The following is a 265,335-nucleotide window of genomic DNA, read 5'->3' on the forward strand; positions in this document are numbered from 1 at the left end:
ATGACAAAACCAGCAAGAAATAAGGCTCAAAACGATGTCACAAGCTAATGAGAAAAAGACTCAAAAAGTAAAACAAAAGGAACTATTTTGTGTTTTTCATGTATTATAATTTTTTTACTTTTTTTTTAGGAAGGTCTATTTATGTACAGGGTTAAGGCTTCAAGACTTTCTTGTAATCATACAGGATGAAACTGAGTGTAAATGAATGAATGTTGAATCTTACATGCGAGATTAGTGGCTTGTTGGATGGAAATCGGGAAATTATGACCACCATGCCAACCAATCAATGTGTGTGGAGACGAAAATGGCTTAAGAAGAGCCAAAAGTAATTTTGGTCGCATATCATGATGTGTCAACCAATAAGTGGTCACTTACATTCACATATTATACTAGAAATAAAAAATTACTCATGTGCAATGAGCTCAAGGCTCATATTAAGGGATGTATCGATGTGGTCTTGGTCATACTTTGCATCACAAAAAAAAGGGAGAATGAGTGCATGAAATGTTTTAGACGAATGTTTCACATTCAACCGATTAAACTAAATAAGCATCCCCAAAACCAAAAATAATATCTTCCTTCTTGACTTCATTAATAAATACCTTGTCATCTATATCTTGAGAGAAAGAAGAATTTTAAATATTTAAAGAGGAGACTTCTCTTTCAAGTTTATTAAAGAAGAAATCATCATCGACAATATCATGATAGGGTTTTCATCATCAAGACTAGGCTTTTCAGAAGTAAGGACTTACTCTAGAATTTCATCGAGAAATGTAGTAATATCCATATCATGAAAGAATTATTGATGACTAACATTTGACCTATATTCATCACAGTCATCATAATTTACATTGTTATTGGGATAAAGAAGGTTGAAATTATCTTTAGTGTCATGATTATCATCACATATGTGAGGCTTAGGATCTTCTTGAAAGAGAAATCCATCAAATAGGTAGACATGAAATAGGGTTTCTTGTTCAGTCAGACAGGGATTAGAAAATGTTTATTGGCATGAATTATGAGTCTGAAGTTCAAAACATGTAAACTCCTATCCATAGGAAGTGATATATTTTTCTATCTCTAGCTTGTGCGACTTCTTGGCCTCAAAGAGTATTAGGCCAGTCGAAGGGTCATGAGGATTTTCACAGAAACCATGCCATAGTTCAAAACATGGTGAGCCAAGAAAATAATTGATTAATTTCTCTAAGAGAATAGGCCCAACAATATTAGGAAACCAATTATCCTCCTCTCTGAAAACGTAAGAAAAAATAATGGGAGACAGTGTAAATGTTGTAAACTCTTGTTGATTGACATAAATCAATGATTTTTTTAACATGACCATGGGAAGAATCTGAAGCAAGATTAGAAAAGGTGGGGAAAAGATGCTAAGACAAGAAATAAACCAGGACTTGGAAAGATTTTTACATGCTTTATGAAACAAAAAAATAAGCAAAGTGAATTTAATCACTGCCCAGTATGGTCGCCAAATGATGCTGATGGTTTTGAAATTAAGTGTCTCTCTAGCAGTACATCAAAATCTCGAACTTCTTGACAGCTAATGAGAATTAGCAAGAGAATTACCCCAAATTTTATAGCCGCACAAGTCGGGGTTGAATCCACACCAATAGTGGTGCAACTCAACCCTCTCACTTGTCAAAGGAATTGCAATTGACTAGGAATATTCTTGCAACTCGCAACCCTAATGGACGAAAAAAAAATAAAACATTAACTGCCTTAATCCTATGTAAGTAAAATTGACTACAAGATCCTCATATGCGAGAACAATTAAATAAATTGTACCTCCTATTTAAAAACCAAATATTCAAATATCTTAATGATTGGACAAATGAATGAATGTGTCTTTCAAATATTAATTATTTATTGTATGATTTAATTGTTGTTTTATGTGTATTTATATTATGAAATTGAAATCTTAATCAATTATATGGAATATGTGGTTGAGTTTCAGTGAAAAATATTTTTTTTAAAACAACAATTAGACATTTAGAGAATATTATAGTCCATAAATAGTTCTAATATTAAAACTTAAGAAAATTATGTACAAAACATAGAACTAAAATAAACGAAGACATACTACAAATAAAGTTTAAAACAAACTAAAAGAAAATATCAAATAAAACCTAATATGTACTATAATAATTTACAAATTATTTACAAGAATTGGGTTAGTGTAAAGAAAGTAAAACAAGGTAAAATGCATAAAATTTACATAACATCATAACTTAAATAAATATAAATACAGAAACTAAAAGTGCATAAGAAACTAAATAACACATGCATACTGGATCTGACCGGCAAAGGAATTATTTTCATTTATTTTCATTACGCTTCAACATCTAAATACATCTTAACAAGATGGTATGTGGTATGTATGTGTGTGTGAAAGAGAAAGTGATATATAGTTAATTTTAAATTAATCAACATCGAATAAGAAGACCATATCCTGCAAAACCGTTACATCATTAATACCAATTTAATAATAATAACAGTGAAAATAATGCAAAATAAAGGATTTATACCTTTGTCTGGTCGTTAACTAATATAACTCTGCATTTGCCTTCTGGGAAGCACTTTCTGAGGCAGGTGGACAGTGTGGATGGCTCTTGGGGAGTCTCCTTGATCATTGGATGGTTGTGAAGTTGTTGTGGTTAAATTGTTTGGAAGTTATTCAACACTTTAAAAATTTGTTTAATTAATCAAATGACAGAGGGAGTGCAGTGACACACAAACATAGAACAAAAAATACATACAAACAGATGACAACACCACTTATTTGATTCATGACCGAGCTTGGCAATTTATACACAGTTTGCAGCTACGGTAAACATTAACTGCGCCGAATGAACAATGAACGGCGCCGTCTAAACAGTGATCTGCCGACTACCGCCGCTTGCTGCCGATTCCTGCATTTTGACTATCTGCTGTATTCTAGATTAATCTAGATTAATCTAGCTACTGCATTAACAGTGGTAGTTGGAATTAAATATCTTCCAACACTCCCCCTTAATTCCAACTATATAACAAATATATACTATAGCACGATATACAAGACACTATATTCTTAATCATGACAACCTAAACTTTAACTTGCCTACTCATCTAAGTCTCAGCTAGGCTTACAACAAAACATTTCATTTTTGCCTTCTTATTAAAAGGTCCATGCTTGTTCCTTTCCCATTGCTGGTGCAGTTTCATTTTCACTTTTTTTGGTTTCCTTATGAAATTCCTTTGCTCCTTGCTTACATACTTAAAGTCAAAAAAATTTCCCAGATTGAGACGCAGTGCAAGATTCCAAACAAGGTAATCTAATTCAAGTTCTCCCCACTTTCCATGAGGAACCAGCGAAGGAGTCACAAAAATGCAGTCATCTTTGAACATGAGCGGCCTTCGAAGAACATCTATGGTAGTATCCTCCATAGTAGCAATCATCTTGAAAGTAGATCCAATAAAACTTCTAACAACCGGGCAAGTTTTAATGTGAGTGATTTCTTCAACAGCGTGATCCTCAACAACATGAGTGATTTCTTGAACAACATGATCCTCAACAACATGAGTAATTTCTTCAGCAACATGATCTTCAACAACATGAAACTCTTTGTCAATGGACTCAAAAATACTGCTAAGCCCAAATGGATTCCTGATAAAATGATCATTGAAAAGATCATTGTCAAAAATGTCTAAAAAATCTAAAAAGATAGACATATCTGCTAGCTTAAATTTTCCTTAAACTTCGGTCAGCTTTGACTTTAAAGTAGCACAAGGCTTGGCTCTGCGTTTCACTTTCAAGATCCCTGTCCAAACAAACTTTATAACAGCCTTTACACACTGATCACACCCTCAGCTTACCGCAATAGACTCACCACTCACTAGATCAAAACCGACTCAGTTGCCACAGCATGCATTGGTTGCCAGACCAACAGTTCGACTCAATCAATGTGGCACACCACGATTCTTTGCCCACTGCAGGCACTTCTATCAACAGGTCAACTTCTGCCACACCAGGTTAAGACTATCGCCAAAGACCTCCCACGCAGTTTTGAAATCAAGCCAAACTTACACACAATAGCATGAAACCAACAAATTTAATTAAATTTTTTTTTTTTTAACTTTAGAACCAAAGCTTCTCTCCACGGAATGGGCCTCGGCCTCTCTTACAATTAAACACAGAACTTACAACTTGGGGGAGCAAAAAAAAAACTTACAGACGGTCCTCTACCCGGCAAGACTCCAAGTCTTTACACGCATTCCTTCTCACGGCAGCAAATGAACAAGTAGCTTCTACACAGCAAACAAGCAGCTTCACCTTCAATCTTCAATGTGTAACCTGTCTTCAGTTCATCACAGGCAACACACAACACCGAAATAGACTTTGCAACAGACTTTCCACTGTTAGCTTTCACCGAGTCCGCGGCTTTGAACGGTTTTTCACATCTGCTTCCAGCGTCACATATCTCTGCCCTCTGGTTCACGATGGTAGCTGCAACAACAGGACAAACACACTCCCAGGTGGCACGCAATCCACCACTATTCACAGCTCCCAACTCGATGAGCACACAGCTCCACCACACGCAGCCACACCCACAATGGGCTCTCACAAGCTCCTTTTAATAGTGCCTCCTCTTGGCACTCACCTCAGCGCTCTAACAGCCAGCGCAAATAATGTCGCAAGCTCTTCAACAGCTAACAATAGACTCTCTCCAACAACGCCCAATCAATTACGCAGGACAATAATGGTCCGCGAATAAATCCCACTGCGTCATACTTCAACAGTCAGTGTTATGGTCTTTTACTATCAACGATGAAGAACTACCACCTAAACAAGATGCATTCAAACGGGGTGCTCAACGACACCTCCAGCAGACAATTGTTGAATAAGAGCTCAATCTCCTCCACCGTTAATGGCTCTTCGAGAGAACTATGACAGACCACTAGAACGTCCTCGGCCTTGTCTGCACCAGGCCTCCACTCTTTCACTCTCAATGCACTCTTCTTTAAACACAGCTCTACAACACTCAGCCGAAACCCTCGGCTCTGATACCATGACAGAGGGAGTGCAGTGACACACAAACATAGAACAGAAAATACATACAAACAGATGACAACACCACTTATTTGATTCATGACCGAGCTTGGCAATTTATACACAGTTTGCAGCTACAGTAAACATTAACTGCGCCGAATGAACAATGAACGGCGCCGTCTAAACAGTGATCTGCCGACTACCGCTGCTTGCTGCCGATTCCTGCATTTTGACTATCTGCTGTATTCTAGATTAATCTAGATTAATCTAGCTACTGCATTAACAGTGGTAGTTGGAATTAAATATCTTCCAACATCAAATACCATGAGATTTATACATTTTTATCCTCACTTTTACATGAAGTTGATTGGAAAAGGTTGAAGTGCAAAGGTCAAAGGAATTCGTTAAGGAATATTTCTCCCTATTCCACTGCACTGAAATTATCCACCCTCTTGTTGTCATCATTATTCACCCACACCTTACTCCTCAAAGTTTAGTTAAAGAATTTGAAAGTGACAATCAGCATCTCTCAGATTAACTTCTCTTTTCCACTTACCAAAAAAATGTCAGTAACATCCTCATATTGTTGTGTGTAATTTCCATTTGATTCCAGAGAAAGTTCATCATTGGATCCATCTCCATATCTCTGCCAATTCTAGAGGCCAGTACGAGCCCAATAATGAGGAACTGTAACATCTCCGAAGCGTAGAGAAGAGTTGTTGTTCCTTGTAACTCCATAGTGGATGACTCTTTTCACTTCGAAGAAACTCAACAGAAACCAAGTTCTTATTCCTGCAATTAGTATTGCCAATTCTGACATGACAATGATGACTTTGTGCTTATCAATTCTTCCTATATGAAATCAGCAATATCCAAAGCCTTGGAGACATGGAAAGACAATTATTGATGATGAGGATCCATCTCAAAAGCGTTTGAAACAACTATGTTGAGATAGAGGCCATGGCGATTGATCTTGGGAGTGATTATATAAACCTTTGGTGATACAATTAGGGCATCCACTGATGATAAATTCACCATTAATGACACTATGATTAACACCCATAGACAACATAGGGCAGTGATAGAATTCATCTTGTTTTCAAAACCGAATTCCATTCCTTCCCCTCACAATTGGCCTTTTGGCATGCCATATGCTTCGGTACTTGTGTTTCCACGAAGAGTATCTTAGAATGATTCTAAGTCACACACTGATGTTAAAAGTTCTAACAATTTGATACCAAAGACTCCAATGAAATCCATCACATAGCGTCTCCATGGCAATTGACATGCCTATCTTTAAAATGTATAGAGTGAAATAATCATGGAGGTTTCTAGCACTGCTCTAGCATACTCCAGTTTTCCTATATTCACAACAAATATGAGAGATGCTATTATAGTCAAGTATTCCATAATTTTTAGAATTCTTATGGGCCTTTCCAGACATAACTTCTTCCAGATCTCTTGCTTCTATAACACCAATCTTTGTCGAATTGTTCTTTTTGTAATTGGAATATTAGCAACGACAATTATTCCTAGTTCCCCATTCTTCATTTCATGACGATTTTTACAATACTTATGAAAATTAGAAGATTCGCCACCGTTGTTTGACGCACTGGCCAATTCATACTGGTCGCCCTCTCTTATCAACAATTCCTCCTCATCTCATAAGCATATTTTCATGATGCGAAGTGTACTAAAGGGGATCTTTCAAGATTTAATCACTAAATTTGTTTCTTCTTTGTCCCATATGCTGTTCACAACATCCAAATCAACAACAATACCAACCTTTAGAGTTGGATTCCTCCATAAAATGACATCGGTAGCCAAGAGCTTGAGAACCAACATACAATTTCTGCTTGGATTTGGGCTTATGAGAGTGAAGCTTGACACAATAGCTTTCTGTATTCAACATTTGCATGCACCAACGATGCATATATACCTACATTAGGATTTTACGATTGGCGATTGAAACTCGGTACTGTTCATAGTCGATTTATTCTCCACTTTCCAAATTTGCATACAACCTTTGTTACATAGAATCGAACAACATGTTTTTGTACAAATTCTTTTATCAATAATGATATATCCCACATAGATGATTGGGATGAGAAATGTATTATATATATTCGGTTAACTTTCTTAGATTAATCGATGATTAAATTTCCTTCTTGGTGATTTGTGCAGATTGGGATAAGTTGGGCGGGCTGCCCATAGTGTTCTTCATGTATGTATTAACCTCCTGAAAGTTCATGGCCAATTTCCTTTCTTAACACAAGGAGGAATGGATCCAATTTCCTTTCTTTAACACAAGGAGGAATGGATCTTGAGGCTTAACACAAGGAGGAATGGATCCAATTTCCTTTCTTTAACACAAGGAGGAATGGATCTTGAGGCTTAACACAAGGAGGAATGGATCCAATTTCCTTTCTTAACACAAGGAGGAAGGTAAGAAGGAATGGATCCAATTTCCTTTCTTTAACACAAGGAGGAATGGATCTTGAGGCTTAACACAAGGAGGAATGGATCCAATTTCCTTTCTTAACACGAGGAGGAATGGATCTTGAGGCTTAACACAAGGAGGAATGGATCCAATTTCCTTTCTTAACACAAGGAGGAATGGATCCAATTTCCTTTCTTAACACAAGGAGGACTTAACACAAGGAGGAATGGATCCAATTTCCTTTCTTTAATACAAGGAGGAATGGATCTTGAGGCTTAACACAAGGAGGAATGGATCCAATTTCCTTTCTTAACACAAGGAGGAAGGAATTTAACACAAGGAGGAATGGATCTTGAGGCTTAACACAAGGAGGAATGGATCCAATTTCCTTTCTTAACACAAGGAGGAATGGATCTTGAGGCTTAACACAAGGAGGAATGGATCCAATTTCCTTTCTTAACACAAGGAGGAATGGATCTTGAGGATCCAATTTCCTTTCTTAACACAAGGAGGAATGGATCTTGAGGATCCAATTTCCTTTCTTAAAACAAGGAGGAATGGATCTTGAGGCTTAACACAAGGCGGAATGGATCTTAAGGCTAAGAATGTGTATGTATACACAAGGAGGAAGAATAATTTACTTTCTTAACACAAGGACGAATGGATCTTGAGGCTTAACACAAGTGTTAAGGAACATGTATGTATTAACCTCCTGAAAGTTCATGGCCAATTTCCTTTCTTAACAAGATTGGGATAAGTTGGGCGGGCTGCCCATAGTGTTCTTCATGTATGTATTAACCTCCTGAAAGTTCATGGCCAATTTCCTTTCTTAACACAAGGAGGAATGGATCCAATTTCCTTTCTTAACACAAGGAGGAATGGATCTTGAGGCTTAACACAAGGAGGAATGGATCTTGAGGCTAAGAATGTGTATGTATACACAAGGAGGAAGAATAATTTCCTTTCTTAACACAAGGAGGAACAGATCTTGAGGCTTAACACAAGGAGTAATGGATCTTGAGGCTAAGAATATATACACAAGGAGGAATGGACCTTGAGGCTTAACACAAGGAGGAATGGATCTTGAGGCTAAGAATATATGCACAAGGAGGAATGGATCTTGAAGCTAAGAATATATACACAAGGAGGAATGGATCTTGAGGCTTAACACAAGGAGGAATGGATCTTGAGGCTAAGAATGTGTATGTATACACAAGGAGGAATGGAAGAATAATTTCCTTTCTTAACACAAGGAGGAATGGATCTTGAGGCTTAACACAAGGAGGAATGGATCTTGAGGTTAAGAATATATACACAAGGAGGAATGGATCTTGAGGCTTAACACAAGGAGGAATGGATCTTGAGGCTAAGAATATATACACAAGGAGGAATGGATCTTGAGGCTTAACACAAGGAGGAATGGATCTTGAGGCTAAGAATGTGTATGTATACACAAGGAGGAATGGAAGAATAATTTCCTTTCTTAACACAAGGAGGAATGGATCTTGAGGCTAAGAATATATACACAAGGAGGAATGGATCTTGAGGCTTAACACAAGGAGGAATGGATCTTGAGGCTAAGAATATATACACAAGGAGGAATGGATCTTGAGGCTAAGAATATATATTAGGAGGAATGGATCTTGAGGCTAAGAATATATATTAGGAGGAATGGATCTTGAGGCTAAGAATATATATTAAGTGGAAGGTCATGGCCAATTTCCTTTCTTAACACAAGGAGGAATGGATCTTAAGGCTAAGAATATATATTAGGAGGAATGGATCTTGAGGCTAAGAATATATATTAAGTGGGAGGTCATGGCCAATTTCCTTTCTTAACACAAGGAGGAATGGCTCTTGAGGCTAAGAATATATATTAAGTGGAATATTACAATTCATTCTCCTGGAAGGTCATGGCTATATATATTCTTAAGTGGAATAGTGGAATATTACAATTCAATTTCCTTTCTTAACACAAGGAGGAACACAACGAGGAATGGATCTTGAGGCTAAGAATATATATTAAGTGGAAGGTCATGGCCAATTTCCTTTCTTAACACAAGGAGGAATGGATCTTGAGGCTAAGAATATATATTAAGTGGAATATTACAATTCATTCTCTTGGAAGGTCATGGCTATATATATTCTTAAATGGAATAGTGGAATATTACAATTCAATTTCCTTTATTAACACAAGGAGGAATGGATCTTGAGGCTAAGAATATATATTAAGTGGAATATTACAATTCATTCTCCTGGAAGGTCATGGCTATATATATTCTTAAGTGGAATAGTGGAATATTACAATTCTCCTCGAAGGTCATGGCTATATATATTCTTAAGTGGAATATTACAATTCTCCTGGAAGGTCATGGCTAATTTCCTTCCGTAACATAAAGAGGAATGGATCTTAAGTGGAATAGTAGAATATTACAATTATATTCTTAAGTGGAATATTACAATTCTCCTGGAAGGTCGTGGCTAATTTCCTTCCATAACATAAAGAGGAATGGATCTTAAGTGGAATAGTGGAATATTACGAAGGTCATGGCTATATATATTCTTAAGTGGAATATTACAATTCTCCTGGAAGGTCATGGCTAATTTCCTTCCATAACATAAAGAGGAATGGATCTTGAGGTTAAGAATATATATTTCCATCCTTAACATAAGGAGGGAGGAATATCCGTATAAAGAGGAATGGATCTTGAGGCTAAGAATATATATTTCCATCCTTAACATAAGGAGGGAGGAATATCTATAACTTCCATGGCTAATTTCCTTATGTTCCTTCTTTAACATAAAGAGGAATGGATCTTGAGGCTAAGAATATATATTTCCATCCTTAACATAAGGAGGGAGGAATATCTGTAACTTCCATGGCTAATTTCCTTCCTTAACATAAGGAGGAACGGATCTTGAGGCTAAGAATATATATTTCCATCTGTAACATAAGGAGGGAGGAATATCCCGTTAATTTCCTTCCGTAACATAAAGAGGAATGGATCTTGAGGCTAATAATATATTCTCCTGGAAGGTCATGGCTAATTTCCTTCCGTAACATAAAGAGGAATGGATCTTAAGTGGAATAGTGGAATATTACAATTCTCTTGGAAGGTCATGGCTATATATATTCCTAAGTGGAATATTAAGTGGAATATTACAATTCTCCTAGAAGGTCATGGCTAATTTCCTTCCGTAACATAAAGAGGAATGGATCTTAAGTGGAATAGTGGAATATTACAATTCTCCTGGAAGGTCATGGCTATATATATTCTTAAGTGGAATATTACAATTCTCCTGGAAGGTCATGGCTAATTTCCTTCCGTAACATAAAGAGGAATGGATCTTGAGGTTAAGAATATATATTTCCATCCTTAACATAAGGAGGGAGGAATATCCGTATAAAGAGGAATGGATCTTGAGGCTAAGAATATATATTTCCATCCTTAACATAAGGAGGGAGGAATATCCATAACTTCCATGGCTAATTTCCTTATGTTCCTTCTTTAACATAAAGAGGAATGGATCTTGAGGCTAAGAATATATATTTCCATCCTTAACATAAGGAGGGAGGAATATCCGTAACTTCCATGGCTAATTTCCTTCCTTAACATAAGGAGGAATGGATCTTGAGGCTAAGAATATATATTTCCATCCGTAACATAAGGAGGGAGGAATATCCCATTAATTTCCTTCCGTAACATAAAGAGGAATGGATCTTGAGGCTAAGAATATATATTTCCATCCTTAACATAAGGAGGGAGGAATATCCGTAACTTCCATGGATAATTTCCTTATGTTCCTTCTTTAACATAAAGAGGAATGGATCTTGAGGCTAAGAATATATATTTCCATCCTTAACATAAGGAGGGAGGAATATCCATAACTTCCATGGCTAATTTCCTTCCTTAACATAAGGAGGAATGGATCTTGAGGCTAAGAATATATATTTCCATCTGTAACATAAGGAGGGAGGAATATCCCTAACATAAGGGAGGAATATCCCTAACAGGAATATCCCTAACATAAGGGATGGATCTTGAGGCTAAGAATATATATTTCCATCCGTAACATAAGGAGGGAGGAATATCCCTAACATAAGGGAGGAATATCCCTAACGAATTATATGCATAAAGAATATATCTCATCTATGCAGATATAATAATGTGGAATGTCGTAGATCCATTCTAGGGATGGATCTTGAGGCTAAGAATATATATTTCCATCCTTAACATAAGGAGGGAGGAATATCCATAACTTCCATGGCTAATTTCCTTCCTTAACATAAGGAGGAACGGATCTTGAGGCTAAGAATATATATTTCCATCCGTAACATAAGGAGGGAGGAATATCCCTAACAAGAATATCCCTAACATAAGGAGGGAGGAATATCCCTAACATAAGGGAGGAATATCCCTAACATAAGGAGGAATGGATCTTGAGGCTAAGAATATATATTAAGTGGAATATTACAATAACAATTTCTCGTGGAATATTACAATTTCTATATTAAGTGGAATATTACAATTACAGTTTCTCCTTAACATAAGGAGGAATGGGAATGGATAGGAATATTACAATTAAAATTTCTCCTTAACATAAGGAGGAATGGGAATGGATAGGAATATTACAATTTCTCCTTAACATAAGGAGGAATGGGGCTAAGAATATGGGAATGGATCGTTAAGGAAGAATATATATTAAGTGGAATATTACGACTAAAATGGAATAGGAGGAATGGGAATGGATCGTTAAGGAATGGATCTTGAGGCTAAGAATATATATTAAGTAGAATAAAGTGGGATATTATGGCTAAGAATATATATTAAGTGGAATAAAGTGGAATATTACGGCTAAAATAGAATTAATGGCTAAAATGGAATATTACAAGGCTAAGGAACATTACAATTCTAAAAAGCGAAGGAAAATGGAATATTACAATTCTAAACGGCTAACGGTTAAGGAAAATGGAATATTACAATTCTAAATGGCTAAAATGGAATATTACGAGGCTAAGGAACATTACAATTCTAAACAGCTAAGGAAAATGGAATATTACAATTCTAAACGGCTACCGGCTAAGGAACATTACAATTCTAAATGGCTAAGGAAAATGGAATATTACAATTCTAAACGGTTAAGTTCCTTATGTTATGTTCTAATAGAATATTACAATTCTAAATGGCTAAAATGGAATATTACAATTCTAAACGGCGAAATATTACAATCCTCCTGGAAGGTCATGGCTAATTTTCTTCCGTAACATAAGGAGGAAGGGATCTTGAGGCTAAGAATATATATTAAGTGGAATAGAAATGGCTAAAATAGAATTATATATATTAAATGGAATATTACAATTCTAAATGGCTAAAATGGAATATTACAAGGCTAAGGAACATTACAATTCTAAACAACTAAGGAAAATGGAATATTACAATTCTAAATGGCTAAAATGGAATATTACAATTCTAAATGGCTAACGGCTAAGGAACATTACAATTATAAACGGCTAAGGAAAATGGAATATTACAATTCTAAATGGCTAAGTTCCTTATGTTATGTTCTAATAGAATATTACAATTCTAAATGGCTAAAAGGGAATATTACAATTCTAAACGGCTAAGTTCCTTATGTTATGTTCTCTTCTAAATGGCTAAAATGGAATATTACAATTCTAAACGGCTAATTTAGAACAATATGAAGGTCATGGCTAATTTCCTTCCATAGCATAATTCTAAATGGCTAAGTTCCTTATGTTATCTTCTCCTAGAAGAATGGTTAAGTTCCTTATGTTATGTTCTCCTAGAACAATATGAAGGTCATGGCTAAGTTCCTTCCATAACATAAGGAGGAATGGAGATTAAGGCTAAGAATATATATACATTGGACTATTACAATTCTAAATGGCTAAGGTCCTTTTGTAACATAAGGAATGGAGGTTGAGGCTAAGAATATATATACATTAGACTATTACAATTCTAAAAGGATAACATGGAATATTACAATTCTAAATGGCTAGGTTCGAACAATATGAAGGTCATGGCTAATTTCCTTCCATAACATAATTCTAAATGGCTAAGTTCCTTATGTTATCTTCTCCTAGAAGAATGGCTATGTTCCTTATGTTATCTTTTCCTAGAAGAATGGCTAATTTCCTTATGTTATGTTCTCCTAGAACAATATGAAGGTCATGGCTAAGTTCCTTCCATAACATAAGGAGGAATGGAGATTGAGGCTAAGAATATATATACATTGGACTATTACAATTCTAAATGGCTAAGGTACTCTTGTAACATAAGGAATGGAGGTTGAGGCTAAGAATATATATACATTAGACTATTACAATTCTAAAAGGATAACATGGAATATTACAATTCTAAATGGCTAAGTTCCTTATGTTATGTTCCCCTAGAACAATATGAAGGTCATGTCTAAGTTCCTTCCATAACATGAGGAATGGAGATTGAGGCTAAGAACATATATACATTGGACTATTACAATTATAAATGGCTAAGGTCCTTTTGTAACATAAGGAATGGATGTTGAGGCTAAGAATATATATACATTAGACTATTACAATCCTAAAAGGAGAACAATATGGAGGTCATGGCTAAGTTCCTTCCATAACATAAGGAGGAATGGAGATTGAGGCTAAGAGTATATATATGTTGGACTATTACAATTCTAAATGGATAAGGTCCTTTTGTAACATAAGGAATGGAGGTTGAGGCTAAGAATATATATACATTAGACTATTAAAATTCTAAAAAGTGAGGGCTAAGGTCCTCTTGTAACATAAGGAATGGAGGTGGAGGATAAGAATATATATACATTAGATTATTACAATTCTAAAAAGTGAGGGTTCCTTTTGTAACATAAGTAATGGAGGTTGAGGCTAAGAATATATATATATTAGACTATTACAAGTCTAAAAAGTGAGGGTTTCTTTTGTAACATAAGTAATTGAGGTTGAGGCTAAGAATATATATACATTGGACTATTACAATTCTAAAAAGTGAGGGTCGTAATTAAGAAATGATAATAGAACAAAGGGTTGAGAAGGCACAATTTCTTTTGTAATGAACCCACCATTTAATTCAACATTCATAAAGTGTCCATGATGATCTATGAATTAAGAATAAGCATGGGAGGATTTTATTATTATACTTTGATCACAACAAGTCTCATCATTACAGCATATAAAAAAGGACCCCCTTTTTCTTATTTTTCCTTTAGAATTATGAGAAATCAACAAGAGAGGCCATGTCAAATTTACACCAATAAGACTAGGAGATAAAAAGAGTGAGAACGTTATGAGGTGTATTACAATTATGAGGTGTATTTACACCAATTGGACTATTACAGAAGGGTGAGAATGTTCTCACCAAAAGGGTGAGAATGTTATTATGAGATGTATTTACACCACTTAGACTATTACAATTCTAATAAGTGAGGGCAACAATTAAGAAGTGATAATACACCAAAATGGGGCCGAGAAGGCACAATCTCTTACGTAATGAACCCACCATTTAATTCAACATTCATAAAGTGTCCACGATGATCTTTGAATTCAGAACCCAACATTTAATTTAACATTGATAAAGTGTCCATGATGATCTTTGAATTAAGCATAAGCATGGGAGGATTTGATTATTATACTTTGATCACAATGAGTCTCATCATTACAGCGTATAAAAAAGGACCCCTTTTTCTTCTTTTTCCTTTAGACTTGTGAGAAACCAACAAGAGAGGTCGAGCCAAATTCACACCAATAAGACTAGGAGACAAAAAGGGTGAGAACGTTATGAGGTGTAGGGGGCATGTTGCAAATTGAGGCACAAAATTTTAGTTTCATGAGACGAAAGATGTAAGTCGAGCTTCGGTACACATTATTGAAAAAAAAGGTCGTCAACATAGCCTAAATATTCACACTAAAGTATAATGATTTCTCTAGTTGTGGAATTCCTTCTTGCATTACATGGAGAGAAATGAAGTTAGTTTGATCCATGGAAGAAAAATATAAATACCAAACTAGATACACTTGGTTCTAAATTATAAAGAATTAAGTTGTAATAAATAAATTAACAACAACTCATAAATGACTATATAACTTTTTCAACCAATAAAATAATGCAATTATGGAAAAAATAGTTTTAGATAATTATTTCAAGTTATTGCCTTTTTGGGATTGAAAAAATTTGTTTAGTGAAGGAGACAAACTAAATGCGATGAAATCTCTAATTATTATGTGTCATGTAGACATTCAAACAATCATGGATAGACATTCAATGTCACAATATTATTGTTTTTCCCCCAAGATTTAAGATTGTTCTTATATAGCTTGGAGTAGCGCAAATTTTTAGAGGTTTTCTATTCACCATAACAACAGTTTCATGTAACTAATTTTATGCATTACAAATTTATTAATTTTCTTCACTTGTATGCATTCTATTAGATCTAGGACATACATTAGTAAATTGTTGCTTCATATTCCATGCAACTAGATTATTAAGGAAAAAACAAAATACATAAAACAGAAAAATAACACATAATTACTAGTATGACAATTGTCTATTTGTTTGTAGTATTGATGAATTCATAGACTTCAATCTCTGTATATTTTTTTCATTTTCTACAAATTTACTTCATAATAACAAGTTCCATAACTCTTTATATAATGTTAAATGACCCATCTAAAAAATATGCAGAAGAAAGAAGATAAAATAAGAAGTTTGAGTGCCACGCACAAAGTGGACCCAAAAACAAATATTAATGTTATAATCATCTTGCAAATTGACATAGATATTTACATTTGCATATGTGAACCATGGATATATATATATATATATAAAATAAGAAGTTTGAGTGCCACGCACAAAGTGGACCCAAAAACAAATATTAATGTTATAATCATCTTGCAAATTGACATAGATATTTACATTTGCATATGTGAACCATGGATATATATATATATATATATATATATATATATATATATATATATATATATATATATATATATATATATATATATATATATATATATATATATATATATATATATATATAGATATATATATATATATATATATATATATATATATATATATACAAGGACTTAGATCTTTTAAACTGTGTTTGTACAACTTAAGCATGTCACTAGGCATGTTTTGAAAGGTGTACCTAAAGGGTCACCATTAGATTTTGTTTTAATGGCAGTTGAATAGCATAGTGCCTAAATGTCTCTTGAAAAGTGCCAGAGAACTATTTATGAAAGCTAAATTGTAATCGCTGAGGTTAAAAATCCATGTAAAAATATATAAGACCACGATAATGGGACATGTATTCCAAGTTGAATGGTGGGTAAAACATCCTAGTGGGTGTTCATTCGGTTTATTATGGCTAAGGAAATTGGCAAAGGCTTTGGAAAGGCAAGAGGTATTAACTGGCATTTTATTTATGAAAATAATGGAAATTGGGAGAAAGGGAGGAAAATGAAGGAAAATAATGGAAAATGAAAAAAATAGAGGCCTCATTAATAAAAAGGCTTCTAAGGATCAGTGGATAAGCTTATGTCAGTTTAGTTTTGAAGTTCTCTCTCTATTATCTCTCTCTTGTACTCTTGAACACTTAGAGTTTTCTTGGAGAACTCTTGGAGAGTGTGGAATATTTGGAGTTTTGGAGCAAGAAGGCAAAGGAAGAGCTGGAAAGCATAAGAGGACATCAGGATTAGAAGCTACATCGGATTTTTCTTGCAAGTACCGAGTTTCATGTATGTTTTCCTCACTAGTTTTAGAATGTGTGTCATATGCATGTGGTTTGTTGGTTATGATCTGTCATTGAAATGGAGGATGAGCGAGATTGACAATGGATGGCCTAGCCTTGCCATTTCCTAGATAGTCATGGATATTATGGGTTTATTTCATTGTTTTATTTTGGTTGGTTCTCATGTTTCCTTAGCTTGGGTTGAGTTCTCAATCCTGGAAGCCCTAGTTGGACAAACGCTCTGGAAGCCATGTAACAACTTGGATTGAGTTACGAGCCCTAGAAGCCTTGGTTAAACAAAGGCTCTGGAAGCCCTTGGTGGGTTGAGTTACTAGTCCTAGAAGCCCTGGTTAGACAAACGCTCTGGAAGCTCGGTAAAAGTTGTGGGTTGAGTTACTAGTCATAGAAGCCTTGGTTGGAAAAAAGCTCTAGAAGCCCTGGAAGGCTTAGATAGAGACAAATCTGATGATGGTTTTTTGATATCCGACCATGAGGTGGAATCATTGTTTCATGGGTTGAGGTGGATGGCCTTTGGAAGCCATGGATGGTTTTGGATTGATTTGTTCTATGAGATCCAACATTCATGCTTGGAACATGGCATGGGGGTGAATGGTTGAAGAGAGATTTGGCTCAACCATTATATGATTGGGTGGAATGTCGTAGTCCCATACTAGGTTGGATTTTCCATCATTAATATGAGGCTATTTCACCTTGTTATCTCATGAGTATTATACTGGTTTATATGTGGATTTTATGGCTATTGTATCATTGGCATTTCTATTGTTATTGTGTTTGTTATGAATATGTATTATGATAGTGGCTATGTGTGGATCCCATCATGTTTTTACCTTTATATTAATGAACAATTCATCTATGGCTTCATGGATCAAACTTCAGCTAAAGTGATCAGGAAAAAATGCCTCGTAGCGAATCTTAGATAAGTATGATACCCTATGCTTAGATTTGTCATTTACACCTGTAGATTACATCGTTGCCAAGCGTTTGACAGGATGTCAGTCCCTATTGGGGATGGTCAGACCTAGTCCTAAAGTTAGTTTCTGGTTTATTAGTCTTTTCATCATGTGTTTAATGGATTCCAAAAGTTACAACAAGTTCCAAGCAGTGGCCAAAATTTTAGGCTTGAAAATTGCCTAAAATTCCCCGAACTGTGGCACAAGTCTGCTAGAAATAGTGCCTGGACACAAGAATGCATGCTTGTGGGAGCACCCAAATATCTTTGGACATTGGCATGCCGCTAGAACTGTTGGTGAAGAAAGAATTAAACAAAATGCTAGATGCTAAAATCATCTTCCCGGTCAGACACACCTGTTGGGTAGCCAATCTCGTGCCAGTAAGAAAGAAAAATGGAGACATCAGGTTGTGTATTGATTTCAGAAACCTGAACAAAGCATCTCAAAAGGATAACTATCTTGTCCCTTCTATGGAACACATCCTTCAGTGCATTTTTGGGTCTGAAATGTTGTCCCTATTAGATGGGTTTTCAGGATATAATCAAGTATTGGTATCTCATGGGGATCATCTTAAGACAACCTTCAACACTAAATGGGGCACCTACGCATATCGTAAAATGCCTTTTGGACTCATTAACATGGGCGCCACATTCCAGAGAGCTATGGACATAGCTTTCCGAGGGTTGATTAACCGATCAGTAGTGGTTTACTTGGATGACATCACTATGTATTCATATCATAGAAGGGATCATATCTATCACCTGAGACAGAGTTTCGAAAGATGTCGAAGGTATGGAATTTCATTGAATCCCAAGAAGAGAATCTTTACAGTCATAGAGGGGAAACTATTGGGTCATATCCTCTCTAAAGAAGGGATTGTTATTGATCCTGAAAGAATAGAGACCATCATGAGAATACAACCCCCTGCCAATAAGAAAGCCATGCAATCTTTCTTTGGGAGGATTAATTTCGTTAGAAAATTTGTCTCAGGCTTCGCGGAAATAGTGCACCCCATGCAGCTGATGATGAAGAAAGACGTTGTGTATAAATGGAGCGATGAAGCCAAGAAAGCGTTTCGGCGAATCAAGGAAGCCATCGCTGAAGCTCCTGCATTGGTCAGCCCCGATTTCGGCAAGGAATTCTTCTTGTACACTTTTGCTTCTAATGTTTCATATGCCACAATACTCACTCAGAAAAATAACAAAGGCAATGAAGTCCCTATTTCTTATATGAGCTCTAATCTCCAAGGGGCAGAACTCAACTACCCAGATGTGGAGAAACAGGGCTATGTAGTTTTCAAGGCCGTAAAACATTTCCGCCCTTATTTACTGAAGGCCAAGACCAAAGTAATCATCCCCCATCCTGCTGTAAGAGCCCTCTTCGTGCAGAAGGAAATGGGTGAACAGAGAGGGAATTGGATAACCGCCCTTCAAGAGTTCGACCTTGAGATAAAGCCGGCACAGATAGTTCAAGGGCAGGGACTTTGCAGGCTAGTAGCAGAAGCCTTGGCGGACAAAGAAGGGGCGTCCGAAGAACCAGAAATGTTGAGCATGCAATATGCACAAATGGAACTCAGGGAGGAGCCCTTATGGATTAACGAAGCGTTAATGTATGAGCGAGAAACATCAGAAGCCTTTTTGGACCCTGAGTCGTGGTACTACGACATACGCTTCTATCTAGTACGGGGATCATGTCTTGAACACATGGATGCATCACAGAGGAGATCACTTAGATCGAAATCCAATCAATATCATTTGGCCAACAACGTCTTATACAGAAAAAATCGTGATAGAATCTGGCTGAGGTGTTTGGAAAAGGATGATGCCGACCATGTATTGAAAGAAATGCACAATGGCCCAGCAGGTGGTCACTACGGCGGAGAGACCACTGCTCACAAAATATTAAGAGTTGGGTATTATTGGCCCACAGTGTTCAGAGATTCGCATACCTACGCTTGCAAATGCAAGGTGTGTCAAACCACTGCAGGACAAGAAAGAAACCCTAATGTTTCCCTTAGGTCTATTATGATTTATCGATCATTCCAGCAATGGGGCCTAGACTTCATAGGCAAGATCACTCCAAACTCTTCACAGTAGCATAAGTATATACTCACAGTGACTAACTACTTCACCAGATGGACCGAAGCCATCCCGCTTCGAAAGGTAAACGAAGATGAGGTAATATCATTCATTGAGAAATTCATTATCAATAGGTATGGCATCCTTGACACTCTCATATTTGATAACGCTTCTTACTTTTCATCACTAAAATTGACTAAGTTTGCTATTGATAAATCAATCCACATAAGGTATGCAGCAAACTATTACCCCCAGGGAAACGGAGTTGTAGAGTCTTCAAATAAAAACCTTATCCGCATAATCTGCAAGTCTGTCGCTGACAACCAGAGGAACTGGCACAACGCCCTAACAAATTCCCTTTGGGCCGATAGGGTCACCCCTAAAGTGGCCTTAGGAAACTCCCCATACTTCCTCGTTTATGTACAGGAAGCCATCTTGCCTCCAAACATTACCCTTCCCTCCTTACAGCTCTCCCAAGCTTCAAGAGGAACCCCTTCAGCCTTGCTTCAAGAAAGGATCAACCAACTGATGAGGCTGGAGGAATTAAGAGATAAAGCCAGAATTAAATTCAAAAATCACCAAATGATTGTAAAAATATGGTTTGATCATCATCTAGCAAGAGATAAAGACTTCCAAATAGGAGAGCTAGTCCTGAAATGGGACAAGTTAAATGAGCCAAAAGGTAAACACACGAAATTCCAACACTTATGGCTGGGCCCATTCCAAGTTGTGGAAAAAATTGGTCAAGGAACTTACAGGTTGAAAACTTTACAGGGAGAAACTGGAAAACTCCCTGTTAATGGCCAACATCTGAAGAGATACTTCCAGTAGCCACCACATGGTGGTTACCTCCTTAGTAGGTTAGAATTCATTTTAGTTTTGTTGTTAGTTTAGTTGCATTTCTGTCTTTTTCTTTTGTTCCCTGCAAATTTTATCTTCCTTCTGTTTTGAATTGCAGTCCGTTTCAGCCATCTGATTTCGGTCCTCCAGTCTCGTTCTACCTTTCAGATCTGCCCTCATTCACCACTTTCAGCCTTTCCCTTCCTCATTAACCTGTTGATGATTCTGTTGTTCCTAAATCCATCATTACCCTGCAAATCAAACAAACTTTCTATCAACCCATGAGAACTTGAAAATCAGTTGTAGAATTCAAACCAAGCCACTCATTGGCATCTGTTGAGAACTAGGTAAGATCTGTTGATAACTTGGATATCTGGAGCATGTAGGGGCATCTTTATAAAACAAGAATGTGTAACTACAGTTGGACTGGCATGGAGGGACGCTGCATTTTGAATAAATCCCACTTAGACCTAGCACATACTTGCCTATAAGGTTTACAGTCATTCTCCATTGGTCCCATCCACCACACTAAATTGTCCAATACCTGTTATCCACAAGTAAACATCCATTCATGGGCTAAGCTCACTATCATATACCCTGTGGCAAATCCAATTGTGCTCTAGTCCTTGTGCCTAAAACTGGAAGGACTTATCTAAAAGAAAATGAAATGTCAAGTCCTTGTGCCAATCTGGAAGGACAGGTTGTTTGGGAAGCCGGTTAGAGTAAGGACTATTGCTGGGCTCAGAGTATCGGTTGACACAGCAAGCCCAACCTTGCGTAAGCGGTTTAAAAATATGGCATGATCCATGACTGCGCCCCATTAAATCAATGAAAATATAGCACTAAAATTCCCATATAAAGTGCAAGATATACATGTCTACATCAAGTTTGATGAGCAATAAAGAGCTGAGGTACACACCTAAACAGGTATGGACAGACCAGTGATGGCCCCAAAAGGATTTTTGAAAGTGGGAAACAGGTAAAGGAAGGTCAATAAACCCCATAATACTGCCATTGGAGAATGCCTGTCAAAATCCTATCAGTAAGTAGAAGTTATTTGTCTCTATCCCACCTGAAGCAGTTAATGTTTAAGTGGAACCCATGCTTGTTCATCTACATAGTCTGCATTTCAAGTTTATCCTAACACCCTGATGTTCTATTGATCCAAGGTTTATTGGGAAACAAAGATAACTGGTTCGCCCAACAGTTCGCCATTTGTTGTGGCCACAACAACCACCCTATCAAAACTTGCCTTGGCAGCAATTTTGAATGGGTCCCCTAAAAAGTTGGTCTTCTACCTCTCCGAATGATCTGTTTAGTCCCAGAGACTTTAACTCGTTGCCGAGCCAAATTTTCAATTCTTGATGGTCAAGAACCCCTTTTAATCCCTGTTGCACGGTCCATTCACCACCCAGCCTAGCCTTCCATTCATTCCCTCTATCGAAACCTTTTCAGCCCTCAAAACCTTCTATCACATCATTTTTCCCATTATAACTCGTTATAATAAAAATACTCGAAAATATGCATAAATCACCCCTTTTTGGCCTATCGCAATTAACATTGCGCATGGCTTGCTTCCGGACCCGACAGCATTATCAACCCAAATATATATATATATATATATATTGGGTCCAGAAGCCACATCGCATATCGCTATCGGCGGGGTCCCAGGCTTATGTATATAGAGCGCTCCATTGTCTTCCGGACCCGACGGCATCGTCAACTATATTACATATATATATCAGGTCTGGGGTTTAATCGCTCATCACTATCGGGAGGCCCAAGGCTTATGTATATATAGCGCGCTTCCATCTTCCGGACCCGATGGTTTTATTAACCACGATATATATATATATATATATCGGGTCTGGAAGCTACATCGCATATCGCAATCGGCAGGGTCCGGGGCCTATATATAAGGCACATCGTTATACCCCAGACCCGCTGATGATTATAAACCAGAGCATATAACATTTTAGGTCCGGCCTTATGGCCGGACACGGGGTTTTCCCATACATTATTGTGTTTTCGAAAAACGTTGAAGTCGGGACTTTTCAAAGGTAAATCATACACGGCGGACCCGCCAGGACTATTAAGGGTCATATATATATATATATATATATATATATATATATATATATATATATATATATATTTCGGGTCCGCCAGCCCCAATCGCATATCGCGATCGGCGGAGCTCGGGGGTCATGCAGTTAGCGGAGGGGCGAGAGCCGGACCCGACGATGATTATATGCCTGATTACATAACATTTGAAGTCTGGCCTTACGGTCAGCCACGGGTTTTGTCCTTTTTTTCCCTGTATTTTCGAAAAAACGTTGGAGTCTGGGTTTTACGAAGGGAAGCCTTATGCGGCAGACCTGAAGGAATTATGAACTACAACATATATGCATGTCGGGTCCGGTCAACCGAAAGGCACAATCAACATAGTCTTAAGCCCAAGCTCATGCCACGACGCGATACGATGTGGCGGACTCGACAGGGTATGGGTTCCCGAGTTTTTCAAGTCCGGATTTTGGATGCAGCCCTGTGTTTTGCGAGGACTTTCAGTGTAAATCGGATTTTCACCTACAAGACCAAATCAATGTGTAGATTAAAGACCAAGGGCTGATTCTTTCACGATTGTTGCTCTTGATGTTATAAATGCTTCATGAATGCAAAATTTGTGTTTTTAAGCATTTTTTATCATATCTATATATGTGTAACTAATGTTAGCCATCTCTGCAGGTGAGGACTGAGAGAAGGCAAGCGAAGCCTAAGGATGGATGCATAAGCTTCAAGTTTGACTCCAAATAAAAGATGCATGTGCGGATCTGAAGAGTTTACCCATGCGGATATGTTTATTTGAAGATTGGGCTTTATGGCGTGGCAGTCATATGTCCAGGTGTTGCTTATGTATTCCGAAATCGAAACCACCCCAAATTGCATCATGAAGAGATGACACACAGTCTCCCCTCTAGTCAATAACCATTTAGTTCCCCAGGAAATGAAGCGCTCTAATGACAGGAAATTCCCTCTACGTGTCAACAGTGACATCGATTGTCTTCCTCTGTTTATTCTGATATGTATAATGAAGGAAGAGAGACGGAAGGCGAAGTGTGAAAAAGGAAGACCGAGAGTCATTTCAGGGGCATAAATATTCCCTCCAGAGAAGATATAGGGGATTTTTTGGGTTTTGAGAAGGACATATTTGATTATTGTGAATAAAGAGAGAGTTTAGCTCAATAAGGAGCTTGTGTTTTAGATTTATTTTCCTCTTTTATCATGTGTTTTGATCATAATGTTGTTGCTGGTATAAATGCAAATGTATATTTGTTTTGTGCATGTTGATGACTTTCAGTTCATGGTTATGCCAGGTTATTTGAATATGATTCAATATCATGGTTGAATCATGAAAGGTTGCTGGCTCAAAACTCTATTGGACATCAGTTGCAAGCTTCTCTTCCATAAAATGGAATGTGTGTTCCTGTATGAATGATTGGATTGTAATTAAGTATTAATGCATCCTTGTTCTTATATGAACCAGTAATTGATTCATTTAGACTTGTAATTCATATATGATGTTTAACCTCTCTTTGTCATGCTCCTGCAGGATAGATTAAGATAGTTAAGACATAGACTAGAGTAGTTAGAAGAAGTGTAGATAGGATTTAATACATAGTGGTTAGCTGTTTTATTTTGTTGATGTAATTGAAGCCTTCTTCCCAGAAGCAATCTTTCAACTCATTTAACAGTTTATGGGGTCCCTTAAAACCCATTGGAACTAGCCATTCCAAATGAAAGTTGGTCTGATTGGGGCTTGCGATCGGGTTAGTTCCCCTTGTTGGTATAGCAAAAAGTCGCCATGTCAACACCATGTAGCATGAAGGGAAAATTCCATTGAGAAGAATATAAACTCAAAAAAAGTCAATAATAGAAATTTTGTTTTTGTGAAGTGTATTCACAATAAATTGAGTTATCCCAAGCTTGAGATCACATAACATGAGATTAAATTTGAAAATTATTTAACAAAGTGAGATTTTTTATACTTTATTCAACCTGAAAACCGAGGAGTAAAATTAGATTTTGAATATGCCCGAAAGCATTTGATCAAATCATCCTTTTGGTCGATGCACAAGAAGAGAAAAAACAAAAATAATAATTACATGAAATTTTTGGGGCTAAGTGTGGTAATAATCTATTAGTTTCCCCTTTTTCTTCTTTTCTTTTTCTCCACATTTCACCAAACTCCTTGTTTGGGAGAGGCCGATACTATTTCCAATTGGTTTCCTTCCACCTTTGAGAAAGCTTCTTTATCTAAGTCTAAACTCTCATATGTATGGGCTCACTTTATGCCCCCTACTTCCTTTTGAACGGATATGCTGCTATGATACTATGATCTCTATTATTTCTATATCATTGATCTTTTCCTCATGTTGATTACCAGGAGTCTTTTGCACCATTAATCCAGTGGGTGACTATGCATATTTGATATAGCCCTTATGCCTCTCTTCTCCCTCCATTTGGGATCCTTATGGATTTTGTGCCTCTAATTTTTGTTGACCCTCATCCATTTCTTCATCTTCATCATCAAAAGAAGACGAATCTGAAAATTTCCATTCCTTTGGATTTTGCGGTCTCTTCTTTGTCCATTTTTTTGCTTGAGGGCATGAATTCTGTAGATGCCTTGTCTGATGGAAGATCCAACATTTGAAAGCGGTATTTTCAAAATCTAAGCATTGTGTCTATTTAAATTCTTGATGCTTCAGATGAATGTGATATAGTAAGCCTTTTCTTAGGTCTATCTCCACACATATGTGATCAAAAGTAAAGATACTTGTGTCCATCCTTTCTCGATCCATCTTTAGAAATCTCCCTAGTGAATTTCCAATGCCTTCTAAAACTAGATGGTGCCAAAAGGGAAGAGGGATGTTATATAATCTTATACATACTGGCATTTTTGTAACCACCATTGTTGTGGCATCAAAAGTTGTAAACGATGGGGTTACCAAAAGACCCACCCTTCCCCAAAACCATGGTCCTTGGTTTATGACATAGTCCAAATATTTTTGGTTATAGAAATACACCACAAAGAATCCCTTCACACACAGGTAAATATCACCATTGTTAGTCCAGTTTAGGTAGATCCACTGATGAATTTTTTTTTTGTATGCCTTTGGTCTGCCACTAGGTAAACCAGACCATCGGCAACATAGTATGGTTGTTTTCCAAAATATATGCAAAAAAGCTATCAAAAAAACTAAACAGAAGTAAACTTCCATGAAAGGGTGAGAGAGACTCTAGGAGTAATCATAACATATATCCTAAGAAGCATATAACATGATTCAAATATAATAGGATGTGGAAACATCCATGTCAATGGGCATCCTAGACCATTTGGAGAAGAAAGGCCTTTGCCACACAAAATAACTATTTATATTCGTTCCATATGTTTGTCCATGGCGTTGAGTTCCATCTAGAACTCATCCATCATCATTAGGATTTCATATTTGGCATCATTTATGTCGAGAATCAACCCACCTGGAAGCATTTTTAATATGCATATATTGATTCTAATATCCTTAGTTACAACTAGTGTCTAGTACCTAGTCAACAACCATAGCTATAATTTTTGAATTAGAATGGAAATCCTTCTCAATGACTATATCCTCCTCAATTTCCCGAAGTTCTTGATGAACTATGAAAGAGGAAAGCTGACAACTGAGCTTGAGCTCCAGTATAAGGCATGACCACCAATACCTCTACAAGAGGGAGCACATTGTTGGGCCATAGAGACAAACCAATAGAAAGAGATGAGACACCACGTAATCTGAGGAAAGTTGTGGGACTTCTAACCTATAACTAAAGACAACAAAAAGTTAACCACAAAAACTAAACACACTTCCTGCAAAGCAAGGAGGAGGACCCAAGAAAAGGAAAAGAAGAAGAAAAAAATTCCACCTCTAGACTGAGAAACCAACAAAAATACCCTTGCTAGCCACCAAATTCCAAACAAAGTGGTACATACCACCTGTCTAAGGAGACTTCTAGTTTTCGAGTGTAATGAAGGAGACTGCCAACAACCACATAGAATAGAAGAACCCACCTTCCACCAAAAGCAACAGAAGTATCATTTCTAAAAGTATTCTTCCCAAGGAGAGAGTCAATCTACCAATGAGCCCCACCTTTCTTACCACTAAGCACGACAATGCCACTTGAAAATAACCAACAAACAAAAACCTTACCAATTAGAAGCTTTTGACAAAGTGGCAGCCAAGGGAAAGTCAAGACAAAGAGAATGGACTTGGGCAAGGGGGGACTTAGTCCTACCCTCAACCTACTTTTGAGCAAAGCTTAGCACTTCTAGAGAGCCCACACACAAAAAGAAAGCCCAAACACTAAAACAACAGAAAGGAGATTCTAGTAGATCATTGAATACAAAATCAATATATAAAAGTTGCTAATATAAAATATCGTTGCAATCATGCAATTGTGTGGAAAAAATCCAAGAAACTTCCTAAATCACTTTTCCATCCTCTCAAATATTTTGTTGCACATGGGAGATGCTCGATCTTGTTATATTTTGGGTAGCTTGAAAGGTATTTCCAAGAGGCAAAACCCACCTAAAGGAATTGGTTGGGCAAGTTACCCAGAGTTGGGGTTTTTTACCCAAAGCAGTGGGTTTAAGACCTAAAGAAATTAATATTTTATTCTAATGGATTGAGAGGATTAAACCCTAAAATTCTAGAGGTTTCCCACATGACCCAAGAGAAAATTATAAAAGGGCCAAAGGAGAGGCTCCTTGTGTGCAAGAGAGATGTAACATAGTTTTGAACGAAACGAGAACTTGACTAGGTTCTCACTTGTTTAGAGGTAGCAAAAAATCATCTGATTTTGAAAAGCGTTGATTCAGAATTCACCTTTTTTTAGCATATTTTTTATACTTTAAATTTTCTTATGTATTAAGTATACACATTGTTTTTTAAATGTCAGTGATTTTCATGTCAATTTTGAAAAGGTTGACGTAGCATCAACCCCTTTTTGGGGGGCTTATTTTTACACTTAAAATTTTTTGATATATATTTAGTATTGTTGGACACCTAATCCGCTAAGAGTTATGGTGTGGAATTTGAATAACCAAAGGGAGTCCAAGAGATATTGGAATATGAATCCTACAGTCATACCAACGTATTATAAATGCATATCAATGTGAATAATAAATGCAATTCAAGTTTATCTTTCACATTCTATCTATTCCATGTATGTGTTTAACAAGTATGGATAACTTTTTTCAAATGTTGTTCATTTTCATGTCAATTTTGAAAAGCATCAATCTTCTTCTTCTTCTCCTTCTTCTTATTTTTAGGGGCATATTTTTGACACTTAATATTTTTTATGTCTTAAGTATGCAATTTTTTTTAAATGTTAAAAAAATAATAATAATAATAATAATAATAAACATGATTTTTTTTTAAATAAGCAAAAATAACCCATACAAATATGAAAATTAAAAAAAAACAAAACAAAACAAAAACAAAAACAAAAAAAATTAAAAAATTAAAAATAAAAATAAATAATAATATATAAATAATAAAAATGTATTAAAATATAAATAAATAAAAAACAAATTATCTATATATATATAATAGTATAAAAAATATTAAAATATATATCAAAACGCATTAAAAAAAATCATAAATAAAACAAGTGTTACAAAGTAGCTAGTACCTATCGCTTAGTTTAAATATAACTAATTGGAGTATCAACCACTGACAAAGTGTGAGATGATCAATTAAAGCCTTCATAAAAAAATAGAAATGCAAGTGAAAATGTTGTGCTAAAATGTTGTTTTTTTGTGAGCGTCCTACCTCATTGGTTGTAATGAAGCTTTATAACTTTATTTATTTAGCAGTGTTTGATTCAAATTGATATGGAGAAACTTAGTTTCAACTCAATGATATCTCAATTCCAATAAATTTGTTTTGCACAACCAATTGTCTCCTACAAAGTTCATGGGAATTGAACATAATTGATATAAAGTTGAATGCAATTATGTTTGTGGCAGTGAAAGCATGGGAATATGAAACAAATTTTTTATTGTTATATCTCAAATGGCGTCTCTTTCTTTTGAAGACCAAAATTGAGTTGGGATGATCTATAATTTGTGATTTAGTATTAAATTAAATAGTAAAGATGAGTTAGAATGTTTTATAATAACAATTGTTTTACTATTAATTTAACAACTAAATTATAACTAACACAGTTATATAAATTAAATGACTAATAACTATAGATGTATATCAAAACACTTAGTTTCTAATCAAAATACTTAGTTCCTAAAACATTTCGTATCGTGAAATAAATAAATAAAAATCATTAAAAATATTTATAAATAAAATATATCATTAGCCCTTTTCAAAAAAATTCTAAATATTATATGTTTGTCTATGATTTGTGATTTAGTATTAAATTGGTTGAATTTGACACAGCCACTTTGAATAAAACTAGGAATAAAGTTGCAATAGACTAAACCGCTTTAACAAAATTCACACATTAACTTTTTACATGGTAACTAAGACCAATCTTTTGCGTTTGGTTCTAGGAAAGAAGATAAAATGACTTTAACAAATCAATTGAATCAGGTGAGAAATTGAAGACTAACCTCCCAATAAATGTCGAGCAATCTCCAACTAATTGAAATAGAATATGGAACTTCAAAGTGGGATCCTAATAATACCAGCGCTAGAGTTTCAAATCCTTTGACCCGCGAGAACAATATACATTAATCACAGACACATGAAAGGAATAAAAAAAAATGAAAATTAATTTCTTGAATTCAATGTCTTGTTATAAGATCAATTTCTTGAATTTTTGATATACTTAGAGTAGAAATTTTAAAATTGTGCTTAAATAAAACAATTCAACAATGTTAGGAAAAAATGCTCACTAGATCCTAAAAATTAGTTAACTATACATCAATAAAACTTTTTTTAAAAAATTAGGAAAGAAATTCTCATAAGATTCTAAAAACTAATAACTAATTATCATAATAGTTATTAATTATAAAAGCTATGTTTAAACAAGAAGAAATTTTATGATTAATGTACTTGGAATTGAATATAGAAAAAAGACAACAACAACAAAAATATAAGTCAAATTAAAAAGTAATAAAACTTTAAAAATAAAAATAAAAATAAAAATTATTGGTAAAGGATTTTCTAATTATTATTTCCTCTTTAAAATTTTCATCTTAAAAAAAACATAGAAAAAGACAAAAAAAAATGCAAGTCAAATTAAAAAGTAATAAAACTAAAAAGAATTATTGGAATTTTTTTTTTTTTCCTCTTTAAAATTTGTCATCTTAAATTGAAAATATGGAAAAATAACTAGAATTCATGAAAATGGAAATAATAAAAAAAAAAAAAAAAAAAGAATTAAAAGTTAAATAAAAGGGAAAAAAAAAAACTAAAAACAAAAAATTAGTAACTAATAGAAATGGAAGTTACTAAACAAGTCATAATAAGGCCTCTACCAATCACCTTACAAATAAATAGATTTAAATATTAATAAAATATAACAAAAAATGATTTCTCAATGTTAAACTATGGATGAATGGCTTAATTTTTTTGTCAAAGACAAACTAATAGGTAGTCAATAACAAAATTGAATGTGTAAATAATAAAATAAAATAATTAAAAAACAAAAGAACACAATTTAAAATATGAAAAAAATAATTAAAAAATAAAATTAAATATTGCCCTTGCATGTTTTTTTTTCTGTATTTTTATAAAAAAATTATATTTATTTTTTCCTTTTTTTATTTTCTTTTTCTTTTTCTTTTTTCTTTTTTAATGTTTTAATTTCATTTTATTTTTTAATTATTATTATTATTATCATTGTATTTTGGGTTATGATTTAATTTATTTTATTTATTTATTTATTGTTGTAGGGGTTGTGTCAATGTTTAATTAACAACCCAACCTCAATATGTGTCAATTTAATACTTGAATTTTTAGTTTTTCATTACAATGAATCAAGTTCACCTCCATAGTCTTAATTGTATGGTTATTTTTAAGTTTCAATTGTAATGGATCAAGCATGCCCCACTATGTATCAATTTGATGGTTGATTTTTAAGTTTTCGTTGCAATGTGTCAATTTGTCTTAAGCTAATATTTCAAAAGAACTATATTTTTAGCATTTGATATAACTATTTTTTTATTTAGCAATTTATTTTTAAGTTTGAATTTAGTCATGATATTTGATCTCGAAATATGTTGAAAATCTAAGGCTTTTTATAGTCATGTTATCTGTTTTAATTCTATGGCTGAAAAATGTTCAAATTTTAAATCTTTTTGGAGATGATATTTTATCTTTAACGACATGCTTGAAAAATGTCAAAATTATAATGTTTTTTAAAAATCATAACATCGTGGTTGAAAATTGTTGAAATTTTTAGGTTTTTTTAAGTTGTAATATTTTATCTTCAACATATTGTTGAAAACTATTGGAATTTTAATGATTTTTTGAATCATGGTATTTTATTTTAATGTCATTGCTAAAAAATGTTGGAATTTTAACCTAAAAAATAACGTTAATGTCAACATCAACACCTTTTATTTTCAGGGTGTTTTTTCATGTTTATTGCATAAAGATTTTAGTTTTTAATGTTATTGTTATAAAAAATGAAATTTTAACCTCCGCCCTCCCCCCTTTAAAAAAAAAGTGTTGATGCAACATCAACATCATTTTTCGTTTCAGGGTGTTTTTTCGTGTTTTTTGGGCAAAACAAATTGACTTTTATTGCCATTTTAAAAAACTGTTGAAAATTTACCCAAAAGAAAACGTTAATCCAACATACACACTTTATTTTTGGTTATTTTTTCATGTTTTTTGGGAGTTCTTGGCTAGGGTTGTCGTTGTGAGGTCACAGTTCCCGTTTGATTAGTAACTTTGTTATGTGACTTCTCTTGTGCAAGGTGTGCTCTAGTGGAGAGCCAAGTTATGCTCATGGAGGTAGAGATACTCTTGAGAAGGCTATAGCTCTTGTTCTAAGAAGGTTGAGTCAAAGGTTAAAGGAGCAGTAAGAGGGTCAAGGTCTCAAAGAGTTGGAGATCACGCCAAGCTTGATTAGGGGTGTAGTCTAGGCCAATTAAGAATATTTTTCTATGTTATTGAAGCTTTGAAGGAGGTTGAGTGTAAACAATAGTACTAGAGGAGGGTTGGGGGAAGATAGAAGGGTTTCCATGAATAAGAACATAGCTAAACCATGGAAAAACCATCCTAGTGTTAACAAAATCCTAAGTCAGTTGTCGTAGCTACTAGAGGAGGGATAAGTTACTTATGTTCTGATATTTGTGAGTTAGAGCAAAGGCCACGTTACTTGTCAAATAGGAGAGGTTGCCGAAAATAAATTATTGTTTTCTTGGAATAAGGTTGTGATTCGGCTTGAACTAAGGGAGAGGGCTCAAGCCCTAAGTTTCTGTGGAGGCAGGCCGAAAGGCCTCAAGTGGTTACAAGAAGGCCTCAAATCAGTGAGGTTAGGAAGCCGGAAAATCTCAGTGTTGTGTACAGGAAATTATAAGTAGGGGCCAAGACCTTAATTAGACCTTAAGGTGCCAAATGAGGCATAAAAGAAGGGTGGAGCAGCTCTGTGACTAGGCATAGGCCTAGGAGGAGGCAAGAAGGCATCAGACTTGTGAACAGAGTGCCTAGGTGCTTCAATAGGCTAGTAAAGGTGAACAAGGATGGAGGTTGTTGTTCGTTGAATGAGGATTGTTGAGCTAAGTGTTTCTTTAATTCTGTCCTAAAATGGAGCTTTGGATAGTAGTGTTTAAGGGATGATATGTAGTGATCTTTGAAGAACTAATTTCATTGTGAGTCGCTGAGGTTGTTGGAGTTGATACATGCAAGATATTTGAAGGATTAAATACCTTGCGAGAAGTTGATTGGGCAAAGACAATAAAGGAGAAATTTCTTTGTGTATCGGAGGCAAAGAACAACCAGATACATTGAGGACAAGTGGACAAAAAGGGTTGGTTACACCAACATGTAAGTCATGTATTTTGTTCTTGATGTGATGGGAAGATTAAGGATCTAATAGATCTGACCTCAAGCCCTAACCTATTTGTATACTATGTATACTAGTTGTACTAGTGATCTAAAGGCCATGATCCTTGGTATGAGGGCCCCATGATTCTTTTATTGGTGGACTAATAAAAGAACAAGCTTTGGGCTCAATATATCTCTGTACTTAATTGATTTCATTGTTGTATATTTCTGTTGTGCAAAGTTATTGTAAGTTGGGGGTTCCCAGTGTGTTTGTGTGCTTGGCTAGCCTCAAACCAGATTTAGGGCCTAAGGAAAATTAAAAAGGTCTAAGTGGAGGGTCATTACAACACTTTAATCTTTCTACTATGTTGCATACCACAAATTACTTATTGTGAAGGGTGGTGGCCACATCCCTCATCCAATATAACATGTATGTTATTTATGCACCCTAGAACATGCATCCACACAAACAAAAATGAGCCTAAATAAAGCAACAAATCAAATACATAAGACACCTTAACCTCCAAAACTTAGATCCAACCCACTGACAAATTATTCCATTGACCACTAAAATTGAATCTAGCAAATCATTTTCTAACTGCAAATAGTTTCATCTTCACATCCCCATAGTACTCACCCCCTATAGTTCTCACAATCATGTTTTTAATGTTCCTCTAATGATCAACTGCAAATACAACATTGTTTCCTTGGAAGATGGGCAACTTGTCAATGTTTTCATTGGGAATGTGATGGGGTTTCCCTTGAATTCTTGTGAAATCAAATGGTTTGTTCAACTTATCAACCCAACCAATCATTATGACCATTGTTTTGTGGAATATTGCTCTCAAACAAATACTAGACGTCCTCAACAATGTGAGAATATAAGTAGATCCTCACTCACATCCTTATAAGATCTAACCACCAAAATTAAGGGTTAACTAGTTCATATCACTTGGTTTCTCCTTAAGTAAATTGTTGAACTAAGTTAAGGAGTTGTAAACCATACATCTGGTTGCCTATAGCCCTTGATTTTTCCACTTGAAGTCACTTAAATGACCCCATAGCCAAAACATATAAGGCACTACACACCCTTTGATTCATCACACCAAATCCTTTTCATTTTTCAAAAGTTGCTAGGTTCATTTTATTCCCACTCGTTACCACATGAAGTGGGCCAAGTAACCAATAGGAAAAACCCCTTTGGTCAAGAACTTTAGTTAAGAACTTTTACAATTTGAAGTGTAAAGGAGAGTTGGTGAGGTGACAACGACCAACCTCCCAAGTTCCATAAAGCTAATACTCATATTTGGGACTTTACACTAAAGGTATTGGTTTGTGTGGTAACAAACCATCTACCTCCTTCAAATTGATTAAATCCAATCATTAATGGATGAAAGAGATTGGTGAAGAATCTTCTCACATAATTATGGAAACATGGGCTAAGTATAATCATTACAGTGCCACAATATCATCGCAAGAAGTAATGTTGGTCATCATTTCACCAACACTCTTATTCCTATTAACTATAGCATTCATTCTATTACTCTCATGTTCATGCACAATGTTGTTCCATGGTATGTTTTCCAGGGCTATCATGGGTAAATATGGAAAATTGACAAAAACCAACATTGTCAAGGAAAATTACGAACTTCAAATAAAAGAATGATAGTTGTAGTCAAGGATAGAAGTTGAGCAAGTTATGAAACCTTTACCAATATTACATTTGTTGCTCTTGGGATACTTAAAAGTCAAGTATTTATCCTTAGGCAATTCTCAAAAAGCATATAGGAAATCGGGCAATTTCTTCTCACATTGAAGAGCATTGGAGGGAAGAATATATCTTGGAGACCATTTGAGGAGAGAAAAAGGGGAAAATATTTCTTGTGTTGTGTGGGGTAGTGGAAGAGAGCTTTTGAACTGCTCATTTCTGGATGAAATGCATGGAATCCTCTACACTAAGTAAATTTGATATGTATAAGAGTGAATGGGTTAGCTAAGATACAGAGAAGCATTCAACTCATTTCCTACACTTTGGTGGCCTTATAGCCCAATGAGGGAGTGGTTTTTGCAATAGGTACATGTTGTGAAGTGGAAAATCAATCTTACACACTAGCTTCTTAGACCCCCTTTAGTTAAAAGAAAGTACCTTATCATTTCTTATGAATATGCAAAAGCGATGTGTATTTTATGTGACGAATATCAATGTATATTGCATGTATGTGTAATTATGTTTGTTATCTCCACTGCATTTTAATATACACACTTACAAATGCATTTTATTAAGTATAATATTTCGTGAGACATTTATCTTGTTCTTAATATGGGGATATGGTCTCTAAAGGCCAAAGTTTGGAACTTGTAACATGACTATCCATCTCGTAAATGAGATTTCTAGTCCACCTTCATCTCCGCCACCTTCAAGGAAATTAATAATCAATAGATTTCAAGGAAAACTAGTTTGGAACCTATAACATAGCTATCCATCTTGTGATTGTTGGTTACCCTTTACTACTGAATCTCTCTCCCATACTTGTTCAACATACCCAATGAGTTTGTGCTAATGGAAAAGTCCTCAATTTTGTCATTATCAAATGGTAATACCATTAGTAAATCCATTTCCAAACACAAATAAACATTTTACAAACTTTTCTAGGTTCTCTTAAACATAGGAATGCCCCCTACAAAAATCTCTAATATAGGTGGCATTGTCATGTAGATTCAAGGGTCCCTTGATACATTTCGTATGCATTATATCTTCTACCCCATATCTAACAACGAATGATAGCTTTTTAAATTAAAGCATTTTTCCTTCAACTCAATTATCAATAAGCCCTAGCCCACTTTTATGTTTGGCAAAGTACTACTTTTGGAATCGTTCTTTGAACTCAAACGAAAACTGCCTGGTATCTTCTGCAATGAAAGATAGTTCAGAGTCGATGGAAACAAGAATTGGAGTAATATTTATGCCTAACCTCCAAGAAAGATATTTTACCAACATGAAGTTTGATCTTGTAACTTTTTGAGACATTTTTAATATATTATGTTGATATGGATTTTCTTCCCATCGTCAATAACTTCCAAAGTTCACAAGTATATTTAAACCCATAAAACCTTAATTTGGTCAGTGTAAACAACGTAGATTACGTATGCCAGTCACATCAGTCATGAAGAATGGTACACTGAATTGGTCGACATCATGTTACCTTCATACAATAGCTAAGACCATCTTAGAAATAAAAGTAAGTTTGAAATATTTATTCGACAGCATGTTACCTTCATTCAATGGCCAAAACCATCTTAGAAATAAAAATAAGTTTGAATTAACATTTTTAGTAGTGTGATCTAAACTGGAACTAATTGTAATCGAATTTATCATATTGAGATTTTTTTTTTTAACATACAAAATTAAGATCAAATCGCAACACAAAAACTCCTTGCTCTATATTTTTTTTTGTACACACACAAGCTAATATGCTATTCAAATGGTAATCATTAGGGATATAATTTCAAGGTAGCTACTCAATGACCTTGCGATAAACAAACATTTTGGTATATACCCCAATCACATTAAAAGCTTTATTCTAGTTTTACTTTCAAGTCTTGCGAGTCACGAGCAAAATAATCTGTTCTTACAGCAGGCCATTGAAGAATACTTAGAAGTTGGAATCTTATATAAGCCATCAAAATAATGCTACCACATTGTGAACTAAGGTTATAACTGTTCATTACGATTTAGCTATAAGAGGAAACATGCAATGTCGTCTTCCTCTCATTTTCATGGATATAACGTAATATAACTTCCCTGTGTAGAAAACATGGCTTATCTTAGGCTTAACCAGGCATATAAAATACCACCTATCACCTTCATTGAAAAGAATTGGTGTCAATGTTCATAAATACCAGTAATTAATCGTAGGAATGGCTATCGTTCTCTATCAAACAAAATAAAGGACTAAGTAATGAAAGATCTTGGTCGACAACAGAACTTATGATTATTAACTTCACATTAAAATTCACTTCATCTCGGCCACCTTCAAGGAAATCTTTGTTATCCATCACCATATTGATGTTGTGACTTGGTCCTTGAAAAACATTCAGCGTGTCTGATTCATGGAAACCTTCAAGTCAGACAGTATATGTCATGCTAACCTGCAAGAGATTGGTGTGAGGCACACTGAGGTTTGCAGGGCCTGCCCTGCAGTTCGCCCTCATGAAAGCATAGAAGTAGTTTATAACCAGTTTCTTAAGAAACCATGAATCCTTTCTAGCCTTGACATCTCCATGACCAACAAGATATACAACTCCTGATTCTTTAGCTTCACGCAGAGATGAAAGATCATACTCAAGACTTGGATCTTCATCTGCAGACATAACACTTGTGGGTAGTCCTAATGATGTGCTAGCTCCAGATAGACGCCTTGATGGGGCACCATATTGTGTGTGTCTCTGGTCTTCCATCAGAGGTGTCCTAAGGGAGTCAGCGAAACCATTTGAAGGTCCTGCTCCTTTAGAATCAACTGATTCATCATCCGAGTCTACAATCAAACTCTCATTCTCAAGGGCAAGTTCTAAAGCCTCCTTTCGAAGAAACTTCTCAAGGCTTTCAATAAGTAATTGTTCAAAGGCCTCATAATGTTCCTTGCGAATGTCTTTGTACCCATATCTAGCCACACATCGAAACATGTTATAGTCCCTTGGACAAATTCTCCTAAAGAGAAAAAGCTCATCTTGTGGCACAATAGGAACTGGTACATACTTTATACAAACAAATACGATGATCGAATGTATTGCTGGAAGGCTTGTTAAAAACTGCCCAAAAACTGCAGGTACTCCACGAACAAGTTCACTATAAACTAACCCAATTCCTGGGACTCGGATTGTCCCAAGTTTGGATCCTAATTCTAACATCAAATCCATTGACACCTTTTTCCTCACTTCACTTTGATACTTTAGAACACTTCCATAGTTCCAAATGTACATCACAAGAAGGAAGCAGGTGGCAAAAACCAGTGGAAGCCAACCACCTTCCCCCACTTTCATCAAAACTGCAGAAAAATAAGTCAGTTCAATTGATCCAAATAGAAGAGGAAAGCCAATCGCAAGGAATATATTTTTTTGCCATATAAGAACCATGACAAGAGTCACTAGGCTTGTAGTCACCATCATCACCCCTACCTCTGCAATGCCTGCAGTCAAACAGAAAATTGATAAGCCAATTCTCTCAGGAATAAGGCTCTGGTTAAGGAGTGAAAGTATCCATTGATGTTAAGACCTATGTTGTGTTTGTGAGGGTAATTTATTCATGATAATCAATTTTTAACCAGCAATTCACAAATTGTCTGCTGACAAGCAGGCAAACCTCCTTTACATTAACTATGCAAACAAATGAGCCAATTTTGCACTAAATTGAACAGAGGCATCTCTCCATTACTCACCATATGCATTTGATATCTCGGTGGTGCTCCTAAAACAGGCACATACCAAGACACACATTATCATTAGGAACCAGTTCATGACAGGAATGTAGATCTGACCCATGAACCGCCGGGATGTGTGAATTATTTTCAATCTGGGAAAGCATCCTAGGGCCATGGACATTTTAATACATGAAAATGTTGCCGAGATCATTGCCTGGCTTGCAATCATGGCAGCAATGGTAGCTATCACGAAGACTGGCCAGAAAAGACAATCTGAATAATCAGAGAATATGAAATATATCAATCCAAGCAAGCTTTGGTGATACGATCCTAAAGTTTAAACCCACTAAATTTATTTGCAAGCATAATGAATATGAGTTAGAAGCAACTTGAGCAATTTTACCAACAAAGAATTTTCAAAAATAACAGAATCCTTGAAGCAAATATTTTGGCAACTTCATCTCGCAATTCTGAGCACTAATTCAGTCAATTTAGAAGCTGATGGAAGCTTGCCTGGAATTGAAGCATAGAATACCTTCTCCACCATAGCTGGATGCTTCATAAGATATGCAGCTTGACCCATGTAAGCCAATAGCAGGCATGGGAATACTACAAATGTGAAGGCTATCTGCAAAAACCTTTTATATATCAAGAACCCAAATATATAATTGGTATAAGAATAGAATCTGTGCAAATTGATTTATGGTCTTAAAATTGAAAAAAGTGTATGTCCGTTCTAAGAAGAAAAGGATAAATCCCAACAATGAATCTCAGCAGTCAAAGGAAACTCTTTGAGTTCACCTGAATGGATCTTACTGAGAAGTGACCCAAATCAGCAAACATAGCTTCAGCTCCTGCAAATCACAGAAAGTTTTAGTTCAGAGCCTTTTGAAGATCAAAAGGCATGTGGCTAATTTCATTACTCTGATTCTAAAAGTTGAAACTGGTTGCTAATAAACATCTCATCGTGTATAGTTTGTGTTTTGATTCCCCATCTTTAATTTGTTCTTAGCAGATAAAAAAAACACTCATTCATCATTTCACATAGACCAGTTCCTAATATACAATTTCTTCATTCATCGACTATTTTACTCATTTTCTTTGTAAATTTGTCATCAACTCACACGAGCAATTAACAATATACTACAAACACGATCAAAGGGGCATGGTTAAGATCCCTAAATTCCGTTGAGATTTGTCAGCACTGCCAAAAGTGCAAGATACGGGGTTTATTAGACTGTGAGGTGCAGAGACTTCCAGAGCATTTTGGTAAAGCAAGTTTCAGTAACGGTGGCAGATATGGAACCCCCTTAAGCTGTGGAGAAGGAAAGAAGTATTATACATATGAGGATACAACTGCAGTGGCCACTGGCCACTTCAAAGATTTGCAAGCGCTTCTCTGAAAAATCAGCAAATCACATATTCAAAACTTAAATTTTTGGTCTTCATCTAGGTATGAGCATAGTTATCAGAACCAGACAGCCCTGACCAGTTCACAACAAAAGCAGCCTCTACTGATGCCAAACCAACCTTCAGGCTGTTTGGCTGGTTCTGATCTGGACTGGCCCTAAAAAAATTGGGCCCCTCCTCTGCACCATCGTGCCCAAAAAAACTGAAAAAGAAAATCAAGCAAATAAAAAACAAAGAAAAGGGTGCCCTGTTGAAAAATCTGGGGCATCAAGATTAGGTGATTTCTCTATTAATGATAACTGCTTGTGAATGCTTTTTACTTCAATAGATTAGGATCTTCTCTTTAGTTAGATTATTATAGTGTTCTTCTTCATCAAACAGCTACCAAAGCATAAACAATAAAGAGACAAGAGACACAGAATGTAGGTGATCAGCGAGGGCCAAACCCTCTCCCACTTGAGAGGAAAACCCAAATGAATTTTTCTTCTTATATAGACTTCAATTGACAAATACCAAGACCAAGACCCTTGACCTATTTGACCTCACCAAGACCAAGACACAATATCTCCTTGATCAAATTCTTCTTCCTTGAGTCAAAGATAGTCAACCTCCTTGTTTCTTCCTCTTTCTCGGCTACCTTTTAGTGTTTCAGTTCTTAGGAACAGATATGCAACTTTCGAACCTAATTCAGAAACCTTAGCACATGTGGCTGACCAACTTTGACCCTTGCTTTTTCCTCGCTCTAGAAGGATATTTCTTCTTGGCAATTCAGCTTGAGACCTTTATTTTTCTCCCAAAACTGCTCTCTTAATATGACTAATACCTCTGTCCTTTCCTGCAATAGACAGCACTGCAATCTCGCACGTGTGAAAGAGATCAGCCCTAAAACAGATCAGATGGTCCGAAATGGATACTAAATCAAGAAGAAAAGGTATTACAGACTCATGTGCAGAAACGTCTATATTGTTTAGTGCAATGGATCGAAAAGATTGTGAATAATACAGAAATTTAATAATTGGAAAACATAACAATTCAACACATCAACACAGCAAATAATCAAGGAGTTCACCAGACTTCTTGGCTACATCTCCTGGTCCAGCTTTCCGTGTCAACCTCTATGTTATGTCTTCAAGAACAGAGTTTACAGGTATGAGCTCAATTAGAGCTATAACACAACAACAGTGATATTACACAAGGATTTCACTCGAAAACCTCGAGTCTAAAGAGTGCACAGACTCTCCCTCTTAGTGCCTCTGATCAACTGTTTGTCACTGTGATTTTTCTATGACTCTCTGTCGCTAACCTCCTCCTCCTCTGTACTGCCATTGAATGGCTTATAAGCCTATCGAGGTTGTCGGTTCAATCCCCTTCTTGGGCTCTCTAGCTCCTGGCACTGTCCCTTCATCTCCCTGCTGAGCGTTTAAACAATCATTGCAAAAACGCTTAAGGCACAGGGCAGCTGTTTACAAACCAAAGGATCTTTGGGCACGAGTGAAAATCCCTAAGAACACACTTTTCTGTTTACACAGGGCATACACGGAATACACTAAAACAGTGGAAAATCCAACTGAAGCGCCAAAGCCAGACTTCAAACGATATAAAGTCCACTCTATAATCCTCTCGGGTCCGCAAGTCGCATTGGCTACAGGTCGTAATCCCTTTGTATTCCACACCGTTGATCTGCCTTCAATCCGACAGTTCGCATCCAACCCGAAACATCAAGTAGTCCACTCAATCTCCATCGTTGATCCACGATCTCCAATCCAACGGCTGACAGCCATTTCGGGTGGCCCACTTGCACGGAGATTACCCGCCCAAAAAAGCGGTTTTCTCTCTCCTGCGGCGTGCTACGTGTCGGCTGGTGTATGGAATCGGGTGAAGCCCTTCCAATACCACTTACCGCCTGAAGCCCACCCGAAATATCGTTTACCACGGAACTCAAATCCTTCGTTGTTTAATTCATAACTCCTTCGGGTCCACTGAAAGCCTTCCGCCTATGTTAAGTCCTCCCTTTAGCGTATTTGCGATGCAATATGATCTCGCTCCACCATTGATCTGCGCGCTCAATCAATGGTTCATATGTCATCGTTGATCGCAAATCGCTTGAGGCTGAGGTTGATATGCCACTGGATTCCTCCGATGCGATTTGATCTCATCCGTTGATCCCATGGATCCAACGGCTCTGGGGAATTCACGTTGCGCTTCGCCACTTCCCTTTGGATTTTGGGTTTTTCCGCCATTCTTTTGTTTGCGTTGTTTAATCAAGTGAAGTCTTTAGACTTAAAGGTTTTTATACAAGATCCATTTTGGATCACGCCTTCCCACTAAAAAGCTTTTGGACCACCAAAAATTGGTTTTAGGCATCGATCAAGTGAGGATACAATTCTCTCACTTGTCTAACTTCTATCCATCATGCTTTGCTTGGATTTGAACCTTTGAGTCCCACTCTCAGGTACTCAACATCCCCTTGACGCGTAGTTCTTACCTTCTTGTCCAAAACTGTGTCTTCTTGTAAATCATTGAGGTACTCAGGCAACAAATCCCCAATAGAAGGCAACTGACTTTTCTCTTCAGGATCTTCAATCAATGAAGGTTCATACAATCTCAAGTTTTCTACATTAACGATTGAATAGATCTGCATATAAGCTGGCAAATCAAGGCGAAAATCATTTTCACCAATTTTATCAAGTATCTTGAAAGGTCCATACCTTATTGGTTTTAGCTTCTTACCTTCACCCTGCATCCTGTCTTTGCTGCTAGACTTGATCACCAACTTGAAAACTATGCTTAGCTCAATGCTTGTCATGGCTTTCCTTGTACTTGGCTTGACTTCTTTCCAGTTGTTCCTGTACTGCTTGGTGAATTTCCTAGATTTGTTCAATGAACTTGGTTGCTTTGTCCGCATTACTGTGTCCATCAACTGCTATGTTTTTACCAAAGACAAAATCCAAGGGAGACTTTGGTATAAAACCAAAAAAAGTCTCAGAAGGAGATCTCTGAGTAGAAGAGTGCTTGGCATGGTTGTAAGCATGCTGCACATAACACAAATGCTCATCCCAAAGCTTGGGATGCTTGCTGCAATAGCCTCTGAGCAACTGGATCACTGTCCTGTTGACCACTTCTGTCTGACCATCTGTTTGTGGATGAAATGTTGTGCTCTTCTTCAACCTGGTGTCCATCAACTCCCATAAATTTGACCAAAACTTCCCAACAAATCGAAAATCTCGATCAGATACAATAGAAGTGGGTAACCCAAAATGAACCCATACATTCTGAAAAAACAACTTTCCTGTTTGTTCAGTTGTAACCTGCTCATTACATGGTATCAAAATACACATTTTACTGAACCTATCCACAACAACATACAAATAATCATGACCTTTCCTAGATTTTGGCAATCCCCCAACAAAATCCATGGAAACACTTTCCCAAGGACGAGAAAGAATTGGAAGTGGAGTGTACAAGCCTAATTTCCTATTATTGGGCTTGCTTGTACACCCTTTGATATATCTAGAAACTATCTCATGCATTCTTGGCCAATAACAGAACCTTTGCAATTGTGCAACTGTTTTACTTACACCAAAATGACCTGATATGAGAGAAGTATGTGCTTCTCGAATTATGTTAACTCTTTCATTTTGTAGAATGCATAACTTCCCAAATGATATAAGAGTTGGTCCTTTACATAATAATCCAATTCTTCTACTTTCTTGCCATGACTTAAAGTTGCATATGCATCTTTAAAATCTACATCTTGAGCATATTGTTCAATGTAACTTTCATGTATTACTGAGTTATGCTTAAGTATAGTAGATGCATTTATGATTGGTCTTGATAACATGTCTGCAACCTTATTGTGTATGCCCTTCTTATATTTGATGACAAGATAAAATTGCTGTAAAAAACCCATCCACCTATAATGTATTGATTGCTGCAATTTAGTTTGTGAGTGCAAATATTGAAGTGGTTGATGATCTGTATGTATGATTGTTTCTTTACCCATTATGTAATGTTTCCACTTTTTCACACTTTGTACTAATGCATACAATTCTTTATCATATGTGGGATAATTAACTACTGCAGAAGTAAATGTCTCAGAATGATAGCATATGGGTTTTCTGTGTTGCATCAACACTGCTCCCATGACATAGTCACTGGCATCTGTCTCAATCTCAAATGGATGTTGAAGATCTGGCAGTGCTAGTACTGGTGTTGTACTGATTTTTTCTTTTAAGGTGTCGAAGGCTTTCTGTTGTTTGCCTCCCCACTTAAACACCTGTTTCAATTCTATTAAAGAATGTAATGGAGCTGCAATCAATGAGAAGTTAGCAATAAACTTTCTCCAGTATTTTGCTGCCCCTAGGAAACTCCTAACCTCTGTAGCAGATTTGGGTTTAGGCCAGTTCACAATGACTTCAACCTTAGAGGGATCTATCTTCAATTCACCACCCCCTACAATATAACCCAAATAATTTAAAGAAATCTGCCAAATTCACATTTTGATAGTTTTACATAGTGATTTTCTCCTTTTAAAACATCTAAAGTTTGCTTCACATGTTTTACATGGTCTTCCCATGTCTTACTAAAAACAAGAATGTCATCTAAATAAACAATTACAAACTCATCAATAAATGGTCTGAGTACATCATTCATGACTCTCATAAATGTAGCAGGAGCATTAGTTAAGCCAAAAGGCATAACCAACCATTCATACAGTCCTTGCTTTGTCTTGAAAGCAGTGTTCCATGTAGAAATTTCACCTGTAGATCAACCTGATATATGCAATGTACTAAAGCATAATATTTGATCTAGTTCTACAAAACATTAAGCGGAAGCATAATCGATTTCATGAGCAACATCAAGCATAAACAGATATAACTGAGTAAGAGAAATAATCAACCATAACACAAGATATATCACTGGGGAAAGCACCAGCATAAAACCCCAACACTGTATTATTAATCAAGTGGAAATCCTCTTCTACATACAAAAAGAATCAGCTCAGGAGCTATCTTGCTCTCTCTATAATCAGAAGATGAAGATCATAAACTACCTAGGCCTCAATATATAGGCCACAAGTCCTCCAATTCCCTATTTCCTTGCGCAATTTTGATTGGGGTCCAATTACATAACACGTGGGAATTGGCCCCAGTCATACCTACTGTCAACCTCAAGTCCAACTACGAAATACATGAGGACTCTAGTTCCTCCTGCATGCAAGGAATACTTACTAGAAATACCCTAGCAACTGACAGTACTCTGTCCCTCCATCTGATCTCAACTGGGTCTTTGTCTGAACTGCCATGCATGAGTTATCCATGAGAGAATACTCAGTTATCTGAAAATAATAGTTCACATGCATGCAAGCATCAACAAACTATATTTCATTAATTTAACAACTTGTTAGATTAATCTAACTGGACTTGACTAAGTTAAACTAAGTCAACTGATCCTCCCATTATAGAACTCATACTTGATTCCTCAATCAGTGGGACAACTAATTGCATGTTCTCACAAAGACTTCAAGTTTAATTTTCCATAACTAATTAACTCATGGAGAATTAATTAATTAATAATCAAACTGCTAGTAAGACCAAATTCGAATTTACTTCCTATAGTTAGACTAGGCACTGCTAAAAATAGGAAGGGACCATGAAATGCTATTTTTAGCAGTTTCACTTCTCACCCAAGGTGGCCAAAATGCTCACTGGCCAAACTGCTATTTTTAGAAGTGCTATTTTTAGCAGTTCTATTTTTAGTAATTTCTAAATTTAGCATTTCTTGTTGCACACTTTTCAACACTCCCTCTCAACAAGAAAGGGATTATCAACAACCCCGATCCTGTCTCTATGGAACTCAAACTTGCCCTTTGACAATGCCTTTGTCAAAATATCTGCATCCTGTTCCTCGGTCGAAATGTACAGCAACATCATGATCCTCTTGACCACACAATCCCGTAGATGATGATAGCGGATATCTATATGCTTGGACCTGTCATGAAACACTGGATTCTCAGAGAGTTTAATGCAACTCTGATTATCACAATATATCACCATAGGATCCATCATCTGACCAAACAATCCCACTAGAATCTTCCGCATCCAGATGGCCTCACATGCAGCCTGACTAGCAGCCATGTATTCAGCCTCCATTGAGCTAAGTGCAACTGATCTCTGTTTCCTACTATACCAAGAAACCGCAGCTGACCCAAGGTTGAAGATTCCTCCAGAAGTGCTCTTCCTGTCTGATGGACTACCTGCCCAATCTGCATTCGTGAAGCCTTGGAGCTTCACTCCCTCTGTCCGCCTGTACCATAATCCATACTGTGTAGTGCCTCTGAGATATCTCAGCACATGCTTTGCCGCCTTCCAAAATAACTTGGTTGGCTGAACCATAGCTTGACTCAGCTGGTTCACCGCAAAGCACAAATCCGGTCGTGTGTTCACCAGATACATGAGTGAACCCACAAGCTGCCAATAAACAGTAGTAGCTACTACCTCACCTGAAGTAGCATCCTCCTTCCTCCAGTTACCTGCTAGAGGAGTCTCCATGGGCTTGCACATCTCCATGTGGAAGCGCCTGAGTATCTCATTGGCATACTTGCCTTGAGACATAAATACTTTCCCATCTCTCTGCCACAACTCCATGCCTAGAAAGTAGTGCATGAGGCCCATGGCCTTCATCTCAAACTCTCTTGTAAGGTCCTCCTTGCAAGACTTGATCAACTGATCATTACCTGTCAAAATCAAAGCATCGACATAAAGTACAATAATCAATAGCTTACCTTCTACCATGATGTGGTAGAGTTTCGCATCCGCTTCACTCTTGGTGAAGCCCAACCCAGTGAAATAATTGTCGATCCTAGTATACCAAGCACAGGGTGCTTGCTTCAGCCCATACAATGCTCGCTTGAGCCAGCACACATGCGACTCACGATCGAAGGTCTCGAATCCCTCAGGCTGCTCAATGTATACCTATTCCTCAATCTCCCCATTGAGGAAAGTTGTCTTCACATCCATCTAACGGATCTTCCAACCCATCTAAGTTGATAATGCTAGAATCGATCTGATCGATGAGTACCTTGCAACAGGAGCAAAGGTCTCATCATAGTCAATCCCCTCAACCTGTGAGAAACCACGGGCAACAAACCTTGCCTTGTGTTTCTCAATACTGCCATCAGCTGCCTACTTTACCTTGTAAAGCCATCGGGAAGTAACCACTGACTTGTCCCCCAATCTAGGGACAACATCCCACACACTGTTCCGCATGATAGAATCATACTCCTCTACCATTACATCCACCCAAACTGGCTGTTGCACTGCCTCCTCAAAAGAAGAAGGCTCGGTCGCTACACACTCCCCAACCAGGGCCATGTAGCCAGTGTATCTATCGGGAGATCTCCTCTGTCTGCGCTGAGAGGATGGCTGCCCCACATTCTCTCTCGCATCCTGCATCAATCTGTCAGCTTCTCGTGAGCGTTTCCACCCATCTCTGGAAGACTCTCCAACAGTGGTGATCTCCACTACTGGAATCTCTGCATGCGGCTAATCCGCATCATCAAGAGGCTCCTCCTCCTTAGGAACTAATAGTTCCTCATCATCACCATGCAACTTGAGCTCCCTCTCAAGTGACACTCGCATGGCTCGCTGCTCATCGAACTTCAGATCCCTGCGCACTACGGTCCTCTGACTGGCAGGCAAAAACACATGATAGTTGTGAGGTGTATCCGTGTACCCCACAAGTATTCCCAACTTAGCTGTTGGGTCTAGCTTCTTCCGAGCATCTTTGGTCACATGACAGTAGACTGGTGATCCAAAGATGCGGAAGTGACTCACATCTGGTCACTTCCCTGAAAAAGCCTCCATAGGTGTCTTCATCCCCAAAATACGATGAGGACTTCTGTTCTGAAGATACACTGCTATATTGCATGCCTCAACCCACAGATGAAGTGGTAGGCCTTGGTCATGCAACATCGCTCGAGCTGCTCCCACAATAGACCTGTTCTTCCTTTCGGCCACCCCATTCTGTTGTGGGTTATGAGGTGCCATGAGTTCCCGTTTAATTCCTTCTGAAGCACAGAAGTCCTTAAACTGTTGGGAAACATACTCTCCACTGTTATCAGTCTGCAAGGCCTTTACTTTCATCCCTGATTCTTTCTCTGCCAAAGCTTTGAACTCACAAAACTTCAAGAAGGTTTGATCCTTCTTTTGCATGAAGTAGATCCAACATCTACAAGAAAAATCATCAACAAAAATAACATAGTACCTATGCTTTGTTGTGGAGGCTATATAGAAGGGCCCACATACATCTGAATGAACTCCAAGGATAATTTTAGGGGCGAATGTTCGCCCTTTGGCGAAATTAAGGGGTTTTAAATTTTTAGTGGGCGAATATTTTGTATCATAGTACATTTTTACAAATCACCTCAAATAGCCCACCTTATTTTAAGGGAGAGGGTAAAAAAGGTAAATTTAGCCCTTGAAATTAGGACTTACAACCTTCCATTCGCCCATTTTCAAGAATAGGTTTTATTTAAGTGAATCCATTCGCCCATTTTCAAGAATAGGTTTTATTTAAGTGAATCCTATGGGCCAAAGACCATATTTATAAAAGAGGTATGGTAAATTAATAAAAATATAAATAAATGAGAGGTATGGCAAATAAATAAAACATTTTTTGTATTTACTCCATAAGTCATCTTATATACATGTAAGGGTGTAAACAAATAAAAATATAAGTAAAGTGGAGGTATGGTAAATAAATAAAACGTCTTTTTATACTTACTCAAAAGGTATGGTAAATAAATAAAAATATAAATAAACTAAACGTATCGTAAATAAATAAAACCTCTTTTTATATTTAGTCCATAACCCTCGTTCTATTTATGAAGGCTCAAGAAAAAGGTTTTATTTAAGTGAATCCTATGGGCCAAATACCATATTTGTAAAAGAGGTATGGTAAATTAATAAAAATATAAATAAACGAGAGGTATGGTAAACAAATAAAACATTTTTTTATATTTACTCCATAAGTCACCTTATATTTACGAACACTCAAAAAATGGGTTACATTTAGGTGAAACCTATGGCCAAAATACTATGGGACAAATACCATGGACTAGATTGTTATTAATACCATGCAAAAAACCATTATTAACCATAATATTAGAATTATTAAAAATAAAAATGGCACATGGTATTGACCCATGGTATTCACCAAAATGGCACATGGTATTGACCCATGGTATTCACCTGGAATGTAGCCTATTTAAATGGGGGAATTAAACCAGCATGTAGCCTATGCTAAGATTCACTAGGACTTTACAAAGTTTTATTATTTAGTGAAAGACTCGCCAAGATCTTACAAGATTTTGTAATTGAGTAAAATATTCTCCATGCCTGGTGAGAGATTCGCCAAAAAATTATATATACATATTATATTATTGATAAAATCGCCTTCCATTTTTCCTATATACCATGGAGATTCGCCCATTTATTATATTTAGGGGGGGTTCTTAAAATTTTCCCTGATGAACTCGCTCCAGAACTGCTCCTGTTCTACTATCCCGATCATGAAAGGAAGCTTTTGCATACTTACCCAAAGTGCAACCTTTGCATGTGCTCGTTTGCTCCAGCTTGCACTTGGGTAATCCGGTAGAAATTTGTTGCATGATCTTCAAGGCCCCATGATGCAAGTGGCCCAGTCTCCTATGCCATAAATTGCCAATATCTTGGCCATGCACCACCTCTGCTTTGGAACTCAGTGCAGCACAGTCTTCTACCTGTAACTTATAGAGATTCTTAACTCAAATCCCTATCTGTTTGGTCTGTCCAGTGCCGATATGCCTTAGGAAAACCTTTCCCAAACTAAAGACTACATCATAGCCTTTATCCTCAAGCATAGCAATAGACACAAGATTCTTTTTCAGCCCTGGTACATACATAACATTAGAAAGAGTGAGAGGAGAACCATGCTCCCTCTGAAACACAACCGTACCTTCACCTGAGACACGGTACTTTTCGTCATCGCCCATCTCGATCCGTATCTGGAGATCCTTCTCCTCCAAAGTGTTGAAAATATTCTTGTCACCTGACATGTGAAAAGAGGCTCCACTGTCCAGGTACCAAACACATCCCATGTTGGATGAAACCATGCATGCGATAAGCGAGAGATCCAGCTCAAACTGTGAAGCTAGTGCATCACCATCAAATTCCTTAGAGAAACCTTTCTTGGAATTCTTCTTTGGACAATTAGTAGCATAATGGCTCAACTCATGACAACGAAAGCATCTTACGTTCGACTTGTCAAACTTCTTCCCACCTTGAGAAGACTTGGATTGGGATGCCTTCCCTTTCTCTTTCTTAGCTTTAGTTGCTAAAGCCAAGTTCTCTTCATTATCATGTTTTGATGAAGATCCATCCCTGGTGCTCCGTCTGATCTCCTCCTGCATCAAATCCGACCATAGTCGTTCTCAATCTAGCAGTTTGTTCCTTCCATTCACTGAGTTCTGGTAGCTATGCCAGCACTTAGGAAGGCCAAGAGTGCTAGACTCACCATATCATCATCAGCAGTCACGACCCCTACACTTGCAAGCTCATCTCTGCAGGTGGTGAGCTTGTTCAGGAACGTAGAGATAGTGTCACCCTTTTCGCACTTGATCTTGCAAAGTTTGTCCTTCAGTGCCAGCTTCCTCTGATCACTGCTATTCTGATATAAATCTTTCAATGTTTTCCACATTGCATGCGAAGTCTCCTTCCCATGGAGGCTCGAGATTATGTGATCTCAAACTCCCTCCAGGATGATTCTCCTAGCTCTAGCCACACACTTCTTCCATTCCGCCAGTTGAGTTGCATCAGTAGGCTTAGGGACTTCTTGATCAATGAAGTCCTTAAGGCCGTTATTCCAACACTGCCTCCATGTGATCCTTCCAAGATATGTAGTTTGAGCTGCCATCAAGGGCATACTCAAGCCTCAAACCATAGAAAGCCATCAGTGAAATAGATGTGATAAGAACTTGAGATCTATATCCCAAATAATAAACTTTGAATTTCTCTTGCTTGTATACCATTCTTCCTTGATCACATGTGCTCTGATACCATGTAAAAATTTCACCTGTAGATCAACTTGATATATGCAATGTACTAAAGCATAATACTTGATCTAGTTCTACAAAACATTAAGCGGAAGCATAATCGATTTCATGAACAACATCAAGCATAAACAGATATAACTGAGTAAGAGAAATAATCAACCATAACACAAGATATATCACTAGGGAAAGCACCAGCATAAAACCCCAACACTGTATTATTAATCAAGTGGAAATCCTCTTCTACATACAAAAAGAATCAGCTCAAGAGCTATCATGCTCTCTCTATAATCAGAAGATGAAAATCACAGACTACCTAAGCCTCAATATATAGGCCACAAGTCCTCCAATTCCCTATTTCCTTGCGCAATTTTGATTGGGGTCCAATTACATAACATGTGGGAATTGGCCCCAATCATACCTGTTGTCAACCTCAGGTCCAACTACGCAATACTTGAGGACTCTAGTTCCTCTTGCATGCAAGGAATACTTACTAGAAATACCCTAGAAACTGACAATACTCTGTCCCTCCATCTGATCTCAATTGGGTCTCTGTCTGAACTGCCATGCATCAATTATCCATGAGAGAATACTCAGTTATTTGAAAATATAGTTGTCACATGCATGCAAGCATCAACAAACTATATCTCATTAATTTAACAACTTGTTTAATTAATCTAACTGGACTTGACTAGGTTAAACTAAGTCAACTAATCCTCCCATTATAGAACTCATACTTGATTCCTCAATCAGTGGAGAAAACCAAGGATAAATTCCTCAATCAGTGGGACAACTAATTACATGTTCTCACAAAGACTTCAAGTTTAATTTTCCATAACTAATTAACTCATGGAGAATTAATTAATTAATAATCAAACTACTGGTAAGACCAAATTTGAATTTACTTCCTATAGTTAGACCAGGGACTGCTAAAAATAGGAAGGGACCATGAAATGCTATTTTTAGCAGTTTCACCTCACCCAAGGTGGCCAAAATGCTCACTGACCAAACTGCTATTTTTAGAAGTGTTATTTTTAGCAGTTATATTTTTAGCAATTTCTAAATTTAGCATTTCTTGTTGCACACTTTTCAACATTCCATGCATCATGTTCTGCAACTCTGACCTGATGATAACCACTTCGCAAGTCTAACTTAGAAAAGTAAACTGCTTCTTTCAATGGATCTAATAAATCATCAATACGAAAAAGAGGATAATGATTCTTGATCATTATTTTATTTAGTGCTCTATAATCAATGCACATTCTCCACGAACTATCTTTTTTTCTCACCAGCACGATTGGAGATCCACATGGTGATGTGCTTGGTCGTATAAACCCTTTATTGAGCAACTCTTGTACCTGCTTCTTTATCTCTACATTCTCTAAAGCTGACAACCTATACATTCCAATGTTAGGTAATGGAGCATCTTGCTGCCAATAAATAGCATGTACTATTTCTCGCTTGGATGGCAAACCTTTTGGTTCTTGAAATAGAACATCATATTATGAAACAACTTTAACTAAATCAGCTTTCTGTTTAAAATCACAGCCTTCAAATGCATTGGATTTATCAAGATCCTTTGCCTTTACAACCATTAGTAAAAATTGCTTACTTGAATTCACAATTCTTTTCATCTATCCTGAATTTATGAGAGAATAGTTACCTTTGAATTTATGAGCTCTTACAATGTATTCTATTCCATTTTTAGTGAGTTGATACTTATTCTTAGCTCTATAAAAAATAGCTTTTCTATCATACAAGTATGGACTTCCCAAAACAATACCACATATATCCAATGGAATTATATCTAACTCAACCTCATCTACAAATGTTGATCCAATAGCAAACCTAAGTTTACATTGTCTCGTTACTTGTAGCTTTGTTTTATCACACACCCAACCTAATGGATATGGCTTCTCATGAGGTTTTGTTTCTAATCCCAACTTCTTTACAATTGTTTCAGAAATCAAATTTACTTGTGATCCACTATCAAATAAAGTATCAATCTTATTGTGCTTGGAAATTACTCTAATACGAAAAATCTCATTTCTTTCCCTCTCATTATTTTCATTATCAACAAATTGTGCAGAATTACTTGTGGATGCTTCAGAGTCTTTACCTTTAATCCCTGTGGCTGTAACTGTTGTTTCATCACCTGAATCTAATCCCAAGTCCTACTGAATAGTAGCACCATTCTTTTTCTTCTTACCACTGAACTTCTTAGGTTTTAGTTCAGGATGAAACAACCAGCAGTGTGCCTCATCGTGTCCTCCTTTCTTGCAATGAGTGCATGAAGGTTTATCCTTCTTTACAATGTTTGCTTTCCTCTCCTTCCATTTCAGTTTCTTCTTTTCCTTGCTCTTGTTTACAAAATATTTAGATGATCCCCCAACCTCTGGGTTTACATTCTTACCTCTAGCTTCTAGATGTGTGGCTTGAATTGATACATCATCTAAGCTAGTGGGATTAAGCATGAGAATAGTATGCTTTAAATAGCTATGAAGACCACCTATATACTTCAATAAAGTCTCAGGTGAATCTAATGATATACCTAGAGTTGAAGCTTTTTTTCTAAATTCTTGAGTATAACTCTGTACACTTTGACCCTTCAACTAGCCAAGAGTTTGCCAACTCATCGTTGCCTACTGCATGTAAGCTAAAGGATATAATTGCTTTTTGATAGCAAAAACAAATTCATTCCAGGTAGAAATGATTTTACCGTGTTTTTGCAGATCAGCTTGTGTCTTTCCTTCCCACCATACTAGCGCAGATCCTCCAAGTCGAAGGCTAGTCAGCTGAATCTTCTTCCTTTCTGAATCAACATTCTGTACCCTGCAATATACATCAATTTGTCTTATCCAATTATCTAGCTTTTCTGCATTGAGTTCTCCATCATAAATTGGCAAATCAAATTTCACATCTAATTTGATTAAGGAAGTTTTCTTTTTCTTCTTAGAAGAGCTAGAAGATGATGATGACAAGGATGATAACGGAGGAGATGGTGGAAGAGTCATTCCTCCTTTTCCTTTGCCTTCTGGAGGGGTAAATAGAAAAGGTTCCTCTGCTCCTTTGTCTGGTTTGGGTGTTGCAGTGCTTTCACCTCGATCCTTCTTAAACTCCAGATACATCTCTTCCACCATGGCTTGGAGTGTCTTAAAACTTTCTATAAATTGAGACCCTGATCCCAATGGAGCTTCTTCTGCGATTCTCCTATGAGAATAGAATCTTCCGATCTCTGGATTAGCCTCAACAAGCTCTCCTTCTCCTAGTCTGAGCTTTAATCTAGTTAGCATTCAAAATCCAGCACAAGCTTGTCTAACCTTAATAAAACCAAAACCAAATGCTTTGATACCACTTGATCCGAAATGGATACTAAATCAAGAAGAAAAGGTATTACAGACTCATGTGCAGGAATGCCTATATTGTTTAGTGCAATGGATCGAAAAGATTGTGAATAATACAAAGATTTAATAATTGGAAAACATAACAATTCAACACATCAACACAGCAAATAATCAAGGAGTTCACCAGACTTCTTGGCTACGTCTCCTAGTCCAACTTTCCATGTCGACCTCTATGTTATGTCTTCAAGAACAGAGTTTATAGGTATGAGCTCAATCAGAGCCATAACACGACAACAGTGATATTACACAGGGATTTCACTCGAAAACCTAGAGTCTAAAGAGTGCACAAAGTCTCCCTCTTAGTGCCTCTGATCAACTGTTCGTAGCTGTGAGTTTTCTCTGACTCTCTGTCTCTAGCCTCCTCCTCCTTTGTGTTGCCATTGAATGGCTTTTAAGCCTATCGACGTTGTCGATTCAATCCCTTTCTTGGGCTCTCTGGCTCCCGGCGTTATCCCTTCATCTCCCTGCTGAGCGTTTAAACAATCATTGCAAAAACGCTTAAGGCACAGGGCAGTTGTTTACAAACGGAAGGATCTTTGGGAGCGGTGAAAATCCCTGAGAACACACTTTTCTATTTACACAGGGCATACACAGGAATACACTGAAATAGTGGAAAATCCGACCGAAGCGCCAAAGCCGGACTTCAAACGATATAAAGTCCGCCCTATAATCCTCTCGGGTCCGCAAGTCGCATTGGCTACAAGTCATAATCCCTTTGTATTCCACACCGTTGATCTGCCTTCAATCCGACAGTTCGCATCCAACCCGAAACATCAAGTAGTCCGCTCAATCTCCACCGTTGATCCACGATCTCCAATCCAACGGCTGACAGCCATTTCGGGTGGCCCACTTGCACGATGATTACGCACCCGAAAAACGGTTTTCTCTCTCCTGCGGCGTGCTACATGTCGATTGGTGTATGGAATCGGGTGAAGCCCTTCCAATACCACTTACCACCTAAAGACCGTCCGAAATACCATTTACCACGGAACTCAAATCCTTCACTGTTTAATTCATAACTCCTTCGGGTTCACTGAAAGCCTTCCGCCTGTGCGATGCAATACGATCTCGCTCCACCGTTGATCTGCGCGCTTGATCAATGGTTCATATGTTATCGTTGGTCGCAATCGCTTGAGGCTGAGGTCGATATGCCACTGGCTTCCTCCGATGCGATTTGATCTCATCTGTTGATCTCGTGGATACAACGGCTCTGGGGAATTCACGCTATGCTTCTCCACTTCCCTTTGGATTTTGGATTTTTCCACCATTCTTTTGTTTGCACTGTTTAATCAAGTGAAATCATTAGACTTAGAGGTTTTTATACAAGATCCATTTTAGATCATCAAAAGTTGACTCGGTTGACTTTCCTTCTTCGCTTGATGATGAGGCTTCTTTCTTGATGTCTTCGTACTTCTTCTTGCTTTAGACCTTGACCAAATTCCTTGAGCTCAAATGGAGGCCGAGCTATCTATTTATAGTGTTTGGCCATGTACATAAGCAGGTGATCTAGGCCAACATGTCCTTTGGTGTAGCTCCATTGCTTTGTTTAAGGCCAACTTGCTGGAGGTCCTTGAGCTTGGTCTCGGAGGGACTTTTGACTCTTTCAATGACTCATATACATATGTAACATACCCAAGACATTGACTCAATTTGACCCAGTGTTGTGAAAATCGCGATATTATCGCGATTATTTGAAAAAATCGCGGTTTTTTTGTTTAAACAATAATATCACGCGATTTTTATAAGGTTTTTTTTCCAAAAAATCGCTGAAAAAATTGCGATACGAAGGGGAAAAATCACGGGGCACGGGGACAACGTATTTTATAAGCAAAATTATGAGTTTTATTTGTCATTTTTAGCAGACAGCGGACTTGTTTGAGAGCTGAGGAGGAGAGGAAGGCGTCTACTAGGTTAGAGGAGGAGAAAAACGGGAGATTTTAGCATTCCAAGCAAGAGAACTTTGTGTTTGAACCAAATTTCTTCGGCAAACCATGGCTTTCAAGTATGGGCACCAAATTTGCCCATTTTGTTTTGGTTTTTTTCTTGTTTTTGCTTGAGTTTCTATACATTGATTATCAATGATTTTTTAGTGGATTTGATGGTTTTTTTTTTTCATTTTTGTTGCATAGAGTGGAGAGGATTCATTTTGGTTTAATTTTTTCTTGTGCTCTATTTTTTTGCATCATTTTTTATTGGATTTGAATGTGAATTTTTTCTATTATTGTTGGATTGAGTTGAGGTTTTTTTTTTTTTTTTGTCAAAAATTCAATGTGTTGTGTCATGTATGTAATTTTTTTTTTTTAACTTGTAATTCTTATTGTGTCATAGGTTCAACTTCAAACTTCATTTTACATTAAAACTCAAGAGTTCAACCAAGTTACAAACATGCCAAGGAAACTGGACTCTGTGGGAATTTGGTGAACCTGATGGAGGGTTTGATAGAATGAACTTGTCTTGCAAATTGTGTGGGCAACATATGTCGAGAGGGTTTATAGATTGAAATATCACCTTGCACAAATCCCTGGACGTGATGTAGAGCCTTGCACCAATACAAATGCGGAAATCACCCGAAGAGCCATGAGATCATTGGAAGAATTAGAGCAAGACAAAATAACCAAAGTAGATCTGAAGAAGCAACTAGCAGAGAGAGTGTTAGGATGTGAATATGGAAGTGGCACTGGTCCTACTTTAGCATCAATGTCTACAACCAACTCTGTAGCTACCTCATCATTTTTTGTTCCTAGAACCACACCTAGTTCACAACTATCTATAACTTCAATGCTTAAAAAAAATGAGAAAGAAAAAGCTGACAAGTTGTTGGGCAAGTTTCTCCTTTGGAGTGATATTCCTTTCAGTGTTGCAAGGAATAATCCATTTTTCCAGCCTGTTGTTGATGCTATTGCAGTTGTTGGCCTAGTGTGCAAAATCCCTTCTTATGATGACTTTAGAGGCCGCATTCTTCAAGATGAAAAAATTTACTGCACCAAAAGATTGGAGGAGTTTAAGGCATCATGGCACAAACAAGATGTACAGTGATGTCAGATGGTTGGACCGACCACTAGGGGAAAACCCTTATAAACTTCTTGGTTAATTGTCCCAAGGGGACAATGTTTATGAAATCTGTTGATGCATCTTCACATATCAAAGATGCAAAATTATTATGTGATTTGTTGGATGGGTTTATTTTGGAGGTGGGTGCAGAACATATTGTCCAAGTCATAATGGACAATGCTACAAATTATGTTGCTGCTGGCAAGATGCTTATGGAGAGGCATCCTACTTTATTTTGGACACCTTGTACTGCACATTGTATTGATTTGATGTTGGAGGACATACGAAAAATTTCCTTTATCAATGATATTGTTGACTCATCAAAAAACATTACAAAATTTATATATAATGATGCATTTGTGCTTAGCTTGATGAGAAAATTCACCAACAACGAGTTCGTGCACCCCGCCATTACACAGTTTGCCACCAGTTTCATATCTCTTCAATCCCTCATGAATTCAATGTGGGATGTGAAGAGAATATTTCTTTCAGAGGAGTGGTGTGCTTTAACATTTAGCCGCAAACCAGAAGGAGAGGCCATATGCAGATTAGTTTCATACCAGGAAAACTTCTGGGGGGGAGTGCAGGAGGTGTGCACCGTTACTGAACCTTTGGTAAAGGTTCTTCGATTAGTTGATAGTAAGAAGCCCGCAATGGGCTATTTGTATGAGGCCATGGACACGGCCAAAGAATCCATTCGAGCCTACTATGATGATAAGAGAGATGAGGGGTTTCAGAAACAACTCCTACTATGGGAAGTGATTGATGAATGATGGAACAACACACTCCATCGTCCCATTCATGCTGTAGGTATCTACCTGAACCCCGCATTTACTTACCCATGTGGGTTCTTATTTGATGCTCAGATCATGGATGGATTCTTAACCTGTGTTCGGAGGATGGTGCGATCTCCAGCAGAACGTGCAGAAATCTCCAAAGAAATGGAGATATACAGGGTGGCAAGTGGCACATTTGGCTTTGAGATGGTTGTGGTTGATAGGAAGACTCAAATGCCAGGTATTTTTTAGTTTGTTTCAAATTTCATTGTCTCTTCAAGTTCATAACTTCATACTTTGCTTCCACTTTCAAATTTCACTTTTTTCTTATGTTTATCTTATTTGTAGTTTTATTGTAGATGCATGGCGGACTTGCTATGGTGCCAGAGTACCCCATCTGCAAAAGCTTGCCATTCGAATCCTCAGCCAAACATGTAGCTCCTCACGATGTGAGCGCAACTGGAGTGTATTTGAAAAAATACACAACAAGAAGCGCAACATGTTAAACTTAAAACTTAAAATATCCCAAATTTCCAATTAATTTTTTGACGTCATTAAATAATATTTTTTTATAGTTATTATTTTATGATCTTTGTACAGGTTGGAGTCCTAGCAATTTAATGACATGGTCTACGTCTACTACAATCTTCGATTGTGGGTGAGGCAACTTGAGAAGATACTTGATATGGATGCCATCTCATTGGATGGGATTGACACCACTGCTACATGGAGGGTTGAGGCCGAGAGGCCTCTCATGGATTCTATTGATGATTGGTTAGAGCAGGATGTAGTGGAAGACGTAGAGAGGGGGGGCGGGAGGAGGAGGAGGAGGAGCAATAGGAGGAGGAGGTGACACCACCTACCCAGGCTACCCCTGCCACCAGTAGAGGACGTGGTCTACCTCCCCTAGCTCCTACTTCTTTAGCTTCTAGAGCACAGCAGAGTCCACTACCAACTCCACCGGCAACTACATCTAGAGGGAAAGGGAAATCTATTGCATTTTCTCGCAAGAGGGGCAGAGGAAATTAGTAGTATTATTTATTTGTTCATTTCATTGTATATGACATTATGACTCATGATATGAGATACATTATTATATTTTTTGTTGATATTTCGAAGCTGAGTTGTTGGGACTCAGGAGTCAGGACTTACTATTCAGGACATGATTCACTGTTATGTGTGATGTAGCACTAGAAATGATATTACACATCTTATATATTAGTTCTTTTATCATATTTATGTGTCAATGTATTTATTTTATGTTGTAGATGCTTTAGATATTAAAAAAATTGAAAAAATGAATATTTTTGTATTTTATGAATTTTTTCCAATTTTTTCTCGATTTTTAAGATTTTTTCCGATTTTTCCCCTCGCCGATTTAATCCCGATAATGATTTTCGCAACATTGATTTGACTTTATGACCAATCCTAAAAGCTCACAATGGGAGCCTTAACTAAAAATAAAATTCCTTGCTCATGAAACCCATGAGACGAGCATTACAACAATAATTTTATTTTTCTTCTTTACATTAATTACATAAAATCACAATTACACGTCATTATGAAGACCGAACCTTGTTACATTTTTCAACATGCCCTCCATCACAAACCATAATTTATCATTATACAATAACACCCCCACCCTCTATATGCTTCACACATTTCTCACTGATCAATTTTTAGCATTTGGAGGTTTTGGATCTACAGTGAAAAATGAATTGATTTGGAACGAGCTTGGCAATGATGTAGCATTATTTGTGCGCTGCTTTCGATGGATCCCAATGATGTACAAATATTTGTTATAACTTGACGTGTTTTGGACTCTAAAGGCCATTTATAATCTGTGTTTATGTAACTTGGTTCAGAATCCAGATATTCACCCTTACATGCTATATACATGAGAAAGTTGTGTATTTCATATCTAATGGTTGGTTTTATATTGATATTAATGAAAGTATTTTTTCAATTAAAATTTCAATATTTTATGTATTTTTTGGTTGACCAGTTCTTCAACCCAGTTTTCCATTTGGAATTTGATTTCAGTCCCAATTTTAGTTTTGATAACAATGGGTGTGAGGATTGGCTCTACAAAGCTTGAGGGGAGATGAATGAGAATGTAACTTTCCACCTCTGATCAAAATGGTTTTTGTAATGAAAATTAAGGACAATTAAAGTAGGAAGTGTTACCCCCCAAATTGTACTTAATGATAAAAACCCCAATCCATATGGTACAATTCAAGGGAAACTAGTAAGACAGTTATCACTGCCACCTAAGCAACCTATCCTCTTCACTTTAGGTTGGGTCTGCTCCCACTCAAGGGGGGTGTCCCTAGTAGGATTACTAAAGTTGAGCAATGAGGCACAAGGTGAAGCGATAGTAGCTTTAGTAAAACAATGTTTTGGGGTATTTTAGGATTTTAAAATAGGTGATGGAAGGAAGTAGAGATTAGTGCCAAATCCAACAAGGGCAGTGGAAACAAGGTGAATCAAAGGGGCTTATGGCGTCAAGAAGAAAACACCTCTTAAGAATTGTTCTATTTGACTTAAGGATTAGCAATAAGAGATTAGAACGAAAGAGGAAGAATAATATCTTTCATAATCAAGAATAGTGATGAACACCAAGACCCTACAAGGAGGGGTCATCAAGGCTTCACCAACAAGATCAACTATAGCTTAACAAACATACTCAATACTTCTTGCTATGGTTCCAAAATGAAAGACAAAGAAAGACACCAAATAATTATCAAACTAACAAAAGAAGAAGGAGAGGAGTGTTGAATTTTGTAGCTATGGTCAGTCTTCATAATGTTCATTTGTACTTGTAAAAGATGAAATGTAAATTATTTTTGTAAAAAGAAAATTATATGAAGCATGTTCTTCATGCTTGCAAGAAAAAGGAAATTTCAAATTATTATTTGATTGTATTTAAGAGAGGGAAAAATGAAAAATTAAATTTGTATTTTGCCTCAACAAAGACCAAGTCGACTCTCCCAGGATCAAGTCGGCCTGCCCAAGAGACATGTCTTTTCGCATGTATAAACAACTATAAATAGAGCCTATTCTCTCTCCAAAAAGACACAATTCAGATGATTTGTTCTGAGGCACAAGTGCGAATTTTTCCGAGGCACAAGTGCAAGTTTTTCTGAGACACAAGTGTGAGAATTTCTAAGGTTTGCCTTTTGTGGATCAATGTGAAGGGTTTGTGGTTTGGCTCACAAGTTTGTGGCATAAATTCAGTGACATGATCCGAACTTTGTGGTTGGAACAGAGGACGAACTTCGGCCATATTGTGACTGTCTTCTATGGCATAGTATGCATTCTAATGCTGAGATAGAGGACATGTTTTGGCCCTCCAAGAGACCTTATCTTGGTGATATACTTCTATGATATAATGTGCATTTGAAGGTTGAGACAGAGGATGTATCTCTATTGTATATCTTTGTGACAGTATGAGTTCTGAGGCGGACTTAGAGGATGTTTTGTGACATTGTTGTTGTTGTCACTCACTGTTTTTCAGTCACCAGTGGCTTCAGAAGCCAAATAGTAGTGATGTTTGATGCCATATTTTGGGCCACAAAAGCTGTCTGGGCCAAATCAGACCCCCTCCAATGCCTAGTGCTCAGAAAAAGCTTTCTGGTGGTATATAGAAGTCCAAAAATGGTTTCCTGGATCAAAAGTTAAGGCCTATTGAACAATCCCTTTCAAAATCTCTGAAAATCATGAAACCACGGATCAAGTGTCGGTAATACCGAGGAGAGAATGAACCGTCAAAAAACTTCATGTCTAGAACATATCGTGACCGTCAAATTGTAAATTACAAAAGTACATAGTAAAGAAACACACTTTACCTAACTCTACACTAAACCAAGTTATACTTAACTATTTCCTATGTGTCGGAATATCCTACCATCCCCCCTTAAGAACAACTTGGGATAGGGTTGAAGGATGTACAAATATGACACAATATGAGAAGGAATGAGGCATTAGAGCCTATCCCCTCTTAGTGACAACTTCTTGAACTCCAACCATAAATCAAAGTTTAGTAAACTTCACCTCTATGAGAGCCTTTGTAAAGATGTCTGCAATTTGATCATCGATTGAACAATATTGCACTTAAGAACATGGTCATGAATGAGCTTTCTGATGAAGTGCATGTGTCGTTCAATGTGTTTGTTGTGTTGATGTTGCACTGGATCTTTGCATAGTTGAATGGCACTTTGATTATCACACCAAAGTGTAGTCGGATGTTGCTACTAAAAGCCAAACTCTGATAGGATCTGATCAAGCCACAGGGCTTCCTTATAAGCTTTTACGGTGCCATGATACTGTGCTTCTACTGAAGAAAGAGAAATGGCACTTTGTTTCTTGCAAGCCCATGTAATAGGTCCAGAACCAAGAGTGAAGACATAACCTGCAATAAATTTCCGATCATCAGCGTCACCAGCCCAATCGGAATCAGTGAAACCAATCAATAGAGGAGATGCTTCTGCACTGTAATGAATCCCAAACTGAACTGTACCTCAAACATAACGAAGTATTCTTTTCGTTGCTTTCCAATGAATTTCATGTGGGCTTTGCATAAACCGAGTAATAAGGCCAACAGCAAAGGAAAGGTCAGGACGGGTATGGGTCAGATACAAAAGTTTTCCTACAATCTGACGATATAAGGTAGCATCAACTTCAGGGGAAGTACAAGTGACTGAAAGTTTGGCTCCAGACTGAAAGGGAGAAGGGGCTGGCTTACAGTCTTCCATGTGAAAGTGGTGTAGAAGATCACAAGCATACTTAAACTAGGAAAGGGAAATACCTTCCTTGGATTCCAAGATTTGAAGACCAAGAAAATAATGCAAGTGTCCTAAGCCTGTCATTTCAAACTGCCTTTTAAGGCTGGACTTCACATGGTTTATAAGGTTGGGATCACTACCAATAAGGATAAGATCATCAACATAAAGAACAAGAATGATAAGAGACTTACCCACTTTCTTGGTGTAGACAGTATTGTCAGAATGACACCTAGAAAAGCCAGTATCTAAAAGAAAGCTATCCATTTTGGCATACCAAGCCCGAGGGGCTTGTTTGAGACCGTAAGGGGATTTCTTAAGCTGACATAAAAGGCTGGAGTTTGTTTGTATAGAGCCAAAAGGTTGTTCCATATATATTTCTTCATGCAAGTCCCCATACAAGAAGGCAGATTTAACATCCATTTGATGGACTTCCCATTTGAAAGAGGTAGCAAGGGAAAGAACAAGGCAGATATAGTTTATTTTGGCAATAGGGATGAAGGTTTCAATATAGTCAATGCCTTCAACTTTTGAAAATCCCTTGGCAACAAGACGAGCTTTATGTTTATCAACTTTTCCATCTAGTCCAAACTTGGTTCTGTAAACCCATTTACATCTAACAAGTTTTCTTCCCTTTGGAAGAGGAACAAGATCCTATGTATCATTTGCTAATAATGAACGATATTCCTCATTCATAGCTGCATCCCAATCTAGATGGCCTGAAGCTTCTGCAAAGGTGTTAGGATCATAATTCGTTGAAGCTTGAGCCAGTAAAGAAGAGGTTCTATCGAACTGAGAATGTGTACGTCGTTGATCTGTAGGATCACCTGCTACATCCCGAGTAGCAGGGACCCATTTTGGAAGCTGAGGAGCTGAAGGAGGATCCTGAGAAGGTGGGGGAGGATTGTCATCCTCGCTATCATCATCTAAAGAAGAAATATTTTCAGAAGTAGAAGGGATAGAGAGAGGTGGCACATCCGCCGAAATAGGCTCGTAGGCCGATATATTTTCAGCAAACCTTACATCTCTTCTAATGATAACATTTTTGGATTTAGGTGGAAGAAGTCTATATCCTTTGACATCTTCAGAATATCCAATAAAAAAACAATTTTCACTCTTAGGTTCTAAGGCTTTATGTTTCTCATCAGGAATATGGGCCCATGCTTCACTTCCAAAAACACAAAAGTGACTTACATCTGGTTTAATTGAGCTCCATGCTTCTTATGGAGTGATATTCTTTAAAAACTTAGTAGGAGTATGATTTACTATGTAATTTGCACAGTTAATTGCTTCTCTCGAAAAATTAAGACTAAGTCCTTTAGATTGAAGCATACAATTAGTCATTTCCTTTAAGGTGTGATTCTTCCTTTCAGCTACACCATTTTGTTGTGGAGTATATGGAACAGTATGTTGCATTTGAATTCCATGCTCAGTGCAAAAGTTCATGAATTTGTTGTTAACATATTCTCCGCCATTATCAGATCTTAGCTTAAGAATTTGATGTCCAGATTGTTTCTCAACAAAGGCCTTAAAATCCAAAAACATGTTAAATACTTCACTTTTGAGTTTGAAGAAGTATACCCAAGTGCGTCTGGAGAGATCATCAATGAAAGTTATGAAATACTTGTAGCCAGAGAATGAAACAACTAGAAGTGGACCTCATAAATCACTATGCACAAGTTGTAAAGGGGCTGAGGCGTGCCAGGAGGCACATTTTTCAAAATTATCCCGATGATGTTTTCCGAATACACATCCGGAACAAACACCATCTCTGCAAGATACCATAGGAAGCCCTGTCGCCATATTTTCTTTACATAGATTTTGAAGGGAGCAATACTTTAAATGACCAAATTTCCCATGCCAAAGTTTGCTCACTTTATCATTATGAGCAACAAATACCAAGGGAAGAGTTGATAACCCAAAGTTGTTAAACTTATACAACCTTGTAGAATCATCAGCAATGCGAGTAGCTAAAATCTGTCTAAGATCTCTTAGGTCCTTAATTACAACATCATGAGGTGAAAATTCAACTTTCACCTGAATGAGTTATCTGATATACAAATAAAAGGTTGCAAGATAAGGTTGGAACACATAATACATCATTAAATTCACCATTGTCTAGATGAATAGTTCCAATCCTTACAACACTAAGAGATCCATCATCACCAACATATATATTTTTGGTGTTACAATCATTTAAAGAATAAAACATGGCTTTGTTTTCGGCCATGTGATAAGAAGCTCCAGAATCAATGAGCCACTCATGAAAATGAAAAGAAGAAGATACATTTAGTGCATAACCAGACCGAGATGCTTGACAACTACATGCAGAAAGTGCTATTCCTAAAGATGAAGTTGAAGTTGAAGAGTGTTCCAAATGGATGTTATGCTTCTTCATTGTTGCGTCCAAGGCTTCCATCTTCTTAAAGCATTTGGACTCTAAGTGGTCATCTCGATTACGAAAGTTGCAATGTCTATCAGTCTTCTTCCCTTTGTTTTTATTTGCCTTATCATTTTGTTGAATTGATTTTTCATTTCGAGACTAAAAGTGCTTAGAACCCTTGGTTGGTTTAGGACCATTCTTTTTAGGATGCTACTTCTTAGGATTCTTTGAACTTGGTTGTTGTTGGGCGGCTAAGGCTTTCTTAGAAGAATTTCCAAGATTAAGAAGACCAAGATGTAAGACTTTTTCATGTTCTCTTATTAAAGAATCACAGAACGCATGAAAAGAGGGGGGCTTGTAGGCTTGTCCTTAAGAAATAAAGGCTTCTCTAGTAGAATGGAAGGTGGAAACAAACACAGAGTAGGTTGGTCCTAACTTTGTAAGAATGGAATAGATAAGGCTATCATCTTCTTTCTTAACCTTAACACCTTCCAAGAGAAGTCTAAGGGTCTTGAACTTGGACAAAAAATCTTCAATGGAAGAAAAGTTATTGGGGTCCAACGTAAGCAACTCATTTTCAAGTTGATGGGCTCTAATTTCATTTTTTATTCCAAAAACTTTATTGAGTTGTTTCATTGCTTTATTAGGGGTATCAAGTTCTGCGATATGGAATCTAAAGTCTGGAGAAATAGACATCCCTCTCAACCCACACGCTTGATCTTGTCTATTTTCCCATTTCGCTGCCTTATCTTCATCTTTAGGTTTAGATTCTTAGCCTGAGGCTATTCTATAAAAACCTTTACTTCTAAGTAAATCCACAATGTAGGATAACCATTGGAAGTAGTTGGTGCTGTCAAGAATAACTTGGCATGGACTTTCCATTTTAACAGAAATTGAAGCTGTAGATACTGAAACTAATTGTTCCAATGGAAAGATCTCGAAAAATTAGACCGATTCCAAAAAAATGGCTCTGAAAACGACTTCCAGATGAAGAAGTTATGGCTTTTTGAAGAAAAAGTTGTTGAAGATGTCGACGAAGTACGTGAATGTGCGGAAGTGAATAATATTGTTATATTTAAAAAAAATCCCCCCCCCCCCTTCCAAACTTAATCTAATTAGCTCACTTTAGAAAAAAATAATGTGACCCACTTTTATAAATAAGTGAAAGTCACTTTTACAATGGTACTTTATGAGCTACCTACCAAATTGTAACTTAAATAAAAGATAAAGAGACTTTAGAATGATAAGTGACTCACTTGTTATAATGGGTGAGAACACTTTTACATAAAGTTACTTTAAAACACAAGTTACATGTGCTTTTTGAAAAAGTAACTCAACAAAAAGAAAAATTTGAACCCAAGACCTCTATTCTCATAAAGTAACTTTGGACCAAATGAGCTAGTTTAAAAAGTTAGTAATTTTTGGAAAAGAGGAAGGGGTTCTTTTTTTTTAGTCACTAAAGCTTTGGAGTGCGTGCTTACTTGAAAAAGCCTTTTTTGCCTACAAAACAAAAAACCACACAACCCAACACGGACATGCAAAAAAAATCAAACCTTATGGCTTGAAGTTAGCTTTCGTCGGAAACTAAATATTTTCCTCAATGTTTCTGATTTTCTAAGATCACACTAAGGCGCGACAGAAAAGAGCATACGCATGAGAAAAATCCTTCGTTTTTGTTTCTGATTTACCCAGAGCGCACAAAGTTGCGAGGCAAAGAGCATACGCAGAAATGAAAGGTATAGTTCCGGTGATAAAAAACAGAGATAAATAAACCGAAATAAACTGAGAGATAAATAACTAAAACTGCAAGTAAAGACTGTATACCTCCAGATCTTAAAAATGATGTAGCCAGAGCTACTAGAAACCTTTTCGCGTGAAACAAAAGGGTTTCCTCACTGGAACAAAGGCCCCTAACACAATAGAGTAGTCCTCTCAACCCGAAAGCGGTCAAAAATAGTAGATCTAGGAAATGACAGTTGGATGCAATTGTACCCGCTTCAGATTTGGATCACCAACGGATGCAACCCTCAAATAACTCTGATACCATGTAGGAATTTACAAGGTAAGTTCCTCAGATAGAACACCAAAGGACACTGCTGACAAACAGATCACAGATCAATACACCAGTATTCTTGACGTGGTTAAAACCCTCAAAGAGGGAAATAGTCCACGGCCTAAGCCAACGCAGCCACTTCAGGCAATTTATTAATAAAAGAAAGAAAATTTACATAAGCTTCTCTCATGAACGGTCACCTTACAAATGACCCTCCATGCTCTTTAAATAGAGATCATGGACCAATCGAGTGTTAAGCCACGGATCAAGTGTCGGTAATACCGAGGAGAGAATGAACTGTCGGATCACTTCATGTCTAGAACATATCGTGTCCATCGGATTGTAAGTTACAAAAGTACATAGTAAAAAAACACACTTTACCTAAGTCTACACTAGACCAAGTTATACTTAACTATTTCCTATGTGTCGGAATATCCTAACAAAAATCACAATCGGCGCTTGGGACCTCATCGCATTGCAAAATACCACGCATATCAGCGGATCGGCGGGGTCCAAGACGCATATAATATCGGCAATCGGTGAAGTTATAAGAGTTCAAAGATCGCAGCAGGGGCCGATCGGCGAAATCAACAGCTCCCACTTAAGGATTATCGGCGATTGCAATGCGATGAGGAAGGCCCCGGATGTGATAAATTATAAACTGTGATCTGTAAAAGTTTCCGTCCGCGAAATCAGTCGATAAGGGATTCATTGCGATATAAGAAAAAAGGCCCCTGCGCAGTTATAAAGCATTTTAGCATTTTAAGAATGGGCCACGATTTCGATTGTGGTTATATGCAAAGGGGCTATATACAGGGGGTTATAAAAGGGGGCCTAAGACTCTATTAAAACCCTGCCGACTCAACTTGTTTGAATGCTTTAAAGCTCGCCTGTTCGCCGATTTGCCTGTTCATATAGTCCAAAGTCGTCCGTCTGCCTGTTTTGAATTAAAAGCCTGCGGCCAAGATAAAACACTGCACAGAGAGCTTTTCACAGATCGAGGGGGCGGCAGTCGAGATTTGAAGAGTGTATGGCCATGATTATATCAACTCAGCCTGCAAACACGCTGCAACAGAATCGGCGCTGAAAGAATTTTAAAGGGCGAAGTGATTAAGTCAGTTGGTGCGGCCTTGAACCGCCTTAAACCACTAACAAAAGCTCATAACAGCAGGGACGTGGTTCTACAGAAGGCTTCCACTACGAAATCAAGTGACACCTCCTCCTTTCTTTCTCAATCCTCTTCCTCCATGCATTAATGTCTGGTGTCTCTAAGGATGCGATTGGACCCTGTTTATAGTCATTTCGAGCATCAAACCTTCTGACAAAGCCGCAATAGCTTGTCCTACATGACAGCTAAGGCTCGGGCTCTGATTTTTTCTTTGAAAAGTAATTAAAGTTTCCCCTCTTGTCATATAAAAGAGGGGTGAGCAAGATTGTAAAAGACGAAGTTGGTCTTTCCTGGGGTTGGGAGTTCTGGTTGCAGAGATTATCAGACCCGTGAGGGCTGATCTCTGTGAGTCGATTTAACTCAATCTACTTGTAATGAGGGCTTCACTCACTTGAGGACTTAATAAAGGACTGGTTATTGGACCTTAATGCATATGGCATTTTCTTCTATTGATTCTGAACATGTGAATGTACAGTAAGTCCTCCCTTTGTGATTCCATTTCAATATGTTTCATTTCTTAAAAATATAAAGGAAGTTATGTTTACTTCTGGCTCATTTGTGGATTTACCTTCGCTGTGAGATTGCCAACAGTACCTGCATAGTTACAGATTTGTTTAAGTTGCCTACTAACAGTACAACACCTATTTTCCAGATTTGCTTCTGTTAAGTAACAATTTACAACACCTATAACTATTCAGATTTACCCTTGACTATTTAGCAGAGTCTGGTACCCATCATACACACTTGAAGTCTTTAAACAACTCCCTCTGTAGCTCCCATTCCACCTTATTCTTCTTTCATATTTCTGCCAGAAATCAGTAACTGAAGATTCTGTTTTCACAGCCTTCTCCAGCTGATTTCCTCCTCCTACCTTTCTTCATCGCCACAGCAATTTCAGTTCAAACTGTTCCATTTCCATGTGTAGGCCAACAGAAGAAGAAGCCATCCCTCTTTGAAGTTGTCTCATACACCCCCTGCATTTAAATCCTTAAATTAGCCTGAAATTCCCTCATTAAAGGCACATTGAACCGGAGCTAAACCCTCTGACCACCATCTCTATTTCGTGACAATTGGAGTGTTGCACACCCCTTTCAAACCATTTCACAAGCACTCCTCTACCCAAGATGTCCTAGGCACTGGTCTAAAATCAACCCGAGGTTGTCTCTAGGAGGTTAATCTTTGCCTTGTGCTACAAGGTGCAAGATTTAGCCACAACATCTTCTGGCGTCATTGCCGAGGAACGGATTAGAATATTTTTCCCTAGGTACGACAAAACATTTCATTTCCTCTGATAGGTGAGCATAGGAAGTGTGGGTTGAAGATCTCTCACCTTGGCGACTCCACTGTCAAATCTATGGTAAATATCCTGGCGACTCCACTGTCCAGATCTCTGTTTTGATCATCCTGGCCTTTCAAATAGCCTCATACTCACTCATACTACAACATTCAAGATGGCCATTCCTGCATTCTTGGCCAACCAATTTGCACCACTGGATTTCTCTACTATTGTTGGTTTTCCTCATCATGTCCCTCCATTTCATGAGTGGAACACCTATTTGCCCAAATTCAATGAGAACTCTGAGAAAAGACCTGATCAGCACCTCAAAGACTTTCACAATTGCATGGAAGAACAAGATATCTTTCTTGAAGATGTCCAGATGAAGCTATTTAAATTGTCTTTAGAGGGAGAGGCTAGGATCTGGTTTAAAACACTACCTCATGGCAGCATATCTTCCTTGAAATCCTTCCATTCAACATTCTATAACTACTATAAGAGATTTTACCCACAGAATGCATTGTCTGAAGATTGCTGCATACTTTGTAATGAAGAAATCAGTTATGAGGTAGATGAATATGTTGAAGATGTTTGTGGAGCTCCTCTCCAAGAAAACATCTACTTGCATCAAGAAGCATCACCAAATGACCAAGAATGCAAAGAAGGAAACATCATCGAGCTGCAAATAAACCCTCAGTGGCCTTATTCGGCCAAATTTAATGTTTCTCCTTCCTATGATGTATATGAATCTGATGAAGAGTCAAGTGATGCAGAGCCACAACGCTCCCAGTCATGGGAAGTTGCACAAGAAGAGGAGGCCCACCAGGAGGTAAACAAAGAGGCTCCAGTCCACGATGCACATCCTTCACCTGGAGAACCAATTCAAGAACCTCCTCCGATTTATGATTCATATTATTCTGAGGAGGATGAGATGGTCGCAGATTGTCAAAGGGATCCGCTTACAAGCAAGTGGGGAGAAGGCTTCCAGCAACCAGTTTTACTCGAAAAATCCAAAGCTGAGGAGCCGAACCATATTTGCGACTACCCTGACCAAGAAGATATTGGTCAGCAGACTTTCCATGAAAATAAGGCAGTTGCAAATTCTTCTGGTCTGTTCTATGACCCTATAGCTGATTACATGAGCACATTCTTCGGTCAGCATCAGAGGTTGTTTCTGGAGTATGCATCAGTCTTTTCATTTGTGGATTTTTCATGGTGCATGCTTATTTTAATTTTTAAATTTCAGCAACATGGAGGCATAAGGTCCAATACTCTAATGTTGGCCTAGCTCCATTGGAGGGTCGAACTCACTTAGGTGAATCGAGCCCTATACATAAGTAGGATTGTACATAAATAAGCTCACCAGTTGAGCATTTACTTTCAATTGTTAGAGTTTTTATTTTCTACATGTAGATGGATAAAGAAAGGTCCCATGGAGATTTTGTTGATTATATAGAACATATATCACTGACTCCATGCCCAATGGTAAAGGATGTTGGTCTACGAGTTCTCAGCACCTTGCCAACAAGGCACTGTCCCCAGTAGGAGCCAATGTTGTCATTCGCTTCTTTTTCAGTCACCAGTGGGTTCAGAAGCCAAATAGCAGTGATGTAAGGATCTAAGGATCTAACAAAATAGGCCCAAAAGAGTGGGACATCACCATTGACGAAGGACAAAGATGAGTCAAAGGTGCAACGTCTAGCCTCCAAAGGCTTCCATGTCAATAAATCTACAATCAACTCCTCAAAGTAGGCAATGAAACCCTCCTAGATCTCTTCCAAGGTGGGTGTGTAGTTGTCCAAGGTAAAATGTCTCAACAAGCAATGACTAGATGGTCCCAAGAGTGGATGGCCTGCAACAGATTCATGAAAACATGGGCCTGAGTAGAGATGCTCGCAAGAGTGGATGACCTATGGTAGATGCACGAAAATATGGGCCATGTGGCCTCAAGTGCTAGGGTGTTCTTCATCATTGGCATATACTCAACAATGAATTCCCTAAATGAGTAAAACACTCAAGCAAAAGATGCGAGGTTTTTGTCCAAAGAGTGGTCAAAATTCCAGCCAATTTTTTTTCAACAATAGATATTAAAAGCACCATAATTATGTCATTATTTTCCTTATTTTCCATTGTGCCCACATTTTGGAAATCCCACAGCCGTTCTACATTTAATTGTCTTGATTTAGCGTAATTATGGGCACCTTGCCAAAATATAATTGTTCATGAAGATAGGTTGCCTTCAAAATATGCAATGTAACCTTAGATCTACAGTTTGGAATCTTCTAGATCTTCTCCAAGGTGATATGTCCCATCAATAAGCATGATACAATGTGCAAAATAATCTCCAAAGTGGACGTCATGCCCAAAGCAAGCAAGTGTTGAAATTTGATAGCTAAAAAGTTTCCTGCAATCCCAACCCGATTTTGATTTCACCTTATCACTCCCATTCAGTTAAATGCCCTTTCCCATAAACATACATTCAACATATAGAATTCTGGAAATGAAATTTTCAGATTAAAACACATGGGACTGTCAACACATGCTGAAAATAAATATGGACATAAACAGACCAGCGACACACATAAAAATACACACAGATTTTTGGTCGACTTAGACCCAGGCAAAACCCCTTCAGTCTTCTCCAAGGAAAACCTATAAGAAAGCTCTTCAAATTTATTTATCTTTCAAGTTCAGGAAAAATACATTTGCAGACAAAACAAAACAGCAAAATACAACTTATCTCTTCAGTGCAAAACTCCTTGAAAATCGTGCCCACTTTGCTTCGATTTCCATGCCACTTGAAGCTGAAAATATGTATTGTATGGATACAGACTGTACGAACTGTACTGTACTGATTCTGTATGGACTATACAGATTTTCGTACCCCTATACAAATTTTTCAAAAAAAAAACTCTCAAAAACTTCCCTAAAACGGCGTGCAACTCACAGCATTAAATGTTGTTCGTACTATACATTTTGTTGTCTTCTATGCCTTGATTTCCATGCCCAGCTTTTCCCAGAAATCACTCCTTCAGTTTGTTGCAACAAAATTCTCCTTCAAAACTTTTCTCCAGCTACTCATGAAGAATGAATGTAGTCTCTCTTTTATTTTCCCCCTTTTGTTTCCCTAAATGACTTTTGAGCAACCCTAAGATCTAATGGCTCAAATTCATTTAGATTAAGGGATGAGAATAAATGTGCATTTAATTCTCACTTTCTATTTTTTAACTCACCAATTAAATAAAGAACGCACATTGTACTTTCTGTCTAAAGTCACTTTTCACTTTATAGTTTAACATTGATTTTACCACTTATGAAGTCACTTTCACTTTATAAAGTCACACTTATGAAAAGAATTATTTTGGACACTTTTACCTAGGTAGAGACTAACCCATGGGAAACCACTTCTCCAAGGTACATTAAAAATCAGCACTCCCTCTTACCGAGGAAAGTGTTTCTCACCACACCCATCTTGTCCCTGAAATGGACATGCTTGCCTCTTGGCAAGGACTTCGTGAGAACATCGACCACCTGCTCATCTGTCGATATATACTCCAGCTTCACTGCCCCCTTTTGAACATAGTCCCTGATGAAATGATATCTGATGTCAATGTGTTTTGACCTATCATGAAACACTGGATTCTCCATGAGTTTAATGCAACTCTGATTATCACAGTGAATAACTGTCAGTCTCAACTTCTGATCAAATAGGCCATACAACAACTTGCGAAGCCAAATGGCCTCACAACTAGCTTGGCTAGCAGCGATAAACTCAACGTCAGAAGAGCTCAAAGCAACTGACTTTTGCTTTCAACTGAACCACGACACAATTGTCGAACCCAATCCGAAGTAACACCTTGAAGTGTTTTTCTTGTCGAACCCAGTTAAAGAAATTGAAGAACTGAAAGAAACAATGGTGGGGGTCCAAGTGGAATTGGTGGGTGGCCACCAATATCCACCTGGATCATATGCCTTGATTTTCGTGCCCATCTTTGCCCAGAAATCACTTCTTCAGCTTGCTGCAACAAATTTCTCCTTCAGAACTTTTCTCTAGCTCTCAGCCTCATTTCTCCAATCTGCTCATGAAGAATGAATGCAGTCTCTCTTTTCTTTCCCCCTTTTGTTTCCCTAAATGACTTTTAGGCAACCCTAGGATCTAATGGCTCAGATGCATTTAGATCAAGGGATGTGAATAAATGTGCATTTAATTCTCACTTTCTATTTTTTAACTCACCCATTAAATAAAGTACCCACATTGTACTTTATGTCTAAAGTCACTTTTCACTTTATAATTTAACATTGACTTTACCACTTATAAAGTCACTTTCACTTTATAAAGTCACACTTAGAAAAAGAATTATTTTGGACACTTTTCCCTAGGTAGAGACTAACCCATGGGAAACCACTTGTCCAAGGTACATTAAAAATCAACAGCGAGTGAATCCATGATACAAGGCCTCAACAAGTGGAGTATGAACAACACTCAACCATCTCCATGAAAAGAAGGGACAACCTTCTTTAATCCAACAATATGCCTCAACATATATATAATAATCTCCAAAATGAATGTGGACCAATAAAGCATGAGTAGTGGATCCAAGTAATAGTAAGTCATAATATGCCATGAACCTATATGCCAATTCATTAAGAGTACCACCTCATGAAAATGTGTGACAGTACCTCCAAATGTGTCAGATGTGATGTGGCATGGGATTGATAGTCTAGGTGCATGAAGGACCCTAAAGTGCCTAGGGGCCAGGGCATTATGATAATGCCTCATGGGTTGTGAAGATGCCTTGAGAGTTGTGACAATGGCAAATGTCATGATGAAGCCAACACAACGCCCACTTAGCCCTACAATACTAGGGCACTCCACCAGGGGATCTATGCATCCTCATATACAACCATCTAGTAAGGAGTGAAGACTAGAACATCATATGATAATCAATACATCATCAAAACCTCTAGCACATCATCATCCATGTCATCAACAATCCACGGATCCAAGTGAATACCCCAACCATCCAAAGTTGTTTGTGATGAAAATCACATGGGTAGTGAAGAAATTGATTGCTACGATGCTTGCGCCAAATGAGGGCAAACAAGAAGTGTTCAAAAATAGCAACGTCATTATATATGTTTTTCATAAGATGTTTTTAAGCGATTTTAAGGATGTTAATGATGGATAATTTTATGTAATGTCAACAAGTAATATGTAAAGTTTATTGTAATGAAATTAATATAGAGGCATAGAGAGTGTGTAAAAGAGAGGTAGATGCAGTGTACCAAATGGGAGATTGGGTGGCAGGGAATGCCCCATGTAGGCAAAGTTTATTCTTGGTATATGTTTTAGGGAGAATTAGTTGGTTAATTAATTATCTGACTTGGTTATGCTTCAAATCTCCATGTTCATTATCCAACTTAATGCATGTTTCTTTTGCTACTAGTTTGTTGCCCTTGGTATTATTACACCTTTAATTTGGTTTGCAAACTTTGACTTATTTTACTGCACATAGAGAAGTAAGGTGCATTCTACAACACAACATTGAGGAAATTGTAACATACATAATCTTTACATCAATATATGTGAACCCAATATAATATGTTATACAAATCTAACAATATAGCAATAATAGAGATGATGTGAGTGAAATAACAATCATTCATAAAATTTTAAATATATAAAAATAACACTAAAACAAAATCATAACAATTGTTAGAAGAAGAGGAATCAGAGGTTCTTGTTGTTTTTTATCAACCAACAATATTAGTTGTGAGATGTGTTACCCATCAAAAATTGGGTGGCCTAATAGGAGAATTTTTCTCCTAGATTTGTCTTCAACTAGCAGCCAGTAGCCCTTGACAGCCATCAGTGTAGCCATATATTGTACCACTTGATCTCCGCTCCCTGAGCCAGTCATATGTCCCCTCGCCCTTCTGTCAAGAACATCTGTTTGAAGGTGGGCCATCCAAATCCTAAACGTATGTTTTTCATTGTGCAATCAGATGCTTATGTTTGTTTTTCCTTGGGCACTTTGGGCATGGATTATTGGGTGACTTGGAAGAAGGGTTTTAACTATAGTTTTGTTCCTTCACCTTAAATGGGGGTGTTAATGCTCAATCCTAGTCTCGTGGGATCTCCCCTATTGGCTTATAACTTTAGGAATGGCACAACTTAGGTAACCTCGATTTTGGTAGTGCAATCCCATTTTCCCATTTCACATTTTTCACACATTACAAGCCCTATTTCATCATCTTCCCTCTCTAGGTCCACAAGGCTCTAGTACACCCCCTCTCCTTGTCCACATGTTTGGGTCGGGCCTGGAAATAGTTCCCCAAAGGTTGATGCAGCTAAAAAAAATTAAAAGCACATCATGGCCACAAGCAAGAAATAAAAGAAAAGAACATTATAAAATGCAAAAGATGGTCTAGACTCTACACATTATATTAGCACGTGGTAAAAAGACAAACATGAGCTCTATCCGTTCATTATGGCCATCACCCTAGTTCCTAGGGCCCCATGAGTGCCCCCACATCATTAAGGAACCCATGCATGTCCCAACCCCTAGTGGGCGATGAACTACCCCACCTTAAGGGGGTAATAATTGCTTATATCATACACAGCATGCTCTCATCTCCTGGAGCCCCAAGCAATAATAACAAAGAAAAAACAAATAAGGCAAAAGGCAAATGAAGAAGGGTGGAAAAATAAAGGTGGGGTTAACTCATGAACCACGATTGCTCCCTCCTACATCTACACACCTAAGTATGTGGACATCCTTCATCATTACCTCCCTGGAACGCACATGGCATTTGGCCTTGAGACTCGTGTCCCTATCCACCTTATCATTATTCACATTACCCCTATCACTTGAAGGATGTACCTTGGACCTGTCTTTCCCCTTAAGGATTGGGAACACCTAATAGGGTTGTATCCTAGCCACTCCTACCTAGGGAGGCAACACTATTACATGCTCAAAGCCCCAAATTTGGAAGGGAAGCCATTATGAAGTCTCATTTGTGCCCTTGATTAACAAGCTTGGTTCACTTAGATGCACTAATGAATTATTGTAACTAAAGGTGAGGTAGCGCATTGGATCATATATGTAATTGGGAGGTGGTTTCATCATGGGTTGGGCAACTTAACTGGGGCCCAAGCCCACCATAGGATCATATTTACATTTGTAGGGGATGCATTGAGAGCCATTGGACTCCATCATGTGTTTGAGCATCATTTCATGCCATGGGCACCCTCAGCACTATTGTCACCCAAATTGTACAAGCAATATGTGACAATGCTTAAGGCGGAGGCTGTCACTCTAATCCCTGCCCTCTCCATTCTAGGGGGTAGTCCCTATAAAATGTGAAGATGCGAAACTCATTGGCAACCAACAAGTCCGGGAGACACAACTGAATGGCCTAGCAACTTCACTGAATTAGCAAGTTGAACGATTTGATTAGATTATCATGGAAGACTAGTGCCTTAAATGGAGTCAATTACTTGCTTAAGACAAATTATTTACCAAGTCACCAGATGAACAGTCGCTGCTTCAAAGATGCTTCACTATCCTATATGAAATGCAGATTTTAAAATCTAAGTGGGATGCAGAATCCTGGTTTATTTTAAATTATATGCCTATCTAAGTGTATCCTTCTTCTCGATTGTTTTGAAGCTAGTCTCTAGAGTAGGGTGTGAGAGAGAAACCAAGGGTAAGAAGCTATGACTTGATTAACGATTGCTCCCCTTGAGTTCTAACCACCCGATGCCTCCGATGCTGCAAAGACTGTGGCTCTGACGACTATAAGGTCACTGTGTTAACCACCAAAGAGGTTCTAAACTTCGCAAGCTAGATGAAAAAGGTGGGCCTATCTTTCTATCAACCAAGCTTATGCTTGGAAGAAAGTTAATTAATGAAAAACTAGGCCTGAGATGCAAGTGCAAGATATGGATGAGCGCTCTTAAGGTGAGATCGTTAAACATCATAAGTACTTAAAGACAAGTTACAATTAGTTTCAATTTATGACAATGAAGTACTTAAATAATGAGTTAATAACAACTCTCACCACAAGAGAAAGTGCTCAAATTAAAAGGTGTTGGCATTATGATTCTGGTATGGCTCTATGTTACAGGTGTTGTACTTGATGGCAACTCACTCAAGTGGCAATGGTCTGTTCAGGCTCTCAAAATGATGGAAATTAAGAGGCTCGCAGGGGAATGGTTCAAAAGGTGCGGACCCGCAGGTTCGCTGTCCAGGAGGTGCGGTCATACTCGCAGGTTACCCATTCATGAGGTGCGGACCCCCAGTTCACTCACTTCAAGGCAGAGAAGCGCGCTCATGTGGGGTTTCTTATGTTTGGCCCGTGGTATTTAGCCCGCCGTTCTTGATTCTATGGTTTTGGCCCGTAGTATAGGATCTAATTTAACTCCGGTTTGGATCCCTTGTATTGGTTATTGATGGTTTTGTCCCATGGTGTGAATAAGGGCTTGACTATAAATAGGGAAGGAGATCACTTGGCTAACGTATCTTTTGAAAATTGAATATCTTAAGATCGGAAATATTGAGCTATCGGTTTAAAAGCTTGATGTATATAAAAGTGAAGTTGAAAGTGAATCTATAAAGCGTGATCTATCGGGCACAAGATCAGATCTGAGAATCTGACTGTCAGTGGCACATAGGAGGACTATTTAATTGGGTTCTAATCAGAGGTACACAGACCATTCACTGTGAAAGTGCGGGCGTACGCAGCAGAGCGGAAGTTCCGGTGCGGAGGAACGCAGGTGATACACAGAGAAAGTGCGAGGGTACGCAGCGAAGCAAAAGTACCAGTGCGGAGGTACGCGGCGTGATAGAGGTTCAGGTGCGGAAGCACAGTAAAGGTACGCGGTGTGATACAGGGTCAGTTGCGGAGGCACAGTAAAAGAACGCAGCACTACAGAAGCCGTAGGTGCGTAGCTGCGCGGCGCGATAGAAGCCGAGGTGCGGGGCCACAGTAAAAGTACGCGGCGCGATTGAAGACACAGTGCGTGGGTACGCGGCGAAGCGGAAGGCTCTCTGCGGGGATACGCAGAGACGCAGAAGGTGAAGTGCGAAGCCTCGCAGTCCAGATAAAGAAAAACTGCGGATCTGTCTTAAAAACATTTGTTGGTTATCTTTTATCTCTTGCTGCAGAGTTCTGGGTTTATATTTCTGGTACTATCTTTCTGTTTATAGCATTCTGAGAAGTTGGGTGACTCTTGGTTGATTGTATAAGGAGTTTGGGTAATTTGCATTATTGGATCCAGTTTGAAAATTTATGAAAAGTGGTCCTTGAATGAAAAGAAGTAAGGGGTTGTAGCTCCCTTCCAGGAGAAACTGGAAAACAAGAGAGAGTTGTAGCTCTCTGCAGGTTGTAGCCTGCGTACTGGTAAAGGACTGCACCAGTGCAAAATCATTGTAAAAGAAGTTTCTAATTAAAGGAAGATAGAGACATATTGCAGCAGGTGGTTTTCACCCACATTGGGTTTCCACCTTATATCTGGTGTTCTATGGTGTGACTATCTGTTTTTCATGTTCTTGTTCATTATTATGCATGAGTTAATCATCAATATCTGAAGAATAAGTTGAAGTATAAATTTGGATGGTATATTGAAAAGTTTTAATAATACTGATTCACCCCCCCTCTCAGTATTATTTCCAACAATTGGTATCAGAGCAGGTCCTTCAGAGAAGCTTGACCGCTTGAAGGAAGATCATTCATCATGAGCAACTACGAGAGGGAAGCATCAATCAGGCCACCAATTTTTGATGGGACAAACTTCAATTATTGGAAGGTAAGAGTTACTGCCTATCTTCAATCTCTTGGTACAGAAGTTTGGGATATCATAGATACAGGGTACACTTTTCCTTCAGCTACTCTTACAGATCCAGCCGAGAAGAAGAAATATGAAACAAATGCTAAAGCAGTCAATACTCTGCTGGGATGCTTATCTCAAACAGAATTCGTGAAGGTTATGCAATATAAATCCGCAAAAGAAATATGGGACAAGATTGTCTTGAGCTACGAAGGAGATGAACAGGTAAAGCGTGCTAAACTTCAAACCCTCAGGATTCAGTATGAGAATCTCAGAATGTATAATGATGAAAGTGTGGCTAACTATTTCCTTTGGGTAGACGAGATTGTTAATTGCATGAAAAACTTGGGTGAAGAAATAAAAGAGGCTATTGTGGTTGAAAAAGTTCTAAGATCATTGTCCCCCAAGTTTGAATCTAAAGTGTCTGCCATAGAAGAAAAGGAAAATCTACGAACTCTTACTATGTCTCAACTACACGGAATTCTAACTGCTTATGAAATGAGAAAAGGAGGTCCATCAGACAGGAGAGAAGCTGCTTTTAAGGCTTCAGGCAAAGGAGACTACTATGAATCAAGTCACGTGCCAGAAGAAGAAGAAGAATCAAATTTTGTCAGAAATCTTCAACGGGGTACTGGAAGGTTCAGAGGTAAGTTACCTTTTAAATGTTTTGCTTGTGGAAGAGTAGGTCATTATGCTGCGAAATGTCCTCATAAGGATAAGATTGACAAAGGAAAGGAACCTGCTAGATGGAACAAGAAACAGAATGCAAATAAGAAAAGATACTACACTCATGAAGATAGTGATGGTCTATCAAATAGTGATGAAGATGAACGAGGTAATGACTATAAACTTTTAATGGCATTTGAAGATGATGATTACATGGATGCTATAGATGTGGATAGTTTTTATGAAGAGATTTCTAGACTCAAGACATGTATAGAAGAAAAGAATATGATCATTGATACTCTACAATTTCAAATTGATGAAAAAGAAAAATATCTTGAAAAGTTAGAAGGTGAAATTGTTGGCCTTAGAAAAGAAATTGAGAAAACAAAGGCTATTAATCTTAAGTTTGTCAAAGGATCTGAAACTCTGGATAAGATCATCAATGTACAGCGTTCTCCGCTAAACAAGACAGGTCTGGGGTATAATGGAGAAACATCTCAAGCATCCACCTCAAAGAGTTATCTTGATGCAACAAGAAGAAATGAGCAAAAGCACAATGGAGATCACCAGGTAAAGCAGGGACGAATTACATCAAGAATGAACAAAGACTATCAGGTAAACCAGGGGCAATCTGTCTTAAGGGTGAACAAAAGCTACAACCAGCCACAGGTAAAATCTTCTCAATTTGCTTCAAGAATGGATGACAATAGAAATTACAAACATTTGGCCGGTAGATTTGATAATCGCAGAAGTTTCTTCAATGGGCAATGTTTCTCTTGCCATAACTTTGGTCACAAAGCAGCTCAATGTGTTGCATATAAAACAATCATGACTAGAGAAGCTCAAAAATAAAGAAGTATGACCGGGATTACAAAAGGGACCTATAACAACTTTTCGGCTCTTGAAAATGAAGTTGAAATTTCTATTTGCAATAACTTTGGTCATGAAGATTCTGAATGCAGGAGCAGGTTTCAGCAGACAAAGGAACAAGCCTCAAGCACCAGAACATGGAGAATAAAGGAACCACAAACAGAAAGATGTGGGATAGCATTTTATGCAGAGGGACAGGAAAATTTATGGTACATCGACAGTGGATGTTCGAAGCATATGACAGGTGATAAAGAAAAACTTGAATCATATTCTGCCTTAGAAAAGGGAAAGAGAGTTTCTTTTGGAAATGATACTCCTGCAGCTATAAAAGGAAAAGGGACGGCTCAGTTAAAGGAAAAGGTCAAAGCTGGAAATGTTTTGTATGTTGATGGATTGAAGCATAATCTTCTGAGTGTCAGCCAGATGTGTGATCAAGGAACCGAGGTAATATTTAGATCAAATGGATGTCGTGTTCGTGATCTTAATACAGGTGAAACAGTGATCAAGGGTAGAAGAACTCCAAATAATCTATACATATTTGAAGAAGGACAACAACAATGCTATTTGAGCAAGGATGATGAACATTGGTTATGGCACCGGAGGTTGGGGCATCTAAGCTTTTCACAAATAAGGAAAGCATGCAAATATCAGGCTATTCGTGGTCTTCCAGATATCAAAATTCCAGACAACACCATATGTAAATCTTGTCAGTTTGGAAAGCAAACCAGAACTAACTTTCTGGAGAAGGAAGGATCAGCTAGCATGCCTCTTGAGCTAGTCCATACAGATGTTTGTGGTCCATTTAGGAAAAGGACACCTCGAGGAGAAGAATACTTGATATTATTCATTGATGATTTCTCCAGGTTTGTTTGGTTAGGACTTATGAAGCACAAAGACGAAGCATTCGAAAAATTCAAATCCTTCAAAGCCTTGGTTGAAAATGAATCAGGTTACAAAATTAAGTGCCTCAGGTCCGACAGAGGTGGGGAGTTTACATCAAATGAATTTTTCGATTTCTGTGAAGAACATGGGATAAGAAGAGAATTCTCTACAGCTAGAACTCCTCAGCGAAATGGAGTGGTGGAAAGGATGAACAGAACAGTCCAACAAATGGCTCGTGCTATGCTTGATGAATCTGGAACTCCCGCAACTTTCTGGGGTGAAGCTGCATATGTTGCGGTTGTTATTCTCAACAAAACAAATGTCCGAGTGAACAGCACTCAAACTCCTCATGAGCTCTGGTATGGTGAGACTCCTTCGGTAAAGCACTTCAAAATCTTTGGGAGCAAATGTTATATTAAGAATACTGATGAGCAACTTGGAAAACTTGAACCTAGAGCAGATGAAGGCATTCTTCTTGGTTATTCTCCACACAGCAAAGCATATAAGTGCTACAATAAAAGACTTGGAAGAATTGTTGACAGCATTGATGTAGTGGTTGATGAAAAGGGATACATTCCTAGGCAAGTAAATCATGAAAATATCGAAGAAGATGAAGACTACCCTCAAAGACAGAATGATGAAGAAGAAGAATCTCAAGAAGCACCAGAGGAACAGATAAGGACAGAAAAAAAAGACTCCATCCAGGTATGTTCAGAAGAATCATCCAGAATCTCAGATTTTGGGGCAAAAAGAAGCAGGTGTACAAACAAAAAGAACAATTGCAGAAGCTTCAAGCTATTTGGCATTACTCTCTTCCACTAAACCACAAAATGTGAAAAAAGCATGCAAAGATGAATGTTGGGTCAAAGCAATGGATGAAGAACTTGAGCAAATCGAAAAGAACAACACGTGGGAGTTGGTTCCTAGACCAAAGGATAAGAATGTTATAGGAACAAAATGGGTCTTCAAAAATAAGTTGAATGAAAATGGGGAAGTAATTAGAAACAAGGCCAGACTTGTTTGTAAAGGGTATGCGCAGCAAGAAGGAATAGATTTTGAAGAAATTTTTGCTCCTGTTGCAAGACTTGAGGCCATCCGAATGTTCCTTGCTCTCTCAAGCTTTCAAAAGTTCAAAGTATTTCAAATGGACGTGAAATCAGCCTTTCTGAATGGAGACTTAGAAGAAGAAGTATACATTGAGCAGCCAGATGGTTTCATTCTTGGAAATGATCCAAATCTTGTATGCAGACTGAAGAAGGCTCTCTATGGTCTTAAACAAGCTCCAAGGGCTTGGTACTATCGGTTGGACAAATATCTTCATCAACAAGGTTTTTCAAAAGGATCAGTAGATAGCAATCTTTATATAAAAATTGAAAATGACAAATTGCTAATACTTATTGTGTATGTAGATCACATTATCTTTGGCAGCAATGAAGAATCTATGAGTCAAAGCTTTGCCTCAGTGATGCAGAAAGAATTCAAAATGTCCTTGCTTGGAGAATTGACATATTTTCTTGGTTTGCAAATCCAACAAAAGGAAGGAGGGATCTTCTTGTCTCAAACCAAGTATCTCAAGTAGATTTTGAAGAAATATGGCATGGAAGATGCAAAACCAATATGTACTCCCATGGTCACAGGATGTAGCCTCAGTGCAAATGATGAATCAACAACAGTGCATCAACCAACCTACAGGTCTATGATTGGAAGTCTACTTTATTTGACAGGTACCCGACCAGACATCATGCATGCAGTGGGAATAATTGGAAGATTTCAGGCAAATCCAAAGGAAACTCATCTTCAGGCAGTGAAGAGAATTTTCAAATATCTTCAAGGGACTCAAAATTATGGCTTATGGTATCCTAGAGATACAGATCTCACACTTCATGCTTATACAGATGCAGATTGGGCCGGAAGCGTGGATGACAGGAAGAGCACAAGTGGTGGTGCATTCTTTATGGGTTCCAGATTAGTATCTTGGTTCAGCAAGAAACAGAGTTCGATTGCCTTGTCTACAGCTGAAGCGGAATATGTTGTTGCTGCATCTTGCTGCACTCAACTCCTTTGGATGATGCGGACCTTGCAGGATTTTCAAATCACTTGTACACCACCTATCTCCATCTTATGTGATAACACAAGTGCAATCAGCATCTCAAAGAACCCAATCATGCATTCAAAGACCAAGCACATACCGATCAAGTATCATTTTCTCCGGGAACAATTGCTTGAACAAAAGGTCAAGTTGGAGTATGTTCCTTCTAAGGAACAAGCTGCTGATATACTCACCAAACCATTGCCCAGGGAGACTTTTGAATACCTCAGGCAAAAGCTGGGGGTTGTTGATGCATCATCTTGTTGTTGACTCTCCTCTGATTGTTGGTTGTACGCAAGGTTCATCTGGGGTATATGCGTACATTTGTTGAGTTGAGGATTGGTCGAAGATCGAATGGCACAAGTTCAGGGGGAGCATATAATGCATTGTTGGCATTATGGAGGAAGTACAGAAGGAGATCATGGATGCTGGTCTGAATATTGCTGCAATATGTCTCTATCGCTTTCATGGTCATTTATGGTGTTTGGTGGATTATGGTTCTTCTTTGCAGATCTGGTTTATAGTCGGGGGGAGCATGTTCTTAGGGGGAGCATAACCCTTTGCCCTTAATGTCAAAGGGGGAGAATGACGTTGAGGATCTTGAGGTTGCCATCAAGTCCAAAGGGGGAGATTGTTGGCATTATGATTCTGGTATGGCTCTATGTTACAGGTGTTGTACTTGATGGCAACTCACTCAAGTGGCAATGGTCTGTTCAGGCTCTCAAAATGATGGAAATTAAGAGGCTCGCAGGTGAATGGTTCAAAAGGTGCGGACCCGTAGGTTCGCCGTCCAGGAGGTGCGTTCATACTCGCAGGTTACCCATTCATGAGGTGCGGACCCCCAGTTCACTCACTTCAAGGCAGAGAAGCGCGCTCACGTGGGGTTTCTTATGTTTGGCCCGTGGTATTTAGCCCGCCATTCTTGATTCTATGGTTTTGGCCCGTGGTATAGGATCTAATTTAGCTCCGGTTTGGATCCCTTGTATTGGTTATTGATGGTTTTGTCCCATGGTGTGAATAAGGGCTCGACTATAAATAGGGAAGGAGATCACTTGGCTAACGTATCTTTTGAAAATTGAATATCTTAAGATCGGAAATATTGGGCTATCGGTTTAAAAGCTTGATGTATATAAAAGTGAAGTTGAAAGTGAATCTATAAAGCGTGATCTATCGGGCACAAGATCAGATCTGAGAATCTGACTGTCAGTGGCACATAGGAGGACTATTTAATTGGGTTCTAATCAGAGGTACGCAGACCATTCACTGTGAAAGTGCGAGCGTACGCAGCAGAGCAGAAGTTCCGGTGCGGAGGAACGCAGGTGATACACAGAGAAAGTGCGAGGGTACGCAGCGAAGCAAAAGTACCAATGCGGAGATACGCGGCGTGATAGAGGTTCAGGTGCGGAAGCACAGTAAAGGTACGCAGTGTGATACAGGGTCAGTTGCGGAGGCACAGTAAAAGAACGCAGCGCTACAGAAGCCGTAGGTGCGTAGCTGCGCGGCGCGATAGAAGCCGAGGTGCGGGGCCACAGTAAAAGTACGCGGCGCGATTGAAGACACAATGCGTGGGTACGCGGCAAAGCGGAAGGCTCTCTGCGGGGATACGCAGAGACGCAGAAGGTGAAGTGCGAAGCCTCGCAGTCCAGATAAAGAAAAATTGTGGATCTGTCTTAAAAACATTTGTTGGTTATCTTTTATCTCTTGCTGCAGAGTTCTGGGTTTATATTTCTGGTACTATCTTTCTGTTTACAGCATTCTGAGAAGTTGGGTGACTCTTGGTTGATTGTATAAGGAGTTTGGGTAATTTGCATTATTGGATCCAGTTTGAAAATTTATGAAAAGTGGTCCTTGAATGAAAAGAAGTAAGGGGTTGTAGCTCCCTTCCAGGAGAAACTGGAAAGCAAGAGAGAGTTGTAGCTCTCTGTAGGTTGTAGCCTGCGTACTGGTAAAGGATTGCACCAGTACAAAATCATTGTAAAAGAAGTTTCTAATTGAAAGAAGATAGAGACATATTGCAACAGGTGGTTTTCACCCACATTGGGTTTCCACCTTATATCTGGTGTTCTATGGTGTGACTATCTGTTTTTCATGTTCTTGTTCATTATTATGCATGAGTTAATCATCAATATCTAAAGAATAAGTTGAAGTATAAATTTGGATGGTATATTGAAAAGTTTTAATAATACTGATTCACCCCCCCCTCAGTATTATTTCCAACAAAAGGTGCCAGAAAATGTTGCCAATATTACCAATAGACAATTGCTTAAAGATACACAGTTGAAATGACAAGATCAATGCTTCTTAACATAATTAGCAACATTCAAGATTAAAACAATGGACCATCAATATGCTAATTAGATACAATTAGATCTCTTATCACAATTATGATCAAATTCGATTAACGTGCTTTAAGGGTGACTTAGATTACAAATCCACAAGAATTGTTAATGAAAATCAATGAATTCAATTATCAATGATATCAATGAGAAACAAAAGCATTAATCACAATGTTACTTGTTAAGCCAATCTCATTAGACAATTATCAAATCAATTAGAGCACTTATGTGTGTTAATGCAAAAGTGCAAATAGATTTCAATGATGCAGAAATATAATATGGATCAGCCAAGAGACATATGATTGCAGCAATAATAAAATCACCCAATTACACAATTATCCAAGATCCACAAGATGCAAGAAACAAGAGCTAAGTGAAATTAGATGATTTTCAACACTTATTCCACCACTGAAAATTTTATATCAGATCCTTATGCAATGTATATCAGCCCTTAGATTGTTGTGACGGCCTTCAAACTATGATCAAATATGCCAATAAATGCAAGCCTAAACAATGTCAATGACAAAATATGCTTGTAAATTGATTATTAGCCCAAGATTATGTGATTTTAGCACTGCTGTAAGTGAAAATATATGGTTGTAGCAAACATATCAGATTAATTTGACTTAAGATTAATTTTTAATGCCTTCGATGAATTGTTAGGTGAATTTAGGCTTGATTATGTTGTGTTTAGCCCTAAATATATTGTTGTCATAAAATACTTAAGATTTTAAAATTAGGATAGTGATGAAATTAGAGGGTTAGGGAGCAAACCAAGAGGCCTAGTGGCCTTATACACGGCTAGAGAGACTTCCAATGAACTTGAGAATCTGCAACCACAAAGTTAGATCCAGAATTGCTACAAAACCAAATTTTAGATATGAAATATTAAATCAATTACTGAATAATGGTTGAAAGAAGACTAGAATGAGAAGCCAGGGTTAGGAAAACCCCAAACTAGGGCTAGGAATGGAAAATGAAAGGTTGGAAGGGGCAAACAAAGGCAACTATGACGGAGAAAAGGCCTTAGAAGGCCCCGGCTAGGGGAATCAAGCCCCTTAGGGTTGACGTCAAACCCAAGAAGGTTGACGCAGGGCTGGAAAAGGCTTTAAAAGAGCTAGCAGCCAAGGAAAAATCCCTTTTAAGGCTGCGGCTAGGGCTTCAAGGGGGGATGAGGGGAAAAGGAGGCTCTCCAAGCCCACAGCCAAGGGAGAAAAGGGGGGTCGAGGCCCTTCAAGGCCTGCGGCTAGGCCAAGGAGGGGGGTTGAGTGCCAAAAGAGCCCACGACAATCCCTAATGAGTATTTGTGCCTCCAATGAATGGCATGTGATTGTTTGAGATGATGTTATCACGAATATGGTTGGGTCCAACTTTGTAAGTGTTCACAGGACTTGTGGATGAGTTGGGAAGCCAAGTTTTAAGGATTTTTTTACCACTCAAACCAGCACGGGACCTAAAAGGGGTTCCTAAGAAGGCAACTGTTAGGTTAAGAGCAACGGTGGAGGCTTAGCCCACTATCACCACAACTAAGTCTCCCTGCTCTTTACGAACTTTCACCGATGGGAGGAGTCCCGGTTGTGTAGAGATCACTTGTAAAGTATATGTCAATGGATAAGTCAATACTGACCTTGGAAACCTATTGACGACTAAGTGTCAATGACCCATAGCAGTACACCCCCTTTTTTCACAAAAGGGATAGCACCTGATCGATGTGTCCGTGTTGTCCAGCTTTCATCGTCAGCCTGATCATCATATTATAATGTAAACCCATTTTTCATGTATATGATGTAAATAATCTCAGCAGATCCATGTCATGTATGTAATTGCCTAGGTCATGTATGTAATTGCTTGGGTGAACCTATTTTTCTGATGACGATCTACATTCCGGAAGGTTTTTTGTCTCACCGATCCATTCTCGGATGGTCGGCAGAGTTTTCCTTCAGTCTTACCCCAAAGCCAGAATGGATTTTGTCACTGGGATCTTAGGCGAGTCCTAGTGTTCTAGACCGAGTCTATGTAAAATTGATTTGGGAATAATCATAAGTATTTGATTAAGTTATTTTATTACAAATTGATGTGCTGCTGGATTATATTTGTGTCGCAGGACTAGGTAGTCTGTTAGAGTATATTACAAATGAGTTTTCCCCCTTATGATGTAAAAAATATGAAAATCATGACGTAAAGTGTCTTGAGGGTTGGAAAAATAATTTATCCCCTCATAGGTTAATTAGTTGAGTTTTCTGGCCAAAAATCAATTAAAATCGTAAGCCATAATTTTAATTAATTCTAAGTCCTAGGTAAATTTAAATTCTCCAAAGGCAAAATTCATCGGTCCTTGAAAATTAAATTTTAAGAGGTCAAGGGACTAAGGTAAATTAATTATTTTGATAAATTTTAAGCCTTTGACCCCTTGGGTTAAGTCAAAGTCAAAATTTTGGGGAAATTAATTCAAAATTTTAATTTTTGAATTAATTAAAATGCATTTATTTGAAAATTTTGAATTTCCCCAAATATTTAAATATTTCGACGGATTATGTTAAAAGAAATTTTAATCCTCATCAACAGTTGAGATTGCTTTGACAAGGAACACTCAAACTAGTTGTTGGAGGATTTATCTTTAAATAGGAAGTCATTTGTCAGTCAAATCATCCGACCTTTGAGTCGTGTGCTTAGCAAGACGCTCCTGTGTAATCTTTTTTCGGATAATAAAGAAAGACTTTGGGGTTGAGTTTTGCTGGTGTTACTTTTCGTGGGAATACTGTAAGAAGTGTTATTTTCATGCATAATTTTTTTTCTAAAGCCATTGATGATAGCTTCTAAAGAGTAATTTGAGTACAGGTATCTTGCTCAGTCGCTGGGGTTTGAATAATAATCTAAATTCTGAACGTAATAGCAGATACCTCTATTTGTTTGAATTTTATTATCATTTTCTCACTCTATTTTAATAGTTGGATTGAGTTTTGCAAGAAAATCTTGATTTTTAGATCCTTGGGCATTAGGAGAAGTTTTCAGTGGAACCAGCCGACTCTCGATCCATGTTTTCTGAGGAGCCCAGTAAAATTAATCCTAGTCTTATCATAAGATTTTTGTTGGTGATGCACGAAGGGTTTCGAGTTAGCACCTCCTTAAAATTTAAAAATTTAATTTTTGTGTGGGAAATTGATAGATCTGGCTGTTGAGAGCCTTAGATTATCAGATCTAGGAGCGGAGTTGGACTCATACTCCTCAGATCTGATAGATCTACCATTCTTGTGCATAGATCTGTAATTTATTTTTGGTTTTCTGACTTGGTTTTTTTTGGGTTTTAGTTTTTTTTTTAATCATCGTATTATATCGTTTGGGTGTTTCTTGTTGTCTTGCAGCTACAGATCTGAGGAGGAAACTTGTGTAGAGTCCAGATCTAGGCCCTGGAGGGTAAGATATGGATTTTGGGAGTTTATCAACATAATTTTCCAGGGATATTATTCAGACATTTTGCAGTCCAAGGGTTTAAATTTAAATTTAAATTTTTATTTTTAGATCTGGAAATTTCGTGAGGGTTTCAAGGTTAAATCTGAAGCAAGTGGATTCAACATTTTAATTAAGATTTCCGAAAATTTTTCAAAGAGTTTATGGGCTACCATTTTTGTTGATTGGTCTCTTCGATTTGCTACTCACTACAAAATTCGAAATTTCTTTTAAAGAAAGGCCCACAATCCTTTGTTGTTGCCTGCTCCATTAAACCTACAAAGATCCCTCATCTCATTGATCCGCAACTCCTTATACACCTGCGTTTTTATCTCTGCGTGCTACCCTTAAAACCCTTGCTGCCATCTCTCTCTGTGTGCATTTTCCTCACTCATCCCTTCGCTGCCTTGCAAGCTTTCTCTCCATACCTCCAGCATTGCCCATCCTTGCATCCCTGCAACCCACAGTGTTCTTCCATCCACGCAGTCTCCATTCCCATTCGCAGCCATGCCATACTTGTTGCCCTCGTTCTCCAGCGTTTCCCCTTGCTTCTCCCTTACGCTGTTATCCCCGCCTACCTTGCCTTGCTGCCTTATCTCCGCGGCTCCCTCAACCTGCATCTAAACCCCTATCTGCTACCTCTCTTTGCTCCATCGCAGCCTTACCCAAGTCGTCTCTTAACCCCTTCGTCGCTATCTCATTCATGCACCCTATCATTGTCATTCGTTTCCTTCTTCTACGTGCTGCCATCAACCCTCCAACCTGCAAACAAGCTTCATCGTCTCCCTTCCACACAGACCAAACTCGCCCTGCCGCCGACCTACACAGCAACAAAACATTCAACTCACTTTTAGGTTTGTATATGCATTAGGGTTAGCATATATGTTTTTTAAGTTTCATATGAAATTTGATTTGGTTTTGGATTTTTTTTATCTATTTTTTTCTCATCTCGATTTTTTTGACCTTCAATTTTGTATTGATTTTGATTTTTATTTCATTTTGATTCTTTGATTTTATTGTTTTTGATTTCCCGTTTCTTTTTTTATTTCGATTTGATTTGTTGTTTTACATTTTTTTATTTTTTTTTATGATTTTGATTCTGATTTACATTTTAAAAACATTAAAAATTAAAAAAAAAAAAAAAAATCTAAAGTTTAGAAAATCGTATTTTTTGTGACTTAAGTTTTTTTTTTTTAAGAATTATATTATTAGAGGATTTGCGCTAATATATTAAAAAATTTAATGTGGCCCATGGCCCACCAAAATTTCGATTTATTAACCCTTTTAATTTACTTTTGTCACATTAAAAATTTAGTCTTTTCATTTTACCACATTAAATTAGTTTCCTAAGGAATAATTAACTTGTACATCTAAACTTCCTTGGTGTCTTTTCGTGGTAATTAATTTTTCTATTGTTAAGTGTGATTAATGTTTTAAAAATTATATTGGCTATAGGACAAAGTTAATTAATTCTAGATCTGGGTCATTAATGAAAATCATTTTAATTGGAATATCTTGCATGATAGATTTTTGGGCGTTTATATTTAATCATTCATGACTGTCACTATTCGTCACATTTATAAATTGCTTTGGATAGCTTGTTTTTTTACTTAATCTATGGTTAATCGAATACGAAGGCACTGGTCTATAATCATTTCTATCCTATGGATGTGTCTTGTGTTTAATCTATTCATCTTAGTTAACCAAGATTTGTCCTATATTCTCATTCATTCACCTTAGGGACTACCCCCCTTGACTTGTCTAGAAGAGAGTCTAAACAGAGTGAGTACGGATTTAAGTGATAGCCCTTACTCTGAGCGTTGTCGCAGTGCCTAGACACTTTGTGCTACAACATTTTTTGGCGCCGTTGCCGGGGACAGAGTTTTTCTGTCCTTGGTCCTCACGACATTTTTCTAATCATCTCATCTTTTCTACCATTCATTAACCCATCAAGCGGCACAACATTTTTTGGCGTCGTTGCCGGGGATATTTTATTCTCGGCGTTTCAACGACATTTCCTCATCATTCTTCTCATTTCTCATCTCTCATTCAAGCCGGCAAAGCCAACACTTCTTGGCATTGCCACCAAGGACCAATTTATTGGACCTTGGCTTTACGGCATTTCATCTCATTTTTCTGACGTCATTTCGTCTCTCCATCCTAACTCTCGTCATCTCTCATCTAATCCTTTCATCTTCACTTTCTGCACCTAGACATTCCAGTTGGTTTCCTGTTTGGGTGGCGACTCCACTTATTCATTCATTTAATCCCAGACAAGGAGCCCTCCCTGGATATCCATCTACCTCCATCCACTAACTTTTTCGGTTTCACCTTTAGTCTCTTTGTGAGAGATTCATGCTCAAGTGGCAACTCCACTTCTTCCATTAAGATTTTCTACTAGAAGCTCGCTTCTTGTAGATATTTTGATTTTCTTGAGCATGGATCTCTCTCTCTGATATCCATTTGGCCCATCTTTTTCCCGTCATCATGGAATATGACTTGTTTGCTCCTTGTGATTTTACTAATATTCAAGGAGCTCCGCATGGTTGTCCTTCCTTTTTTGGTGAAGCCATCGATGAATTTCCTCCTTTTCAAGGTAACAATGCTTTTACTGTCGAAGATCACCTTCAGAATGCCAGCCTCTGTATAAACAAGTGTCTCCCATATTCTAAATATGAAGATGTGAAGATGAATATTTTCATTCTTACCTTATCTGGAGATGCTTTTGATTGGTATGTTAATTTCCCTAATAACACTTTTGATTCTCTACAATCAATCATTGATGCCTTTGAAGATAAATATGGAGATAAAGACAAAGTCAAAGAAAAAGTTGAAGTAAAGAAAACTATAGAAGTTGAAAATGATTTCAAGGAGTTAATTCAAATGGTTAAAGACATATAGTTAAATCAGGCTCAAGTAAGCAAGAATGTAGAAGTTAATCATGCTCAACTTATTAAACATATGGAACTTAATCAAGCAACATTAACAGCTGATCATGCCAGGGAAATTAATTCTATGCAAAGCAAGTTATTAGCCCTAGAGGAAAAGATAACGATCATGGAACTCAATCATTCAAAGCAAGTAACTGCCATGAAAGCAAGTTATCAAGAAGAAATAAATTCGATTCAGAACAGATTGATAAATATGGATGAAGGAATGACCATCATGAGATTCAATTATAATAATCAGTTAGCTACCATGCAAGCAAATCATAACAAAGAAATAAACTATATGCAAAACTGCTTCATGCGCATGAAAAAAAAGAATAATAAAATTATAAAGGACATGGAAGTTGGTCGATATGTCTTCAGAATAGGTTATTGACCATGGAGGAAAACCATGCCAAGAAAATTAGTGCTATGAAGGTTGAACGCTCTAACCAGATGGATGCCATAACAATACAAGTACAGAAATTTTAGCATCAGTCAGAGGGTGAAAGAAACAAGGAAACGTCAAAGATCATAAGCCTCCCTGTCTGCTGCAACAAGCTGCATCTTATTATGAGGAGGTCATTTGTTCCATTGAAAAGTGGTTAATTGAAAGTGACCTGGATAAAATGGAAATTGATAAGAATCAGGTTGATGCTTACATGTTTGATCCACCGGTCATAACTGATCAGGTTCATAAAGAAGCGCAGGTCACGAAAGTCTTGAACATTCCAAGTTTTCCATATGAGCGTTTTTTGGATCAAGAAAGAAGTTGTACATTGACTGCATCATCATCAACATCACAGCCTGCCACAAAGAAAAGGCGCAAGAGAAAGAAAATGAGAAAGCGGTTTGATCCATCTGATGGTTGCGAGCAGCTTGATTTTCGGATAGGAAAAAGTCCTACTATGTTCAGGATTGGACATGACACATTTGAGAAACAGCGAACAGATTTGCCTGAAATGTTGAAGTTTCTAATTTTACTTAATTTAAAAACCCTTCATGCACTTTTCTGATGTATTCCTACCTACTTGTTATTTTTTTTTAACAAGTTATTTACAAAATAAATACTGAAAATAAACACCGGTGCATGCTCAACATATTACAGATTAGCCACTAAAAGAAACAAGAACAAAAACACCACATGGAAACATTATTTTTGGACCAATGTCCCAGGAAAAACCCAATGCGGGAAAACAGGTGCAGTTATCTGAGGGTTTTCTTATTAAGCAATATCAGAGTACAATCTAGGTGCCAAAACTGGCCTACCCAACAGAGAATTTCCTAAGCAACTATACCTCACATTTTGAGAGAAATCTCCTGACTAAAACCCCGGAAAATCCTTTCGGCAGCTCTTCAGCACAAAACTGCTCTGCAACCCAAGCGTCTGCCCAATCTGGACTGCGTTAGCCCCTCTCTGTCTCACATTGGCCCTGCATCAGCCTTTCTTGACCTGCGTCAGCCCCAAGAGGCCCTATGTTGGCTCTAAGAGCCTCTACATCAGCTACGCTGGCCCCTCTGGTGCTCTGAGCAGCACTTCGCTGCCTCTCCATGGCCCTGCGTGAGCCCTTGCTGGCTCTGTGTCACTCTCCTTGGCTGCTGCGCTACTCTCCCGACACAATCTCTGCCTTCTCTATTTCTCTGTACTCAATGTCCCTCAGCTGCTCTCCCGATCACTGATTCTATCTCTTAGCAAACCCCACTCTAGAGAATAGAATGACTGATCATCTGGTGTGTTCTCCAAGTGACCCTCAAGCCCCCTCTTATACTTTTCTCGTTGACATATCAACGGCTGAGATTAAGTCCCTAATTGACGGCTTGTTGTCGCACAAAGTGTCTAGGCACCGCGACAACGCTCAGAGTAAGGGCTGTCACTCTTGATCCTTACTCACTCCGTTTAGACTCTCTCCTAGGCAAGTCAAGGGGGGTAGTCTCTAGGTAAATAGATGAGGGTGGCCTGTGAATCACAGACTTTAGGAGATTTTAATGATGGACAACCTGATGAAAGTATACGAATCTTGATTAACTTAAATGAAAATATTAAACGCTAATGCATCCAAGACACGGCCACAAGATAGAAATGATTACAGACCAGTGCCTTCTATATTCAATCAATCGTAGATAAAGTAAAACAAGTTATCTAGAACACTTTACAAATATGTGATGAATAATGACAATCATGAATAATCAATATAAATGCCCAAAATCATGCAAGATATTCTAGATTTAAAATTATTTTCGTTGACTGCCCAAATCTAGATTTAATAATAAAAAGTTCAACAGCCAAATATGATTAAAAATGTTTATCACACCTTGACCATAGGAAAATCATAAAAATTGCATTTAATGATCAAATGACACTAAGGAAATTTAGGTTTAAAAAAAATTAATTATTCCTTAGGAATTTAATTTAATCAAAGGATTAAAAAATCAAAATTTTAATGGGCCATAGGCCACATTAAAATATTAAATGTAAAAGCACAAATCCCCTTAGTTTATTTTATTCTCAGCCACAAAATATTTTCAGATTTTCTTAATCTTTTAGAAATTTTTAATGTTTTAAAATTTTTCTAATTTTATATTTTTTTAAATGTTTTTGGCAGCGAAGAAAGGGATTTGAGGTTTTCTGTTCTCCTTTTGCAGGTTTGGAATGGCGGCCAGCAGAGTGGATTCGAAGAGAAAGTAGGTAGCAGGGCTGGGGCCTTTAAAAAAAAATCGAAATGTACAATGAAACCCAAAAACTAGGCAACAAATTCCATAAACCAATCAGCAAACTGGTGGCCGAAAAAACCCTTAAAATTTACCAGAACTCCTTTAAGAATTTTCCATAAATCTTAATTTAAAATTTTGAATCAGCTTGCTTCAGATTTGACCTTGAACCCTCACTGAAATTCCAGATCTGAAAAACTAAATTTAAACCCTTGCAAAAAACGGTGTTGATGGACCTCCAGAGATCCAGATCTTACCCTCCAAGGCCTAGATCTGAACTCTGTATAGCTTTCAGCTTCAGATCTGCAATTGCAATACAACCAAAAAAACACCCAAACGATATACACAATGACCCAAAAACACTAAAACCCTGAAAACCAAAGACAGAAAACTAAAATTAATTACAGATCTATGTACATAAATGGCAGATCTATCAGATCTAGGGAGTGTGAGTCCAACTCCCCTCCCAAATCTGATGATCTGAGGCTCTCAACAGCTAGATCTAACGATTTAGCACAGAAAAATTAAAATTTTTTGAATTTTAGAGGTACTAAGCTCAAAACGCTTCATGCATCACCCATAAAAATAATATCTTATGATAAGCCCAGGATCACATTTAAGCTGGGCTCCTCAGAAAACACGGATCGGGAGTTGGTTGGTTCAACCGAGAACTTCCCCGAACGCCCGATGATCTAATAATCAAGGATTTTCCTGCAAAACTCAATTCAGCGGTCAACATAGAGCGAGAGAACAATAATAAAATTCAGATCTAATAGAGATACCTGCTATTATATTCAAAACTTAAATTATCATTCAAACCCTAGCGACTGAGCAAGATACATGTACTCAAATCGCTCTTCAGAAGCTCTTATTAATGGCAAAATAGAAATTACGCACGAAAATAATACATCTTACAACATTTCCATAAAGAGTAACACCAACAGTAATTAACCCCAAAGTCTTTCTTTATTGCTCATAAAAGATTACAAGAGAGAGCTTTTCGCTTAGTAAACGATCAAAAGATCGGATGACACTAACTGACAAATGACCTCCTATTTAAAGATAAATCTTCCATCGGCTAGTTCTAGTGATCCTTGTCAAAGTGATCTCAACTGTCGATGAGGATCAAAATTTCTTTTAATCTCATCCGTCGAAATTTTAAATATTGAGGAAATTTCAATTAAATGCATTTTAATAAATTCAAAAATTAAAATTTTGCATTTATTTCCTCAAAATTTTGACTTTGACTCAACCCCAGGGACCCAAGGCATAACAAAATAATCAATTAACCTTAGTCCCTGGACCTGTTAAGATTTAATTTTTTAAAGGATCCACGAATTTTACCTCTGGGAAATTTAAATTTACTTAGGACCTAGGACCTATGAGGGGATAAATTATTTTTCTAACTCTCGAGACACTTTACATCATGATTTTTACATTTTTTACATCTCATGGGAGAAAACCCATTTGCAAAAGACCCTCACAAACTACCCAGTTCTGCGACACAAATATAATCTAGCAGATCAAGCAATTTGTAATAAAATAACCTAACCAAATAGTTAGGATTATTCTCAAATCACTTTTACACAGACTCGATCTAGAACACTAGGACTCCCCTAAGATTCCAGTGACGAAATACATTCCGGCTTTGGGGTAAGGCTGAAGAAAAACTCTGCCGACCATCCGAGAATGGATCGGTGAGAAAAAAAACCTCCCGAAATGTAGATCGTTACCAGAAAACTAGGTTTACCTAGGTGATTACATACACGACACGGATCTGCTGAGATTATTTACATTATACACTTGCAGACTGGGTTTACATTATAAGATGATCCTCAGGCCAACGATGATAGCTGGATGGCAAGAACACATCGATCAGGCACTATCCCTTTTAAAAAAAAGGGGGTGTACTGCTATGGGTCGTTGACACATTTATGATTGTCACTATTCGTCACATTTATAAATTGCGTTGGATAACTTATTTTTTACTTAATCTATGTTTAATCGAATAAAAAGGCACTGGTCTATAATCATTTCTATCTTGTGGATGTGTCTTGTGTTTAATCTATTCATCTCAGTTAACCAAGATTTGTCCTAAATTCATCAGATTTTCCATCTTCAAGTCTCCTAGAGCCTGTGTTCCACAGGCTATTCTCATTCATTCACCTTAAGAGCTACCCCCCTTGACTTGTCCAGGAAAGAGTCTAAACGGAGTGAATAAGGATTAGTGTGACAACCCTTACTCTGAGTGTTGTCGCAGTGCCTAGACACTTTGTGCGACAAAAAAACCCTTTCCGAAGGATGGAGTGAAGAATGGAACTTGCTTCCTCTTTAAGCAAGGGACTTGGTCCTCCAAGGGTAAGGGGTGAGGATTGGAGGGTTGAGGGAGAAAGAATAGGCTTATAAACGAGATTCTCAATCCCTATAATCCTTGGGAAACTTGGATTTCCAAATAGTCGTTGACAAATAATTTTTATTGAGAAGTGGGACCACACGGGGCCAAGTAGACCCAGTCTAGGTTTGGGGATGGAATGTAGCAACCAATGGTGTTCCTATCTTAGACAAGGTGAAAGTAAAGGACCAAATAAGAATATTTACTTCAAAAGGTTGAATTGATCCTGTTGAGGTCTAGCCTTGGGGATGTCTAAGTAAAATTCGATCCTAGAGCTAGGGCTTGGGATTCCCAGAGATTCCACAATGAAAATTGCCTCAAATCTGGAGGAGAGGGAGGGGACCCACCAGTGCAATAGCCTGTAGCCTATAGGAGATCGAAATTTTTCCTTGGGTCAATTCCCAGGAAATTGATGCCCTAGGTGACCTTATGGGGCTAGACCTAGGGAAAGAGGGGAAAAAGGGGGAAAAGGTAAAAAGAGGGTTAAAATGATCACCCTTGTTGAGGGATCAGTGCCTAATTCACCTGGGGATATGGATTCAAGGATGGTGATGAGTAGAAACTTGGTTTCTTGATCAAGGAGTCCCAAAAAGTCAACTTCATCTAATCTTGAGAGAAAGAAAAGAAAAGTGGCCTTCAAGCATTTATACTTCAAAGAAAATGATGCAAGCTTATCAAGACAAATAATCTCTAGGACATTTCATTCATATAACATTGGCCCATACATTAAATTAGCTAAAACATGCTTAATTCCACATTTCAATTATGTAGCAACTAGCCCTAATTTTAGCAGTATGCAACAACAAGAATAACATCAAAATTTACTTACAATGTTATAGAATATATCCAACCAGCATTTCATTTGCAAGACAAAGCTCCAAGACAAGAAAAATAGCCCAAATCCATACATCAAAATTCATCCATCTCCAAAAAAATATTCTCCAAGGAAAAAATGTGAAGTTCTCTATGATTAAAGAGATCCCAAGTCAAGTGATGATCCAAATGAATGTATCTAACATCAATATATAGCCTCCTAAGGAGTTCAAATTAGCCTATGGGCCTACATTAGCCCCTAATGAATAAATAATGTGCAAATAAAACCCCTATTGGTGACAAGCCCACAAAATTAGCTCACAAGTGTAAAAATAAGCCTCACAAGGGGCCAAATAAAAATATGTACATGTCGTAGGGCCCTCCAACGGCCTAATAATGTCCTGAAGTGCCATACTAAGGAATAAATTCCTCAAAATATGATGGACAAGGGGGTGGCCCCTTGTTCTCCAAGTAGTAGACCTAAGATACTCCCAGTGGGTCTGAGGGCACATAAATGACCCCATGGGTCTCCATATGTATCAAAGATACCTGTAGGTCCTCTGCAAGGGTGCGAGTAGTAGAATGAATGTTGCCATGACATCGTACAAGTCCTGGAACACCTACCAAGAGTGTGGGGCTTCCTGTGGGGGCCTATTAAGAATAATGTACCAAGCATATCACCATCGTCCCAAATGTGAATCGCTAGTAGTCTCTGAGCATCGATGAAGATCTGTGGACTGTTTTCTGCTGCTGTGGATGACAATGGCTCTCTATGCACACCCTATATGTGCCAATGTAGACCTCTGGGGGTTAGAATCTCATATAGGGAGACCAAACCCAAATCGAAACCACTTGTAATCTTGCATAAGATCCAATGTGTCCCATAGGCTTCCAATGCAACCAGTCATTAAAATAATCAGGTAAAAGAATTTACAAATCATAGATAACAAAGTGGGCACTTCATAATGGCATGCCTTTCTATAGTGGGCTTTAGCATGTGCTAGTGTCTACAAGCTTCAAAGGGGATTAACCAAGTACCTTATTAGGTGCTTTCAGCCCTTAAAGGGGATAGTATGTCCAAGGTACATCCATCTAATGGGGGTGGAAAGTGATAAATAAGTGGAATGGAATAGGGAATGAGAGGGGCAACCCTAGGCCACATAATGGGGCATAGGGGTAGTTGGATACGGGGATCCCACACCTGGGTATGTAATGTGTAGGAAGGAGCAATCATGGTACACGAGGTGCCCCAGTCTTGAATTTTCCACCCTTCTTTATATGCCTTTTGCCTTTTATGAATTTTCTTTCATTAACTACTCGGGGCTCAAAGGACAAGAACATGATGTGTAAGATATAGCAGTGATTACCCCCTTTTAGGTAAGGCAGTGCACTGCCCTCTATGGATTGGGACATTCATGAGTTCCTGAATGATAAAAGAGGCTCTAGGGCCTACGGAACCAGGGTGATGACCATGATTGGGGCAGAGCTCATGTATTGGTTTTTGCCCACGTGGTAATTATTTTTGTCCTGACCATCTTTTGCATTTTGCGGTACAATTTCCTGTTAAATGTGGCCAATTATGCTTTTTTCTTTTTCTTTTACCTGCTTCAACCTCTGGGGCATCATTCCAAGCCTGACCCAAGGTGGGGGAAGGGGATAGGTAGGTTGGCCCTATGTGGACCCAGGTGGGAGAAATGATGAATGGGGTATAGTGAGTGGAAAAGGAGTAATATATGTGGATAAAAGTGCGAGACTGTGCACCCAAAATCAGGGTTTCCCAAGTAGTACCACCCTAGAACCAAATGGTCAATAAAGGAGATCCCACGGGACTAAGATCCAAGGGTAACATCCAAAAGAGATCAAGGGGACAAGGACACAAACGAAGCCCACCCTCACCGTCAAATCCCCCCATCAATCCATACCCGAAAGTATCCATGATAAGTAAACCCAATACTCAATTACGAAATGATAAAACATACCTTTAGATTCAGGAGGCCCACCTTCAAACATACAATCAATACAAGTGGGTAAGGGACCACATGGCTGGCTCAGGTGGTAGAGAAATGGCACAACAAGCTAGTAGGAGGCTGCAAGGGGCTGTTGGCTGCCGGCTGAGGTTCATCATGGAGAAAAAAAATTCCGGGGATATCACCCACGAAGTGGTGGGTAACAAGATTCAAGGAAGAGATCTTTCAAGGGGAATTAATAGGTATGCAACATGGTGATTCTATGGGTGTAGTTCTCAAATATGGAGATTGTCCAAATGAATCTTTTAAGTGGACGTAACTTGCAAGGGAAGTTGAGGCACTAAGTTTTGTATTCAAGGAATCTCAAAAATTATGTTGCAAATTTAATGTATCTAGGGGGGTGTTTTAAAAATTAGCAAAGTCATTAAATATGTTTTAATGAGATGTTGTTAAGCGATTTTAAGAATGCTTATAGTGGATAGCGTTTCCTCTCACTTGGGCAACTAGTAACCAAGCCACCCTTTATAGGGGTGTGGTGTTCCAATTCTAATGAGTATTTGTGCTCATAATTTTCAGAGACGCACCTTTATCCTTATTCTCCTTTAGTTACATGATGATCTCACCTCACAGTGGTATATGCTAAATCATTCGCAGATGCCTTTGTGTTATATCAAATCCTATCTCTTACTCCTCATATGATGTGCACTTACAGATACTAAACTATGCCTTCAAACACGTGGTGCTATGCTCCCTTAGATTAGCTTGTTTACTTCATTTGATGTGCTATGATTATGTTTATGGGTTTCTGGCTTAGACATGGTGTTAATGTTTCCTATGCAAGTTATGAATGTGGTTGGCATCATTGTGATCTAATAATTGTGGAAAATCAACAGCTAAGGGATGAATTTCCTTGAATAAAATTTCATTCCTAACTATTCTAGAGTGACTTTCTAAATATAGAAAGTCATGTCTATCATTGCAACCATGAATTTCCAAAATTAGTAAGTCACCTTGCTTCAATTGGTAATCATGTATAAATGATGGAAAATCACTTAACTTATCCTTAATCAATCTAAATTGTTTAATTTTTTAATTTAATCATCAATATTATTATTATTATTATTACACTTATGATACTATAATATTATCTAAAGAGGAATTACATGTCACCTCTCCTACTTGGCACTCAATCATGCCACTTCACATCTCTCTCCTTGATGGCAAATCGAACTCTCTCTTTCAATGATACATTTCTCTCTCTCTCTTAAAGGATTCATTCCTCTCTCTCTTTAACGCTCTTACGCACCTCTTACACTCGCTTACACACTTTAATGACTCATCATAAAAAGATTCCTCTTACACCTCTTTAATGTGTTCTTCTTTATGGCACAAGTCACTAAGGCATGCATACTCCCCCTTGATGGCATGAGTTACTAAGGGAAGTGTACCTCCTTTATGGCATAAGTTACACTCCTATTTTGGCATATGTAACTTCTCCTCAAGGCATGGGAGTTACTCCATGAATTCGACCTCCTTGCTCTTCCTATATATGTGTGCCTCTCATCCTCTCTACTACTCACTTATGCATTGTGAAAGGAGAATATGAACTGGAGAAAGAGAGCACTAAAGAGACTAGAGAAGAATTGAGAGAGAGGGAGGGGGTCTTGAAGAATAAGAGCAGAACTTGGTGAGCCAAATTAATTCAGTGTTTGCATTAGCTACTGCTATCAGATATCTTCTTCAGATTTGGGTGAACTTCTTTCTCTCATTGTATTTGGTATTTTTGTTGAACATTTGATTTCTAATAGAAGAAGAATCTGGTTGGGTTTTCCTCTTGTCGGTTTTGCCTTGGTCATCAGACCTAAACTCACTGTCTTATTAAGTTCTTGGTTGTCTTATATTGTATATATGGTTTATTACAATTGCTTAACTAATATTGCAGATTAAAGTTATTCGATCAATTGTTGCAGCATAGAACTTCAGAATTTTAACATGGCATCAGAGCTTTGGTGAAGACAAGCTGAAGAAGACAAGTGTTGTTCCAGCGCATTTTCAGTGGAAATATCTCTTGTTGTCCACTCTATTTCTAGTCCATTTTCTATTGAAATATCTCTTATTGTTCACTCTATCTGCAACCCATTTCTGCTGAAATATCTCTTGTTGTCCAATCTATTTACAACCCATTTTCTGTTGAAATATCAAGTGTTGTCCACCATTTTCAGCGCATTTTTCTGTTGAAATATCAAGTGTTGTCCACCATTTTCAGTGCATTTTTCTGTTGAAATATCACTTGTTGCTCATTTTCTGGTGAAATATTTCTTATTTTTTGTTGTTGAAATATCTCATTTGTTGTTGAAATATCTCTTCTTGTCTCTTTCTATTTGCTACTAAAATTCTGAGCAATTCAAGATGTCTTCCTCTTACTTTAAGAATGAGGAGAAATTGGTTGATGCTTCAAACTTCTTCCCTCAGAAGGCCAGCTTGGATGTTACTCTTGAGGAACATGATGTTTTGGAGTATGTTGAAGGAGAGGTAGCAGAACCAGCGGAAAACTCCAATGTTGTTATCAAGGCCAGATACAAGAAAGAAGTCAACGTTAAAAAGATTATTCTGGATTCTCTTGGAGACAACCTCATGTTGATTTCTGTAGCATAGGATGTGCTCTAGCCTCGAGATTTCACAGAGAGGCTAAGACACATGCATTCTCCAAGACCCAAAAATCGTTTGGGAAAATTCCACCTAGAGATGGTTTAATTAAAATAATTAATCATTTTTATGTATTCCTAAGTCTAAACTTAGGAAATGTGATTAATTAAAGGGTATTAATTAAATCTGGTCCAAATCTTCTAGAAGAAGACGAGGATCAACTCCCAATTAATCTTAGCCCTTGACTATGTTTTAATCTTCATCACTGATGCTCCAAGGAGAGATTATAAGAAAGAGCTTGATGGGCATTTGGAAAACATATCGAAATAATGAGATCAAGAGATCAAATTTCTCAAGAGTAGAAGCGTTGAGTTATAAGAGAGAGATCGAGTGATCTTCTTGCAGTGAGGGGCAGGGATAGTAGACCGGAGGAGTGTTTTCCAGATTCGGAGAGTGCAACGCAGAGAAGGCATAGAGAGGTTTAGAGAGGCAACACAGTGCCACGCAAAGGCAACGCAAAGCTTCAAAAGGAGTCTGAAATTTTGTTGGAGAATCGAGATCTAGTTCCAGAAGTTAGGGTGTGAGACCGGAGGGCCAGAGAGTCGAAGTTCTAGAGGCAAATCGACCAGCAAGAAGGGTGACATAGAGCCTAGAGGTTGTGACTAGTGTTGCAGGAAATGCCCCCCCCCCCCCCCATCAAAACCCCAATCCACGATCCATACGGATGCGTGGGGGAAGCGTCATCCGAAACGCGTTTCGGCCCTCGGGCTGATAAACACGCTTCTTGGAAATTTCAGGAAGCATGTGCCCGAAACACGTTTCGAATGGCGCTTCGGTCATACGAAGCGTACAGATCGCGAGCTTCCTCCATGTTTTTTTTTGTATGAATTTTTTGAGCGATTCCAAGATGATGATGATCGTGTTGAGATGCCACCCCCATCTGGTCCCTTGGTTCCTAGGTTCCATGGTTCAACACCAACAGCAGGGGGTTCGTCTTCATCAGTTTCAGTGCCACAACTTCCACAGGCACCATCTTCTTCATTGCCACCACGTGGAGGCCCGCCGCCACGTTCTCTTCGTGGTGGAAGGAGGAGAGATTAGTAGATATATTCACAATTTACTACTTTTGTCATAGATTAATCATTAGACTTGTAGGCTTGTGAATTTGAACCTTTTTGGCTTGGCGGTGACCAAGTGACCTATTTTGTAAACATTATTATTTGAATTTTGGACATGACAAATGTTGACAGTTGCTCACTTGCTAGATAAATCATAATATGCTCTATGTTTTATGTTTTATAATATGCTTAAATGTTTTATGTTTTATAATATGCTTAAAAATTTGATGTATGTTTGTAATTGCTAGAATATAGATGGTTGATGCTCGAATAATTAATCATTGATGTACATACTACATACTAGTAACTACAATGGAATCATGGATGCCATATCTATCTTGATTTATGCAAAAATATGCATGTTTTCATGTCTTCTACAACTAATTTGGTATTTGGGATGTTTGTTTTGAATATAAATACAAAAAAAATATAAATATATATATATAGAGAGAGAGAAAACATTTTTCTTCCTAGATCTTTGGAAAATGACGCTTCTGCATCCCCGTTTCGTCCCCGCTTCGTGCAACATTGGTTGTGACGCAGATCTGTGTAGGTTGATGCAAAGGCAGCGTGGGACTAGCCATCCAAAGCCTGGATCAGATTCGGATCGCCAGTGGCAGTGTGAGATTTTTCTCACTACCTCTTTGCCAGTTTATTCTCTGTATCAGATTGCCAGTTTGGTCATCTAGAGATTTGTACTCAAAAACTATTGCATAATAATAAAACCCTCAGTTGCTGCACTAGTTTTCCCAAGTTGGGTTTTTTCGGGGAAGTTTGTCCAAAAATAACGGTGTACTTGTGTGTGTGTGTTTATTTCTCTCCTGTGCAGTATTTAGTTTCTGCAGTATTTATTTTGTATAGCCTGCAACGTATGTATTTCGATATTTGTTGTAGAAAACTGCATGTAATTTGTTTAAAATAATTTAACAAATGGGAGAAATATCATCAATTTGTTGCAGTAGGAATCGGGTCACCAATTTTTTACATCGTATCAAAGCACAAATCGTAAGCAGAAGAGCTCAGTTGCAAACGGAAGAGGGAGTTCGAAAACACTGCGTAGGCAACATTTCGAAACCCCACAGTGGCAGTGCAGTGCATTGGCCAGGAGGGCTAATTTTCTTGGAAAATTACTTCTCGAAGTGAGTCAACAAAGAGTAAATTTTCTGGATCGAAGATTCGTAGAGGCAGAGAGAGCAACACAACAATTTCCAAGCAGCGCAGATCTTCAGCTGGGACGCAGTCATTTTGCAACAATTGCTGGAAGAATAGTGTCAGAAGGAGAGGAGAGCACATACTAAGGAAATTCTTTCCTCGATGGACTTCTAGCCAAGAAGTTCGAATTTTCCTAGCATAGCAACAACTGTTGTGTGCAAGATTTTTCACTCCAGAAGGGAGTGCGAATAGTTGGGAAACAGTTGCGCAAAGGAGAAGAGGAGGAGTTCGACATATTTTCAAAGAGATGGCATCAACTAGGTTGAGAGATCAAGATCGGTTGGAAGGAGCCTCCAATTATGTGATCTGGAAGGCTAGAATTTCATGCCTTCTAGATGAGCATGATCTCAAAACTTATGTTGATAGTGTGGTAGTTGTACCCACAGATGCAGATCCACTCAAGAAGTACAAGAATGAGATGGCGAAAGCTAAGAGGTTTATTCTCGATGGGGTTCGAGATCATGTGGTATCTCACATAGTTGGCAAGGATACTGCCCGGAAAATGTGGGAGGCACTAGCTACGCTATATGAAGGATCTTCCAAGTAGTGGAAGATGTATCTTGAGGAGAAGCTGAGATGCACAAGGATGCAAAAAGAGGAGTGTGTAAACCCCTTCCTTACTAGGCTTCAAGATGTCCAGGATCAGCGCCCCAGCCTACAAAGTTTGTATGATTTGCGCTGAACAATGTTTCTGAAGATTGGCAAGTTTTCGTCCAGAGTATCCTGGGCAGAGAAAAATTGTCGAATTGGGAACGTGTGTTTGCTTGTCTGTAGCAGGAGGAGATGAGGCGTGATCTGGTGAAGGCCACCATCAGTGGCAGCAGCAACACTAGGACAAAGCAAGAGAAGGAAGAAGAGGATGTGGCCCTTGCATCAAAGGGGCAACAGGAGCAGCGCAGAAGAAAGAAGGACATTTCAAAGATCAAGTGCTTCAAGTGTGGTGAGTTGGGCCACTACAACACTCAATGTCCTCTCAAAAAGAAGGACAAGGAGGAGAAGCAGGATCAGCAGGCTGCATCCGCAGAGATCGACAGGTTGTCCTCCAGACTGGAGGAAGAGTTTGCCATGATCATCGAGTTACCTCCAGGGGTGAGGTGGGGTGATCTGGAGTTGTAGCCCCAGAGAGCTACAGGATGGGCAGGATTCTTGAGGAGGTCCACCTCATGAATCAATACCTTGCTACGAGAGCCCAAGATATGCAGTAGCAGGATGGATCAGTGGCAGTTGGTGCAATCAGGTGCCAGAGTGACAAATGTAATAGCTAGTAGCAAGTCAGAGACTGAGCAGCACAGATCAAAGTTGGAAGCAATGCAGTTGGCACAGTGCAGAGTCAGCAGCAGCGTAGAGGCTTCAGTGACAGTGCAGAGGCTAGCAGCAGTCAAAACTCGGACGACAGATGCATTACACTGACCATAGTTGGTTCAGTATTTTGAATGTTTTTCCATTGTAGTTGTTGTACTTGTAGCAAGAAGCAGTTGGAGAAGGTTGCAATATTGGCAGCAGTTCAGCAGGGCCAACAGCAGCACGGATGCAGCAACCAGAGTTGCACAGTAGTTGGTGGGCAGCAACAACCAGACATCAACAGCATAGCAAGAGATGGTGCAGAGATAGAGTGATGCTTCAGTGTGTTGCAGCACTAAAGCACATTCCTCGCTAATAGGGAGTGTTTATTTATGTAGCATCGGATGTGCTCTAGCCTCGAGATTTTGCAGAGAGCTAAGACATGTGCATTCTCCAAGGCCCAGAATGTTGAAGTTTCTAAGATTACTTAGTTATAAACCCTCCATGCACTTTATCTTATTTATTCCTACCTACTTGTTATTTTCCTTAACAAGTTATTTACAATGTAAATATTGGAAAATAAACACTAGTGCATGCTCAACATGTTAAAGATCAACAACTAAAAGAAACAAAAACAAACACATGATATGACACAATTATTTTTGGACTAATGTCCCCAAAAAAACCCAATGTGGGAAAACCGGTGCAGCTATCTAAGGGTTTTCTTATTAATCAATATCAGAGTACAAGCTGGGTGTCGAAACTGGCCTACCCAACAGAGAATTTCCTTGGCAGTAATACCTATCAGTTTCTGACAAATCTCCTGGCTGAAACCCCGGATAATCCTTCCGGCAGCTCCTCAGCACCAATCTTCCCTAGAAACCCCAGTGTCAACCTTTTCTGGATTGCGTCAGCCCCTCTCTGCCTAGCATTGGCCCTGCGTCAGCCTTGGGAGGCCTTGCGTCAGCCTTTTGGCCCTCTGCGTCAGCAATGCTTGCCTCTCTGAGACTCTACGCAGCTCCCCGCTGCCTTTGCATGAACCCTGGCTGGCTCTGCATCACTCTCCTTGGCTACTACGCTGCTCTCCCGGCACTATCTCTGCCTCTCTCTCTCTGTACTCAAATGTCCCTCAGCTGCATCTCCCGATCACTAATTATATCTCTCTTAGAAAACCCTGCTCTAAAGAATAGAATGACTGATCACTCTGGTGTTTTCTCCAAGTGACCCTCAAGCCACCTCTTATACTTTTCCTGTTGACATATCAACAGTCGAAATTAAGTCCCTAATCAACGGCTAAGATTAGATTTGGCTTTATCCATGTCTTTTGGACCATTCTAACACAATTTCATATTAATTCCCATTAATATTTTATTTTCCCTAAATTTAGACTTAGGGTCTCCACTAAAAATATTAATTATTTTAATATCTCCTGAACTGTTTATAATCTGCCCAAACCCATTCTGGGTATTGGAGATCTCATGTGCCCCAACCTCTCGACTAAATTCCGTGGCTAGAGCACATCTGATGCTACCCCAAATCAACACTCCCTCTTAGAGAGGACTGTGCTTTAGCAATACTCTTCACTGAGTATTACTCTGATCATTCGGCATCGGTACCTGTGCTGATGCTATGCCTCCCTGCCCAACATCCTCTGCACTACTGCATCCTGTACTGCTACCCATGGTTCTGCCACTGCCACTGCTACATCTGTACGACAGCTCCCTCTACATCCGTGTTGTTGTTGGTCCTTTCTCCCAACACTGCATCCACACTGCACCTCCTCTCATCATGCTACCCACTGCTGCACTGCAACTCGGTTACTGAGAAGTAAGTAACTGATCTCCCAATCTGACCTCCCTGTTGGGCTAGAGACACCCACTGATGCTGAAGCTCCCTCTGCCGCTGACAAGTGCTCCCTCTCCGACCTATGCGCTGCTGCAACAACTTCCTGCATCTCGCACCGTTGCACACCTCTTTGTGCCATCCTACACTGGTGCAACACTCCTGTGCCTCTCGCATTGTTGCAGCCTACTAGCCTTGCGTTGTCTTGAGACTCCTGCACTATAGCTCTCTTTGCTGCTCCATCCACATCCGTCTCTACCCGACTCAGCTAGTCCTACTACTCCTCTTCGGGGCTCCCATAGCAAGGTCTAATCCAAGAGGCTGGGTACCTCGAGGATCCTGCCCCTCATCACATGTAGTCTGCTTGACTACAAGTTGATGTCTCCCCACTTCCACTCAAGTGGTGTGTGTGCACTCATGGCACAGTCATCGTCTATCAAAACTTCCTTCTCTACCCTTGTTGGCATTGCCTTAGTCTCGGAAGACTCTCCCTTACTCTTCTTCCTTGGACATTGGGTCGCATAATGACCCAGCTCCCCACAGTGGAAGCACTTGATCTTGGAGAGATCCTTCTTCTTCCGCTTTTCCTGCTTTCCCTCAGATGCTAGGGCAACATCTTCCTCCTCCTGCTTGACTTTGATCCCCTTACTGCTGCTACCCATCTTCGACTGCTACCTGATCTCTTCTTGGTGAAAAGTCGCCCATATCTCGTCCCAAGGTGGGAGAGTCCCTTTGCCCAGTATACTCTGGAAAAATACCTCCCAGTCTTCTGAGACAGCATTCAGGGTTGTCCTCACCATCAACTCCTGATCTGACGTGGCTTCTATAGCAGTCAATTGATCTCGAATCTCATTCAGTCCTCCGAGTAAGGTGTCAATCGGTTCTCCCTTCTTCATCTGATATGACCTCAACTAATTCTCAAGTAGCATTCTTCTCTGCACAGAAGTATGCTGGTACATTTTCATGAGAGCCTCCCACATCTCATATGTTGTTTCCTTCTCAGCAATGTGTGGTAATACATGATCCTTGACCCCGTTAAGGATGATGCTCTTGGCCCTCGCCATTGTCTCCTTGTACTTGTCGTTATCATTGGAGTCGACTGGGATAGCTATTACCTTCAAAGCAAAGTTCTTAACAAGATTTTTGTCAAGTACGAATAAGATTCTGGCCTTCTAGACTGCGAAGTTCAACGCTCTGTCCAGTCTATCCTGGTCTCTTACTCCGTGTAGTGCCATGATGCTCTTCTACTTCCCTTCTGGAAGTTCTCTATTCGACTCCTCCGAGTCTCTATTTCCCATCTGGAAGTTCTCTTATGGACTCCCTCTAAGTCCTGATTTCCCTCCTAGAAATCCTTCTGCCGCTGTCGAGATGCCCCCTACTCTGATCATCTTGTGCAACCGCACCACTGAACTGGGTTCCTCAGCTAGAAACCCTCAGCAACAACTCCCTCTTCTTGGCCTTTCTCTGTCAGGTATTGTTCTGACTACAGTTCCTCACCAACTCCACTCTGCAATATTCCCACAGCGTTCTAAACCCCAACAACCTGAAGGTGAGAGCTCCTAGCCTCTGCACAATCCTGGCACCAACATCCCGGCCTCCTCTGCCAACTGTGTCAGCCCTCCCAGCTTCTACGTGGCTCTGCATGAGGCTCCCTTTGCCTTCCTTAGCCTCTGCGCTATCTCTTCCCAGCTCACCCTTGATGACGCAGGCACTGTGTCACCCTTCCTTGTTACTGCTCTGCTAGAAACCGCTTCTGTCACCCCGAGACAGTTGTTTTCTACTGCTATTGCTCTTCTCGGCTAATGTTCTTAATGCTCTTGTGATCAGCAACCACGCTCTAATTCCATGTTGAAGTTTCCAAGTCTACTTAGTTAGAAACATTCCATGCACTTTATTTGATTTATTCCTACCTACTTGTTATTTTACTTAATAAGCTATTTACAATGTAAATACTAGAAAATAAACACTAGTGCATGCTCAACATATTACAGATCAGCAACTAAAGGAAACAAAAACAATCACACCATATGACACAATTATTTTTGGACCAATGTCCCCGGAAAAACCCAATGTGGGAAAACACGTGCAATTATCTGAGGGTTTTTATTAAGCAATATCAGAGTACAATCTGGGTGCCGAAACTGGCCTACCCAACAGAGAATTTCCTTGGCAGTAATACCTCTCAGTTTCTGACAAATCTCCTGGCTGAAACCCCGGATAATCCTTCCGGCAGCTCCTCAGCACCAATCTTCCCCAGAAACCCCAGCGTCAGCCTTTTCTGGACTGCATTAGCCCCTCTCTGCCCAGGGCTGGCCCTACGTCACCCCAGATGGGTCTGCGTCAGCCTTCTGGCCCTCTACATTAGCAACGTTGGCCTCTCTGAGGCTCTGCGCAGCTCCCGGCTACCTCTGCGTGGCCCTGCATGAGCCCTGGCTGGCTCTGCGTCACTCTCCTTGGCTACTGCGCTGCTCTCCCGGCACTATCTCTGCCTCTCTGTCTCTCTGTACTCAAATGCCCCTCAGCTGCATCTCCCGATCACTAATTCTATCTCTCTTAGCAAACCCCGCTCTAGAGAATAGAATCACTGATCACTCTGGTGTTTTCTCTAAGTGACCCTCAAGCCTCCTCTTATACTTTTCCTATTGACATATCAACGGTCGAGATTAAGTCCCTAATCAACGGCTAAGATTAGATCTGGCTTGATCCATGTCTTTTGGACCATTCTAACACAGTTTCATATTAATTCCCATTAATATTTTATTTTCCCTAAGTTTAGACTTAGGGTCTCCATTAAAAATATTAATTATTTTAATATCTCCTGCACTGTTTAAAATCTGCTCAAACCCTTTTTGGGTATTGGAGATCTCATGTGCCCCAATCTCTCGACCAAATTTCGTGGCTAGAGCACATCCGATGCTACCCCAAATCAACACAGAAATCGTTTGGGAAAATTCCACCTAGAGATGGTTTAATTAAAATAATTAATCATTTTTAATGTATTCTTAAGTCTAAACTTAGGAAATGTGATTAATTAAAGGGTATTAATTAAATCTGCTGCGAATCTTCTAGAAGAAGACGAGAATCAATTCCCAGTTAATCTTAGCCCTTGATTATGTTTTAATCTTGGTCGTTGGTGCTCCAACGTGAGATTATAAGGGGCTTGACAGGCATTTGGAGAACATATCGAGATAGTGAGATCAAGAGATCGAATTTCTTAAGAGTAACGACGCTGAGTTGTGGGAGAGAGATCGAGTGATATTCTTGCAGCGAGGGGCAGGGATAGTAGACCGGAGGAGAGTTTTACAAATCTGGAGAGTGCAAGGCAGAGAATTCATAGAGAGGTTCAGAGAGGCAACGCAGTGCCACGCAAAGGCAACGCAGAGCTTCAGAGGGAGTCCGAAATTTTGCTAGAGAATTGAGATCTAGTGCGAGAAGTCGGGGTGTGAGATCGAATGGCCAGAGAGTCGAAGTTCTAGAGGCAAATCAACCAGCAAGAAGGGTGACGCAGAGCCTAGAGGTTGTGACGCAGATCTAAGTAGGCTGATGCAGAGGCAACGTGGGGCTACCCATCCAGATCCTGGATCAGATTCGGATCGCCAGTGACAGTGTAAGATTTTTCTGACTACCGGTTTGCCAGTTTATTCTCTGTATCATATTGCCAGTTTGGACATCTAGAGATTTGTACTCAGAAACAACTGCATAATAATAAAACCCTCAGTTGCTACACCGGTTTTCCCAAGTTGGGTTTTTCCGAGGACGTTTATCCAAAAATAATGGTGTATTTGTGTGTGTTTATTTCTCTCCTGTGTCGTATTTAGTTTCTGCGGTATTTATTTTGTGTAGCCTGCAGTGTATGTATTTCAATATTTATTTGTTGTAGAAAACTGCAATTTGTTTAAACTAATTCAACAAATAGGAGAAATATCATCAATTTACTACAGTAGGAATCGGTTCACCGAGTTTTCACACCTCATCACTTAAGTCTCCAACTTGAAGAAAGCCAAAGAAATGTATGACAAGCTGATTGGAATGCATCAATTGAACTTGAGTCAAATTCTTTCTCTGAAGAATCAGCGCAAGGATATTATGATGAACAGAGGAGAGACCATTCAAGCATACTTCTTGAGCATATCAAAAATTAAATATCAATTGTCGATTTCTAGTGAAGTTATCACTGATAAAGTGCTGGTGCTGATTATGCTTGAAGGTCTTCCTTATTCTTGGGAAATTTTTATTACTACCATCAATAACAATGACAAGTTTCCTACATTTGATGAGATCCTAGGAAAGTCTAGTCAAGAAGATGCCAGAATGATTTCCAAAGGAATAATTCCCAAGCATGAGGAGGGAGAACATACTACCTTTGTTGTACAAGGCAAGAAGAAGAAAGGAAGAATAGGCCATCACTATTCGAAAAAGTCTACTCTCAACAATTTCTCTAAATGGAACAGAGACTAATCAAAAGTCCAATGCTACAACTTCCATGAGAATAGCCAATATACCCGTGATTTTCTAGAAAGCAGAAGAGCACCAAGATCCAACTTCAACTATCGTTCCAACAAATCTGATTATAGAAGAAGAAGAGAAGCTCCTTCTACTCGTAAAGAGAGCTTTCGTTCTTCAAGGAACCCCAAGGATGATAACAATGCAACTGAAATACAATCAAAATACTTTTTTGTTTTTGCTCTTTCTAGTTCCTCTCCTACAGATTCTTGTGATACTTGATTGGTTGATAGTGGTGCCTCAAGGCACTTTACTAGCTATAAAGAAGCGCTCTCTAATCTAGTTGAAAGGGAAACCAATTTGAAAATCTATTAAGTCCCTATACTACTAGTGTAACCCCTTATTGTTATTAGTGCAACCCCCTTATTATATTGTTGTGCCCATGTAGTCCCCATATTGTTATTATTGTGCCCCATAGAATCCCACTATTGTTATTGTTGTGCCCTTACATTATTATTGTTATGTCAGCGCTTACTATATTATGACCCCTTAGACTCCTATATATAGGAAGGAGGTCTTGTCATTTGTATCATCCAAGAATTGTTCATTTGTGTAATGTAAAGGAGGTTGCCCCCTCGAAGAGACCTATTTCTAAGGCGTTGATCTATCTTTTCTATCTTTTTTTGAGTTGGTTTGATAACATTTGGTATCAGAGCTTTGGATTCTAAGGTTTCGTTGCTCCAAACAAGTCATCGTGACATTTTTACTATAAGTTTTTTTTTTGCGACGTTTCAGAAGCTAAAAAAAGTTAAAGCCCATTTGAGCCGAAATCTCTCTGAACCTCGGGTCCGAATTTCAGATCTTGTCTCGCTATATTTTCGGAGATATAATCCAAGGAAGTTAGGGTTTTTGCAGGATCCCGAATTATATCTCAAACAGGTGACATTGTGAAAATCATCATAACTTTCTTTCTGAGCATCAGATTGAAATTTCGTAAGAAGTTACAGAAAGAGAACGGCCTGTAGTTTTCTTTGTATCAGTTTCAGGTTTGAAGGTCGAAACAGTGACACGTGACACTTCGTACAATTTCGCTCTACTAAAAAAGTATATAATCAGGTCATCTTGGGAGATTGGGCATAACTCTTTCTTGGATAATCCAATTTCGATCAGACTGGTGGCATTGGAAAGAGGACGCAGAGCGCTACCGCAGGTAGAAATGCAAAACTTGGAAATTCGAAATTTCAGAGGCTCCTAAAATCAAGAAAAAGCAATATGAGGAAGTTTGATGGCAAAGATCTGGTAAATTGGATACTACAGATGAAGCAATATTTTGATCTACACGATGTACAACTCTTACAAAAAGTACATATTGCATCTTTATATTTAGAACCAAATCAATTTGTATGGTATAGAGGGCTTTGTTCTCGTAAAGCACTTGTCACCTGGTCAATTTTCACGGAGGAAATGATAGCACATTATGAGGATACAAAGAGCAACACCTTCTTTAGCCAATTGATAAATCTCAAACAAAAGGATTCAATGGCAGAGCACATTGAGGACTTCCAAAAATTGAATATATGGGTAAATGATATTCCAAAGAAGCAAAGGATTGATGTCTTCATAGGGGCTTTAAAGGCCAACATTCAATATGAGGTTCGTCTTTGGGAACTCGATTCATTGGAGAAGGCATTCAGGTTGGCAAGAAAAATTGAAAGCAGAATTATGGAAACAAGGAATCCTACCACTCACAACTATAAATATGAAGTGTTTTTGCTCCTAGCCTTCCACAACCTACAAGGTTTACACCACAATAATTGGAAGAAAAAAGAGAACAAAGGCTTTGTTATAGTTGTGATAGCAAATACACTAAAGGTCATAAGTGTGCTGAAAAGAAATTATTTTACATAGATTGTGAAAAGGGGGGAAAAAGATCAAGAAACATCAAAAGAAGAGGATATACACTAGGAACCAACCCTAGAGAAAGAAGAAATGAATCTGAAAATATCTTGTAAAGCATTAGCAAGAATTACCACTCCTCAAACTCTCAAGATAAAAGGACATATCAAGAAGAAAAAGGTTCAAGAAGTGAAATATCACATCGAGCATCAAAAAATGAATCCGACAATATCTTGTAATGCATTGGAAAGAATTACCACTCCTCAAACTCTCATGATAGAAAGACATATCAAGAAGAAAAAAGTTCAAGCAGTGAAAGATCACATCGAGCATCAACAACAACTTCTCCAATTTTAAACGATAACCCCACTTTGGTGCAGAATCGAATGAAACAATAGGGAAATAAACATCGCAGTGAAAGAAGTTTTGATGTAGGTGACTTGGTATCTTTACGAATACAACCATACAAACAAATGTCCCTCAAGCAAGCTAAGAAGGATAATAAATTATCACCAAAGTACTATGGTCCTTACAAGGTGCTGCAAAAGATTGGTACTATGGCATACAAATTGGAGCTTCCTGCATCTTCCCAAGTGTCCCTAATTTTCCATGTTTCAAGCTTAAAGAAGGTTATAGGTGACAAGCTCTCAGTTCAAACAATATTGTCGGAAATTGACGAGGAAGGAAAAATCATATTGGAACCTGAAACAATCACGGAAACAAGAACCCCACAGCTACAAAATCGATCAATTTCAGAGAATCTCATCAAGTGGAAGAACTTACCCGCTAAAAATTCCACATGGGAGGGTGAGAATTTTATACAGAAGCATCCAAAACTACTTAAGCGTTGAGGACAACACTTTTTGAAGGAGAGAGGCATGTTAGGTCCCTATAATACTAGTGTAACCCCTTATTGCTATTAGTGCAACTCCCTTATTATATTGTTGTGTCCACGTAGTCCCCATATTGTTATTATTGTGCCCCATAGAAGCCCACTATTGTTATTGTTGTGCCCTTACATTATTATTGTTATGTCGGCTTTGATTATATTATGACCCCTTAGACTTTTATATATAGAAAGGAGGTTTTGTCATTTGTATCATCCAAGAATTGTTCATTTGTGTAATCTAAAGGAAGTTGCCCCCTTGAAGAGACTTATTTCTAAGGCATTGATCTATCTTTTCTATCTTTTTGTGAGCTAGTTTCATAACAAAATCATTCTTGGAGAAAACTCTACATATCCTATAAAGGGAACTGGCTTTGTTTCCTTCCATCTGGATCATGGTGAAACCTTAACTCTTCAAGAAGTTTCGCATATACCTAGTCTGAAAAAGAATATTGTTTCTATTTATGCTTTAGAAGATAAAGGAATGAAAGTTGTTTGCATAAATGGTAAAGTTCTCTCTTAGCTAATAAGATCCAACATGAGAGATGCCTTCACTCTAGGATCAAGATGTGAAGGTTTGTATAAAGTCAATGGAAGACCTATTCATGCATTGATCCATGACAGTAATCATCAAAGTGAACTTTGGCATCGAAGGTTCGCTCATTTGCACTATAAAGCATTACCTCATGTGAGAAATATGGTTTCTAGAATGTCAGAGATTAGATTTGATCATGATGGAGTTTTCCAAGGGTGCGCTAGTGGGAAGCAAGTAAAGGGACCATTCCCTTCAAGAAAAAGTAGAACCAATCAAGTACTCACCTTGTACATTATGATTTATGCGGACCAATGCCTATAACTTCTCTTGGTGGCTACTTTGTATTATATAACCTTTGTGGATGATTTTTCTCAGAAAACATGGATCTAACTTTTTGAAAAATAAAAGCATTTAACATGTTTAAAAATTACAAAGCTTTAGTATAAAAACAAACTATGAAACAAATCAAAATCTTCAAATCTAATAATGGAGGAAAGTTCACTTCAAATGATTTCATTGACTTCTGCAAAGAAGTTGGAATCAAGAAAGAGACCATAGTATTGTATAACCCATAACAAATGGTGTGGCTGAGAGAAAGAATAGAACTATCATGGAAACAGTCAAAGCTATGTTGCATGATCAAAAACTACCAAAGTTTCTATGGGGAGAAGTTGCTAACATAGTTGTCTATGTTCAAAATAGATCTCCTCATTGTGCCCTAAACAACAAGACTCCAAAAGAAGTCTTCTCTGGTGAAAAACCCGAGGTTGGGCACTTGAGGATCTTTGGCTGCCCTGTCTACTTCCACATGCCAAAAGAAAAGAGGAACAAGCTGGAAGCTTCAGGTAAGAAAGGTACGTTTGTTGGTTATTGTGAAAATTCTAAAGCTTACAGAATATATGTACTTAGACAAAGAAATATAGAGTTTAGCAGAGATGTAACATTTGATGAAGATGCAGCTCTTGGAAAGGCAAGAGACACTCCTCTTCCTCCTGCTAATGTTGATAGTCAAGATGATGCATTTGAGATACAAGAAAATCCTAAGCCTGAAATTGATCCTGTTGATGAACCCGTGGATCCTTTGGATCCTCCTCCATGTGATCATCCTGCTAAAAGGAGACCTCTATGGCTTCGTGACACCCTTCAAGATGTTGATAAACATGTTGCTCCAAGGAACCTTCAGAGAAAGCAAGAAACCATGTCCGTTCCAAGGATATGTTGTAGCAATGAGCAGCGTTATTCAAGTTGAACCATGCACTTTTGAAGAAGCTCTGAAGACTCAAGTGTGGAAAGATGCAATGGATGAAGAATATGATTCCATCATTCATAATGATGTATGGGAAGTGGTTCCAAGACCACAAGGTAAATCTGTTGTGTCTTCTAAATGGTTGTATAAAATTAAACATGGTGTTGATGGCAGTATTGAAAAATATAAAGCTAGATTTGTGGCCAGAGGGTTCTCTCAGAAAGAGGGAATAGACTATGATGAAATCTTTGCACCTGTTGTTGTTAATAGTTATACAACCATCCGATCTAGTGTGGCTCTAGCTTCTAGCCAAGGATGGTCCCTTCACCAAATGGATGTGAAGACTGCTTTTCTGCATGGCTTCCTCAAGGAAGAAGTATTTGTGGAGAAACCACAAGGCTTTGAAGTACATGACTGGAAAACTCATGTGTGTAGACTGAAGAAAGCCCTCTATGGTTTGAAGCAAGCTCCAAGAGCTTGGTATGCTCACATTGATAGCTTCTTGATGAAGCTTGGTTTTACTAGAAGTAATGTTGATCCAAATCTTTACTTCAAGAAAATCCAAGGTATGCCTTTGATTTTGGTATTATATTTTGATGATTTATTTCTGATTGGTGGTGAACCTCTTATCCTCCAGTGTAAGAGGGAGTTATCATCTGAATTTGAAATGAAAGATCTTCATTTGATGCACCGTCTTAAGTATAGCAAAAACCTGGTGAGATTTTAATTTCTCGAGGAAAATATGTTGTCAAGCTGCTAGAAAGATTTGATATGACAGAATGTAAATCCGTGAATATTCCAATGGATATGAACTTCAAGAAGCTATATGGTGATGTTGCAAGTCTTGATTTGGCAAATCCTTCAAAGTATCGACAACTGATTGGGGCACTGATGTTCTTAGTGAACACTAGGCCGGACATATGTTTTGCAGTCAATACTCTGAGTCAATATATGATTAAACCATCTCATCCACACTGGATTGCTGCAAAGCATGCGCTAAGATACTTGCATGGGACCATCAATCTTGGATTGAAATATACTGCCGGAGATGTGAGACTACTTTGGTACTCTGATGTTGATTGGGCTGGTAACTCTACTAACAGAAAAAAGCACATCTAGGTGTTACTTCATCTTAGGATATACCATCATATCTTGGATGAGCAAGAAGCAAAATTTTGTAGCCCTCAACACGGCTGAAGTTGAGTACATTGTTGCTAGCATGGCCAGTTGTGATGAGTTGTTTGAGCATGTTCTGAACACAACAGTAATTTATTGTGACAATAAGAGTGGGATTCGACTTACAGAAAATCTCGTGTAGTCCAAGCATATTGAGATCAAATATCACTATATTTGAGATATGGTGCAGAGCGGAGCGGTAAGACTCCATCATATAGCGATTGATGACCAGATCATCGACATTCTTACCAAGCCTTTGCCAAAAGGGAAGTTCTTGGTTTAGAGAGCAGCTTGGACTGGCGGATGTGACCCTTCCTAGAGAGGGTGGTCATGCATGATGAGACTTGGTTGTGCGAGATCCTTGTCATGTGTTGACAAGTGGATCCCCCAAAGCAAAGATGAGACTTGGTTGCGCGAGATCCTTGTCATGTGTTGACAAGTGGATACGCCCAAGCAGAGATGAGACTTGGTTGTACGAGATTATTGTCAAGTGGGTTATCCCCCCAAGCAGAGATGAGACTTGGTTGTGCGAGATCTTTGTCATATGTTGGCAAGTGGAAATCCCCCCCAAGTGAATATAAGGTGATGGATGAATCTCTCATATGATCATTCTTCTTCATTAGATTGTAACATCTTTGTTCGAAAGCGGAGATTACAGAGATCCTTATGTCAGAAAGAAATTCCTCCTCGCTGAGAGGGAGTGTTGAAAATGTTGAAGAATGTAACTAGTGTCGATCTTCATAATTGTATTCGTCAAAAGAAATTTTTATTGTAAAAAAAAAGTGACTTATTAAAGCATGGGTTTCATGCGTGGGTCATTGGTCAATAGGTCAAAGCCTCCACTGTAGGCTTCTAGGTTTATGTCTCGAGTCATTATCATTATAGTCTAGACCATTATTGGGCATTTGTGTATCAAAGAAATGAAATTATTGAGTCATCTATTCCTCCATTATCAAATCGACTTAACTACTGATCATGTCAGCCTCAAAAGTACAGTCACAAACCACTATATATAGCAAATGATTTCAATCTAGTTCGATAGCAAGAAAGATGTATTCGATCTGCAGTTGAGAAGAAAAAGAGAAGTGCAAAGAACCTATCATGAAGTAATAAGATCAACAAAGAAGCAAACCTATACTCTCTGTCACACGTCTAAAGGAAAGGGTTTGTAACGGGTTAGTGAAGATTGCAAGACTAAAAGAGAAAGTGTGAGCTTGAGGAAAGGATTTGCAATGGGTCAGCAAAGGTTGCAAGACTAAAAGACGAAGTGCGAGCTTGAGGAAAGGATCTGAAATAGGTCAACAAAGATTGAAGGATTGAAGATACTGTGTAAATTTCAAAATTGTAAAGCAGACCGAAACCATCGCTAACCATTGGAGAAGACCTGTGTTGACTTATGGTGGACTGTGCTAAAATGAGAAGTTGACTTGAGAGTTGAAGGAGGTTGAGTCAAAGGTCTTGGAGTGTCTCATTTGATTTGCATCTACTAGTGGAAGAGTTTGACTGGGTTTTCCCTAATCGGGATTTTGCCCTAGAAGAGTGCCTACATCTTGTGTTCTCCTATTTTTGTGATCTTCATAGTTTTGGCAATTGTCTTGATGAGAATATAATAACAAAGAACAAAAAGTAATCACTAATCACAAGAATTTGTCAAGTAAAAGAGAAACCAAGTTAGAAAAAAACCCTAATACTGCCCTAATGGATTTCTCAACATGGTATCAGAGCTAAGGACAAAAGATTGAGGAAGCTAGAAGGTAACAATTGAAGGAAGAAGGGTACTAAAGGATTTGCTCAGACTGAATTTTCTGGGCTATAAGACCTCTGTTACAAGGCCGAAATTTTGGGTTTATTCTCTGTGGTTAGATGACAAGTCTGAGTTACAGTGAAGGGATCTAAAGCATTGTTTTTGGGATCCGAAATGTTAGGCTACAATCCTAGTCTAGGCCGAATTTCTAAAAAGAAAGAACAAAACCCTATTCTTTAAGTTTAGGGACTAAACTAACATCAAAAGTCTGAAACCTTGGGTTATATGCATCATTACAGAGGTATCTGAATTATATAGTTTGTGGACTAATAACAGTGTTTATCCCCAACAAAGTCTTCTACTTAAAAGGAGCCAAGGTCAAGTTACATAAAGCCACTCCATAAGCTACAGTCATCACTAAAAGATCCATGGATAATCAATGAAGTAAACTCTTTGTAACCTAAAATGATTAAGAACCTGTACACATTTATATAGGAAATCCGAAGTAACAAAGAAATTGACCTTATCTCATCCAATAAATCTCCTATAAAGCATCTTAGTTCTGGAAGTTATACAGAGTCTTCTCTAGTATTTGAAGAAGCATCTAGTCGATAAAAGGCGGCTACAGACATCCTACTTAAAGAACAAAGAAAAGAGATTCTTGTGAGGAGATTATGATCTCAATAGGAGAAGATTATTCATCTCTGACTAGAAGAGTGAAGAAAGAATCCATTCTAAGGATTTGTAGTAGCTTCTATATTCTACCCTAATCAAAAGTTAAGAAGAACAATGGTATCATTGTTTGGATTCATTGGAAGAGAGTTTTGTTGGAATCATCTAGCATCCTAGGACCTGATTGAAGAAATCTTCGAAGATCCTATCAAAGTCAGGTAAGTATTGTTTTTATTCATCTAACACTATGTCTATAGTTTGTAAAAAGAAGCAATAAGCTCAATAAAGCATCCAACTTTCAATCATAGAAGACTGGGGTAAGCAATCCTTGAGGTAAGTAAAATTATCCATATAACTATATAATTCTTACTAAGTTAGGGTTTTCAAATCTCTTTTAGTATTTGTAATGTTGAAATTTGTTGACATCCTAACATTGGTGTTCTCTCATAGAAACCCTAACTTTTGATCTCTAACGTATGGAAGAAGTCTAAGAAGAAATTGAAAAAAAATTGAATGTAAAAACCCTAGAATTGATATCTTGAAAAAATGAATAAAGTTTGGAATTTGTTATCATACTCTTGTACTTGTATACTTTTGGAACTTGTGAAGAAACTGTTGCAAGTACATATAGGAATATTGATCTTATGCAAAGGGATCATTCAAGAAGAACTTCCACCCTCTTATAAACAATAAGTGTTATCCTTATTGTCCTTTTCTCTTGTAGTTTCCTTGGAAGAACTAAGCTTGCAGGTATGTACATTATGACTAGATTCATAGGGAGATATCAAAGGAAAGACTTGTATCATGAAAGTAAGGTTGTTGCAAAGAGAAATCTACAAGGTTTGTTAAAGAACAACTCAAGGTATGTATAAGACTATAAGTTTTGTTATAAGAAGGTATGATCACTTTTCATTCGCTTTACATTACTAACTTTTTCATGTCTAAGGTTTGCTATAGAATCTTTAAGATTCTATAATGTTAGGGTGATTAATCTCTAGATTGAATCTACCCTTATCATACTATCACTTGTTTGTTCATGTTGATGAAACCCTAACCTTTAGGGTTCACTATGAAACTGTAGCCTTTTCTTAAAGTATGTTAACTTTAATGAAACCCTAACCTATTTAAGGTTTGCAAGATGAGATAAAATCCTACTCTCTTAATGAATAGGATTTGGTAATATAGAACCCTAGCCTTTTTAGGGTTTGTTATTGACATCTAAGTTATATGATGAAACCCTAGATCTTTAAGGTTTGGTATATTAGGGTTTATGAACAAAACCCTTGTAATAGTAAGGTCCTAGGAAAGAAACCCTAGGTATATGTACTTCTATATAATTGAAACCCTACCCTGGTCAAAATTGTTGTATATTCAATTTTGAAGTTTGACGTTTGTATCTAGGGTTTGCAATACAAACCCTAGTAAGATATTGATATAAATAAACTATAATGAAACCCTAGATATGAATTTATAGAATGCTAACTTGATTATTGATATCCATGATTTAGTTTTTATTGATGAAATCTAGGGTTTGTGACAAAACCCTAGTAGAGTTTGACATGAAATGCTAGGGCATAATATTGAAACCCTAGAAGTAAAATGTTATGATTGAATTAAGTTGTTGATATATAAGGCATTAAGTCTCAATGATGGAATCTAGGGCTTGTGTCAAAATTGTTGAAGTCTTGAATATAAAACATGTAACCCTTGTTGATTGTCAACCTATCTAGGTCTAGATATCTAAAGCTTGATTGTTTTGATGCTTCCATTGTAATGACATGCTAAGCCTATTTTGTTAACTTCATGCTCCTGTATATTTGTACTTGGTTGTACTCCTTGTTGAAGATTTACAGGTACATAATCTTCAAGATGTTGAAGATGTTCGCTTACTAATGATTATGTTGAACATGATGGAAAGAGGGAACTATAAGAACCCTGATAACATGATTGAAAAATGACCTTGCTAACATGAAAAGATAGAAGAAATGATGGTTAAAATTATCCAATGAGATGATGTGGCTAGAAGAATAAAATTGTATATCTCGCCAGTGAAGAGGGAGGCATATTGTGACAGGTATATTGAAGACCTTGAAGATCAAAGAATGGATGGATGTTCTTGATTCATGAAGTTCCAAACAAAGACTTGATTGTGTTGAAAAGTGTTGAGGCTGAGTTTAGTGTTGTTGAAGAAGTTAAAGAAGAAAGCTTCTGAAGAGATGTGTTTACATAATATGATGATGATCTAAGCAGCATCAGAATGATTGAGCACCTCGAAGGTTTGTGCTAACTTGTATATATTTGAAAGTTTGTTACTAATTGGAGTTGTAATGGTACAGGTAAATCTCTCCATATGAAGGTTGAACATTTTTGAAAGCATGCTTAGACTGGTGGATATATTTGATTTACTTGATAGGGAAAGATGAAGCATCTTGGGGCGACAATATGCTTGAGAGGACATTTGGCCGGCGTGTGATGATGTCTAGATCCTAGAGTAGGGAGGGTATCGTTGGCCTTATGGAGCGCCGACCTTGGATACAATACCTAGATCCCTGGGTTGGTGTTAATGTTGAAGCCTGATGGTACCTATAGTGGATAAAGCTTGGAACACACCTTAGTCCCAACCGGTTAGATATCTTGGTTGAGTATCTAATCGGTAGCACTGTGTGTTGTTTGACTCTTCATAGAATATATCATTTTGAGATCATCCTTGACCTATGTATATATGTAATTATGAATATCTCTCTAGTTAAGGGGAAGTGTTGAAGAATGTAACCAGTATCGGTCTTCACAACTGTATTTGTCAAAAGAAATTTTTATTGTGAAAAGAAATTGACTTATTAAAGCATAGGTTTCATGCTTGGGTCATTGGTCAATAGGTCAAAGCCTATGTCTTTAGTCATTATCATTGACATTATAGTCTAGACCCTTATTGGTCATTTTTGTATCAAAGAAATGAAATTATTGAGTCATCTATTCCTCCACTATAAATTCGGCTTAACTATTTATCATGTCGGCCTCAAAAGTACAGTCACAAACCACTATATATAGCAAATGATTTCGACCTAGTTTGATAGCAAGAAAGATGTATTTGATCTACAGTTGAGAAGAAAAATATAAGTGTGAAGAACCTACCATGAAATAAAAAGATCAGCAAGGAAGCAAACTGTACTCACTCTGTCACACGTCTAAAGGAAAGGGTCTGTAATAGGTCAATGAAGATTACAAGACTAAAAGATGAAGTGCGAGCTTGAGGAAAGGATATGTAATGGGTCGACGAAGATTGCAGGACTAAAAGATGAAGTGCAAGCTTGAGGAAAGGATCTGAAATAGGTCAACAAAGATTAAAGGATTGAGGATACTGCGTAAACTTCAAAATTGTAAAGCAAACCGAAACTATTGCTAACCATTGGAGCAGACATGTGTTGACTTATGGTGGGCTGTGCTAAAATGAGAAGTTGACTTGATAGTTGGAGGAGGTTGAGTCAAAGGTCTTTGTGTATCTCATTTGATTTGAATCTACTAGTGGAAGAGTTTGACAAGGCTTTCCCCTCATAGGGGTTTTGCCTTAGCTGAGTGCATAAATATTGTGTTCTCCTATTTTTGTGATCTTCATAGTTTTGGCAATTGTCTTGATGATGAGAATATAATAACAAAGAAGAAAAAGTAATAACTAATCACAATAATTTGTCAAGTAAAAGAGAAATCAAGTTAATAAGAAACCCTAATATTGCGCTAATGGATTTCTCAAAAAAAAAATCCCAGCTAAGGGATGAATTTCCTTGAATAAAATTTCATTTTTGACTATTCTAGAATGACTTTCTAAGCATAGAAAGTTATGTCTATCATTGCAAACATGACTTTCCAAAATTAGTAAGTCACCTTGCTTCAATTGGTAATCATGTATAGATGATGGAATATCACTTAATCTATCATTAATCATTCTAAATTCTTTAATTTTTTAATTTAATCATCAATATTATTATTATTATTATTACACTTCTGATACTATAATATTATCTAAAGAGAAACTACATGTCACCTCTCCTACTCGACACTCAATCATGCCACTTCACATCTCTCTCCTTGATGGCAAATCAAACTCTCTTATTCAATGACACATTACTCTCTCTCTCTCTCTCTCACATAAAGGATTCATTCCTCCCTCTCTCATAAAGGATTCGTTCCTCTCTCTCTTTAATGCTCTTACGCACCTATTACACTCTATTACACACTTGACTCATCATGAAAAGATTCTTCTTACACCTCTCTAATGCATATGTTACACTTCTCCTTACTGGCTCGAATTACTAAGGCATGCATTCTCCTTCCTTATGGGACAAGTCACTAAGGCATGTGTACTCCCTCTTGATGGCATGAATTACTAAGGCAAGCGTACCTCCTTTATGGCATAAGTTACACTCCCATTTTGGCATATGTAACTTCTCCTCAAGGCATGGGAGTTACTCCTTCATGAATTTTACCTCCTTACTCTTCCTATATATCTGTGCCTCTCATCCTCTCTACTACTCACTTGTTGTTAAAATTGGAAACTAGGGCCAAACTCCATGTGGGTCATCTTATTTATGGCAGCTGATATTTTTCTTAGATCCCTCTCATTGAGAGGTGTAGGATTGATCTAAAGATCATCCGATTTCGATAAGTATTCATGGAGTTATGAATTTATTTGCGTTATAAGACAATTCGTCAAGGTCGGCCGGCAACCGAATAAACCCCACATGTGCTCAACGTTTTAGTATAAATAGAGGTGGCCTTCAAGTCATTTCAACACACTTGGGATCTCTTCCTCTCTCTACTTGTCTTTGGGTTTTAGTAGGAGGAGAGATCCTATGGAATAACGTTGCCTTGATCTAAAAGGCAGAAAGTCGGAACTCCCGGAAAAGCCAGAACTGACAGAAAAGCCGGAACTGCTAGAAATGCCGAAACTGCCGAAAAAGCAGGAACTGTCGAAAAAGCCAGAACTGTCGAAAAAGCCAAAAAAGCCAGAACTGCCAGAAAAGCTGGAAACACTGGAAAAGACGGAATTGTCGGAAAAGCCGAAAAATCCAGAAAATCCGGAACTGCCAAAAAAGCCAGAAAAGTCGAAACTGCCAGAAAAGCCCAAACTGCCGGAAAAGCTGGAACTGCCAAACTGCCAGAAAAGACGGAACTACCGGAAAAGACGGAATTGTCAGAAAAGCCGGAAAGGCCGGAACTGCCGGAAATGTCGGAAAAGCAGGAACTACCAGAAAAGTCGGAAAATCCAGAACTGCCGAAAAAGCCAGAACTGCCAGAAAAGTCGGGACTGCCGGAACTACTGGGAACAGCTAGAACTGCCAGAACTGTCGGGAACAACCGAAATTGCCAGAACTGTCGGGAACTGTCGAAACAGCCGAAGCATCTGTCTCCGAAGGAGAGCAACATGCAAGGGACAACTAACTAACATTGGGACAGTTGTATGGTACTTAGCAGCAAATACACCAAGCATGCAATGTTACAACTAGCATGCAAGGGACAACTAGCATGCAACAACAAGCATGCTAAGGAAAACAAGCATGCTAGGGACAACAAGCAAGCAAGGGACAACAAGCATGCTAGGGACAACAAGCAAGCAAGGGACAACAAGAAAGCAAGGGACAGCCAACACATAGGTCAGGATGGCAACATGGTGCAGCAATGGCACTTAATGCAGTACAGTGATGGGTACAGTCATGATTAATGAAGCGTGATGAGATGCAGCATAGTGATGATTGGTGCAGCATGGCGCAGCGCGGTGAGGTGCAGCATGATGACGAAATGCAGCACAACGATAGGTGAAGTCACCTTGGAGAATTAGTTGAAGCAACATGTCTTCAACTGATCTCATGTATCATCTTCTTAGAGATGATTTATGCTCTTATCTAGATAAGTCAAAGTGTTGACTTCTGTTGTAAACGTACTATCTCTCTCTCTCTGATGAACTATTGAAGAACATATAAGAAGAATTAATCAAGGGTTCCCCACATTGGGGTGTCCTTGGCTAGCGCCACATCTTATGTCCTCTTGTCTTGGCTTGTCTTCTGCGATTAATGTTTATGTTCTATCTGCAGTTTACTTTAATGCTGATGTGATTGCTAATTTGGAAAAGATATGGAGCTAACTGTGAAAATTGAAATAAATTGCTCTAAGCATAGAACATACCTAAAATTAACATGGTATCAGAGTTGAGGTGAAGACAATGCCCAAGCAAGAGTGAAAGAGCAATCAGGTGAAGACAATGCCCAAGCAAGAGTGAAAGAGTGAAAGAGCAATCACCAAAGACAATTGGGAAAGGACAAAAGGATCAGTGGATTCCTCATTCCTCTTCAAATTCACCAAGGGTGAAGTTGAAGTAGAGAATATTATCAGAATGGTGCAGCGGAATATGGCCTACCTAAAGATCACTTCATTGGAAGGCCGGATCTCAGGGTGGAAGGAAAGGCAGATAACTAGTTCGGCCATTATGCGAAGGAGTGTCCGAATGGCAGGGACACATCACTTGATGATGATAACAGTCATTCCAGGGACATCTTCAATGATCAAAGGAATGACAAGTAATGCAGGTCATCAAGGAAAAGGCCGACTCTTCATAGAAAGCAAGGAACCCCAGGTATGAGGAATCAAATGTTGTTTTTGATAAGATAAAGAAGCGTTATCTTGTATTGGCCCTCTCCTTCAGATTCCTTGGGAACCTAGCTTATAGATTGTAGTGCTTCAAGGCTCTTCATCGGATAGATGGGTGCACTCTCTAATTTGGTAGAGATGGAAACAATCGTGGGATTATACTTGGAGCCGATGCCACCTATCCCGGAAAGGGTGTAGGGAATGTTAACTCTCAATTGAATAAGCGTAACTCGATTCATTTATAGAATCTCTTTTATGTACCTGATCGCAAGAAGAACTTGGTGTCCATCTCGGAAATGGAAGTCCAAGGTTTTAGGGTGGCATTCATCGATGGAAAGGTACGTGTTAAAAAAATATAATTTTCAAAGATGCTTTTTCTCATGGGTTCAGGGTTGGCAATTGGTATCAAGTTGCAGGATGGTCCATTGGGGATCATGTCAATTGACATATCGCATCTATAACACCGGAGGTCCACCTATGGGGCCCTACCTGATGTGAGTCAAATGGTGAAAGGGATGTCTGAATTCAAGTTGAGCATGAATGTACATGTCTGAGATGTACCGAAGGAAAATCTTATAAGGGGACCATTCCCCTCATGGAACAAGTCCACAGGTTTGGAACAACTCGAGGAGTTTGAGATTCATGATCAGGAATCTCATGTATACAGGTGGATGAAAACCCTCTATGGCTTGAAGCAAAACACCCCAGGCGTAGTATGAGAGGATTTATAGCTGTCTGATGAAGCTGAGATTCACTAGGAGTGAAACCGATCCAAACCATTACGCGAAGGTTGTGGATGATAGACCTCTCATACCGACACCTTATGAGGACGACCTATTTCTGACAGGTGCAGACCCTCTCATTTGCAAAAGTAACAGGGAGTTGGATTCCGGATGTGGAATGATAAGCTACAAGCCCGTGACTTTCTCGAGGATCTTAAATTTCAGAAGTTATATGGTAGTGATGTTGGACCAGATTTGGGAAATGCATCTGAGTTTCATAAACTCATTCTTCTTAGTGAACTTTCGTTTGGACATACGTTTTGCAGTTAGCATGGTGAGCTCATATTTGGTTGAGCCTCACTGGATTGGTGCCAAGAATCTTCTGAGATATCTTCGAGGCACAATCTCTCATGGATTGAGATACAATACTAGAAATATGAAACTGCATGATTATTCGAAAGTTGACTGGGCAGGCAGTGTGGATGATCACTAGAGCACTTCTCAGTGCTGGTTCTCTTTGGATTCTGCTTCGATATCATGGATGAGCAAGAAGCAGAAGTCGGTTGCTATAAGCACCGTCGAGACCGAATACATAGCTACAAGTATGATCTCGTGTGAAGCTGCATGGTTGCAGAAGCTCTTAAGTGAGTTGTTTGTACACATGATGAATACCACTGTGATTCTCTGTGACAACCAAGGGGGGGATTCGATTATTGAGGAATCCCGTATTCGATGATTGCTCCAACAGATAGACATTAGATACTGCCTTCTCTGCGATATGGTAAGTTGATGAGCGAGGAGGCTCCATTGCATTGAGACTGATGTACAGGTCGCAGACATTTTGTCAAAGCCCCAGGGAAAGGTCAAATCTGTGACTTTCCCGAACGACTTGGACTCATTGAGAGACCTTCTTATAAGGGTCCTGCATGTTGCATGCATTGAGCTCTGGGAGCTCTGGGGGGCTTGGGGTACCAACTAGAGCAACATACGACCACAGGGCGACTCACCCTCCCCTGGTGGTGCACTATGAACAAGATGATTAGTTCTTTTGTGGGTCGGGATGATTAGTTCTCCCGTGGCAACTGTGGAACAAGATGATTAGTTCTCCTGTGGGCCGGGATGATTAGTTCTCCCGTGGCAACTGTGGAACAAGATGATTAGTTCTCCTGTGGGCCAGGATGATTTGTTCTCCGTGGCGACTATGGAACAGGATGATTAGTTCTCCTGTGGGCCAGGATGATTTGTTCTCCATGGCGACTGTGGAACAGGATGATTCGTTCTCCTCTGGGATAGGATGATTAGTTCTCCGTGGCATCCACTGACAAGATGATTCGTTCTCTTGTGGACAGGATGATTAGTTCTCCTGTCGAAGCATCCTACCCATGCAATCTGGGACTCATGGGAAGTAATTCTCTTCTGATCAATGAGCAGGGAAATGAGGATAGGGACCATAGAAGTACCATCAATGGACGCATCGTTGTATCTACCATACTCCCTATGCTAGGATGACCTCCATTGATCTGGGATCAATGAAACTGATCTGGGATCAGTATGAGTGGTTTGAGACACTCTCTTGTGACATTGATCTAGGATCAATGAAACTGATCTGGGATCTGTATGAGTGGTTTGAGACACTCTCTTGTGACATTAATCTGGGATCAATGAAACTGATCTGGGATCAGTATGAGTGGTTTGAGACACTCTCTTTTGATATTGATCTAGGATCAATAAAACAGACTTCAGGTCAGTGAGAGTGATATGACACACTCTCTTCAGATGAAACTGACTTCGGGTCAGTAGAGAATGGTATGAGACATTCTTGATCAATTCTTCTTCTTCATGGTTCAGCAGAGCAGAGCAGATCAAAGCAAAGCAAAGCTCAGCAGAGCAGAGCAGTGCAAGGCACTGATGGAAAAGATGGTACAGTGGGACATATGGATCAACGGATGGAGTTCTCCCTAGTTGAGAGGGAGTGTTAAAATTGGCAGCTAGGGCCAAACTCCATGTGGGTCATCTTATTTATGGCAGCTAATATTTTTCTTGGATCCCTCTCATTGAGAGGTGTAGGATTGATCTAAAGATCATCCGATTCCGATAAGTATTCATGGAGTTATGATTGCGTTATAAGACAATTCATCAAGGTCGGCCAGCGACCAAATAAACCCCACATGTGCTCAACGTTTTAGTATAAACAGAGGTGGCCTTCAAGTCATTTCAACACACTTGGGATCTCTTCCTCTCTCTACTTGTCTTTGGGTTTTAGTAGGAGGAAAGATCCTAAGGAATAACGTTGCCCTGATCCAGAGGGCAGAAAGCCGAAACTGTCGAAAAAGCCAGAAAAGCTGAAACTACCGGAACTGTCGAAAAAGCGAAAAGTCGGAACTGCCGAAAAAGTCGGAACTGCTGAAAAAGCCGGAACTACCGGAAAAGCCGAAACTGCCGAAAAAGCCAAAAAAAAGCCGAAAAAGTCGGAACTGCAGGAAAAGCCAAAAAAGCCGAAAAAGTCGAAACTGCCGGAAATGTCGGAAAATCCGGAACTACCAAAAAAGCCGGAAAATCTGGAAAGGTCGAGAAAGCCGGAAAATCTGGAAATGGCAGAACTGCAGGAAAAGCTGGAACTGCCGAAACTACCGGGGACAACCGGAACTGCTGGAACTATCAGAACTGCCGGGAACATCCGGAACTGCCAAAACTGTCGGGAACTGTCGAAACAGCCAGAGCATCTATCTCCGAAGGAGAGCAGCATGCAAGGGACAGCTAACTAACATTGGGACAATTGTATGGTACTTAGCAGCAAATACACCAAGCATGCAATGTTACAGCTAGCATGCAAGGGACAACTAGCATGCAACAACAAGCATGCTAAGGACAACAAGCATGCTAGGGACAACAAGCAAGCAAGGGACAACAAGAAAGCAAGGTGCAGCCAACACATAGGTCAAGATGGCAACATGGTGCAGCAATGGCACATAATGCAGTACAATGATGGGTACAGTCATGATTAATGAAGCGTGATGAGATGCAGCATAGTGATGATGGGTGCAGCATGGTGCAGCGCGGTGAGGTGCAGCATGATGACGAAATGCAGCACAACGATAGGTGAAGGAGTCACCTTGGAAAATTAGTTGAAGCAGCATGTCTTCAACTGATCTCATGTATCATCTTGTTAGAGATGATCTATGCTCTTATCTAGATAATTCAAAGTGTTGACTTCTGTTGTGAACGTACTATCTCTCTCTCTCTCTCTCTGCTGAACTATTGAAGAACATATAAGAAGAATTGATCAAGGGTTTCCCCACATTGGGGTTTGTCCCTGGCTAGCACCACATCTTATGTCCTCTTGTCTTCGCTTGTCTTCTATGATTTATGTTTATGTTCTATCTGCAATTTACTTTAATGCTGATGTGATTGCTAATATGGAAAAGATATGGAGCTAACTGTGAAAATTGAAATAAATTGCTCTAAGCATAGAACATACCTAAAATTAACACTTGTGCATTGTGAAAGGAGAGAAGAACTTGAGAAGGAGAGAACTAGAGAGACTAGAGAAGAATTGAGAGAGAGAGAGAGAGTCTTGAAGAGTAAGAGCAGAACTTGTTGAGCCAAAGTAATTCAGTGTTTGCATCAGCGACTGCTATCAAAGATCTTCTTTAGATGTGTGTGAACTTCTTCTTTCTCTCATTGCATTTTGTATCTCCATTGAACATTTGATTTCTAATAAAAGAAGAATTTGGTTGGGTTTTTCCCTTGTGGGTTTTGCCCTAGTCATTGAAGCTAAACTCACTCTGTCTTATTGAGTTCTCGGTTGTCTTCTATTGTGTATATGGTTTATGTTCTATCTACAATTGCTTAACTAATATTGCAGATTAAAGAAGTTATTGGATCAACTAATAGTTACAACATAGAACTTTAGAATTTTAACAATAATATACCATAACACTATTTTTTGTCTTTTTTATGTTAGGGGATACCATGGTGGGTCATGGTTTGCTTCTACATAAGTGTCATCAACTCGAGTCAAGTTGTACTACTAGAGAACTAGTTAGAAAGTAGTGTACTCCATATCCTAATCATAGTTAACACTTTCCATCTTTCCCTTTCACTTCCATTCCATACATCATATTTCCCCGCTCACGATTAATTAATCATAAGTCATCCACTAGGTCCTAAGCAAAGCAATGGAAACCCATGTGGAAGAGCCATCAAATTCAAAGAGTGAAAGTGTTCAAGGATTTAGCAGCATAAAAAGTTAGATTCAAAGATTAATGATGCTATAGCTATGCCACCTCACTAAAAGGCCCTTGTCTCTAAGTCATGTGCTTAATAATGCATATCCAAAGAAAGGATTAAGAAATAAAAGAAAATACAAAGTAAAAAGGAAAAATAAGAAACGGGTAGTAAATAAAATGTTGAGGTGGTAACTCTAAGCCTATCCTAGTCTTATGAATTCCATCATGGAAAGGAATGAAAACCCTTGGCTCTTTAAGGCTAGTCAAAGAAGACATATACATCATGACTATGAAGGTTAATTCATGAAGTTTCCCCTTTCGCAAATTATTAATCACATTAGCTGTTACACAGTAATTTGTCACTGTCTCCCTGTCAATCACCCTACTGTGTCAAGAATTCACAATAATCAAGTTCATGCTTTCTGAACTGGCCCAAAACCCACTTTTCCAAAGTTTTCCTCATCAGCGCGTCTGTTTCTAAAATATCCGCGCTCACTGGCGGCTCGTAGTGTATTCAGTGCGCTGCCAGCGCGGAAGCACATCACTTTTCCGCGCTGGTCGCATTTCATAAGCCAGCGCACCTCTCCTTTGTATTGGGTCGCGCTGACATGACTTTCCCAGTTATTGAGGCGCGACATCAGCGCGTCAGTCGCCTTATAATCCGCGCTGATCCTGTTTGGGCGAATTTGTTCCAACAGCCAGCCTTCCAGATAACTCCAGGTGTGGTTGTTGGCTTTGTAAGTATCGACTCCCTTCTATGGCATGTCTGTTCGACCCTTTGTAACCATTTCCCTCAAGGATAAGCTCATCCTTCCACCCTTTTAGGAGGCTCCTTCTCCTATATAAACTTCCACCATTACCATGAGCAGCTAGTTTGGAATAGCTTGGATTGTATAGAGCTTATAATGCTCAGATTGCTGCTACTATAGGTATTTGGTGTGCTAGGTGTGGAAGTGATTGATAGCTTAGGGAAGGTTGCTTTGTGTTGCTTGTGTGAGAGAGAGTTTCTTGTCTTGGGAGAATCATTTCCAAAGGTGAATGCTTGAGACGCTTGCTGACTGGCCCCTCCTGAGAAGGATACCGACGTCAGAACATTTGGTTGTACTCTTCTCTGTCTTGATTAATAATAGATGACTGCTATTATTGTTCCATTCTCATTTGTACATGCAATGGTTAAATGTGAATTACATCTTTTCTGACTGATGTATAGTTGCTTTTATCAGATTTTACGCTTGTGTTTGTTCCCTCTTCGTGTGTGCAGGTATCTATTCGCGGGGATCGCGGAGGATTGTGACCAGCCAAAGCGAAGGAGCGAAGACAGCATCTCTTCGTCAAACAACAGCGCTGGAATCCAAGTAGGTGCTCTTTACCTCTTGTTTAATTGTAATTAGGAACATGCATAGCAGCATTGTTTGATTGTTGCTAGACCCTTGCTGGGCTAGTAGGGATCGCCTCTATCCGTAGAGGGGATTTACCTCTCCAACAATTTGGCGACTCCGCTGGGGATCAGCCTTTTTGTCTCTTGAGTCCACTTTTGTGTTTGAATTTGGTTGTTCTCTCTTTTCGAGATTCTAGGATTGTTTCTCTGCTTATAAACTTTCTGAGTGCATCTGGGAAGTGTTTTAACTATTAAAAGGTCTTTACCTTTGGTTTGGGAAGTTTTTGTTTGGCTTCACTTGTTTTTACCCTCAGCGCGCTTTAATTCAAAACAGACGCGCTGACGTCGCGTCCCTTCTTCTGTGTTGTCCTTGTCATCGCGCCTGTACCATTAATAGTCGCGCTGACCTCGCTTTTAGAAACAGCGCGCTTTATCCGTGTGCTTCCGCGCTAACGTCGCACACCTGCTTCTTTGTCCTCCCTGTCATCGCGCCTGTGTGATTAATAGTCGCGCTGACCTCGTTTTTCTGAGACAACGCGCTTTATCCGTGTATTCCCGCGCTGACGTCGCAAAGTTGCTACGGGACCCCTCCTGTCAGCGCCGAGTTGCTGAAGGCCACCCGCGCTGATCCTGTAAAACTTGTTTTTGTCCAGATTAGCCTCCTGAACTTCTTGCTTAGCTTTCCCCTCTTCTCTCCACTTGATTTGTGACTTGTTTTTCATTATCTGAACTCTGAGCTGCTTGCTTGCGGAGTCTTGTTCCACAGGGTTTCGTTTTGCAAATACCTTCCTCTTTGCTTTCGCTGCTTGGTTTGTGTTTCCGCCATCACTTTTACAGTTGCTGGATTGTGTTGAGTCTCTAATTGACTGGTTGTAACTCTCATCCTCCGGGTGTTTGCTTTTCTCCATTGATTTCGCACTCTAGCCCTAGGGCATCTAGTGGCCGTGTGTGTGTCAAGCCTTCCGTAGGGATCTTGTTTGCGTATTTGACCGGCCAACTTCAGATTTGTTGTTGCACTTGTTCGGTGATTGTCGAAGTGTTTTGGGTTGTGTTTCCGAGTGGTTTTCGCTTCCTACTTGCTTGCAATCCTTGCTTGTCTTGCCGAGCTTAGATCACATAGCTCGTGCACAACTTAGTTTTCCTTTTGATTTGGGAATCTTTGTTGGATGTTTTGGGAACTTTGTGTGCTTTCATTAAGTGATTTGCTTGGTGTTCCGGTTCCTCCAAATTCATTTAGATGCTTTGTGTCATTGAAAAAAAAATCAAACTAGTAGCTTTGCTTTTGGAAATTGAAAAGGAAAAGAACATTTCATTGATTTGCATTTTCAAAAGAAAAAGTTTCCTTTCCTTGCTTTTAGCTGCATTAGGTTGTTGGTTTGCTTGTATTCGTTTTGTTTGATCAAAATTCTTTGCCTTCTCATAGCTAGAATTCATCGAACAAAATGAAATTCTTTGGCATGTAGTTTGCATCTAGGTAATTGTGAGAGAACATACCATAGGACCTGAAATCGAAACTTAATTTCAAGATCAACTATAAAATGAACCGAATGAATCTAAAAACGCATTGGAACTAAACGCAAACATCTAGAGGTCTAGGTTAGAGACGTGTTCCGGCATCTTTAAACATAGTCACTGTTGTTTCACATTATGGTTGGGTGATTCCTCCTTCTGTGACTCGATAGTGGTCTAACACGGACTGCGCTCCCACGTACCGTCGCGTATATAAGGAGACCCCACTAGGCTTTTATCCTTTATCCATAGGAAGCCGAGTCTGCCGCCTTGTGAACCGTAACGCACCGAACACAGCATTCGGGAAGATTGACTGCAGTACGGAAAGTCCTTGGCTCTCATACGATTGCTAAGGTGTATAAGCAGTTTTACGGGTCGCCTGGTAAACCCTATACCTAGAGTCTCCAGAGCAGTCACTTTTGATCCTTTTCGGACTCCCTAAATGAAAAGGTGCCTGTGGGCGTCTTGTCACTTCGTGCTCATTAAACATTCGAAGGAGACTGGAGTCATCTTTTCGTCATTTTCTCGACTCCTGAAACATGAAAAGGTCAAGTTTAGTTCCAGTGTCTTAAAGTTTATTCGGCCACGATAACATTACCTGGTTAGATCTTGTGTGCGTTAGCTTGAGTAGGTTTCGTTTTCGTTTGCTATGGCAACTTTTCCGGGATTCACTAACCCAGGTTCCCCCTCTGATGGGAATCCAGGACAATTCCCTCCTCTTGGGAATGTTGGTGCTCCGTATATGGCGACGTTGTCCCTACCAGGGTTAACTGTCGGGTTGCCTGTGTGGTTGTTTTCAACCTCTTTGGTCCCTACCGTATCGGCTGTTGGTCCATCAGTCCCTCCACCTGAACAACATCATGTTGATCCTAAGGTGGATCTCTCCCCTTCGACGCCTACTTCTACGTCGTCCTCTTGTACTTCGCCTGGTGAAATTCTCGATGTGAGTAACCAGGTGGCTAAGAAGAAGAAGAGGAGGACCAAGAAGAAGAAGTCCCCTAAGGGAGAGCCTACACACACAGTCCCCCTCTCAAGTCCAGCTATCCACTCCAGTACACCTGAAGTCGGGTCACCTTCTGCTCCTCCGCGGAAGGTTAAGTTTCCTTGTCGATTATGCAAGGAGGACCATCTTCTTCGTGATTGTCTTGGCATTCCCAGGATCTTAGAAGTATGGTCTCGTGATCCGGCCCACCCCTCATCGTCCACTGAGTCTCACGGCGACGCTACCTCATCAGTTGGGAATGGCAAGGGAAAAGGGAAGATTCGAATTCCCTGTAGACTTTGTGAAGGCAATCATCCCCTTCACCTTTGTCCACTCATGGATAAAGCCTCCACTGTTTTGGAAAGTCTCCCAGCTCCTTCACCCCAACTCCCCGTTGGATATCAACGTCTTTCTGCAGCTGCAGATCATTCGCCTCCCGACAATGAGATTGGTTCACATTTTTCTCTTGTCCAGGCCCCTCTTCCCGAACCTGGCTGTGTCCAGCCTGTTCCAGACCAACCATTGGTCGGAAAGAGTGTTGACTGGAGTCCACCTCCTGTCGACCACCCTGTTTCGGAAGAGCAAAATTCCCATGTTCTTCTCGTCTCATCGAATTCTCCTGAGCTTGATAATGGTTTGCCCGTCCCAACCTCTCCGGAGAATCCCGATTCGGTTCCTTCCGAGCAGGGGGGCACCCATATGGTTCCCCCACCAAATAGTTCGGTCATCTCCTTTGATTGGAGTCATTTGACTGCCCCTCCCCTTCCGTCCCATGTGCCTTTCTGGGTCACCGCCTATGCTTGCAATAAGGCGCTGCCCGGCACTGTGTTAGACGAAGGAGCATCGGTTAGTCTCATGCCCGTTACTACTTGGCGAGCTTTGGGTTCCCCATCGCTTGTACCTGTCGCACCGCATCTCACCGCGTTTGACGGAGGAACGAGTCAGCCATTAGGGATCCTTCCAAAGTTTCCTATTACTTTGGGGGGCAAGACTGTCTATATAGACATCTCAGTTACCCAAGGTTCTTTAGACTTCAGTCTTCTCCTTGGTCGTGATTATGTGTATGCCATGGGAGCCCTTGTTTCTTCACTTTTCCGTGTGGTCTGCTTTCCACACGACGGAAGAATCGTGACGTTCGATCAATTATCGTTCGTTCGTCCACAAGCCCCTCCAGCGCACTCGTCCTTCCCTCCTGGCTTTCATCCACAAGTTGCATCTGCCTCGCCGCAAATCAACTACGTGGCCACCTACCCCGTGCCTGTATCCAGCAATGCCGCCGTCGTGCATAGTGTCCTGGGGGCATTGGGTCCTGACTTCCGAGACATTGACCTCCCACCGGGAGCGCCACTCTTGGAAGCCCCGACTTCCTGTTCATTATGATGAAGTTCGGTCGGAGCATAGTTCATCTTCCTATGTCAAGCTCCCTAAAAAATGAAATTAGGTCTGGTCGGAGCATAGTTCACTTTCCTATGTCAAGCTCCCTAAAAAATGAAATTAGGTCTGGTTGGAGCATAGTTCTTTTCCGGTGTCAAGCTCCTTAAAAAATGAAACTGGGTCTGGTCGGAGCATAGTTCGCTTTCCTGTGTCAAGCTCCTTAAAAAATGCAACTAGGTGTTCGAGCATAGTTCCTGATCTTGTGTCAAGCTCGTTAAAACATGAAACAAGGGTTATGAGGATAGTTCTTTTATTGTGTCAACCTCATTAAAAAAATGAAACACCTCCCTTTCCAAATCGAGTCTTTTGATTAAGATCTCGTAAAATACAAGTCGAGTCTTTCATCGATCTCGAGAGTGAACCTTCATTCCATCCACTTTGTTGAATGCAATGAAGCTTGGGGGGCATGTACCTCGATTTGCATTATTATGCTGGGGGCATGCGAACTTATAACAAGCATAGTTTTTCGTTTCAAGCTTGTGTAAACATGAAACCGAATCCAAGCAAAGTTCTCCACGGTTCAAGCTTGTGTAAAAATGAACCCATACCCGATTTACATCTCGTGATTGCCATTTTTATCCGCTGAATTCTGTTAGATGAGCCTTGGTTGTTTTCATTCCATCGCCACCATCTCTTTGGCCGATCATATGCTTTCACTTGGTTGTTTTACCTTTCCTGAGGGACCGCATTTATGAGTGGTTTTGATTAGCCAGCCTCTTGACCATTACATGTTTTGAGCAGTTCCACCATTTCCGGAACCAGTTGCTACCTTTTATACCACTCGTTCCTCTAGGACGAGTCACCTTTAAGCTCTTTTCTGACTCGTAAAATGTGAAAAGATTGCCGAGTATTTTTCCCTTTTTGACTCGTTAAAGAGAATAAAAATGGAGGTCTGCTTTCAGCTCTTTTCCGACCGTTTAAAGATGAAAAGATTGCCGAGTTTCCCCTTGACTCGTTAAAAGGAATGAGAGGCGGTCGCCTTTAAAGCTCTTTTTTCGACCGTTTAAACTAAAAAAATTGCCGGGTTTTTGTCGTTTCGAACTCGTTATTGGCTCCAAAACGACGTGTTTCCGACCGCTTTTTTACTTTTTCGGGTCGAGAACACTATTTACGAAAAGTACTCCTCGATCGTAATGGTCGGGCGGTTCTTTCGAGCATAGTTTTATACTTTTTCGGGCTCGAGAGACACAACTGTACGAAAAAGGACCCCCCCTGGAGTCTCCTTTTTTGCTGTCTTTTCAGACTCTCTAAACAAGAAAAGACACCGAGTTTTTCCTTTGTCAGGCTCGTTAAACACTTGATGACATCGGGCATTGTCGAAATGACACTCTTCAAGCATATGCTATCCCCGTCAAGCTTGTCATCCAAAAATAACCGGGGTACCTGCCAGAAATGGTGGGGAAAATGGAACTGTAATCATAGTTGCGTCGGCAGTATGTCGCTCTTGAACATGGCACTCTTCTGCTTCGTGTCTGGGTGGGCCCATCTCATCTTGTTTTTCACTGGCCTCCGTGGGTTTGGGTTATCCTATTTGACCTCTCATCTGCTCATTGCCATCATCACCATACCCTCTGCTCATTCGATGTCAAATACTGCCAAATCCGTTATGGTGCCGCCGATATGTTCAAGAGAAGTTGACCTCTGCAATAGTACAACCTCATCTGCTGTCTCACACAAATCATTTTGTCCTCTGTCTCGTGTCGATGATGTGGGAATCATTATGGCCCACCTTCGATCAAGGTCACTTCCTGTCGACTTCAGCTCATTATCCAGGAAGGTGACTTAGAGACTCCCTTCAGGTGCCTTAGAGCCTGCATGCCCTAATGGCAGGTTCTTCGTGTTCGACGCGAGGTTTACATCATTGGCCTCCGATCGAATGATTCCGTGGGTGTTCGACACCAGCTCATTGATTCACATGCCGCGGATTGTACCTATAGTACCTTGAGGGCCATTGTCATTATTGGTGGTACCTCTCGCGTCTGTTAACAGTTCTCATCATTGACTGGTAATCAGACGATGTTCATGCGTGTTCGACTTCAACTCATGTATTCACATGCTTGAACTTGTACTTTGTTCGGATCGGGACGGAGCGCAAGACCCTGGATCCCTGTCTATTATGGTCCAGGTTGCGATTTTGTGGATGATCATTACATGACTCATTGATGGATGGCTGCGCCCATACCTGAGTCTTCATGGATGGCTGCGACCATACCTTATCATTATTTTGGTCTCTCTAGCTGGGTGGCTGCGTCCATTCCACAGACCTTTTCGCATGTCTTTTGGATGGCTGCGCCCATGCCTAGACTGCATGTACTTGATTATCAGAGATATTCGGTCCTTCCTGGTGGTGTTCCAGTTCGGCAAGTGTTGTAAAGCATTTCACCCCTCCCACTCTCTCGGTCTTCATGCTTTAGGGGGCATCTGTTACACAGTAATTTGTCACTGTCTCCCTGTCAGTCACCCTACTGTGTCAAGAATTCACAATAATCAAGTTCATGCTTTCTGAACTGGCCCAAAACCCACTTTTCCAAAGTTTTCCTCATCAACGCGTCTGTTTCTAAAATATTCCGCGCTGACTGGCGGCTCGTAGTGTATTCAGTGCGCTGCCAGCGCGGAAGCACATCACTTTTCCGCGCTGGTCGCATTTCATAAGCCAGCGCACCTCTCCTTTGTATTGGATCGCGCTGACATGACTTTCCCAGTTATTGAGGCGCGACATCAGCACGTCAGTCGCCTTATAATCCGCGCTGATCCTGTTTGGGCGAATTTGTTCCAACAGCCAGCCTTCCAGATAACTCCAGGTGTGGTTGTTGGCTTTGTAAGTATCGACTCCCTTCTATGGCATGTCTGTTCGACCCTTTGTAACCATTTCCCTCAAGGATAAGCTCATCCTTCCACCCTTTTAGGAGGCTCCTTCTCCTATATAAACTTCCACCATTACCATGAGCAACTAGTTTGGAATAGCTTGGATTGTATAGAGCTTATAATGCTCAGATTGCTGCTACTATAGGTATTTGGTGTGCTAGGTGTGGAAGTGATTGATAGCTTAGGGAAGGTTGCTTTGTGTTGCTTGTGTAAGAGAGAGTTTCTTGTCTTGGGAGAATCATTTCCAAAGGTGAATGCTTGAGACGCTTGCTGACTGGCCCCTCCTGAGAAGGATACCGACGTCAGAACATTTGGTTGTACTCTTCTCTGTCTTGATTAATAATAGATGACTGCTATTATTGTTCCATTCTCATTTGTACATGCAATGGTTAAATGTGAATTACATCTTTTCTGACTGATGTATAGTTGCTTTTATCAGATTTTACGCTTGTGTTTGTTCCCTCTTCGTGTGTGCAGGTATCTATTCGCGGGGATCGCGGAGGATTGTGACCAGCCAAAGCGAAGGAGCGAAGACAGCATCTCTTCGTCAAACAACAGCGCTGGAATCCAAGTAGGTGCTCTTTACCTCTTGTTTAATTGTAATTAGGAACATGCATAGCAGCATTGTTTGATTGTTGCTAGACCCTTGCTGGGCTAGTAGGGATCGCCTCTATCCGTAGAGGGGATTTACCTCTCCAACATTAGCCTACTTCTAATTTAGCAATCTAGGACGTATTTCTTGGTCTTAGAAGTGTCACATGTAACAGTGGTTAATGTTTGTTGAAATTCTATAGCATGTGCAATAGAATACAATTTTCTAATCTGATAATTACTTTCTAATGATTTTCAAAGTGTTTTCTCATGCCACCGATATCATTGAATAATTACATACAGAAAATCTCAACTGTAAATGCAACGAAAACAATAAAGATCATAGAAACACAACCATGCACGGTAGACACAATATTTTTTTCACCTGGGAAACACATTTTGGGAGAAAACCCAACAATATTTTCTTAAGGAGAAATTGTCTTTTCAGCAAGGTTTACAAATCAAAAAAATTGTCTAGAAATCTAAGCCAACATTACACGTCAAATCACTAATCAAACCTAGTCAAACAATTGTTGGCCAATGCTGGTCAAACGAGTCATAAATCAACTTTTGGTAAACGTTAGTCAAATTGTGGCCTGTAATCAAACTCACGCATGCGGCTTGCGGTCATCTCACAGATGTGGCTTAGTCAAAGTACAGTCAATCTTCACACATGCGTCCTGGTCAAACTCGGTCAAAATGCAGTCAATCCTTGCATGTGCTGCCTGGTCAAACTCGGTCAAATCCTACACCTGTGAAACCTTGAAGAGAGAGAGAATGATGAAGAAAAGATGAAAGATCAACAAAGTTCTCCTTAGTTGAATTTCTCCTCCACTAGAAAAGATGAGTGAGATTGCTAGGTTGATGAGTGTCTCCTCACATGTATGTCTATTTATATAGAGCTCTAATATTGAATGAAGACCCATTAAGAAGTCCGTCATCACAAGGAACCCCTTTAGTTATTGAGCCTACGTTACAAGTCAAAATTAGACAAGAATAGTTTATTCCACTAGTGGATGAAAACCTCATTAAATAAACAAATCAACGTTACTCTATATAAAATAGATCACTCCATCTCGAAGCAGGAAATGTGTTAATGTGGGCCAATCTCCCCGAGCCAGACACCAAGGCTAAAGGGAGAAAGATAGCCTCAAGCTATTCACTCCTAGCCAAATCAACATGGCCCCATGAGTGAATGTATCATCCCCCCTAGTCAAATCAGCATGACCCTGTGGGCGAATGTTTGCCCGATGCTGCAAACTACAGAAACATCAACACCCCCTCTTCGCGAGGGAGACATTTTGCATCACGCCAAACTTGTCTCTGAAGTATACAAACTTCCCCATAGACAAAGGCTTAGTGGGAATGTTCGTAGTCTGCTCGCCTGTAGATATGTACTAGAGCTTCACTACTCCCTTATGCACCATGTCTCAGATGAAATGATATTTGATCTCAATGTGCTTCGACCTGTCATGAAATACTGGATTCTCCAAAAGCTTGACACAGTTTTGATTATCACAATATATCAAGGTCGTCTCTAGCACCTGATCAAATAGTCCTACAAGTAGCTTATGAATCTAAATTGTTTCTTGACTTGCGACAGTGGCTATGATACACTCTGCTTTTGTTGTACTGAGTGCAACAAAAGTTTGCTTCCTACTAAACCAGGATATCATAGTTGATCCCAAGCTGAAGCAGCACCCCAAGGTGCTCTTTTTATCCACTGCACTCTCGGCCCAATCAGAATCAACATATCCTTGCAGCCTCACTTCACCACCTGAGACATATCTCAGACCATATCCAATTGTACCATGTAGGTACCTCAACACATGTTTCGCTGCAACCCAATGTACATGCCTCAACTCAACCATAAACTAGCTCAAGGTGCTCACTGCAAAGCAAATATTTGACCTGGTGTTAACCAAGTACATCAAGGATCCAATCAACTTCTTGTACATAGTGGGATCCACCAAATCTGAATCTGAAGCAGAATCACTCAACTTCTTCAAATTCGTCACCATAGGTGTACCCATGGACTTATAATCCATCATACCAAATATCCTCAAGATATGAATTGTGTGCTTCCCTTGTCCAACGAAGATTTCACCTACCCTCCACCACACCTACATTCCCAAGAAATAATGCATCAAGCCAAGATCCTTCATCTCAAACTCCACAACGAATTCCCTCTTGCACCTGACAATGAGCCTCTCTGATCTAGTAAGGAACAGATCATCAACATACAACACCAAGATCAAAGGATCATTATCAACAACCTTGTAGTAAAGGTTAGGATTTGCATCACTCTTGGTGAATCCAAAACTCATCAAGTATCCATCAATCCTAGAATACCATGCCCTGGGTGCTTGCTTGAGTCCATAGAAAGCTTTCTTCAAAAACTTCAGTTAACTTATCAAAGAATGCGACCTTCCTTGCTTGGTCAAAATTGGTCAAAACAGTCCCAAAGATATGCCCACAAATTTTGGTCAAAGTCAAAGTTTGACTTGTGGAAACCCTAGCCCAGAAACTGTAGTCAACACTAGTCAAAGTGCACAGAAAATCTCGGTCAAAGTGCCAATCAACTCAACCCTCCAAAACAAATCCAAATCCAAGTAAACCGAAGTCAAATTCTCCAAGGTCAACACAAGTCAAACCATCCCAAACTAGAATTCAATGTTGGTCAACAAAAATCACTATCTCACCATTGCACGTGTCAACTCAGACCCTGCAATTTCAAACTTGTAAACCACTCAACTGAAGAGATGTTATGTGAGATGCCTCCAAGTGATGTGACCTTAGGTGTATTTATATGTGGTTGATGAGATCGAATTTCCTTTGCCAGGCCGACTTGTACCTTTTGTGTAGTTGTGGTTCCACATAAAAAATAATATTTTTCCTTGTGCAAATTAAATTCTTCCAAGGGCCAGTAAGTCTCCTTAGGGTGAGGAGGGCTCCCTAAAGGAGGGAATTTCTCCCTGAGCTACCAAATTTCAACACTCCCTCTCACCTTAGGAGGAATTCCTAATTGCATCATTAGTCTCATCTCAAACGTATCGTCATCATCATCGTTGTATCATATCATATCTCATCTTTGTTCATCTATGCTCATCTGCTAAACATTCTTGATCTAAAGAAGAATAATCATCACAGGGGAGACAAATCTGCCACCCTATTATCAATGAAAATAGGCGAGATACCACTTACCATGAGAGGTAAGGATCACACATTATCCTATTGTTTGCTAATATTTCCACCTTGAACCTCAAGAATCAATTGGTGGAACACTTACATGCCATCACTTGAGTGAGATACTACTTACCATAAATGGTAAGGATCACACACACACTCAAGTCTACTCACCCATTTCCCAGATGGGTGGCAATCCCAACAATCCCAACTTGTGGGTAGGATGCATACCAATAGGGGGAGATATACACTTACCACAAGTGGCAAGGATCAAACACACCCTATAGTGATAGTAGGTGAGATACATACTTACCGTAAGGGGTAATGATCACAAACTATCCTATTGTCCAGAGTTCCCTCAACCCCAGGAGCTCTCTGGCTTAATTCCTCTCCTTGGGAGCTCAAAGGGAGGAAGAGCATAGCTCAGTGTCCTAAATCAGCCATGACCTTTTCTCGGGAGGGTCACATCCACCAATCAAAGCTACTCTTTGAAGACCAAAAACTTCTCTTTCGGCAAAGCCTTGGTATGAATATCAGTTATTTTCTCATCAGTGGAAATGTGATGGAGTCTTACGGCTCCTCTCAGCACCATATCTCGGATATAGTGATATCTAATCTCAATGTGCTTGGACTTGTCGTCGAACACAAGATTCTCTGTTAGTCGGATCCCACTCTTCTTGTCGCAATATATCACTGTCGTATCCAATACCTTCTCAAACAACTCTCCAAAGAGATTCATCAACCATACTGCCTCGTAGCTAGCCATGCTAGTAGAAAAATACTCAACCTCAGTCGTGCTAAGAGCAGTGGACTTCTGCTTCCTCCTCATTCAAGATATCATGGCAAACATCAAGCTAAAACAACACCCTGATGTGCTCTTCCTATCGACAATATTTCCGGCCCAGTCAACATCAGTGTATCCATGGTCTCACATCTTTGGTTGTATATCTTAGTCCAAGGTTGTAAGTCCCATGTAAGCATATTAACACATTCTAGCTGGACAAGGGTGCGGAATATGCAGACGCAAAAGCATGTTCAGTGGAAAATATGGCTACGGTTGCGGTTGGCAGAGGATGGCCAACAATTGTTGTTGTCCGTGGACTATGTAGCAGTTGGCAGACGATGGCATCAGCAGTGGTTGGAACTGTGGAGGATGGCGTTGAAAACAGTTGCAGCGCGGCGATAGTACAGGGGTTAACAGGGAATAGGTGAATGGAGTCGACAGTTAGGCAAAAGGGCACGAGACAGCAAACAGGGTGACGACGGTTTTGACTAGCGGACATGATGTTTGGATGCAGAGACAGGAGAACACGACAGGGAGGGTGTACAATGCAACGACTAAATGACTATACGATTGTGGCGGTTGGGAAGATACGTGGATGGCGGACGAGGAGGTAAGTTCGTTTTATTTAATCTTCAGAATACTTTGAAGGCAAAGACATCCATTGTAGGACAGTAATTGTATATTGAATATTGTATAAAAGAATTGATGTGAGATTATAAGATTACAATTGAGGGTCCTATATATATACCCAGGCATGTACCCTTTCACGAATGGCTATGTCTTTAGAGACATGCCTTTTCATTAACTAATCACTAGCTAATTAATCCTTAATTATGATTATTATTGTTTATATTATTTTTTTATTATTTTTCTATAAATTATATTCATAACAGAGGGTTTAACATAAAGATTCATTCAAGGGATTGTCACACATTCGTTAGAGCAATGCATACAATACTTTGCCAAGATTTCATAGAAAAATATTCAACAAAACTAGAACATACAAACCCTAAAAATTACCATTTCATGCAATAGCCATAAAAGATATTCAACAATTAGAATACTTAGAAGAAATGCATGAACCAATCCTTTATTATCCCAAATTGATGTCTCCATAACAAGAGAATGTTTCCAAAATCAAAATCTCCACAAAAGATCACATCTCCACAAGTATACAAGACTATTTCAGCTAGGCTAAAATCCTTCAAAGAGACCGAATTGATCCACAAGTGATGATGAAAAGACAAATGAGGTGACCTCTATTTATATGAGGTCTACCTCAACTAATTTTTGACTAATGAAGCCCCTAAAACAAGTTTGACATAAAATAACCTTGGGTTACAAGCCAACCCACTAGCTAAGTGACAAAATAAGCCATAAATGCCCACACGTGTGAGCCATAGCCTCCAAAAATGTTGACATCATGCCCTTTTAGGGCTCCAAATGCCATGCCAAGGTGTGATGAGGTGTGAAAAGGTGTCATAGTGCTAGAATCATCCAAAATTTGAGGAAGGTCCCTCAAATCCTCCTCTGGGGTCCCAAGTCCAGTTGGGGTGCCATCATGTTAGCTCCATGGGTCTCCAACTGTCAAAATAGGGCCTCCTCTGTCTAACGTTAGGGCTTCTCCAAGTACAACAAGCCCTCCCCAATCTCTACCATCCTCATCTGGGCTCTAAATCAAGTCCTTCCCATCAAAATGGTTCAAGGCCAACCTAGGGGCATACTGGATCCAATGGTGCAATAATAAAAAATCTTGTATGTTGGGTCAAAGTAGACCAATGTCCTGAATCTGAGGGTGCTCTAGGACATGTAACATCTGCTCAAGTCATCAAGAGGCCCAATTCTCTCAATGTTGCATCTGCTAAGCCATTTAACTCTTTGAAGAGGCCTAAGTAGTTGTGGAGTGGGTGCCCTCAAGGCCTTGGCTGTTGTGGACATAACATGAACTCAAGTGTAAGCAACCATCCATTAAGGACTAAGATTATATATGCATCTAAGTGGACCAAACTTGAATGTTAAGGGCATATTAATACTTCAAGCAAGGATTGCCTTCTGATATCTAGCTAGACCAAGTTTTGTAAAGGTGTTCCCTACTTTGATAGAGGTGGGTAATGGCCAACCCTATTAGGTGCTTCCAACCCTCAAAGGGAAGTGACATCTCCGAGGTCAACCCCTCAATCAACATGGTGTTAGTGTAAATATGCAATAATAGGGGGAAAGGCTTCAAAGCCAAGTGCCATGGTCAAGGGGACCAGCTAATGGAGTACCCACATCCTGAGTAAATGAATGTGAAGGAGGGAGCAATCGCAGAGGCGTAAGTTACCCTACTTGGCTTGCTTTTTCCAACCCTGAAAACAAGTTTGATGACAACATATGCTTGGGTTACAAGCCAACCCACTAGTTTCAATCATAACTACTCAAATAAGCCCACACATGTGAGCTGCTAGGCTTCTAATATCATGCATAAAAGAGCCTCCAAATGCCATGTCTAGGTGATATAAGGTGTCAAATGTGATGCAGAAGCATGTAAAAATCAAGATTTGAGGACTGGCCCTCAAATCCATCTTAGTGGCTCCCTGTGGTCCCAAAATCTAGTCAGGGCACCACAAAGTGGTCTCTATGGGTCTCCAACTGCTCAAAGTGTCCATTTATGCTCTAGCGTTGAGGGATTTCTAGGTGCCACTATTGATTTCTGGTAGCATCGGATGTGCTCTACATCTCAAAATTTGCAGGGAGGCTTAGACACATGCATTCTCCAATACCCAGAAATCGTTTTGGGAAATTCCACCCGAAGACGGTTTTATTAAAATAATTAATTATTTTTAATGGGACCCTAAGTCTAAACTTAGGAAATTAAAATAATTAATGTGTATTAATCTAAATTGTGGGTGTAACTTCTAGAAGAAGACGAGAATCAAGCCAAAACGATCTAAGCCATTGATTAAAAATTAATATGGGTCATTGGTTGTCCAACAAAAAAATAAAAGAAGAGGCTTGAGGGGCACTTGGAGAACACACACACATAGAGTTCAAAAGATCGAAGTTTTGAAGAATAGCAGTTGTCGGTGAGAAATTCGAAGTGAGCTTTTGCAGTGAGGGGCAGTGATAGTTTCAGTTGGAGATTTCACCTGATCCGTGAATACTCAGCAGAGGGGGCAGAGAGAGATCCGGGAGAGGAAACGCTGAGCCAGAAGAGGCCAACGCAGAGCTATGCAGGGCCATGCAGAGGCGGTGTAGGCTAATGCAGAGGAAGCACAAAAGCCCTGAGGGAGTCTGAAATTTGTTGGAGGGTTCGATTTCTATCGCTGGAAGCCGGGGTGTGAGACCAAGAGAGCAGAAGTCTGAATCTCAGAGGCAAATCGATCAGCTAGGAAGAGTGACGCAGGTCCTAGATAATGTGATGTTGGGCTGATGCAGACACAGCGCAGAGGCAGCCAGGGGTTGTTCATTCAAGGGCTGGATCAGCCAGGACTTCCAATGATAGTGTGAGGTAATATCACAAATCTCTCTGTCAGAGATATTCTCTGTCACTGGATTGTCGAGAAGGCATCCAAAAGTTGTATTCAAGATTTACTACTGCATAATAATAAAACCCTCAGAGTTGTTGCACCGGTTTTCCCGCATTGGGTTTTTTCGGGGACATTTGTCCAAAAATAACTGTGTAGATGTGTGTGATTATTTCTCTCCTATGTTGTATTTAGTTTACGCGGTTTTATTTTGGTGTAGGCTGCAATGTATGTATTTCAGTGTTTGCCATAGAAAACCGCAAATAACTTGTTCAATTAATTTAACAAGTAGGTGAAATATAATCAGTTTACTGCGGTAGGAATCGGGTAACTGATTTTTCACATGGTATCAGAGTTGCAGGTGAAGCAAGAAGAGCAAAGCCAGAAGACCCGACGCTGAAGGGAGAAGGGAATTTGAAATTCCTGCAGAGGTAGCAATTCGAATCCCCAAAGGGTTTGCGCAATCAGGCCAAGAGGGCAAGATTTTCGTGGTAAATCTCTCTCTGAGTGAGTCAACGAAGAGGTAGGATTTCTAGATCGAGATTTGTCAGTGGCAAAGGGAGCAGCGTAGCAGAAGCTTCAAAGAAGACGGGTTTCTGGTGGGACGCAGTTTTTTGCAGGCAGTTGCTACGCAAAAAGACGCCAAAGGGAAGAGAGAGACACGGGTGAGGGAATTCTTCCTTGGAGAACTTCCAGCCAAGGAGTCTAAATTCTCACTTGTTGAGCAACAGCAGAGGGGAGATCTACAAGCTCCAAAAGGGAGTGCGTAGGCCAGTCTAGTGTTGCGTAGAGGAGAGAGGAGGCTATTCGACTTTTTTGATTAGCAGAGATGGCAGCCAGTGGACTGAGAGATAAGGATAGGTTGGATGGGGCATCCAACTATGTGATCTTGAAGGCAAGGATGTCATGCCATCAGGATGAGCATTTTCTCAAAGTCTACGTCAACAGTGTGGTAGTTGAGCCCGCAAATCTAGATCCGCTCAAGAAGTACAAGGGAGAAATCGCGGAGACAAAAAGAATGACCCTTGACGGAGTGAAGGATCATATAGTCTATCACATCGCATCGCTGGCAGAAACACTGCCAAGGAGATGTGTGTTGCATTGTCGACGTTGTATCAAGGATCTTCCGAGCAGCGGAAGATGTACTTGGAGCAGAAGATGAAATCTATGCAGATGCAAAAGGGGGAACACATTGATCTGCTCCTTACAAAGCTTCAGGAGACCCGAGATGAATTGGCAACTATGGGGTCAACACCTCAAGGTTCCGAGATGGCAAGACTGGCCCTAAATTCAATATCTGAGGAGTGGCAAGTCTTTGTCCAGAGAATCCTAAGTAGGGCGACTTTGCTAAACTGGGATGAGATGTGGGTAGCTCTTAAGCAAGAGGAGCTGAGGAGGGACTTGGTCAAGTGTAAACTTGATGGAAGCAGCAGCAGTGGGTCGAAGCCCAAGGAGGAGGAAGAGAATGCAGCCCTTGCATCCAAGGGGCAGCAGGAGCAACGGAAGAAGAAGAAAGATGTTTCGAAGATCAAATGCTTCAGGTGTGGTGAACTCGATCACTACACAACACAGTGTCCTCTTAGAAAAAAGGACAAAGATGAGAAGCATGATCTAAAAGTTGCAGTCGCGAGGATCGAGGAGGATGAGTTTGCCATGACAACTGAGATACCTCCAGGAGGGAGGTGCGCTGATTTAGAGTTGTAGTTCGAAAGAGCTACATATGGGCAGGATCCTTGAGGAGCCCACCTCTCGGATCAATTCCTTGTTACAGGAGCCCAGATCAAAAGTAGCAAGATGGATCAACGTCAGTTGGTGGAGAGGAGTGCCGGAGTGACAGTTGCAAAAGCTAGTAGCGTCAGAGACTGAACAGCGCATAGCAGAGTTAGCAGCAGTGGATATGGCACAAAGCAGAAGTCAGCAGCAGTGCAGAGGCTTCAAAGGGTCAGCGTAGAGACTAGCAGTAGTCAGGCTCCAGCAACGAGATGCATCATACTGAACACCAGTTTAGTAATTTGAGATGCTTTTCCATCGTTGATGCAGTAGCAGCAGCAGTTGGAGAAGGTTGCAATGCAGATGCAGTTGGGAGTGGCAGTGTCAACAGCAGCACGGATGTAGAATTGAGAGGGAGTTGCAGTACGGATGCAGTGTTGACAGTGGCAGGGTCAGTAGTAGTACAGATGCAACATTTGTGCAGTAGTTGATGGACAGGATGTCAGACATCAACGGTGCAAAAGAAGATGTTACAGAACAGAGTGATGCTTCAGCGAGTTGCATTGCTAGAGCACATTCCTCGCTAAGAGGGAGTGTTGATTTCTAGTAGCATCAAATGTGCTCAAAGTCTCAAAAGTTGCAAGGAGGTTTAGGCACATGCATTCTCCAATACCCAGAAATCGTTTTGGGAAATTCCACTCGGAGACAGTTTTATTAAAATAATTAATTATTTTTAATGGGACCCTAAGTCTAAACTTAGGAAATTAAAATAATGGGTATTAATCTAAACTATGGGTGTAACTTCTAGAAGAAGACGAAGATCAAGCCAAAATGATCTAAGCCATTGATTAGAAGTTAATCTGGTTCGTTGGTTGTCCAACAGAAAGATATAAGAAGAGGCTTGAGGGGCACTTGGAGAACACACACACAAAGAGTTCATAAGATCGAATTTCTAAAGCAAAGCAGTGGTCGGTGAGAAATTCGAAGTGAGATTTTGCAGTGAGGGGCAGGGATAGTTCAGGTTGGAGATTTCTCTTAATCCGGAAATACTCAAGAGAGGAGGCAGAGAGAGATCCGGGAGAGGCAGCACTGAGCCAGAACAGGCCGACGCAAAGCTATGCAGGGCCACGCAAAGGCAACGTAGGTTAGCGCAAAAGCCTTGAGGGAGTCCGGAATTTGTTGGAGGGTTCGGTTTTTGTAGCTGGAAGTCGGGGTGTGAGACCGAGAGAGTCGGGTTGTGAGACCGAGAGAGCAGAAATCTGAATTTCAGAGGCAAATAGATCAGCTAAGAAGAGTGACGCAGGTCCTAGACAATGTGACGTTGGGCTGACGCAGACACTACGCAAAAGTAGCGTAGAGGCAGCCAGGGGCTGTTCATTCAAGGGCTAGATTAGCCAGGACTTCCAGTGATAGTGTGAGGTAATCTCACAAATCTCTCTGTTAGAGATATTCTCTGTAACTGAATTGTCGGGAGGCATACAGAAATTGTATTCAGAAATTACTAATGCATAATAATAAAACCCTCAGAGTTGTTGCACCGATTTTCCCGCATTGGGTTTTTTCAGGGACATTTGTCCAAAAATAACTGTGTATATGTGTGTATGATTATTTATCTCCTGTGTTGTATTTAGTTTCCGAAGTTTTATTTTGGTGTAGGCTACAATGTATGTATTTCAGTGTTTTTCGTTGAAAACTGCAAATAGCTTGTTCAATTAATTTAACAAGTAGGTGAAATATAATCAGTTTGTTGCAATAGGAATCGGGTCACTGATTTTTCACTGCCACTAGCCCTCCCTAATCTATGAAGGTGAGACTATCCTCACATGGGCCCTAAATCTACTGCCATCCATTAATTGGTGCTAAGGCCGGCCTAGGGGCATGTTGGTCCAAGTGTATCATCTTGAAGAATCATCAAATCTAGTGCAAAGTTGTACAACGTCCTAGTTGTAGGGGGTGTCCTAATACATGTGTGATATGTTGTTGCTAGGAGGCCCAAAAGTCCCAATGCTTCACTTAATAATGCCAATATACTTCTCGAATGGCCTGAACAGTTATGGAAAGATGGCCAAGAAATTGGTTGTTGAAACACTTGACAATCACAACATAAATTCTAGTGACAGCAACCAGTGATTAGAAACAAAAATCATTATTGCATCTAAGTGAACCGAGCTTGAGTGTCATGGGCTACAAACTCGGCCTTTGTTTTTCCACCCCTCTTGTGCGCCTTTTACTTTTTATTGATTTATTTTTTTGTATTATTGTTCATAGCTCAAGGGTTAGAGGTTGCTCTAAATGATATAGCAGTTGTATTACCCATTAATAATGAGTCAGCTTCTCACTCATCGGGGTTTAGGACATGCAAGGGTTCTTTTATAAGATGTAATGGAGCAACATGTGCTTAGGAATTGGGTGATGGCCACAATGAGTGAGTAGAGCTCATGCTAAGCTTTTTCCCACGTGTTAATTTGTACTTCCCTGGCCATCTTTTGCATTTTGATATTCTTTCTTTTAATTTTGTCGTGGTCATGATATGCTCTTTCTGTTTCTTTTAGTTGCATCAACCTCCTAGGACAAGGTATCTAAGCCCTACCTAGGTATGTGGACGCGTATGGGTGCCAAATCCCGAAGAACCAATGGTCAGTTGAACCCAAAGAATGGAGGTGAGATATGGGCTTGTAATGTATAAAGTGTCAAGTATAAAATAGGGATAGATGGAACTACGTTATCTCAATCATGGCTTCCCAAGTAGTGCCCCTCCTATATCCATTGGGCCATTATGGGAGGCCCCACTGGACTAGGATCGAAGATTAACCTCCCATTTCGGGTGAGAGAACAAGATCACGATCAAAACCCATCATTTTTTTAGATCACCCCATAATCCATACTAAATGCTCAAAAACAAACAAGTATAAGCACCCGATTGTAAAATGACCAAAGTACCTTTTGAGAGGAAGCCCACCTTCGTGCATATGCTCATGCCGGATGGATGATAAGCAAATGGCTGATGCAAGTGGCAGAGATATATGGCATATCATCAGCTAGTGGTGGCTATCAAGGGATGCTGGCTTATATGGATAACCAGTTGTCTATCAAATGTAGGAGAAAATTTTCACCTATAGGTTACCCATTTTAGTGGGTAAAAGCTCCTATTTTAAAGGAGGAGAAGATAAATCCAAATGCAGAACAGGGCCAAGAAGAGGAGCTTGTAAAGGGATATAAACCAAGGGAAATGGCTCATAAAGAAGCATAAAAGGTGAAGTTGGGGCCCCAAAGATAAAATTGTTACAGCGTCTAATCCCATGCAAGAAGCTGATATGAGACAAGTCTAAAAGGAAAAAGGGGATTTTGAACAAGAAATCTTGGGAATAATGGCATAAGAAGTCCAGTCGACTGTTTTTTTGTGCCCTGCGAGGGCTTATGTAATTCTTTGGATTTTAATAATCATATCTTTCTTTCCAACTGAAAAAAAAAGTAGCCAATTTAATCAGGCCAACATTGCCTCTCAGACTGATAATGATCCCTTTAAATTCGATTACTGAGGCACTATAGATTAGGTCAACTATTGTCGACCTTCCTAATACATGGAATTTTTCACTTGTTGGTAGTTTTTCAATGCAGATCTTATAATTTTTATTGTATTTAGAACACATGGTATCCTCAATGGGGCATCTGAAAGGTATGTTTTCTTCATTTCTTTGAACTCATTGAGCTATCAGACCTAGAAGCACAAGGTGTTTGAAATTTCCTTTTCAAATAGTTTGCAAGGCAGTAAATTTGAGATGAATCATGATGGTGCTGAGTTCTATCATATACTTTGAAGTCAGAACCTTCTTGCTTGAGGAAAAAAGGTTGACGCTCTGCCTGTATCTTAGCATGAGTACTAGAGCTTCACTCATTCAGTCACGAATTGGTATGGCCAAGGATCTAGCTGTTTTGAAACATTTTTTCTAAAAATTGCAAAGAATTACATCAGTTGTTTGTATCACCTGTTATGCACAGCACGCATCCTCCTAGGGACATCCATGCTTTGATAGTGTTCCTCTTGAAAAAGTAATAGATATAAACTGGATTGAATGCCCTTAAAACTGTCACGTCATGTGAAATAATATTGTAAAGTCCAATAGAACCAAGAGATAAAAACCATATCAGGAGTGCCGGAGCAAATGTCATGCCTACTTTGCTTGTACCAAACTGTTGTACGCTGAACAAGATCACCAGGAATACGATTGAGACAATGACCACTGTGTCTGCAGAAAACACATGTAAATAGTAACAAATTTTTTGAATGTTCGCAACTTTTTGCAGTAAAAAAATCAATAAAGATATTTGCTGGAGGCCAATCTACTTCAGGTTGTGTTCTCTCCTGTAAATTGTATGCTAGAAACACTATTAAGAATGTTTTGACAGGAATAATAACTGTTTTAAAGAAATATTTATGACATTACCTTCCGTAAAGCTAGATATTTCATCTTGCAGGCCACTCACTGCAGACATGACTGCCACAAGAACCAAAATGAATCAGATAATAGCTGCATCTAAAGACAACTTTTTAGATACAGAGGTGGAAATGATTAAATCGAGATTATATAGGTTGATACAAGAAAAAATGGAAGAAAAAAAGTTGGAAAACCTGATATTGCAGGTGTAAGTATGCCATCCCCAATTACCATGGAAGTACCCATGAGAACCAAGAGTAGCAGTAGGGTCTTCAATTTTGTACTTCTCTCAAGGCTTTCTTTGATTCTTAATGATCTTTCCAGCTCTGGGGTGGGCAACTTGAGCTTGAAACTGGAAATTTTTTCATCCGATGGTTGCTGATTGGGGAGCAGATTGACCTTTGCATATCTGCAAATCAAAGAGTACAAGGAAAATGTCCCCCCTGCAGCAGCAACAGTCTAGGATTTAGATCCAATGCCTCAGTATTTAGTATCTTGCTTAGATCATGGTTGTACAATTCTAAATATTTGGTCTAAGAAAATATTATAAATTGCAGACATCAATGTAGTTTCCTCACACCAAAGCCTTACCTTCACCATTGTCATTGGCTTTGAGCACAATGAACACATATTTAGCCAAAGGGATGAGAGCTATTGTGTACATCACTAAAGATAATGCACCCAAAACATCTTCATCTCCTTTGATACGAGCCTGGCTGAATACACTGGAGAAGACATACAAGGGGCTGGTACCCAAATCACCATAGACCACTCCAAGTGTTTGGAATGCCAAGCCGAGCGTCCGTCCTAATGAAAGGTCCTGTAATTTAGTCATGTCAGTTACAATTCCATCATTGTTTTTACAAATTCATGCATCAATTTTCACAGGTCTAGAAACATGAGCATGTATGTATGCTAGATGCTGTTAGGAGAGCTCTTTCTTTCACTTGTGTTATGAAATTATGTCAATACAACAATAAATGATGGATTGACCTTAACTCAGTACGATAACTATTTGCTTCAAACTCATGCATCCCGTCATCAAGTTTTATGGACTTGAATTTGTATATACATGTTTGTTTTGAACATTTGAAGAGGCCCGTTCCATCATAGAATCTTATGCTCACAGAACAGAGAATAGGTCTTTAATACATTTTTGCTGCATATATGTGTGCAGAGTACCAGATGGTGTCATGCTGGGAAAAGAAAAAGAGCCCTTTTACTCTTCATATTTTTTTCCTTATTCACGGACTTGGGAATAGGCACAACTCTCATAAGATTTTGGGACGATTAAATTTCCTCCATTGAGCCACAAAAAAGGGCTTGTCAAAAGCTTGAGAAAAAATATTGTCTCCCTTTTACAGCTAAATGAATGCGTCCATCTTTTTCTAATTTGTAATTGCTTCAAAATCATGCATCACCTTCAGTTTTATTTCTATGAATTTGAAATTGTTATAGATGCCATGCAGTCTTGCACATCTTCAGATATCCACTGCTTTTAGTTCAAGCTTTTTGGGGAGAGCTTGCATCTTAAAATAAGATGGCAAATAAGCAAATTCGTGTAATATGTAATGATTTTACAATTCCAACATTCTAAACATGAAATTGCAATACACAACCTTGAAAAGAAAAGAATGAAATGGGTGACCATTGTAACTCAGCACTGAATCCTCGTCTCCCAAAACATACACCTAATTTTACAATAGTCATACCACTTAAGAATGGGTTTTGCATAGCTGGCCTTCATACTTAACAGTAAAGATCACAGTCTGTGTACAAGATATATAGTTTTTCTTTTTCTGTGTTTTTGTTTGCGTATCAAGATTAGATTGGAGGTCAAATGTTGCTCCCCTATCAAAACATAGAGCATGTATAACATACACCATGATTACTTCATTAGGCTTCATACATCCTTAGGTAAAACACCAGATACCCCACCCCCAGTGTGTCAGACATGTGGACAGGACAACACATCTTTTCCACATGTTGGACATGCACAGAAAATGTGTCCTACACATATCTGACACGTGGAAAAATGTGTCCTGACATGTTCAACATGCAGGCATGTGAAAGCGTGCCTAGCATTGAGAAAAAAGTGATTCTTACTCACTCCCATGTGGAAACGTGCCTAGCATTGAGAAAAAAGTGATTCTTATTCACTCTCTTGCCTCATTTCACTCGCCTGTCAAGTAAACACCCTAAGACAGTGTGCAGGTTAGGAGAACATCACAATTTCAAGCGTCCAGTGCATCTAAATTCTGCCATTAATTTTCTAAGTTTGTCATTTCTCAAACAGTAGCAGTCTTCCACAGTGACACCACCAAAATTATTGTTCAATCATCAAGGGTTGTTTCTCAAGCTCAAAGAAGAGGAAGAATGTCAGTTTTGGTGTTGCTCCTCTGCATCCAACTGATAGTGTTAGTGCTGTTGTTATTACATCTTTGGAAATATGACTGCAACTTCAAGAGAATAAAATCATGACAGCAAATACCTTATGTGGAAACATGTAACCAAGAGACAAGGGCACAGAGGTAAGTCTATTGGTGGATAAACTGTGATTAGACATGCAACTTGTTACCCACCAAAAGTGGGTGACCCCTAGGAGAAACTTTTCTCCTATTCATCTCTTCCAGCCGGCAGCCAGCAGCCCCTGAGAGCCACCTAGTAGCCGATGTGACATGCCATTCATATCTCTGCCACCTGCATCAGTCATATGTTTCCTCGCCCATTTGCCAAGAGCACATGTTGGAAGGTGGGCTTCTGATCAAAAGGTACTTTATTCATTTTGCAATTGGGTGCTTATGCTTGTTTGTATTTGGGCATTTTGACATGGATTATGGGGTAACTTGGAAGAAAGAAGGGTCTTGGCCGTGATCTTGTTCCCTCACCTTAAATGGGGGGTTAATTTTCAATCTTAGTCCAGTGGGACCTCCCCTAATAGCTCAATGGGTATAGGAGGGGCACCACTTGGGAAGCCATGATTCAGATAGTGCAACCCCATCTCTCCCCATTCCACACTTACCACTTTCCATCTTATGTTATAAGCCCTTATTCCACCTCCCTTCTTTGGGTTCAACTAACCATTGGTTCTCTAGGATTTGGCACTCACACATCCTCATACTTGGGTAGAGCAGCCCAGAAATGTACCATAGGAGGTTGATGCTATTAAAAAATCAGAAAGGCAAAAAGATTTTCTTATTCTTGATAATTACTTGTGATGTTACTTATTATTACGATTCTTTATATCTTCTTTCCTTTAGTTCATCAAGCAATTACCAAAGCAGCATAACATAAAACAATAGACACCAGATGTAGGCACTATGCCAAGGAAAAACCCCCCTCGAGGGGAAACCCCAGTCAAGAAATTCTTCCTTTCAATAGTATTCTTTGAGACTCTTCACCCTAGACCAAAACAAGACCTTCCCTCCACACCAAGTCAGCCTCCCAGAATTTCGACCCCTTTCCGGCAACTTTGACTAGGTAGCAACTTCTGGCAACAAAGAAACTTGGAAGACTTCGATCTCCCAATCCAGGACACGAAACAGAGAGAGAGAGAGGCACCAAAAATTCAATTTTCCTTTTCTCCTTAGACTTCCCCAAACTCGCATTTACTTCGGCTTCCCAGCAACAAACTTCGCACCTTTTCCCAGCTACAAGAGAACTTCACACTTCTTCCTAACTACAAATGAATTTCGCACTTCTTCCCAACTACAAGAGAATTTTGCACTTCTTCCCAGCTACAAGAGAAATCAAACTTGTGTGTGAGAATGATGCTCCAAATGAATTTGATGAGCTTGCTTTTATAGGCTCCATGTGAGCTCAAATAGGGTCTTTAGGCCGACATGGTGTGGAGATTACATAGTTCATATTTGACTCAATACTTAACCTTTTTACATGATTCAAAAGCCCAAGAAGGATATCTTTAAAAGTACAATGACTCTATTGACTCAAAATAAATCCTAGAAGTCCTCAATGGGGACCTTGACCTAAAACATGGTGACCCAAACATGAAACCCATGCTTTAATAAGTACATTACATGATGACTCAAGTACATTAATGAAGACCGAACATAGTTACATTTTCCAACACTCCCTCTTAACTAGGGAGGTATTCATAATGTACAAATACAATGGAAGATCTCAAACTATATGAACCATGAAGAACTTTAGGCACCACAATGCCATGGACTAGATTCCTGACCAGGGCAATCTATCCAAGTGGTCTTTCAACAATTTAGGCACTGCAATGCCACGGACTAGATTCCTGACTAGGGCAATCTATCCAAATGGTCTCTCAACAATTTAGGCACCGCAATGCCATGGACTAGATTCCTAACCAGGGCAATCTATCCAAGTGGGAATAAGATGGACTCAAGCTTTCAGCCCCTTTAGGTACCGTCAGGCCTACTTGCTAACCACCAACCCAAAATTCCAGGTGTGTATCCAAAAAAGAGCTCTATAATCAACACGGCCTTTCCAACTTCAAGACCCAGACATCAAAACAAAGTGTCGGCCAGATGTCTTCCCAGACAATGCTTCACTCACAAAGCCTCAACACCCCTTGATCCAGCAGATCAAGGACCACAAATCTCTCCCAATTAAATTGATTGGTAACCAACATGCTATCAAAACCTTAGAGAGATTCACCTGTACAAACACCCCAATTAACAATTACTTTCATAAGTACATAATCAAATACAAACCTCTGAGGTCGTTCTAGATGTTGCTCCTCAACTCAGTAGGACAATCAACTGAATCTTTGACTGAAGATTGCTCAATTATACACTTTCCTTTCGTACTTTTCAACGAGCAACATATCCTTTGAATTACATTCTTTTAATCAAAACCAAGTTATGCCCTCCCTCCCAACTAGGAAGCACCTCTTCATCTGGACTCCCTCTTAATCTTAAGGAGATCTCATCTATGCAGCTTCCTCCAGGAGATCAACTTCTTCCTTTTCGTCATCGGAGAATCTTTCATGGCTTCCAACCATTTCATCAGAGTTATTATCATTCTCATCATGCTTATCACATCAACGAGCATCTTCACCAAATTAAAGATTGTGTCCCTGCACAACTTAGATAGCAAGTACAACCAAATCTATAGAAGCATGAAGTTAGCCATATCAGATTCACCGAAGCATTTCAACTTTATACATATCAAATACCCAAACTTAATTTACAAACAAAAGACATATACTCTTCATCATCCTCCTAGGGACTTAGTCACAAACCCTAGACTACTTCATAACAACTTGCATTCCATCTAGCGTTTCAATATTTCTTCCAAAGGCATGACGTACCTTACTACAACATATATCAAACCCTAGAAACAATTCAGACAAATATAAAGCATTCAACAACCTTTCAAAATATGTTAGACTTCTCACTAGGGTTTCATACAAATCCTATATTTCATACAAAAGAATCAATCAAAGTCAATCACAGCGTAGTCACTAACATGACCAGCTTTCACTAGGGTTATTTGCAAACCTTGGATTTCCGATCAACCATCAATCCCAAAAAACTCAGATTTCAACAATCTTACACAAATCTCAAATTATCATATATTCATCATAAATCAGAGATTTCTACTTCGACTAAGGTTTAACTCCAAAACCCTAGAATTCCATTTTCACAATCTCAACAATCATTAAATAAATAGATCTCAGATTGTTATATCACACATACTAGACAATTTAACTACTACTAGGGTTTAGTTGCAAAACCCTAGATTTCCAAATATCATCATCCTAGAATCTTAGACAAGGACTTTCATTAAATCCTAAGATTTATGACCATCAATAACTAGGTCAACACACATATCTAGGAATTCATAACAATACATACACATATCATATGGCCGATAACATCAATATATCTTACCTAGACCAAGTTAGGGTTTCAACCAAAGGGACATATCTATATATGCCTAGATTTCATCATCATGCAAATGCATTTCATATCATGTGTTAGTCAAACCCAACTTCACAATGATCAGTAAGAGCTACAACAATCTTGATTACAGTAGGGTTTGATCAGACAAACACACCCATACCAAGGGAAACATTTCTAAGACAATATAAGGGTCTTGCTCACACATTCCACCAACCCCTAATGAGCTGGGGTTTCAATGTAGAAACATAGTAAACCCAACATTACCAAAACTTCAAAGGTTCGAGATTTTAGACCTTACCATTCAACCCTAACAAGCTAGGTTTTCCTGATCATACCAAAATCCCAAATATGACAACATCAATAAGAACTTCAATCAGCATTTCACAACATCCCTAAGCATCTTAGGGTTTTAGACATTCACATATGCATACCCTTAGATTAGGGTTTTCCAGAACCTATCTAGGGTTCTACAAAATTAGTTAAGAATATGAGTGGGGAGGGTAGATTTATCAAGTGATGAATCACCCAGAACAAGAATCACTGTGATTCACTATAGCTAGACATAACAATGTTAGTAATGGATTATCAAATGAATAATCCTTTCAATATAAATGTATTTAAAGCATACCTTAGTTCCTTGACCAACCTTGTCTTGAGAGATCCTCCTTCATACTCCTTGCAAATGTTTTTCCTAATCAAGACAATAGAGGGAGGATGGTGATTAGTATTTAATATAATCAAAACTAAATGAATACATGGACCCAAAACTGAAAGGAAATGAGATACTTATCTTTGGGAGTTGTTGGGAGCTCCCTCCAAAGCTTGAGGGATACCTACAAACTTATAAAAACAATAAAATGTCTTTTCCAAAAATACGTTAAAAACCTATAAATTCTAAAACATATAAAACAAAATATCTAAGCAAAGGACTTAGTAGTGTAAGTCCCTAATGTCGGAATCTTCGGGCTTGACTTTCTTTGAGCCTCCTACCTCAAAAAAGTTAGCACGTTCTCTATCTCTCTTCTTATTCTTTGGATTGTCAGGATAGTCACTCTTGTAGTGACCCTTCTTATGACATTGATAGCACTCTACCTTGGACATGTCAACTTTCTTCCTTGGTCCCTTCAATCTCTTTCATTTATGTTGAGCAACGTAAGTATTTGATACTCCTTCAGGATTGGAAACCATTGAAATCCTTAATTCTTCCTGACTGCAGGTGGTCCATAATTCTTCAAAGATGGGAGCTACCTTCCAACTGTTGAGACCTGCAGCAAATGCACCCCAAGAGGGTGGCAATCCTAATAGAGCAGTGATCACGAGTTCTTTGTCTGGAACAATTTCATCAATGGCGAAGAGATCATCCCTGATTCTAGATATCTTCACAAAGAAGGCTGCAACAATGCCTTATTTAGTCATCTTCGTAGTCCTTATCTCATTCTTCAAACTTGCTACTTGACCAATGTTCTTAATAGTGAATAACTTCAACAAGGCTTCATACATTTCCTGAGCATGATCGATGTTAGCTATGAATGGGGCAAGGTTGTCCTTTATTCCTTCTACCATCAAAGTCATGGCCACCAATTCTAATTCCCTGTATTTCACTTTGTCAGCATCACTGGAATCCTTTGTAGGCTTCTTTACTTTTCCTCTTACCAAGTCCAGTACCTTGTTCTTTTCAAGGATTAGGTCAATCCTCTTCTTCCAAGACCTGAAGTTAGAGGCCCCTTCAAGTTTGTTCTCTCCCTTGATTGTGTTAGACATCTTCCTTGAATATAGTAGACTCTGTCCCTGAGATAGTCCATTTGAATGGTTCCTTGATCAAGTGCTTGAGACTACCTAATTCTTCCTTCTTCACCAAAGCTCTAATACCATGTTAGAAAATCAGAAAGGCAGAAAGATTTTCTTATTCTTAATAATTACTTGTGATGTTACTTATTATTACGATTCTTTATATCTACTTTTTTTTAGTTCATTACTCAATTACCAAAGAAGCAGCACATAAAACAATAGACACCAGATGTAGGATCTATGCCAGGGCAAAACCAGGGGAAAACCCAGTCAAGGAATTCTTCCTTTCAACGGTATTCTTTGAGACTCTGCAACTTAGACCAAGACAAGACCTTCCCTCCACACCAAGTCAGCCTCCCATAATTTCGACCCCTTTCCAGCAACTTCGACTAGGCAGCAACTTGCGGCAATTGGCAGCTTCCGGCGACAAAGAAATTTGGAAGACTTCGATCTCCCAATCCAGGACACGAGGCAGAGAGAGAGAGACACCAAAATTTTGATTTTCCTTTTCTCTTTAGATTTCCCCAAACTTGCATTCACTTCGGCTTCCCAGCAACAGACTTCGCACATTTTCCCAGCTACAAAAGAACTTTGCACTTCTTCCCAGCTACAAGAGAATTTCGCACTTCTTCCCAGCTACAAGAGAAATCGAACTGTTGTGTGAGAATGACGCTCCAAATGAATTCAATGAGCTTGCTTTTATAGGCTCCATGTGAGGTCGAATAGGGTCCTTAGGCCGACTTGATCTTCTTTTAGGCCGACATGGTGTGGAGGTTACATAATTCATATTTGACTCGATACTTAACCTTTTTAAATGATTCAAAAGCCCAAGAAGGGTCTCTTTAAAATTACAATGACTCTATTGACTTAGAATAAATCCTAGAAGTCCTCAATGAGGACTTTGACCTAAAACATGGTGACCCAAGCATGAAAGTTTGAAACCTATGCTTTAATAAGTCACAATAATAATAATAATAATTTTCTTTAATCTTTTGACAAGTACATTATATGATGACTCAAGCACAATAATGAAGACCGAAAATAGTTACATTTTCCAACACCGCAGGCCTTAGGCCTCAAAACCCTAGGCCACATCCCCTAGTGGGCATTTCGGCCCCTCCTAAGCCCAACAGTGGCCTCTTTTGGACTTGTTGTAAGGCTTATTAGGCCTTTTACCCTAGCCGCGGGCCTATTAAGGCATTTTCCCATTCATTTTGGCCTCTCTCTTGCCTTCTCTTGACCCTAAATTACCACATGCTTATCTCTGAAATTTTTCTAGACTGATTGTGGGTGTATTTTGCAAGGAAAATTGGCCTAAATCTTGTGTTTCAAGTATCAAGTTATTGGAACGAATTTTGCACAAGTTGGGCTAGTAGGCTTCAAGGCCTAGGGCCCAAGGATTTGATCTCCTAGCCCTTGTTTCCTCGCTGATTTATTTCAGCAAGAAAATTAATTCATAAAAGTGATAAAAACATCCTAAATTGCCCTACAATTCATTTTGGAAGTTGTTTGACATATTTAAGAATAAATTGATTGAGTTAGGCAATCATAATTTGGCATGAATCTAAGAGTTTTAATGATTGTCATCTCTGCATAACAAATCTGATATAACAGTGGTAAATTGCATTTTTGAAAGGCTAATACATCCAAGTTCTTGACTTGGCAACGTTGATTTAGTAATTGGGTTTCTCTTCATCGCATTGAACAAGCATATGCACTTTGAATTTGGCATCAAGCATATGCACTTTGAATTTGGCATCTAAGCTAATTTACTTATTGTTGTCATAAAAAAATTTACTGCTGTCATAATAGTCATGTATTGCTTATAAAAAAATCATTGGAACATAAAGTGCACAAGTGTTTTCGTAGCTCTATATTTTTTTGTTACTTGTTCCTAGTATATACACTGTGGAAGTGACTAATATTGTGTTTTCCTTGTGAGTTCATATGCTACAAAGTTTGAAAATTCACATCTAATAAGCTCACTCTCTAAGCACATCTCAAATCGTTGGTTCTAAGTTTCAGGAAACCTTGGAGAAGGGTCCGTTTCCCACCAGAAACGAAACGGAAACTTGGAAACTCGTACTGTACGGTCTGGAAACTCGTTTCCGGCCATACTAGCCCATTTCTCGAGGAGGAAACGTGACCAGTACGGCCGGAAACGAGTTTCCAGGTTGTACGATGGAGTTTCCTCTTCTAACTTGACTTTTTCTTGTAATTTTTTTTTATTTTTTCGCTTCTAATTTTTTATTGGGCAACAAAAATATCTTTTGGATGCTTCTAGATGCCTCTCAAGTTATAAAAAGAGGATTTTTTGAGTGGGGCAGCCATATGTTCAAGCCTATGGCCCTAGTGTTGATATGTAGTTCATGGTAATGTTAAATTCTTGAAGTAAAAGTGACATTCTCCTTAAATTTTTAACATTACCATGAAATGACTCAGGTTGTTTGAGAGTGGTTTCGCCCTCATTGAATTTCATATGGAGAAGTAGAATTTTAGATCTCACTAAAAATCCAGTAGACTTATCTGTTTTTCAGGATTTCAGGATTGGGGGGATTGCAATGTTTCCATTGGATTTTGTCATGTACTAGGGTATGGAACTTGTATTTAATCAGGATAACCAAGCCCTCTATGCAAGTGAGACTCCCAATAATCAAGAGCACGTAGGGTACTAGGGTATGGAACTTGTATTTAACCAAGAGCACTAAGGTCGTTCCACTATTTAGGAGGAGACTCCCAATCAAGCACGAGACAAGAAATTAGAAATTTCTCGTGGTTGATTTTAGATATTGTTATTTTCATGAGTAAATGTGATGTAAATTTAGAGACTTATAGTTTATGCATTGACAATTGACAATTTAAACATAATGTAATAAATTAGAATGTATCATATATGCTTTATGATTGCACATATTTATTAAATGTCCTAATATATATATATATATATATTGCGTTTCCCCGTTTCCAAAATTTGGAGGGTTCACGTTTCGTATCCGTGCCCATTTAGGAAACTCGTACCCGTTTCCCCGTTTCGTGCAACTTAGCTTCGGTTCAAGTACATAAATAGTTCCTAAGTCTCTCTAATACAAGTGGTATTGAAATAACTTGTTTCATTTGTGCATCTAATTGGTGGTGATCTAGATTGCATCTAAGTGTTCTTAACTTGAAAATTGGTAAATCATATTGTGTTGAAGAACATTGACTAAGAACACTTATTGTCTTTTGTGGATAATGGTCATTGGCTTATCATACTAAATCATTGGTTAATTGTTGTTTATCAATTGTGGATCTATATTCATTAAGCAATTGCATCTTGTGGATATCTTATCTCTTGTTGGCACTGTTAAAATCTAACACTTGCCTTTTGGTTGAGATTACCTTTTCTAAACATTGTGAAGTACTTAACATCATAACTTGGGTAAAATATAATTAAGTACTTGAAGGAACATTTAAGTAATCTCACCTAAAAGTCTCACTCATAACCTCTTGCACAATCATACTAGTTCTAGATTGCATTAAAATTTACCTCCTAGCATAAGCTAGGTTGACAGAGATCTAGGGCACCCTTTTCCAATTAGCTTGAGAGATTCAAATCTTCTTAGTGGTTAACACAGTGACCTTGCAGTCGTCAGAGCCACAGTCTCTATAGCACTGGAGGCACTGGGTGGGTGGAACATAATGGGAGGTATCGTTAATCAGATCACTGCCCGCTACCCGTTGACTTCCATTTCACAACCTACTCTAAAGACTGTTTCTCAAAATAGTTAAGAAAGAGGTTCTACATAGATTAGGCATATAATTAAAAATAACCATGATCATTGCATCACCACATAGGTTTAAGGATTTTCACATCACATAGGTTAGTCAATCATTCAAGCAGCGGGTGTCTGTCCGGTTACTTGGCATTAATTTACATTACGCAAGAATTGTGACTCCATAAGGCACTGGTCTCATACTTGAAAATCTAATCTAATCATTAATCTTGCTAAAATTTTACCAAGTAGCTAGGCCACTCATCCGTGTCTCCCAAGCAAGTTGGTTCCCAACTTGTTTTCCTTCACCTCATTTCCATAGGAACTACCCCCATAGCCTGTTGTTGGGAGATAGTTAGAACAGAGTGGACGAGGATCAAAGTGACAGCCCCCCCCTAAGCAATTGTCGCTATGCCTGTACAATCCGGGCAACAACATGGCTGAAAAAAATGATGTTGGGCCCTCAAAGGGTGATGCAGGGCTAGGAGAGGATGACGCTGGCCTTGGAGAGGAAAGATCTGGGCTCGAGAGCCCTGAAACTCTAAAACCCTTACTCACAAAATTTAATTTGCCTCCGATCTGCAATTTACATCAAATTTGCTTCAATAGTTGGCCTTGCAAAAAATTTGGAGACTAGATCTTACCCTCAAGGGCCTAGATCTAGCTCTAATCCAGCTCTTCTCACTTGATTTTACCTACACAAATAAATTTACAAATACCCAAAACCCCAATATATACAAAAATCTCAAAACCCCAATTAGAAAAAATAGTTTACAAAATAATATTATGCAAATTTATTTATAAATGTACAAATATACAATGCTTTTAAAAAAACAATTGAGAAATAAAAAAATTTAGAGACTTTTTGATAAATGGCTAAAGTATACTTTGGAAAATAAATGAAAGCTACAGCCTTAGGAAAGTTAGATAAACCATAAAAATATTTAAAGTCCAAACAAGGTCAACCTACGTCCACAGTTTGTAAACTTGGAGCCCAAGGACTGGGGAACTTGCAAACACTATATTTTCTTCAAGAAAGTTGGTTCGACATATGGCAAATCAGATCACCTAAAATAGACCCAAAATCTACCAATAGAATGTTTTTATCACCATCTAATGAATAAACAAACTTTTAAAAATTTAAACACAATATAGGAATGTCTGTACCCAGCACGTACCACAAATCAGTAGACAATAAACACCATGAACTGCACCCCAAAGTCTTTATTATGATTCAAAAAAACGTTCCCAGCGAGACAATAGCGTTACATCAGCATTTCTGCAGAATTTTCTTAGCCAAACATCAGATGGCTTAAGACACAAATGACTCCTAATTTATCAATTAATCCTCCAAGTGGAAAAATAACAACTAGTTGGCTTGATCCTCGTCAAAATAATTTCAGCCGTCAAAAATTATTTGATCATCTTTTAATCTCCACCATTGAAATATTTATTTTTGAGGAATTTTCGAATTTCTCATTTCACCCATTTTTTATTAGCTCAAAATTAATTATTTTGAGCTAATTTCCTCAAAAACTGACTTAACCACCAAAGTCCAAGGGCCCAATTTTTCTTGAAATTTCCAATATTCTCTCGGTGGGGAACCTCCAAAATTTAATTTCTTTGATACCCACGAATTTTTCCACTTGGAGAATGTTGAATTGGGGTACCATCGGATGTGCTCTAGCCACGAAAATTGGTGGAAAGGCTAAGGCACATGAGATCTCCAATACCCAGAAAGGGTTTGGGCAGATTCTAAACAGTTTGGGAGATATTAAAATAATTAATATTTTTAATGGAGTCCCTAAGTCTAAACTTAGGGAAAATAAAATATTAATGTGAATTAATATAAAACTGTGTTAGAATGGTCCAATAGTCATGGATCAAGTCAGATCTAATCTTAGCCATTGTTTAGGGACTTAATCTCGGTCGCTGATTTGTCAACGAGAAAAGTATAAGAAGAGGCTTGAGGGTCACTTCGAGAACACACTGAGGGAGACCAGTGAGTTCAATTTCTGGACTGGGGTTAGCTGAGGAATTGGAATTAGTGGTCTGGTGAGCAATCAGGAGGCAGCGAGTACGGAACAGAGAGACAGGATCAACCACTGGAGACCAGCATTGAAGCAGGATAGGTAGACGCAGGGCATTTCAGGCAGATGCAGAGGCAGCAGGAGACTGCGCAATCACTCGCTGGGCTTGTGTGGGTGATGCAGAGAGGCCCAGGGCTGACGCAGAGTGTCTAGGAGCCACGTAGAGGTTATCCATGCCGACGCTGGGACTAGGAGAGGTGCTGGAGAATTTTTCTCTGTGTGGGTAGCCCAGTTTGGCACCCTGTTGTACTGAAGAATTGCTGAATAATAAAATCATCCCTTGTTGCACTGGTTTTCCCCTGTTGTACTGAAGAATTGCTGAATAATAAAATCATCCCTTGTTGCACTGGTTTTTTCGGGCACTGTTGTCCAAAATAACTGTGTCAATGTGTTGATTCTTGTGCATGTATTTGTTTCTGTATTACGGTGTGATATCTGCAGCAAAATTTATTTTAATGTTTATTGAAGGAATTTCATAAATAACTTATTGAAGAATAAGTAGGAAAAGTAAATCAGTTGTTGCAGTGATAGAATTTTCACATGGTATCAGAGCGAGTAATCAGAGACAGGAAGGGAAAATCAGTTATGGGTCGAGACCACGATGCAGAGGCATCCACGTCAGGGGACTCGCACAGATTTTCAGAAGATTGCACAAGAGAAAGAGACTTCGATTTCTCTATGTTGGCTTCCAGGCTGGAAGAAGAAGTGGCTTGTATGACTAGTTCTACATCATCAGAAGTGTGGTATATAGACAGTGGAGCCTCGTGGCATATGACGGGAATCAGGGAATGTTTCTCAAAATATCGAGAAGAGAAGATGAACCTTCAGATCACCATGGGGAACAAGGCAAAGTGTACTCCAGTAGGGAAGGGTACCATAGTTTTTCAAACAAAATCGGGAGAACGGTTCCGTGCTACAAATGTGTTGCATGTACCAGGATTGGGGATAAACTTACTTTTCGTGTCACAACTTCAAGGCAAGGGCTATGACATCTACTTCATCAAGGAGAAGGTATACGTCAAACACCCGAATTGGAAAAAGAAAGTGCAGATCAAGATCAAAAGTAATAGGTTGTATAGATTACAACTAAAATCACCAATGGCACTAATAGGCAGTCATGGAGACAAGGACTTGAACGAACTATGGCACAAAAGAATGGGACAATTGCACCATGGAGCTCTGAGAATTCTCAGAAGCACTATAACAAGAGTTCCAGATCTGAGTATGGAACGAAGTGATGTATGCAGGGGATGCGCTCTAGGAAGTATGCCAATGCATCATTTCCTAGGAGCAAACACAGGGCCAAGAGTGTACTAGGATTGATACGCTCAGATATCTGCGGACCTATGTCTGTCAAAGCTCTCAGTGGTGCTAAGTATTTCCTTACCTTCATTGATGACCACTCAAAGAAAACTTGGATTTATTTTATGAAAACCAAGGACGAGGTTTTCCGTCGATTCAAGGAGTTCAAGGCTCTGGTAGAGAATCTGACTGGGAAGAAAATAAAAGTTTTGCACTCAGATAATGGTGGATAGAATGACCTTCTGACTTGCACTTTGTACACCACACTTCTTCTCTGACTTCCTTGCTTTTCTTCATATCTTGTAACTGCAGAGTCAAATTTCCCAGTTTACTATGAATCTGTTGCATACCTGCATCGGTTCTCCTATAGGCAAGGCTTCTAGTTTCATCGCCAACTCTAGAGCTTCGACTTGAGTTTCTATTTTCTGTTGTGTTAAAGGCAATCTGATATGTGGCAACAGCGCAGCTATGAACCATTCTTTATGTTGCTACGGAGCTATGTCGAAGCTCACCTGATCCAATAATATCTTAAACCTCTGGTCAAATTCCCAAACAGAATTAGTAGGCCTTTGTTTGATTCCTTTTAACTCCATAATGCATTGCGATTCTGATTTTGGCTTCTTAAATTCTTTTACCAGTGTATTTTATGGTATGCGAATTTTTTGATTTGATTACTCAAATGCTTCATGTACCATGTGAACGCTTGATCTCGAAATGTCGTAGCCAACTGCGTTTTCTTTACATTTTCATCATTAGCCTATTTTGTTGTCCATACTGCTTCACATAAAAACCAAAACTGCTCTGGATCCTCTGATCCAGTTCCTTTGAAAACAGGTAGCTTAATATCATCAACCATATTTCTTCTTGAAGGGGGGTGGGAAGGGGGATTTGAGAGGGGAGGGGAATGGCGGGTAGGAGGGTAGAAGGAGGTGGAGGGGGAGAGGGAGAAATACCCTAGCTTTCACTGGATTCTATCTTCGACGCACTCTCACGTTGGAAGGGTGAATACTGCGAAGTTACTTCAGGGTTTTCAGGGAGGCTTTCTTCACTTTCAGTTTCACTCAAAAGAGGACTATATTCAATTTCTATGAAAGTTTTCGGATCTTGGCCACGAGATCTCTTTTTAGTGTCTATTCTATATCTTTTTCCACTTCGCGTTGTTCCGGTCTCTTCTTCGGATCTTCTCCCAACAATAAGTAAACTACAAGTCTAATTACATCCGTAAAACTCCTTTTTCTCATACAAGCATCTTAATCCAGAGTTTCAAGGATTTCAAATACTTACCTCGCGATCCTTTGAAGAATTGTCACTCTGCTTCGCTATAGAACACAAATTGGTCTACTGCAAACTCTATAATGAATCCTCCCAAAACACTATCAATCCAGAAATCAACAGCGATTGAGATCCTATTGCCAGCGTTCTTGAGACATTGTATCAGTTCAGGATTCCACGACGTAGGTTCTCCTCCTTTAAAACAATTCTTTCTTTCAGTCAACCTCGATATCCACTCATACAGTTCATTAGCGAATGAAGCGAAGAAAATTTCGTACTGATCTACGTAAATATATTTTTGCAACCAAGACTCAGACTTCAGACGAGGGTTTCTATTCTCTTGATATGCAAATTCCCATTCCTTCTGTTCTAACCAATCTTGAATTTGTTTCTTCGACGGATGCCACATAAACATATCCCTCAAATAGATCCCGATCCCAGCAACGGAACCATTTGTTGGCTTAGGTTGGGCTGTCCCAGGTTCAAACCCTCAATCACTGTTTCGGCAATGACCTGCAAGCAAATCGCAATCTCACCCGAAGTGACTCTGGGAGGATGCAGAACCAGGTTTTTACAGCCTTGAAGGATATGGAGATGTGGTGTTTTGTGTGTTTTATTATACTTAACATTCATATATTACTATATTACTTCGCATCACTTTTCCATGTTAAAAACATATCATATACATCCATAAACACTACTGTGTTGTAAATACATGCAGTTGTAACAAAACTGCTATGCTACAATAGGTAAAAAGCAAATAAACACATGAAGACACAGATTTTACCGTGGTTCATCCCAATGTGGGACTACGTCCACAAAAATTGTTGCTTATAATAGCGAATTTGTACAACAAACAATTTTCGACCTGCACATTCAGCTGCAGACCGCCTTCCTTCCAAAGTACAAATCAATAAGATACAACCATAACACGGATCTGGATCATAAGATGATTCTCTTCCTTATTATTCATCCCTATATATACTATTACATCAAGGGATATATCATCGCAACACCATGGTCCATATACTATGGACTCCCCTAATACAAGCTGCTATTGTCTGAAACCCATTCTTCTTTTACAAAATAGTATTCTTTTACAAAAGAGAGGGGCTTCCAAATGTTGGACATAAGAAAAATTAAGAATCCTAGTGTCAACATATGATTAGATCTCAACACTTCATCATGATTTAATTTCAGCCATTGAAGTTGATGGTGGGGCCCAAGTCAAATTTGAAGAGGGAATAGGGCACAGAAATGGCCAGTTCGACTTTGGTACAGAGTGTGTGTGTTAGCCCAGCAAGGAGATTAGGGTTTCAACAATCAATAGAAGATCAATGACCAAGAGGGAGAGGAAAGAGGGTCAAATAGCTCTAACTCAGCGCAGCTTCAGCATGGCCATACAGTGCACAATAGTGGGCAGAGAAAGGTCATACTATGTGTCCATACAATTTGTTCAGGTGTGCAGAGAGATCGTACTACACGGTCGTACAACAGCACAAGTGCGCAAAGGGTGATTCAAATTTACTTGGGAGCTATTCAGAGGACATCTATTATAATAGGGAAGTCCTCCCTTGCTACAATTATTTCCTAAGGGTAATTTGTTTTGCTAAAGCTAATAAGAAAACACACAAAGTTTCCAGGTTTTTCCCGAAGTTAGGGTTTCCTGGGTATATTAGGTGTTTTATGTGTTGAATGTGCTTGTCTTCAACTTTATTTATTTCCATTGTGCTTGCTATAGTTAGAAAAGTCAGCGTGTTTGTAATTTAAGTTTTAGAACAGTAGTTTAAATTGTATTTTTGGTCACATGCTTAGAGAATTACAAATAAGTTGTTGGGTTTAAAGGGAAACTAACATGGTATTAGAGCGTAGCCTCTGATTGAAGACCAAGCATTTTGTTATCTTCAGGAGCCGGTTCTATGTTCAAAGGGAGCGAGTTCACTAGTTCGACTTGGCCGCTAGGGTTTCTGGGCAATGCGAATTTGCAGTATGGCATATCAAGGTCTCAGATTTGAGGATAGGTTGGATGATGCATCCAACTTCTACTCATGGCGTGAGAGGATTAGCATGGTGTTGGAGGAACAAGGGATGTGGGAGTTTGTTGATAATGTCCCAATCGCCCTCAATGACCCTTAGCAATTGGGTCAACATAATAGAAGAGATGCCAAGGTGGAAAGAATCATCTTGGAATGAAGCAAAGACCACATCATCCTCACTTGATCGAAAAACAGTTAGCCAAAGCTATGTGGACAACCATTATTGGCCTCTATCAGGGTTTGAGCAAGGCTAGAAAGCTAGTATTGAAGGATAAAATGAGGACCATCAAAATGTCCAAGTCATATTTCGTGGTGTCTTATGTCCCCAAGTTTACCCAAGTTAGAGACGAGTTGGCTGGAGAGGCAAGAATTCCAGACAAAGAATTGGTGAGCTTTGCCCTAATGGGTTTCATCAAGGCTTGGGAAACATTTACAGATGGAATATGTGCCAAGGAGAAGCTTCCAAACTGGGAGCGATAATGGGGTGATTGTGTCCAAGAAGAACTTATCAGACATGCTCAGTCAAGGTCTCGCACCAAGACCAAAGATGAAAAGAACTTTCCCCTAGCCAATAAAGGGGGCAAGTCAAAGGGCAAGAAAAATAGTTGTGGTGATGAGCCAAGCTCCAAGGGAGAAAAGTACAAGAAAGATCACAACAAGATCAAGTGCTTTTTGTGCCACCAATTTGGGCATTGTTGTTGCAAAATCTAACAGGCCTTGGAGAGGGACACCCCATAAAGCTAAAACTCAATGAGTACTTTGATCATTTTGCAATCGAGTGCTTTTGCTTAATGTTTTGGGCATTTAGTATGGATAAAGGGGTGATTTGGACGATTGATCGATCTTGACTATAAACCTATTCTTTCACCTTGCCAGGGGGGTTAAACTTTAGCTCTAGTCCAGCAAGACCTCCCCTAAAGCCTTAAGGTTATAGGAGGGGCACTACATGGAAAACTTGGATTGAAATAGTGTGTCCATTCTCCTTTACCATACTTAACATTTTCCATGTCACAGTATCTCCTTTGATACCTGTTACCCACCACTTTGTGGGTGATAACCCCAGGAGAACTTTTTCTCCATGTGAGCCTTAGCGGGCAGCGAGCAGTCTATTGATTCCTCCTACTAGCTCGTTGTGGCATTCCATGTGGTCCCTCACCCACCAGTATTGATCGTATGTTTGAAGGTGGGCCTCCCGAATCTAAAGGTATGTCTTGTCATTTGGTGATTGAGTATTGGGTTTACTTATCATGGATACTTTCGGGTATGGATTGATGGCCAGATTTGGCAGAAAGAATGGGCTTACTTTGTGTTCTTGTCCCCTTGATCTCTTTTGGTTGTTACTTTTGGATCTTAGTCCCGTGGGACCTCCTTTATTGACAACTTGGTTCTAGGGTGGTACTACTTGGGAAACCCCGACTTTTCGTGCATGGTCCCACTCTTTTACTCGCACATATTACTCCCTTTCCACTCATTATACCCCATTCATCATTTCTCCCACCTGGGTCCACATTCCCATTTTGGGTCCACATAGGGTTAGCCTCCCTATCTCCTTGCCCCCACCTTGGATCAGGCCTAGAATGATGCCCCAGAGGTTGAAGTAATAAAAAGAAAAAGAAAAAGCATAATTGGCCACATTTAACAGGAAATTGTACCACAAAATGCAAAAGATGGTCAAGACAAAATATTCAGCACGTGGGCAAAAGCCAATGCATGAGCTCTACCCCAATCCATGGCCATCACCCTGGTTCCATAGGCCCTAAATGAGCCTCCTTTATCATTCAGGAACCCATGATTGTCCCAACCCCTAGAGGGCAATGAACCGCCCTACCTTAAAGGGGGTAATCATTGTTATATCTTACATATCAAGATCTTGTCCTTTGAACCCCGAGCAATTAATTAAAGAAATTCATAAAAGGCAAAAAGCATATAAAGAAGGGTGGAAAAATCAAGGCTGGGGCACCTCATGTACCATGATTTCCCCCTCCTACACATTACATACCTAGGCGTGGGCTTCCCCTTATCTAGCTACCCCTATGCCCCACTATGTGGCCCAAGATTGCCCCTCTCATTCCCTATTCCATTCCACTTATTTGTCACTTGCTACCCCCATTAGAGGGATGTACCTTGGACATACTATCCCTTATAAGGGTTGAAACCACCTAATAAGGTACTTGGCTAACCCCCTTTGGAGCTTGGAGACACTAGCACATGCAAAAGCCTACTACGGAAGGGCATGCCATTATGAAGTGCCCACGTTGTTATCCATGATTTGTAAGCTCTTTTACCCGATTATTGTAATGACTGGTTGTATTGGAAGCCTAGGGGAAGCATTAGATCTTATGCAGGATTACATGTGATTTCCATTTGGGTTTGGTCTCTCTATATGGGATCCTAACCCACAAAGGTCTACATTGGCACATGTAAGGTGTGCATAGATAGTCATTGACCTCCACAGAAGCAAACAGCACTCCACAGATCTTCACGGATGCTCATGGATTACTAGTGATCCACTTTTGGGATGATGGTGATATGCTTGGTACATTATGCCCAGGAGGCCCCCACAAGAGCCCCACACTCTTGGCAGGTGTCCCAAGACTTGTACGATGTCATGGAAGCATTCATTCCACCATTTAGACCCTTGTATAGGATCTACAGACATCTTTGATTCATATGGAGACCCATGGGGTCATTTATATGCCCTCAGACCCACTAGGAGCACCACAGGTCTACTACTTGGAGAACAAGGGGCCACCCCCTTGTCCATCATATTCTGAGGAATTTATTCCTCAATATGGAACTTTTGGATATTATTATGCCTTTGGAGGGCCCTACGACATGTACATATTATTATTTGGCCCCTTGTGAGGCTTATTTTTACACTTGTGACCTAGTTTGGTGGACTTGTCACCAATAGGGGTTTTATTTGCACATTATTTTATCATTAGGGGCTAATGTAGGCCCATAGGCTAATTCAAACTCCTTAGGAGGCTATATATTGATCTCTCAACTTGGGATCTCTTTAATCATAGAGAACCTCACATTTTTTCCTTGGAAGATATTTCTTGGAGATGGATGAATTTTGACGTATGGATTTGAGTTATTTTTCTTGTCTTGGAGCTTTGTCTTGCAAACGAAATGTTGGTTGGATATATTCTATAATGTTGTAAGTAAATTTTGACATTGTTATTCTTGTTGCTACATACTACTAAAATTAGGGCTATTTGTTGCATAATTGAAATGTGGAATTAAGCATGTTTAGCTAATTTAAAGGATGGGCCAATGTTATATGAATGAAATGTCCTAGATATTATTTGTCTCGATAAGTTTGCATCATTTGCTTCGAAGTATAAATGCTTGAAGGTCACTTTTCTTTTCTTTCTCTCAACATTGGATGATGCTGACTTTCCGAGCCTCCTTGATCAAGAAACCAAGTTTTTACTCATCATCATCCTTGACTCCATATCCCCAAGTGAATTAGGCATTGATCCCTCAAAAAGGGTGATCATTTTAACCCTCCTTTTACCCTTTTCCCCTTTTTCCTAGGGTTAGCCCCATTAGATCACCTAGGGCATCAATTTCCCGGGAATTGACACAAGGAAAAATTTGATCTCCTACAGGGTACTGCATTGGTGGGTCCCCTCCCTCTCCTCCAAATTTGAAGCAATTCTAACAGTGGAATCTCTGGGAATCCCAAGCCCTAGCTCTAGGATCGAAATTTGCCTAGGCATCCCCAAGACTAGACCTCAACAAGATCAATTCAACCTTTTGAAGTAAATATTCTTGTTTGGTCCTTTCCTTTCACCTTGTCTAGGATAGGAAAATCATTGATTGCTACATTCCATCCCCAGACCTGGATTGGATCCACTTGGCCCTTTGTGGTCCCACTTCTCAATAAAGATTATTTGTCAAGGACAATTTGGGAATCCAAGTTTCCCAAGGATTATAGGGATTGAGAACCTCGTCTATAAGCATATTCCTTCTCCCTCAACCCTCCAATCCTCCCTTGCCCCTGTAGGACCAAGTCCCTTGCTTAAAGAGCAAGCAAGTTCCATTCTTCATTGCATCCTTGGAAAAGGGTTTCCAGGGTCACTTTCCACCTATCCATTGACATATGCTTTACAAGTAATCCCTACACTAGCCAACCTCCTCCCATCGGTGAAAGTTCGTAAAGAGCAAGGAGACTTAGTTGTGGTGACAGTGGGCTATGTGAAAATTCCTTAACCCGGAATCCCTACTGCAACAAACTGATGTTACTTCTCCTACTTGTTAATCCATACAAGTTATTTACTGTGTTCTACGGTAAATATCGAAATAAATACTATTGCAGCCTTCACTTAATTAAAAATAATATGCTGAAACAAGAAATTGAACAAGTAAAGATACAACACAAGTGACAATTATTTTTAGACAAATGTCCCCGGAAAAACCCGATGAGGGAAAACCAGTGCAGTAGGTCTAAGGTTTTCTTATTATGCAGTAGTAAATCTAAATACAATTTCTGGATGCCTTCCCGGCAATCTAGTTACAGAGAATATTACTGACAAAGATCTATGAGGTTACCTCACACTATCACTGGAAATCCTGGCTGATCCAGCCCTTGAATGACTACCCCTGGCTGCATCTGCGCAGTCTCTGCGCCAACCCAGCATCAAACCTTCTGGGACAACGTCACTCCTCCAGTTGATCGATTTGTTGCCCAAGAGCTTCGATTTCTACTTCCTGGTCTCACATCCCGGCTTCCAACTCAGAAATCAATCTCCCTAGCAAATTTACGGACCTCCTCAAGGCTTTGCGCTACCTCTGCATCAGCCTACTCTGCCTTTACGTGGCCCTGCATAGCTCTGCGTCAGCCTCTTCTGACTCAGTGTTGCCTCTCCCAGATCCCTCTCTACCTCCTATGTTGAGTATTCCTGGATCAGTGGAAATCTCCAACTGAAACTATCCCTACCCTTCACTGCAAAAGCTCACTTCAAATTTCTCACCGACAATTGCTCTACTTCAGAAATTCGATCTTTTGAACTCTCTCTGTGTCTTCCAAATGACCCTCAAGCCTTCTTAAATAATCTTCTCGTTGACATTCAACAGCCCAGATTAGAAGCTAATCAATGGCTAAGATCATTTATGCTTGCTCCTCGTCTTCTTCTAGAAGTTACACCCACAATTAGATTAATACCTATTAATTATTTTAATTTCCTAAGTTTAGACTTAGGGACCTATTAAAAATAATTAATTATTTTAATAAAACTATCTCCAGGTGGAATTTCCCAAAACGCTTTCTGGGTTCTTTGGAATACATGTGCTCAAGCCTCCCTACAAAATTTGACTTAGGGCACATCCGATGCTACAAGAAATCAACACTCCCTCTTAGCAAGGAATGTGCTCTAGCAATGCCTCTCCCTGAAACATCACCCTAACTTCATAACATCATCCTTTGCGCTGTGTTGATTTTGGGTAGCATTGGACATGCTCTAGCCATGAAATTTGGTGAAGAGGCTAAGGCACATGAGATCTCCAAGACCCAAAAATCGTTTGGAGAAATTCCACCCGGATGAAGAGATATTAAAATAATTAATATTTTTAATGAGTTCCTAAGTCTAAACTTAGGAAAATTAAAATATTAATGTGTATTAATATATTATGGGTGAGAAAGTTCTAAGTGACGAAGATCAAGCCAGATCTAATCTTACCCGTTGATTAGGGACCTAATCTTGGTCATTGAATCATCACCACGAAAAGTTTAAGAGGAGGCTTGAGGGTCAGTTGGAGATACACCAAGAGAGATCAAAAATTCAATTTTATGGGGCTGGGTTTGTTGAGGAAATCGAGTTAGAGAACAGTTGCAGTGAGGGGCAGTTCATCAAGGGATTCCAATCCAAGGCTGAAGAATACATATCAGAGAGGCAACAAAGTGCCGGAAGAGGCAGCGCAGAGCCTAGGAGGGTTGACGCAAAGGCTAAGGAGGCCAACGCAGAGGATGCAGAGTGTCGTAGAGGCTGACGCAGAAGCCGCAGAGTTTGACGCAAAAATCAAAGAGGGCTTCAGAGGCAGTGCTGGGAGACTCTGTGGGGCAGACTGGTAGCTGATCGACTGACGCAGAGCCAAGGAAGGGTGACGCAGTTCTAGAGGAGTGCTTGGAGCAGTTTTCGCTGTGCATCACAAGGAACAGCTAGAGTCACTATGGGATTGTTCATCCAGTTGCTAATTTGCCGGAATATCTATCTCCAGATAGAGGTACTACTGTTGAGGAAATTCTCTGAAGGGTGAGCCATTTCTGGCACCATAGTTGTATTCAGAAATCTGTTTAATAATAAAACCCTCATATATGCAGCACCGGTTCTCCCACATTGGGTTTTTCCGGGGATGATTGTCCAAAAATAATGGTGTCCCTTGTGTTATTGTTTTTGTTTACTTCAGTGCATGATCTGTGTATCTGTGAAGGCTGCATTTGTGTTTACTTCGATGTTTATGCAATTAAATAACTTGTTAAAGTAAACAACAAGGCGGAGACAATAAACCAAAAATTGCAGTAGGGGTCCCTAATGTGTTATATTCATAAATTTTCACATGGTATCAGAGGGATTGCAGATCAAAGAGAATTGAAGACACTAGCCGAAGAAATCTGAGAATTTGCAGCAGAGAAGCAGTGGTTCCGAGAGATAGCGTTGTTCCAGAGGTGAAGAGGCAAGAGGAGGAGTGACGCAGTGCAAAGAGGGTGACGCAGAGCCTGCGTCAGCGTTCTGAGCTAGGAGTAGGGCCAGCGCAGAGGCAGAGAGGGGCAGAATAGGCTCAAGCAGAGCCACGTCATCCTTCTCAGCCAAGAACGATTGACACAGTTAGTCGGGAGGAGCAGATTCAAGCTATACCGTGATTGCGCAGAGCCTAAAGGGCTCAAATTCTTCAATTGTCGGGGCTAAGGGAGTTGTGCAGATTGTGATTTGAGGAGCTCGTGGGACGCTGGTTCTGTCAGTACAAAACAATGTCTAAGGACATGAAACCAAGGTAGAGGGAAGCACTACCTTGACAAATGTCTAGCCAAGAAATTTAGATCCGAGTTACAGCAGCAAAGAAGGATTGGAGAGGAGTGATTCGACAGTTGGTCAGAGGATTTCTAGGAGGGAAATCAAGACTTAAAGGGAGTCTAGAGAAGAGGAGCAGAGATGGCAATGAACGGATTGAGGGATCAGGACAGATTAGACGAGGCTTCCAATTTTGTCATCTAGAAGGCCAAGATCCTGGCAATCCTGGATAAACATCGCATCAAGGACTATGCCTTGAGAACCGTAGTTGACCCTGATGCAAATGAGAAGTAAAGAGGAGACCCAGGCGAAGGCAAAATGCATGATTCTAGATGGGGTCAAGGATCATGTCATACCACATATTGCTGAGAATAACACAGCAAGGGAGATGTGGCAAACGTTGACCACCTTATACCAGGGCTCTTTCGTGCACCAGAAGATGTTATTAGAGAATCAGTTGAGGTCATATCAGATGCAAAAAGGAGAGGAGATAGATCTGTTCCTTCTCAGGTTGCAAGGGATTCGAGACCAGCTTACTTCTGTGGGGGTTACACCGGATCCAAAGTTCATGGTCAAGACTGCCCTGAATGTAGTCTCCGAGTAGGAGACATTTGTCCAAAGAATTTTGGGCATAGCGACTCTCCCCAATTGGGAGGGGAGATGTGGGCAACTCTTCAACAGGAAGAGCTCAGGAGATTAACCAAGACGGGGAGTAGCAGCAAGGGGGCTCAAATCAAGAAAGAGGAGGAGCAGGATGCGGCTCTAGCATCTACGAGACAACAGGGGATTCAGAAGAGGAAGAAGAAAGATATCTCCAAGGTCAAGTGCTTCAACTGTGGGGAGCTGGGACATTATGCCTCTCAGTGCCCTAGGAAGAAAGGCAAGGGAGAAGCTTCTAACTCAAAGGTGCTTCAGCAAAGGTGGAGAAGGATGTCGAGACTGATGACGATTGTGCCATGAGTGCTCATGCGCCTCTAGAGAAGAGGTGGGGAGACAGAGTTGTAGTCGAGAAAACTACAGATGCAGGGGCAAGATCCTTGAGGTGCCCAAACTCTTGGATCACATACGGCTACGGGAGCCCTTAACGACAGTAGCATTATGACAAGTGTCGAGTGGAGCAAGCTGTGATGGAGCGACAAGGCAGTGCTAGAGTGCAGAAGTTTGTGGCAGCACAATGGAGGTTGCAGCAGTGCGAGAGGCACAGAGGTGTTTGCAGCAGCACAGTGGCAGCGGAGGGAGCACAGAATAGCGGCAGAGGTAGCTTCAGCATCACGAGGCTTCCAAACTGACTAGGATGTCACTATTTGCGTGAAGTCAATTACTTACTTCTCAGTAACTGAGTTGCAGTGCAGCAGTTAGCAGTGGCAGTGCTATGGGCAGCATGATGCAGCATTTTGAGAGAAAGTTGCAATATAGATGTAGCAGTGGCAGTGTCAGTGTCATGGGCAACAGTACAGGAAGCAGCAATGCAGTGGATGTGGGGTTGCAAGCCAAGCATCAGCATAGAAGAGCGATGCGGAAGATCAGTGTGATGCTTCTATGGTGAAGCATTGCTAGAGCACATCCCTCGCTAAGAGGGAGTGTTGATTTTGGGTAGCATCATATGTGCTCTAGCCATGAAATTTGGTGGAGAGACTAAGGCACATGAGATCTCCAAGACCCAGAAATCGTTTGGAGAAATTCCACACGGATGAAGATATATTAAAATAATTAATATTTTTAATGAGTTCCTAAGTCTAAACTTAGGAAAATTAAAATATTAATGTGTATTAATATAAAATGGGTGAAGAAGTTCTAAATGACGAGGATCAAGCTAGATCTAATCTTAGTCGTTGATTAGGGACTTAATCTCAGTCGTTGAATCGTCAACAGGAAAAGTATAAGAGGAGTCTTAAGGGTCAGTTGGAGATACACCAAGAGAGATCAAGAATTCGTTTTCTAGGGCTGGGTTTGCTGAGGAAATCGAGTTAGAAATCAATTGCAGTGAGAGATAGTTCAGCAAGGGATTTTGATCCAAGGCTGAAGAATACATATCAGAGAGGCAACAAAGTGTCGGAAGAGGCAGTGCAGAGCCTAGAAGGGCTAACGGGGAGGCTAAGGAGGCAAGCGCAGAGGACATGGAGGGTCGTAGAGGGCCGAGGCTGACGCAAAAGCCACAGAGGCTGACGCAGAAGCCAAAGAGGGCTTCAGAGGCAGCATTGGGAGAGTCTGTGGGGCAGACTAGGAGTTGATCAATTGACGCAAAGCCGAGGAAGGGTGACGCAATTCTAGAGGAGTGCTTGGAGCAGCTTTCGCTATCCAGCACAAGGAACAGCCGGAGTCATTGTGGGATTGTTCATCCGGTTGTTAATTTGACGGAATATCTGTCTCCGGATAGAGGTACTACTGTCGAGGATATTCTCTGAAGGGTGAGCCATTTCTGGCACTGTAGTTGTATTCAAAAATCTGCTTAATAATAAAACCCTCATATATGTTGCACTGTTTTTCCCGCATTGGGTTTTTTCGGGGATGATTTTCCAAAAATAACGGTGTCCCTTGTGTTATTGTTTCTGTTTACTTCAGTGCATGATCTGTATATCTGTGAAGGTTGCATTTGTGTTTACTGTGATGTTTATGCAATTAAATAACTTGTTAAAGTAAAGAACAAGTAGGAGATAGTAAACCAAAAATTGTAGTAGGGGTTTCTAATGTGTTAGATTCAGAAATTTTCACACGATGTTGATGTTTGACATGCCGTCCACCAACTACTGCACTGCGCTGCTGACACTGCCACTATCAATGTTGCATCCTTACTACAACTCCCTCTCAAGTGATGCTTTTGTGTTGCTGCTAGCACTTGCCACTACTAACACTTCATTTGCACTGCACCTAAAAAACATCCCAAAGTTTGAACAAGTGTTCGGCATAGATGCATCTCGATGTTGAAGATCTGATTGTTGCTAGTCCCATGCTATCCCTCTAAAGCCATTGCGTTGTTGCTGCTACTCCACTGTGCCTCCCTGCACTGTTGCAACTCTGCACTACGTTGCTCAGACTTGGCGTTCTAGCCACTGCATCTGTCGCTCCAACACTCCTTTGGACCGACACTGGTCCATCTTGCTACTTCTGATTTGGGCTCTCGTAGCACGGAATCGATCCGAGAGGTGGGCTCCTCAAGGATCCCGCCCATCTATAGCTCTTTCGAACTATAGTTCTAAAACAGCCCAGCTCCCTCCTAGAGGTATCTCGGTTGTCATAGCAAACTCCTCTTCCTTGATCTTCGCAGGTGTAGCCTTTGGATCATGCTTCTCATATTTGTCCTGCTTCCTGAGAGGACATTGTGTTGCGTAGTAACCCATTTCACCACACCTGAAGCATTTGATCTTCGAAACGTCTTTCTTCTGCCTCTGTTGCTCCTGATGCCCGTTGGATGCAAGGGTTGCATTCTCTTCCTACTTGGGCTTCGACCCACTACTGCTACTTCCGTCAAGCTTACAGTTGACTAGATCTCTCCTCAACTCTTCCTGCTTGAGAGTTGCCCACATACTATCCCAATCTAGCAAAGCCTAGGATGCTCTAGACAAAAACTCGCCACTCTTCTGAGACTAAGTTTAGGGCTAGTCTCACCATCTCAAAACCTTGTGGTGTAGACCCCACGACTGCTAACTCGTCCTGGGTCTCCTGAAGCTTCGTGAGGAACGGATCAATGCGCTCCCCCTTTAGCATCTGTGCAGATCTCAGTTTCTGCTCTAAGTACATCTTCCATTGCTCGGAAGATCCTTGATACAGCGTTTCCAAGGCATCCCACATCTCCTTAGTAGTCCCTCTGCTAGCGATGTGACACACCATGTGATCCTTTACTCCATCAAGGATCATCCTCTTGGCCTTTGCCATTTCTCCCCTGTACTTCTTTAGCAAAAATGCATCTACAGGCACAACCACCACGCTGTCAACATAGGCCTTGAGAAAATGCTCATCTAGAAGACACAACATCCTTTCCTTCCAGATCACATAGTTGGATGCCCCATCCAACCTGTCCTGATCTCTCAACCCACTGGCTGCCATCTCTGCCACGAAAATGTCGAATTGCTCCTCTTTGTCTCTTATTGTTGCTGCTCAGGAAATAAGAAAATGAACTTCTTGGCAGGAAGTCTACTGAGAAAAAATTCCCTCACAGTGCTTCTCCTCTCTTTTCTGACGTCTTTCAGCCCAGCAATCTGCCTACTGAAAACTGCATCCCACCAGCTCTTTCCTCACGTTGAGGCTCTGCACTACTCCCTCTAGAATGGCAAAATTTCGGTCTAGAAGCCCTTCCTCTCTGTCGACTCACTCAGAGAGAGACTTTCCTTGAAAATTCATCCCTCCTGGCATGGACTACGCAATCCTTCTGGGGATTTGAACTACTACCCCCTGCAACTATTCAACCTCCTTCTCTGCTCAATGCTGGGTTCTCTGGAATTGTTCTTCTTATTTAACCTACACTGCTCTGCTACCATGTGAAAACTCCTTAACCCGGAATCCCTACTGCAACAAACTGATGTTACTTCGCCTACTTGTTAATTCATACAAGTTATTTACTATGTTCTATGGTAAATATCAAAGTAAATACTAATGCAGCATTCACTTAATTAAAAATAATATGGCGAAACAAGAAACTGAACAGGAAAAGATACAACACAAGTGACAATTATTTTTGGACAAATGTCCCTGGAAAAACCCAATGCGGGAAAACCGGTGCAGCAGCTCTGAGGGTTTTATTATTATGCAGTAGTAAATCTGAATACAATTTATGGATGCCTTCTCGGCAATCCAATTACGGAGAATATTACTGACAGAGAGATCTGTGAGGTTACCTCACACTATCACTAGAAATCCTAGCTGATCCAGCCCTTGAATGACTGCCCTAGCTGCCTCTGCATCAACCCAGCATCAAACCTTCCGGGGACAGCATCACTCCTCCAACTGATCGATTTGCTACCCAAGAGCTTCAATTTCTGCCTCTCAGTCTCATACCCCGGCTTCCAACTCAAAAATCGATCTCCCCAGCAAATTTACGGACCTCCTCAAGGCTCTGCGCTACCTTTGTGTGGCCCTCCGTAGCTCTCCATCAGCGTCTTCTAGCTCAGCGCTGCCTCTCCCTGATCTCTCTTTGCCTCCTCTACTGGGTATTCCCGGATCAGAAGAAATCTCCAACCGGAACTATCCCTGCCCCTCACTGCAAAAGCTCACTTCGAATTTCTCACCGGCAGCTACTCTGCTTCAGAAATTCGATCTTTTGAACTCTCTCTCTGTGTTTTCCAAATGACCCTCAAGCCTCCTTAAATAATCTTTTCGCTAACATTCAATAGCCCAGATTAGAATCTAATCAATGGCTAAGATCATTTATGCTTGATCTTCATTTTCTTCCAAAAGTTACACCCATAGTTAGATTAATACCCATTGTCGCACAAAGTGTCTAGGCACCGCGACAATGCTCAGAGTAAGGGATGTCACTCTAATCCTTACTCACTCCGTTTAAACTCTCTCCTAGACAAGTCAAAGGGGGTAGTCCTTAAGGTGAATAAATGAGAATAGCATGTGGAACACAAGCTCTAGGAAACTTGAACATGGAAAACCTGATGCATTTAGGACAAATCTTGGTTAACTGAGATGAATAGATTAAACACAAGACACATCCACAGCATATAAATGATTATAGACCAATGCCTTCGTATTCGATTAACCATAGATTAAGTAAAAACAAGTTATCCAAAGCAATTTACAAATGTGACGAATAATGACAATCATGAACGATTAAATGTAAACGGCCAAAACTCTATCATGCAAGAGATTCCATATTTAAAATAATTTTCATTAATGATCAAGATCTAGAATTTAATCAACTTTCTCCTATAGCCAATATAAATTTTAAAACATTAATCGCACCTGACAATAGAAAAATATTACCACAGAATGACACCAAGGAAATTTATGTAATCAATTCAATTGTTCCTTAGGAAATTAATTTAATGTGGTAGATGAAATACTTAAACTTTAATGTGACCAAAAATAATGAAATCAAAAAGACTTTAATAAATTAAAATTTTAAATGGGCCGTAGGCCACATTAATTTTTATTTTTTTTTGTGAAAGCATGAATCCCCTTTTAGATTTAAATTTTTTTGTCACCAAAATTTTAAAAAATTTAGATTTTTTAAATGTTTTAGATTTTTTTAATTTAATAAAAAATAAATAAATAATGTTGAAATTTTTTAGATTTTTTAAATTTTTTTTTATGAATATCAAAGTAAAAAATAAAAGAAAGGAAATAAAAAAAAAAATCAAAAAATCCAATCAAATCAAAAGAAAAAAAATCAAATCAAAACTGTAAAAAACAAAATAAAACAAATCGAAAAATAGATGAAAAAAATCGAAAAACAACAAACCAAAAAAAATCGAAATTTTAAAATGAACTGAGTTCAACCCAAAGTTTCATTAAACATGAAATAGTCTTTTTTGTTTCTTAAAAATAGGAAAAACTAACCTAATTCCCGTGAAGACTAAAAAATAAACAAATGAAACCAAACAAAAAAAAATTGAATGTGTTTGCTTTGTGCGTTTATGCAGGTTTGACGGTAGGGCTCAACGGCAGCAAGGATGAAGGATATTACGTGGATAAAAATGGAGCTCGATCTTGGAGATGCAGCGAGAGGAGGGAAGGATGTAAGGTTTTCTGCAGGTTGAGACAGTGGAAGAGGAGGGTTGTGGATTTGTGGAAGAATGGTAGCAATGGAACAAAGGATTTGGAGCAGCGAATAAAGGAGAGGGTTTGCAGCTTTGTTTGCAAGGAAGGAGCGTGGTTTGAGGAATGTGGATTGCAGTTTTGATGGACGCGTGGAGGGAAGAATACTGTGCGAGGGGTTTGAAGGGAAAAGGAGTTTAGGCAACGTGCAGTGATATGTGAGAGCTGCAAACAGATGATAAAGGAGTCGTCGATGATTTTGCAAGTGATGGAGGGTTTGCAACGATGGATTGAGGACTAGTTTGGAGCAGCGAAGATGCAACAATAGGCAGTAGAGAGCAACAAAGGATTGCAGCTCTGAGGATGGTGCAACGAGAGGAGGTGGAATGGCTGCTGATTGAGAGGATGAGTTGGACAGACAGCGTTGAAGCTTTGCAGGAGTTTGTGGCTAGAGATGGGCAGACGAATAGTGATTTGGCAACAGTTAAGGAGGATTCTTAAAGGGCTGCGGACAGGTGGATGGTAGCAAGGAGAGAAAACGTAGGTCTGAGGAGAAACCCCGGGCAGCAAAACTGAAAACGATTTTCGAAAAAAAAATTAAAGAAAAACAAATTTTGAATGTAGCAGACAGAGAGGAGAATGGTAGCAAACAAATCCGAAAATTTTGTTGGAAAACCTCAGGGAGCAGAGAAACTGTAGCCCAAAACTCAAGATAAACCTAGAAAAATGAATTTCACACCAATGTATTTTAATGTTTCAGATTTATCAGTGAAACCCCTGTAAGATTATTTCCAAGTTTAAAAAAATTTAAAACCCTTGGACCGCAAAAAAGTTGGATAATATCACTACAAAAATGATTTTGAGGCGAGATCTTACCCACCACGGCCTAAATCTGGCTTCAAATCAAACTTCACCTTTAGATCTGAAACCTATACCTGAAAACCAAAAACCCAAGCCAGAAAACCAAAAAAAAAAATTACAGATCTATGCATAAGAATGGTAGATCTATCAAATCTGAGGAGTATGAATCCAACTCCGCTCCGAGATTTGATAATCTAAAGCTCTCAATAACCAGATTTATCAATTTCGTACATAAAAATTAAATTTTTAAATTTTAAAGGAGGTGCTTAGCTAAAAACCCTTCATGCATCACCAAAAAAAAATCTTATGATAAGCCCGGGATTCAATTAAGTTGAGCTCTTCAAAAAACACAAATCTGGAATTGGCTGGTCCAGCTGAAAACTTCCCCAAACGCCCGATGATCTAAAAATCAAGACTTTTCTGCAAAACTCAATTCAGCCATCAAAATAGAGCGAAAAAATAATAATAAAATTCAAATAAATAGAGATACCTGCTATTACATTCAAAATTTAAATTATCATTTAAACTCCAGCGACTGAGCAAGATACCTGTACTCAAATCACTCTTTAGAAGCTATCATCAATGGCTAAAAAAAATTATGCATGAAAATGACACATCTAACAGTATTTCCATGAAGAGTAACACCGCGAAAATTAACCCCAAAGTCTTTCTTTATAATTCAGAAAAAGATCACACAAGAGATTTTCGCTTAGCACGCGACTCAAAGGTCGGATGAATCCACTGACGAATGACTTCCTATTTAAAGATAAATCCTCCAACGGCTAGTTCAAGTGATCCTTGTCAAAGCAATCTCTACCGTTAATGAAGATTAAAATTCCTTTTAATCTCATCCATCGAAATATTTAAATATTTGGGGAAATTCAAATTTTTCAATTAAATGCATTTTAATCTAGGAAACCGGATTCGTTCAAAACCATCGACGAATCCCGAATCGGTCGAATCGAACACGATTCTATGCCGATTCGTGTCAGGATTGGAGGGCACGTCGTGTCCTATTGTGGCACGTCGTGTCCAGTAACGTGCCCCAATTTACAAATCGTGTCTCGATTCCGAAAAGCGAGTCCTGGTTTTGCGATTCGTTTTGAGGGTTTGCGATTCGGTTTTAGGGTTCTGCAATGTTAAAAAGGGGCGTCCCTCTCAGCTCATTCACTCATTCTTTGTTGCTGCGAGGAGCGGACCGCCGATCGACCACAATCCACCCAACGTCAGGCATCGCCGCATCGTTAAACTGCAGGTAAGTAGGCACAGCCGCACAGGATCAGGAAACGAGCTTCAGAAAGATCGTCATCTTTATATAATACGAGCTACAATAAGAATATCATCTCTGTGTAATGAAAGCAGACCACCATATCTATGGAACAAGGCATTCTATCTTAGTGAATGAACAAATTTAAAGTTTTTTAGTTTTACATAGTTCAGAATTTGAAGTCTTGCCAAATAGTTCCGATCTTGCTGATAAAGTTACTGTTAATCATGTCATATCCTCAATGCCTCCACGAGTCCACAGTCCTTGACATATGGGCTTTTCCTGAATAGCCAGTCTTCAGAGATAGTTGATATTCCTGCTGAGTCTCCTAACCAAACTATGAAACATGAACCGGGCAATAGTCTGGAGATATGGAAGTCTCAGCAACAGGTGTTGACATTGCTCACTGAAGATAAAATGCCCATTTCTAAAATAAATTGCCAGACTTCTTTGTCAGAGGATGGTCAGCTCTCAACTGTAGCTGTTATTAAAAAACACGAGTTTTTACCATCTGAACCGACATCTGTCAAAGGCTGGAAAATTTCAGAACGAATCTTAAAATTCTGCAGTTCTATTCCTTCATATGCAGCTCCAGTGATGGAATATTTAGGTCGATTTAATGATTAAACAGTTTAAATTTCAATACAATAGTGATTCCAAGGTCAAGCCTTGCACAGCTTCAAAAAATTGTAGGTAGTGATGAGTATTATGTCTGCACATTAGGAAAAGATTCAAAGAACGTATTAGTCCATATATAGATAAGTAAATAACCTGTGGCTGTAGGCTGTCATCAATGAACTAAGCTAAGCATGCCCATAACTCAGTCAAATCCCAGTCCACTCAAATATAACAAGTTATATATATGTATATAAATTTAGGTAAATAGTTTCGTAATACAGCAGTTTGTTCATTTAAATTTTTACAGCAGTTTGTTCATTTTTTTTACAGGTTGAGGTAACATGGCTCAATCAAAGGCAGCGAGGAAGGGCAAGAATGTCATGGGTAGAGATGCTCTTCCTCCCCCAATATCATCAGAGTCTGCTGCAAGTAATGTTGAGGGAAGAGGACTTAAAGACAATGAAAAATATCCATTGTGGAAATATGTCACAAGAGAGGATGGGCCAAACAACAAGGGAAAGGGAGGAGGCAATGTGCAATGGAAATGCAACTTTTGTAACATTTCTTTCAAAAGCACATATTACCGTGTGAAATCACATTTGTTGGCTATACCTAGTTGTGGGATTGGATCTTGTAAAGTTATTACTTCACAAGAGAGAAAAGAATTGGAAAAGGAGGCCAATGTTGGTATGGAACATGTGGCACTGGCTTCAAAATCAAAAGCACCCAAGGGCAAGAATGAAGACCCCTTCCATTTTTTAGGAAAGCCACCACCAAATTTCAATTTGAGAGTTCTACTTCTACTGGGGGACAAGCATTAAAAAGAAGATCACTTGGTCCAATGGACAGGATTTTCCAAAAAGAGAGACGGGAAGAGCTTGATCTCACCATTGCCTTCTTCTTCTATCAAAACTTCATATCATTTAATGTTGCACGTTCACCTTTATTTGTTGAGATGTGCCGAGCTCTAACTCAAGGGGCTCCAGCAGGGTATGTGCCTCCTGGGTCAGAGAAGCTGAGAACCACATTGTTGACGAAGGCAAAAAAAGAGGTGCAAAAAATGCTCGAGCCTATTAAGGCATCATGGCCAACATCTGGGGTTAGCATTGCTTCTGATGGATGGACAGATCCAGCACGACACCCAATCATCAACTTCATGGTGTCTTCCTTGAATGGTCCAGTTTTCCTGAAAGCAGTGGATACACTTGGCGAATACAAGGATGCACAATTTATGGGTGAGTTATTTATTAGAGTTGTTGAAGAGGTAGGTGTTGATTCTTGTGTGCAAATCATTACAAATAATGCACCTGTTTGCAAGGCGGCTGGCATGATTGTGGAAGCTAAATATCCACAAGTGTTTTGGACACCTTGCATTGTCCATTCATTGAACTTAGCACTGAAATCCATTGCTTCTGATGTGCTTTGGATTGGAAGCATTATTGAGGATGCAAGACATATCCGTAACTTTGTGCAAAATCATACAAATGCCCTCACTATCTACAAGGAGTACAGCAATCTATCATTGTTGAAGATTGCTGATACACGGTTTGCATCTTCATTCATGATGTTGAAGAGGTTGAGGGAGGTCAAGACTGCTCTTGGGTCCATGGTTATTTCTGAGTTTTGGTCTTTTTGGAGAAAGACAGATCAGGCAGCCTCTAAAAGAGTGAAGGACACGGTACTAGATGATGCTTGGTGGGAGAGGGTAGATCTAATTATTCGAATCATGGACCCTATCATCTCTTTGCTTCGAGTTGCAGATACAGACAAACCCATCCTAGGAGAGGTTTATGAGGGATGGGATTCCATGATTGAGTCTGTGAGGAGCATTATTCTACAGAGTGAGTGCCCCTAGTATGAGACATCACCAGAGGCCTTCTGCGATACCATACATGATATTCTTGTCCGCAGATGGGACAAGAATTGTACACCTTTACATTGTTTGGCTCACTCATTGAACCCCAAATACTACAACCATGAGTGGCTGAATGGTGGACCTTCCCGCAGATTCCCTCCTCACATGGATGGTGAAATCTCACAGGGGAGGAAAGAGGCATTGAGGCGGATTTATCAGGATAGTGCATTGCTTGCTGAGGTGGAGGATGCCTTTGCAGAGTTTTCCACTGGCACTGGTCGATTTGGAGGTTATGATGTGATTAGAGACAGGGGGCTTAAGAAGCCCTACTCTTGGTGGGCAAATCATGGGGCAACAAGCCCTCCTCTTCAGCAGTTAGCCATGAGGCTCCTCTCTCAGGTGACTTCATCCTCTTGTTACGAGAGGAATTGGAGCACATATGGGAATTTGCATACTGTGAAGAAGAGCAGGCTTGAGCAGTCCAGGGCAGAGACAATGGTGTATGTGCACACCAACCTTCGTCTTATTTACAGGCAGAGGGAAGAGTGGTTGAGGGGAAAGACAAAGATGTGGGATGTCTTTCCTGAAGATATGGGTCTGGACACCATTGTTGAGTTGGCATTGGCCAACATGGATCTCGGTGATCCAGTGCTAGACCCTATTAGTTTTGATGACTTAGAGGGGTCAACCTCCATACCAGCAGATGCAGAGGCGACTATGGATACAGGGGAGGAGGAGGATGCAGAGGAGAGCAGTGGGGACCATGATGATGGGGACAGTGATGCTGATTGATGCCTTGAGGCTTGTATACCTATAGTTGTTTTATATTTTCTATTTCTATTTGCCATTGGCATTGCACCAACACTACCTATGTAACAGATTTTGATTTGATGACTTAATGAGAAAACTACAGTTGTCAATGTGTTTATCTTACTATCTTGTAAGTTGTAGTTGTAAGTTGTCTTTCAGTTATGAATTATGAATCATGATTTAAATTTTTAATAGATTTATCATTTATGTGACCAGTACCACTGACATTTATTTGAATTTTGTATGTACTATGCATGCTAATAGCTATAGATGAAGATCTATGTTTGAAATCAATAAATTTGTATCATTAATTAAAATTTGTGTAAGAAATATGCTAATAACTAATTTTTAATATATATATATATATATATATATTTTAAATTTTTAATATATATATTTTTTAATAAAATATTATATAACGTGTCCTAACGTGTCTTGTTCCGGGGGTCAGCGTGTCCCGAATCCGACACCACGAATCCCGAATCCTACGTGTCCCGAATCCCCGTGTCAGGTGACTTAGATTTTAATTAAATTTTTGAATTAATTTCCCCAAAATTTTGACTTTGACTTAACCCTAGGGATCAAAGGCTTAAAATTTATCAAAATAATTAATTTACTTTAGTCTCCGAACCTCTTAAAATTTAATTTTTAAGGACCGAAGAATTTTGCCTATGGAGAATTTAAAATTACCTAGGACCTAGAATTAATTAAATTTCTGGCTTAGGATTTTAATTAATTTTTTGCCATGAAATTTAATTAATTAACCTATGAGGAGATAAATTATTTTTCCAACCCTCAAGACACTTTACATCATGATTTTCATATTTTTTACATCTCATGGGGGAAACCCATTTGTAAAAGACCCTCATAGACTACCCCGACACAAATATAATCCAGCAGACCAAGCAATTTGTAATAAAATAACCTAACCAAATATATCACTTTTACATAGACTTGATCTAGAACACTAGGACTCACCTAAGATCCCAGTGACAAAATCCATTCCGGCTTTGGGGTAAGATTGAAGGAAAACTCTGTCAACCATCTGAGAATGGATCGGTGAGGCAAAAAACCTCTCAGAATGTAGATCATCACCAGCAAAGTAGGTTTACCTAAGCAATTACATACATGACACGGATTTGCTGAGATAATTTACATCATATACATGCAGAAAGGGTTTACATAACATCTTGGAAGTGAAACTGATGAAGATAGTTGTACAGCACGAACACATCGATCAGGCACTATCCCTTTTGCGAAAAAGGGGGTGTACTACTATGGGTCGTTGACACGTAGTGGTCAACAAAACCCATTAATTATTTTAATTTCCTAAGTTTAGACTTAGGGACCCATTAAAAATAATTAATTATTTTAATAAAACCGTCTTCGGGTGGAATTTCCCAAAACGCTTTATGGGTTCTTTGGAATACATGTGCCCAAGCATCCCTGCAAAATTTGAGACTTAGAGCACATCTGATGCTACCAAAAATCAACAAGCTAAGCCTCCACCATTTCCCTTAAGCTAACAATTGCCCTCTTAGGAACCCCTTTTAGGTCCCCTATTGGTTTGAGTGGTAACATTTCTGGCATCATTGCTAAGGACACGAAATGTATGTTTTGTTCCCCATACGACATATTGACATATCATTATTGGCGACTCCATTGGAAGAACGAAGCCCTAGTTCTTCATTGAACTTTAAGGTCGATGCTTGTAGGGTGAAGTAAGCATTTTTCTAGGCATCTTTAATTTCACCCTGGCAACTCCTACATATGTTTCATGTATACCTCAAATAGGTTGTCATTCTTTCATAAATTTCCCGCTTTGGACATTGCTAGCATCCCTGGATATCCTAATCATGTCGCAGAAAGGATGGTACGTGATGTGCTCGTGTTTGATGGTGATCCATTCTCCGTGATTGACCACGTAGAAAGATTTAATGCACATGCTTCAAGAGAGAAGGTTGTCCACCAAGATGTCCTCATGTTATTGTTCATGGGATCTCTCGGTGGTCATAACTCATGGTTGCGTGATCATGCACCTAAAAGCATCTCATTTATTGAAGAGTTTATTGAGGGCTTTCTTAAACATTTTCAAGTACACCGCGCATTAAGCGTCCAAGAGGAAGCTTTCATCGAGCATCATCAAAACATTGAGAGTCTAGGTAATGAGCAAGAAGGCAAGTCCTCCTTGGGTCCACTTGATGAAAATCATGATTTTGAGGACACGTGCTAGGAAGGATGAGTTTATGGAAAGTGAAACTGAGACCAACCCTACCTTTCTTAAGGATATTACTCCCGATGAATCCTCTTTTGAAAACCTTAAGAGAGATGATCCCATTAGCCCCTTGAAATATGACATTGAAGATTATTTCCGCATTGAAAAGGAGAAATGGGAAATTGTTGGTCCTCAATTTGATTGTGCTCCCATTTACGACACCGACAAGGAGGATGAGGATGAGATTGGTCTTCCTTTCCCCTCAGGCACAATTGATGATGACATACCCATTGATACCCTTGGGAAGGAGAATCTTCATTTTCCTTTACATAAAGGGGGCCAGTTGGAAGTGATCAATTTTCCTTTTAGGAGAGATTTGATCTTTGATACTAAGGAAATTGATAAGGCTCCCACTTCTCCCGAGTATGATTCAATGTTCAAATCAATTGAGCCTTTAGATTATGACTTTGGGGAAGCGCAACTCGTTGAATGCAATATTTCTCTCTCCCTTTTTCCTATTGATCATCATCTTGAGTCTTTGTCAGGTGATTCCCTCACCCCTGGTCGTATGATCTCAAGTAACTGTGAGCCTTTTTCCCTTCTTGAGTATAGTGTCAAGGAAAATCCCTTCATTGATTATACCTTCCCTCCTTGGACGTGTTCTCGAGGTTTTGATCACTCCATGGTCTCCCCTCTCCAATGTAATCATCATGCGTAACATGCTTCTCTATCTCTTTAGCCTCCCTTTCCTACTAATCATAACCAGATGGAGGTCATAAGCCATGATGTAAATGATAAGGGCAATGATGGAAGTGATATGCCAAAGGTTGTCATCCATCAAAATTTTATGAGCTTTGGTTGTTGACATCTCTATATTTTGGTTGGAAGAGAAGATGTCATGGACTAGATTACATCCTTTTCTTGCCTCTTCTCACATAATCATCCATGTGTGGACATCATATTTTCCCACCTCCCACCCGCAACATCCTCCATGTGTTTGGATTTGCATTCGCTTTGGGATTTGCTGCATAAGTAATCATATAGGCAGGCATATTTATATTGACTTGATGATATGTTGGTTGCATTGGCTTTATGATTACACTTAATAATAGCTTCATCATATGCATGGTAGAGTAGGATGCATTATATGATGATTTTTTGCATTAGAACTAACCGCATATGATGTTTCTCATGATAGATTAGATTGCATATATTTATAACAACAACAAAAAATTGCATATCATATTGGTTTATGAGCTAACATTAAGCATGGGTGATCATTAGACACTGTGAAAAACATGTTGCCCCATGGCTTTGATCTTTGACATGTGCAGATAACAGGTCTACAGTGACCAAGAGATTGTTGGAGTTCTCATGACCTCCTGTTCGAGCAGCCTCACCCACTTCTTCGAGAGATCACGTCCCAGTTGGAGCCAGATGTTACCCACCACTTTGTGGGTGATATCCCCAGGAGAAATTTTTCTCCATGATGAGCCTCAACCGGCAGCTAGCAACCCCTTGATGCCTCCTACTAGCTCGTTGTGTCATTTCTCTGCCACTTGAGCCAACCATGTGGTCCCTCACCCACCTGTATTGATCGTATGTTTGAAGGTGGGCCTCTCGAATCTAAAGGTATGTCTTGTCATTTGGTAATTGAGTATTGGGTTTACTTATCATGGATACTTCTGGGTATGGATTGATGGGGGGATTTGGCGGAAAGAGTGGGCTTGTGCTCTTGTCCCCTTGATCTCTTTTGGTTGTTACTCTTGGATCTTAGTCCTGTGGGATCTCCTTTATTGACCATTTGGTTCTAGGGTGGTACTACTTGGGAAACCCCAACTTTGGGTGCGTGGTCCCACTCCTTTACCCACACATGTTACTCCCTTTCCACTCACTATACCCCATTCATCATTTCTCCCACCTGGGTCCACATAGGGCTAGCCTCCCTATCCCCTTGCCCCCACCTTGGGTCAAGCCTAGAATGATGCCCTGGAGGTTGAAGCAATAAAAAGAAAAAGAAAAAGCATAATCGACCACTTTTAACAGGAAATTGTACCACAAAATGCAAAAGATGGTCAGGACAAAATAATCAGCACGTGGGCAAAAACCAATGCATGAGCTCTACCCCAATCCATGGCCATCACCCTGGTTCCATAGGCCCTAGATGAGCCTCCTTTATCATTCAGGAACCCATGATTGTCCCAACACCTGGAGGGAAATGAACCGCCCTACCTTAAAGGGGGCAATAATGTTATATCTTACATATCATGCTCTTGTCCTTTGAGCCCCGAGCAGTTAATTAAAAAAATTCATAAAAGGCAAAAGGCATATAAAGAAGGGTGGAAAATCAAGTCCGGGGCACCTCATGTACCACGATTGCCCCCTCCTACACATTACATACCCAGGTGTGGCCTTCCCCTTATCTAGCTACCCCTATGCCCCACTATGTGGCCCAGGATTGCCCCTCTCATTCCCTGTTCCATTCCACTTATTTGTCACTTGCCACCCCCATTAGAGGGATGTAACTGGGACATACTATCCCTTTAAGGGTTAAAATCACCCAATAAGGTACTTCGCTAACCCCCTTTGGAGCTTGGAGACACTAGCACATGCAAAAGCCCACTATGGAAGGGCATGCCATTATGAAGTGCCCACGTTGTTATCCATGATTTGTAAGCTCTTTTACCCGATTATTTTAATGATTGGTTGTACTAGAAGCCTAGGGGGCGCATTGGATCTTATGCAGGATTATAGGTGGTTTCCATTTGGGTTTGGTCTCTCTATATGGGATCCTAACCCCCAGAGGTCTACATTGGCACATGTAGGTTGTGCATAGACAGCCATTGACCTCCACAGCAGCAGACAGCACTCCACGGGTCTTCATGGATGCTCAAAGATTACTAGCAATCCACTTTTGGGATGATGGTGATATGCTTGGTACATTATGCCCAACATGCCCCCACAGGAGCCCCACACTCTTGGCAGGTGTCCCGTGACTTGTACGATGTCATGGAAACATTCATTCCACCACTTGGACCCTTACAGAGGATCTACAGGCATCTTCAATTCATATCCATGGGGTCATTTATGTGCGCCCTCAGACCCACTGGGAGCACCACAGGTCTACTACTTGGCGAACAAGGGGCCACGCCTTTATCCATCATATTCCGAGGAATTTATTCCTCAATATGGCACTTCTGGATATTATTATACCTTTGGAGGGCCCTACGACATGTACATATTATTATTTGGCCTCTTGTGAGGCTTATTTTTACACTTGTGAGCTAGTTTGGTGGGCTTGTCCCCAATAGGGGTTTTATTTGCACATTATTTTATCATTAGGGGCTAATTCGAACTCCTTAGGAGGCTATATATTGATGTTAGATACATTCATTTGGATGATCACTCAACTTGGGATCTCTCTAATCATAGAGAACTTTGCATTTTTTCCCTAGAGGATATTTTTTGGAGATGGATGAATTTTGACGTATGGATTTGGGTTATTTTTCTTGTCTTGGAGCTTTGTCTTGCAAACGAAATGTTGGTTGGATATATTCTATAACGTTGTAAGTAAATTTTGACGTTGTAATTCTTGTTGCTGCGTACTACTAAAATTAGGGCTAGTTGTTGAATAATTAAAATGTGGAATTAAGCATGTTTTAGCTAATTTAATGTATGGACCAATGTTATATGAATGAAATGTCCTAGAGATTATTTGTCTCGATAAGCTTGCATCATTTTCTTTGAAGTATAAATGCTTGAAGGTCACTTTTCTTTTCTTTCTCTCAACATTGGTGAAGCTGACTTTTTGGGCCTCCTTGGTCAAGAAACCAAGTTTTTACTCATCATCATCCTTGACTCCATATCCCCAACTGAATTAGGCATTGATCCCTCAAAAAGGGTGATCATTTTAACCCTCTTTTTACACTTTTCACCTTTTTCCTAGGTCTAGCCCCATTAGGTCACCTAGGGCATCAATTTCCTGGGAATTGACCCAAGGCAAAATTTGGATCTCCTCCAGGCTACTGCGCTGGTGGGTCCCCTCCCTCTCCTCCAAATTTGAGGCAATTCTAACAGTGGAATCTCCGGGAATCCCAAGCCCTAGATCTAGGATAGAATTTTGCCTATGCATCCCCAAGGCTAGACCTCAACAGGATCAATTCAACATTTTGAAGTAAATATTATTGTTTGGTCCTTTCCTTTCACCTTGTCCAGGATAGGAACATCATTGGTTGCTACATTCCATCCCTGAACCTGGACTGGGTCCACTTGGCCTCGTGTAGTCCCACTTCTCAATAAATATTATTTGTCAAGGACCATTTGGGAATCCAAGTTTGCCAAGGATTATAGGGATTGAGAACCTCGTTTATAAGCATATTCCTTCTACCTCAACCCTCTAATCCTTGCCCCTTACCCTGGAGGACTAAATCCCTTTCTTAAAGAGCAAGCAAGTTCCATTCTTCACTCCATCCTTGGGAAAGGGTTTCCAAGGTCACTTTCCACCTATCTATTGGCATATGCTTTACAAGTGATCCCTACACTACCCGGACTCCTCCCATCGATGAAATTATGTAAAGAGCAAGGAGACTTAGTTGTGGTGATAGTGGGCTAAGCCTCCACCGTTGCCCTTAACCTAGCAGTTTCCCTCTTAGGAATCCCTTTTAGGTCCCCTGCTGGTTTGAGTGGTAACAATACTATCTCCATTCTTCGGGTTAACTGTCATTAATACATTAGGAGTTGGCACTCTCTTATCCACCATCCTTGAGTCGAGCCAAAAAACACTACCTTGGAGGTTGATGCAGCTAAAAGAATGAAAAACCATAAAATAGCCAATGAAAGAAAAAGAAAAGTCAAAATGCAAAAGATGGTCGGGACATAAGATAACATGTGGACAAAATCCTAGCATGAGCTCTTCCCTCCTCATTAGCCACCACCCAGCTCCTAAGCACTTGATGCTCCATCTCATCAAAAGGAACCCTTGCATGTCCCAACACTAATAAGCGAGAAGTTGTCTCATCTTAAGGGGTAAAACAAATACTATATTATAAAGCGTAAGCTTTGATCCTTGAGCTATGCACCAAAATAAAAACATTATCAAAAAGAAGTAAAAGGCGCACCAAAGGGGTGGAAAAAGCAGGTCAAGAAGGGTAAATCATGCCTCCGCAATTGCTCCCTCCATTACATCTATACACTTAAGATGTGGACTCTCATTAACCGGTGACCATGGCAGTTGGCCATGAAGTCCTTCCCCTCCATTGACACTTATGGATTGAAGGGTTGCCCTTGCAAATGCCACCTTCCCTTAGGGGCTAGAAGCATCTAATAGGGTTGACCACATAGCCATTCCTACAAAGGTAGGAAACACTTTTATGGGAATTGGTCTAGTTAGATATTTGAACATGATCCCAAATTGAAGAATTAATATGCCCTTCACACTTAAGTATGGTCCACTTAGATGCATTTACGATCTTAGTCTCTAATGAATGGTTACTTTCACTTGAGTTTGAGATGGTTTTTCCAGGTGGTCCAAAGTAGTTGAGGCCTTGAGGGCACCCTACTCCACATGATGCTCAGGCCACATTACACTTTAAGAGAGCATGATGATTTGGCAAATGCAGTGTTGCCCCTTTATAGCACATCATAGGGCACTTTGATGACCTAAGTAGTTGATGGATATCCCAAAGCATCCCCCAAGTGCCAAAACACTGAGCTTCTCTTGCTTGACATGGAGGATTCGTGATGATGTACCAGTGGACCCAACATTCCTTTGGGCTGACCTTGACACTATTTGATGGGCATGCCTTGATCCGGAGCCCAAATGCGGATGGTCATCCCCATGGATGATTGAGGAGGGCTTGTTACACTTGGTAGGGCCCCAATGTTGGAGAAAGAGAGCACCACGTTGTCTACTTGGCACCCATGAAGATGACGTATGGCACCCATAACTAGATTTTGGACACATGGAGATGCTTGGAGTCTCGATTTGAGGGTTCTTCCTCAAATGGAGGAAGATCATGATGCTTGGAGACCTTTCCAACCTTTTCATTACATTGATGAAGCATTTGGCGCCCTAGAAGGGCATGATGTCATCCTTTTTTAATGTTTATGGCTCACATGTGTGGGTTTCTTTTGGCATATTTTGTTTTTGAGATAGTGGTTTGGATTGTAACCCAATTTTACTTTATGTCTACTCAAAAATCAAACTTGTGTAGGGGCTTTTAGTCATTAATTAGAGGTGATAGACCTCATATAAGTAGAGAATCACCTTTACTATTTGTTCAACATCACTTTTGTGGAGTTCAACCTCTTTAGAAGAGATTCTACTTGCTCTTTGTACTTTGCTACTTGTGGAGATGTGATCTTATGTGGATTTTGGCTATTGGAGACTAGTTTTTGTTGTGGAGATGTCATTTTGGAATTGAAAGAAGGCATGTTCTTGGATATATTGTGAGTATTTTTGTTGAATATCTTTCATGGTTATGCATGTAATGAAATATTTCTAGGGTTTCTATTTTCCTTGTCTAAATGCATATGTTTACATGAAATTCTTGGCAGTTATTGCATGCTTAATCTTGTATCCTTGAATTCCTTATAAAACGTCATAAAGAGTCTTTTTCTAGTGAATTTCTCCCCTCATAAAATGATAGCTAGGGTTAGGAAGTGAAAAGCTAAGGTGTCCCCCTTGCTCCCTTCAAAGATTTGATATTTCCATGGTTAAAGTTCCTCAGACTCCATCACCCAAGTAGGGACAAGGCAATTGCAACCATCTTAATGATCAAAAACTCTAAAACTTTATCTTTTACTCTCTTTCTCTATTTTTGGCCCTTCAAGGCAAGCGATAGGGCTAGGGTTTAGGACGAATTCAACTAGGGCTTGAGGTATTGGAACATTGGAGCTGATTTGGCACTCTCCTACCTTGCTTGACCTAACAAACTCAAAATCTAGCATAGTTCATGGTAAAAGTGCCTCATTAGGGTTGATGTCATCAACCCTGGGTAACTTAAGGCCTCATAAAACCCTAATCCTACACAAGGTTTCAACTTAGGGCTATTTGAAGGTCTGCCACTCCATTGGTTCGTCATATCTCTTAAAGAAAACCTTTTCCCTATGCTTGTATGCCTAGATGTATCATTGTTGAGTTACATCTTGAACCCCTAGGCTACAAACCTATTTTCTAGGCTTATTCATAGGTACAATGTTCCTTATTATAAAGAATTGTGCACTGATCCAAGTGAAAAGTTCTTTGATCAAGTCTCCTAAATATCACCTTGATCCTATCAACCTAGAATACCTTTAGGTGATCTATATTGGGAAGCCTCCCAAGTGATGAAATTCCACTAAAGAGCAGGAAGTAGAGTGCTAAGGTGATAGCAGCACCACCTCATTGTTGTGTCTAGTCTAGTTCGTGCCTAATGAGGCCTCTCACAAGGCCTCCTAGATTTTGAGGCAACATTACCCACACAAAAGGAAATGCCATATGAAGGATCCCAAAGGAGTAAGAAAAGGTCATATGAAGTAGCCCAAAGGAATAAGGAAAGGTCACAGAAAGGAATCCAAAGAAGTCGTGTGTGGATGTTGATAATAGTAATATTAGGTGGAACAAAAGGTCATGTGAAGGCAATCACCTGAGGACCAATAATTAGAATCCTACAAACACAATCACCAACGGGTCATTAATTAGATAGAAATATCAATGTGGAATGCAACATCCTTCCATTTTTCCTAGCAAAACAGTTCCTATTTGTTGGGAAACATCAACACATAAATTAGTCTATGTGAATCATAAGTCCAAAGGTGTCATGCGATAAATTACCTCAACAAAAGAAAAGGTCATGTAAAGGAATCCAAAGGAGTTAGGAAAGATCATATAAAGTAGTCCAAAAGAATAAGGATAGGTCATCACAAGGATTCCAAAGGAATCATGTGTGGAATTGTATGATAGTCATATTAAAGTGGGACGAAAATTCATGTGAAGTAATCATTGCCTATATAGGTTCATGTGTAGGCAGTCACCTGCAAATCAATAATTAGATAGACAGATTAAGGTGAAATGGACCGTCGTTGACTCGTTCCACTTTTCCAGGCAAGAGATTTCATTTTCTTTGAAAAATAAAAACATAAATTGGTTTGTGTGGATCATAAATCCAAAGGATTTGTGTGAAAAAGTTACCTGAGCTAAAGAATAGGCCATATGCAGTCCAAAGGAGTAACAAAAAATCATGAGTCATGTAAAGGTCTTGAGGATCATTAATTAGATAGGATCATGCTAAGGTAGTCACTTGAAGATCCTTAATTAGATAAGATATATTGTGGTGAAAAGGTCCTGTAAAGGTCTTGAGGATCCTTAATTAGATAGGATAATTTTAAGGTAGTCACTTGAAGATCGTCAATAAGATAGATAGATTGAGGTGAAAAGGAAGGTCATACGAAAATAGTTCCCTTAGTATTATTGATTAGATATATTGGAATGCCATATGGGTGAGGAAGGATACTATTGCATTTACTTTGGTACTCGCACCCTGAACCCAGTTTCCAAGTTGGCAAAGGTTTTCGTGCATGCACTAATTTTTTTTATTTTTTTTTAACAAAAAAGCACAAACAATTACATTATCATAAAGATAATGTACACTTCAATAACCATGTTTGGGTCACGGAGCCGGAAAGACTTAAATTAATGGTCTGATATTCAATATTTGACCCCTTGAACTGAATCAGAATACTTAGTGGGAACTATGAACAGTCAGACCCATATTCTGACCTAATGGCTGCACACTTTCTATAGATATGCTAATAGATGCTGCATCTCCTCACTGGGATCTTGAAAATCAACAAGTGTAACTTTTTCCCATTTCATGTCAAATTTCTTTCCCCACAGCATAACGGTGCTGGATTGATAAAGGTTCCAGTGAAACTAACTGTCAAACTCCATCACAATCGATCGTACCTTTCCAGATCAGAGTTTTCCGAGTCATGCAGGCACTACATCCCTTTTGAGTGACTCTGTCAGAATAATCTAGTTCGGTTTGTATGACCGTAGGTTTATGGTAATCCCTTGCCTCAGAGGGTCGGACTGAAACCTCTGTCAATGCACAAGACTTAGATGCAGTACTTCGAAAACTATAGTGGTCTAACAATTGTTGCCAATGTGAAATTTTTATTTTGTCGGAAGAGAGGGATCCGGGACCGTAGTACAAGTGCTTTGCGAAAGGAATTCATCAATTGAAGATACGTTTTCCTGTGTAACTTTCTGAGCTTGTATGCGTGAATGTATTTGTCGTGTCCTAAATTTCTCATGACTTATATTCTAGACAATATCTACAACACAATATCCTAGTACAACTTATAAGGATAACTATGTGAATTCAGATTCAATTAAAAACATAATTATGATACACAATACCTTATCATGGCCTTTGTGCGCACCAGGCACCTCCATGGCCTCCACATCAAAGGAATCCACTCTCTTGGTCTTCCGAACAAGCCTGCGCCTGATTTTGTGTCCAGTCTGATCATCGTCAACAAACCACCTTGGGGATTCCCCTTCCATTTCACTGCCATCAACCCACCTGGACTCTGATGACAGCAAAGATATTGAGCCCTCACTGATCCCATCCCTGTCTTGCTCATCCATCCCAGACATTGATATGATAATGGGGTTGACAATGACAAGAACGGTATGCACAAGAGCAATCAATAAAAACTTAGGAGAATCCCCACAACTGTTTATAAAATAAGCACAAGTTTATCATCCGGAGAAGCAATTTCTGCATTCAAAGACCACAATCCAGCAAAAGCAAGAGCTCAAACTCATAATTTTATCATCCACAGAAACAGCTCCTGCATTCAAATCCCACAATCCAGCAAAAGAAAGAGCTCAATCTCTTCGACCCACATCGTAACATCGCAGCCCACATCCAGATTTCCATTGAAATCCTGAAAATCCTCAAACCCAAATGAATTTTTCCAGTGATTTCTATCAATACGTTACCATTCTTCGATCAGAGCGGTTTTCCCATTCCTCCATCAGAAAAATTCTCCGAGATCACGTTAATACCGATAAAATTATACAGAGTGATAACCAGTACTTATGAAGCAAACTCCACACACTCGAATCTCGCATGTGCTCCTAACAGATTGCTACGTATATGGTTATGAGAATCCATGTCCTTCCCTACCTCCATGACACCTGGAGTCGGGCAGGGGGCACGTCGGGTAGCTGCCCGTCCTTAATCAGTCAAATTATTGCGATCGTACACGTGGTAAAATCCAATTGGTAGGTTGTTTGGTAGCGGCCCACCCTACACAGTTCCCGGCTTTTGTCAGAACGGTAGAACCATGACACGCGCATTATTGTTTGAAAATCATGCGTTTATGAATTATAAAATAATTAGTCTCAATTCTCACAAGTGAAAACGTAAGTTTGAGTATTATTTTAGCAGTTAAAAAGAAATTTGTCATTTTGTAATGTGTTTATTTTATTTTATTCGTGAGACTTACTGGAATTTTAAAGAATTTTGGTTTTGTTTTTAGTAACATTTTTAGTTTTGTTTTTTAATGACATTTTTAAGTAGGAAGGGAAGTTTTTAAAGTTTTTTTTTTGGGGAACAATTAAAAATATTTTATAATTATGAATTAATAATAATCTAGATTTCATATTAATATAAATGTAAAATGGTGAACCTGTAATTATATAGTGGTATAAATTTATTTTAAATTTGAAGCAATCACAGTTTTTAAAATTCAAATTTTTGTTAAGTGTAAAATTTTAGAAAAGATTTACATTTCCATATTAATATAAATGTAAAATGGTGAACCTGTAATTATATAGTGGTATAAATTTATTTTAAATTTGAAGCAATCACAGTTTTTAAAATTCAAATTTTTGTTAAGTGTAAAATTTTAGAAAAGATTTACATTTCCATAAATTTGGTTTTTTTAGACTTTTTATAAATTAAAATTCAGAGAAATCTATATTAATTTTAAGCAATACACTAATAAAATATTTTAATATGAAAAAAAAAATCATTTGTTTTATGTGTTATACATATAATTAATTTTGAATTATTTTATTTATTATCCATATTCTCTACATTAAAATATTAATACATGCCCCCTACACACATATGTAAACATTAATACACTATGTTTATCTATATATATAACCATATATATTGAATTATTTGTATTATTAATATTTTTTAAATGCTATAGATGAACTCCATATTAAATATTAAATGAATTACAATTTTTCCTTTTATCATGAATTAGAAAGCACTTATTAATGGAATAAAAATTATTTTTTTCTTTCTCTATATAATTGATGTTAAAATCTTTAAGAGACATGCACATTGAAATATTTGATTTATAACCTATATAAAACTTTTTTTGTTATTAATATTTTTAAATTTTATATATCAACTTCATATTAAGAATGAAATAAATTACACATTTCCCTTGCAATGGAAAATAAAATTATTAAAAATAATAAATAAATTATTTTTTTTTTCTCTATATAAAATTGATATAAAATTGTGTTATACGCATGTGTATTTTGGAATAGGACTATTTTAATTTCATTATTAATAATTATTCGGTGGATGGTAGGGATTTAATAAGTGTTTTCTAATTCGTAAGTCCTATTTGTTAGCCCACTTATGAATTTTAGGGGCTAATATTCGTAAGTGGGCTAATTTTCTATGCTTTTTCCAAAAACAAAATCATTAATTTCAATTTTTTTCCTAAAATGATTCCTAAATTTTATACTATAAAATTAATTTATCCTAAAAACGATAATATTTTATAAATACTATATAAAATCATTTAAAGTTGGAATATTTTTACAAAAATATCCTCAAGCATTTATAGTTTGCATATTAGGGACTAGTAAAATTCGTAAGGTTTCTAAATTTCAAGAAATTTTTTCATCTTTAAAATTTTCCCTAAATAAGTGTCATATGAGTTATAGTCTTTTGGGCATGTGGTGTCCATAAACCATGCTATGGGGTCATGGTAATGTAATTAAGTTTATTTGCATACTAAGAATCTTTATGATAAAATGAAGGTTTAATCTCTATGGTTGAGAACCTTGTTACATATTTTTTCAAATTTATATATGTTTAACTTGTATATTGATTTTTTATCATTAATAATAATAATAATTTTAACAATGTGAAATGTATTATCAAATAGGGACATTGAAATATTTTATTTATGACTAATACTCAAATATTTTTTGATATTAATATATTTTTGTTTTAAATATTACATGTCAACTAGACATAGAATGAATTACATCGTGTAATATCAATGATATTAGTTTTATATTTTATTTGTCAATTCCATATTAAATAGTGAAAAAAATGCATATCTCCCTCGTATTAAATAAGTTTTTTTTTTTAATAATTAAGGTGGAAATTAAAATATTTTGTTTGAAGTTTATTTTATTATTATTTTTTTAATATAACTATTATTTTATTATTTTTAGATGTAACATTATGAGAGAACATGTCTCCCATATTAAGTTATGGAGCCACAATAATGTTATATTTTTTTCCGAAGGTGGCAAAACCTATCAAACTCAGGTGTCAAACCAACAATGAGGACAACCGTCTCTGGCTGCTATCCGCGAATGTCGATTTGACTCATCACCGTTATCAAGGAAAACCACGCCACCTGTAATAACCCGCTGGTGGTCCGTAAGGGAGCTATAAGGCTTTTTTATTTTTTATTTTTACTTTTAAGTATTACAATGAATCAATTTATACCACATATCAACTTAATTTTAAATATAAACATTATATATCTTTCTCATATTGTAGAACGTGCTTTCTCATGATGTAATGATAATTGTTGGAAAGAAATACTTACAAAAATAATCAAACTTTTGATTTTCAAGAAGAGATTTAGAAATCAATAAACAATATTTTTAATTTTTATTCTTTTTATGTAAAAATTTTAAATATGTCTATTGAATATTAATTAGCTCAATCATATAAATTAAATGATTGGTAAATGCTTATAGGCAACAATCTACATTAAGCATCAAAACACTTACTTCATAATATATATTACATTGGGAAAAATAAAAACTCAACTAAATTAATTAAAAAAAAAATAACAATTATGAAGACTTTTAATTTGTAAATAGACTTTGTTACGGCCTGGAGTATGCCGTAAAACTGCTTCTGCTTGGCTAAGAGCTCGTCTTCCTCGGACGTAAGGAAACAGGTTAACGGCCCAAGACCCAGAGGCATCTGGCAGGAGTGATGAGCCTGCTCCCTTACGGACCACCAGCGGGTTATTTCAGGTGGCGTGGTTTTCCTATCTAACTATGATGAGTCAAACCGACATTCGCGGATAGCAGCCAGAGATGGCTGTCCTCACTGTTGGTTTTGACACCTGAGTTGATAGGTTTTTCCACCTAGGTGAAGAAATAGACTTTGTTACAATATCATAGATCAATACCACAGTTTATCAATATTACATACCCAAAACACTATAGCTTAAACTCTATTTCAAAATAAACACATATATTGAATTAAACATATATTATATATTTTTCATATAAATATGCTTTAACAGTTTTAAATAATATAATTAAAATTATAACACAGAAATAAATGCACATTTACTTTATTTGTTTAACACGTGTTAAAGTAGAATATTAGCCACTTTTTGTGTGGTGCACCAAAGGAATTTCAAATATCAAAACTTTTGTCCATTTTAAAGTTTCAATGTCACTGCATTTTGACAGTTGAAAATTGTGTACCTTCTGACATTGACATATGTTAATGGGTATATCAACTACTTTTTGATATAATGTGTTAGTGAAAGGTAATTTCGATATTGAAAATCTTTGTGAATTTTAAAGGTGGGTTTGGGTATGTAATCCAGGTTGTATGTAAAAACATTTTTTTTTGGTCACTTCAACATCAATATTTTTATTGATTTAGATCGACATGTAATTATTATCCACATGTTTTATAGGACTAAGCCTTGTAAGTTGTGATATGATGGTAGCAGTTGAGTTATAATGGGAACCTAATCATATCAGCTTTTGTCTCTTTGATAGCTGTGCAGAGGCTTGCATTTCACTCAAATAAATATGCACAGTACGATTCAAATCATCAAGTTAGAAGAACTCCTATGATTTCACAAAAATTACGCATTAACGAGTCTGCATATTCATACAGTGATGTGTGGTTTGACTGTAAGTTTATTTGGGCGAAGTTTGGGAGACCGTAGTTTAAATCTCATTGAGTATACTGGCCTACTGTGGTGATAGCTAAAGGGGTAGATGGTAAGTTTATTGAGGCGAAGCCTGGAAAATTGTAGTTCAAATCGCATTGAGTACACTAGCCTGTTGTGATGATAACTAAAAGAGTAGATTCCCTAATCTCATCTTGATGACACGTGAGAACATACTCGGTACTGTGAATTAATATGATACGGGCCTATAGCTAAAGAGAACACAGGTTACCCTTCTTCACTTAAACAAAACGAAATGGCACTACCATATTCTTAGCGAGCTTGATCGATACCTAAGTCAATCCTATAGAGATATACTTATTACGAATTTGGATTACAACAGCAAGCCAGCATCTTTCCCCTTCGCATGCATGAAATTCTACAGTAAGGAAGGGCATAGATAATATATCCTTGATCCCGAAGGGAATATTGATCCCCTTCATGCATTTTTCCAGACTTGACTTATGATCTCATAAATTGACTTTTTCCAAACTTGATGATTTATCTATTAATGGCAAGTTAAAATTGAAATCTGTCATTAATGTTTTTTAAAATGGTCTTTTCTTCTTTTGAGAACATTTTTTTATTGATATGTCATGGATAATTTTTAATATAGATTTTTTAAGCAATGTATTTGTAGTATAATTATTATTTTTCTCTTTTATAATGATGATATCATTTTTTTTTGTAAAAAGCTATGATGATTTAGACAAGCATCTCAAGACTTTTTATGTCTACTGCTTTAAGATGGGTATGACAGTCAATACCGACAAGACTAAAGTCATGAACATCAAATACAAAAATATCACCCATGGTAGTTTCGTCTATGATAACCATTACTTGGAGCAGGTTTCTTCTTATAAATATTTGGGTATTGACTTTCCTCATTAGCGCAACAGGAATTAAAGCATCGAGAAAAGGATTATTAGAGGCTTGAAAGCTTATTATGAGTTGAAAACAATTGTAAGTCAGTCAATCTTTGCCTTTGGAGTAAAAAAAGGTTCCTCTTTGAGACTCTTGTCACCCCAATTGTCTTATACGGATGTGAAGTTTGGGGTTGCAATGTATCCAGATAGTCGTGGAGAAAGATTGAGATGATTCAAAAGCAATTAATACCCTACAACCTCAAGATCGAGGGAGATACTCCCTATCATATCCTCTTGATCGAAGTTGGCATGCCCCCCATTGAAAGTACAACTATGTTTAGATATCTAATGTATAAGAAGAAGCTTTACAACATGGAATCCAAGAGGCTCCCAAAAATTGCTTCTAACTTTAGTCAAAACCCTCGCCTTCGCCTTAAGCGTGGGTGGCATAAGGATGCCCAGTCTTGGCTCAACCATTAGGGGATTAAGGAGGACATCATCATGGGAAGCAAGGAGAGTGTCAAAGATACTATGACCTCCAATTTTATGGACATGTTGTGGGATGATAAGGAGCTGGAGGGTAAAAGGAAGCTAAGATACTCTAAGGAGGTGATCAACCCAACCCTCGATAACCAGAATTATCTCTCTATGTTGACCAGCACTAAGAAAAAAATGAACACCGCTAGGATAAGAACTAATTCTCATGAGCTTTGAAGTGAAACCGGGCAGTGGTCTACTCCCAAGATTCCCTGAGACGATAGAATCTGTCATATTTGCGATACTAAGAAGGTGGAAGATGAAAAACACTTTCTTTTAGACTGCCTAACTCTTACTCACATTTGCTCTCAATTCCCTAACATCTACCACACTTCCAATCTTCTTGACTTATTAAGCCAACCCAACTATAGTGATCTTGGAGCCCTTCTTTCCCTTCTTTTTGATCATAAAAACAAGATTTTGAAGAATCACAATTAGATTCTTTTTCTTTTCTTGAGGTCCGATAGATCGCATTGGTCTTACTAGACGTTATTCATCATCATCATCAATTAAAATATTTTTGTACTTGTTTTGTACTATCTTTAAATGAAACTAATTTTATTTAAAATAAAATAACTAATTGAAAATTAATTTATTAATTTTTGAAATAAATTAAAAAATTATTAGTTAATTAATATTTATATTTATATTAAATTTATTTTTATAATAAATTAAAAAAAAAAAATTAATTAATATTTATATTTGTATTAAATCTATATATTTATTATTAAATTTATTTTTGCAATAAACTCTACGGGGACTATAAAAAAAAATTCTTCCTACTTTTTAACTATGAAACAGGACATCATTTTCAAAGTTTTCACTTTTGACTATGAAATGTATTATCATTTTTAAAGAACCTTCTTTTTTAGTATAAAAAATCTTCTTATTTTTTAACTATGAAACAGACCATCATTTTCAAAGTTTTCGCTTTTGACTATGAAATGTATTATCATTTTTAAAGAACCTTCCTATTTTTAGTATAAAAAATCTTCCCATTTTTTAACTATAAAACGGGACATCATTTTCAAAGTTTTCACTTTTGACTATGAAATGTATTATCATTTTTAAAGAACCTTCTTATTTTTTACTATGAAATGGGACATCATTTTCAAAGTTTTCACTTTTGAATATGAAATGTATTATTATTTTTAAAGTTTTCATTAACACGAGGATTGATATTAATAATATAATATCTTTACAATGATGTGAATTTGATGATTATTATTTTAATATAATTTTACATGGTTAATTATTTTAATTAATTGCATTAACATGAGATTATTATGAGTGACTCTTTTATCTTCCTATAAAATAAAGTTTATTATTAAAACTTTATACATTGAAAAAACATAAATATCTAAGAATTACACTTTACATAGACTATAATGTAAATAAAACTACTCACATTAGCATTTTTTACACTTAGATAATTCAAACATGACCATCTCCAATCAATAAACTATCATCATAATTAGACAAGCAAACATTAAATACATTAATTCCATCCATCATAGTGGTCACGAAAACAAACACTAAATACATTATAATTAAATTTAATAAATAAATAAAATGTCATAAATAAAGTGTTATTAAAATAAATAAATAAATAAAAACATTTACACATTAATTCAAAGATTAACTAAGAGAACGAGTGAAATAAAAGAAAATTGAATAGAACCATGTTCCATTTTCTCTCCCATACTTAAACGAGAGATGTATAGGATGCAAAAACTTTAATTTCTATTGAATGGGTATGCATTTATTTTATTTTGTATACAAATAAGAGTTTTCAACATATGACTATGATCAACAACAACAAAAAATTACACAATGACAATGTTGAATACAAATAACCATATACTTCAATTTACCAAATAGGAGAATCTAAATTGACTTCTAAACCTTAATACTAAATTGAATTTAATATTATTTTACTTTGATGTAATTATATTTAAACTATATTGTAAGCACTAACTATTATGTAGCCCGTGTTTTATTTTGACCAAGTTAAAATGTTTACATTACATTACATTAATCATTTTATTTAATTTAATTTTTTATTTTTATGTAATTTGAATTAGTCAAAATATTAAATATTACATTTCAACATCTCTACCATAATATATTAGAGAGCATCTCTCAACACAATGATCATTGTGACTAGTTATTATAAAAAATACAAATCACAATATTATATAATAAAAAATTCACTTATTACAGGTATATTATTCCTAATAAAACAAACACTCCACACAATTATAAAGGGCACAATAATGGAAATTAAATTAATGTTGGAAATAAAAATAGAAAAGGAACAATGTGTACCATGAAAGAATGGGGGCTTCCCGAGAAGTATGTTATTGGTATATAGTCAAACTCTATAATTAATTAACACACCAGTGCTTTCATTGAGTTTTGGAATAGAGTATAAAAAATTACAAAGTTCATGTATATTTCATTCCCTCATTCAAACGAGTGTTCATATATTATCTTTATTATTATTACAATTTTCAAAAATAATAGGACAAATAACATCATATCCCATGAATTCTAAATGGATTGGATTGTTATTACATAAATCGAATCTTGTTCTAAGAACAAAAAAGAACAACCATGGTCTTAGTCCTCTTTCCTTTGAAGTTTAATTGAGTTACTTATGTCAAGATTGGATCCAATTCTTGAGATCATGATCTGGTGTATGAAACCTTGACAACATTATAAATATGGAAATTATTTGTGTATAAGCCACAATTTTCTTTATGTTGATCCAATTGATTAACCACACTTCTATATTGCCTCATATGCATGTTTTCAATGTCTAAAGGGAGTATGATATGCTTCAAAACCTTTAGAATATGCTCCAAGGGATGGATTTCAATTTCTACTTGCACAATTGTTTGAACCAACCATGTTTATGACGCAACCATATGGCCGCCAACACCCAAATTTACTTATCGTTAAGAACACACACTTATGAAACCTCTAGCATCTCTAATCTTTATTACGTTTTGTTTCACTACACTCCGACTTCTTTCCCGACTTTTACTTGAAACCACTCTAGAACTAAATTTAAAAGAAAATCTTACTAACCTTTCAAGCTTAGCGCTTTAACTAACACCTCTGCCCTTCCTTCTTCATATGACCGCTTACAAGGTCTGATGCTCCTTCGTGTGGCTTTTCACAATCCTTCATCAATATAATAATCGCCACTATCCACGCGATCGCTTATCGCATTGCAATTCGCCCATCACATACATATCGCATCGCTATATCGCAGACCACAGGGTCATTGCAATATCGTCGATAAATGGGTCATCGCAATTCGGCCGATCGTGATCTCGGATCGTAATTTCGCTGATCGCAATCCCGCTCTCTTTGTCGATATGCGATAATAGTTCAACTAAACTTGCGATCTGCGATGAGGTCTTAAGCTCAATGCGAAACGTGAACTTTAAAGGAAATGCGCGGCACTTTTAACTGATAACTCCATTTATGTATAGATCCCATCCACCACGAAAAACATAAGGTCTTACGAAGAATCACAACACTGAGAGGAAAAGCCCCTTTCTTCGCGAAACCACAGTGCGTCCCCAAAACTTCATGCCTCCGTTGCACCACTCAGATTCTTGTCAATCCCAGGGTTCTGGGCCCCAATATGCAAATTCATTTATGAAGTTTCTTCGAGGAATATGATTGTTTCAATATTACCCATTCGATTATTCTTTATGAACTGTAATTAAGTGAAGCGCCCACTATACAAACAAGAAACTAAAGAAATAAAACTATTTAACACAGGCCTTCGGCATCACAGTCTTAACTAATTCTGGGTGAACAAAAACCCATGAATTTCAACACAGTTGCTAAGCACACAATCATTTCTATTAATAAAAGAATATGTGAATAAAACAGAGTTTTTCCATCGGCCCTTGATGGCCTGATTTTACATCACATTTTCCTCCTCTTACTCTCTGCTCCCTCTCTTCCTCTCTCGAGTCCTCTCTCATCCTATCTCCAATCCTCTCTAATCCTCTCTCCAATCCTCTCTCCTTTTTTCAGAAAAGAAAGGGAATTACATATATGCCCTATCTAACAATCTCCTTCCACAAATGAAGGAATCTACTATATATTTAGAAATCAATCCTATCCTACCTGAATAATCTAAACTACTTGGCTTGATCTCCATGCAGGGAGGATCACTTGCCACTTATTCCCAATTCTGTTCAGAATTAGGCAACAAATAACTACTTACATAATTTTAAATTAATAAAAAATTAAGTAACCAATTTTTCCTTCAAATCCTCGTTAGCCACAACATGTGAACACACCATCACATTGTTGGTTAGGTCTAGATGCTCTTGCATCAGACTCCTAGGGATTAAAAGTCTTAAACCTCGTTTCATTAATTTTGCCACTGTAAAACCTGTAACTTTCAGCTCTACAGTATTCATCCATGTAAATACTCGATGCTTCCCTTCCAGGATGCTTCACCCACTTGATCAAATATCTCAAATTATTTCCTGTCTTTTTAATGTAGCTTACTGCTCTTCGCTTATCATCACAATTCATCGTTGGTTTAAGCTCACTAGGCTTCCACACCTTATTTTGTTGTTTACCATTACGTTCACCTGTACCATTCTTTCCAACCAATCTTGCTTTCTTCTTTTGTCCTCTATATATTCTATTGGAATGTTATTGTATGAGTCTCCAAAACTCATCAATTTCTTCGCCCAATTCACTTCTCAGATGATGAATACTATTCTCCTGCAATCGGATGTGTTCTTGCATAAGAACATCACAATCCATGTGCCAATATTTTCCCATATACATTTCTAAGACGTACAAATGCCTTCTCCATTGATGCCCTGCAATAATTCTGGTTCCTTCTTCTGGTCTCTCATTCATGGCTTCATCATCTCTTAATACAATTCCTGGTATACTTGTAATTTCGCAAATTTCTTGCAAACTAAGAATTCTTTATGCTTGCTTAGGTACTTGGAATACCTCTTGTTCTAGTAATCTAATTTCCATAACCTTACTAATTATGGCATCAGATTCATCTACTTTTGAAATGTCACTTCCAGCTTCTTCTTCATCAATAACTCCCTGTTGTACAATAGTATTCCTGTTACTATCATCCCTTGAACCCATCTCTAGTTCAACAACTCCATACTGCGAATTCAACATCATTCCATATTTATGAGACATTCTGATCTCATCCCTCCTTACTTTGATCTAATCTTCAGAATCAATTCCTTGTTTCAAATTCACTTCACATTGCCTTGTTCCTGCATATAAATCTTCACCAGAATCAATCAATTCATTAAGCACAAATGCTTTACCTTGTTTTCTCTGTATGCCAACATTTTCGACAACTTCTTCATTCTCATTCAGTTCTAGTTTTACAATCTGATCACTTATTCTTTGGTTTTCTAGCCTCTTTTCCAAAAGACTTAACTCATGCCACAAATCCGTCATCTCACTTGGAATTTCTCCCAAAAGCTCTGCACAGTCTTCACTAACTTCATTGTCTGCAACAACTGTCAGCAGTCCTTTTTTACTCTAACTGTCTTCAAGGTCAACAACCTTCAGTAGCTGGTCTCCTTTGGCTTCAGTCCTCAATAGTTTTCCAATATCTGCATAATTCACTACAACCATGTTTAACAGCTGCTCTTTCCCCTGCATCATAAGATTATGTGAATTTCCTTCTTCTATCTTCTGAAAAACCATATCTTTGCTTTTCTTTTCCCCTATGACAACATTAAGCAGTTGCCCTTCTTCAGTGTATCCTGCATTTACACACAAAATATTAGTTTCAAAACTATGAGACACCAAGGTCTCCTCAAATAATTTCATCATCAATTCTTCCAGTTGACTTTCACTTCCTGAACACACCATAAGATTCTCCATTAGTTTTGTATTAGCTTCATCATTTTTCCTGAGAAAACTCTTTGTTCCATATTCATATGAATGGATCTCTTCCTTTCCAAACATTTCTTTGATCTCAATAATTCCTTTGTCATCCTCCTTTTGACTTATCCTTTGGATGTCATCCGACTGGACATCTTCCTTCACTTGACTGTAACTTTTCTCTCTATTCTTCATATGACTATAGGTAGTCATCTTCCTTCCTGATTCCATGATAATGTCACAAGAATGTCTTCCATCTCTCTTATCTAAACTACCTACATGAGCACAACCAGTCATCTTTTCACCTGTTGATATGACAGTTTCCAATAACTGCTTGTTTTTCCCCAAGTTTACATGACCTGCAAGCACACAACAATTATCAGTTTTAAAAATCCAAGACCCTTCGTCCTCTTTTGATGCTTCAAGCACCAATCTCCCATCATAGGTCTTCTGGATTTCAGCAAATTCTCTTTGCTATGACTCCATTCCTTTGAGTCTCTCCTTTTCTAACAAATCAATATGAATTTGTTCAAGTTCTCTAAACTCGTTTATCAACTTGCCATTCCACTTCTATTGCAATAGCTTCCACTTGACCCGTTTCTTCATTCTCCATCTGTATCTTCGGTCTTCATTTGTCTTTATTTGTAGCCACTCCGTTAATATATCTACTTCTGCTCTCATTACTGCCAGACTAATCTTGCACTCTTCATTCTGCTGCCAATTTCTATACTCCCACAATCTAATGCCTTCCTCAAATTTACTCTCATGTTGCTGATCATTTCTTTTAAATTGTTGGTTTCTTCCATCTTCATCTTGCTAGATTAATACTTTTGTTTCCTTCATGTCTCTAAGGACATAATTTTCTTGCTGCTCCTGATCTTTCATCTCATCTTCAAATAATCTTTGCTCAATTTCTCTGATTTCAGCATCATATTTATTAATGTTGTCTTCCGTACTTACATCCACATTATTAATTGAAGAGTCTAAACATTTACTTATCTCTATAAATGTTTGATACATTTCATCCTTATCATACATGGTAACCACAATCTCTTCTTTATCAGGTCCTGAAAGCTTCGTTTCTCCTTCAGGTTCCTTGAGCAAGCTTTCCAAGAACTCTATTTCCATGTGAAATCTTCCCAACATTTCATCACAAACCTTCATTCTCAGCTTCATTCTTTTTTTTGCAATCCTCCTAGGTTATCCTGTTTTCTGTACCATCACATTTCAAACTTCTTTCATCAATTTCATTAAACAAATTCATTTTTTTACCTCCTTGGAATACCATTACGACATTTTCATTATGCTTCTGGTCCATAACAACTTCAACTGACTGTCTTACACCAAACAGAAATTCATCTATGAGTTCTTTCTGTTGCAATAAATCAACACCTTCCTCCTCTAAAAGGCATTCTCCATCATACTTCACCTCAAGAGCTTTATTCATCTTTGTGACAATTTCACCAAACTGTCCATCATCTTCTGCACACCCTGCAAACATACACAAACTATAAGATTTAAAAACACAAGGCTTCATAGCCTCATCTGCTTCCCTTGTCATCATATCTTCGAATTGTTCTGAACTATGCCAATAGTCCATGAGATCTTCAGCTGGTCTCCCATTATCCTCTTCACCCAACATTTCACCATGTTCTAGTTCACAAATGGAAACTTCCATTTCTGACTCTGCTTCTCTGAGGTTTTCCATCAACCACTTCAATTGTCTCTGTCATCCTCCTTTTGACTTATCCTTTGGATGTCATCCGACTAGACATCTTCCTTCACTTGACTGTAACTTTTCTCTCTATTCTTCATATGAATATAGGTAGTCATCTTCCTTCCTGATTCCATGATAATGTCACAAGAATGTCTTCCATCTCTCTTATCTACACTACCTACATGACCACAACCAGTCAGCTTTTCACCTGTTGATATGACAGTTTCCAATAACTGCTTGTTTTTCCCCAAGTTTACATAACCTGCAAGCACACAACAATTATCGGTTTTAAAAATCCAAGACCCGTCATCCTCTTTTGATGCGTCAAGCACCAATCTCCCATCATAGGTCTTCTGGATTTCAACAAATTCTTTTTGCTATGACTCCATTCCTTTGAGTCTCTCATTTTCTAACAAATCAATATGAATTTGTTCAAGTTCTCTGAACTCGTTTATCAGCTTGCCATTCCACTTCTGTTGCAATAGCTTCCACTTGACCTGTTTCTTCGTTCTCCATCTATATCTTCGGTCTTCATTTGTCTTTATTTGTAGCCACTCCATTAATATATCTACTTATGCTCTCATCACTGCCAGACTAATCTTGCCCTCTTCATTCTGCTGCCAATTTCTATACTCACTCAATCTAATGCCTTCCTCAAATTTATTCTCATGTTGCTGATCATTTCTTTTAAATTGTTGGTTTCTTCCATATTCATCCTGCTAGATTAATAATTTTGTTCCCTTCATGTCTCTAACGATATAATTTTCTTACTACTCCTGATCTTTCATCTCGTCTTCAAATAATCTTTGCTCAATTTCTCTGATTTCAGCATCATATTTATTAATGTTGTCTTCAGTACTTACATCCACATTATTAATTGAAGAGTCTAAACATTTACTTAACTCTATAAACGTTTGAGACATTTCATCCTTATCATGCATGGTAACCGCAATCTCTTCTTTATCAGGTTCTGAAAGCTTCGTTTCTCCTTTAGGTTCCTTGAGCAATCTTTCCAAGAACTCTATTTCCATGTGAAATCTTCCCAACATTTCATCACAACCTTCATTCTCAGCTTCATTCTTTTTTTGGCAATCCTCCTGAGTTATCCTGTTTTCTGTACCATCACATTGCAAACTTCTTTCATCAATTTCATTAAACAAATTCATTTGTTTACCTCCTTGGAATACCACTACGGCATTTTCATTATGCTTCTGGTCCATAACAACTTCAACTGACTGTCTTACACCAAACAAAAATTCATCTATGAGTTCTTTCTGCTGCAATAAATCAACACCTTCCTCCTCTAAAAGGCATTCTCCATCATACTTCACCTCAAGAGCTTTATTCATCTTTGTGACAGTTTCACCAGACTGTCCATCATCTTCCGCACACCCTGCAAACATACACAAACTATAAGATTTAAAAAGACAAGGCTTCATAGCCTCATCTGCTTCCCTTTTCATCATATCTTCGATTTTTTTTGAACTATGCCAATAGTCCATGAGATCTTCAGTTGATCTCCCATTATCCTCTTCACCCAACATTTCACCATGTTCTAGTTCACAAATGGAAACTTCCATTTCTGACTCTGCTTCTCTGAGGTTTTCCATCAACCACTTCAGTTGTCTCTGTGATAGCCTTCTCTGTAATTTAGGCCACTTCACTGTTTTTTTCTTCAAGACCCAACCTTGTCTTTGATTTTCCGCTAGCAGCATTGTTAACACATCAAGTTCTTCTCTTATCTCAGCCATCTCCTTGTCAATCTCCGCTTGACTCATCTGTTTCCTGCGGATTGTTTTAGCACCCTTTTCCTTCATCTTGTAGCCTTCTTCTAAACCTTCCATATGACTTTCCATAGCCATCTTCTCTTCTGTGTGAGCTTCTACACCTGCAACCAATCAACTTCCTTCTGAATTGATCTTCTCACCAAGCTTCTCCTCTACTTGGTTTCCAAGTCCTCTTTTCCTTAGAACTTGCACTGAGCAATCTTGCTCTCTCTCTGGTTGCTACACTCACTTCTCTTAAGGGCTCTTCTGTCCCTACCTATTCCAAGCCTCAATTGGAATGAGGTTCTGCTACAATCGCTAAGAACTTCCAAAAGTTCTTCCTACAGTCTTACTGTTGTAGTCTTGTGCCAAACTTTGCCATTCATTCAACTACTGCGAACTTTCATACATTTGTAATCATAAATCTCCATAAGCAAGAACATCCTTGCTCTGATACCAAATGACACAAACATATGGCTGCCAACACCCAAATTTACTTATCGCTAAGAACACACACCTATGAAACCTCTAGCAGCTCTAATCTTTATTCCGTTTTGTTTCACTGCACTCCGACTTCTTTCCCGACTTTTACTTGAAACCACTCTAGAACTAAATTTAAAAGAAAATCTTACTAACCTTTCGAGCTTAGCGCTTTAACTAACACCTCTGCCCTTCCTTCTTCATATGACTGCTTACAAGGTCCGATGCTCCTTTGTGTGGATTTTCGCAATCCTTCATCAATATAATAATTGCCACTATCCAAGCGATCTCTTATCGCATCACAATTCACATGACATAGCAATTCTCCCATCGCATCCATATCGCATCGCAATCCATATCACATCGTCGATCCATATCACATCGCATTTCCATATCGCAACGCTATATCGCAGACCACAGGGTCATTGCAATATCGCCGATAAATGGGTCATCACAGTTCGGTCGATCGCGATCTCGGATCACAATTTCGCTAATCGCAATTCCACTCTCTTTGCCGATATGCGATAACAGTTCAACTAAACTTGCGATCTGTGATGAGGTCTTAGGCTCAATGCGAAACATGAACTTTAACGGAAATGCGCATCACTTTTAACTGATAACTCCATTTATGTATAGATACCATCTGCCACGAAAAACATAGGGTCTTACGAAGAATCACAACATCGAGAGGAAAAGCCCCTTTCTTCGCGAAACCACAGTGCATCCCCAAAACTTCATGCCTCCGCTGCGCCACTCTGATTCTTGTCAATCCCAGGGTTCTAGGCCAAAATCTGCAAATTCATTTATGAAGTTTCTTTGAGGAATATGACTATTCCGATATTACCCATTCGATTATTCTTTATGAACTGTAATTGTCAAGCCAGGAGGTAACTCCTCAAATGTAATTGTATTATTCATTTAGGTTGTTCATTATTATATACAAGAGGGAGTGACTATTCAGTTCATCTCCCGATGACTCTCCATTTCCTCTATTATTTATTTACACTAATTACAAATGTTCACCCAATCCCTATGATTAGGTGTCAACAGTAATTAAGTGAAGCACCCACTATACAAACAAGAAACTAAAGAAATAAAACTATTTAACATAGGCCTCCGGCATCACAGTCTTAACTAATTTTGGGTGAACAAAAACCCATGAATTTCAACACAGTTTCTAAGCACACAATCGTTTCTATTAATAAAAGAATATGTGAATAAGACATAGTTTTTCCATCAGCCCTTGATGGCCTAATTTTACATCACATTTTCCTCCTCTTACTCTTTGCTCCCTCTCTTCCTCTCTTGAGTCCTCTCTCATCCTCTCTCCAATCCTCTCTCCTTTTTTTCATAAAAGAAAGGGAATTACATATATGCCCTATCTAACAATCTCCTTCCACAAATGAAGGAATCTACTAAATATATAGAAATCAATCCTATCCTACTTGAATAATCTAAATTACTTGGCTTGATCTCCAAGCAGGGAGGATCACTTGCCACTTATTCCCAATTCTGTTCAGAATTAGGCAACAAATAACTACTTACATAATTTGAAATTAATAAAAAATTAAGTAACCAATTTTTCCTTCAAATCCTCGTTAGCCACAACATGTGAACACACCATCACATTGCTGGCTAAGTCTAGATGCTCCTGCATCAGTTTACAAGAGCCTAGACGTGTTGTAACAAATAGTGATTAACAATTTTAAATGATTTTTGACATTATTTAAGTAACAAATAACAAAAATTAATGTTTAAGATGACCTTAATACCTAGTAAGCTTATTGGATGTCATTTTTGCAAGAACCATAGGGTATGTGATGAATAGAGATGATTTTGGTAAAAAGGGGAAGGGGGGTTGTTCCCCCCCAACACCCCTCACACAAAGAATGTTGCATGTTCTCATCCAATTAATTAAATTTATTGTTGTAAACTCAAGTGCACATTATTCAAATTGCATGTGAAATGGCCAAAATATGTTTATGTAAAACCCTAGGCATTTGTCAATTTGTGTTGAAACTACCATTTCTTCAAATTCATTCCATTGTTTATCAATCTTATAAAATATTCTACTACACCAAAACAATAGAAAATGAAACTTCAATGCTATCCATTTTTCTCCATTCCTCCTTAAAGAATTGAGGTACAAGTTGGATCTTGCCAATGACATTTGTTCCAAATTAATGTTTAAGATGACCTTAATACCTAGTAAGCTTATTGGATGTCATTTTTGCAATAACCATAGGGTATGTGATGAATAGAGATGATTTCGGTAAAAAGGGGAAGGGGGGTTGTTCCCCCCCAACACCCCTCACACAAAGAATGTTGCATGTTCTCATCCAATTAATTAAATTTATTGTTGTAAACTCAAGTGCACATTATTCAAATTGCATGTGAAATGGCCAAAATATGTTTGTGTAAAACCCTAGGCATTTGTCAATTTGTGTTGAAACTACAATTTCTTCAAATTCATTCCATTGTTTATCAATCTTATAAAATATTCTACTACACCAAAACAATAGAAAATGAAACTTCAATGCTATCCATTTTTCTCCATTCCTCCTTAAAGAATTGAGGTACAAGTTGGATCTTGCCAATGACATTTGGAACAAAGGATAGGTTACTAGAACTTTCTATTGTAGTATCATGGGTGACAATTTCCATTTATCTTGGGAAGTAATTAGAGCAATCATGGCATATTGATCCTCAATTCCTTGAAAATTTTGAGTATCTAATCTTTGGTTTTCTCTGAAGATTTTAACCATGCTAGAATCAACTAAAAATTATTCATGATTTCTAATCATTTCCTTTGGTATTAAATGTTCACTTCTAACTATTAACTCTTGAGAAAATTTCACATTGAGCCAAAAAAAAATCCATATCTTTCTTCCATTTCACCTAGCTATAAAAAAGAAGCAAATGCTTTGAGCTATATATCTCCCACCACTATATTAAGGTTCCATTTTGTTTTGTCTGGTAAAAATAAGTTAAAATGCTTTAATTCACATAGAATATTGTGCTCCCTTTCAAAGAATTTAGCATACACTTTGATAAACTCAGAGACACAATTAATATCATATTGTTTATGTGCAATCAATATTGTAAAATATGTTACTTATACAACTTTTTCTAAGAGGTCTAACATGGTTTTGGGCTTTGTATCATTTTTCTGCATGATCAGTTTCATCTTCAACTACCTATTCTAATGTTTAATCCTTTTATTCTACTTATACTAACCTCTTATATTCTTTCAAAGGAGTTTGAGTTGTGTTTTTATTCTTAACTTTTTTCCTTGATTCTCGAGACATTCATTTTCAAGCTTAACATATCTATCCAAAACTTCTAATCCCTTAACACGTTTCTTCAATTTCTTAATTTGTTTATTCTTCTTTTGTAGTATTTCATTCCTTGATAAAGAAAATCTACTTCTAGTTCAATCAATTCCCACTATGCTTCCTTTGTTTGTGTAGTTTTGTAGACTCAATTTTTGAGAATTTGGTTCATGGCCAACATGGATGTTTCTCAAAAACCATTGCTTGAATTGTATTCACCCCTTTGCTATATTTTGCACTACATTTCCATTCTTGAAATTCTTTGGCCATGCTTTTGGTAACCCTTCTTTTTGTCATAGGTTTCTTAGAGGGTGATGGTACCAAGTTCTTCTTCATTCTCTTAGAACTCTCTACTAGATTGGCATGTTGAATTTCTTGCAATGCAGGGTTTTATTTACAGGCCTTAGGGTTTCTTGAAATGGCCTCAATAAGGAATGGAACATTATTCCATTTTTCTATCATCTGACCTCTTCATGCTCTAATTCCCCAATTTGGATTTGGAGTTCCTTTTCTCATAAATTATTTCCAAGGATTAGCCTTTAATTTCTATTTTTTGAACTGATTTTTAGTAGATCTTGACAAACATATATGAGTTTTTATGGTGGTTTCAAAGATCTATACCAAAAAACCACCTAGATTGGCACAAGCTCCATCATAATTCAAGTTGAAATCAAAGGTTACTCCCTAATTGTATCCCCTTAGTTTTTCAAAGAAGTTGGTTCACCTTGCTCGATGGAATATCCCCTTGCTTGTCAAATATTCATCAATTAACTCCAAATTCTATGGTTCTAATCGCTTTTCTATGATTGTTGGTGTTTTCCCCATTAAGATGAGAGATGATAGTTTCTAATTGACCTACTCAACTACAGTTGAAGTTCTTTACACAACATAAAGGGAACAAGAAAGGTGGTGGAGATAGTAGGATGAGCTATGGAAAAGTGTTAGGTTAAGCCATAGAGACATAGTTTGGTGGATAAATTTGATGGTGCTTCACTATCAAATCAATTAAAAAATGGAATGATTTAATCACACATACCAAGATATATGAAGAATCTTGCCAAAGCGAGACAAATTAACATATTATTAAGGTGTCATTTATTTATTCGACATGTTCATGGGGTTATTATGTCGTGATGATGTAAAGGGTATGGCATCATTTCCATTATGAAGCTAGAAGAAACAATAGTTAAACAAAATCTCACTCACTCAATAGAGAGTTAAAACTTTTGGGTTATAACTCCTAGTTTTTACATATAAAACCTACTATCATGCACCAAGGGTTCTCCAAGCTTCATGTCGAGGTGGATGTCATTAGCAACATGAATCCCAACTACTTAGTCTACCCCTCACAAGATATAATATGCAGTTATTATAATTCTTTTAATATAATTACTTTTTACTCGTCATTTGCATTTTTAATATGGAATCTTTTGTAATTAGCTATATTTTCAATAGGTCTAATGAATTATCATTCAAATAGATTGGATCTAATGGTGGTAAGTGAGGATGTTTTCACCATTGACAAGGTTCAATTCTTGTGAGGGTTAAACCTTGAAGCCATAGGAACACCTTGAGGTAGTGGTTGAATGTGTGGTTTCACCAAGATAGACTATATTAAAATGGTCTTGTGGCCCATGCACAAATAGGTAGATTAAAGTCCATTGACATGTCCTTCTTTTAAAATGTTCAATTCCATTAGTGTGGTTGACTTTCAATCATTTCATTTTGTAAGGAGGCCATGGTTCAAAATTCTGGTAGTCAAGAGGAGACACCAACAAATCCAACCATGCTATTTGTTGGTGTGGCCCGACCAAATGTGATCCCCATATGATTTTGACCTATAAGATGCCCTTGTGTCATGATTGGCTTTCAAGCATTTTGTTTTGTAAGGTAGCTATAGTTCAAAACTTATAGTAGGTGGGAGGAGACACTAAAAAATCCAACCATGCTAAGCATTGGTGTGACCCAGGACAAACATGATCTCTACATGATTTTGACGTCTAAGATGCCCTTGAGTCGATGTTTATTAAATCATAGGCTACCCCTCCAAGTCACCAAAAAATAGCAAAAAATGTATATTTCCTCCAATTTATCATTGTATTAAAGTTTTTTAACTAGCGATGATAAAAAATGAAAAATAAATAAAAACGCGTGAATATATGAGGAAATTTTTAAACTAATTAGCTAGCCATATAAATTAAATGGTTGATACATCTCACATTGCCAAGATTAAAAAAAACCATAAAAATTAACCAAATTATAACTTCATTATTATTATTATTATTATTATTTATAAAAAAATTAAAGTCTGCCGAGACATCTTAATTATCAATGGTCATGTAAATGAAGTGTTATGTGTGAGGAGGTCCATGGTTCGAATTCCTCGATTCACTTGTGCCTGTGGAAGGAGAATAGATAGGTGCCTAGAGGTTATAGTGGTAGTAGTTGGAATTGACCCTGTGTTAAGCGAGCACGAGACTAGTCAAGTGGTTGATTCCTCTAGATACAAAAAAAATTATAAAAAAGATCATATATGAATTAGAAATATAAACATTTAAAAATATATATAACAATTAAAACATAATAAAACAACAATAAATAATAAGAATTCAATATCATAAATAGACATTAAATCTTAACACATGTAAACATAATATTTTTTAAATAAATTTAAAAAACAAAAAGAGCATATATATATGTTAAATCTCTATTATCCCTTTAATAATCGATTAAAAAATTTAATATTACATAATTTAATAATAAATAAAAAAACAGAACCAAAAAAAAAGTTGAAATATAAAAATTTAATATTACACCTTTTAATAATTAAAAAAAATCAAAACAAAAGAAGAAAGAAAGTTGAAATATTAGAACATATTTTCCTCTATATAAAGTTGATGTTGATGCATTGTCAATGTACTTATCTTATATTTTAAAAAATTATGTTATTCCCCTTTCTAACAAAACACAAAATACAATAAGACAAACTTGTGGGGCGTTCGTGTTTGGTAAAAGGTAGTGCCATCTTTAATTAAATTTTAAAATTTGGTTCATGTATAGCCACATCTTATCATCTACAAACTAAAGGTCATGGGATGTGTATTGGTAGCATGGACTAACGGTTGATTCGAAACCAACTTAAAAGTGCACCATATCATGGACTAATGGTTGATTCGAAACCAACTAAAAAGTGCACTATATAATATTCAGGTATGTGATGGGTAGGTAAGAGAATGTGACCCCACTTATCTAAAATATTTTATGGTAACTTTTAAACACGTACATTATCAAGTAAATATTTGTCCTCAATTGCCCTGCAAAATATTATGATTAAAAAGTATAGAACCCGCATGAGAATAGTGCTACGACACTTTTTTTTTTATCCTACTAAAGATCTTGTGGTAGGAAGCATGGCATTGCCTCATTATTCTACTATTCAAAGAGAGCAAGGGTGGAATTTAGGAAGCATGTCATTCCCTCATTATTCTACTATTCAAGAAAGCAAGGGAAAACTATTCATTTTATTATTATATAATTTTCTAAATTGATTGAAATTATGGTGTTAATATTTTGAAATAGGTAGTGGAATTTACTTTTTATCTATTTCTCAAATTAATGAGGATAATGTCAAATTGCACATTATAAAAGACAATAAGGATGATAAAGAATCACTAAATTCTTTTACCGGTTCGCAAATAAAAGGTGAGAATTAAACTCTATATGGGAGATTAAAAATGAGATGGGTTTCACGATGGTATATCAGGAAGACATATCTAGGGAGGCTGTCAAACATTTTCAGAAGGCATATAGCAGGTATGGTGGTAGTGATATTAATGGCATCTTATGGGGTATTGAACCTTATCCCATTATGTTTGATGAGAAGTAGAATGGACTTATTTTTGCAAAGGTCTCAGAGGAGGAACTTTTGTCAATCATGAAATCCTTTCAAAAAGACAAGAGCCCAGGTCCAGATGGATGGACTATTGACTTTTTTATTCACTTTTTTGATATTCTGAAATCTGACCTTCTGAATATGGTAGAGGAGTCTAGGTTATGGGCACTATTAACCACTTAATATCCTCTACATATATTGCATTAATTCCTAAAAAGAAGCCCTCCCTCACCTTCATGGACTTCAGACCCATCTCTCTCTGTAATACCCTTTATAAGATTATCTCCAAACTCATTGCAGAAAGGATGCGGAATATGCTATCTGTCCATATTACTTCAGAACAACATGGTTTCCTTAAGGATAGGAACATTTTAGAGGTCGTGGCTATAACTCAGGAATGCCTTCATTCCATGCATATTAGGAAGGCGGAGGCTGCTTTTTTAAAAATTGATCTCAAGAAAGCTTATGATTGCATAGACTGGGGGTTCCTTAGATGTCTTCTCACCAAAATTGGTCTTAATAACAACTGCTCAAATTGGATTATGGCATGCGTTATTGATGTGAACTACGCTGTTCTCGTAAATGGTATCCCCTCCTCTTTCTTCCTTGCTGCTAGAGGTTTGCGGCAAGGTTGTTCTCTGTCCCCTCTCCTTTTCATTTTAGTCATGGACTCTCTCAGTCTCCGCATTAAAAGGGCTGTTAGAGAAAAGGTATGTAGTCCTTTGGTAATCAACATAGATATTTCCTTTTCACACAATCTGTTTGTTGACGACATTCTGCTCTCGGCAATGCTTTGTCGTGCTTCCTGGAACTGTCTACATGTCTTATTAGGGAAGTTTCAGAAAGCCACGGGGCTCTGTATAAACAGGGACAAGTCGTCTTTTTATATGAAGGATGTTAATTCGGAGATTGTTGCATATCTGATCAACCTCTTTAATATCAAAGCTAAACCCCTTCATGAGGGCCTGAAATATCTAGGCTTCCATCTTAAACCGGTTGGATACACTTCAGCAGATTGGTCATGGATTCATGAAAGATTTATCAAAAGGATAGCGGGCTGGGAATTTAAAAGTCTTTCATTGGCTGGGAGATTTATATTAACGCAAGCTGTTCTGGTATAGTTAATGGTCTATTGGGCCCATCTTTTCTTCATTCCTGTTAAAATTATTCAAAATCTGAATAGGAGTACTGCTAATTTCATTTGGGGAGGAAATAAGGATCATAGAAGATTCCATCTGACAAAGCTTTCAAACTTGTCTCGTCCTAAAAATCTGGGGGGCTGGGGTATTTTGGACTTAAATTTATTTCGTATTGCTCTCCTTTGCAAATCATTATGGAAGGTTGTATTTGGGGATAGCATCTGGAGCAAAGTCATCAAGGCTAAATATATGGACAACAAAGATATAACTTTCTGGTATAGACAAGGGTCTTTTGGACCTCCCCATGGATCTGCCATATGGAGAAGTTTCCACAAAATTGAGCATTTTTTCTAAAAAACTTGGCATGGAACTTTCATTCGGGGAAAAAGATCCTTATAGGCCTTGATCCCTTAGCGGGTGGTGTAATGGATTTGCCTATTTCTCAGCAGTTGCTTTGCACCTTCCATAAAAAAAGGGATCTTTTTTTGGGATCAGGTCATTGACAGATGGATGGGTTCTATTCCTATATGGAAGTTGGCTAAGATGTTGGATCTCTATGATGATCTGACTCCTCAATGGGATAAGGTCATTTGGTCTATGAGAAGCAGGGGTATTTTCAGATCAGTGGAGGTGGATCAACTAATATGGAATGGGTACAAGGGGTGGTCTTCAGTTAATGTAAAAGATATTTACAACCAACTTCAGATGGAAAAATCAAACCCCCCTGATATCATTTTCCCCTTAGCCTTTTGGAAATTGAATTGCCCTATCAAGATTATTTTATTCGCCTGGCTAGTTTTCTACAACAAGAATCTTACGTGGGATAATTTACAAAAAAGGAATTGGTGCGGGCCAGCAATCTGTCCTATCTGCAAATCGAATGAAGAAAACAATTATCACATTTTCCTCGTCTGTCCCTATTCTATGAAGATATGGAAGTGTCTTGCTGATCATTTTGGTTTTAATAGGATTTCTTTCCCATCTATAAAGGATGCTTTTCAATGGTGGAGTAAGATGAAAACAGAATGGAGACCAATCCCGCTGATTTCCATTTGGGCTATTTGGAAATGGAGGAATAGAGCACTGTTCCAAAACAGCAAGGAAAGCTATTCCAATGTACTTGATTCCATCTTATCTCATCTTTCCGCCAGCAGATCCCCAAATATTCATCATAGTTACAGGAAGCATGTAGGGAATTCGATGGAACCCACAGATGTTCCGCGTGCTTATTTTGACGGGGCGGCAATGAACGGATTCTGTGCTTGTGGGGTTCTTATTATTCCATGCGAGGACCAGCATATTGACATCTCTTGGCACGGTGGGAAAGGGACGAACAATAAAGCAGAGGCTATGGCCTTGGCAGGACTCTTGAGCCTTAGTGACTTTTTAAACATCCAGGGACTGCATATTTATGGTGACTCCAAGGTGGTAATTGATCATGTAAAATCTGTCCATTTCATCAAAAATATCAATCTTTCGGGGTGGTTGGACAGAATAGCCTCTATCTGGAATTCACGTAAGGACTATTCTATTCAACATATTGGAAGTTTTTTTAACAAAGAGGCAGATGCTCTCTCTAAAGAAGGCCTTTCTTCACCAAATGAATTATGGAAGGTGTCCATAACAGTGGGAGATGTTCGGCACAATATTCAGGACTTCTATCTGCTAGGTACATAACATATTATCTTTTTCTCCTCATCTCTGGTATGTAGCATGAACCCTTTTAATTTCCCTCTTTTTTATACATCAGTCATTCTCATCACAGTTGCTTTATACAGAAGGCCTTTATATATTTTTGTATAATCTAGAGATGGATTCTGTTTTTTGGTGATCTGAAGCGGATATCTATCAATCTGTTGGCTTGCATGCCAAAATCTGGGTATATTTTCAAGTGTTAAATATCATGACACCTCTCAACATGGGCCTACTGTCTGTCAATGGGTTCTCTATCTGATAAATATATTTGGCAGATGTAGTATTATCAAAAACTACTATGAATATAATATGGTTTTTTTTTTTTTCTTACTGGAAAAGAATCTTATTTAACTTTCACCAAACACAACTCATTTTAAGAAATGGAGGTGCATGAGGACAAAATTACAAAATTACTCTCTCGTGGTAGGGTTAGGTGTGATAATAAATAAATTATTTGATGAAATTTGTGTTTAGGTACTACTTGTCGAAAGGTCACAAGGTCATTAGAAAGGAGGATTCTTACTTTACAAATGAATCTTTAGGAATCCACTACTATTTTGAAGCAACAACTATGGTGAAATGAACAAAATCCATTTTGATGGTAAGAAGTTAGATAATGGTCACTTCTTAGAACACTACAATATTAGTAAGAATTTTAATATGCACTTGATGTTGTGCATGTGTGGTGATGTTGTAAGGTAAAGTTCACCTTCTTATTTTAAGGTTCATTCTTTCTAAGGCACGACTAAAAGAATTCCTCTCCCCCTTCAATTTTCCCTTAGGATTGTTTACTCTAGAGAGATCATATGTTAATCTAGTTTTGAAGTTGTAGGTGTTGAGGATTAATGACTACATTAATAGGTATAGAAGCTGTGGTATAATCTAAAAATTTACTATGTTGTGGCCTATAACTTATGCTTCTACTAAGTGGATTAATTCACATGAATTGAAGATGTATTGATCTCCTTTTACTCCAAGGTTTTTACTATTGTGTATTTCAATAATCATGTTGATTGTGGGGAAATGTTGGAAGAGGATCTATGGCTTTAAGTTGTGTTGTCCTCTTCAATAAAACCTAGTTTTAGAAGTTCATTCTAGTGACTAACTCATTACCACCACACTTCTGTTTGTGCATTCGTGGAATCTTCTCCTCTTTATCTAGGCTTCAAACATGCTCGAGAAAATTGGAACAACTTTGAGGTGATCCGTGAAGCTTAACATTGAAGAGTTCCAGAAGGGCATCATTATTTGCTCATGCATTTGTGTCATATTTTTCTTGATCAAGGGCATCCCTAGGAAAGTCATTTTAGAGAGGAATAACTCACATTTAATCCAAAAATTAGATTAAGAAAATACAACTTTCTAGTGTCAAATTTTTCAAGTGGCAAGGTATTCATAGGTTGTTTGTCCAATGACTCTCCTCCTTCTCTCTAACATTTTGTACTATTGATAGGTCATGTTTTGGATATGAAACATCGACTTACAAATGAAACTGTGGATCATACTCCAGACTCACTCTCTTCAAATTATTATAACCACATAAGCTTGCAAACAAGAAAAAACATAATATTTAAAATTATTATATTATGACTTTGATAACATTTTCCAAAAAGGAAATAATGCATTTCAATCCTAAAGCATTGATAGAGGTTTTAGTAGCAACCTTGGATAGAGGGGATGACCATGTGGAAATAATTATTCCAATAGAGCCAAGCCCTAGTATGCCCTAGTATGAAATTAATTCAAATTGACAAACCCTCAACAAGGATTACAGGGACACATCCCAATTATCATGTATATGAAAAAGAATATAGTCTTTATCATTTATTATGACATTGTGTAATCAAGAGTTTCATTAAAGTATCCATTAGGTTCACAACTATCAATTGAATGAAAGGATGTATGAAACAAGAAGTAGAGGGAAGGTATATCTGTGACTGTTTTAGATCCCTGATAATAACATGAAACATCTATAGATCACAAAGAGGTTATGAGGCTAATCATATATACACTTTTGCATTTTTTTAAACTTATTGTCATTGTCGCTGGCAGGGTATAACACATTCAATAATGCGGTTACCTTACATTAGTTTTAGCGTAGACCAAAAATTAAACAAGGTTTCACAAAGTTAACATTAGATCTTCTAATTTTATTTTTGTTTTGTTAGATTCCTATACCAATAGGTTTCATTTTCATGATTGACCTGGGAAGTGCCAAATATGTTCATCTTTTCATGCTGCAAAGGTTCCATATTTTGTAAAGAGTTAGAGAGAATTAAAAAATGTAAAGAGGGTATGCCCTAAAAGAATAATCAAAGGGCAAAAAGAGCAAATTGGTCAGGAAAAAAATTAATGAAAATGAACCCCAAAGAAAGACCAGGAAAGTGGCCAGCCAAAATGCCACTGCTAGCTTGTTTGTAAATTCACATTGTGCAGATATTATTGTTCATCACACCTGATGGATGGCCCAACAGTTCAATCTGGACCATGCCATGTTTTAAATTGCTTGTTCTAGACTAGAGAATGAATACCTGTCCAAACAGTTCAAGCTTGGCAGATGAGTAGATAGGCAGAGAAATTAAGGAGCCCAACTGCTTAATCTGGGCCCTTGGAAGAAATAAGGGTAGATTTAGATAGGAGGACAGTCAAAAGAAAAGAGGACAATCAGGGTTTGCTAGTTCAAGTGCACCCAATCAAATGGAAGAAAAATGCTTGGTGTATTAGGCTGGGTAGGTAGCTTGAGGTTGCAGAAGCAAGGTCATGATCAGTTTTTGTCTTGTCAAAGAAAGATTCATCTCATCAATGACATTGGTACCATAGCAGTTGTTTGGTTGCATAACAATGGAAGCATGTCTAATTCCCCTTCACTCCCCCTAAAAAGTCTCTTACTAACATCCCCCTAAAGGACCTTGGGATCCGCCCAACAAGTCCTGCTTTCACTACATCTTTGTAAAATACTAAGTCAAGTTTTAAGCTTTTCTCAAGGAAAAGAAGCCACATTTCTTGTGTAAAAATCCTTCACTCCTCACACCATTCACTTCCTTTATCTAAGTTTCATTCTATAAACTTAGCATCGTCCCCTACACTTTCACTCCACAAAGCCATATTAACTTCTAATTTTATTATTTAGCTCCCTAAGCTATGTTCCCACCCCTAGTTCTACAAAAACTATGTAAAAACCCCAAAAAATATTAAATAGTCTATCCCTTGGCACCATAGCTGTAAAAACAAAGTTAAGGAAATGCTAGGTCCATTTGGGGCCCTAGCATTAGCCTTCCACGTCCTAACCCTGGAGTTAATTTAACCCTTGGTTAAATTAATAACCACTGCCCACCCTTTACCCATAAATCTGACTTTTTTACCCTCCGTGCTTATTATTTAAGGTTTTGTTTAAATGTTTTAATTAAACATTAACCTATACTCCGCTGGCGCATAACCTCATCAACCTTCATTAACCAAAGTTTTCAACCCCCCCCCGCGTGCATTTAAATATTATATCCGGCGGGTCCCACGCCTAACCGTCCGTTGCTCCACTTGCCCCGCTCGCCGTCCGATGTTCCATGCCGCAGATCTAACGGTGGGCGGTCCTTTTGAAATCCCGATCCGCCGGAGGTTAGCGTCCGGGGGATGGGCGGTTTTGCTACCGTACCCCCGCCACGCGTCGTCCTCCTAGCGTGTTCGGAGGCCCCCTCCCCGATACCGCTTAGGCCCAAAGGTGGTGCGGGAGACTACCACAAACCACTCTCTGCCCCTGACATCAGCACCACGCCGCCACTGACATCACCTCTGCGTCGACCCGCCGCTGCCCTGTCCCTTTGCCACCTCACCTGCTTGCGTCATCACCCGCCAGCGTGTCCGTCGCCACGACATTGCCTGAGTCAGCAGCCACGTCACCACGCCGTACCCATTACCCGCCAGATGACGTCATGCTGACGTCATCCCAAAAAAGTGCCAAAAGCGCCAAAAAGTCCCAAATTTCATAAAAACACGCGAAATGACCGTTTTCTTTCATTGTCATTGGTCAACTTGGGAGCTCCGTGTTCGCTGTTTTACATCGTTTTACCACCCAAGTTCGAATTCGATCATCCACGCCGCTGCCGCCTGCAATTTCAACTCCATTGTTCGTCATTGTACCAGCTCAACCACCCTCGGCGACATAAATCCAGGTATTTGCCGAATTTCACCTGTTAACCCCTGTTTTCACCGTTTTCTCCATTTCACTCGCTTAAAACTCTGCAAATTCCCAAACTAAAGGCACTCATACACCTAAATGCTGCCTAAAATTCACTGATTAACCCCCTGTTCGAAGAAAACCCTGCGAAATTGCGCCCATTTGCAAATTCACCGTTGAAAAATCATTTTCAAGTTCCTGTTCCCGGCAAAAACTCCATATCGGCCGTGCATTGTCCCCTTTCACCAAAATCCTCTGCAAAAACTTCAGCCATTGGGCTAAAATGATCCCCATTCCCTCTGTATTTGCCCTCGCAAGCTTATCAACCCAGTGAATTCATCAAAGAGAAGAAAAGCCTGTTTGAACCCGATAAATTTGCATCTTTTGTCATAAGCTACAGACAGTGAAGACTACTGCCTCATTTTAACTCATTTTCCAGCTCCTTTGTAAATCCTCACAAGCAAGCTTTATCAATCTGTTGTTGTTCTAATCTTCATTCCAAATATAAGCACAAAAAGACTTCAAGATGGCCACTCCAGCTCCTGTCAATCCACCCAACAAAGAGCTTGAAGCAATGCCTCTAGCTGATAAGGATTACCTCATTCAGGATTTGGTTGGAGATAGCAATCACTTGCAGACCTTATGCCAGTTGAGAAACAATTATTTAAACAACTGTGACATGTATGGCATATGGGAGTCTAATTTGCCTTTTTACTTCCTTCCTTCTGTTAATATTTTTCTTGAGATTATCCATCTATGTGCTGAGAATTATGATCCAATCCAAAGAGCTATCAAGTCTCCATCTGGGAGCATACTCTTCCATATCACTCCTAATTCCATTAACCAAATGCTAAATTTCAAGCAGACTCAGCTTCTAGTCCCTTTTTCTATGAAATACCTGTTGGATGAAGGCTCCAAGCTCTCCAGCTCTGAGATTGCAAGAATTGCCAAGACATTCATGAGGGCAGACCGCCAGCCTACAGAAACACCTCCATTCCTATATGTCAACTTCAATGAGGTGGGAAAACTGCTTGTAGATATGATTTCCTCTGTGCTAGGTTTTAAATCAAGTGAGCACATTGATGAAACAGTGTTGGTCTTATTGTCTGCATACAGCCCAGGACAACCCCCTGCTGTCAAGTACAACTATGCCAAGTTCATTGCTAATAAAATGCATGACCAACTAGTGAAGCTGGATAGGGAGGGAATCTTCAAATATTCATCATATATCTATCATTTGTTCATGTATTACCAGTCTGAATGTTTCCAATGTCCCATCAAGAAGTTGGATTCAAAGGGTGAAAGAAGGTCTGCTATTTTTTGGTCATCAGTCTTCCATCAAGTCCAAGACTCTCCCTACTCTTACTGTGAGTTCATTGACCAATTTGTTTACCTAGTCTCCTGTCTCTTGAAAAGAAATCCTCCTCCTAGATTATCTTATGACATGCAAAAGATATTGCAGCTGTCCAAGAATTACAAAATAGGTGATTGGTATCTCTACCAAAATCACACTGTCATTAGAATCTATGGCTGTGAGCTATGTCCTTACAGGCTCCCAAGATATGTACCAATGAGACTGTTTGCCTTGGAATACTACAGGCAACTCATCAATTTAGATCTCGCTCATTTTCATAGTGCTAAGAAGAAAGCTCACCTGAAATTTAAAGACCATCTAGGCCCCTTTATTATGAACAAGAAAGAAGGTTGGCAGGATGCTGACCAAATATTGAAGGAGAAAATCAATTTGAAAAGAAGTTTCTGGTGGGTCCCTTATGACCCGGATGGCTTTGTCAGTGCCAGAAGAGTTAAATATAGGCTGACAGCATATGAACATTGCAAAATTCCACACATTGAACAATTTGCTAATCAAGATGAATGGGTGTAAGGCACATTAGTTGAAGAACTCACTCAAGAAGAAATAATGGAGCAAAATGTCAAAGATTTAGAAAAAATTCTTGACTTGTATTCTTTTCAGAAGGTAACATTCAAATTGCCACACCAAGTTGGAGAGGGCTCATCCACTGCTGCAGCTTCACAAGCTGCCCAAGAAGCATCTACATCAGCAACAGGTACAGCAAAAGGAAAGGAGGTGATGGATGCAGAGCAAGAAATGGTTACAGAACAACCTACCACCTCAAAGGAGCAAACTCAAGAACAGGCTCCTCCACAGCAAACAGAGGCACTGCAAGTGCCAGCTTTACAAACTCCTGCTAATGAAGAAAGAGGTAAGAAGCGAGACCGAGAAGACTCCACACCTGCTAGTGGGTCTACCTAGTAGCTCGAAGCTAAGAGGCAAAGAGTTGATCCTCCAGTAGAGGAGGAAATTAGTGAAGATGTCCTAGAAAGTCCAAGGAGAGAAAGGAAAGCAAGCCAGCAGACACCTACTAGCTCTTTCCAGCAAGAGCAAGAGAGGCAGCATGGCATGGAGGTATCCTCCTCAACACAACAAAGCAAGCGACCACTTGGTATAAAAACTTCTTTCATGGAAATCAAAGCCCAAAATGAACTGTTAAGAGTACAGCTATATGATCAGTCCCTCAAGGCAACACCTGCCAAACAACAAAGATTGATGGCAGCTTATGATTTCAAAGAAGAAAAAATGATTCTTAGCCATTTCAAGTCGAAGATGCAGCAACCACAGTCAGCTGCAGATTATGTGAAGACAAATTTAGAGGTCCTTGCCAAGGACATTCACCCCATGGACCAAATAGAATTGCACAAGCAAACAGGTGAGATGGTCTATGCCACTCTAGCAGATAAGGCCATGCTGGCCCATGAATTGAAGGAATCTTTGAAGAATACAAATACTCAACTAGATTTGGAAAGAATGTCCTCCTTAGCCAAAGATAACAGAATAAAAACATTGGAGGACATTATTGTGGACCTGGGACATGATCCTAAGGATCCTAAGGGTGTCAAAGCCCTTATGAAGAAAAAAGAAGATGATATTGCTGCCCTCAGAAAACAATTGAGGTTGCCTCCTACTATGCACCCTCAAACTGCAGAGCTGGTACAAGAAAAAGATGCTGAGGATACAATGGATCTATTGATGAGGATGAACCAAAGAATAATTCAGATGGAGGAAGAATTGGAAAGAGCAGTCCAAGGCAAGCAGGGAGAGTCGACCTCCCAGCCACCTCAAACAGTTCCAACTGATGTCCCTGTTCCTCCTACACAAGCAGCAGCAATCCCTCCAGTCATCCCAACAACTACAGCAGCAGCAACTACAACAACACCTGAATCTAGCATGAGCATGGAAGAAATGATGAAGGCTGTCAAAGAGAGTAGAACTATGCGTCTTGGCATTTGGCGGGCCTCTAAAACGATTCTGAAGGTCGAACAATTTTTCCAATGACACCACCCCTTTCGGCAAGGTATTTCCTTTTCGGGAATCAACCTCATCTTGCAATTATTTCTCATATTCCTCTTCATCGATACCGGCGTCTTTGAATACTTCCACATTTGCCATGAAGTCTAGAATATGTTGGTCATCATTGAATATGCGCAGGTTATTTACGTTGTCTGGTACTGCTAGTTTATACATAATTTCAATAGAAAAACCATCTCTAAGGGGTGTAAACCTAGCTGCGGCATTAGCTAGAGTATCAACAACAACATTGTTAAACCTAGGAACAAACATGATATTGAAAGCTTTAAAAGAATTTATGAGACACCATACCTCTTGCTGGTAGTTCTTTAGATGCAGAGACAAATAATGGATGCTATTGCGTACCTGTCTCGTAATGATTTTCGAATCTCCAATGAATTTTAGGCAGTTTGCTCTTAAGTCGATAGCCTTTTTTAGGCTGAGCACCAATGCCTTGTATTCAGCAGTGTTCTTGGTACATTGGAATTCTAACCTGCAAGAGATAAAAAATCTATCTCCTCTGGGATTTAGCAGGATGCATCCAGCCCCTGCCGCATCATGGGTTTTTGAACAGTCATAGTACAACGTCCATGTCTATGTGCTAGGGAAAGGTAAACCTGACGTATGTAAGTTTAAGGAACAAATTGTGTCACCGCAGCTCAAGGTTTTCATGGGGATTTCAATCTGGGCATTTGGGGAAATGGTTGAGGTCTGAGGCTAACAACACCCGAATGAAGATTCAAGGAGGCATACTCGTAGATCTTGCTATGCATAACTGATTGGTTCGTTAGAGCTTTCAAGGTTGGTAATAGTATGTTTCATACAAGGCTCACTATTTACCCTGATTTGGTTATTCCTTCCTTTGTAAGGTAGCCATAAGTGAGACCAATCTGTGGCGAAGTAGCCCTGCAACTTGCAAGACCAATCTCTATTGAGGAGAAGGCCGTAAGCTTCTAGGATGTCTACGACGATTATGTCAATGCACTGATGCACTTGGGAATCAGAAGATAACTGAACAATGCATTATTTAATTCTCCTACGGCTGGGACTTGAGACCTGTCAAGTTAGATAATTTTTGCGTCGGTTTTCTCTGGTTGAATATTCAGTTTCTTGCCTACTGACCAAGGCATAACATTGGTTGATGCGCTAGAGTCGACGAGGCAGTTGTGGACGTTGAAATTAAACATTTCAAAGGTTAAGAGGAAAGGGGGAGTTGAGCCTCTCGAGTTGGTGTTGGCGGCATTTACTATAGCTTGGAGGTCGACCACAACTCGGGATCGACCTACAAGATTTACCTTGTTAGACACAGAGGGTTTAACAGGGCGGAGGAGAACATGAAGGTTTTAGCTATTAGCTCACACTGAGCAGTCAATTTTCACAATTCGAATAATGAAATATTAGCTCGTGTTTTCTTTAATTATTCGATGATATTGTAATCTAACTCTGCGGGTAAAGTTTCTGGCGTTATGCATAGTGTTGCCGCGGTGGTCTTAGTAGTGACCCCTTTGAATGCATCTTTAGGTGTGGAAAAGTTCCTCATGCTGGCTGGGGATTTGTTTGGGCATAGATCATCCATTCCTTTGGGTGAGGAGGATGGTGGTTGACTGGTATCGGACGGGGCAAGATCCTATGCAACAAAGCCCTTTTCTTGTCTTCTAAGGAAGGGTTCGCTACCGCGCCGTTACTCCTGAGGTTGTAACTTTTGGGGGCTTTTGGGGAGCTTCCCTAACAAAAGCTTCTTGTGTAGTGCACACATCTCCTCCTCGGAGGATCTCGAAAGTTAACACAACGGACGAGGAATCCTCACCAAGGGGGGAATCATCTTCTCCCGATCCATCTGTTTCCTCTTCTGCTTCCCCAGTGGTCTGGTCTTCTAGCAATTGGGTGACAATGATCGTCATATTATGAAGCCATTGTGGGAAGGTTTTTTCAGAGTGTGAATCCTGGTGGAAAGTGCAGAAGTTATCTTTTCCTAACTCTTCTACGTTGAAGGTTGAGCTAGGGTTTTGTGAAACCTTGGGGAGAAATTATTGGTCTTCCAAAAAAAGGGCTTAGTGGGCTTTGAACCTCCTGAAGCATCACTTGTTCTTCGCTTTAGCTGAGATACTTCATTGGTTAGCTGTTTTAGAGATTTGGTTAGTCCTTCAAAGTCGAAGGGGTCTTTGTATTTATTAGCCGTTTCACTTGAGGGAGCCTGGTTTTTCTTACCAAAGGACTTTGGATCTTCTGACGACTCATGCTCCAAGGCACCGATCAAAAGAAGATCCTTTTCAACCTCGAGCGCCGTGGCAAAAGTCTCTACCAGAGTGAGCTTTGCTTCACACTTAACGAATACAACAATGCCCCATGGTAAGGCCCTTGTGTAATAATCAACCGTGATGGAATTGTCAAGGGCTACATCCATGGGGAACTTGTTCAGAATAGTGGTGACACATTGATTAAAATATTTTACCTTCTCCTTCTTATGGAATTTCAGCGTGATGAGCTCGGTGAGGAGCATGGAAGGTGTCTTATCTTCTGAAAATTTGTCTAGAAAGGATTTCCGGAACTCGTCCCACGTTCAGATGGAGGCGACAGGTAGCGCCTGATATCAAGTGGCCACTTTATTTTCAAGGGTATGCGGGAATTGGCGACATGCTACGTCGTCGAACTAGACCTTCATCATTTGAAAAGCTAAGTAGAAATTGCTAATGTGGTCATCAGCTGAGGTCCCTTTCTCTAGGTCAAACTTTGGGAGGTGTTTCTCAGGATTCCAAGGCATATCATGAAGGAGGCATCTAAGGTTTAAAGGGGATTGCGCCATCCAAGCCAGCGGTGGGGGACGATGATTTTCTCTAGGGTTGAAAAGGAGGCAACGATCGTTGCCTTCTGATTCACTGTCTCTACCTGACCTGCCGCTGGTGCGAGGGGGGCATCTGGCTTCTCTTCTCGGCACTTTGAGATGTCCTAGGTCTCTCATGTTTCTCACGTTCCAGTTGTCTCTTAGGTTTCTAAGGAGACATTGGTTGTTGTAGAAGTTTATGTGGTCTCTAAGGTAGTCCCCGGCTCCTTGTCCCAAGATCCCATGAGTGCCCTTAGTGAGAGGTTGATTGTTGACAGGGGTTTCCTCAGTGATTTGTCAGTTGTTCCCACGCACTTCCTCTCTAATCATCTAGTTATTCTTGCCAGTAAAGGTATTCTTAGGCTCCACTTCTTCATCTTCAGGATGGATTTCCAACCCTTCGATAGATAGTTTTTTGACAACGTCCACATAGTCATCAAAGGCTAAGCCAATTAACTACAATATGGAGTTAACTAGGATGCCATGACATGTATGTTGAAGGTTTGAGGTGCAAGAGTTGGCTAGGGAGTTAATGGCAGGGATACATCTTAAACCCTTGGCAAATTGGCTTGTGATAGGGCACAGAGCCCTGAGTTGTTCATTAGTGACTTCGTACATGGGAAGTTCCTCTCCTCCAGGGGTGTCTTCAAGGAGGGGAATATGAGGTTCTTCCTGGAGCAGTTTTGTGAAGGGTGGCTCGAAAGGAGGGTTATACCTTACCTCGGGGGGTCTGGGAGGCCGAGGTTGATTACTTCCTTGATGGGAAGTCTCTGTGTGGGGAGGAATTTTAGTGTTTGCCATGGTCCTCCTTCTAGCGCCAAATATGTTGATGGGCTGGAATTTATCACCAACAGTCAAGGGGATCTCTCCAGTGTAGGTTCCCAACTAGAGCCTGCACTGAGTGCGTTGGAGATCCCTTCCGGTATGTAGGCCCGACTACTGTTCCGTTTTGTGGAGTTAGCTTCGGACAGAGGTGTGATATAAATTTAATAGAATGTATGAGCTTTAATAAACACAAGAGAATAATTGACAAATATCCTGCACCATATATATCCCATGAATAAAAAAAGATAAACCAAACAATCTCACGCAAAGTTTCTGTAAGCAGGACTTTAGATCAGACTTGTGCCTACTAGATAAATAATGCTTAACAATTGCAAAATCAGTTTACAACTATCAACCATTTATTAGAATACATAACTGTGCGGTCAAAAGAACAAATTATACTAATACCTAAATAAATAGTTCATTGGCATGAGTATAGAGTGAGTAAACCAAATACCATTCATAAGTAGCAAAACCAGATTTTGAGTACGAAATAGCATGTGGGGAGACCACACATCAAATAGCTTTCGGGAACATTCGATCTGTCATGTGAAAGAAAATACTCATGGCACAAGCACATAGATATTTGAAGAATTCAATAGTGAAAATGTACAATTAACTCTTGTATTGACTAGAAGGACAACAATTCTCTCAAGCAAAAATGTCTATGAATCCCCAAAATAGTCCTCAGCAAAAAGCCCTTACAAATGAGACGTGAGGTTACATTTATAGGATGAGAGATACCTTTGGTCTACTCTTGATCCTTGGACTTCCTAGTGACCTTTCACCAACCAAATGACTCTTGGCATTCTATGTGACCTTTCTTGTTCATAGAGTATTCCGTGCTCTCATAGTACACAAAAGAGAAATGACTTTTATCCTAGTTGACTAAGCTGCAGATGGTGAGTTTCGGAATGCTGAGCCCGAGCTTTTCTGTCAAGTAAGTGCGCCATATGTTGTATTCTGCGGCGATGGGAGAGATTGGTTGCTGGCCTTCATCATGTCTTCACTTGGCACGTATATGATTGTTCAAGGTACCCAACTTGGTGTAGAGCCTCACTGGTTCTACGATGTAACGCTTGATATTTTCCGCGAGTTGACGTGGTTGCAAAGGTTGCCGTGGTCGCGGATATATGTGAAAATCGCATTCCAACTATGCGACCCGGTCTATCTCATGAAACTGCGACTTTGCTTAACTTAGCCAAAAACTTGGATTTTATTCGGGTTTACTGACACTTACGAAACCTCGGGAAGTACCTAACGGGGCTGAAGCTTAGGCTTGATGTAGGGGCTCCAAAAATTTATTGTTTACCCGAATTTTTGGAGGTGTTGTTGCAACAGCTACAACAGAATGTTATGATATAATCCAATGTATGTGGAAAACTGACCATCCTCGAGATGTCACTCTGAAAAATAATGACAACTCCTATGTTTAACGACGTTGGAACATGTCTTCTAGCGTAAACCACTAAAAGTGTTGTTAACGTTCCAAATTCTCCTTAGGTTAATTGATAAATTTTAAAGTTGATGTTGATTAATGTTTCAATTTCAAGGCTTGAGAACGAATTCACCTGAACTCCTAGAAAGAAACTAGCATGAGAAACTGAACTATTTTCATTCGATGAAGATCTATCTAATGAAAAGAAGAAGTTTCAAACAATAATGCATCAAACAAGAACTTCCAAAAAAGATATTCAACTTTGACTATTTTAATGCAAAGATTCAAATCCCTATTGCATAAAGAAATGAAATTTTCGTTTTCTTTTCAATTTAAAAATTTTTAATGCAATGAAAAATGAGAAACGAATAAATTATTGAATAAAAAACATTCACACAGATCAAAATTGTGACATGAAAGTCTTTTAACAAATAAATAATCAAGTCAAATGATTGGAAACCCTAATTGACAAGAAACAACGAAAATGAGGTAAACTCTTATCAAAAGGAAATCAAATTTAATTCCAAACAAATGTTGGCTTTACAAAGACTTCTGTACAGATGAAAACACTTTAAGAAAAACAAAATTCAAAGCAAGGAAAGGAAACACAATTTTTTTTCACTTATAAGGGTCATTGCAAGCAATATATGGAAACCAGTGTGATTCATCACACTTTCAAAGACAAGTGTGTCGGGTCACTTTGTATTAGAATAGAAAATGCGTTGGGCCAAATTTGCATAAAACACGTAAAACTAACCATAACTAAGCTCGAAATAATGATTTCCTAGGTCCAATAACTGTCCGAACAAGAAACAAAGAGTCATTTTCAGAGGTCCTAAAAGACTAGACAAAGGAAACCACTAAGGAACATATTGTTCCCCAGCAAGGTCGCCAAGTTGTTTTATGGTATTTCTTTCTGCAGACAGAAGCAAACTCCCTAGACCTAGTGGCCTAATCTAGAAACAACCAAGAAAAAATTGATTTTCTTTCCTTAGAGAAATTTGTAATATGGAAGAAAAAATTACTTGGAAACTAATGTAGACTCTCTCCTTCTCCATGCTTGTAAGATTTAGATCCAACTCCAAATGCTATAAGTGGAACCTGCAAAATGTCTAAAACAAGAAATATAACCAAAACATACAAATAACATATAGAAATATCTCTAGACAATAAGCTAAGGCATCATTGTCCTAAATATGCATAAATGAGACACAATGTATAGGAAAACTAGGAATTTTTGTATTAATGAAAGTAGGAGAAGATTACAACCCTATGAAATCCTTGACCTTCTAGATCTCTCCCAACAATCTTGTCTTTCCTTTGTCACAAAGCAAACCTTTAATCATTCCTCAAGTACCTGGATGGATTATGGACCTCTAGATCTAAATGAGCAGCATGAGGGCATAACTAAGAGTCTCTAAAAGCCAACCCAGTCCCAATAGCAGGTAATGCATTTACAGGAGAAATGAGGAGGTTGTATATCCATTAAACTAGGGTAAGATCCACTTTAGAAGGGGATAAGATCCTTAAGATAAGATATAATACATCATTTGCAGGAATTCGAGGACATCCTTAACAGAGAATGCTAAACTTCCATGATAGAAGCCTCTAGAAGCGGAAGCTTCAAAATCATTTTTAATTTTTTTCTCATTTCAAGGGTTGTCACACTTGAAGTGAAAGAAACTAGCACTAACCAACACTTTCCCCTGTGATGCAACCTGCGTCATCGCGCTATTTGAACTAAGAAAGTACGATGGGGACCTCAATTAGGGTTTTTAGCTAATTTATTGCAGAATTCTTGGAACTTCTGAAAAAGGGATGCTTTTGCCTTTACATGGAATGATTGCACGCTGTGAATGGATGATGATTGATCTGGGTTCAAGGTCATTTAGTTGAATGTGACAAAATGGCCTGTAACATATATATTTATTGAGTCACATACACCTACATCTTAATACTCCTTTAACAATACTTAACTCTAACCAAAGCAAAGATATAAATAACTTAATCAAGTGTATATATATACTTGTGAACATGTAAACAATGCGTTGGTTCTCTAAAATGTCATATTTTTCACCCCCTTTTCGTCCAATTTTTACCATATTCCACTACTCTGTAATCTTACATTAATACCATTTTCACGATTATATATGGGTTTAGACTTATTACTTTCCAAATCATTTATTTTAGTATTTTGAGTGAGTTTATGATTAAATATTGGAAAAATTAACATGTTTTCACTTATATATAAAAGTTGGACAAGTGTTATGATATTTATAGGCATATTTGAAGAATTAAGCAAAGTCATATTTGACCACTTAGCCTCAAATTCGAATTTCCTCTTCAACTCATGGAGATTTGAGGAAGATTTGAAGATAATTATTCAAGAACATTCAATGGAGGAGAATCATGGAAGCTTTGAGAGGATCTCATATTAAAGATTTTAGAGATGTGTGAGAGGATTTGCGGAGATAATTATCTCCTAATTTTAGCAAATTAGTTGGAGCTACTTGAGAGAAAAGTGGACTTGAATTTATTAGTTTCTTATCCTCTTCTTAAAGCAACTCATGTATAAATAGTAGTGCTTTCTCCATTTCAGAGGGGAGGAAGGGAGAATAAATTTAGGATATGTAATCATAATACTTGAATAAATATCTTTGTAGCTAGACTCCAATCTTTTGGACCTTGATCCAAGTCTATTTCACTTAATATATATTGTTTTTCTAATTTTCAACTTCTAGTGTCCATCTTGAGCATCAAAGGGGCTCCTTTGCCAAATATGTACACTCTTTCCTTTTCTGTTTATAGTTGTAGATTTCAATTACTTTCATAGACTAGATTTCAATCACTTTCACAGACTAAATTTCAAATGCTTTCATAAATTAAGATTCCATGGTTTCATAGATTAAGTTTCCATGCTTTCATAGATTAGATTTACTTGCTTTTATATATTAAATTTCCAATACTTTCCTAGATTAGATTTCCAATGTTTTCCTAGATTAAATTTCCATTGCTTTCCTGTATTAAGATTTCTATTGCTTTCATCGGTTACATTTCTACTACTTCCTTAGATTAGATTTCCATTGCTTTCCTAGATTAGATTTCCATTGTGTTCCTATATTAAAATTTCCTTTAAAATTAATTTACTTGCTTTCATAGAATAATATTTCCTTTTGTGTCAATTTACTCACTTTAATAGAATATAATTTCCTTTCATGTCAATTTACATTTGATAGAATTAGAAACTAAATCCTTGCATATATTTTGTCATGCACTTCATAAGTTTACAAACTCAGATTGATAATTTAATGTAACAAAATTTTAATACAATTGAATTCACTGAAATAATGGAGGATATACATATATATACATATACATATGCATATACACATATAGTGATTAGAGATTGAAAAATAAGGAATAATCACAAAAAAAAGGTGTTTTGGTGAAAAAAAAAGAACGCCAAATAAGTCATTCATCAATGTGGATGGATTTTGAAAATAAAGTTAAATGGTCTACTTTGAAATTGTATGCAAGGAAATTGATACATTGGCTGCATGTTTGGGTCAAAATAGAAGAAAAATTGGGGAGGTTGAGTGCAGAAATATTTTATTTAGAGAAAGAAGTTCATCTTTGTGAACTAGAGCATGAAGCAATGTTTGGAGAAGATGATGAGAAAAATGAGAGACTTGAAGAGTATCTCATAAAATACTTGAAAATTTTTGGATTGAAGCATACAGATGAAATCCCAGAAGCATCAATACAAACTAAAGAATCTTATCGTCTTGAAACTAAGAATATGCACATGTGTGGAGGTTATGAAGGATATGAAGATGGATAAGAATCATAATTTTCCATAAAAGAATATGAAGATTTGTCTCATGAAGGCATAAAAGATGATGGAATTACGAAGACTCCATCAAATCTTGAGGAAGAATTAAAGTTTCTAGAAGAATGGTTAGCAAATCCCAAGTTTAATAAGGACTGAGTTGAGGTTGTAGGCATGGTTCAAGTCAATTATATGGAGTATCCAAGAATGCTAAAAATTAACTGGAGAATTTGAAGATAAAATGAGAATCTAGGAAAAAATATAATTTAGAAGCAAGAAGACAACCAAAAGGAAGAAGTTAGAATTCAACGTTTTGAAGAAAGCCTAGGGATAAATGCACTAATGAAGAGTTCACATAACAACATAACAAATGGAAAATTGGGTGCAAAAAATGTCCAAGGGAGGAAATGTAAAGAGAATATTTCATAATTGAGACAATATTATGATAAAAATGAAGACATGAATAAATTCACAAGTTGGTTTAGAGATACATTAAATGATAAAGTATATGGAGTCATGAAATGGGTTATGCGAGATGGTAATGATGCAAGTGTGGAGCTTGGAAACCATGCAAGAGATAGGATGATAGTGAAGGATGAATGCAAGGTTGAAACAATTATGGGCCAAAGCAAGGATTAAGTGATCATTGGTGCATGATCATGGATAAATATTTACAAATAGTTACAAATTAGTTATTGATAAATTGCCATTTTAATGAGATATTAATAATGGTTATTAAGAAATAGAGTGTGCTTTAATATCCACAAACATGTAGACTTGAAATGCAACTTGGAGACTCGAATTATTGGTTGCATGAATACTCATATGATAAGGAGTTAAAATTCTTTGGAAAGGAAGGAATTTTATGCAAGATGGTTGACATGTTGGAGGAAAGTTCACATGCCTTACTAGAAGAAATTGGAGAATCACTTTGGATGCATGAAAATAAAAAAGAGATGAGACTAAGGGATGATGAGTTTGATGTGGAGATTTGTGTGACACAAGCATGTATGAGTAAACAAAAAAGGAGATCTAGTATAGAAAAAGTGGAGTTGGATTCCAAAGGTAGTATAACATTTGTAGGGGAGGAACCGGGCATAGCAAGAACCTAGTTTGATAGGCTTTAAGAAAGCATGGATGGAAGGTAGGGAAAATGAGGGTAAGAAAGTAGTTGATTGGTACACACAAACCTAGTAGTGATTCTATTTCTTGATTCCAATCCCCATCCATTAGACAAGCAATCAACTCCCAGACCCTCCAAAAGGAGGAGTATAAACAACAAAAGAAGAATAAAGAAGAAATTATAAAACTAGGACGACATGAATTAGGTCCCGAATAGAGTGAAGAACATGAAAACCTCTTGTTGTCTACATAGTAAAGGAAAGAATAAGAAGTTAGCCTATGTAGGAAATAAGAAGATTTAAAGTTCAAATTATAACCAATAGATTACAAAAGAGCCAAGGGTCCAAGTGAAGCCTATATGAAGGAGATGACAAGTTGTGTATATGTGAAGAACAAGGAAGAGGACCAACAAGTTATTACATGGTGGATTGATGAACACGATCATGGAAAGCAAGCTTTTTTCTAGAATATATTTGTATTTTTTGTAGGTGGAAAAAGAGATTGAAGTAGGCAATCTTTCACAATATAGTAAGAAAAATGGAGAAAGAAACTAGGTGACTAAGGATTTTGGAAGGAGGAATAGTTCTTATAAATCTCTCATAATAATGCATTGTTTAAGTGATTCTACAAGAAAAGAAGACTAGTGCGAATGAAAAATGGTATGTTTTGATAAGTGAAAAGTATCACTAGGGAGTTGAGGATAATTCAAGACTTGAAGACAATGAGATGAAAACAAACATACAAGTTTTATATAAATAATTAAAGCAACAAATGAAGAGTAGCTAGATGTACCAACATAAAGTAGAGTTGAACATTAGGATAGAATAATTATATAAAGATTACCAAGTGGAGATGCAATCTAATGAAGCATGTAATCAGTAACAAAACACAACTTGCCAAAAATACTTGTGAAAATAAAGGAGATTGATATCAACAAAGTAAAGTATGGAATCCTAGAAGATTTCATGCAGCAACAAAGCAACAATATAGCCAAGAAAGTGAATGTCAACAACATAAAGCATGGGATCCGGGTGGAATGAAATATATAGAAGATTCTTGAACTGGACTCCATGAATTTTTTCTGAGGAGACTAATTTCGGAGCATCTCCTCAAAGTCAACTCTTGACATCTTGAAAGTTAAATAAATCTTTACCAAAGGGAGTGGGTTTCCTTAATTTAGTTTATAGGGTAATGTAATAGTTGTTTAAAAGTTGGGTTTATAGTTAAGATTGTAAGCGAATTATGGTTGATTTTATCACTCGTTCAACCTCATTGTATATTAAAAGCATAAATTGGTTTGCTATAGAAGGTGAAGTCTTGTAAGAGGACAAGATCCTCATAGCTATGTAAATAAGCATCCAAAAGGTAAGCTTAGTCAAAGTCTTCATTTAATGTCAATTTATTAGCTAACAAAGAATGTGGAGATAGTTAAGATATTCTCCACGTGTTATGTAAGCATTCGAAGCATGACACCACAAAATAGATAGGGGTTTTATTTTGGGTAATTAATTATATATTTATGGAGGATATTTTGGATTTGAAACAATTTGGAAGTTTCATCTTCATAATATTTATGTAAGCCTTCGACATGGAGTGAAGGTGTGTAACCATGATGAAGGAGGGCCCAAACTATGTGAAATTAGGCAAAGGGAGTGGTCAAAGACAAATTGATGAATCTAGTCTTGAAAAGGGAGATTATGTATAAAGTTAGTTGTAAAGAGATGGTGTGTTTATGCCTCTAAGTAGTGTTTGTCCCCTTCTAATGGAAGTGTTTTTCTTCGGATTAATACAAAGTAAAATTACAAGTGAATATTGTGTTCTTTCTATGTTTAAACATTACAACATTGAGCCATATCCCACTTTGCAATTGTATATGTATTTCTCTCTAGATCTACCTTTTGTGTATTTATGGTATTGTGTAATTTTGAGGTGTAATTAAGAAGCACAATAGAAGGAAAGTGGTATGTTAGTGATCAATGAACAAGACATGGACTTTTTTTATAGTACTTCAAGGTTCCTAGAGAAAAATTACCCATATGCGGTTAGGCCTCACCTTATGTTTGTTCATTTAAAAATACCAAAACCCCAACACCTTACACTCGAAATGTCAGTTAACAAGGAGTAGTACATTACTTAATGTCTCAATTAGTATGGGAACAAAAGTATGTCAAACCTTTTAATAAAAAGGTGTGTTCATTGTCTCCCAAAACACCAAAATCCCGAACACTAACTCTCGACACCTTGAGCATTCGATATCTTAGTCCTGATCCTTGATAGGTCAAGGTTCCATATGGGATAAGATGAAAGGTTGTGTTTCATACATTAAAGTTCCCCAATACTTGATATCCCAATGCCTAATATCCTAATACTTGATACTGTCGAATATTGAAATCTCAACCATTTGATACCCAACTCCTAAATCTTTGATGCTTGATCTCGGGGGAATAATATTTAATTGAAAGAGAGTTTTCTATCTATCAAGATGTGAATATCTTTGTCTATTAGGACAAACTTATATCAGGGGATTAGCCTAACAAAAAGGAGTATTATTAATTGGAATTATATTAATATTGGTACAAAGATGTATCGAGAAAAGTTGTGAGTTACTAAATGATTCCAAACATCTCAGTGAGCCAACATTTTGATGACGAAGATAAAGATAATTTAAATGATGGGAATTAGTTCCTGTGGGTTTAACAAAGTGGATTACATATGAAATGAAGTGTGTTAAGGAGTGAAAAATGGCAGAGAGTTTGAGAGAGAATTGAAAGTGTAGGAGAAAGAAAAGATTTTGGTTACATCACCACTTCATCCCCTTAAAGGGGTGGTCTCTTAGAATAACTAATTTAGTTTGTATGATCATAGCCTTATGGACATTCCTTGCCTTAGCAGGTGGGACTTAAAACTCTGTCAATGTACCAAGATTGTATGTACTACTTTGAAAACTATACTTGTCTAACAATTGCTGCTAATGTGAAATTATTAGACTCACACTTAGATTTTTTTCTTCACCTTTTCTTTTGTCAAAAGATAAGGATCTAGTTTGGTAGTATAGTATGATGTGATAAGAAGTCATAAATTGAAGATATGTTTTCCTATACAAATTTATCGGTTTGCATGCATGAATGTCTTTGTCGCATGTCCTAAATTTCATAGGAATTATATTCTAGATATTATCACCAACACAACACCCCACTACAACTTATAAAGATAAGTATGTGAATTAAGATTCAATTAAAAACATAATTTTGATATGTAATACCTTATCATGGCCCTTGTGATAACCATGCACCTCCAGGGCCTCCACATCAAAGAAATCCACTCTGTTGATCCACTTTCCTCATCTTCAACAGACCACATAGGGGATTACCCTTCCAATTCACCACCATCAACCGGCCTGGACTTTGATGACAATAAAGACATTGAACCCTCATTGATCCCATCCTTGTCTTGTTCATCCATCACAAACATTGATATTATAATAGGGTTGACATTGACAAGAGTGGTACCCATAAGAGCAATCAATAAAAACTTAAGATAATTGATTTTGATTGTATAAGGAATGAAATGAAAGGTAGGAAAGGAAATGAAAAACACAGAGAGAGAAATATAACTGAGAGCATGGTAATAGGTAAAACCCAACTTCTATTAATAAATAAAATAACATAATATCGTAGAACACAAATTGGCTGCTGGAATGGTGGCAACTATCTCTCAAGAGAGAGAGAGATGGCAAATAGAGGCACTCATAAAGCTATTATAAGAGGCCAAAAGAATGTCATATTAACATGAAGAAATAACCATATAGGCCCAAAACCCTAACCCTAGAAAATGAAGTGCCAAAAGGTTGATGGGCCTCGAGATGGTTAGTTGGTACATCAACTTCCCAGGGGCACAACTTTTGCATATAATCTCCATTTGGGCCACACAATAGCTCATTGGAAAGAACTATCTAAGGAATACAACTTTTGACTAGGGCTAGGGAATGCCATGGCAACCTATGACCCCTTGAATTGCTAAAAAACATCGTTTAGGGCCTCAAAATGGCCCGAAAAGTTTGGGACCCAAAAATCATGAAAAAATTACCAAGAAGATAGAGAACCATTGAGTGAGTGGAAGAGGTGTTTAGTCACGATATCCATCTGGATCAAGAATCCCCACAACTACTTTTTTAAAAAGCATAATTTTATCATCCACATATTTAGTTTATGCATTGAAAGATCACAATCGAGCAAAAGAAAGAGCTCAATCTCATAATTTTATCACCCATAGAAGCAATGTTGCATTAAAATCCCACAATCCAACAAAAGAAAGACTCAAACTCTTTGATCCACATTGTAATATGGCAACCCACACCCATATTTCTATTAAAATCTTGAAAATCCTTAGACCTAAATGAAATTTTCCAATGATTTGTATAATTATGTTACCATTCTTTTGTTGGAGGAGTTTTGCCATTCTTCCATCAGAAAATTTCTGTGAGGTCATGTTAATACCGATAAAAATATACAAAACAATAAATAAACAAGTGTAATATGCAGCATTGCTGCATAGCACTTTCCTCTTATGCAAAAAGTATTTGATAATTTTAAATTATTATACAGATATATATTAAAAACTAATATAAAAATTTAACATAATAAAAATTTCTAAATTTCTCTAATTTTGTGTGAGATCAAAATTTTATGATTAAGATTTTATATAGATCAAATTTTATTTTGGATTTAAGTTTATACACATTAAATTTTATTTTAAATAAAAAAAACCTAATCACTCATAAAATATTATAAAATAAATTAAAATAAAATAATTAGAAAATATTTTGATTTTAAAATAAGTTATGATTATTAGACAAGTGATATTGATTAACCATAATACTAGTCTAAACTATTATAACAAAACTTATTTATAAATTAATAATATCTATAATAACACAATAATCACCAAAATTATAATTTTGGTCCTTAAAAAACACAATAAACACCAAAATTATGATTTTCATTATGAAATAAACATGGTTATATTCTCATCTTTTAAAGGACAAAAATATAAAGGTTATTTTGGGGGTTTAATGATTCTGATTCGCTCGAGGATGGAAACGTGATGAGTTAACGATTGAACCCAAATTTAGGAAAAATGGGGCAGTTTTCTTCACATGTTATAATTACGGATTTTATGAATGTAAATTATAGGTGATGTAGCTAATTGTTTTATGTTCGATTTTACTGGTAGAATTAACATAATTTTTCATAAAAGTATAATTTAAAAAAAAAAAACATGAGTTTTTAATATATATCTATATTTTAAAAAAAGCTATAAATTATTATTAAAAAACTAAATTTATTAAATTTTTTTTTCTTGCAAGTGTATTTTAAACCACATAAAAATTGTCAATAACCAATCAAAGATGATAAATTTCATTTATAAAAAAAAATTACAAAATAATTTTTTATTTTTTAAGATAATTTTTTGAAAAACATTATGAAAACTTTATAACAAATTTTGGTTTTAATAAAAGTGAAACCATTTTGACCAAAAATAAAAAACAATTTAACCCAGCCTTTGGCAGGTATACAAATATGAAACAAACTCTTAATGCAATACACACTCGAATATCTCATGTTTCCCTAACAATTGGCTACTTATTTGGTTAAAAGAATCTATGCCATTCCCCATGTCCATAATACACAGGGCGCATAGGGGGCACATCGGGTAGCTACTAGTCCTTTATCAGTTAGACTACTCCGACCGTACACATGGTAAATTTTATTTAGATTTTGTTTGGCAGTGACCCACCCTACATAGTATCTTGTTTTTGTATATAAGGTAAATCCTTGACACATGGATTATTTATTTGAAAATCTTTCGGTAAAAGGTCACTTTAAGATTGTTGGGTCGACGCGTTTCGAATCCCTTAGTGTGGTTCATTGTGAGGATTAAGATCTTAGTCTTCATGATGAACCACACTTGATGGTTTGAAATATGTCTACCCAACGATCTTAATATGATCTTTTACTAAAATATTTTTAGATATACAATATGAATAAAAAAGCCTAATTTAAGAGGCATGGATTATTGTTTAAAAATACATGTTTATGCATCATTAAAAAAATCAGAATTCTTACGAGTTGGTATTATTATAGTAGGTAAAATGAAAGTTGTTATTAATCATGGCCAAAGTGGATTATAAAAATAGATTTTTCGTTTGATTCTTATTAGTTTTCCTATGATTTTTAATTTTTTAAATAAATTATATATATTTTTAATATAATAAAAAAATTATTTTCTAAACATTTCATTGGTCAAAGTTTCCACTTCAAAAATTAATTGAGTAATTAATGTTGAATTATGATCCAATACAATGGTTAACCTTGCACACATCATTAAAGCACCTATTTTGCGTTGGGTAAATTGCACATGGTATGTTCTCATGTGTCAACTCAACATTAAGCTTAGATTTTATATATTTTTCTATATATTATAAAATGTGTATTCTTTTAATGATGATTTGTTATTTTTAATTTTATTCTTAAATATTATATTAGATTGATTTATATCATGTTATCATGTGTCAACTCAACATTAAGCTTAGATTTGATACATTTTTCATAAATTATACCTTGCGCACATCATTAAAGCACTTAATTGAGAGGGATGCATATGGAACACATTTGATTGACATGTATAAACTAGATTTTGATTGTATATGTTGGCAGATGGTTTGTTAGCATTAGTGGAAATTAAAGGTTTCCATTTCCCACTCTCTTTGGACCTTTCCAAATGCTAGCCCAACTCTTCATCTTGATAACAGAGGTAGTTAACCCATTGAAGAGAGGATTGAAATACCATATAAAATTGGATATTCCATAGAATATTGGATACATCCGTTTCAATTGACGCCACCTTTAATCCATTTTTTGTATGAAGATTGTTCATGATCCATTGTTGAGTGGCTTGATTGAGACAATTATTTTGGTTTAGAAAGGGAAGCAAGTGATCATTCATGTAGCATGGAAAAATAAGAGGAGTTTAGAGGATTCCTTGGAAATTTTTAGATGCTAAAGTGAGAGGATTTTAGTAATACTCCAACAATGTATCACAATTGATTCTTTTATTAGAAATTCCCACCAACATGCACACAAACTTCAAGCCCCTTAGAGGTGGAGTGCCAGGTCTGATTGAATTAATGATGAGATGAACTCTAATAGTGATTCCCTCTAGTGTAAATAGTTTCAAGAACTTTTTGTCCATGAAACGAAAGCATATGTCAAGTTGATTCTCCTTCTCTGAGTATATTGCGCAAGGTATGTTCTCATGTGTCAACTTAACATTAAACTTAGATTTTATAATTTTTTCATATATTATAAAATGTGTATTCTCTTAATATGATTTGTTATTTTTATTTTTATTCTTAAATGTTATATTAGATTGATTTATATCATGTTATTATGTCTCAATTCGACTTTAAACTTAGATTTTATATTTTTTTCATATATTATAAAATATGTATTTTCTTAAAAATGATCATGAATGTTTTTATTTATTTATTTTAAAATAATTAATTAATCATTTAATCTTAAAAAAAATCAATAAACAATATTGTTTTTTTTTTTTTAACTCTTTTAGGTAAATAACTTTTAAAAATGTGAGTTGAACTTTTATTAAATAATAAATCTTAAATATTTCATTTAAATTTATTGATAATAGAATCAATATAACTATCTTTAAAGAGATAACACGTAATAAAAGGCCTGGAGTATGCCGTAAAACTGCTTCTGCTTGGCTAAGAGCTCGTCTTCCTCGGACGTAAGGAAACAGGTTAACGGCCCAAGACCCAGAGGCATCTGGCAGGAGTGAAAGCCTGCTCCCTTACGGACCACCAGCGGGTTATTACAGGTGGCGTGGTTTTCCTTGATAACGGTGATGAGTCAAACCGACATTCGCGGATAGCAGCCAGAGATGGCTGTCCTCACTGTTGGTTTGACACCTGAGTTTGATAGGTTTTGCCACCTTCGGAAAAAAAAAAAAAAAACACGTAATAAATGTACATATTTATTATGATTGAGATGTAACATACTAGACACTTTTTTTGTGGTGCATCAACAAAAGGAATTTGAAGTATAAAAACCTTTGTCAATTTTAAAGTTTCATTTAGAGAAATCTGTACTTTCATATATTAATATAGGTTGATATACTATTATAGTAAGACTGAAATTTGGTTTGGATATGAAATTTATATTAATATAAAAATATAAAATTTATATTAATGTGAACCTTTCTTTTTGTTACTAAAAGTGTTGGTGATTTTGGTTTGGATATGAAATTTATATTAATATAAAAATATAAAATTTATATTAATGTGAACCTTTCTTTTTGTTACTAAAAGTGTTGGTGATTTGGATTGATATGTCTTATCATTATCAACACTTTGGATTGATATGTCTTATCATTATCATATGTGTTGGTGATTTGGAATAATTTTAAATTTAATAAGTGATAGGATGGAATTTGTTCGGACCTCTTATTAATACATCCACATGTTTTTGAGAGATTTTGTTTTATATTAGTAATTTGATTTTGTGATTAGATGTGATATTTTATAGAGGAAGTATTTAAATTTCGTTATGTCTTAGATGTATCTATGTCCAATGCACAATAACAACATGAGTATGAATTTTGATGTATTTGGTGATTTGGATTGATATGTCTTATCATTACCAACACTTTGGATTGATATGTCTTATCATTATCATATGTGTTGGTGATTTGGAATAATTTTAAATTTAATAAGTGATAGGATGGAATTTATTCGGACCTCTTATTAATACATCCACGTGTTTTTGAGAGATTTTGTTTTATATTAGTGCTTTGATTTTGTGACTAGATGTGATATTTTATAGAGGAAGTATTTAAATTTCGTTGTGTTGGTGATTTGGAATAATTTTAAATTTAATAAGTGATAGGATGGAATTTATTCGGACCTCTTATTAATACATCCACGTGTTTTTGAGAAATTTTGTTTTATATTAGTTTTTTGATTTTGTGATTAGATGTGATATTTTATAGAGGAAGTATTTAAATTTCGTTATGTCTTTGATGTATCTATGTCCAATGCACAATAACAACATGAGTATTTGATGTATTTTATATCCAATGTATAATAATAAGAAATAGTCTATAACGCGATTTTTTGAAAGCCTTTTCGGTGGGTTTTTCCAGTTGAAATCCGGCAGGAATTTATTGGAATCGCAAGTTTGATAGCTAGTTTCTGCACAATGAAAGCGTTCCAGGGGTTTTGAGGGTGCTGAATCCAAATATGCAGTTAAAAAACCATTTTAACTGCAACAAATCAAGATTTAACCTCAATTTCTTCCGCCGGATTCCGTCACCGGAATCTCCAAAAAGTCGCATTATAGACAACTCCTAATAATAACAAGAAGGGTATTTATTAATAATATAGATGGGAATTATTAACAACGAAAATTTGATTGTAATTAAAAATAAAAATAAAAATGTTATAAACAAGGTCGTATAGCTAGCGTTTCCTGTAGCTTAGTTTAATTATTGAATTTTGAAATGTATAAACTAACTATAGTATTTGAATAAGGGCTATTTTGTAGATATTCTTGCTTATTTTAAGTATCCTTAAATTAGAGGCCCATGTCACAAATGTTATCAAATGTATTACTATAATAAACGTACATAAACACATGTTATAAATGTTGACTAGGGCCAACCTAACTTTAAATATTAAATTAGTTTGTTTATACGTAGGGCCCTAATAATGTGAAAGTGTTTATAATTAACGTTATAATATCAAATAATAGATATTAAATAATTTAACGTGAATTTTAGTAAATTAACCATTAGTTATACATGTTTAGGATAATATGTACTTTGGTTGATTTGTATATAAACACAATAATATCTGATGCAAGAGCATCCAGCTAAGGGCACCATGACCAGGTGTTGGTCTCAGCTGAGGAGGAGAGGTTCATCAGTGTTTGAATTTCATTTGTGTTTGTTAATTAAGAACAATATTAGGAACCTGTTTTATGTCTTTATCTGTTAATGGGTAGTTAGGGACAGTACAGTCAGGTAGAAGTAGTTGTAGACACATGGTTGTCTGGTCTTTTGTTTTAGTTTATTTTCATAGTTATTTACTTTTGAAAAAAAAAAACAAAATAACAGAAAATAATATATTATCTTTGTATTCTACAGAATGAAAGAATCAAAACAGCAAGATAGTTAACAACTGCATAACTGAACAAGCAACTGCCAACAGTTTTCTTAACTATACTGTAAGATTATAAAACAGATGTACACAACATGGACGAGGGTTTGACAATTCTGAGCAGAGAAGAATAATACAAGAAAGAGATATTTTCTTTTCATTTTCCTGAGTCCATTTGACTAGCTATTATGTCCTTCTCATCTAATTCTTGCTATGTGTAATAAGAAGACAGTTAAACAATCTGTCAAAATCCTTCCATGCTAAACAGAGGCGAATTCCCAAATAAAACGACAAGCAGAAGCATAGCCACGGAACAAACATAGATAGAAACAACGAAGACCGAGCACACAGTTCCTTTGCATATTAAGAAGCTATAGAAGCACCAGAGTATGCTACAGCGAGCCATCATTAACAGATACAGTCGCAGAGCAAAATTCGAGCAAGAGGTAACCCTGTGCGCACTAATACAAAATTCTTTTCATTGATTTTTCAAAATAATTACAGTAGCAAACATTGTGTTCCAACTATACAATTACAAGTCCAAAGTCCAGCGGCCCTGAAGGCGAGAAAACCCTCCTCCGGGAGCAGAGAAGCGAGAAGAGGGTTAGGGTTTTAACCCTTAAACAAAAATTCATTACAGTTCACAGCAGAACCAACAACATTCAGTCAACCGAACCAGAAAACTAAATTGCCAACAACCGAATGGTATTACAACAGGAACCCAGGTCGACTACAAGGAAAAGCAACCAGTGAAACCCTCGACCAAACAGTCATAACAAGGAAAGACCCTATCGGTGCCATTCGAGGGAGGAGCTGAGGGATACTCCAGCCAGAGACCAGCGACCTGCAAAGACAATACAACAGAACGTTAGAACCGTGGATTAAAAACAAACTAGAAGAGACAGTGAAGATTGACAGTAAGGGAAGAGAACACCGAGAACACTTACCCACTCGGCAGCAATGCTGGATGAGGAGACTCATAACTGACCGCGACCATCGCAAAACTAAACCCTGCTCGCAAGGAGCCGAGCCTATTAGTGCACAGGAAAACTGAGAGCGTAACATGCATCATGGAGTGAAATCTTACCTTGCCAGAGTGAGCAAATGCAGAATGGAAGGGTCTTGCTGAGGCCGCGACCTGAGCATAAACGCATGCATACAAAATCAACCGATAATACAATCATACAAGTAGCAGAGGAACCTTAAGCAAGTTTGAAAGACCAAGCGAGCAACGAAGATGAGATAGTGAGCATCGAGCCACCAAAGGAGCAGAGAACCTCACAACAGTTCAACCAATGAATAATAGAGCCAAGCCAGCAAGAGCGTAAACCAAGAGAAAGGTTGAAGCACAACTATCACTTACCAACGAAGAAGCCATAGTCGGTGCAAGCAGAACATCGTTACACAACAGCGACAGTCACCCACAGAACCGCAGAGCTCACAACCCAAACAAAGCATAGTGAAAATGACTGAGAGAAACCAGCAGCCTAGGGTTTAGCCAAACGCGGGACGAAAGCCCGAGGCCAGGACAACTGTCCTCTCGGCGTACAGGCTCATTAACACAACAATCAATGCCAAATCAAAATATCAGCGCTAAGCTCTGTTTAATAAATTAATTATTTTAAATCATTGTTAATCAACAATTATTGGGTTGATTAAATCACACAGCGCGGGCTGGTCCCATGATAGTGGTATCAGAGAAGGATTTAGAATTGGCCTGAGAAATGGAGGTAGGAAGACGAGATGGTGGAAGAGGTGCTCAGAGGATAGCAGATGAAGGATTGCATGAGGAGATTAGGATACTTACTGCCCGTTTGGAGGCAGTTGAAGCAGGGAGAAGAAGGGATCCAGAGATAGGAGATGATAGCGAAGAAGAAGCCATAGTGACAACAGATGGGTCGGATGACGAAGGGCTAGAAATGAGATTGTTGAGGTCGGTCCTGTTGGCAAGTAGTAAGCCTAAACCAGAAATTCCAAATTATGATGACAGCTTGTCTACAGAAGTCCTGTTGGACTGGATAAGCGAACTGGATAAATATTTCGAGTGTGAAGAGGTCAGTGAAGACTGGAGAGTTAAGTTCGCTGCAACAAAGCTAAAGGGACACGCAGCCCTGTGGTGGGACAGTATCTAAACAGAGAGAAGGAGGATGAACAAGTTGCCAATAAAGAAGTGGTCAAGGATGGTGGCCAAGTTGAAAGGAAGATTTCTGCCCAAGGATTACCAGATTGCACTGCATCGGCAAGTGCAGAATTTGAAGCAGAAAGGGATGACAGTAAGAGAGTATACTGAAGAGTTCTACCGGGTAAATTTGAGAGCTGGTTATATAGAGGACACCCCAGAGAAAACAGCAAGGTATGTGAATGGTTTAAGGTTAGAAATATTAGATGAAATCAACATTCTTTCCCTGAAAAACATAGAAGAAGCATATCAGAGTGCTATGAAAGCAGAGGAGAAGATTACTAGAAAACAAAATGCTAGGAGAGGATGGGGAACCGGCAGAGGAAGCAGACAGTCTTAGACAGAGGGTGAACTTCCAGCAATAATGAAGAAGGCAGCAGTTCCAAAGCTTCTGAGACAGCATAAAATGGTGACAGCACTAGAGGTGGCAGGTCATATCAGCGAGGGAGAGGAAATGGCCGAGGCAGAGGAGCTAATTATCAGTGCTACAGGTGCCATAAGTGGGGGCACATATCTTTTGAGTGTCCTGAGGCAGAACAAGCTGAACAGAGAGGTGTGTATGTCGCACAGCCAGAGGAAGTAGAGGCACCTCCCCAAGAAGTAGAAAATGTGCCAGAAACAGGGGAACCCTTAGTTTCGAACAAGGTGTTGCTGAAACCAGCCAAAAAAATAGCTGAACAAACTCAAAGGAAAGCCTTGTTCCGGACAGTTTGCTAGTCGCACGGAAAGTGTTGCAAGCTAATTATCGACAGTGGAAGTACATATAACCTGGTTGCCACAGAGATGGTGGAGAAGTTGGGGTTGAAGTGGTTGAAGCACCCCACTCCTTACAAGGTATCATGGTTGCAAAAAGGCCATCAACTGTTGGTGGATGAACAATGCGAAGTGGAGTTCCATATCGGCAGATATAAGGATAAGGTCATTTGTGATGTAATGCTGATGGATGTATGTCATATACTGCTAGGAAGGCCATGGCAGTATGACAGGAAGGTAGTACATGACAGGAAGACAAACTGTTATAAGTTTGTCAAAGATGGGATCAAGCACACGCTTGTGCCCATCAAGGAAGAAGAGACAACGGAAACAAGCGGGACGAGAGAATTAAGCTATGCTGTTGTAAGAAGAGAAAAGACAGTGCTGCTACACACAGAGGTGTCAGATTTGCCTGCGGAAATTCAGCAGATGCTGCAGGAATTTAACGATATAGTGGTGGATGACTTACCAGATAAATTACCCCCTAAGAGAAGTATAAGTCATCATATTGACTTTATACCCGGAGCAAGTTTACCGAATAAGGCAGCGCATCGGATGAGCCCCAAAGACAATGAGGAGATCAGAAAACAGGTGCATGAATTGCTAGATAAAGGGATGATAAGGGAAAGTTTGAGCCCTTGCGCAGTTCCAACAGTTCTTACTCCCAAGAAAGGAGGAGAATGGCGAATGTGCACAGATTCGAGGGCCATCAACAAGATTACCATCCAGTACAGATTTCCGCTACCACAAATGGACGACATGATGGACTGCCTGAGCGGGGCAACATATTTTTCAAAGATTGATTTAAAGAGTGGGTATCATTAGATTCGAATCCAGGAAGGGGATGAATGGAAGACAACCTTCAAAACCAATGAGGGACTGTATGAGTGGCTGGTAATGCCTTTCAGACTGAGCAATGCACCCAGTACCTTTATGCGACTAATGAATGAAATGATGAAAGAATACATTGGGAAGTTTGTAATAGTGTACCTGGATGATATATTAATTTTCAGCAAGACGAGGGAGGAACACTTACGACATGTTCGCAAAGTGCTGGAAAAATTGCAGCAGAATAAGCTGCTGATAAATCTAAAAAAATGTACTTTTCTGCAAAAAGAATTGGTTTATCTGGGTTTCGTGATCGCAGAAAACGAGTTGAAGATGGAACTAGAGAAGATTGCAGTGATTGTCAACTGGCCATCCCCAAAAAGTCTATTTGAGGTATGTAGTTTTCATGGGCTGGCAAGATTTTACCGAAAATTTATAAGAAATTTCAGTGAAATCTGCGCACCTATGTTGGACACTATGAAAAAGGCAAGTCAGCCTTTTCGTTGGATCGAGGCAGCAGAAATGAGTTTTCAGCTACTGAAGAAGAAGATCACAGAAAGATCGATCCTGAGATTGCCAGATTTTAAAAAGATTTTTCAGGTTCGCTGTGATGCAAGCAGTACGACCATTGGAGCTGTACTTAGCCAAGAGGACAAACCTGTTGCATTTTTCAGCGAGAAGTTGAATGAGAGCAGGCAAAAGTATTCATCCTACGACAAGGAATTCTATGTTGTCGTCTAAGCATTGAAGCACTGGAGACACTATTTGCTGGGGAATGAGTTTGTTTTGTTCTCAGATAATTCTGCATTGCAATATGTGATGCAACAACATAAGCTAAATCACAAGCATGCAAAGTGGGTAGAATATTTGCAGAGTTTCACCTTTGTGTTAAAACACATTAGCGGATAGGCCAACAAGGTGGCGGATGCGTTGAGCAGAAGAGCCTTACTCTTGCAGGAGAGTACGATACAAGTGCTGGGCTTTGAGCACTTGAAAGACTTGTATCGGACTGACACGGACTTCAAGGAGGCTTATGAAGCCTGTCAGAATCCTTTGCTAAGAAATAACAGTCCGTGGTTGGACTATAATTTGCAGGAGAAGCTGTTGTTTAGAGGAGGACAGTTATGCATTCCCGATTGTTCAATGAGAGAGAACATCATTCGGGAGAAGCACAGTGGAGGTCTAGCCGGACATTTCGGCATAGACAAAACATTAGAGTTGCTAAGCCATTTTTATTTTTGGCCAAGAATGCGAAGGAACGTGTAGAGATTTGTGACCAGAGGTAAAGTGTGTCAGTTGGCAAAAGGACATAGTCAAAATACGAGACTTTACATGCCATTGCCCATTCCAAGTAGACCGTGGGACTCAGTCAGCTTGGACTTTGTCTTGGGTCTACCAAGGACACAACAGGGTTATGATTCGGTGATGGTAGTAGTGGACCAGTTTTCAAAGATGGCACATTTCATCCCTTGCAGAAAAACCAACGATGCCACTCACGTGGCCCACTTGTTCTTTACAGAGATCGTCAGACTACATGGTCTACCTAAGTCCATTCTCTCTGACAGGGACGTGAAGTTTACAGGGCACTTTTGGCGCACCCTGTGGAAGAAGATGGACACGCAGTTAATTTTTAGCTATGCTTATCACCCACAGACTGACGGGCAAACAGAGGTGGTAAACAAGAGTCTAGGAAACATGCTACGAAGTTTGATCAGTGAAAATTCACGAATGTGGGATCAAGTACTTGCCCAAGCAGAGTTTGATTATAACGACTTGCCCAATCGTAGCACGGGTTACAGTCCTTTCCAAATCTTGTATGGCATGCATCCTCGTGGAGTACATGAGTTACGAGATCTAGGACAACAGGAAAAACAGAGTGCTGATGGGGAAGAATTTGCTAAAGCGATGAATGATTTGCACGAGCAGGTGAAAATAAAGTTGCAAGACAGCAGTCAAAAATATAAGCAACAAGCATATTTGAAGCGGAGAGATGTACAATTTAATGTGGGGGATGAAGTCCTTGCACATCTGCGCAAGGAACGTTTTCCTAGAGGTGCATACAACAAGTTGAAGTGCAAAAAGATAGGCCCCTACAAAATTCTGCGGAAATTTTTAGCTAATGCTTATGAAATACAACTGCCACCAAGAATAGGCATCTCACCCATCTTTAATGTGGCAGACCTGTTTCCATACACTGCTGGTTCAGAGGAAGACAATACGACACGGCCTACATGGGACATACAGGAAGAAAGTGAGTCTTGGATGAGACAAATGCCTTACGCTCAGCCCCTCGAGATCGAGAGGATCCTCGATACTCAGGTGGCCAAGCGAACTCGGCGTAAAGAGTATCTGCAATATCTGGTCAAGTGGAAGAACCGTCCTATTGAAGACAGTTCGTGGCTTAACGCTAGACAGATAGAGCAGGCGGGTTATTCAGTCGAGAAGCTCATGGACCGGAGTCATGAATTTTTCTTACTCGGGAGCCTGATGCAGGAGCATCCAGCTAAGGGCGCCATGATCGGGTGTTGGTCTCAGTTGAGGAGGAGAGGTTCATCAGTATTTGAATTTCATTCGAGTGGGTTATTCAGTCGAGAACCTCATGGACCAGAGTCATGATTTTTTCTTACTCGGGAGCCTGATGCGGGAGCATCCAGCTAAGGGCTCCATGATCGGGTGTTGGTCTCAGCTGAGGAGGAGAGGTTCATCAGTATTTGAATTTCATTTGTGTTTGTTAATTAAGAACAGTATTAGGAACCTGTTTTATGTCTTTATCTGTTAATGGATAGTTAGGGACAGTACAGTCAGGTAGAAGTAGTTGCAGACACATGGTTGTTTGGTCTTTTGTTTTAGTTTATTTTCATAGTTATTTACTTTTGAAAAAAAAAAAAAATAACAGAAAATAATATATTATCTTTGTATTCTACAGAACAAAAGAATCAAAATAGCAAGATAGTTAACAACTGCATAACTGAACAAGCAACTGCCAACAGTTTGCTTAACTATACTGTAAGATTATAAAACAGATGTACACAACATGGACAAGGGTTCGACAATTCTGAGCAGAGAAGAATAATACAAGAAAGAGATATTTTCTTTTCATTTTCCTGAGTCCATCTGA

At 38.5% G+C, this 265,335-nt stretch overlaps 2 protein-coding genes across 3 annotated transcripts; one reads left to right on the plus strand and one right to left on the minus strand.

Annotated features, from left to right (window-relative positions):
- Positions 1–36,827: 36,827 nt before the first annotated feature.
- Positions 36,828–205,215, minus strand: LOC149243496 (putative potassium transporter 12). Of its 2 annotated transcripts, none has more exons than XM_089374539.1 (9): positions 204,470–205,215; positions 156,183–156,411; positions 155,786–156,034; positions 155,601–155,651; positions 155,142–155,402; positions 39,404–39,456; positions 39,116–39,230; positions 38,621–38,857; positions 36,828–38,371 (listed from the first exon to the last, which is right to left on the minus strand). In XM_089374539.1, exons 1-9 carry the CDS (start codon positions 204,707–204,709, stop codon positions 37,311–37,313), a joined length of 2,496 nt encoding a protein of 831 aa, XP_089230665.1. In that variant the 5' UTR covers positions 204,710–205,215; the 3' UTR covers positions 36,828–37,310. The 2 variants fall into 2 exon arrangements, with proteins under 2 accessions (XP_089230665.1, XP_089230664.1); XM_089374538.1 differs by having other exon boundaries at positions 38,621–38,875; positions 204,470–205,214.
- Positions 205,216–230,155: 24,940 nt separating this feature from the next.
- Positions 230,156–230,632, plus strand: LOC149243497 (uncharacterized). Its single transcript, XM_089371226.1, has one exon. It carries the CDS (start codon positions 230,156–230,158, stop codon positions 230,630–230,632), a length of 477 nt encoding a protein of 158 aa, XP_089227352.1.
- Positions 230,633–265,335: the final 34,703 nt, after the last annotated feature.

The sequence above is a fragment of the Pinus tabuliformis genome, chromosome 8, assembly GCF_031772625.1.
Source record: "Pinus tabuliformis cultivar Carrire ecotype Pingquan chromosome 8, CPIR1, whole genome shotgun sequence".
Lineage (NCBI taxonomy): Eukaryota > Viridiplantae > Streptophyta > Pinopsida > Pinales > Pinaceae > Pinus > Pinus tabuliformis.

Bases quoted from the DNA above. Each gene is read 5' to 3' on its own strand.
- LOC149243496 (XM_089374538.1), bottom strand. From the start codon at position 204,709: ATGTCTGGGATGGATGAGCAAGACAGGGATGGGATCAGTGAGGGCTCA. The intron at 155,652-155,785 runs GTTTTCCAACTT...TTCTTGTGGCAG, and splicing joins ACTTACACCTGCAATATCAG to TCATGTCTGCAGTGAGTGGC. The intron at 39,457-155,141 runs GTGATACAAACA...TGTGATTTGCAG, and splicing joins ATGCGTGCTGTGCATAACAG to GAGCTGAAGCTATGTTTGCT.
- LOC149243497 (XM_089371226.1), top strand. From the start codon at position 230,156: ATGGAACCCACAGATGTTCCGCGTGCTTATTTTGACGGGGCGGCAATG.